The sequence below is a fragment of the Heterodontus francisci genome, chromosome 39 (genome assembly GCF_036365525.1).
Source record: "Heterodontus francisci isolate sHetFra1 chromosome 39, sHetFra1.hap1, whole genome shotgun sequence".
NCBI lineage: Eukaryota > Metazoa > Chordata > Chondrichthyes > Heterodontiformes > Heterodontidae > Heterodontus > Heterodontus francisci.
Window position 1 is genome coordinate 31,918,201 of NC_090409.1, and position 288,358 is coordinate 32,206,558.

Sequence of the window (288,358 nt, forward strand, 5' to 3'; positions counted from 1 at the left end):
TCTAATCTATAGATCCCAGTAACACAACTCAATTAATACATTTAAACAATAATCCCTGTGGTTATTGGTGTTGGAGAACACGTCATTGCTTATACAATATAGTCAATATATTTAGTTTGTACAGGCAATTAAATTTAAATGTATTTCCGATATCATCCTCGCTCTTTATTGAACTCAGCAGTCACAGATAGTTTAAAGTGCAGTGTTTAAATAATAAATTGCAATCAGTGAAGAACTGATTCTATTATGTTTATTCAGTCAATAAGTAAGGAATAGGAACTTTCTCCAAAACAATATGAGGAGCTGACAGAAATGAACACAGAGGATCAAGTCCAACAGGAAAATGAAAGCAATCTGACAACAGACAACTTCAACTCACAGTTTTTCTCACTAATTGTTCTGGACATTCCAGCACTTTATGACAGTGAATTACTTACACTGCTGCTTCTTTCTCTTTCTCTTTACTTCTGCTTATCTCTTTCCCTCGATGTCGTTCTCCCTGCTTCTTTTCTCCTTCCCTATCTCTCTGGAGTACTCACACCCAGCAAATGTCACTTAATGCTGCTTTTCACATAGAATGTATTCCTAACATTCTGCTCCTGTGTTCTTTTCACCAGCCCCAGGTTCAATGACTCTATTCTCAGAGTCCGTTTGTTCGGTGACACTGATATGAATAATTTAATTATGAAGTACACCGTTAGAATGTGGGAATGTTTAATTAATAAAACACCAACATCAGCGCTGAGCTGATAATCTACAGAGAAATGGGAAAACTCTTGATTCCAACTGCTTGAGTGTAAACCAATAAAACATCACATCAATACTTTCTATTTTACAATGTAGTCCAGTGAGAGTGAAGTCTCCACAGTGAAGCAGAGAAGGAGATGTGAAAGTGTCAGCAGCAAACTCAGTTCAGTAGCCAGACCTCTGAAGCAGCGTCAGACACACGCAGAATGAAATAATATTTGATAACAGTGAAAACTAATAAATATATTCAAACTGAGTCATGTTATTGGGGGGTTGTGGGGAGGGGGTGGGGAGGAGGACATTGTGCTGTCCCCTTGTAACACTGAGACTGTGAGATGTCTCATTGTCAATCATTGAAAAAAAATCCATTAAAATATTCCAGGAGCGGTTAGATCCACAATCATGAACCTGTTAAAATCTCCCGATGGTCTGAATCTTGATCCTAACCGAGATATCTCATTCAAATACAGTCAATACACAGAATAATTCAGCAACAATACCAGAGTTACTTAAAACAATACCATTCAAGACATAATACAACACCTGCAAAAATGAAAGAGTAGACAGTGAGGAGATTCCATCAGTAAATTGCTGGAAAAGAACAGGTGGTTGTATAACACACACAGTGAGAAATAATACCGAGTACAGCAGCACAGTCAATATCAATTTACACCATTAACAGCTGAGATACTGGCTTACCAGGTACTCCAATTGCTGCAAGTACAGGATAGTAAATGTCTTCAATCTGACGGATTACTGGATATCCCATTTCGGTGAGAAGCAGAGACTTCTGTTAGCCTGGAACCCACAGCCCCAGCAGGCATTCTGAACTGATCCATTCCAACGGGTCCTGATTTATACAGGGGATAAGTCTCCACTGACACGGTTATACCCCTGATCATTGCTATTAGTTACACTCACCTGAACAAACACATTACATCAGCAGGTCTGGCAGCATCTGTGGACAGAGAAGCAAAGTTAACGTTTCAGGTTGGTGACCCTTCTTCAGAACTGGCAAATATTAGAAATGTGAAAGGTTTTAAGCAAGTAAAGCGGGGGTGGGGCAAGCAATAACAAAGGAGGAGGTGAGCTAGGACAAGGTCACAGAGAATAAGCAACCAGAAGGTCAGGGAGCAAAGGCAAACAATATGTTAATGGTGTGTTGAAAGACAAAGCATTAGTACAGATAGGGTGTTAACAGACTGAAGATTGAATAGCAGCAAGTACAAACGTGAAAAAAACAGCAGTTAGGCAAACTGAACAAACTAAGATGAAATAAAATAAACACAAAAAATATATAAAAAGGAAAAAATAAAAAAATAACGAAAAATAAAAGTAAAATGGGGGACCCGTCATGCTCTGAAATGATTGAACTCAATGTTCAGTCCGGCAGGCTGTAGTGTGCCTAATCGGTAAATGAGATGCTGTTCCTCAAGCTTGCGTTGATGTTCACCGGAACACTGCAGCAATCCCAGGACAGAGTGCGAACACGAGAGCAAGGGTGTTGAAATGGCAAGCAACCGGGAGCTCGGGGTCGTGCTTTGGGACTGAGTGGAGGTGTTCCACAAAGCGGTCACCCAGTCTGTGTTTGGGTTCAAGTCAATGATCTGAAACATTAACTCTGCTTCTCTCTCCACAGACGCTGCCAGACCAGCTGAGTATTTCCAGCATTTCTTGTTTTTATTTCAGATTTCCAGCATCCACGGTATTTTGCTTTTATTTTATTATTTTGCTTTTATTACATTACATCAGCATCTTTGACTCTGATGTAAATAATATGGTGGATAAAACACCATCATTTCAATGTCAATGACATTTTTGAAGTAAGACCTCTCTCGGTAATAAACCTGAAATCTATACTCATACTGGACAGATGCGACAATTATTTGTGGCGTCATTTATATTTTGCATATTATTGTATTGACCTTGTTCACTCCTGGAGTTTCTATTGTAAATGTAACTGATCTGTCTGCAGTGGACACTGAATCCAGGGACAAAAGCAATCCTGTTTCACTCTGTTTCTGCTTTCCCAGTTAAAATGTCAACTTTGAGTCTCTGATTTGGGACCACGTTCAGTGTTACAGCCTAGAAATTACTGTGGGTGATATTCGGGGGCAGACACTGTACACGTCCATTGGGGAGGCAGTCACATCGTGATAATCACACTGGGGTTGTAATCCAGAGGCCCAACCCAAAGGCCTGGTGACTGGGGTTCAAATCCTACCATGGCAGATGCTGGAATTTAACTTTAATTAATTATCAGAAGTCTGCAATTGAAAACTAGTCTGTATAATGGTGCTGTTAAACTATCATTGATTGTTGTAAAAACCCACTTGGCTCACTGATTCCTTTCAGAAAAGCAAATCTGCCATCATTACCTGGTCTGGCCTGCATGTGACTACAGAGCCAGAGCAATGGAGCTGACTCTTAACTGCCTTCTGAAACGGCCCAACAGGTTGTCAAGGGCAACAAATGCTGACCTTGCCAGCGGAGCTCACATCACATGAAAGAATAAAAGAAAATCTTCTCTCTGCTATTTCACTGTAAATATTTACCTGTTCATTCTATAATGGTTAATTGCTCGGGTAAAATTACAACTGTGCAAACCCCTGACTCCTTTCCTCCAATTCACTGCTGACCAGACACTCAAATTCCACCTTCCCTCACTATCAAATGTTCCCAATCCCTGCTTCCATGTCCAACCCTCACCAAGTCCATCTCGCCCAACACCTTCAGTCCAACTCACCTGCACTGGCTCCAAGTCCTCTAAGTACCAAACCACATCAGAGGAGATTAAGGCTGATGACCAAAAGCTTGGTCAAAGAGGTTAGTTTTAAAGAACGTCTGTAAGCAGGAATGAGAGGTCGCGAGGCGGAGAGGTTTATGGAAGGAATTCTCCAGTGTTAACAGGCAATAATATTAATTCCTGGTTGTCGGTAGAGATTTGTTAGGAAAGGGTATTAACGTTTATGAAGCGGAGACTGCTTGATGTGGATAAGGAGCAAATCAGCCAGGACCTGCTTGAATGGGCAGGACAGGCTCGAGGGGCTGAATGGCCTCCTCCCGTCTTCTTCAGGGCTTTATTGATATCACTGCCAATACATTGATGGCTTTCTGTTTGAAAATAGCTGACCAGGTCGGGCTTCTCTCTGGACTCCCCTAAACCCTCCCGCCAGTCTTGGAATGACTCATGGATTCATGTCGAAGGGAACTGGTCAATGATTCTGGTAGAATTTCCCTCTTTGCTGATAGGTTAATAAAGCAGATGGAATCCTGAGCTTTATTAACAGAGGTCCCGTGTATAAAAGTCAGGAAGTTATTCTAAACCTTTATAAAATAATAGTTTGTCCCCAGCTGGAGTATTGTGTCCAATTCTGGGGAAACACTTTAGGACGTCTGGTTAATGGATCGCCTGGGAAAAACACAGGTAAATCGGGCGAGACTGAGTGCCACCGCCTGATGCACCTTGCAAACCATGGAGCAGAAATCAGCCCTGATTCACTTGGTGTTTAGTCCTAGAATTGTCAGTTCACAATAATATAGCCCCAGGGACAAACATATGAGCACGAAAATACATGTGGGTTAATGTGATCTCCATAATAAAAACTGTGCCCTTGCATCCACTCACATCGTCCCATCTAAACCTCAGGCGCTGGTTTTTGTTGCTTGATAAATGAAGCTGCTGAACTAAATGTCAAATACATGATGGATTTTCGCAACTTCCAGAGCGCTCACATTGCCAAGGTGGGACAGCAGGTGCCAGTGAAGGGACAGCGGTCAACACTCTGCCCATTACGACTTCCTGTTGAATTGGCTCCCAATCAAGAGGAATTTCAGCTGACTATCTTTTTATTCAAAAGAGCCTTGTCGAAAAATAAAAAGAACGCTTTTGTGTTGGTCTGTTGTGGAATGACCTTAAGAGCAGACCACCTTAAGAAATTGAAAGTGAAGATCACCTGAGGAAGTGATGCCGTGTCACACACGACCAGGGAGCTCTTGGCGTCCCGGACAGTGCGAGAAATGTTTAGATTGGCTGGTTCAGTAACTGTTTGTATATAAGTGTGTGTATATATATATATATATATATGTTCTAGTTAAGTTAGAATAACAAACAACATTTTCTTTGGAATGTACTTGTCGTGTGAGGAGTCTGACAACAGATCACACACCAAAGGAACAAGCAATATTACATGGTCCAGCTTTGATAGGTGTCCTAAACCTTTGTTGAAATGGGGTTGTTTGACATCAACACACCAGTTTTATTTTGTGAATGTAATAATGATGCTGCAGTTGTAACCTGCATTCATGTTTTCAGCAGCCAGTATCAAATTCTGAATGTATGAATCCCAGGATCAATGTCGTCATTGCCATTTAGTTTTTTGTAATTGCAGTGAGACGGGGACAGCAGCAGATGGAGATCATAGGATCATAGAATCATAGAACATTTAGGGTACCGAAAGAGGCCACTTGGCCCATCATGTCTGTGCCAGCCAAGAAACAAGCCATCCAGCCTCATCCCACCTTCCACCATTTGGTCCATAGCTCTGCAAGTTATGGCACTTGAGGTGCACATCCAGACAACTTTTAAGTAAGTTGAGTGCCTCTACTACACTTTCAGGCAGTGCGTTCCAGACCCCCACGTGAAAAGATTTTTCCTCATCTCCCCTCTAATCTTTCTACCAATCACTTTAAATCTATGCACCCTAGTTACTGGTAAATAGGCTCTTCACATCCACCCCATCCAAATCTCCCCTCAGCCTTCTCTGTTCCAAGGAGAGCAACCCCAGCCTATTCCAATCTTTCCTCATAGCTGCATTTTTCCAGTCCGAGCAACATCTTTGTAAATCTCCTCTATACCCTTCTCTCCCTTTTTGAACAAAGGTACAGTGTTAGCAGTTCTCCAGTCCTCCAGCACAACACCTGCATCCAATGAGATGTGGCAAATGATGGACAGACCTTCCGCTATTTCCTCTCTGGCTTCTTTTAAGAGCCTGGGGTTCATTTCATCCAGCCCTGGTGATTTACCTACTTTCAAGGATGTTATTTCCATTTATACATCCTCCCTCCCTATGTTTATCACAACCAAAACTTCACACCCTCTTCCTTGTCTACAATATCTGCATTGTCCGTCTCTTTTGTGAAGACAGACACAAAGTATTCATTAAGAACCATACCAACATCTTCCACCCCTACACATAGGTTACCTTTTTGGTCTTTTTTGGGCCCTACTCTCTCCTCAGTTATCCTCTTACTCTTAATGTAGTGATAAAACATCTTTGGGTTCACCTTGCTTTTGGTTGCCAAAATTCTTTCATGTCCTCTTGCCCGTCTCACCCTTTTTCTTTTGTGGGAACATGTTTACTCTGAACCCCTTGAATCTCCCCTTTGAATGCCTCCCACTGCTCTGACACTGATTTACCTTCAAGTAGCTGTTTCCAGTCCACTTTCACTAAATCACTCCTCAGTTTAGTAAAATTGGCTTTGCCCCAATTTAGAATTCTAACTCCTGTTCTATCTCTGTCCTTTTCCATAATTATGTTAAAACTAATTGAATTATGATCACTATCACCAAAATGCTCTCCCACTGCCACTCCTTCCACCTGCCCATCTTCATTTCCTAAAACTAAATCTGAAACTGCGCCCTCTCTTGTTGGACTTGCTACATAGTGGGCAAAAAAATGTCTCCTGAATGCACCTCAAGAATTCTACTCACTCAATTTCCTTCACACTGAAACTATCCCAATTAATATTGAAGTAGCTAAAATCCCCTACTATTACTGTTCTATTATTATGCACTTCTCAGAGATTTGCCTACATATCTGCTCTTCCAACTCCATCTGACTGTTTTGGGGTGCATAGTACACTCCCAGCAGTGTGATTTCTCCTTGTTTATTCCTTAGATTGACCCACATCACCTCATTTGATGAACCTCCCAACACATCATCCCTCCTCATATCTGTCAGTGTTTCTTTGACCAAAATTGCCACTCGCCCCCCTTTCTTACCCCTTCTCTATCGCACCTGAAAACCCTGTAACCAGGAGCATTGAGCTGCCATTCCTGTCCCTCCTTAAGCCATGTTTCTGTAATAGCTGTAATATCATACTGCCACGTGTCTAACTGTGCCCTCAGATCATCTGCTTTATTTGCTATACTCCTTGCATTGAAGTAGATACCCTTGAGCACTGCCAAACTCTTTATTTTCTAACCTTTGTTTCCTCTGTCTTCCAGACGCACCCACTAATTTTTTGTCTTCCATTTTCATTTCTGATTTACCAGTTGGACCCACACCAGTGCAAACCGTGACACAGTTAAACTGGTGCGGTCTATGCCAGTTTTATGCCCTGAAAACTGGCCACTTCTCTTGCGCCCCTTCACCCACCTGCGGGATGGTGGGTGGACAGCACCTCCCTCATCCTGTGGGACATCTTCACCAGGACAAACAGAGCAGTGTCTGATTAGCTGAGGGCTCTATCAGCAGCAGCGACTCCTGGTATTGTTCAGCTCTATGCAGCCATTGCCTGTGCCCATCAGTGTTCCCTTTAAGAGGCTCGCGGTGTCTGTCAGTGCCCAGCAGTGTTCCCTTTAAGAGGCTCGCGGTGTCTGTCAGTGCCCAGCAGTGTTCCCTTTAAGAGGCTCGCGGTGTCTGTCAGTGCCCAGCAGGGCCACCCAATATTACTGCCCTCACAGGATTGAATCACCAATGAATTGCCAAGGAGAGCTGGCATGTTCATTTTAGGGATGGACAATAAATGCTGGCCTTGCCAGGGGTGCTCACATCCCATGAACGAATACAAACAAATAAGCACAGGGACCAGTAATGAGCTTCACCCTGAAGCTGACAGTCAGCAATTTCTCCCCCACCGTTCCAAGCAGGTTACTGCTTCAGTGTCATGTCACGGTGAGTTCCGTTTATAAATAAGATCAAGTCCCTAATCATCCCATCATTTCCTTTACTACATTCAAAAAGAAAGACAGACTTGCATTTATATAGCAGTTTTCACAACCACTGGACGTCTCAAAAGTGCTTTAGAGCCAATGAAGTACGTCTTAAAGTGTAGCTCCTGATGTAGGAAAAACAGCAACCCAGTATGTGCATAGCAAGATCCCACAAAGGGCATTGTGATATTGACCAGATAACTCGTCTTTGTGATGTTCATTGAGGGACCACTACTAACCTGGACACCGGGGATAACTCTTTGCTCTTCTTCAAAATGGGAACAAAGGATCTTTTATATCCAACCGAGCAAGTAGACGGGGCCTCAATTTAATGTCCCATCTGAAAGACAGTGCCTCTGACAGTGCAGCACTCCCTCAGTACCGACCCTCTGACAGTGCAGCGCTCCCTCAGTACTGACCCTCCGACAGTGCAGCACTCCCTGGAGTCTGTCCCTCCGACACTGCAGCACTTCCTCAGTATGGACCCTCCGACAGTGCAGCACTCCCTCAGTATTGACCCTCTGACACTGCAGCACTCCCTCAGTATGGACCCTCTGACAGTGCAGCACTCCCTCAGTACTGACCCTCCGACAGTGCAGCACTCCCTCAGTGCTGACCCTCTGACAGTGCAGCACTCCCTCAGTACTGACCCTCCGACAGTGCAGCACTCCCTCAGTGCTGACCCTCCGACAGTGCAGCACTCCCTCAGTGCTGACACTCCGACAGTGCAGCACTCCCTCAGTGCTGACCCTCTAACAGTGCAGCACTCCCTCAGTGCTGACCCTCCGACAGTGCAGCACTCCCTCAGTGCTGACCCTCTGACAGTGCAGCACTCCCTCAGTGCTGACCCTCCGACAGTGCAGCACTCCCTCAGTGCTGACCCTCTGACAGTGCAGCACTCCCTCAGTGGTGACCCTCTGACAGTGCAGCACTCCCTCAGTACTGACCGTCCGACAGTGCAGCACTCCCTCAGTACTGACCCTCCGACAGTGCAGCACTCCCTCAGTCCTGACCCTCCGACAGTGCAGCACTCCCTCAGTACTGACCCTCTGACAGTGCAGCACTCCCTCAGTACTGACCCTCCGACAGTGCAGCACTCCCTCAGTGCTGACCCTCTGACAGTGCAGCACTCCCTCAGTACTGACCGTCCGACAGTGCAGCACTCCCTCAGTGCTGACCCTCCGACAGTGCAGCGCTCCCTCAGTGCTGACCCTCTGACAGTGCAGCACTCGCTCATTACTAACCCTCCGACAGTGCAGCGCTCCCTCAGTGCTGACCCTCTGACAGTGCAGCACTCCCTCAGTACTGACCGTCCGACAGTGCAGCACTCCCTCAGTACTGACCCTCTGACAGTGCAGCACTCTCTCAGTACTGACCCTCCGACAGTACAGCACTCCCTCAGTACTGACCGTCCGACAGTGCAGCACTCCCTCAGTACTGACCCTCTGACAGTGCAGCACTCCCTCAGTACTGACCCTCCGACAGTGCAGCACTCGCTCAGTACTGACCCTCTGACAGTGCAGCACTCCCTCAGTGCTGACCCTCTGACAGTGCAGCGCTCCCTCAGTACTGACCCTCTGACAGTGCAGCACTCGCTCAGTACTGACCCTCTGACAGTGCAGCACTCCCTCAGTGCTGACCCTCTGACAGTGCAGCGCTCCCTCAGTACTGACCCTCCGACAGTGCAGCGCTCCCTCAGTGCTGACCCTCTGACAGTGCAGCACTCTCTCAGTACTGAGCTGGAGTGTCAGCCTAGATTTTTGACCTCCAGCCCTGGAGTGGGATTTGAACCCGAACTCAATGGCGGGAGTGTTACAAACTGAGCCACAGCTGACACATTGAGGTAACATTGTGACATGTCCAGTTTACTCCCACACACCCCAGCGTTTTCCCCATGACCCTGTAAATTTGTCCTCTTCAGGTACCTGTCCAATTGCCTTTTTAAATTTCCTATTGAATCTGCTTCCAGCGATTGATATAAATTGGATGAGTGAATCTATTTTCTTCACCTCTGTCTCGACAGACCGACGCAAGCATCTCTTTCAACTGCAGTGTATGTATTTGTGCTGCTGTTCCTGGTTCCATTGTTAATTCGTTTATCGAAACTGTGGTGGATAACATGGATTCAAGCTAAGGCTTGAAACATGAACATCCAGATACTCTCAACAGATTCAGTATAAAGTGAAGAAACTATATGTGTGGTTATTCTGAACAGGTTCAGTGTAAGGTAATAAAGCTGTAAATAAGTACACTGGGTTTGTTCAATGTCCGGTTACAAAGCTATAATGATAGCTTATCCGAGAAATTTTTAGCAGCACTTGGCAATAGCATTGATTTGAGCCATAAATTCGACTCCAGAATGTGTCTATTTTCAGAAATTAGACTGGTGACATCTAAAGGAAACCCAATTCCATGTTGTTCCACCTAAGCAGCAGAATGATACATCATGAACCACGTGATATAATCTTCCTGCCTTGCTGAGTGTAGAACAGGAGCTATAGAAGGACACAGCTGTGTATTTTAACTGAGTTTCACAGCCAGTGTGTCGGAGCAAAATGTTATGAAGTGGAGAAAAAGCCTTTATCAACGTTCCAAAGAACTCTCCATCCCTTCCTTTACACAGGCTCTGAATAGAGAGGGAATGGGCCTGACAGGAGAGAATATCAGACTCGCACTCAGAACAGTATCATCAATAAACTTGAAAATGAAACCAGTGAGAAGTTGAAGTTAAGAGGTTAAGAAGGTAAGAGCCCATGGGATCCAGGGCAATTTGGCAAATTGGATGTGGCAGGAAACAGAGGGTGATGGTCGAGGGCTGTTTTTGTGATTAGAAGCTTGTGACCAGTGGTGTACCGCAGGGATTGGTGCTGGGACCCTTGCTGTTGGTAGTGTACATTAATGATTTAGACGTGAATATAGGAGGTACGATCAGTAAGTTCGCAGATGACACGAAAATTGGTGGTGTCGTAAATTGTGAGGAGGAAAGCCTTAGATTACAGGATGATGTAGATGGGCTGGTAAGATGGAATTTAATCCTGAAAAGTGTGAGGTAATGCATTTTGCCTTGACTAACAAGGCAAGGGAATATACAATGGATGGTAGGACCATAGGAAGTACAGAGGGTCAGAGGGACCTTGGTGTACTTGTACATAGATCACTGAAGGCAGCAGCACAGGTAGATAAGGTGGTTAGGAAGACATATGGGATACTTGCCTTTATTAGCCGAGGCATAGAATATAAGAGCAGGGAGGTTATGATGGGGCTGTATAAAACGCTAGTTCTAGGAAGGATGTGATTGCACTGGAGAGGGTGCAGAGGAGATTCACCAGGATGTTACCTGGGCTGGAGCTTTTCAGCTATGAAGAGAGACTGAAAAGGCTAGGGTTGTTTTCCTTGGAGTGGAGAAGGCTGAGGGGGGACATGATAGAGGTGTACAAGATTATGAGGGGCATTGATAGGTAAGATAGGAGGAAACTTTTTCCTTAGCGGAGGGGTCGAGAACCAGGGGGTGTAGATTCAAGGTAAGGGGAAGGAGGTTTAGGGGGGATTTGAGGAAACATTTTTCACCCAGAGGGTGGTTGGAATCTGGAACACACTGCCTGAAGAGGTGGTAGAGGCAGGAACCCTCACAACATTTAAGAAATATTTATATGAGCTCTTGAAACGCCATAGCATACAGGGCTACAGGCCAAGTGCTGGAATATGGGATTAGAATAGTTGGGTGCTGTATGGCCAGCACAGACACGATGGGCTGAAGGGCCCGTTTCTGTGCTGTATAACTCTATGACCCTATGAAGTCTACAAATGTTGAACCACTTGGCCATAATACAATGTGTCAAGCACCAACAGATAGAGTGGCTCTTCCATTCCATGCATGCTACATTTGGGGCCCAGGCCTGTGCTCTGAAAATGTCATAACAAGCAAGCAAACGTATCAGTAAAATGTTTTCTGCAATTAATGCCTACTCTGTGTGAAATGCAAGATGTGGAAAGGTATATAATATAAGTCACAGATAGACAGTTCTTCCATCTATGAAGGATGATGGATCCACAACAAACAATCCATTTAGGTGGTCTGTCTTCTCTTAGCTCACCTTTGCTGATGGCCAATCTTTGAGAAGAAGGTTCTGCCACACGTGCTGCACGTGAAGCTGCCGAGCGAAGCTGTGAGTTGTTGTTTTTGATGTTGGCGCCTGTTGCCAAGCTGCTGTAGCAACTGGTCGCCTTGGTAGTGCGCACCAGTCCACAGGCTGTGTCTCCATTTCCCTCTTTCACCAGCTAGTGACTCCCAGGTGCGATGGTCGACATTTAGGGCCTTCTTGCCACACTTCTTGTCATCTGGCCCCGGCTACCTCACCACATAGAAGGGCTTTGGGTGTGCGACTGTCTTCCATCCTGCAGACGTGTCTGATCCACCAAAGCCACCTCTGTTTGATTAGTGACAATACACTTGGCAGCTCTGCCTTTGAGAGGACTGTCACATTTGTGATTTTATCCAGCCAGGATATACCCACAATGCACCGCAGACAGCAAAGATGGATTATTGACCTTTTTTCCCCCGGTGGCTGTAAATCGTCCATGTTTCCCAGACAATACAGCAAGGTGCCGATAGACAGATAAGTAAGTATAACCATCAATTTAACTGTACATTACTGCAATAACTCCTGATAATATTCCTGTTTTTTGGTGCAGATGTCAAGAGCAATCCTTCCCAACTGCAGGTATGTTGTCCGACAATGTTGCACTTGCAGACAGTATAAATATTAAACAAATAACTAATTGAGGAAAGGATCCGAGGAGAATTCACCAAATGATGATACTGGGTCACAGGGATTAGGAGGTTGACACGCTTTAACACAATGTATCGCTCATTCCTCAGAATTTTGAGGGCCCTTTCACTTGACCTCAGCATCTCTCGGCTGAGGTAGAGAATATTCAGCCAGGGTTCCCGTATGTTACCTTTAGTTTGTGAACATTGCTGCAAAGTGCAGATTACTGTCGGTTACTTATGTGTCTGACCAACACACAAAGCTGTCAACAAGATTAAGCTAAACGAGCAGAAATCCATACAGGTAGAGTTCCCACTATATTAACATGGAGTCAGGAGGAGGCAGTCAGCCAGAGGAAGGCCCAACACTTCGATACATCAATAGAGAGCAGACACAGGCGGCTAAGAGAGGGCCTTGGCTTCCCAAGAGTGTGCAAGCTCGGAGGCTCAAAGTGTAACTGGTGAGTGGGCTGGAATATTTTGTCCCATTTCATTCTTTACTTGGAACTAAGTGTTATTTTACTGGTTGCCATGCGGCCTGTATTTTGACACTGCAATAGGTAGATCCAAATGTGTAGAAAGGCTATTTAATCATAGCTGACTCAATGGGTAAACATAGAATAAAAGTTAGAGGTTGGAAGTATTTGACATTCGATGATAATGATGTTGGGTATGTGTGAGAATTTCACAGAAAGGAGAAGCAATGAGCTCTTTTTTGGTTTTGACATTACGTGAAGATGTTTTCAGTTACAGGAGCATCGGAACAGGAGAAGTCCATTCAGCCCCTCGAACCTGTTCCGCCATTCAATTCGATCATGGCTGATTTGTGACCGAACTCCATTTACCCGCCTTTTCCCCATGTTCCTCCAGCTTCCCTGTCCAGAGACTCTCCGGCGGGGATCTAGCTATGGAACAGAGGGAGGCAGTTGCCCCACTCAGCCCCTTGACTACTCACTGTCTGGACCTCAGGTCGGCCATCTTGGCTAGGCCCAGGAGAAAGTCCCTCCACTTTCCTACTCCTTTCCTCCCTACTGGTTGGCCAAAGATCAGGAAGGTGGGACACGTATGCAGCCAGAAGCCTCTCCACGCTGTGGAAGAAGGGCTGTAACCCCTTACACTCCACATCCAAATGGATGACAGACTCATCCAGGCAGCAGGAATTGCGGGCTGCCTGGGGGAACCAGGAGCTGGCCATTGGCTTGTCCTACAAACTATTAATTCTGGGCTGAAACTTGCTGTTACTGGGGCGGAACTTGGCTCTGCTGAAGTTCTACGTGCACAGCGATGGATCATCTCAATAGCACCACGCAAACGAGGGGCAATGGATGTACATCTCTGTCTGGGCAGGATGACTGTCAAATCCAATATGCCGTCTTTAAGTTTGCCCACTTGGCAAACAGGAAAGGGGCAAACAAGACAAATTCCATTAAAGGAGGGTTTCTGACGCCAAGGTGCCAGGCTGAACCACCAATCAGTACATCCAACATTGACTGAATAAAGTGAACTTGTTCCATTTATTTCTTTGTGAGATCTGTGTGAGAAATTGTGTCTAAGTTATTAAACAGAAACCTGTGGTATTTGAACTGAGTGTCAGCACTCAGGAAGCGGGCACGGTTATGATAGGACATTGCCAAGCTCTTAACCGTTTACCTACATTTCCCATTCCATGCACCAGTCCCAGTATTAGGCTCCAGCAGGACAGGTACAGAAAGGAGGGTTTCAGAGTAAAGCCTCATTAGACAATTATGTGCCGTGCTTCCTTAATGGGCGAGAGTCACATTTAGCCCCAAGTTGACACTTTTATGCATTCGTAACCGTTCCCCTAAGGTGTGCCTCCTGCTAATCTACTCCATGTTCAATGCGAATAAAGTCTCTGTCTGATAATCCAATTCTAAAGCAGATCCAATGAGGGTTGAGCAACACGGCAGCAGAGAACAACAATCCTGATCTAAACAGTGAGCAAATCCACAATATAAGGCCAGCGCTTCATTCTCTGTAAACATGTGTTCACTGTACGGTGAGAAACAGTCTTTTGCAAATTGAGCATTTGCTATTTTGTGAGTGTATGTAACTCGAGTGGTTCATTGAACTTGAAAGTTGTTCAATGCACGGAGAAGAAACATTGGGGCAAAAAAAAAAACACTGCAGATTCTGGAAATCTGAAATAAAAACAGGAAAGACTGGAAATATTCAGCAGGTCAGGCAGCAACTGTGGAGAGAAACAGAGTGAACATTTCAGGTCACTGATTTATCGTCAGAATTGGAAAAAGTTCGTGAGGTAACGGGCATTCAGCAAATACAGATAGAAAATCAAAGTACTCATCTCCTCTCCTGTTTCAATAAAGCTCAACGGAAGCTGAGAAACAGCAGTTCATTTTCCATTCAACACTTCAGAACTTTCTGGACTCAACACTGTGTTCAACAATTTCAGATCATGAGCAGTGCCTCCATTTTTATCAAACAGTAAGTGCTGGTAATAATTCCACTGTTTTCACTTACACCTCTCTCGACCCATTCTTTTCTTTCCTTGTTCCATTCCTATCCCACCTTACTGTGCACCATCATCGCTTTTGTCATGTAATCTCTCCTGCCTTTCTCTCGCTCACAGAGCTTCCCTTTTGTCCTTTCCTGCCCTTCCCTTTTCCTTGCATCTGTACTCGCCTAAATCCCCTAAAATATCACTGATATCTTCCAATTATGATGAAAGATCATCGGCCTGAAGTATTACCTCAATTTCTCTATCCATAGATGCTGAGTATTTATTAATGCGCCTGAGATAATGCAAGGGTAGATAAAACTGGATAAGATACTACCATTATTCTTATAGCTCAAGGAGACTTATCTCCAATTCTCTGAAAATCAAACAACCCAGTAATAAGAAATGAGCAAGTGATTAAGTGAATATGTTTGAGTGTTGGATGTAATCCACGAATGTAAAAGATTGCAAACTTTATGCTAAACTGCTCTTTATAACCAGTTTATGAATAAAGGCCAATTTTCAGCATGTTTGCCTCCTTTTTTATTCGTTCATGGGATGTGGTTGTCACTGGCCAGGCCAGCATTTGTTGCCCATCCCTAATTGCCCTTGAGAAGGTGGTGGTGAGCTGCCTTCTTGAACCGCTGCAGTCCATGTGGGGTAGGTACACCCACAGTGCTGTTAGGAAGGGAGTTCCAGGATTTTTACCCAGCGACAGTGAAGGAATGGTGATATCGTTCCAAATCAGGATGGTGTGTGACTTGGAGGGGAACTTGCAGGTGGTGGTGTTCCCATGCATCTGCTGCCCTTGTCCTTCTAGGTGGTAGAGGTTGCAGGTTTGGAAGGTGTTGTCAAAGGAGCCATGGTGCATCTTGTAGATGTTACACACTGCTGCCACTGTGCGTCAGTGGTGGAGGGAGTGAATGTTTGTGGATGGGGTGTCAATCAAGCGGGCGTCTTTGTCCTGGATGGTGTTGAGCTTCTTGAGTGTTGTTGGAGCGGCACCCAGTCAGGCAAGTGGATGGGCAGTGTATGGGGAGAGCTTGAAGGTGAATGCAAAATCTGAACTGGAGACAACATGAGAGAGAGGTCCGAAGAAGGGTCACTGACCCGAAACGTTAACTCTGCTTCTCTTTCCACAGATGCTGCCAGACCTGCTGAGTGAATCCAGCATTTCTTGTTTTTGTTTCAGAATTCCAGCATCCGCAGTATTTTGCTTTTATATGAGAGAGAAGCAAATAGGCAGTGACATGTTCCGATCTGGAATGCACTGTCTGAAAGCTGAGTGGAAGCAGAATAAATATTAATTCTGTCTCACCATCCCCATCTGCTGGTGTCCTTGTGTCACTGCAGCTACTGACACCCACTCCCTCTCACCATCTTCATCTGCTGGTGTTCCTGTCTCACTGCAGTTACTGTCCCCTCTCCCCACCTCCATCTGCTGGTGTCCCTGTCTCACTGCAGTTACTGTCCCCTCTCACCATCTCCATCTGCTGGTGTCCCTGTCTCACTGCAGTTACTGTCCCTTCGCACCATCTCCATCTGCTGGTGTCCTTGTCTCATTGCACCCAAGTTACTGCCCGCTCTCACCACACTGTTCTGCACAAGCTGCAATGTTCGGTATGGTCACACAATAGCGGGCAACGGTTCACCTCCACCTCGAATGCAAAAGCCACTGCAGCAGAAAAAGAGTGCTTCACCGCACTGCCGGAAAATAAACACGCCAAAAAAAAAGCACAAATGTGCTTGGTGGTGGATTTAAACTCGTTTGATGTAATTCCAGGCTTTAACAAAAACATTCGGGGCTGCAGCCTGAGTAGACTAGTCAACCACAGAAAACTACAGAGGAAGGGACATCGACAGAGCAACTGACTGCAGAGTCCACCCCCGTGCAAGGTTCTCCGGGGACTTGCTGATAGATGTACCGAATGGGGAACAGTCTCATTTTAGGGAAGTGTGGTGAACAGACTAATCTGGTGTTCGAGGAGATGTGCTAGAAGATTGTTGTTCTTCCACACTTTTTTTTTTCTTCCTCTTAATCAAACCATCTTTACTTATTTTTATCATGAACACTTGTTCAATCATTACTTAATAAAATTACTGTTTTGACACATTATTTGGTGTTGAATTACTCATTTCTGTTACATCCAGAGTACGGCTCTCAACCTCAGTGAGACTCCACAGGGGGACCCTCACATCCCACAGCTTGCTTGCAGTTGATTTATTGATGGTTCCGCTTTTACTTCAGGCTCCCAGTTTTCAAAAAACCACCAATTCCGGCTATGTCTGGCTCACCAAAATGTTAGCAAAAGGAAGCACACTCTGTTTTTATTTGGGTAGTGACAGAATGTTTCAGGTACAACATCTTTATTATTTCCCTCAGCACGTAAAGCACATTACAAGCAGAGTAACATTTACAGGGCTGTGTTTTCACACCTACACTGTTTGGGATCTTCTTCTCCCTGCTGCTCTCTCATGCGTTCAAGTCTTCAGAAGAAGGAATTTTCCTCCACACAAAATCAGGGGGCAGGTTGTTGAACCTTGCCCGTCTAAAAGCGAAGACCAAAGTACTCATCAGGGAACTCCTCTTTGCTGACGATGCTGCTTTAACATCTCACACTGAAGAGTGCCTGCAGAGTCTCCTCGACAGGTTTGCGGCTGCCTGCAATGAATTTGGCCTAACCATCAGCCTCAAGAAAACAAACATCATGGGACAGGACATCAGAAATGCTCCAACTATCAATATCGGTGACCTCACTCTGGAAGTGGTTCAAGAGTTCATCTACCTAGGCTCAACTATCACCAGTAACCTGTCTCTAGATGCAGAAATCAACAAGCGTATGGGAAAGGCTTCCACTGCTATGTCCAGACTGGCCAAGAGAGTGTGGGAAAATGGCCCACTGACACGGAACACAAAAGTCCGAGTGTATCAAGCCTGAGTCCTCAATACCTTGCTCTATGGCAGCGAGGCCTGGACAACGTACCTCAGCCAAGAGCGACGTCTCAATTCATTCCATCTTCGCTGCCTCCGGAGAATCCTTGGCATCAGGTGGCAGGGCCGTATCTCCAACACAGAAGCCCTTGAGGCGGCCAACATCCCCAGCTTGTACACACTACTGCGTCAGCGGCGCTTGAGATGGCTTGGCCATGTGAGCCGCATGGAAGATGGCAGGATCCCCAAAGACACATTGTACAGCGAGCTTGTCACTGGTATCAGACCCACCGGCCATCCATGTCTGCGCTTTAAAGACGTCTGCAAACGCGACATGAAGTCCTGTGACATTGATCACAAGCCGTGGGAGTCAGTTGCCAGCGTTCGCCAGAGCTGGCGGGCAGCCATAAAGGCGGGGCTAAAGTGTGGCGAGTCGAAGAGACTTAGCAGTTGGCAGGAAAAAAGACAGAAGCGCAAGGAGAGAGCCAACTGTGTAACAGCCCTGACAAACAATTTTTTCTGCAGCACCTGTGGAACAGCCTGTCACTCTAGAATTGGCCTTTATAGCCACTCCAGGCGCTGCTCCACACACCACTGACCACCTCCAGGCGCTTACCCATTGTCTCTCGAGATAAGGAGGCCAAAGAAGAAGAAGACAATAAATGTAGGTATGTATGCTATCATTGTAGCCCTTATGAGAGCACAAACACTTTTATACGCAATTCTGCACTTGGCAAGCTTGAAGTTACCTCCAATCCATAGATTTGAGCCCATAATCTAGGTAGACACTCCCAGTGCAATACTGAAGGGGTGCTACACTGTTGGATACGCCATCTTTCAGAAAACACATTAAATCAAAGATCCCATCTGCCCTCTCGGGGGACATAAAAGATTCCATGGGAATGGGAACAGAGAAGTTCTTTCCTGTGTCCTGGCCAATATTATTGTTCAACCAATATGTAACACGAGTTATTTCATTGTTGCCTGTGGGACCTTGTTGTGCACAAATTGGCTTTTACTACATCACAAGAGTGACTACACTTCAAAAGTACTTCATCAGATAGAAAGAATCTCTTGGATGTGCTAAGGTGATGAAAGTGCTGTAATATTGGAAGACTTTATTTATCCTTCCTTCTTTCATTCATTCCCTCAAGCCTTCCATCATTTTTTAAATTCTTCCTTTCATTCCTTCAGTCAGACTCAATGCACCAAGACTGAGAGAGATACACCAGCCAGAATTCCCATTTTTGATCCCGATCTGCTTGAGCTCACTGCTAAGGCAACTGTGGTTGGGAAATGAATGGAGCCTTTGGCCATCCATCTCCAAGAAGCCAATCAGACGCTTCCATCCGGGGCAGGGTATAAAGAATGGGATAACTGACCAAGATTGGACAAGCAGCACAGGAAGTGAGAGAGAGAGAGAGAGAGAGAGAGAGAGAAGTTCAGGCATAGCTCACCATCACAGGCATGTGTCAAACTTTCATTAATACCATAGTATCTCCAGAAATAGGAAAAAGTGCAACATTTCAAATTCAGTGTCAACATATTGGGCTGAATTTAGTGGAACCAGCAGGGCGCCCGGCACCGGCAGAAAAGACAGTGGAAACCCTGCCTTGGCCATTCAGAACTCCCCCCCTGACCCTCAGCTCTATTTAATGCCACTCAGGCACTTAACTACCTGGTGCTGGGATCCCCCTCCCTTTAAATACAGGGATCCTGCATCCAAGAGTTGCCGCCAATCGGAGAGCTAGCAGCTCAGTAGTAACAGCAGCACCACTGGGAGCGGTGGCCACTGCCGGGACCGCAAGAGGCCTTGGAACCAGGCCCAGCACTGGGGACCCGGGCCCCAGCTAAGTGAGGCGGGGTCACCGCGGCCAATATGGCCTGCCCCAGTGATGGGGGAAGGGAGGGTGGGCGTTGGGTGCAAGGGGGTGGAGGGTTCAGAGAAGTGGGCTGTTTTCTGCTGGGGGCCCTCCGTGGGCCACATCTTGCATTGAGGCCCTTAGTGGCTCTTATTAGGCCTCTTAAGGGCCTCAATTGGTCTCTGGGTGGGAAGGTGCCTTCGGTCTATCCCAGCCCTGACTAAAGCCTGGTGCAACAGGAGGGTGAAGGGCCCTCTATGCCCCATACCCCCATCATCATTCTATGGGCTCCCACGACCCCTAACCCATCTCTAGGGCTGGGGAGTGGGGGTGGGGCTGCCATTAAATCCAACCCATTAACATCAGTGCTGAGAATCTGCAAATAAATCTGTGCATTACAGCGTGGAGCAAAATATTACAACATTCACATCCGTTTCATTCCCAAAGTGTCCCAGTTACAACCTGCAGGAACAGTCGCCAGTAAATCAAAGCACAATGAGGAGTCAGGAAATGCTGCTGATCAATACTATTACTGGTTTGGGATTCGATTTTTAAACATGCTGTTGTGAGGAAGGAAGGTCAAAAGCAGAAGTGGAAAGCGCTGAGCTGCAGATCTGGAGGAGTGTAGTCACATCATATCACCATTCACAGCAATGTTGTAACTGCTACTACTGTGAGGATGGACAGCCAAATCCCACTGCCTGTGAGAAATAAATACATGAAGTACAATAAATTGAAGTAAATCGCTTTAAAAGTGCAAACACATAAAAAAAATTGAATTGCAATATCACAGAAGCCAATTTGCATTTATGCAGCGCCTTTAAAGTAGTAGGGCCGCAAAAGGCGGTTAAAAGGAGTGTAAATCTAGCAAAAACTGACATTGAGCCATGTGAGGCGATATTAGGAGAGTAAACCAAAAGCTTGGTCAACCGAGTAGGTTATAAGAGGCATATTACAGGAGGAGTGAGAGGGCGGAGGGGCGAAGGGAGGGAATTCCAATGCTGGGGGGCTGAAGGCCTAGCTGCCAATGGTGGATTGCAGAGATCTCAGAGGGTTGCAGGGCTGCAGGAGATGGTGGATATCGGGAGGGGTGAGGCCCTGGAACCCATTGTGTTGTGGGAGACCATCAAATCCTCGAAAGTCTTATAACCATTAATAATTCTATTCAATGCTGCAGTGTGGGGTTTATTTCTGAGTCCTGTGCCCACACTGGGGGTTTATTTCTGAGTCCTGTGCCCACACTGGGGGTTTATTTCTGAGTCCTGTGCCCACACTGGGGGTTTATTTCTGAAACCAGTGCCCACACTGGGGGTTTATTTCTGAAACCAGTGCCCACATTGGGGGTTTATTTCTGAATCCGGTGCCCACATTGGGGGTTTATTTCTGAATCCAGTGCCCACATTGGGCGTTTATTTCTGAATCCAGTGCCCACATTGGGCGTTTATTTCTGAATCCAGTGCCCACACTGGGGGTTTATTTCTGAAACCAGTGCCCACACTGGGGGTTTATTTCTGAAACCAGTGCCCACACTGGGGGTTTATTTCTGAATCCAGTGCCCACACTGGGCGTTTATTTCTGAATCCAGTGCCCACATTGGGCGTTTATTTCTGAATCCAGTGCCCACATTGGGGGTTTATTTCTGAATCCGGTGCCCACATTGGGGGTTTATTTCTGAATCCAGTGCCCACATTGGGCGTTTATTTCTGAATCCAGTGCCCACATTGGGCGTTTATTTCTGAATCCAGTGCCCACACTGGGGGTTTATTTCTGAAACCAGTGCCCACACTGGGGGTTTATTTCTGAAACCAGTGCCCACACTGGGGGTTTATTTCTGAATCCAGTGCCCACACTGGGCGTTTATTTCTGAATCCAGTGCCCACATTGGGCGTTTATTTCTGAATCCAGTGCCCACATTGGGCATTTATTTCTGAATCCAGTGCCCACACTGGGGGTTTATTTCTGAAACCAGTGCCCACATTGGGCATTTATTTCTGAATCCAGTGCCCACATTGGGAGTTCATTTCTGAATCCAGTGCCCACACCAAGGGTTTATTACTGAATCCAGTGCCTACATCAGGGGGTTTATTACTGAATCCAAGCCCACATCAGGGGGTTTATTCCTGAATCCAGTGCCCACATTGGGCATTTATTTCTGAATCCAGTGCCCACACCGGGGGTTTATTTCTGAATCCAGTGCCCACACCGGGGGTTTATTACTGAATCCAGTGCCTACATCAGGGGGTTTATTACTGAATCCAGTGCCCACATCAGGGGGATTATTACTGAATCCAGTGCCCACATCAGGGGGTTTATTACTGAATCCAGTGCCCACATCAGGGGGATTATTACTGAATCCAGTGCCCACATCAGGGGGGTTATTACTGAACCCAGTGCCCACATTAGGGGGTTTATTACTGAATCCAGTGCCAACATTAGGGGGTTTATTACTGAACCCAGTGCCCACATTGGGGGTTCATTTCTGAATCCAGTGCCACACTGGGGGTTTATTTCTGACTTTAGTCATATGGGATCTAATTTCTGACTTTGTGAGCATGTATTTCAGTAGTACTGTGACAAGCAGAAACCTGATTGGGGGGATTTAAGATTGGAGTTCTGGGAAAAGTGTGAACTGATTTAGGAGCTGACAACATGGTCAAGGACATTAGAGAGGAAGCAGACGTTGGAGATGGGATGGTAGATTGAAAGGATGGAGGGGTCAGTGGTTGATTTTATTGAGGAGGGGTAATGGCAGCATATTTGAAGGAGAGAGGGACAGACCATGAAGAGGGAGAATCTTTAACAATATCAGCCAGCATGGGAGCCAGGGAGTTAAGTGGGAGGGTCGGCGGTTTAATGGGAATAGGGTCGAGGGAGCAGGAGGTGGGTCTCGTGGACAAGATGAGCTCAGAGAGGGCATGAGGGCAGAGAGGAGAGAAACTAGAAAAGGATGTGAGTTCAGGGTTTGGGGAGGAGGAAACCTTGCAGGAAGTTTGGTTCGGTGGCCGAGGGGAAAGTAGGGAAGTGGCAGAGGCAGCTGATTGGATGGTCTCAGTCTGAATGACAAAGAAATCCATGAGCTCCTGGCAGTTGTTGTTGGTGGTGAGGTTGGAGGAGACGGGGAGAGGGGTTTTAGTAGATGGTTTGGCAGCAGAGAAAAGAGGCCGGAGGTTATCTTTACATTCCAGGATGATGCTGGAATAGTTTTAGCTGACAAGGCCAGGATCTGACAGCGCTTTACATGCTTCAGCCAGATCTGGCAGTGGATACTAAACCAGTTGTCCGCCATATCCTGTCAAGTCATAAACTGAAGTGGTGGGACAGGAGTGTTGCAGATTGGATGGGGATGGACAATGGTCAGGGGAGGAGATGATGGGACGGCTGTGTGAAACAGATCTGAGTGAGACAGGCATGGTGGGGAGGGGTTGTGAAAGGGGAGGGAGGTGGTGAGTCAACTTACCCACACTACGGATTTTCACGTTAAATAAAAAGCCATTGGGAATCCACCTTTGCACGGTGCTTGTTACTATTACCTGGAAGGTTCCTGCCCTTATTACACAGGTTGTCCTCACAACAGTTGGGATGGTGAATGATCTCTATCCCCAATTGTGAAGTTTCGACAGTTTGGCAAAGGTTCTTGGATGCACAACCATTGATTTCGATCACAGTCCCCACTGTTGGTTAAGAGAAAGACAGAGTCATTCAGAGAAACTGCACAACACCAAGAGCACAAAACTGAAACTATTCGTGGATTAAGAACAAAGTCTAAAGACCTGGATTAGAGTTCAGGTCAGGTTCAATACTGCACAGCTACTGATATTTTACTACTGCTCAGAGAGCTGCTATTCTAGATGGGAGGAAAGGACAGGATAGGAGTGGATGGGGAGAGAATTGCAGAGTCTGAAAAGTGAGTGGAAGCTTATTAAATATTAAACCTAATCACCATCTCCATCTGCTGGTGTCCCTGTCTCAGTGCAGTTACTGTCCCCCTCTCACCATCTCCATCTGCTGGTGTCCCTGTCTCAGTGCAGTTACTGTCCCCCTCTCACCATCTCCATCTGCTGGTGTCCCTGTCTCAGTGCAATTACTGTCCCCCTCTCACCATCTCCATCTGCTGGTGTCCCTGTCTCAGTGCAGTTACTGTCCCCATCTCACCATCTCCATCTGCTGGTGTCCCTGTCTCAGTGCAGTTACTGTCCCCATCTCACAATCTCCATCTGCTGGTGTCCCTGTCTCAGTGCAGTTACTGTCCCCCTCTCACCATCTCCATCTGCTGGTGTCCCTGTCTCAGTGCAGTTACTGTCCCCCTCTCACCATCTCCATCTGCTGGTGTCCCTGTCTCAGTGCAGTTACTGTCCCCCTCTCACCATCTCCATCTGCTGGTATCCCTGTCTCAGTGCAGTTACTGTCCCCCTCTCACCATCTCCATCTGCTGGTGTCCCTGTCTCAGTGCAGTTACTGTCCCCATCTCACCATCTCCATCTGCTGGTGTCCCTGTCTCAGTGCAGTTACTGTCCCCATCTCACCATCTCCATCTGCTGGTGTCCCTGTCTCAGTGCAGTTACTGTCCCCCTCTCACCATCTCCATCTGCTGGTATCCCTGTCTCAGTGCAGTTACTGTCCCCCTCTCACCATCTCCATCTGCTGGTGTCCCTGTCTCAGTGCAGTTACTGTCCACATCTCACCATCTCCATCTGCTGGTGTCCCTGTCTCAGTGCAGTTACTGTCCCCATCTCACCATCTCCATCTGCTGGTGTCCCTGTCTCAGTGCAGTTACTGTCCCCCTTTCACTATCTCCATCTGCTGGTGTCCCTGTCTCAGTGCAGTTACTGTCCCCATCTCACCATCTCCATCTGCTGGTATCCCTGTCTCACTGCACCCAATTATTGCCCCTTGTCACGATCGCCATCTGCTGGTGTCCCTGTCTCAGTGCAGTTACTGTCCCCCTTTCACCATCTCCATCTGCTGGTGTCCCTGTCTCAGTGCAGTTACTGTCCCCCTCTCACCATCTCCATCTGCTGGTGTCCCTGTCTCAGTGCAGTTACTGTCCCCCTCTCACCATCTCCATCTGCTGGTGTCCCTGTCTCAGTGCAGTTACTGTCCCCCTTTCACCATCTCCATCTGCTGGTGTCCCTGTCTCAGTGCAGTTACTGTCCCCCTCTCACCATCTCCATCTGCTGGTGTCCCTGTCTCAGTGCAGTTACTGTCCCCCTCTCACCATCTCCATTTGCTGGTATCCCTGTCTCACTGCACCCAATTATTGCCCCTTGTCACGATCGCCATCTGCTGGTGTCCCTGTCTCGCTGCAGTTACTGGCCCCCTCTCACCATCTCCATCTGCTGGTGTCCCTGTCTCACTGCAGTTACTGTCCCCCTCTCACCATCTCCATCTGCTGGTGTCCCTGTCTCATTGCACTCAGTTACTACCCCCCCTCACTTAAATTTGGCTCGCATGTCTCACCACGCTGTCCCTTTCATCAAATGAGGAACGTATACATTAATAATTTAGATGAGGGAACTAAATGTACTATCTCCAAATTTGCAGATTTTTTTTTTATTCATTCATGGGATGTGGGCGTCACTGGCTAGGCCAGCATTTATTGCCCATCCCTAATTGCCCTTGAGACGGTGGTGGTGAGCTGCCTTCTTGAACCGCTGCAGTCCGTGTGGGGTAGGTACACCCACAGTGCTGTTAGGAAGGGAGTTCCAGGATTTTGACCCAGCGACAGTGAAGGCGTTTTCGGTGCCTAGGCCGATGCCGGGTGGTCCGTCCGGTTTCATTCCTTTTCATTGACTTCGTAGCAGTTAGGTACAACTGAGTGGCTTGCTAGGCCATTTCAGAGGGCATGTAAGAGTCAACCACATTGCTGTAATGACACAAAATTGGGTGGAAGGGTAAGTTGTGAGGAGGATGCAGAGAGGCTTCAGGGTGATTTAGACAAGTTGAGTGAGTGGGCTAATACATGGCAGATGCAGTATAATGAGGATCAATGTGAGGTTATCCACATTGGTAGCAAAAACAGGAAGGCAGATTATTATCTGAATGGCTATAAACTGAGAGAGGGGAATATGCAGCGAGACCTGGGTGTTCTCGTACACCAGTTGCTGAAGGTAAGCATGCAGGTGCAACAGGTGGTAAAAAAGGCAAATGGTATGTTGGCCTTCATAGCGAGAGGATTTGAGTACAGGAGCAGGGATGTCTTGCTGCAATTATACAGGGCCTTGGTGAGGCCACACCTGGAATATTGTGTGCAGTTTTGGTCTCCTTATCTGAGGAAGGATGTTCTTGCTATAGAGGGAGTGCAGTGAAGGTTTACCAGACTGATTCCTGGGATGGCAGGACTGACATATGAGGAGAGATTGAGTCGGTTTGGATTATATTCGCTGGAGTTCAGAAGAGTGAGGGGGGATCTCATAGAAACCGATAAAATTCGAACAGGAATTGACAGGGTAGATGCAGGAAGGATGTTCCCGATGGTGGGGGAGTCCAAAACCAGGGGTCATAGTCTAAGGATACAGGGTAAACCTTTCAGGGCTGAGATGAGGAGAAATTTCTTCACCCAGAGAGTGGTGAGCCTATGGAATTTGCTACCACAGAAAGGAGTTGAGGCCGAAACATTGTATGTTTTCAAGAAGGAGTTAGATATAGCTCTTGGGTCTAAAGGGATCAAAGGGTATGGGGCAAAAGCCGGAACAGGTTACTGAGTTGGATGATCACCCATGATCATAATGAATGGCGGAGCAGACTCGAAGGACCAAATGGCCTAATCCTGCTCCGATTTTCTATGTTTCTATGTGCCCTGACATTAACAAACCAGTTGAAGCTGTTACTGTGACTCTTTAGCTGTTAAACTTACAACTGGGCACTTTGATGCTGGTTTCGATGCAGTGAACCTCTATCCCAGTACATTTCACAATGATTGGATGGCCGTCTTTGGCTTCAGGTGAATTTCCAAAACACTGCAGGCCATTCAGTCTGGTATCTGCTTCTGAAAAGTGAACACAGAATATTAAAGATCTCTAAACATTGATTTGGAGACGAAGAATTTCTAGATCTATGGATTTTAAAAATTCTGTGTAATTAGATCAATTAATAAGTGGTAATATAGAATAACACAGCAAATAGAGTCTGTTTGGTCCACTGACACTCTGTGGGATCTCTGAAAGATCTATCCAATTGATCGCACTCTGCCTGATCTCGACCCACATTTATCCAGTTCTGTTGAGAAATTAACTATTGAATCTTTCAGACAGTGAAGTCAGATCATGACAACTAAACCAATTCATTTCTCACTTCTCTATTATCGATTTCCTCTGGTTAACAATCCTCCTACCACTGGTCAGAGTATTGCCAAGGGGAATGGTACTGACAGCACTCATAACTGGGATAGTATTTGTATTGCCAAGGGGAATGGTACTGACAGCACTCATAACTGGGATGGTATTTGTATTGCCAAGGGGAATGGTACTGACAGCTCTCATAACTGGGATAGTATTTGTATTGCCAAGGGGAATGGTACTGACAGCACTCATAACTGGGATAGTATTTGTATTGCCAAGGGGAATGGTACTGACAGCACTCATAACTGGGATAGTATTTGTATTGCCAAGGGGAATGGTAATGACAGCACTCATAACTGGGATAGTATTTATATTGCCAAGGGGAATGGTACTGACAGCACTCATAACTGGGATAGTATTTGTATTGCCAAGGGAAATGGTAATGACAGCACTCATAACTGGGATAGTATTTATATTGCCAAGGGGAATGGTACTGACAGCACTCATAACTGGGATAGTATTTGTATTGCCAAGGGGAATGGTAATGACAGCACTCATAACTGGGATAGTATTTGTATTGTCAAGGGGAATGGAACTGACAGCACTCATAACTGGGATAGTATTTATAAAGCCAAGGGGAATGGTACTGACAGCACTCATAACTGGGATAGTATTTGTATTGCCAAGGGAAATGGTAATGACAGCACTCATAACTGGGATAGTATTTATATTGCCAAGGGGAATGGTACTGACAGCACTCATAACTGGGATAGTATTTGTATTGCCAAGGGGAATGGTAATGACAGCACTCATAACTGGGATAGTATTTGTATTGCCAAGGGGAATGGTACTGACAGCACTCATAACTGGGATAGTATTTGTATTGCCAAGGGAAATGGTAATGACAGCACTCATAACTGGGATAGTATTTATATTGCCAAGGGGAATGGTACTGACAGCACTCATAACTGGGATAGTATTTGTATTGCCAAGGGGAATGGTAATGACAGCACTCATAACTGGGATAGTATTTATATTGCCAAGGGGAATGGTACTGACAGCACTCATAACTGGGATAGTATTTGTATTGCCAAGGGGAATGGTAATGACAGCACTCATAACTGGGATAGTATTTGTATTGTCAAGGGGAATGGAACTGACAGCACTCATAACTGGGATAGTATTTATAAAGCCAAGGGGAATGGTACTGACAGCACTCATAACTGGGATAGTATTTGTATTGCCAAGGGAAATGGTAATGACAGCACTCATAACTGGGATAGTATTTATATTGCCAAGGGGAATGGTACTGACAGCACTCATAACTGGGATAGTATTTGTATTGCCAAGGGGAATGGTAATGACAGCACTCATAACTGGGATAGTATTTGTATTGTCAAGGGGAATGGAACTGACAGCACTCATAACTGGGATAGTATTTATAAAGCCAAGGGGAATGGTACTGACAGCACTCATAACTGGGATAGTATTTGTATTGCCAAGGGGAATGGTAATGACAGCACTCATAACTGGGATAGTATTTATAAAGCCAAGGGGAATGGTAATGACAGCACTCATAACTGGGATAGTATTTGTATTGCCAAGGGGAATGGTACTGACAGCACTCATAACTGGGATAGTATTTGTATTGCCAAGGGGAATGGTACTGACAGCACTCATAACAGGGATAGTATTTGTATTGCCAAGGGGAATGGTACTGACAGCACTCATAACTGGGATAGTATTTGTATTGCCAAGGGGAATGGTACTGACAGCATTCATAACTGGGATAGTATTTGTATTGCCAAAGGAAATGGTACTGACAGCACTCATAACAGGGATAGTATTTGTATTGCCAAGGGGAATGGTACTGACAGCACTCATAACTGGGATAGTATTTGAATTGCCAAAGGAAATGGTACTGACAGCACTCATAACTGGGATAGTATTTGTATTGCCAAGGGGAATGGTACTGACAGCACTCATAACTGGGATAGTATTTGAATTGCCAAGGGGAATGGTACTGACAGCACTCATAACAGGGATAGTATTTGTATTACCAAGGGGAATGGTACTGACAGCACTCATAACTGGGATAGTATTTGTATTGCCAAGGGGAATGGTACTGACAGCACTCATAACTGGGATAGTATTTGAATTGCCAAAGGAAATGGTACTGACAGCACTCATAACTGGGATAGTATTTGTATTGCCAAGGGGAATGGTACTGACAGCACTCATAACTGGGATAGTATTTGTATTGCCAAGGGGAATGGTACTGACAGCACTCATAACTGGGATAGTGTTTGTAAAGCCAAGGGGAATGGTACTGACAGCACTCATAACAGGGATAGTATTTGTATTGCCAAGGGGAATGGAACTGACAGCACTCATAACTGGGATAGTATCTGTATTGCCATGACGAATGGTACTGACAGCACTCATAACTGGGATAGTATTTGTATTGCCAACGGGAATGGTACTGACAGCACTCATAACTGGGATAGTATTTGTATTGCCAAGGGGAATGGAACTGACAGCACTCATAACTGGGATAGTATTTGTATTGCCAAGGGGAATGGTACTGACAGCACTCATAACTGGGATAGTATTTGTATTGCCAAGGGGAATGGTACTGACAGCACTCATAACTGGGATAGTATTTGTATTGCCAAGGGGAATGGAACTGACACCACTCATAACTGGGATAGTATTTGTATTGCCAAGGGGAATGGTACTGACAGCACTCATAACTGGGATAGTATTTGTATTGCCAAGGGGAATGGTAATTACAGCACTCATAAATGGGATAGTATTTGTATTGCCAAGGGGAATGGTACTGACAGCACTCAGAACTGGGATGGTATTTGTATTGCCAAGGGGAATGGTACTGACAGCACTCATAACTGGGATGGTATTTGTATTGCCAAGGGGAATGGTACTGACAGCACTCATAACTGGGATAGTATTTGTATTGCCAAGGGGTATGGTAATGACAGCACTCATAACTGGGATAGTATTTGTATTGCCAAGGGGAATGGTAATGAAAGCACTCATAACTGGGATAGTATTTGTAAAGCCAAGGGGAATGTGACTGACAGCACTCATAACTGGGATAGTATTTGTATTGCCAAGGGGAATGGTACTGACAGCACTCATAACTGGGATGGTATTTGTATTGCCAAGGGGAATGGTACTGACAGCACTCATAACTGGGATGGTATTTGTATTGCCAAGGGGTATGGTAATGACAGCACTCATAACTGGGATAGTATTTGTATTGCCAAGGGGAATGGTAATGAAAGCACTCATAACTGGGATAGTATTTGTAAAGCCAAGGGGAATGTGACTGACAGCACTCATAACTGGGATAGTATTTGTATTGCCAAGGGGAATGGTACTGACAGCACTCATAACTGGGATGGTATTTGTATTGCCAAGGGGAATGGTACTGACAGCACTCATAACTGGGATGGTATTTGTATTGCCAAGGGGAATGGTACTGACAGCACTCATAACTGGGATAGTATTTGTATTGCCAAGGGGAATGGTACTGACAGCACTCATAACTGGGATGGTATTTGTATTGCCAAGGGGAATGGTACTGACAGCACTCATAACTGGGATGGTATTTGTATTGCCAAGGGGAATGGTACTGACAGCACTCATAACTGGGATAGTATTTGTATTGCCAAGGGGTATGGTAATGACAGCACTCATAACTGGAATAGTATTTGTATTGCCAAGGGGAATGGTAATGAAAGCACTCATAACTGGGATAGTATTTGTAAAGCCAAGGGGAATGTGACTGACAGCACTCATAACTGGGATAGTATTTGTATTGCCAAGGGGAATGGTACTGACAGCACTCATAACTGGGATGGTATTTGTATTGCCAAGGGGAATGGTACTGACAGCACTCATAACTGGGATGGTATTTGTATTGCCAAGGGGAATGGTACTGACAGCACTCATAACTGGGATGGTATTTGTATTGCCAAGGGGAATGGTACTGACAGCACTCATAACTGGGATAGTATTTGAATTGCCAAGGGGAATGGTACTGACAGCACTCATAACTGGGATGGTATTTGTATTGCCAAGGGGAATGGTACTGACAGCACTCATAAATGGGATAGTATTTGTATTGCCAAGGGGAATGGTACTGACAGCACTCATAACTGGGATGGTATTTGTATTGCCAAGGGGTATGGTACTGACAGCACTCATAACTGGGATGGTATTTGTATTGCCAAGGGGAATGGTACTGACAGCACTCATAACTGGGATAGTATTTGTATTGCCAAGGGGTATGGTAATGACAGCACTCATAACTGGGATAGTATTTGTATTGCCAAGGGGAATGGTAATGAAAGCACTCATAACTGGGATAGTATTTGTAAAGCCAAGGGGAATGGTACTGACAGCACTCATAACTGGGGCAGTGTTGTCATGCCAAGGGGAATGGTACTGACAGCACTCATAACTGGGATAGTATTTGTATTGCCAAGGGGAATGGTACTGACAGCACTCATAACTGGGATAGTATTTGTATTGCCAAGGGGAATGGTACTGACAGCACTCATAACTGGGATAGTATTTGTATTGCCATGACGAATGGTACTGACAGCACTCATAACTGGGATAGTATTTGAATTGCCAAGGGGAATGGTACTGACAGCACTCATAACTGGGATAGTATTTGAATTGCCAAGGGGAATGGTACTGACAGCACTCATAACTGGGATAGTATTTGTTTTGCCAAGGGGAATGGTACTGACAGCACTCATCACTGGGATAGTATTTGTATTGCCAAGGGGAATGGTACTGACAGCACTCATAACTGGGATAGTATTTTAATTGCCAAGGGGAATGTGACTGACAGCACTCCTAACTGGGATAGTATTTGTATTGCCAAGGGAAATGGTACTGACAGCACTCATAACTGGGATAGTATTTGTTTTGCCAAGGGGAATGGTACTGACAGCACTCATCACTGGGATAGTATTTGTATTGCCAAGGGGAATGGTACTGACAGCACTCATAACTGGGATAGTATTTTAATTGCCAAGGGGAATGTGACTGACAGCACTCATAACTGGGATAGTATTTGTATTGCCAAGGGAAATGGTACTGACAGCACTCATAACTGGGATAGTATTTGAATATGCCAAGAGGAATGGTACTGACAGCACTCATAACTGGGATAGTATTTGTATTGCCAAGTCGAATGGTACTGACAGCACTCATAACTGGGATAGTATTTGTATTGCCAAGGGGAATGGTACTGACAGCACTCATAACTGGGATGGTATTTGTATTGCCAAGGGGAATGGTACTGACAGCACTCATAACTGGGATGGTATTTGTATTGCCAAGGGGAATGATACTGACAGCACTCATAACTGGGATAGTATTTGTATTGCCAAGTGGAATGGTACTGACAGCACTCATAACTGGGATAGTATTTGTATTGCCAAGGGGTATGGTAATGACAGCACTCATAACTGGGATAGTATTTGTATTGCCAAGGGGAATGGTACTGACAGCACTCATAACTGGGATAGTATTTGTAAAGCCAAGGGGAATGGTACTGACAGCACTCATAACTGGGGCAGTGTTGTCATGCCAAGGGGAATGGTACTGACAGCACTCATAACTGGGATAGTATTTGTATTGCCAAGGGGAATGGTACTGACAGCACTCATAACTGGGATAGTATTTGAATTGCCAAGGGGAATGGTACTGACAGCACTCATAACTGGGATAGTATTTGTTTTGCCACGGGGAATGGTACTGACAGCACTCATCACTGGGATAGTATTTGTATTGCCAAGGGGAATGGTACTGACAGCACTCATAACTGGGATAGTATTTTAATTGCCAAGGGGAATGTGACTGACAGCACTCCTAACTGGGATAGTATTTGTATTGCCAAGGGAAATGGTACTGACAGCACTCATAACTGGGATAGTATTTGTTTTGCCAAGGGGAATGGTACTGACAGCACTCATCACTGGGATAGTATTTGTATTGCCAAGGGGAATGGTACTGACAGCACTCATAACTGGGATAGTATTTGTATTGCCAAGGGGAATGGTACTGACAGCACTCATAACTGGGATAGTATTTGTATTGCCAAGGGGAATGGTACTGACAGCACTCATAACTGGGATAGTATTTGAATTGCCAAGGGGAATGGTACTGACAGCACTCATAACTGGGATAGTATTTGTATTGCCAAGGGGAATGGTACTGACAGCACTCATAACTGGGATAGTATTTGTATTGCCAAGGGAAATGGTACTGACAGCACTCATAACTGGGATAGTATTTGTATTGCCAAGGGAAATGGTACTGACAGCACTCATAACTGGGATAGTATTTGTATTGCCAAAGGGAATGGTACTGACAGCACTCATAACTGGGATAGTATTTGAATTGCCAAGGGGAATGGTACTGACAGCACTCATAACTGGGACAGTGTTTGTAAAGCCAAGGGGAATGGTACTGACAGCACTCATAACTGGGATAGTATTTGTATTGCCAAGTGGAATGGTACTGACAGCACTCATAACTGGGATAGTATTTGTATTGCCAAGGGGAATGGTACTGACAGCACTCATAACTGGGATAGTATTTGTATTGCCAAGTGGAATGGTACTGACAGCACTCATAACTGGGATAGTATTTGTATTGCCAAGGGGAATGGTACTGACAGCACTCATAACTGGGATAGTATTTGTATTGCCAAGGGGAATGGTACTGACAGCACTCATAACTGGGATGGTATTTGTATTGCCAAGGGGAATGGTACTGACAGCACTCATAACTGGGATAGTATTTGTATTGCCAAGGGGAATGGTACTGACAGCACTCATAACTGGGATAGTATTTGAATTGCCAAGGGGAATGGTACTCACAGCACTCATAACTGGGATAGTAATTGTATTGCCAAGGGGAATGGAACTGACAGCACTCATAACTGGGATAGTATTTGTATTGCCAAGGGGAATGGTACTGACAGCACTCATAACTGGGATAGTATTTGTATTGCCAAGGGGAATGGTACTGACAGCACTCATAACTGGGATAGTATTTGTATTGCCAAGGGGAATGGTACTGACAGCACTCAGAACTGGGATAGTATTTGAATTGCCAAGGGGAATGGTACTGACAGCACTCATAACTGGGATAGTATTTGAATAGCCAGGGGGAATGGTACTGACAGCAGTCATACCTGGGATAGTATTTGTATTGCCAAGAGGAATGGTACTGACAGCACTCATAACTGGGATAGTATTTGTATTGCCAAGGGGAATGGTAATGACAGCACTCATAACTGGGATAGTATTTGTATTGCCAAGGGGAATGGTACTGACAGCACTCATAACTGGGATAGTATTTGTATTGCCAAGGGGAATGGTACTGACAGCACTCATAACTGGGATAGTATTTGTATTGCCAAGGGGAATGGTACTGACAGCACTCATAACTGGGATAGTATTTGTATTGCCAAGGGGAATGGTACTGACAGCACTCATAACTGGGATAGTATTTGTATTGCCAAGGGGAATGGTACTGACAGCACACATAACTGGGACAGTGTTTGTAAAGCCAAGGGGAATAGTACTGACAGCACTCATAACTGGGATAGTATTTGAATTGCCAAGGGGAATGGTACTGACAGCACTCATAACTGGGATAGTATTTGAATTGCAAAGGGGAATGGTACTGACAGCACTCATAACTGGGATAGTATTTGAATTGCCAAGGGGAATGGTACTGACAGCACTCATAACTGGGATAGTATTTGTTTTGCCAAGGGGAATGGTACTGACAGCACTCATAACTGGGATAGTATTTGTATTGCCAAGGGGAATGGTACTGACAGCACTCATAACTGGGATAGTATTTGAATTGCCAAGGGGAATGGTACTGACAGCACTCATAACTGGGATAGTATTTGTTTTGCCAAGGGGAATGGTACTGACAGCACTCATAACTGGGATAGTATTTGAATTGCCAAGGGGAATGGTACTGACAGCACTCATAACAGGGATAGTATTTGAATTGCCAAGGGGAATGGTACTGACAGCACTCATAACTGGGATAGTATTTGAATTGCCAAGGGGAATGGTACTGACAGCACTCATAACTGGGATAGTATTTGTTTTGCCAAGGGGAATGGTACTGACAGCACTCATAACTGGGATAGTATTTGTATTGCCAAGGGGAATGGTAATGACAGCACTCATAACTGGGATAGTATTTGAATTGGCAAGGGGAATGGTACTGACAGCACTCATAACTGGGACAGTGTTTGTATTGCCAAGGGGAATGGTACTGACAGCACTCATAACTGGGATAGTATTTGAATTGCCAAGGGGAATGGTACTGACAGCACTCATAACTGGGACAGTGTTTGTCTTGCCAAGGGGAATGGTACTGACAGCACTCATAACTGGGATAGTATTTGAATTGCCAAGGGGAATGGTACTGACAGCACTCATAACTGGGATAGTATTTGTATTGCCAAGGGGAATGGCACTGACAGCAATCATAACTGGGATAGTATTTGTGTTGCCAAGGGGAATGTGACTGACAGCACTCATAACTGGGATAGTATTTGTATTGCCAAGGGGAATGGTACTGACAGCACTCATAACTGGGATAGTATTTGAATTGCCAAGGGGAATGGTACTGACAGCACTCAGAACTGGGATAGTATTTGTATTGCCAAGGGGAATGGTACTGACAGCACTCATAACTGGGATAGTATTTGTATTGCCAAGGGGAATGGTACTGACAGCACTCAGAACTGGGATAGTATATGTATTGCCAAGGGGAATGGTACTGACAGCACTCAGAACTGGGATAGTATTTGTATTGCCAAGGGGAATGGTACTGACAGCACTCATAACTGGGATAGTATTTGAATTGCCAAGGGGAATGGTACTGACAGCACTCATAACTGGGATAGTATTTGTTTTGCCAAGGGGAATGGTACTGACAGCACTCATAACTGGGATAGTATTTGAATTGCCTAGGGGAATGGTACTGACAGCACTCATAACTGGGAAAGTATTTGTATTGCCAAGGGGAATGTGACTGACAGCACTCCTAACTGGGATAGTATTTGTATTGCCAAGGGGAATGGTACTGACAGCACTCATAACTGGGATAGTATTTGTATTGCCAAGGGGAATGTGACTGACAGCACTCCTAACTGGGATAGTATTTGTATTGCCAAGGGGAATGGTACTGACAGCACTCATAACTGGGATAGTATTTGTATTGCCAAGGGGAATGGTACTGACAGCACTCATAACTGGGATGGTATTTGTATTGCCAAGGGGAATGGTACTGACAGCACTCATAACTGGGATGGTATTTGTATTGCCAAGGGGAATGGTACTGACAGCACTCATAACTGGGATAGTATTTGTATTGCCAAGGGGAATGGTACTGACAGCACTCATAACTGGGATAGTATTTGTATTGCCAAGTGGAATGGTACTGACAGCACTCATAACTGGGACAGTGTTTGTAAAGCCAAGGGGAATGGTAATGACAGCACTCATAACTGGGATGGTATTTGTATTGCCAAGGGGAATAGTACTGACAGCACTCATAACTGGGATGGTATTTGTATTGCCAAGGGGAATGGTACTGACAGCACTCATAACTGGGATGGTATTTGTATTGCCAAGGGGAATGGTACTGACAGCACTCATAACTGGGATAGTATTTGTATTGCCAAGGGGAATGGTACTGACAGCACTCATAACTGGGACAGTGTTTGTAAAGCCAAGGGGAATGGTACTGACAGCACTCATAACTGGGATGGTATTTGTATTGCCAAGGGGAATGGTACTGACAGCACTCATAACTGGGATAGAATTTGTATTGCCAAGTGGAATGGTACTGACAGCACTCATAACTGGGATAGTATTTGTATTGCCAAGGGGAATGGTACTGACAGCACTCATAACTGGGATAGTATTTGTATTGCCAAGTGGAATGGTACTGACAGCACTCATAACTGGGATAGTATTTGTATTGCCAAGGGGAATGGTACTGACAGCACTCATAACTGGGATAGTATTTGTATTGCCAAGGGGAATGGTACTGACAGCACTCATAACTGGGATGGTATTTGTATTGCCAAGGGGAATGGTACTGACAGCACTCATAACTGGGATAGTATTTGTATTGCCAAGTGGAATGGTACTGACAGCACTCATAACTGGGATAGTATTTGTATTGCCAAGGGGTATGGTAATGACAGCACTCATAACTGGGATAGTATTTGTATTGCCAAGGGGAATGGTACTGACAGCACTCATAACTGGGATAGTATTTGTATTGCCAAGGGGAATGGTACTGACAGCACTCATAACTGGGATAGTATTTGTAAAGCCAAGGGGAATGGTACTGACAGCACTCATAACTGGGGCAGTGTTGTCATGCCAAGGGGAATGGTACTGACAGCACTCATAACTGGGATAGTATTTGTATTGCCAAGGGGAATGGTACTGACAGCACTCATAACTGGGATAGTATTTGTATTGCCAAGGGGAATGGTACTGACAGCACTCATAACTGGGATAGTATTTGTATTGCCAAGGGGAATGGTACTGACAGCACTCATAACTGGGATAGTATTTGTAAAGCCAAGGGGAATGGTACTGACAGCACACATAACTGGGGCAGTGTTGTCATGCCAAGGGGAATGGTACTGACAGCACTCATAACTGGGATAGTATTTGTATTGCCAAGGGGAATGGTACTGACAGCACTCATAACTGGGATAGTATTTGTAAAGCCAAGGGGAATGGTACTGACAGCACTCATAACTGGGGCAGTGTTGTCATGCCAAGGGGAATGGTACTGACAGCACTCATAACTGGGATAGTATTTGTATTGCCAAGGGGAATGGTACTGACAGCACTCATAACTGGGGCAGTGTTGTCATGCCAAGGGGAATGGTACTGACAGCACTCATAACTGGGATAGTATTTTAATTGCCAAGGGGAATGTGACTGACAGCACTCATAACTGGGATAGTATTTGTTTTGCCAAGGGGAATGGTACTGACAGCACTCATCACTGGGATAGTATTTGTTTTGCCAAGGGGAATGGTACTGACAGCACTCATCACTGGGATAGTATTTGTATTGCCAAGGGAAATGGTACTGACAGCACTCATAACTGGGATAGTATTTGTTTTGCCAAGGGGAATGGTACTGACAGCACTCATCACTGGGATAGTATTTGTATTGCCAAGGGGAATGGTACTGACAGCACTCATAACTGGGATAGTATTTTAATTGCCAAGGGGAATGTGACTGACAGCACTCATAACTGGGATAGTATTTGTATTGCCAAGGGAAATGGTACTGACAGCACTCATAACTGGGATAGTATTTGAATTGCCAAGGGGAATGGTACTGACAGCACTCATAACTGGGATAGTATTTGTATTGCCAAGGGGAATGGTACTGACAGCACTCATAACTGGGATAGTATTTGTATTGCCAAGGGAAATGGTACTGACAGCACTCATAACTGGGATAGTATTTGTATTGCCAAGGGAAATGGTACTGACAGCACTCATAACTGGGATAGTATTCGTATTGCCAAGGGGAATGGTACTGACAGCACTCATAACTGGGATGGTATTTGTATTGCCAAGGGGAATGGTACTGACAGCACTCATAACTGGGATAGTATTTGAATTGCCAAGGGGAATGGTACTGACAGTAGTCATAACTGGGATAGTATTTGTATTGCCAAGGGGAATGGTACTGACAGCACTCATAACTGGGATGGCATTTGTATTGCCAAGGGGAATGGTACTGACAGCACTCATAACTGGGATAGTATTTGAATTGCCAAGGGGAATGGTACTCACAGCACTCATAACTGGGATAGTAATTGTATTGCCAAGGGGAATGGAACTGACAGCACTCATAACTGGGATAGTATTTGTATTGCCAAGGGGAATGGTACTGACAGCACTCATAACTGGGATAGTATTTGTATTGCCAAGGGGAATGGTACTGACAGCACTCATAACTGGGATAGTATTTGTATTGCCAAGGGGAATGGTAATGACAGCACTCATAAATGGGATAGTATTTGTATTGCCAAGGGGAATGGTACTGACAGCACTCATAACTGGGATAGTATTTGTATTGCCAAGGGGAATGGTACTGACAGCACTCAGAACTGGGATAGTATTTGTATTGCCAAGGGGAATGGTACTGACAGCACTCATAACTGGGATAGTATTTGAATAGCCAAGGGGAATGGTACTGACAGCAGTCATACCTGGGATAGTATTTGTATTGCCAAGAGGAATGGTACTGACAGCACTCATAACTGGGATAGTATTTGTATTGCCAAGGGGAATGGTAATGACAGCACTCATAACTGGGATAGTATTTGTATTGCCAAGGGGAATGGTACTGACAGCACTCATAACTGGGATAGTATTTGTATTGCCAAGGGGAATGGTACTGACAGCACTCATAACTGGGATAGTATTTGTATTGCCAAGGGGAATGGTACTGACAGCACTCATAACTGGGATAGTATTTGTATTGCCAAGGGGAATGGTACTGACAGCACTCATAACTGGGATAGTATTTGTATTGCCAAGGGGAATGGTACTGACAGCACACATAACTGGGACAGTGTTTGTAAAGCCAAGGGGAATAGTACTGACAGCACTCATAACTGGGATAGTATTTGAATTGCCAAGGGGAATGGTACTGACAGCACTCATAACTGGGATAGTATTTGAATTGCCAAGGGGAATGGTACTGACAGCACTCATAACTGGGATAGTATTTGAATTGCCAAGGGGAATGGTACTGACAGCACTCATAACTGGGATAGTATTTGTGTTGCCAAGGGGAATGGTACTGACAGCACTCATAACTGGGATAGTATTTGAATTGCCAAGGGGAATGGTACTGACAGCACTCATAACTGGGATAGTATTTGTTTTGCCAAGGGGAATGGTACTGACAGCACTCATAACTGGGATAGTATTTGAATTGCCAAGGGGAATGGTACTGACAGCACTCATAACAGGGATAGTATTTGAATTGCCAAGGGGAATGGTACTGACAGCACTCATAACTGGGATAGTATTTGTATTGCCAAGGGGAATGGTACTGACAGCACTCATAACTGGGATAGTATTTGTATTGCCAAGGGGAATGGTAATGACAGCACTCATAACTGGGATAGTATTTGTATTGCCAAGTGGAATGGTACTGACAGCACTCATAACTGGGACAGTGTTTGTAAAGCCAAGGGGAATGGTAATGACAGCACTCATAACTGGGATGGTATTTGTATTGCCAAGGGGAATGGTACTGACAGCACTCATAACTGGGATGGTATTTGTATTGCCAAGGGGAATGGTACTGACAGCACTCATAACTGGGATAGTATTTGTATTGCCAAGTGGAATGGTACTGACAGCACTCATCACTGGGATGGTATTTGTATTGCCAAGGGGAATGGTACTGACAGCACTCATAACTGGGATAGTATTTGTATTGCCAAGGGGAATGGTACTGACAGCACTCATAACTGGGATGGTATTTGTATTGCCAAGGGGAATGGTACTGACAGCACTCATAACTGGGATAGTATTTGTATTGCCAAGTGGAATGGTACTGACAGCACTCATAACTGGGATAGTATTTGTATTGCCAAGGGGAATGGTACTGACAGCATTCATAACTGGGATGGTATTTGTATTGCCAAGGGGAATGGTACTGACAGCATTCATAACTGGGATAGTATTTGTATTGCCAAGGGGAATGGTACTGACAGCACTCATAACTGGGATAGTATTTGTATTGCCAAGGGGAATGGTACTGACAGCATTCATAACTGGGATGGTATTTGTATTGCCAAGGGGAATGGTACTGACAGCACTCATAACTGGGATAGTATTTGTATTGCCAAGTGGAATGTTACTGACAGCACTCATAACTGGGATAGTATTTGTATTGCCAAGGGGAATGGTACTGACAGCACTCATAACTGGGATAGTATTTGTATTGCCAAGGGGAATGGTACTGACAGCACTCATAACTGGGATGGTATTTGTATTGCCAAGGGGAATGGTACTGACAGCACTCATAACTGGGATAGTATTTGTATTGCCAAGGGGAATGGTACTGACAGCAGTCATAACTGGGATAGTATTTGTATTGCCAAGGGGAATGGTACTGACAGCACTCATAACTGGGATAGTATTTGTATTGCCAAGGGGAATGGTACTGACAGCAGTCATAACTGGGATAGTATTTGTATTGCCAAGGGGAATGGTACTGACAGCAGTCATAACTGGGATAGTATTTGTATTGCCAAGTGGAATGGTACTGACAGCACTCATCACTGGGATGGTATTTGTATTGCCAAGGGGAATGGTACTGACAGCACTCATAACTGGGATAGTATTTGTATTGCCAAGGGGAATGGTACTGACAGCACTCATAACTGGGATGGTATTTGTATTGCCAAGGGGAATGGTACTGACAGCACTCATAACTGGGATAGTATTTGTATTGCCAAGTGGAATGGTACTGACAGCACTCATAACTGGGATAGTATTTGTATTGCCAAGGGGAATGGTACTGACAGCATTCATAACTGGGATGGTATTTGTATTGCCAAGGGGAATGGTACTGACAGCATTCATAACTGGGATAGTATTTGTATTGCCAAGGGGAATGGTACTGACAGCACTCATAACTGGGATAGTATTTGTATTGCCAAGGGGAATGGTACTGACAGCATTCATAACTGGGATGGTATTTGTATTGCCAAGGGGAATGGTACTGACAGCACTCATAACTGGGATAGTATTTGTATTGCCAAGTGGAATGGTACTGACAGCACTCATAACTGGGATAGTATTTGTATTGCCAAGGGGAATGGTACTGACAGCACTCATAACTGGGATAGTATTTGTATTGCCAAGGGGAATGGTACTGACAGCACTCATAACTGGGATGGTATTTGTATTGCCAAGGGGAATGGTACTGACAGCACTCATAACTGGGATAGTATTTGTATTGCCAAGGGGAATGGTACTGACAGCAGTCATAACTGGGATAGTATTTGTATTGCCAAGGGGAATGGTACTGACAGCACTCATAACTGGGATAGTATTTGTATTGCCAAGGGGAATGGTACTGACAGCAGTCATAACTGGGATAGTATTTGTATTGCCAAGGGGAATGGTACTGACAGCAGTCATAACTGGGATAGTATTTGTATTGCCAAGGGGAATGGTAATGAAAGCACTCATAACTGGGATAGTATTTGTATTGCCAAGGGGAATGGTACTGACAGCACTCATAACTGGGATAGTATTTGTATTGCCAAGGGGAATGGTAATGAAAGCACTCATAACTGGGATAGTATTTGTATTGCCAAGGGGAATGGTACTGACAGCACTCATAACTGGGATAGTATTTGTATAGCCAAGGGGAATGGTACTGACAGCACTCATAACTGGGATAGTATTTGTATTGCCAAGGGGAATGGTAATGACAGCACTCAGAACTGGGATAGTATTTGAATTGCCAAGGGGAACGGTACTGACAGCACTCATAACTGGGATAGTATTTGAATTGCCAAGGGGAATGGTACTGACAGCACTCATAACTGGGATAGCATTTGTATTGCCAGGGGGAATGGTACTGACAGCACTCAGAACTGGGATAGTATTTGAATTGCCAAGGGGAATGGTACTGACAGCACTCATAACTGGGATGGTATTTGAATTGCCAAGGGGAATGGTACTGACAGCACTCATAACTGGGATAGTATTTGTATTGCCAAGGGGAATGGTACTGACAGCACTCGTAACTGGGATAGTATTTGTATTGCCAAGGGGAATGGTACTGACAGCACTCATAACTGGGATAGTATTTGTATTGCCAAGGGGAATGGTACTGACAGCACTCGTAACTGGGATAGTATTTGTATTGCCAAGGGGAATGGTACTGACAGCACTCATAACTGGGATAGTATTTGTATTGCCAACGGGAATGGTACTGACAGCACTCATAACTGGGATAGTAATTGTATTGCCAAGGGGAATGGAACTGACAGCACTCATAACTGGGATAGTATTTGTATTGCCAAGGGGAATGGTACTGACAGGACTCATAACTGGGATAGTATTTGTATTGCCAAGGGGAATGGTACTGACAGCACTCATAACTGGGATAGTATTTGTATTGCCAAGGGGAATGGTACTGACCGCACACATAACTGGGATAGTATTTGTATTGCCAAGGGGAATGGTGCTGACAGCACTCATAACTGGGATAGTATTTGTATTGCCAAGGGGAATGGTGCTGACAGCACTCATAACTGGGATAGTATTTGTATTGCCAAGGGGAATGGTACTGACAGCACTCATAACTGGGACAGTGCTTGGAAAGCCAAGGGGAATGGTACTGACAGCACTCATAACTGGGATGGTATTTGTATTGCCAAGGGGAATGGTACTGACAGCACTCATAACTGGGATGGTATTTGTATTGCCAAGGGGAATGGTACTGACAGCACTCATAACTGGGATGGTATTTGTATTGCCAAGGGGAATGGTACTGACAGCACTCATAACTGGGATGGTATTTGTATTGCCAAGGGGAATGGTACTGACAGCACTCATAACTGGGATGGTATTTGTATTGCCAAGGGGAATGGTACTGACAGCACTCATAACTGGGATGGTATTTGTATTGCCAAGGGGAATGGTGCTGACAGCACTCATAACTGGGATAGTATTTGTATTGCCAAGGGGAATGGTGCTGACAGCACTCATAACTGGGATAGTATTTGTATTGCCAAGGGGAATGGTACTGACAGCACTCATAACTGGGATAGTATTTGTATTGCCAAGGGGAATGGTACTGACCGCACACATAACTGGGATAGTATTTGTATTGCCAAGGGGAATGGTGCTGACAGCACTCATAACTGGGATAGTATTTGTATTGCCAAGGGGAATGGTACTGACAGCACTCATAACTGGGATAGTATTTGTATTGCCAAGGGGAATGGTACTGACCGCACACATAACTGGGATAGTATTTGTATTGCCAAGGGGAATGGTGCTGACAGCACTCATAACTGGGATAGTATTTGTATTGCCAAGGGGAATGGTGCTGACAGCACTCATAACTGGGATAGTATTTGTATTGCCAAGGGGAATGGTACTGACAGCACTCATAACTGGGACAGTGCTTTGAAAGCCAAGGGGAATGGTACTGACAGCACTCATAACTGGGATGGTATATGTATTGCCAAGGGGAATGGTACTGACAGCACTCATAACTGGGATGGTATTTGTATTGCCAAGGGGAATGGTACTGACAGCACTCATAACTGGGACAGTGCTTGTAAAGCCAAGGGGAATAGTACTGACAGCACTCATAACTGGGATAGTATTTGTATTGCCAAGGGGAATGGTGCTGACAGCACTCATAACTGGGATAGTATTTGTATTGCCAAGGGGAATGGTACTGACAGCACTCATAACTGGGACAGTGCTTGGAAAGCCAAGGGGAATGGTACTGACAGCACTCATAACTGGGATGGTATTTGTATTGCCAAGGGGAATAGTACTGACAGCACTCATAACTGGGACAGTGCTTGGAAAGCCAAGGGGAATGGTACTGACAGCACTCATAACTGGGATGTTATTTGTATTGCCAAGGGGAATGGTACTGACAGCACTCATAACTGGGACAGTGCTTGTAAAGCCAAGGGGAATAGTACTGACAGCACACATTAATGGGATAGTATTTGAATTGCCAAGGGGAATGGTACTGACAGCACTCATGACTGGGATAGTATTTGTATTGCCAAGGGGAATGGTACTGACAGCACTCATAACTGGGATAGTATTTGAATAGCCAAGGGGAATGGTACTGACAGCAGTCATACCTGGGATAGTATTTGTATTGCCAAGGGGAATGGTACTGACAGCACTCATAACTGGGATAGTATTTGAATTGCCAAGGGTAATGGTAATGACAGCACTCATAACTGGGATAGTATTTGTATTGCCAAGGGTAATGGTAATGACAGCACTCATAACTGGGATAGTATTTGAATTGCCAAGGGTAATGGTAATGACAGCACTCATAACTGGGATAGTATTTGTATTGCCAAGGGTAATGGTAATGACAGCACTCATAACTGGGATAGTATTTGTATTGCCAAGGGGAATGGTACTGACAGCACTCATAACTGGGATAGTATTTGTATTGCCAAGGGGAATGGTACTGACAGCACTCATAACTGGGATAGTATTTGTATTGCCAAGGGTAATGGTAATGACAGCACTCATAACTGGGATAGTATTTGTATTGACAAGGGGAATGGTAATGACAGCACTCATAAATGGGATAGTATTTGTATTGCCAAGGGGAATGGTACTGACAGCACTCATAACTGGGATAGTATTTGTGTTGCCAAGGGAAATGGTACTGACAGCACTCATAACTGGGATAGTATTTGTATTGCCAAGGGGAATGGTGCTGACAGCACTCATAACTGGGATAGTATTTGTATTGCCAAGGGGAATGGTACTGACAGCACTCATAACTGGGACAGTGCTTGTAAAGCCAAGGGGAATAGTACTGACAGCACACATTAATGGGATAGTATTTGAATTGCCAAGGGGAATGGTACTGACAGCACTCATGACTGGGATAGTATTTGTATTGCCAAGGGGAATGGTACTGACAGCACTCATAACTGGGATAGTATTTGAATAGCCAAGGGGAATGGTACTGACAGCAGTCATACCTGGGATAGTATTTGTATTGCCAAGGGGAATGGTACTGACAGCACTCATAACTGGGATAGTATTTGTATTGCCAAGGGTAATGGTAATGACAGCATTCATAACTGGGATAGTATTTGTATTGCCAAGGGGAATGGTACTGACAGCACTCATAACTGGGATAGTATTTGTATTGCCAAGGGGAATGTGACTGACAGCACTCATAACTGGGATGGTGTTTGTATTGCCGAGGGGAATGGTACTGACAGCACTCATAACTGGGATAGTATTTGTATTGCCAAGGGGAATGGTACTGACAGCACTCATAACTGGGATGGTATTTGTATTGCCAAGGGGAATGGTACTGACAGCACTCATAACTGGGATAGTATTTGTATTGCCAAGGGGAATGGTACTGACAGCACTCATAACTGGGATAGTATTTGTATTGCCAAGGGGAATGGTACTGACAGCACTCATAACTGGGATGGTATTTGTATTGCCAAGGGGAATGGTACTGACAGCACTCATAACTGGGATAGTATTTGTATTGCCAAGGGGAATGGTACTGACAGCACTCATAACTGGGATGGTATTTGTATTGCCAACGGGAATGGTACTGACAGCACTCATAACTGGGATAGTATTTGTATTGCCAAGGGGAATGGTACTGACAGCACTCATAACTGGGATAATATTTGTTTTGCCAAGGGGAATGGTAATGACAGCACTCATAACTGGGATAGAATTTGTATTGCCAAGGGGAATGGTAATGACAGCACTCATAACTGGGATAGTATTTGTATTGCCAAGGGGAATGGTACTGACAGCACTCATAACTGGGATAGTATTTGTATTGCCAAGGAGAATGGTACTGACAGCACTCATAACTGGGATAGAATTTGAATTGCCAAGGGGAATGGTAATGACAGCACTCATAACTGGGATAGTATTTGTATTGCCAAGGGGAATGGTAATGACAGCACTCATAACTGGGATAGTATTTGTATTGCCAAGGGGAATGGTACTGACAGCACTCATAACTGGGACAGTGTTTGTAAAGCCAAGGGGTTTGGTAATGACAGCACTCATAACTGGGATAGTATTTGTATTGCCAAGGGGAATACTACTGACAGCACTCATAACTGGGATAGTATTTGTATTGCCAAGGGGAATGGTACTGACAGCACTCATAACTGGGATAGTATTTGTAAAGCCAAGGGGAATGGTACTGACAGCACTCATAACTGGGATAGTATTTGTAAAGCCAAGGGAAATGGTACTGACAGCACTCATAACTGGGATAGTATTTGAATTGCCTAGGGGAATAGTACTGACAGCACTCATAACTGGGATAGTATTTGTATTGCCAAGGGGAATGGTACTGACAGCACTCATAACTGGGATAGTATTTGAATTGCCTAGGGGAATAGTACTGACAGCACTCATAACTGGGATAGTATTTGTATTGCCAAGGGGAATGGTACTGACAGCACTCATAACTGGGATAGTATTTATAAAAACAAGGGGAATGGTACTGACAGCACTCATAACTGGGATAGTATTTGTATTGCCAAGGGGAATGGTACTGACAGCACTCATAACTGGGATAGTATTTGGATAGCCAAGGGGAATGGTACTGACAGCACTCATAACTGGGATAGTATTTGTATTGCTATGACGAATGGTACTGACAGCACTCATAACTGGGACAGTGTTTGGAAAGCCAAGGGGAATGGTACTGACAGCACTCATAACTGGGATGGTATTTGTATTGCCAAGGGGAATGGTACTGACAGCACTCATAACTGGGATAGTATTTGTAAAGCCAAGGGGAATGGTACTGACAGCACTCATAACTGGGATAGTATTTGTAAAGCCAAGGGGAATGGTACTGACAGCACTCATAACTGGGATGGTATTTGTATTGCCAAGGGGAATTGTACTGACAGCACTCATAACTGGGATAGTATTTGTATTGCCAAGGGGAATGGAACTGACAGCACTCATAACTGGGATAGTATTTGTATTGCCAAGGGGAATGGTACTGACAGCACTCATAACTGGGATGGTATTTGTATTGCCAAGGGGAATGGTACTGACAGCACTCATAACTGAGACAGTGTTTGGAAAGCCAAGGGGAATGGTACTGACAGCACTCATAACTGGGATGGTATTTGTATTGCCAAGGGGAATGGTACTGACAGCACTCATAACTGGGATAGTATTTGTATTGCCAAGGGGAATGGTACTGACAGCACTCATAACTGGGATGGTATTTGTATTGCCAAGGGGAATGGTACTGACAGCACTCATAACTGAGACAGTGTTTGGAAAGCCAAGGGGAATGGTACTGACAGCACTCATAACTGGGATGGTATTTGTATTGCCAAGGGGAATGGTACTGACAGCACTCATAACTGGGATAGTATTTGTAAAGCCAAGGGGAATGGTACTGACAGCACTCATAACTGGGATAGTATTTGTAAAGCCAAGGGAAATGGTACTGACAGCACTCATAACTGGGATGGTATTTGTATTGCCAAGGGGAATGGTACTGACAGCACTCATAACTGGGATAGTATTTGTATTGCCAAGGGGAATGGTACTGACAGCACTCATAACTGGGATGGTATTTGTATTGCCAAGGGGAATGGTACTGACAGCACTCATAACTGGGACAGTGTTTGGAAAGCCAAGGGGAATGGTACTGACAGCACTCAGAACTGGGATGGTATTTGTATTGCCAAGGGGAATGGTACTGACAGCACTCATAACTGGGATGGTATTTGTATTGCCAAGGGGAATGGTACTGACAGCACTCATAACTGGGATAGTATTTGTATTGCCATGGGGAATGGTACTGACAGCACTCATAACTGGGATAGTATTTGTATTGCCAAGGGGAATGGTACTGACAGCACTCATAACTGGGATAGTATTTGTATTGCCAAGGGGAATGGTACTGACAGCACTCATAACTGGGATGGTATTTGTATTGCCAAGGGGAATGGTACTGACAGCACTCATAACTGGGATAGTATTTGTATTGCCAAGGGAAATGGTACTGACAGCACTCATAACTGGGATAGTATTTGTATTGCCAACGGGAATGGTACTGACAGCACTCATAACTGGGATGGTATTTGTATTGCCAAGGGGAATGGTACTGACAGCACTCATAACTGGGATAGTATTTGTATTGCCAAGGGGAATGGTACTGACAGCACTCATAACTGGGATAGTATTTGTAAAGCCAAGGGGAATGGTACTGACAGCACTCCTAACTGGGATAGTATGTGTATTGCCAAGGGGAATGGTAATGACAGCACTCATATCTGGGATAGTATTTGTATTGCCAAGGGGAATGGTACTGACAGCACACATATCTGGGACAGTGTTTGTAAAGCCAAGGGGTTTGGTAATGACAGCACTCGTAACTGGGATAGTATTTGTATTGCCAAGGGGAATGGTACTGACAGCACTCATAACTGGGATAGTATTTGAATTGCCAAGGGGAATGGTACTGACAGCACTCATAACTGGGATAGTATTTGAATTGCCAAGGGGAATAGTACTGACAGCACTCCTAACTGGGATAGTATTTGTATTGCCAAGGGGAATGGTACTGACAGCACTCATAACTAGGATAGTATTTGTATTGCCAAGGGGAATGGTACTGACAGCACTCATAACTGGGATAGTATTTGAATTGCCAAGGGGAATAGTACTGACAGCACTGATAACTGGGATAGTATTTATAAAACCAAGGGGAATGGTACTGACAGCATTCATAACTGGGATAGTATTTGTTTTGCCAAGGGGAATGGTACTGACAGCACTCATAACTGGGATAGTATTTGAATTGCCAAGGGGAATGGTACTGACAGCACTCATAACTGGGATAGTATTTGAATTGCCAAGGGGAATGGTACTGACAGCAATCATAACTGGGATAGTATTTGAATTGCCAAGGGGAATGGTACTGACAGCACTCATAACTGGGATAGTATTTGAATTGCCAAGGGGAATGGTACTGACAGCACTCATAACTGGGATAGTATTTGTTTTGCCAAGGGGAATGGTACTGACAGCACTCATAACTGGGATAGTATTTGTATTGCCAAGGGATATGGTACTGACAGCACTCATAACTGGGATAGTATTTGTATTGCCAAGGGGAATGGTACTGACAGCACTCATAACTGGGATAGTATTTATAAAAACAAGGGGAATGGTACTGACAGCACTCATAACTGGGATAGTATTTGTATTGCCAAGGGGAATGGTACTGACAGCACTCATAACTGGGATAATATTTGGATAGCCAAGGGGAATGGTACTGACAGCACTCATAACTGGGATAGTATTTGTATTGCTATGACGAATGGTTCTGACAGCACTCATAACTGGGACAGTGTTTGGAAAGCCAAGGGGAATTGTACTGACAGCACTCATAACTGGGATAGTATTTGTATTGCCAAGGGGAATGGAACTGACAGCACTCATAACTGGGATAGTATTTGTATTGCCAAGGGGAATGGTACTGACAGCACTCATAACTGAGACAGTGTTTGGAAAGCCAAGGGGAATGGTACTGACAGCACTCATAACTGGGATGGTATTTGTATTGCCAAGGGGAATGGTACTGACAGCACTAATAACTGGGATAGTATTTGTAAAGCCAAGGGGAATGGTACTGACAGCACTCATAACTGGGATAGTATTTGTAAAGCCAAGGGAAATGGTACTGACAGCACTCATAACTGGGATGGTATTTGTATTGCCAAGGGGAATGGTACTGACAGCACTCATAACTGGGATAGTATTTGTATTGCCAAGGGGAATGGTACTGACAGCACTCATAACTGGGATGGTATTTGTATTGCCAAGGGGAATGGTACTGACAGCACTCATAACTGGGACAGTGTTTGGAAAGCCAAGGGGAATGGTACTGACAGCACTCAGAACTGGGATGGTATTTGTATTGCCAAGGGGAATGGTACTGACAGCACTCATAACTGGGATGGTATTTGTATTGCCAAGGGGAATGGTACTGACAGCACTCATAACTGGGATAGTATTTGTATTGCCAAGGGGAATGGTACTGACAGCACTCATAACTGGGATGGTATTTGTATTGCCAAGGGGAATGGTACTGACAGCACTCATAACTGGGATAGTATTTGTATTGCCAAGGGGAATGGTACTGACAGCACTCATAACTGGGATGGTATTTGTATTGCCAACGGGAATGGTACTGACAGCACTCATAACTGGGATAGTATTTGTATTGCCAAGGGGAATGGTACTGACAGCACTCATAACTGGGATAATATTTGTTTTGCCAAGGGGAATGGTAATGACAGCACTCATAACTGGGATAGAATTTGTATTGCCAAGGGGAATGGTAATGACAGCACTCATAACTGGGATAGTATTTGTATTGCCAAGGGGAATGGTACTGACAGCACTCATAACTGGGATAGTATTTGTATTGCCAAGGAGAATGGTACTGACAGCACTCATAACTGGGATAGAATTTGAATTGCCAAGGGGAATGGTAATGACAGCACTCATAACTGGGATAGTATTTGTATTGCCAAGGGGAATGGTAATGACAGCACTCATAACTGGGATAGTATTTGTATTGCCAAGGGGAATGGTACTGACAGCACTCATAACTGGGACAGTGTTTGTAAAGCCAAGGGGTTTGGTAATGACAGCACTCATAACTGGGATAGTATTTGTATTGCCAAGGGGAATACTACTGACAGCACTCATAACTGGGATAGTATTTGTATTGCCAAGGGGAATGGTACTGACAGCACTCATAACTGGGATAGTATTTGTAAAGCAAAGGGGAATGGTACTGACAGCACTCATAACTGGGATAGTATTTGTAAAGCCAAGGGAAATGGTACTGACAGCACTCATAACTGGGATAGTATTTGAATTGCCTAGGGGAATAGTACTGACAGCACTCATAACTGGGATAGTATTTGTATTGCCAAGGGGAATGGTACTGACAGCACTCATAACTGGGATAGTATTTGAATTGCCTAGGGGAATAGTACTGACAGCACTCATAACTGGGATAGTATTTGTATTGCCAAGGGGAATGGTACTGACAGCACTCATAACTGGGATAGTATTTGGATAGCCAAGGGGAATGGTACTGACAGCACTCATAACTGGGATAGTATTTGTATTGCCAAGGGGAATGGTACTGACAGCACTCATAACTGGGATAGTATTTGTATTGCTATGACGAATGGTACTGACAGCACTCATAACTGGGACAGTGTTTGGAAAGCCAAGGGGAATTGTACTGACAGCACTCATAACTGGGATAGTATTTGTATTGCCAAGGGGAATGGAACTGACAGCACTCATAACTGGGATAGTATTTGTATTGCCAAGGGGAATGGTACTGACAGCACTCATAACTGGGACAGTGTTTGGAAAGCCAAGGGGAATGGTACTGACAGCACTCATAACTGGGATGGTATTTGTATTGCCAAGGGGAATGGTACTGACAGCACTCATAACTGGGATAGTATTTGTATTGCCAAGGGGAATGGTACTGACAGCACTCATAACTGGGATGGTATTTGTATTGCCAAGGGGAATGGTACTGACAGCACTCATAACTGAGACAGTGTTTGGAAAGCCAAGGGGAATGGTACTGACAGCACTCATAACTGGGATGGTATTTGTATTGCCAAGGGGAATGGTACTGACAGCACTCATAACTGGGATAGTATTTGTAAAGCCAAGGGGAATGGTACAGACAGCACTCATAACTGGGATAGTATTTGTAAAGCCAAGGGAAATGGTACTGACAGCACTCATAACTGGGATGGTATTTGTATTGCCAAGGGGAATGGTACTGACAGCACTCATAACTGGGATAGTATTTGTATTGCCAAGGGGAATGGTACTGACAGCACTCATAACTGGGATGGTATTTGTATTGCCAAGGGGAATGGTACTGACAGCACTCATAACTGGGACAGTGTTTGGAAAGCCAAGGGGAATGGTACTGACAGCACTCAGAACTGGGATGGTATTTGTATTGCCAAGGGGAATGGTACTGACAGCACTCATAACTGGGATGGTATTTGTATTGCCAAGGGGAATGGTACTGACAGCACTCATAACTGGGATAGTATTTGTATTGCCATGGGGAATGGTACTGACAGCACTCATAACTGGGATAGTATTTGTATTGCCAAGGGGAATGGTACTGACAGCACTCATAACTGGGATAGTATTTGTATTGCCAAGGGGAATGGTACTGACAGCACTCATAACTGGGATGGTATTTGTATTGCCAAGGGGAATGGTACTGACAGCACTCATAACTGGGATAGTATTTGTATTGCCAAGGGAAATGGTACTGACAGCACTCATAACTGGGATAGTATTTGTATTGCCAACGGGAATGGTACTGACAGCACTCATAACTGGGATGGTATTTGTATTGCCAAGGGGAATGGTACTGACAGCACTCATAACTGGGATAGTATTTGTATTGCCAAGGGGAATGGTACTGACAGCACTCATAACTGGGATAGTATTTGTAAAGCCAAGGGGAATGGTACTGACAGCACTCCTAACTGGGATAGTATGTGTATTGCCAAGGGGAATGGTAATGACAGCACTCATATCTGGGATAGTATTTGTATTGCCAAGGGGAATGGTACTGACAGCACACATATCTGGGACAGTGTTTGTAAAGCCAAGGGGTTTGGTAATGACAGCACTCGTAACTGGGATAGTATTTGTATTGCCAAGGGGAATGGTACTGACAGCACTCATAACTGGGATAGTATTTGAATTGCCAAGGGGAATGGTACTGACAGCACTCATAACTGGGATAGTATTTGAATTGCCAAGGGGAATAGTACTGACAGCACTCCTAACTGGGATAGTATTTGTATTGCCAAGGGGAATGGTACTGACAGCACTCATAACTAGGATAGTATTTGTATTGCCAAGGGGAATGGTACTGACAGCACTCATAACTGGGATAGTATTTGAATTGCCAAGGGGAATAGTACTGACAGCACTGATAACTGGGATAGTATTTATAAAACCAAGGGGAATGGTACTGACAGCATTCATAACTGGGATAGTATTTGTTTTGCCAAGGGGAATGGTACTGACAGCACTCATAACTGGGATAGTATTTGAATTGCCAAGGGGAATGGTACTGACAGCACTCATAACTGGGATAGTATTTGAATTGCCAAGGGGAATGGTACTGACAGCAATCATAACTGGGATAGTATTTGAATTGCCAAGGGGAATGGTACTGACAGCACTCATAACTGGGATAGTATTTGAATTGCCAAGGGGAATGGTACTGACAGCACTCATAACTGGGATAGTATTTGTTTTGCCAAGGGGAATGGTACTGACAGCACTCATAACTGGGATAGTATTTGTATTGCCAAGGGATATGGTACTGACAGCACTCATAACTGGGATAGTATTTGTATTGCCAAGGGGAATGGTACTGACAGCACTCATAACTGGGATAGTATTTATAAAAACAAGGGGAATGGTACTGACAGCACTCATAACTGGGATAGTATTTGTATTGCCAAGGGGAATGGTACTGACAGCACTCATAACTGGGATAATATTTGGATAGCCAAGGGGAATGGTACTGACAGCACTCATAACTGGGATAGTATTTGTATTGCTATGACGAATGGTTCTGACAGCACTCATAACTGGGACAGTGTTTGGAAAGCCAAGGGGAATTGTACTGACAGCACTCATAACTGGGATAGTATTTGTATTGCCAAGGGGAATGGAACTGACAGCACTCATAACTGGGATAGTATTTGTATTGCCAAGGGGAATGGTACTGACAGCACTCATAACTGAGACAGTGTTTGGAAAGCCAAGGGGAATGGTACTGACAGCACTCATAACTGGGATGGTATTTGTATTGCCAAGGGGAATGGTACTGACAGCACTAATAACTGGGATAGTATTTGTAAAGCCAAGGGGAATGGTACTGACAGCACTCATAACTGGGATAGTATTTGTAAAGCCAAGGGAAATGGTACTGACAGCACTCATAACTGGGATGGTATTTGTATTGCCAAGGGGAATGGTACTGACAGCACTCATAACTGGGATAGTATTTGTATTGCCAAGGGGAATGGTACTGACAGCACTCATAACTGGGATGGTATTTGTATTGCCAAGGGGAATGGTACTGACAGCACTCATAACTGGGACAGTGTTTGGAAAGCCAAGGGGAATGGTACTGACAGCACTCAGAACTGGGATGGTATTTGTATTGCCAAGGGGAATGGTACTGACAGCACTCATAACTGGGATGGTATTTGTATTGCCAAGGGGAATGGTACTGACAGCACTCATAACTGGGATAGTATTTGTATTGCCAAGGGGAATGGTACTGACAGCACTCATAACTGGGATAGTATTTGTATTGCCAAGGGGAATGGTACTGACAGCACTCATAACTGGGATGGTATTTGTATTGCCAAGGGGAATGGTACTGACAGCACTCATAACTGGGATAGTATTTGTATTGCCAAGGGAAATGGTACTGACAGCACTCATAACTGGGATAGTATTTGTATTGCCAACGGGAATGGTACTGACAGCACTCATAACTGGGATGGTATTTGTATTGCCAAGGGGAATGGTACTGACAGCACTCATAACTGGGATAGTATTTGTATTGCCAAGGGGAATTGTACTGACAGCACTCATAACTGGGATAGTATTTGTAAAGCCAAGGGGAATGGTACTGACAGCACTCATAACTGGGATAGTATGTGTATTGCCAAGGGGAATGGTAATGACAGCACTCATATCTGGGATAGTATTTGTATTGCCAAGGGGAATGGTACTGACAGCACACATAACTGGGACAGTGTTTGAAAAGCCAAGGGGTTTGGTAATGACAGCACTCGTAACTGGGATAGTATTTGTATTGCCAAGGGGAATGGTACTGACAGCACTCATAACTGGGATAGTATTTGAATTGCCAAGGGGAATGGTACTGACAGCACTCATAACTGGGATAGTATTTGAATTGCCAAGGGGAATAGTACTGACAGCACTCCTAACTGGGATAGTATTTGTATTGCCAAGGGGAATGGTACTGACAGCACTCATAACTAGGATAGTATTTGTATTGCCAAGGGGAATGGTACTGACAGCACTCATAACTGGGATAGTATTTGAATTGCCAAGGGGAATAGTACTGACAGCACTCATAACTGGGATAGTATTTATAAAACCAAGGGGAATGGTACTGACAGCATTCATAACTGGGATAGTATTTGTTTTGCCAAGGGGAATGGTACTGACAGCACTCATAACTGGGATAGTATTTGAATTGCCAAGGGGAATGGTACTGACAGCACTCATAACTGGGATAGTATTTGAATTGCCAAGGGGAATGGTACTGACAGCAATCATAACTGGGATAGTATTTGAATTGCCAAGGGGAATGGTACTGACAGCACTCATAACTGGGATAGTATTTGAATTGCCAAGGGGAATGGTACTGACAGCACTCATAACTGGGATAGTATTTGTTTTGCCAAGGGGAATGGTACTGACAGCACTCATAACTGGGATAGTATTTGTATTGCCAAGGGATATGGTACTGACAGCACTCATAACTGGGATAGTATTTGTATTGCCAAGGGGAATGTGACTGACAGCACTCATAACTGGGATGGTGTTTGTATTGCCGAGGGGAATGGTACTGACAGCACTCATAACTGGGATAGTATTTGTATTGCCAAGGGGAATGGTACTGACAGCACTCATAACTGGGATGGTATTTGTATTGCCAAGGGGAATGGTACTGACAGCACTCATAACTGGGATAGTATTTGTATTGCCAAGGGGAATGGTACTGACAGCACTCATAACTGGGATAGTATTTGTATTGCCAAGGGGAATGGTACTGACAGCACTCATAACTGGGATGGTATTTGTATTGCCAAGGGGAATGGTACTGACAGCACTCATAACTGGGATAGTATTTGTATTGCCAAGGGGAATGGTACTGACAGCACTCATAACTGGGATGGTATTTGTATTGCCAAGGGGAATGGTACTGACAGCACTCATAACTGGGATAGTATTTGTATTGCCAAGGGGAATGGTACTGACAGCACTCATAACTGGGATAATATTTGTTTTGCCAAGGGGAATGGTAATGACAGCACTCATAACTGGGATAGAATTTGTATTGCCAAGGGGAATGGTAATGACAGCACTCATAACTGGGATAGTATTTGTATTGCCAAGGGGAATGGTACTGACAGCACTCATAACTGGGATAGTATTTGAATTGCCAAGGGGAATGGTAATGACAGCACTCATAACTGGGATAGTATTTGTATTGCCAAGGGGAATGGTAATGACAGCACTCATAACTGGGATAGTATTTGTATTGCCAAGGGGAATGGTACTGACAGCACTCATAACTGGGACAGTGTTTGTAAAGCCAAGGGGTTTGGTAATGACAGCACTCATAACTGGGATAGTATTTGTATTGCCAAGGGGAATACTACTGACAGCACTCATAACTGGGATAGTATTTGTATTGCCAAGGGGAATGGTACTGACAGCACTCATAACTGGGATAGTATTTGAATTGCCAAGGGGAATAGTACTGACAGCACTCATAACTGGGATAGTATTTGTATTGCCAAGGGGAATGGTACTGACAGCACTCATAACTGGGATAGTATTTGTATTGCCAAGGGGAATGGTACTGACAGCACTCATAACTGGGATAGTATTTGAATTGCCAAGGGGAATGGTACTGACAGCACTCATAACTGGGATAGTATTTGTATTGCCAAGGGGAATACTACTGACAGCACTCATAACTGGGATAGTATTTGTATTGCCAAGGGGAATGGTACTGACAGCACTCATAACTGGGATAGTATTTGTATTGCCAAGGGGAATGGTACTGACAGCACTCATAACTGGGATAGTATTTGAATTGCCAAGGGGAATGGTACTGACAGCACTCATAACTGGGATAGTATTTGTATTGCCAAGGGGAATACTACTGACAGCACTCATAACTGGGATAGTATTTGTATTGCCAAGGGGAATGGTACTGACAGCACTCATAACTGGGATAGTATTTGAATTGCCAAGGGGAATAGTACTGACAGCACTCATAACTGGGATAGTATTTGTATTGCCAAGGGGAATGGTACTGACAGCAATCATAACTGGGATAGTATTTATAAAAACAAGGGGAATGGTACTGACAGCACTCATAACTGGGATAGTATTTGTATTGCCAAGGGGAATGGTACTGACAGCACTCATAACTGGGATAATATTTGGATAGCCAAGGGGAATGGTACTGACAGCACTCATAACTGGGATAGTATTTGTATTGCTATGACGAATGGTTCTGACAGCACTCATAACTGGGACAGTGTTTGGAAAGCCAAGGGGAATTGTACTGACAGCACTCATAACTGGGATAGTATTTGTATTGCCAAGGGGAATGGAACTGACAGCACTCATAACTGGGATAGTATTTGTATTGCCAAGGGGAATGGTACTGACAGCACTCATAACTGGGACAGTGTTTGGAAAGCCAAGGGGAATGGTACTGACAGCACTCATAACTGGGATGGTATTTGTATTGCCAAGGGGAATGGCACTGACAGCACTCATAACTGGGATAGTATTTGTATTGCCAAGGGGAATGGTACTGACAGTACTCATAACTGGGATGGTATTTGTATTGCCAAGGGGAATGGTACTGACAGCACTCATAACTGAGACAGTGTTTGGAAAGCCAAGGGGAATGGTACTGACAGCACTCATAACTGGGATGGTACTTGTGTTGCCAAGGGGAATGGTACTGACAGCACTCATAACTGGGATAGTATTTGTAAAGCCAAGGGGAATGGTACTGACAGCACTCATAACTGGGATAGTATTTGTAAAGCCAAGGGAAATGGTACTGACAGCACTCATAACTGGGATGGTATTTGTATTGCCAAGGGGAATGGTACTGACAGCACTCATAACTGGGATAGTATTTGTATTGCCAAGGGGAATGGTACTGACAGCACTCATAACTGGGATGGTATTTGTATTGCCAAGGGGAATGGTACTGACAGCACTCATAACTGGGACAGTGTTTGGAAAGCCAAGGGGAATGGTACTGACAGCACTCAGAACTGGGATGGTATTTGTATTGCCAAGGGGAATGGTACTGACAGCACTCATAACTGGGATGGTATTTGTATTGCCAAGGGGAATGGTACTGACAGCACTCATAACTGGGATAGTATTTGTATTGCCAAGGGGAATGGTACTGACAGCACTCAGAACTGGGATGGTATTTGTATTGCCAAGGGGAATGGTACTGACAGCACTCATAACTGGGATGGTATTTGTATTGCCAAGGGGAATGGTACTGACAGCACTCATAACTGGGATAGTATTTGTATTGCCAAGGGGAATGGTACTGACAGCACTCATAACTGGGATGGTATTTGTATTGCCAAGGGGAATGGTACTGACAGCACTCATAACTGGGATAGTATTTGTATTGCCAACGGGAATGGTACTGACAGCACTCATAACTGGGATGGTATTTGTATTGCCAAGGGGAATGGTACTGACAGCACTCATAACTGGGATAGTATTTGTATTGCCAAGGGGAATGGTACTGACAGCACTCATAACTGGGATAGTATTTGTAAAGCCAAGGGGAATGGTACTGACAGCACTCATAACTGGGATAGTATGTGTATTGCCAAGGGGAATGGTAATGACAGCACTCATATCTGGGATAGTATTTGTATTGCCAAGGGGAATGGTACTGACAGCACACATAACTGGGACAGTGTTTGTAAAGCCAAGGGGTTTGGTAATGACAGCACTCGTAACTGGGATAGTATTTGTATTGCCAAGGGGAATGGTACTGACAGCACTCATAACTGGGATAGTATTTGAATTGCCAAGGGGAATGGTACTGACAGCACTCATAACTGGGATAGTATTTGAATTGCCAAGGGGAATAGTACTGACAGCACTCCTAACTGGGATAGTATTTGTATTGCCAAGGGGAATGGTACTGACAGCACTCATAACTAGGATAGTATTTGTATTGCCAAGGGGAATGGTACTGACAGCACTCATAACTGGGATAGTATTTGAATTGCCAAGGGGAATGGTACTGACAGCACTCATAACTGGGATAGTATTTGAATTGCCAAGGGGAATAGTACTGACAGCACTCCTAACTGGGATAGTATTTGTATTGCCAAGGGGAATGGTACTGACAGCACTCATAACTAGGATAGTATTTGTATTGCCAAGGGGAATGGTACTGACAGCACTCATAACTGGGATAGTATTTGAATTGCCAAGGGGAATAGTACTGACAGCACTCATAACTGGGATAGTATTTATAAAACCAAGGGGAATGGTACTGACAGCATTCATAACTGGGATAGTATTTGTATTGCCAAGGGGAATACTACTGACAGCACTCATAACAGGGATAGTATTTGTATTGCCAAGGGGAATGGTACTGACAGCACTCATAACTGGGATAGTATTTGTATTGCCAAGGGGAATGGTACTGACAGCACTCATAACTGGGATGGTATTTGTATTGCCAAGGGAAATGGTACTGACAGCACTCATAACTGGGATAGTATTTATATTGCCAAGGGGAATGGTACTGAGAGCACACATAACTGGGATAGTATTTGTATTGCCAAGGGGAATGGTTCTGACAGCACTCATAACTGGGATAGTATTTGTATTGCCAAGGGGAATGGTACTGACAGCACTCATAACTGGGACAGTGTTTGTAAAGCCAAGGGGAATGGTACTGACAGCACTCATAACTGGGATGGTATTTGTATTGCCAAGGGGAATGGTACTGACAGCACTCATAACTGGGATGGTATTTGTATTGCCAAGGGGAATGGTACTGACAGCACTCATAACTGGGATAGTATTTGTATTGCCAAGGGGAATGGTACTGACAGCACTCATAACTGGGATAGAATTTGTATTGCCAAGGGGAATACTACTGACAGCACTCATAACTGGGATAGTATTTGTATTGCCAAGGGGAATGGTACTGATAGGACTCATAACTGGGACAGTGTTTGTAAAGCCAAGGGGAATGGTACTGACAGCACTCATAACTGGGATGGTATTTGTATTGCCAAGGGGAATGGTACTGACAGCACTCATAACTGGGATGGTATTTGTATTGCCAAGGGGAATGGTACTGACAGCACTCATAACTGGGATAGTATTTGTATTGCCAAGGGGAATGGTACTGACAGCACTCATAACTGGGATAGTATTTGTATTGCCAAGGGGAATGGTACTGACAGCACTCATAACTGGGACAGTGTTTGCAAAGCCAAGGGGAATGGTACTGACAGCACTCATAACTGGGATAGTATTTATATTGCCAAGGGGAATGGTACTGACAGCACTCATAACTGGGATAGTATTTGTATTGCCAAGTGGAATGGTACTGACAGCACTCATAACTGGGACAGTGTTTGGAAGCCAAGGGGAATAGTACTGACAGCACTCATAACTGGGATAGTATTTGTATTGCCAAGGGGAATGGTACTGACAGCACTCATAACTGGGATGGTATTTGTATTGCCAAGGGGAATGGTACTGACAGCACTCATAACTGGGATGGTATTTGTATTGCCAAGGGGAATGGTACTGACAGCACTCATAACTGGGACAGTGTTTGGAAAGCCAAGGGGAATGGTACTGACAGCACTCATAACTGGGATGGTATTTGTATTGCCAAGGGGAATGGTACTGACAGCACTCATAACTGGGATGGTATTTGTATTGCCAAGGGGAATGGTACTGACAGCACTCATAACTGGGATAGTATTTGTATTGCCAACGGGAATGGTACTGACAGCACTCATAACTGGGATAGTATTTGTAAAGCCAAGGGGAATGGTACTGACAGCACTCATAACTGGGATAGTATGTGTATTGCCAAGGGGAATGGTAATGACAGTACTCATATCTGGGATAGTATTTGTATTGCCAAGGGGAATGGTACTGACAGCACTCATAACTGGGATGGTACTTGTATTGCCAAGGGGAATGGTACTGACAGCACTCATAACTGGGATAGTATTTGTATTGCCAACGGGAATGGTACTGACAGCACTCATAACTGGGATAGTATTTGTAAAGCCAAGGGGAATGGTACTGACAGCACTCATAACTGGGATAGTATGTGTATTGCCAAGGGGAATGGTAATGACAGCACTCATATCTGGGATAGTATTTGTATTGCCAAGGGGAATGGTACTGACAGCACACATAACTGGGACAGTGTTTGTAAAGCCAAGGGGTTTGGTAATGACAGCACTCATAACTGGGATAGTATTTGAATTGCCAAGGGGAATGGTACTGACAGCACTCATAACTGGGATAGTATTTGTATTGCCAAGGGGAATGGTACTGACAGCACTCATAACTGGGATAGTATTTGTATTGCCAAGGGGAATGGTACTGACAGCACTCATAACTAGGATAGTATTTGTATTGCCAAGGGGAATGGTACTGACAGCACTCATAACTGGGATAGTATTTGAATTGCCAAGGGGAATAGTACTGACAGAACTCATAACTGGGATAGTATTTGTATTGCCAAGGGGAATGGTACTGACAGCACTCATAACTAGGATAGTATTTGTATTGCCAAGGGGAATGGTACTGACAGCACTCATAACTGGGATAGTATTTATAAAACCAAGGGGAATGGTACTGACAGCATTCATAACTGGGATAGTATTTGTATTGCCAAGGGGAATGGTACTGACAGCACTCATAACTGGGATAGTATTTGAATTGCCAAGGGGAATGGTACTGACAGCACTCATAACTGGGATAGTATTTGTATTGCCAAGGGGAATGGTACTGACAGCACTCATAACAGGGACAGTGTTTGGAAGCCAAGGGGAATAGTACTGACAGCACTCATAACTGGGATAGTATTTGAATTGCCAAGGGGAATGGTACTGACAGCACTCATAACTGGGATGGTATTTGTATTGCAAGGGGAATGGTAATGACAGCACTCATAACTGGGATAGTATTTGTATTGCCAAGGGGAATGGTACTGACAGCGCTCATAACTGGGATAGTATTTGTATTGCCAAGGGGAATGGTACTGACAGCACTCATAACTGGGATAGTATTTGAATTGCCAAGGGGAATGGTACTGACAGCACTCATAACTGGGATGGTATTTGTATTGCAAGGGGAATGGTAATGACAGCACTCATAACTGGGATAGTATTTGTATTGCCAAGGGGAATCGTACTGACAGCACTCATAACTGGGATAGTATTTGTATTGCCAAGGGGAATGTGACTGACAGCACGCATAACTGGGATAGTATTTGTATTGCCAAGGGGAATGGTACTGACAGCACTCATAACTGGGATGGTATTTGTATTGCCAAGGGGAATGTGACTGACAGCACTCATAACTGGGATGGTATTTGTATTGCCAAGGGGAATGGTACTGACAGCACTCATAACTGGGATGGTATTTGTATTGCCAAGGGGAATGGTACTGACAGCACTCATAACTGGGATAGTATTTGTATTGACAAGGGGAATGGTACTGACAGCACTCATAACTGGGATGGTATTTGTATTGCCAAGGGGAATGGTACTGACAGCACTCATAACTGGGATAGTATTTGTATTGACAAGGGGAATGGTACTGACAGCACTCATAACTGGGATAGTATTTGTAAAGCCAAGGGGAATGGTACTGACAGCACTCATAACTGGGATAGTATTTGTATTGCCAAGGGGAATGGTAATGACAGCACTCATAACTGGGATGGTATTTGTATTGCCAAGGGGAATGGTACTGACAGCACTCATAACTGGGATAGTATTTGTATTGACAAGGGGAATGGTACTGACAGCACTCATAACTGGGATAGTATTTGTAAAGCCAAGGGGAATGGTACTGACAGCACTCATAACTGGGATAGTATTTGTATTGCCAAGGGGAATGGTAATGACAGCACTCATAACTGGGATAGTATTTGTATTGCCAAGGGGAATGGTAATGACAGCACTCATAACTGGGATAGTATTTGTATTGCCAAGGGGAATGGTACTGACAGCACTCATAACTGGGACAGTATTTGAAATGCCAAGGGGAATAGTACTGACAGCACTCATAACTGGGATAGTATTTGTATTGCCAAGGGGAATGGTACTGACAGCACTCATAACTGGGATAGTATTTGAATTGCCAAGGGGAATGGTACTGACAGCACTCATAACTGGGATAGTATTTGTATTGCCAAGGGGAATGGTACTGACAGCACTCATAACTGGGACAGTGTTTGTAAAGCCAAGGGGAATGGTACTGACAGCACTCATAACTGGGATAGTATTTGTATTGCCAACGGGAATGGTACTGACAGCACTCATAACTGGGATGGTATTTGTATTGCCAAGGGGAATGGTACTGACAGCACTCATAACTGGGATTGTATTTGTATTGCCAAGGGAAATGGTACTGACAGCACTCATAACTGGGATAGTATTTGTATTGCCAAGGGGAATGGTACTGACAGCACTCATAACTGGGAGAGTATTTGTATTGCCAAGGGGAATGGTACTGACAGCACTCATAACTGGGATAGTATTTGTATTGCCAAGGGGAATGGTACTGACAGCACTCATAACTGGGATAGTATTTGTATTGCCAAGGGGAATGGTACTGACAGCACTCATAACTGGGATAGTATTTGTATTGCCAAGGGGAATGGTACTGACAGCACTCATAACTGGGATAGTATTTGTATTGCCAAGGGGAATGGTACTGACAGCACTCATAACTGGGATAGTATTTGTATTGCCAAGGGGAATGGTACTGACAGCACTCATAACTGGGATGGTATTTGTATTGCCAAGGGGAATGGTACTGACAGCACTCATAACTGGGATAGTATTTGTATTGCCAAGGGAAATGGTACTGACAGCACTCATAACTGGGATAGTATTTGTATTGCCAAGGGGAATGGTACTGACAGCACTCATAACTGGGATGGTATTTGTATTGCCAAGGGGAATGGTACTGACAGCACTCATAACTGGGATAGTATTTGTATTGCCAACGGGAATGGTACTGACAGCACTCATAACTGGGATAGAATTTGAATTGCCAAGGGGAATGGTACTGACAGCACTCATAACTGGGACAGTGTTTGTAAAGCCAAGGGGTTTGGTAATGACAGCACTCATAACTGGAATAGTATTTGTATTGCCAAGGGGAATACTACTGACAGCACTCATAACTGGGATAGTATTTGTATTGCCAAGGGGAATGGTACTGACAGCACTCATAACTGGGATAGTATTTGAAATGCCAAGGGGAATAGTACTGACAGCACTCATAACTGGGATAGTATTTGTATTGCCAAGGGGAATGGTACTGACAGCACTCATAACTGGGATAGTATTTGAATTGCCAAGGGGAATGGTACTGACAGCACTCATAACTGGGATAGTATTTGTTTTGCCAAGGGGAATGGTACTGACAGCACTCATAACTGGGACAGTGTTTGTAAAGCCAAGGGGAATGGTACTGACAGCACTCGTAACTGGGATAGTATTTGTATTGCCAAGGGGAATGGTACTGACAGCACTCATAACTGGGATAGTATTTGAATTGCCAAGGGGAATGGTACTGACAGCACTCATAACTGGGATAGTATTTGAATTGCCAAGGGGAATAGTACTGACAGCACTCCTAACTGGGATAGTATTTGTATTGCCAAGGGGAATGGTACTGACAGCACTCATAACTAGGATAGTATTTGTATTGCCAAGGGGAATGGTACTGACAGCACTCATAACTGGGATAGTATTTGAATTGCCAAGGGGAATGGTACTGACAGCACTCATAACTGGGATAGTATTTGAATTGCCAAGGGGAATAGTACTGACAGCACTCCTAACTGGGATAGTATTTGTATTGCCAAGGGGAATGGTACTGACAGCACTCATAACTAGGATAGTATTTGTATTGCCAAGGGGAATGGTACTGACAGCACTCATAACTGGGATAGTATTTGAATTGCCAAGGGGAATAGTACTGACAGCACTCATAACTGGGATAGTATTTATAAAACCAAGGGGAATGGTACTGACAGCATTCATAACTGGGATAGTATTTGTATTGCCAAGGGGAATACTACTGACAGCACTCATAACAGGGATAGTATTTGTATTGCCAAGGGGAATGGTACTGACAGCACTCATAACTGGGATAGTATTTGTATTGCCAAGGGGAATGGTACTGACAGCACTCATAACTGGGATGGTATTTGTATTGCCAAGGGAAATGGTACTGACAGCACTCATAACTGGGATAGTATTTATATTGCCAAGGGGAATGGTACTGAGAGCACACATAACTGGGATAGTATTTGTATTGCCAAGGGGAATGGTTCTGACAGCACTCATAACTGGGATAGTATTTGTATTGCCAAGGGGAATGGTACTGACAGCACTCATAACTGGGACAGTGTTTGTAAAGCCAAGGGGAATGGTACTGACAGCACTCATAACTGGGATGGTATTTGTATTGCCAAGGGGAATGGTACTGACAGCACTCATAACTGGGATGGTATTTGTATTGCCAAGGGGAATGGTACTGACAGCACTCATAACTGGGATAGTATTTGTATTGCCAAGGGGAATGGTACTGACAGCACTCATAACTGGGATAGAATTTGTATTGCCAAGGGGAATACTACTGACAGCACTCATAACTGGGATAGTATTTGTATTGCCAAGGGGAATGGTACTGATAGGACTCATAACTGGGACAGTGTTTGTAAAGCCAAGGGGAATGGTACTGACAGCACTCATAACTGGGATGGTATTTGTATTGCCAAGGGGAATGGTACTGACAGCACTCATAACTGGGATGGTATTTGTATTGCCAAGGGGAATGGTACTGACAGCACTCATAACTGGGATAGTATTTGTATTGCCAAGGGGAATGGTACTGACAGCACTCATAACTGGGATAGTATTTGTATTGCCAAGGGGAATGGTACTGACAGCACTCATAACTGGGACAGTGTTTGCAAAGCCAAGGGGAATGGTACTGACAGCACTCATAACTGGGATAGTATTTATATTGCCAAGGGGAATGGTACTGACAGCACTCATAACTGGGATAGTATTTGTATTGCCAAGTGGAATGGTACTGACAGCACTCATAACTGGGACAGTGTTTGGAAGCCAAGGGGAATAGTACTGACAGCACTCATAACTGGGATAGTATTTGTATTGCCAAGGGGAATGGTACTGACAGCACTCATAACTGGGATGGTATTTGTATTGCCAAGGGGAATGGTACTGACAGCACTCATAACTGGGATGGTATTTGTATTGCCAAGGGGAATGGTACTGACAGCACTCATAACTGGGACAGTGTTTGGAAAGCCAAGGGGAATGGTACTGACAGCACTCATAACTGGGATGGTATTTGTATTGCCAAGGGGAATGGTACTGACAGCACTCATAACTGGGATGGTATTTGTATTGCCAAGGGGAATGGTACTGACAGCACTCATAACTGGGATAGTATTTGTATTGCCAACGGGAATGGTACTGACAGCACTCATAACTGGGATAGTATTTGTAAAGCCAAGGGGAATGGTACTGACAGCACTCATAACTGGGATAGTATGTGTATTGCCAAGGGGAATGGTAATGACAGTACTCATATCTGGGATAGTATTTGTATTGCCAAGGGGAATGGTACTGACAGCACTCATAACTGGGATGGTACTTGTATTGCCAAGGGGAATGGTACTGACAGCACTCATAACTGGGATAGTATTTGTATTGCCAACGGGAATGGTACTGACAGCACTCATAACTGGGATAGTATTTGTAAAGCCAAGGGGAATGGTACTGACAGCACTCATAACTGGGATAGTATGTGTATTGCCAAGGGGAATGGTAATGACAGCACTCATATCTGGGATAGTATTTGTATTGCCAAGGGGAATGGTACTGACAGCACACATAACTGGGACAGTGTTTGTAAAGCCAAGGGGTTTGGTAATGACAGCACTCATAACTGGGATAGTATTTGAATTGCCAAGGGGAATGGTACTGACAGCACTCATAACTGGGATAGTATTTGTATTGCCAAGGGGAATGGTACTGACAGCACTCATAACTGGGATAGTATTTGAATTGCCAAGGGGAATGGTACTGACAGCACTCATAACTAGGATAGTATTTGTATTGCCAAGGGGAATGGTACTGACAGCACTCATAACTGGGATAGTATTTGAATTGCCAAGGGGAATAGTACTGACAGAACTCATAACTGGGATAGTATTTGTATTGCCAAGGGGAATGGTACTGACAGCACTCATAACTAGGATAGTATTTGTATTGCCAAGGGGAATGGTACTGACAGCACTCATAACTGGGATAGTATTTATAAAACCAAGGGGAATGGTACTGACAGCATTCATAACTGGGATAGTATTTGTATTGCCAAGGGGAATGGTACTGACAGCACTCATAACTGGGATAGTATTTGAATTGCCAAGGGGAATGGTACTGACAGCACTCATAACTGGGATAGTATTTGTATTGCCAAGGGGAATGGTACTGACAGCACTCATAACAGGGACAGTGTTTGGAAGCCAAGGGGAATAGTACTGACAGCACTCATAACTGGGATAGTATTTGAATTGCCAAGGGGAATGGTACTGACAGCACTCATAACTGGGATGGTATTTGTATTGCAAGGGGAATGGTAATGACAGCACTCATAACTGGGATAGTATTTGTATTGCCAAGGGGAATGGTACTGACAGCGCTCATAACTGGGATAGTATTTGTATTGCCAAGGGGAATGGTACTGACAGCACTCATAACTGGGATAGTATTTGAATTGCCAAGGGGAATGGTACTGACAGCACTCATAACTGGGATGGTATTTGTATTGCAAGGGGAATGGTAATGACAGCACTCATAACTGGGATAGTATTTGTATTGCCAAGGGGAATCGTACTGACAGCACTCATAACTGGGATAGTATTTGTATTGCCAAGGGGAATGTGACTGACAGCACGCATAACTGGGATAGTATTTGTATTGCCAAGGGGAATGGTACTGACAGCACTCATAACTGGGATGGTATTTGTATTGCCAAGGGGAATGTGACTGACAGCACTCATAACTGGGATGGTATTTGTATTGCCAAGGGGAATGGTACTGACAGCACTCATAACTGGGATGGTATTTGTATTGCCAAGGGGAATGGTACTGACAGCACTCATAACTGGGATAGTATTTGTATTGACAAGGGGAATGGTACTGACAGCACTCATAACTGGGATGGTATTTGTATTGCCAAGGGGAATGGTACTGACAGCACTCATAACTGGGATAGTATTTGTATTGACAAGGGGAATGGTACTGACAGCACTCATAACTGGGATAGTATTTGTAAAGCCAAGGGGAATGGTACTGACAGCACTCATAACTGGGATAGTATTTGTATTGCCAAGGGGAATGGTAATGACAGCACTCATAACTGGGATGGTATTTGTATTGCCAAGGGGAATGGTACTGACAGCACTCATAACTGGGATAGTATTTGTATTGACAAGGGGAATGGTACTGACAGCACTCATAACTGGGATAGTATTTGTAAAGCCAAGGGGAATGGTACTGACAGCACTCATAACTGGGATAGTATTTGTATTGCCAAGGGGAATGGTAATGACAGCACTCATAACTGGGATAGTATTTGTATTGCCAAGGGGAATGGTAATGACAGCACTCATAACTGGGATAGTATTTGTATTGCCAAGGGGAATGGTACTGACAGCACTCATAACTGGGACAGTATTTGAAATGCCAAGGGGAATAGTACTGACAGCACTCATAACTGGGATAGTATTTGTATTGCCAAGGGGAATGGTACTGACAGCACTCATAACTGGGATAGTATTTGAATTGCCAAGGGGAATGGTACTGACAGCACTCATAACTGGGATAGTATTTGTATTGCCAAGGGGAATGGTACTGACAGCACTCATAACTGGGACAGTGTTTGTAAAGCCAAGGGGAATGGTACTGACAGCACTCATAACTGGGATAGTATTTGTATTGCCAACGGGAATGGTACTGACAGCACTCATAACTGGGATGGTATTTGTATTGCCAAGGGGAATGGTACTGACAGCACTCATAACTGGGATTGTATTTGTATTGCCAAGGGAAATGGTACTGACAGCACTCATAACTGGGATAGTATTTGTATTGCCAAGGGGAATGGTACTGACAGCACTCATAACTGGGAGAGTATTTGTATTGCCAAGGGGAATGGTACTGACAGCACTCATAACTGGGATAGTATTTGTATTGCCAAGGGGAATGGTACTGACAGCACTCATAACTGGGATAGTATTTGTATTGCCAAGGGGAATGGTACTGACAGCACTCATAACTGGGATAGTATTTGTATTGCCAAGGGGAATGGTACTGACAGCACTCATAACTGGGATAGTATTTGTATTGCCAAGGGGAATGGTACTGACAGCACTCATAACTGGGATAGTATTTGTATTGCCAAGGGGAATGGTACTGACAGCACTCATAACTGGGATGGTATTTGTATTGCCAAGGGGAATGGTACTGACAGCACTCATAACTGGGATAGTATTTGTATTGCCAAGGGAAATGGTACTGACAGCACTCATAACTGGGATAGTATTTGTATTGCCAAGGGGAATGGTACTGACAGCACTCATAACTGGGATGGTATTTGTATTGCCAAGGGGAATGGTACTGACAGCACTCATAACTGGGATAGTATTTGTATTGCCAACGGGAATGGTACTGACAGCACTCATAACTGGGATAGAATTTGAATTGCCAAGGGGAATGGTACTGACAGCACTCATAACTGGGACAGTGTTTGTAAAGCCAAGGGGTTTGGTAATGACAGCACTCATAACTGGAATAGTATTTGTATTGCCAAGGGGAATACTACTGACAGCACTCATAACTGGGATAGTATTTGTATTGCCAAGGGGAATGGTACTGACAGCACTCATAACTGGGATAGTATTTGAAATGCCAAGGGGAATAGTACTGACAGCACTCATAACTGGGATAGTATTTGTATTGCCAAGGGGAATGGTACTGACAGCACTCATAACTGGGATAGTATTTGAATTGCCAAGGGGAATGGTACTGACAGCACTCATAACTGGGATAGTATTTGTTTTGCCAAGGGGAATGGTACTGACAGCACTCATAACTGGGACAGTGTTTGTAAAGCCAAGGGGAATGGTACTGACAGCACTCATAACTGGGATAGAATTTGTATTGCCAAGGGGAATGGCAATGACAGCACTCATAACTGGGATAGTATTTGTATTGCCAAGGGGAATGGTACTGACAGCACTCATAACTGGGATAGTATTTGTATTGCCAAGGAGAATGGTACTGACAGCACTCATAACTGGGATAGAATTTGAATTGCCAAGGGGAATGGTAATGACAGCACTCATAACTGGGATAGTATTTGTATTGCCAAGGGGAATGGTAATGACAGCACTCATAACTGGGATAGTATTTGTATTGCCAAGGGGAATGGTACTGATAGCACTCATAACTGGGACAGTGTTTGCAAAGCCAAGGGGTTTGGTAATGACAGCACTCATAACTGGGATAGTATTTGTATTGCCAAGGGGAATACTACTGACAGCACTCATAACTGGGATAGTATTTGTATTGCCAAGGGGAATGGTACTGACAGCACTCATAACTGGGATAGTATTTGAATTGCCAAGGGGAATAGTACTGACAGCACTCATAACTGGGATAGTATTTGTATTGCCAAGGGGAATGGTACTGACAGCACTCATAACTGGGATAGTATTTGAATTGCCAAGGGGAATAGTACTGACAGCACTCATAACTGGGATAGTATTTGTATTGCCAAGGGGAATGGTACTGACAGCACTCATAACTGGGATAGTCTTTATAAAACCAAGGGGAATGGTACTGACAGCACTCATAACTGGGATAGTATTTGTATTGCCAAGGGGAATGGTACTGACAGCACTCATAACTGGGATAGTATTTGTATTGCCAAGGGGAATGGTACTGACAGCACTCATAACTGGGATAGTCTTTATAAAACCAAGGGGAATGGTACTGACAGCACTCATAACTGGGATAGTATTTGTATTGCCAAGGGGAATGGTACTGACAGCACTCATAACTGGGATAGTATTTGTATTGCCAAGGGGAATTGTACTGACAGCACTCATAACTGGGATAGTATTTGTATTGCCAAGGGGAATGGTACTGACAGCACTCATAACTGGGATAGTATTTGTATTGCCAAGGGGAATGGTACTGACAGCACTCATAACTGGGACAGTGTTTGGAAAGCCAAGGGGAATGGTACTGACAGCACTCATAACTGGGATGGTATTTGTATTGCCAAGGGGAATGGTACTGACAGCACTCATAACTGGGATAGTATTTGTATTGCCAAGGGGAATGGTACTGACAGCACTCATAACTGGGATGGTATTTGTATTGCCAAGGGGAATGGTACTGACAGCACTCATAACTGGGACAGTGTTTGGAAAGCCAAGGGGAATGGTACTGACAGCACTCATAACTGGGATGGTATTTGTATTGCCAAGGGGAATGGTACTGACAGTACTCATAACTGGGATAGTATTTGTAAAGCCAAGGGGAATGGTACTGACAGCACTCATAACTGGGATAGTATTTGTAAAGCCAAGGGGAATGGTACTGACAGCACTCATAACTGGGATGGTATTTGTATTGCCAAGGGGAATACTACTGACAGCGCTCATAACTGGGATAGTATTTGTATTGCCAAGGGGAATGGTACTGACAGCACTCATAACTGGGATAGTATTTGAATTGCCAAGGGGAATAGTAATGACAGCACTCATAACTGGGATAGTATTTGTATTGCCAAGGGGAATGGTACTGACAGCACTCATAACTGGGATAGTATTTATAAAACCAAGGGGAATGGTACTGACAGCACTCATAACTGGGATGGTATTTGTATTGCCAAGGGGACTGGTACTGACAGCACTCATAACTGGGATAGTATTTGTATTGCCAAGGGGAATGGTACTGACAGCACTCATAACTGGGATGGTATTTGTATTGCCAAGGGGAATGGTACTGACAGCACTCATAACTGGGACAGTGTTTGGAAAGCCAAGGGGAATGGTACTGACAGCACTCATAACTGGGATGGTATTTGTATTGCCAAGGGGAATGGTACTGACAGCACTCATAACTGGGATGGTATTTGTATTGCCAAGGGGAATGGTACTGACAGCACTCATAACTGGGATAGTATTTGTATTGCCAAGGGAAATGGTACTGACAGCACTCATAACTGGGATGGTATTTGTATTGCCAAGGGGAATGGTACTGACAGCACTCATAACTGGGATAGTATTTGTATTGCCAAGGGAAATGGTACTGACAGCACTCATAACTGGGATGGTATTTGTATTGCCAAGGGGAATGGTACTGACAGCACTCATAACTGGGATAGCATTTGTATTGCCAAGGGGAATGGTACTGACAGCACTCATAACTGGGATGGTATTTGTATTGCCAAGGGGAATGGTACTGACAGCACTCATAACTGGGATAGTATTTGTATTGACAAGGGGAATGGTACTGACAGCACTCATAACTGGGATAGTATTTGTAAAGCCAAGGGGAATGGTACTGACAGCACTCATAACTGGGATAGTATTTGTATTGCCAAGGGGAATGGTAATGACAGCACTCATAACTGGGATAGTATTTGTATTGCCAAGGGGAATGGTAATGACAGCACTCATAACTGGGATAGTATTTGTATTGCCAAGGGGAATGGTACTGACAGCACTCATAACTGGGACAGTATTTGAAATGCCAAGGGGAATAGTACTGACAGCACTCATAACTGGGATAGTATTTGTATTGCCAAGGGGAATGGTACTGACAGCACTCATAACTGGGATAGTATTTGAATTGCCAAGGGGAATGGTACTGACAGCACTCATAACTGGGATAGTATTTGTATTGCCAAGGGGAATGGTACTGACAGCACTCATAACTGGGACAGTGTTTGTAAAGCCAAGGGGAATGGTACTGACAGCACTCATAACTGGGATAGTATTTGTATTGCCAAGGGGAATGGTACTGACAGCACTCATAACTGGGATGGTATTTGTATTGCCAAGGGGAATGGTACTGACAGCACTCATAACTGGGATAGTATTTGTATTGCCAAGGGAAATGGTACTGACAGCACTCATAACTGGGATAGTATTTGTATTGCCAAGGGGAATGGTACTGACAGCACTCATATCTGGGATAGTATTTGTATTGCCAAGGGGAATGGTACTGACAGCACTCATAACTGGGATAGTATTTGTATTGCCAAGGGGAATGGTACTGACAGCACTCATAACTGGGATAGTATTTGTATTGCCAAGGGGAATGGTACTGACAGCACTCATAACTGGGATAGTATTTGTATTGCCAAGGGGAATGGTACTGACAGCACTCATAACTGGGATGGTATTTGTATTGCCAAGGGGAATGGTACTGACAGCACTCATAACTGGGATAGTATTTGTATTGCCAAGGGAAATGGTACTGACAGCACTCATAACTGGGATGGTATTTGTATTGCCAAGGGGAATGGTACTGACAGCACTCATAACTGGGATAGTATTTGTATTGCCAAGGGAAATGGTACTGACAGCACTCATAACTGGGATGGTATTTGTATTGCCAAGGGAAATGGTACTGACAGCACTCATAACTGGGATAGTATTTGTATTGCCAAGGGGAATGGTACTGACAGCACTCATATCTGGGATAGTATTTGTATTGCCAAGGGGAATGGTACTGACAGCACTCATAACTGGGATAGTATTTGTATTGCCAAGGGGAATGGTACTGACAGCACTCATAACTGGGATAGTATTTGTATTGCCAAGGGGAATGGTACTGACAGCACTCATAACTGGGATAGTATTTGTATTGCCAAGGGGAATGGTACTGACAGCACTCATAACTGGGATAGTATTTGAATAGCCAAGGGGAATGGTACTGACAGCAGTCATACCTGGGATAGTATTTGTATTGCCAAGGGGAATGGTACTGACAGCACTCATAACTGGGATAGTATTTGTATTGCCAAGGGGAATGGTACTGACAGCACTCATAACTGGGATGGTATTTGTATTGCCAAGGGGAATGGTACTGACAGCACTCATAACTGGGATAGTATTTGTATTGCCAACGGGAATGGTACTGACAGCACTCATAACTGGGATGGTATTTGTATTGCCAAGGGGAATGGTACTGACAGCACTCATAACTGGGATAGTATTTGTATTGCCAAGGAGAATGGTACTGACAGCACTCATAACTGGGATAGAATTTGAATTGCCAAGGGGAATGGTACTGACAGCACTCATAACTGGGATAGTATTTGAAATGCCAAGGGGAATAGTACTGACAGCACTCATAACTGGGATAGTATTTGTATTGCCAAGGGGAATGGTACTGACAGCACTCATAACTGGGATAGTATTTGAAATGCCAAGGGGAATAGTACTGACAGCACTCATAACTGGGATAGTATTTGTATTGCCAAGGGGAATGGTACTGACAGCACTCATAACTGGGATAGTATTTGAATTGCCAAGGGGAATGGTACTGACAGCACTCATAACTGGGATAGTATTTGTTTTGCCAAGGGGAATGGTACTGACAGCACTCATAACTGGGACAGTGTTTGTAAAGCCAAGGGGAATGGTAATGACAGCACTCATAACTGGGATAGAATTTGTATTGCCAAGGGGAATGGTAATGACAGCACTCATAACTGGGATAGTATTTGTATTGCCAAGGGGAATGGTACTGACAGCACTCATAACTGGGATAGTATTTGTATTGCCAAGGAGAATGGTACTGACAGCACTCATAACTGGGATAGAATTTGAATTGCCAAGGGGAATGGTAATGACAGCACTCATAACTGGGATAGTATTTGTATTGCCAAGGGGAATGGTAATGACAGCACTCATAACTGGGATAGTATTTGTATTGCCAAGGGGAATGGTACTGATAGCACTCATAACTGGGACAGTGTTTGCAAAGCCAAGGGGTTTGGTAATGACAGCACTCATAACTGGGATAGTATTTGTATTGCCAAGGGGAATACTACTGACAGCGCTCATAACTGGGATAGTATTTGTATTGCCAAGGGGAATGGTACTGACAGCACTCATAACTGGGATAGTATTTGTATTGCCAAGGGGAATGGTACTGACAGCACTCATAACTGGGATAGTATTTATAAAACCAAGGGGAATGGTACTGACAGCACTCATAACTGGGATAGTATTTGTATTGCCAAGGGGAATGGTACTGACAGCACTCATAACTGGGATGGTATTTGTATTGCCAAGGGGAATGGTACTGACAGCACTCATAACTGGGATAGTATTTGTATTGCCAAGGGGAATGGTACTGACAGCACTCATAACTGGGATGGTATTTGTATTGCCAAGGGGAATGGTACTGACAGCACTCATAACTGGGATAGTATTTGTATTGCCAAGGGGAATGGTACTGACAGCACTCATAACTGGGATAGTATTTGAATTGCCAAGGGGAATAGTACTGACAGCACTCATAACTGGGATAGTATTTGTATTGCCAAGGGGAATGGTACTGACAGCACTCATAACTGGGATAGTATTTATAAAACCAAGGGGAATGGTACTGACAGCACTCATAACTGGGATAGTATTTGTATTGCCAAGGGGAATGGTACTGACAGCACTCATAACTGGGATAATATTTGGATAGCCAAGGGGAATGGTACTGACAGCACTCATAACTGGGATAGTATTTGTATTGCCAAGGGGAATGGTACTGACAGCACTCATAACTGGGATGGTATTTGTATTGCCAAGGGGAATGGTACTGACAGCACTCATAACTGGGACAGTGTTTGGAAAGCCAAGGGAATTGTACTGACAGCACTCATAACTGGGATTATTGCAAGGGGTTGGTAAGAGCTCATAACTGGATAGTATTGTATTGCCAAGGAATGGTACTGCAGCCCATACTGGGACAGTGTTTGGAAAGCAAGGAATGGTACTGACAGCACTCATAACCATGTTGGATTGGTATTCAGACTTACTGATGCATTATCAAGGGAATGGTACTGACAGCACTCATAACTGGAGGATTTGTATTGCCAAGGGGAATGGGTACTGACAGCACTCATAACTGGGACAGTGTTTGTAAAGCCAAGGGGAATGGTACTGACAGCACTCATAACTGGGATGGTATTTGTATTGCCAAGGGGAATGGTACTGACAGTACTCATAACTGGGATAGTATTTGTAAAGCCAAGGGATGTACGACGCACTCATAACTGGGAAAGTATGGTACTGACAGCACTCATAACTGGGATTGCAGTTCATACTGATGTATTTGCCAAGGGGAATACTACTGACAGCGCTCATAACTGGGATAGTATTTGTATTGCCAAGGGGAATGGTACTGACAGCACTCATAACTGGGATAGTATTTGAATTGCCAAGGGGAATAGTAATGACAGCACTCATAACTGGGATAGTATTTGTATTGCCAAGGGGAATGGTACTGACAGCACTCATAACTGGGACAGTGTTTGGAAAGCCAAGGGGAATGGTACTGACAGCACTCATAACTGGGATGGTATTTGTATTGCCAAGGGGAATGGTACTGACAGTACTCATAACTGGGATAGTATTTGTAAAGCCAAGGGGAATGGTACTGACAGCACTCATAACTGGGATAGTATTTGTAAAGCCAAGGGGAATGGTACTGACAGCACTCATAACTGGGATGGTATTTGTATTGCCAAGGGGAATACTACTGACAGCGCTCATAACTGGGATAGTATTTGTATTGCCAAGGGGAATGGTACTGACAGCACTCATAACTGGGATAGTATTTGAATTGCCAAGGGGAATAGTAATGACAGCACTCATAACTGGGATAGTATTTGTATTGCCAAGGGGAATGGTACTGACAGCACTCATAACTGGGATAGTATTTATAAAACCAAGGGGAATGGTACTGACAGCACTCATAACTGGGATGGTATTTGTATTGCCAAGGGGAATGGTACTGACAGCACTCATAACTGGGATAGTATTTATAAAACCAAGGGGAATGGTACTGACAGCACTCATAACTGGGATGGTATTTGTATTGCCAAGGGGAATGGTACTGACAGCACTCATAACTGGGATAGTATTTATAAAACCAAGGGGAATGGTACTGACAGCACTCATAACTGGGATAGTATTTGTATTGCCAAGGGGAATGGTACTGACAGCACTCATAACTGGGATAGTATTTGTATTGCCAAGGGGAATGGTACTGACAGCACTCATAACTGGGATGGTATTTGTATTGCCAAGGGGAATGGTACTGACAGCACTCATAACTGGGACAGTGTTTGGAAAGCCAAGGGGAATGGTACTGACAGCACTCATAACTGGGATGGTATTTGTATTGCCAAGGGGAATGGTACTGACAGCACTCATAACTGGGATGGTATTTGTATTGCCAAGGGGAATGGTACTGACAGCACTCATAACTGGGATAGTATTTGTATTGCCAAGGGAAATGGTACTGACAGCACTCATAACTGGGATGGTATTTGTATTGCCAAGGGGAATGGTACTGACAGCACTCATAACTGGGATAGCATTTGTATTGCCAAGGGGAATGGTACTGACAGCACTCATAACTGGGATGGTATTTGTATTGCCAAGGGGAATGGTACTGACAGCACTCATAACTGGGACAGTGTTTGGAAAGCCAAGGGGAATGGTACTGACAGCACTCATAACTGGGATGGTATTTGTATTGCCAAGGGGAATGGTACTGACAGCACTCATAACTGGGATGGTATTTGTATTGCCAAGGGGAATGGTACTGACAGCACTCATAACTGGGATAGTATTTGTATTGCCAAGGGAAATGGTACTGACAGCACTCATAACTGGGATAGTATTTGTATTGCCAACGGGAATGGTACTGACAGCACTCATAACTGGGATGGTATTTGTATTGCCAAGGGGAATGGTACTGACAGCACTCATAACTGGGATAGTATTTGTATTGCCAACGGGAATGGTACTGACAGCACTCATAACTGGGATAGTATTTGTAAAGCCAAGGGGAATGGTACTGACAGCACTCATAACTGGGATAGTATGTGTATTGCCAAGGGGAATGGTAATGACAGCACTCATATCTGGGATAGTATTTGTATTGCCAAGGGGAATGGTACTGACAGCACACATAACTGGGACAGTGTTTGTAAAGCCAAGGGGAATGGTACTGACAGCACTCATAACTGGGATAGTATGTGTATTGCCAAGGGGAATGGTAATGACAGCACTCATAACTGGGATGGTATTTGTATTGCCAAGGGGAATAGTACTGACAGCACTCATAACTGGGATAGTATTTGTATTGCCAAGGGGAATGGTACTGACAGCACTCATAACTAGGATATTATTTGTATTGCCAAGGGGAATGGTACTGACAGCACTCATAACTGGGATAGTATTTGTATTGCCAAGGGGAATAGTACTGACAGCACTCATAACTGGGATAGTATTTGAATTGCCAAGGGGAATAGTACTGACAGCACTCATAACTGGGATAGTATTTGAATTGCCAAGGGGAATAGTACTGACAGCACTCATAACTGGGATAGTATTTGTATTGCCAAGGGGAATGGTACTGACAGCACTCATAACTGGGATAGTATTTGTATTGCCAAGGGGAATGGTACTGACAGCACTCATAACTGGGATAGTATTTGTATTGCCAAGGGGAATGGTACTGACAGCACTCATAACTGGGATGGTATTTGTATTGCCAAGGGGAATGGTACTGACAGCACTCATAACTGGGATAGTATTTGTATTGCCAACGGGAATGGTACTGACAGCACTCATAACTGGGATGGTATTTGTATTGCCAAGGGGAATGGTACTGACAGCACTCATAACTGGGATAGTATTTGTATTGCCAACGGGAATGGTACTGACAGCACTCATAACTGGGATAGTATTTGTAAAGCCAAGGGGAATGGTACTGACAGCACTCATAACTGGGATAGTATGTGTATTGCCAAGGGGAATGGTAATGACAGCACTCATATCTGGGATAGTATTTGTATTGCCAAGGGGAATGGTACTGACAGCACACATAACTGGGACAGTGTTTGTAAAGCCAAGGGGTTTGGTAATGACAGCACTCGTAACTGGGATAGTATTTGTATTGCCAAGGGGAATGGTACTGACAGCACTCATAACTGGGATAGTATTTGAATTGCCAAGGGGAATAGTACTGACAACACTCATAACTGGGATAGTATTTGTATTGCCAAGGGGAATGGTACTGACAGCACTCATAACTAGGATAGTATTTGTATTGCCAAGGGGAATGGTACTGACAGCACTCATAACTGGGATAGTATTTGAATTGCCAAGGGGAATAGTACTGACAGCACTCATAACTGGGATAGTATTTGTATTGCCAAGGGGAATGGTACTGACAGCACTCATAACTAGGATAGTATTTGTATTGCCAAGGGGAATAGTACTGACAGCACTCATAACTGGGATAGTATTTATAAAACCAAGGGGAATGGTACTGACAGCATTCATAACTGGGATAGTATTTGTATTGCCAAGGGGAATGGTACTGACAGCACTCATAACTGGGATAGTATTTGAATTGCCAAGGGGAATGGTACTGACAGCACTCATAACTGGGATAGTATTTGTATTGCCAAGGGGAATGGTTCTGACAGCACTCATAACTGGGATAGTATTTGTATTGCCAAGGGGAATGGTACTGACAGCACTCATAACTGGGACAGTGTTTGTAAAGCCAAGGGGAATGGTACTGACAGCATTCATAACTGGGATAGTATTTATATTGCCAAGGGGAATGGTACTGAGAGCACTCATAACTGGGATAGTATTTGTATTGCCAAGGGGAATGGTTCTGACAGCACTCATAACTGGGATAGTATTTGTATTGCCAAGGGGAATGGTACTGAGAGCACTCATAATTGGGATAGTATTTGTATTGCCAAGGGGAATGGTTCTGACAGCACTCATAACTGGGATAGTATTTGTATTGCCAAGGGGAATGGTACTGACAGCACTCATAACTGGGACAGTGTTTGTAAAGCCAAGGGGAATGGTACTGACAGCACTCATAACTGGGATAGTATTTGTATTGCCAAGGGGAATGGTACTGACAGCACTCATAACTGGGATGGTATTTGTATTGCCAAGGGGAATGGTACTGACAGCACTCATAACTGGGATAGTATTTGTATTGCCAAGGGGAATGGTACTGACAGCACTCATAACTGGGATGGTATTTGTATTGCCAAGGGGAATGGTACTGACAGCACTCATAACTGGGATAGTATTTGTATTGCCAAGGGGAATGGTACTGACAGCACTCATAACTGGGACAGTGTTTGTAAAGCCAAGGGGAATGGTACTGACAGCACTCATAACTGCGATTGTATTTGTATTGCCAAGGGGAATGGTACTGACAGCAATCATAACTGGGATAGTATTTGTATTGCCAAGGGGAATGGTACTGACAGCACTCATAACTGGGACAGTGTTTATAAAGCCAAGGGGAATGGTACTGACAGCACTCATAACTGGGATAGTATTTGAATTGCCAAGGGGAATGGTAATGACAGCACTCATAACTGCGATTGTATTTGTATTGCCAAGGGGAATGGTACTGACAGCACTCATAACTGGGATAGTATTTGTATTGCCAAGGGGAATGGTACTGACAGCACTCATAACTGGGACAGTGTTTATAAAGCCAAGGGGAATGGTACTGACAGCACTCATAACTGGGATAGTATTTGTATTGCCAAGGGGAATGGTACTGACAGCACTCATAACTGGGACAGTGTTTATAAAGCCAAGGGGAATGGTACTGACAGCACTCATAACTGGGATAGTATTTGAATTGCCAAGGGGAATGGTACTGACAGCACTCATAACTGGGACAGTGTTTATAAAGCCAAGGGGAATGGTACTGACAGCACTCATAACTGGGATAGTATTTGAATTGCCAAGGGGAATGGTACTGACAGCACTCATAACTGGGACAGTGTTTATAAAGCCAAGGGGAATGGTACTGACAGCACTCATAACTGGGATGGTATTTGTATTGCAAGGGGAATGGTAATGACAGCACTCATAACTGGGACAGTGTTTATAAAGCCAAGGGGAATGGTACTGACAGCACTCATAACTGGGATAGTATTTGAATTGCCAAGGGGAATGGTACTGACAGCACTCATAACTGGGATGGTATTTGTATTGCAAGGGGAATGGTACTGACAGCACTCATAACTGGGATAGTATTTGAATTGCCAAGTGGAATGGTACTGACAGCACTCATAACTGCGATAGTATTTGAATTGCCAAGGGGAATGGTACTGACAGCACTCATAACTGGGATGGTATTTGTATTGCCAAGGGGAATGGTACTGACAGCACTCATAACTGGGACAGTGTTTATAAAGCCAAGGGGAATGGTACTGACAGCACTCATAACTGGGATAGTATTTGAATTGCCAAGGGGAATGGTACTGACAGCACTCATAACTGGGATGGTATTTGTATTGCAAGGGGAATGGTACTGACAGCACTCATAACTGGGACAGTGTTTGGAAGCCAAGGGGAATAGTACTGACACCACTCATAACTGGGATAGTATTTGAATTGCCAAGGGGAATGGTACTGACAGCACTCATAACTGGGACAGTGTTTATAAAGCCAAGGGGAATGGTACTGACAGCACTCATAACTGGGATAGTATTTGAATTGCCAAGGGGAATGGTACTGACAGCACTCATAACTGGGATAGTATTTGAATTGCCAAGGGGAATGGTACTGACAGCACTCATAACTGGGATAGTATTTGAATTGCCAAGGGGAATGGTACTGACAGCACTCATAACTGGGATGGTATTTGTATTGCAAGGGGAATGGTACTGACAGCACTCATAACTGGGACAGTGTTTGTAAAGCCAAGGGGAATGGTACTGACAGCACTCATAACTGGGACAGTGTTTGGAAGCCAAGGGGAATAGTACTGACACCACTCATAACTGGGATAGTATTTGAATTGCCAAGGGGAATGGTACTGACAGCACTCATAACTGGGATGGTATTTGTATTGCAAGGGGAATGTGACTGACAGCACTCATAACTGGGATAGTATTTGTTTTGCCAAGGGGAATGGTACTGACAGCACTCATAACTGGGATGGTATTTGTATTGCCAAGGGGAATGGTACTGACAGCACTCATAACTGGGATAGTATTTGTATTGCCAAGGGGAATAGTACTGACAGCACTCATAACTGGGATGGTATTTGTATTGCCAAGGGGAATGGTACTGACAGCACTCATAACTGGGATAGTATTTGTATTGACAAGGGGAATGGTACTGACAGCACTCATAACTGGGATAGTATTTGTAAAGCCAAGGGGAAAGATACTGACAGCACTCATAACTGGGATGGTATTTGTATTGCCAAGGGGAATGTGACTGACAGCACTCATAACTGGGATAGTATTTGTATTGCCAAGGGGAATGGTACTGACAGCACTCATAACTGGGATAGTATTTGTATTGCCAAGGGGAATGTGACTGACAGCACTCATAACTGGGATAGTATTTGAATTGCCAAGGGGAATGGTAATGACAGCACTCATAACTGGGATAGTATTTGAATTGCCAAGGGGAATGGTAATGACAGCACTCATAACTGGGATAGTATTTGAATTGTCAAGGGGAATGGTACTGACAGCACTCATAACTGGGACAGTGTTTGTAAAGCCAAGGGGTTTGGTACTGACAGCACTCATAACTGGAATAGTATTTGTATTGCCAAGGGGAATACTACTGACAGCACTCATAACTGGGATAGTATTTGTATTGCCAAGGGGAATGGTACTGACAGCACTCATAACTGGGATAGTATTTGAAATGCCAAGGGGAATAGTACTGACAGCACTCATAACTGGGATAGTATTTGTATTGCCAAGGGGAATGGTACTGACAGCACTCATAACTGGGATAGTATTTGTATTGCCAAGGGGAATGGTACTGACAGCACTCATAACTGGAATAGTATTTGTATTGCCAAGGGGAATACTACTGACAGCACTCATAACTGGGATAGTATTTGTATTGCCAAGGGGAATGGTACTGACAGCACTCATAACTGGGATAGTATTTGAAATGCCAAGGGGAATAGTACTGACAGCACTCATAACTGGGATAGTATTTGTATTGCCAAGGGGAATGGTACTGACAGCACTCATAACTGGGATAGTATTTGTATTGCCAAGGGGAATGGTACTGACAGCACTCATAACTGGGATAGTATTTGAAATGCCAAGGGGAATAGTACTGACAGCACTCATAACTGGGATAGTATTTGTATTGCCAAGGGGAATGGTACTGACAGCACTCATAACTGGGATAGTATTTGTATTGCCAAGGGGAATGGTACTGACAGCACTCATAACTGGGATAGTATTTGAATTGCCAAGGGGAATGGTACTGACAGCACTCATAACTGGGATAGTATTTGTATTGCCAAGGGGAATGGTACTGACAGCACTCATAACTGGGACAGTGTTTGTAAAGCCAAGGGGTTTGGTAATGACAGCACTCATAACTGGGATAGTATTTGTATTGCCAAGGGGAATGGTACTGACAGCACTCATAACTGGGATAGTATTTGTATTGCCAAGGGGAATGGTACTGACAGCACTCATAACTGGGATGGTATTTGAATTGCCAAGGGGAATGGTACTGACAGCACTCATAACTGGGATAGTATTTGTATTGCCAAGGGGAATGGTACTGACAGCACTCATAACTGGGATAGTATTTGTATTGCCAAGGGGAATGGTACTGACAGCACTCATAACTGGGATAGTATTTGAATTGCCAAGGGGAATGGTACTGACAGCACTCATAACTGGGATAGTATTTGTATTGCCAAGGGGAATGGTACTGACAGCACTCATAACTGGGATAGTATTTGAATTGCCAAGGGGAATGGTACTGACAGCACTCATAACTGGGATAGTATTTATAAAACCAAGGGGAATGGTACTGACAGCATTCATAACTGGGATAGTATTTGTATTGCCAAGGGGAATACTACTGACAGCACTCATAACTGGGATAGTATTTGTATTGCCAAGGGGAATGGTACTGACAGCATTCATAACTGGGATAGTATTTGTATTGCCAAGGGGAATGGTACTGACAGCACTCATAACTGGGATGGTATTTGTATTGCCAAGGGGAATGGTTCTGACAGCACTCATAACTGGGATGGTATTTGTATTGCCAAGGGGAATGGTACTGACAGCACTCATAACTGGGATAGTATTTGTATTGCCAAGGGGAATGGTACTGACAGCACTCATAACTGGGATGGTATTTGTATTGCCAAGGGGAATGGTACTGACAGCACTCATAACTGGGATAGTATTTGTATTGCCAAGGGGAATGGTTCTGACAGCACTCATAACTGGGATAGTATTTGTATTGCCAAGGGGAATGGTACTGACAGCACTCATAACTGGGATGGTATTTGTATTGCCAAGGGGAATGGTACTGACAGCACTCATAACTGGGACAGTGTTTGTAAAGCCAAGGGGAATGGTACTGACAGCACTCATAACTGGGATAGTATTTGTATTGCCAAGGGGAATGGTACTGTCAGCACTCATAACTGGATAGTATTTATATTGCCAAGGGGAATGGTACTGACAGCACTCATAACTGGGATAGTATTTGTATTGCCAAGGGGAATGGTACTGACAGCACTCATAACTGGGATAGTATTTATATTGCCAAGGGGAATGGTAATGACAGCACTCATAACTGGGATAGTATTTGTATTGCCAAGGGGAATGGTACTGACAGCATTCATAACTGGGATAGTATTTGTATTGCCAAGGGGAATGGTACTGACAGCACTTATAACTGGGATCGTGTCTGTATTGCCAGGGGGAATGGTAACAACATTTTCCTGGGAGCAAGTGGTTTGTGCAGAAGCCAGGATGACAGGACCATGTCCTTCAGCATGTTTTCCAGCACTTGCTGGAGACTTTAGGAACTTTAAAAAAAAATCTCTGGAGACTACCAACCACATCTACGATCACAGTCAGCGCGAGTAGAAATCAAGCCACCGAACTGTGCAAAGTCAATGATCCCTTTAAATAGTGGCAGTGGGGGCTCCCTTCCTGCTGCTGAACACATGTCCGGCTGTGCTGTCTTTAAGAGGCAGCATGAGCTGCAGTGGTGAGGTCGGAAATGGAGGTAATGGTTCAAATCAGCCCTTATACGCTCTCTACTGTCATGACCAGCCTCCTCTGCATACTACTGGGGCACATTCCCAACGCCCATGTCAACACCCTCACCAAAATGGTGTCTGCTGTGAGCCATACACGAAGTTTCCCCGCACAGCACGGAAATCATTTTGGTACCAAAACAGCCCCTGTGTTGCTGAAACTCTCGGTGCTACAGCCTCGAATTTTGCAGCCAGTATGTTTTGAGGAGAGAGAATGAAACTGGTATGATATTCCAGGAGGATTGAGAGGTGCAGGACTATATCGTAAAGGGCATTGCCGTGATACACTCAAGACCTTCAGTTGGTGGACTGTGTGTGCCATCTTACCTTCAAAAGGCTGATTATTACATAAACTGGAATTGCAAGAACTGCATTTCGTGCTGCTCTTCATAAAACCAGCGTTGAAGGATTCAGCATCAGGGCAATTTCCGCAGGCTTTGGCAATTGCAATCTGCTCCAATCCACCTGAGTACAGAAAGAATATGTTTCATCTTCTAATATTGTAGGCACATTCTACACTTTATACAATTAGTAAATCATCATTCCATCCATTTGTTTATTTATTTATTTAACAATTCATCGAATTATGTCACCATTAATTTGCAAGTTATTTGTTTCAGCTTCCACTCATCAATGCATTAATATATATGTGCAGCCATCTATGTATTTATTTATAGATCCATCCATGTATTTCTTTATCCATTGTCATGCATGGAAGAAGTTTCAGAAACAATGAAATGGAAGAATTATGAATTAAAAATCAGCTGTTAAACAAAGCCAGAAGAACACAGAAACTTGTACCACAGTCAAAATGGAGTAGCAGTCACGTGACCCCTCCTGTACTGAAGATCAACAAACCTGTCTGCAAAGATGGAACTTGTTAACCTAATTTGAAATAGTTCTGGGGAGAACCCCTTTGAAACTGAAAGGAGCACCATTGCAAATTAATGACTCTTAATTGACATGAATGAATGAACAAAACATCAATGACTTACAGCCCTAAACAAGATGAATGGGTGTGAAATAGTATCATTTTACCACAACCGTCCACATTCAGACATCAAACGATAGCCATGGTTATCATATCCTGGTAAATTGTGCAATCACAACAGGAGAGAGGGCCATGTGTCTCCGAACAGAAACCCTAAGGTGATGGATTTTTACTCAAAAAGGTAGCTCTCTGGAGAGAGAGGGGCGATCAAGCGAACATCACCAGAAAGCAGTCCATACAGAGGCTGTGAAAGAGATCCAGCAAAGCAAGAAGATTCCTGCTGAACAATACCTCAATAACCACTACATCAGAGACATAGAACATAGAACATTACAGCGCAGTACAGGCCCTTCGGCCCTCGATGTTGCGCTGACCTGTGAAACCATCTGACCTACACTATTCCATTTTCATCCATATGTCTATCCAATGACCACTTAAATGCCCTTAAAGTTGGCGAGTCCACTACTGTTGCAGGCAGGGCGTTCCACGCCCCTACTACTCTCTGTGTAAAGAAACTACCTCTGACATCTGTCCTATATCTATCACCCCTCAACTTAAAGCTATGTCCCCTCGTGTTTGCCATCACCATCCGAGGAAATAGACTCTCACTATCCACCCTATCTAACCCTCTGATTATCTTATATGTCTCTATTAAGTCACCTCTTCTCCTCCTTCTCTCCAACGAAAACAACCTCAAGTCCCTCAGCCTTTCCTCGTAAGACCTTCCCTCCATACCAGGCAACATCCCAGTAAATCTCCTCTGCACCCTTTCCAAAGCTTCCACATCCTTCCTATAATGCGGTGACCAGAACTGCACGCAATACTCCAGGTGCGGCCGCACCAGAGTTTTGTACAGCTGCAGCATGACCTCGTGGCTCCGAAACTCGATCCCTCTACTAATAAAAGCTAACACACCATATGCCTTCTTAACAGCCCTATTAACCTGTCCTCTTGACAAGCTCTTCAACTTCTTTAGTAAACCACGGCTCCCTCGCTCGACAACTTCCTCCCTGCCTGACAGGTACATACTTATCAAGGACACGCAGTAGCTGCTCCTTGAATAAGCTCCACATTTCTATTGTGCCCATCCCCTGCAGTTTCCTTCCCCATCCTACGCATCCTAAATCTTGCCTAATCGCATCATAATTTCCTTTCCCCCAGCTATAATTCTTGCCCTGCGGTATATACCTGTCCCTGCCCATTGCTAAGGTAAACCTAACCGAATTGTGATCACTGTCACCAAAGTGCTCACCTACATCTAAATCTAACACCTGGCCGGGTTCATTACCCAGTACCAAATCCAATGTGGCATCGCCCCTGGTTGGCCTGTCTACATACTGTGTCAGAAAACCCTCCTGCACACACTGGACAAAAACTGACCCATCTAAAGTACTCGAAATATAGTATTTCCAGTCAATATTTGGAAAGTTAAAGTCCCCCATAACAACTACCCTGTTACTCTCGCTCCTGTCGAGAATCATCTTCGCTATCCTTTCCTCTACATCTCTGGAACTATTCGGAGGTCTATAGAAAACTCCCAACAGGGTGACCTGTCCTCTCCTGTTTCTAACTTCAGCCCATACTACCTCAGTAGACGAGTCCTCAAACGTCCTTTCTGCCGCTGTAATACCCTCCTTGATTAACAAAGCCATACCCCCCCTCTTTTACCCTCTTCTCTGTTCTTACTGAAACATCTAAATCCTGGAACCTGCAACATCCATTCCTGCCCCTGCTCTACCCATGTCTCCGAAATGGCCACAACATCGAGATCCCAGGTACCAACCCATGCTGCAAGCTCACCCACCTTTTTCCGGATGCTCCTGGCGTTGAAGTAGACACACTTTAAACCAAGTTCTTGCTTGCCAGTGCCCTCTTGCATCCTTGTAACCTTATCCCTGACCTCACTACTCTCAACATCCTGTACACTGGAACTACAATTTAGGTTCCCATTCCCCTGCTGATCTAGTTTAAACCCCCCCCGAAGAGCACTAACAAATCTCCCCCCCAGGATATTGGTACCCCTCTGGTTCAGGTGAAGACCATCCTGTTTGTAGAGGTCCCACCTACCCCAGAAAGAGCCCCAATTATCCAGGAAACCAAAACCCTCCCTCCTACACCATCCCTGCAGCCACGTGTTCAACTCCTCTCCCTCCCTATTCCTCGCTTCGCTATCACGTGGCACGGGCAACAACCCAGAGATAACAACTCTGTTTGTTCTCGCTCTAAGCTTCCACCCTAGCTCCCTGAATTTCTGCCTTAAATCCCCATCTCTCTTCCTACCTATGTCGTTGGTGCCTATGTGGACCACGACTTGGGGCTGCTCCCCCTCCCCCTTAAGGATCCCAAAAACACGATCCGAGACATCACGAACCCTGGCACCTGGGAGGCAACACACCAACCGTGAGTCTCTCTCGTTCCCACAGAACCTCCTATCTGTTCCCCTAACTATGGAGTCCCCAATGGCTAATGCTCTGCTCCTCTTCCCCTTTCCCTTCTGAGCAACAGGGACAGACTCTGTGCCAGAGACCTGTACCCCATTGCTTACCCCTGGTAAGTCGTCCCCCACAACAGTATCCAAAACGGTATACCTGTTGTTGAGGGAAACGGCCACAGGGGATCCCTGCACTGCCTGCTGGTTCCCTCTCCTTCCCCTGACGGTAACCCATCTACCTACTTCTTTTACCTAAGGTGTGACTACCTCCCTATAACTCCTCTCAATAACCCCCTCCACCTCCCGAATGATCCGAAGTTCATCCAGCTCCAGTTCCCTAACGCAGTTCTCAAGGAGCTGGAGTTGGGTGCACTTCCCGCAGATGCAGTCAGCAGGGACACTCTTGGCGACCCTTACCTCCCACATTCTGCAGGAGGAACATTCAACTGCCTTAACCTCCATTCCCTCTATTCTAAATTCCCAACAAATCTACTGAAAAACCAAAAAAAAAAGTCAAAACTTGTTAGCTTATCAATCCGACGGACAGAACCTTTTAAATAAAAAGCTTACCTTATCAACACACCAGAGTCCTTTTTTTTTGGTTAGAGGAGGAGGGTGGGTGGGAGACACTACCCGAGTAGTGTTTCGGGTAAAGCAACCGCCCAAATATGTAACCTCACTTACCCAGCAGTCCCCTGGTCCGCCGAAACAAAAGGTAATTAACTTTAACTTTAAACTGAAACTGACCTCTCAGCTGTTAGCTCGCTCGCACTATCAGCTCCCGAAAAAAGCCGCTGTACCAAAGGGAAAATCAATTCAAACTGACATAGTGACTTTAAGACTCTTCATCTGTGAAGGTAATAAAATCCATACCACCAGCTTTTTGTGGAATTGTAACCAACAGAACTCGACAATACCACAACAAGTTCAAGATTACAAAAACCCAGGCCTGCACCTTTAAAAGAGACTGTCCTCCTGAGACGATTCAACAGGTTCACTGTAAACCATGAAAACCTATCTGACTAGGACTTTAAACTACTTACCTTTTTCTCTCTCGCTGTCTATTGTTACAGCCACGTGGTGATGGGCTTCAGTGGCTCCCACTCCCAGCTGACCACAACAAGCGTGTTTTGTATTGGCGGTTCACCCCTTGGTGCTTTATTTGTCAAATAAACAGACAGCAACAGAATTTTTGTAGCTTTAAAACAGAGAATCACTTATTTATTGATCAATAAGCCTTAACCCATGAAATTATCGTGACCGCATCCATTCATGTATTTGCTCGGCAACACACACGAAGAGACAGATCGGGTGGAAAAGGGATAAGTGGGTTTAAGTGGGGGTAGGTTTCGGGGGTCATGGTAAAAGTGTTGAATTCTCTCAGAAGCCAAGTTCTCATTGTTTGCATGCCTGAGGTGTTTGTAGGTGTCTCTCTTGGTTGAAAGTTCAGTTGAAGACAATGGATCACTTCTGATTGATTGCTGTATACATAAAGATGTAGAATTCTACAGCAGAGCATTTAACCTCTTGTTGGATTCCTCTCAGCCCCCTGGCTGTAAACAAGCTTCTTGGATGCTTCTTTCTGGATATCTCTCTCTTTCTCTTCCTAGGGTTGCTTTAAAGGTAAAAATAAGTGTTACATCTTGTCTCTGTTGGGTGACAGCATTTCCTTCCCTGTAGTGACTGACAATGGCTACTCCACACCTTCTTTGTTTCAGAGAACCCATTCAATTCAAAAGTGTCTCTTGATGGGTTCAATTGACACCTCTCAACCTAGTTAGGAATCCTTTATTCTAAACTGACGGGGGGGGGGGGGCCCTGTTTGAATACACAAGTGGCCATTTTTGCAGCATTGTTTACTTTTTAAAAGAAAGATCCATTTGTTAAAAGGCAAAGTCACTTTTATTTTTATAACTCATCCGTTTTAGACCATAATTTTTCATCGTTGCACCTCTTTTACATGTGACACCATTCTTGTGTATGCGTGAGTGTATGAATGCGTGTATGGGTGAGGTTGCGATCATTTTGGGATTTGTGTAAAAATAAATAAGTTTTCTCATAGATTAAAAAGCTATCATTTGTCTGTTTATTTGACCCTCAAACACACTCAGGAACTAACTCAGCATTTTTAATAAAACATTGTTGTGGTTAGTAAGAGGTGAACAGTGGGAACCACCCACACCTCTTTCTACCTATCCGTAACAAATTGGGGGCTCAACGCCGAGGTTTTTGAACAATCAGATTAAACAAGAGATTTGGAAATGAGAGGAAAATTGATCTCTAAAACTGTGGAAAATTGAACCAACATGCTTTTCCTCTTTACAGTGCTAGAAACAAAAGACATGGCCATATTTAATGCTGAAAAGTTTGTAGAGCAGAGAGATATATCCCATGATGAGTTAAAACAATTCAGTATTGAATATTAGAAAAAACTAGCTGCTCAGGTGGGCGTCACTTTCAAACAACAAAAAAAAAGAGGTAAGAGAGTTACGGTTGAAAAGGGAAGTGGTGTGAAAGTTTGAGTTAGAAAGACTACAAGCAAAAGGTGAGAATGCCACCAGCTACTGAAACCTCAGCCCAATTTGCAGAAAAACCTTTGATGTTTTGAGACAGTCACAGTTAGCGCCCAACAGGAAATGAGGATGAGGTCGAGTCCTATTTTATTTACTTTGAGAAAATATCGAACAGGCTAAAATAGCTGAAAGAATATTTGGCCCTGCTCTTACAAAACTAATTGATGTGTAGACCATGTGAAACTTATTCCATGTTATCAGAAAAAAGGTCTTTCGAGTTCGAAGACAAAAACTGAAATACTAAATGTGTATGAGTGAGTTCCTGAAGCCTATCGGCAACAGTTTTGAAATGCTAGGAAAAGACCTGCCCAAACCTTTATTGAATTTGAAAGAATTAAAACATGGATTTCGATTGCTGGATCTGATCTCATATGAGCATTTGAGGGAAGTGATTTTACTAGAAGCATTTAAAAATAGTGTTCTCCTTAACATAAAGGCTCATATTGAAGAACAAAGAATCACAAGGGTAAGAGAAGCAGCTGTGATGGCAGATGATTATGACCTTACTCAACAATCCTTTTTTTTCAGGGAAAATCCTTCCATAATAATCCCCAGAGTCTGAGATGGATAAAAAAATGGGATAATGATAAAAGATGGGCTCTAATGAAAAGGGAACCCAAAGTGAGAATGTAAGAAGCCTTCCACTAGTAATAAAAGAAAGTGCAGAGGGCAGGGATGTTTCCAAGAGACCTACATGTTCCCATTGCAGTAAAGCAGGGTATGTAAAAGCTGACTGCTGGAAGTTAAAAGGGAGACACATAAATTTTGTCAGCATTCACATAACCAGCCTAGTAAAGGATGCCGGAGCAGGCAACAAGGCAGACAAGCCTGTGACCCTAACCACAGTAATGGACCCCTCAAAGAATACTGCCCTAGATGAGGCATAAACAGAAAAGACCCCTGAGGGTCTTCAGGATTTTGTTTCAAAGAGAAAGATGTTCCCCATACCCTTCTAATGAGAGAGGCAGATCCATTGTCCTGCTCCGAGATACAGAAGCCACTCAATCCTTCAGGCTAGGCATAGACATGACCTTTCCACCAGAGTTCTCACTCAAGGCAAAGGTTCTGGTAAGAGGCATTGAAGGAGGATACATGCCAGTGCCCTTGTATTGGGTCCACCTGGAGTGTGTTCTTGTATCTGGACCAGTTACAGTAGGAATTGCTCACAGTGTGCCAGGAATAGACTTGTTTCCAGTCAATGATTTGACTGGAGGTGAGGTGGTAGCAGCTCCTGTGGTCTAAGACCAGCCAAATGAACATAGAACACAGAACATAGAACAGTACAGCACAGTACAGGCCCTTCGGCCCACGATGTTGTGCCGACCCTTTAACCTACTCTAAGATCAAACTACCTACATACCCTTCATTCTACTATCATCCATGTACCTATCCAAGAGTCGCTTAAATGTCCCTAATGTATCTGCTTCTACTACCACCGCTGGCAGTGCATTCCACGCACCTACCACTCTCCGTGTAAAGAACCTACCTCTGACATCTCCCCTAAACCTTCCTCCAATCACCTTAAAATTATGCTCCCTGGTGATAGCCCTTTCCACCCTGGGAAAAAGTCTCTGGCTATCCACTCTATCTATGCCTCTCATCATCTTGTACCCCTCTATCAAGTCACCTCTCATCCTTCTTCGCTCCAATGAGAAAAGCCCTAGCTCCCTCAACCTTTCTTCGTAAGACATGCCCTCCAGTCCAGGCAGCATCCTGGTAAATCTCCTCTGCACCCCCTCTAAAGCTTCCACATCCTTCCTATAATGAGGCGATCAGAACTGAACACAATATTCCAAGTGTGGTCTAACCAGGGCTTTATAGAGCTGCAGCATAACCTCGTGTCTCTTAAACTCAATCCCCCTGTTAATGAAAGCCAACACACCATACGCTTTCTTAACAACCCTATCAACTTGGGTGGCAACTTTGAGCGATCTATGGGCGTGGACCCCAAGATCCCTCTGTTCCTCCACACTACCAAGAATCCTGTCTTTAAGCCTGTATTCTGCATTCAACTTCGACCTTCCAAAATGAATCACTTCACACTTTTCCAGGTTGAACTCCATCTGTCACTTCTCAGCCCAGCTCTGCATCCTGTCAATGTCCCGTTGCAACCTACAACAGCCTTCCACACTATCCACAACTCCGGCAACCTTTGTGTCATCGGCAAACTTACTAACCCAGCCTTCCACTTCCTCATCCAAGTCATTTATAAAAATGAGGTCAAGGAGACAGAACAAATATTGCAGGAAGTCCCTGGGATCAGCTGCCCGTGTAGGAATGCAATCCATGGCTAAGCTCCAACAGAGTCAGCTGAGCCAGTAATTCAGCCAGCTGACTCCCCCAAGGTCTGGCTGGTTGAAACCTTTTTTTGGAGATTTAGGGAGGTCTACAACAGACCCTCCTTCATTGAAATCCAACAGACAGACCCTGATTTTAAAAAAGATAACACAGACAGCCGAGTCTGAGGCATAGGTAGAGAAACTGCCTGAGTGTTACTATTTAAAAAATGAAATTCTAATGAGGAAGAGGAGAACCCACAGCAACCCACAGAGGAGGAGTGGACTATAGTTCACCAAATGATAGTTTCTCCTAAACATCACAGGGAAATTTTGTGGTTTGCCCATTAAATCTTTATGGATGAACAAATGGGTATCAGAAAGACCCAGGCCCAGCTAAGGCAACACTTTATGCTGGCCACAAATCTACAAAGATGTGGTTAACTTTTGCAAGACCTGCCAGATTGCTGGGAAACCACAACCTGCAATCAAACCTGCTCCACTGATCCCTATTCCTGCTTTCGAAGAGCCTTTCAGTAGAGTTCTAATCGACTGCGTGGGACCCCTACCCAGAACCAGCCCAGGTTATCAATACCTTTTAACCATCATGGATATGGTCAGCCAATTCTGGGAAACCAAACCCTTAAGGAAAATTACTGCCAAAACCATAGTCAAGCGGCTGAGCCAATTTTGCACACGATATGGCCTGCCCAAACAAATTCATTCTCATCAAGGAACTAATTTCATGTCTTGAACATTTTCAGAAGTAGTACACAGCTGTGGTATTGAAGAGCTGAAATCTTCAGCATATCACCCACAGTCTCAAAGGGATCTGGAACGATACCATCAAACCCTGAAACCCATGATCAGGGCATGTTACTGTGATTACCCCCATGACTGGAATCATGGAATAGCTTTCTTGCTGTTTGCTACTAAAAAAAAATCACCAAATAAATCCGCCTGTTTCTGTCAAACTGAATTCATTTTTGGACATGAGGTGAAAGGTCGCGTGAAACTGGTTAAAGAACAATTCCTGGATCAAAGGGAGGAAACCTCACGACTAAAATTACAGGTGCACTTTTCATGAGAAACTTTTGAAAGGTTTGCTTTAGCAACAGAGCAAGCAGCTCAACGAAACATGAAAAGGCAAGCAGAGGAAAAAAGGCCACTTTAACAGGATTGTTCACTTTTTAAAAAGGTCAATTTTTTTAAAAAGGAAGTCAATGTTTTAGAACTCTTCGGTTTTAGACCATAATTTTTCATCATCGCACTTCTTGTGCATGTGGCACGATTCTTATGGCATGTGTGTGTTAGGGAATGTGTGTATGGGTGAGGAATCATCCATAGGGATGTCATGGGCAATCCACATGTCACTGAACATGGAATACAGAGGCCCAGGCTAATACCCCGGAGGCATGGGTTCAAATCCCACTACGGCAGCTGGTGGAATTTAACTTTAATTAATAAAAAAACTGGAAATGAAAGCTAGTCTCAGTTTCATGACACCATTACTATCATCGATTGTCATAAAAACCCATCTGTTCACAAATGTCCTTTAGGGAAGGAAATCTGCCATTCTTACCCGGTCTGGCCTACATGTGACTTCAGACCTACAGCAATGTGGTTGACTTTTAATTGCCCGCAGAATTGGCCCAGCAAGACACTCAGTTCAAGGGCAATTAGGGATGGGCAACAAATACTGGCCTTGCCACACAATGCCCACATCCCATGAAAGATGCGTGGAAATTCTCTGAGGGAAACAAAGCCAACTGCCCTCTAAGTTTATCTAGCCTTATTCATCTCCAAGTTAACACAGTTGGAAGCCATCGCAAACAAGGCATCGGTGTGCTGGCTGATGCAGTTATGGGCTGCAGATCGGGCGGTCTTACAGATGTCACCAGCAGAGCCCTTGAAGGACACCAAAGCCAAGACATTTAGGCCTTTGGTCACCTTGACAGCAATGGACGGCTTCCTGCTCCTCTTGGGTGGAGGTCTTCTTCTAAGAGCCGACATGTGTCTGCGACTGCCTGCCACAAAAGCTTGAGCCTTTGAGGCACTGGTCTTCAGAGACTGTGAGGAAGCTGACCCTTGACCTATTGCCCCTGTGCTGAGGGTACACCCCTCCTTCAAGGCACAGTCCTGAGTCCATCCTCTCTGTTTCTCACACTCTGGGTGTGACTGAGGTGAAGGCAGCTGCTGTTGAAGTTTCTACCCCTGTCGCTGACACTGCTGAGTTACAGGAGACTGCTCCTCCCCCTCAGAGGTCCAAGCGACTACAAAATATGTAGACCCCGTGTCACCGAGCAGTCTCACAGGCAATAAGGTAAGATTACCCTCAATGGAATTCAAGGTACTTGATTAAAGTTGCACTTCCCAATGAAACCAGCCATTTATAGGCTGAAAGAATGGCTTCTGTCAGCACAAGATTTCACTGCGGCTCACCACTGGTTATCCTATTGATAACAGCTCACATTCACTCAATGGTGAGTTCCCACTGTGCATGGAACCTGTGCACTATTGAGAAAGAAGGACTCCACATTCGATAGTCGGTTCAGAAAAACGTCTTTGACCACCAATCCATCAGGCAGTGGTCTGAATGGAATGTCCTCAAGGCCCTACAGGAAATGAAGATGGTGGATCTTGTCGGATGGTTCCCCGAGCAGACCGCCAAAGTCATTTAGCAGAATGCCTCATCACCAGAACTTTCAAACAAGCACCAAGGCGTATCTTGGCTGGTGGTGAGAAGGACCCTCCCCGTCAGATCCTTCCTGCACGCCTGGAATTTCATCCCCTCCGCAGGCTGCCTTCGAGGGGGCTGCGGTGGGGAAGAGACAGTTGCTCACCTCCTTCTGGAATGTGCCTTTGCAAAGCAGGTGTGGAAAGAGATGCAGTGGTTTTTGTCGAGGTTCATCCCAGGCCGCTCGGTAACACAGGAGTCTGTGCTCTACGGGCTGTTCCCAGGGACGCACACCGAGACAAACATCAACTGCTGCTGGAGGACTATCAATTCGGTGAAAGACGCTCTTTGGTCTGCCCAAAACTTGCTGGTCTTCCAGCGCAAAGAGTTGTCCACCACCGAGTGTTGCAGACTGGCACATTCCAATGTCCAGGACTACGTGCTGAGGGATGCACTAAAGCTTGGGGCAGCCGCGGCAAAGGCTCAATGGGGAAAGACCACTGTGTAAGGTCCTCCCACCATAGTGAACCGAGGGGCTGGAACCTGTGTAAAATCCCTCGGGTTGTATGCACCAGAAAATGTTTTGCTATGTAATGCAAATGTATATTAGAACTCTAACCTGTAATGGCAAGTGTAGTGAGGCACTCCGTGTACTGAATTGAAAGAAACTGATTTGTATTACACTTTGTGTTGTCAAAAGTATTTTTACAAGTGTTATGAATAAATTTAATTTTGGGAAAAAAATCCGATGAATAAAAAGGCTCTTAATTGCCTTTTTAATCACCTCAATTGCTTTCCTACCAGGCCCATGGGGAGGAGTGGGATCCCACCCCTGGGAAAGCTGGAAGCAAGCAGGATGACATGAGGATCTCAAACTGAGGTGGGAGGGGGGGGGGTACCCTCTGCCACATGGGGAGGTCACTCAGTAAAACAAGGTCACCTACCTGCTTGGGAGGGCCCTCCAGGGCCCACGGAGGGCCGCTGCCAGTAAACAAACCACTTCCTTGGACCCGCCTCACCCCTGTACTAAACACCCACCCACCCCACCTCTCACCAGGGTCTGCCTGCCTTGCTTGCCCTGGCAAACCTGCCTTGCTTACCTGAGGTCCGGGTGTCCACTGCTGGGCCTCTGCATCTCTCCCGGTTACACTGCCAATATGACTAAGCCGCAGACCTTGTGATTGCCTGTCAGCTCTCGGAGGCGGGACCCTCATCTGTGAGGGGACGGGGATCCCGTCGCTGGGCTTTTCATTGGCCCGGCGCCGTACAATGGCACCGGGGGGGGGAGGGGCGGGGGGGGTGGCGGGGTGTGGGCTCCAAATGGCCGAGGCACTGGGAGCCCCACCATCGGCACAAAATTCAGCCCGAGGTGTCCACATTTTTTTTAAACTGGTGTCATGGGACGTGAGTATTGCTGGCAAGCTAGCATTTGAGAAGGTGGTGGTGAGCCACCTTCTTGAACCGCTGCAGTCTGTCGTGGGGGGAGGGCAGTGCTAAAACTCAAGAAAGATGAAAACTTTTCTGGATTCAATAAAAAGAATTTTCAAGCTTACAACGTTTGTACAATATCGAGACAATAGTTTTGAAAAGCAGCATTACCGACAGTGGTAGTGGATGAAATGGTCACACAACTGGTGATTTCAGGCGCGCACTCAAGTCGTGCTGTGGTACAGGAACGTGCCAACGCATTACAGGTGAGACAGGTCAGACATTGCACTGGAAAATAAAAAGTGGGACAAATTCAGACACTTTCTGAGATCCACTTTGAGGCTCTTGTTATTTTTGGGAATATTTCCCTATTGTGTCTTTTTATCTGTTCTGTTCTTTTATTGGAGTCTTGAACTTTCACATTACTGACCCATGCCAGCTGATCACACCCTCAATAGACTCTTCATTAACCCAAATATCCAGGGGCGTTTGATCGTGTGCCTGAGTAACAGTGGGCCGTCTTGTATATTATTGTTTTAGCTGCTGTTTCAGTTCCATCTCGACTTTGAAAGGCTGAAAGATAACATTACACTGGACTGGTTTCATTTCAATAAGTTCACTGCCAAGCGGTAAATAAACAAACAGATGACAGCAGAGGCATAATGCATAACCCGACATAGAATGTGCGGCACAAAGACAGGCCATTCAGCCCAGCTGGTAAATGTTGCATCCTGTTCAAAAGAGTGGAGAAGGATAAACTCGGCGGCCAGTTTAACGTTGGCGGTGGGAAACTTTTCGAAACAATAATCCAGGAGCAAATTAACAGCCTCTGTGTGAATAAAGGAGGACCAGCATGGATTTCTTAAGGGCAAGTCGTCTTTGATTGAGTTTTTTAATGAGGTAACAGAGTGGATGAGGGCCACAGTTGATGTTATGTACGTGGAGTTTGACATATTCGGTTTGTTTGCACAACTGAAGCCCATGGGATAAAAAGCAACCTGAGCTGCATGGATTAAAAAGAATTAGCTGGGGAATAGAAAACAGAGAGATATGAATGGTTGTTTTTCTGACTACAGCAAGGAAGATAGTAATCGACTTCAAGGACATAGACAGACAGGTGGAATCTCTGGACCCATGCAGTTGAAATTCAATGCAGAAAAGTGTGACGTGATATATTTTAGGTGGAAGAATGAGGAAAAACAATACATGGTCAAACATTAAAGAGAGTGCAGGAAGAGACAAATCCTTGAAGGTGACAGAACCGGTTAACAAAACAGTTGATAAAGCATATGGAAGCTTTCTAAACAGAGGCATGTTGTATAAAAGTTAGGAAGTTATCCCAGATCCATATAAAGTACTAGTTCGGCACCAGCAGAAGAATTGTGTTCAGTTCTGGGCACCAAACTGTAGATTTAGAAGCTTCAGGCAGGATAGAGGGGGATGTAAAAGGGGTGGGGGAGTTGCATTACTGGTTAAGGAGAATATCACAGCTGTACTGCGGGAGGACACCTCGGAGGGGTCGTGCAGCGAGGCAATATGGGTGGAGCTCAGGAATAGGAAGGGTGCAGTCACGATGTTGGGGGTTTTCTACAGGCTTCCCAACAGCCAGTGGGAGGTAGAGGAGCAGATATGTAGACAAATTTTGGAAAGATGTAAAGGTAACAACAGGGTTGTAGTGGTGGGTGATTTTAACTTCCCCTATATTGACTGGGACTCACTTAGTGCTCGGGGCTTAGATGGAGCAGAATTTGTAAGGAGCATCCAGGAGGGCTTCTTGAAACAATATGTAGAGAGTCCAACTAGGGATGGGGCCATTCTGGACCTGGTATTGGGGAATGAGCCCGGCCAGGTGGTCGAAGTTTCAGTAGGGGAGCATTTCGGGAACAGTGACCATAATTCCATAAGTTTTAAGGTACTTGTGGATAAGGATAAGAGTAGTCCTCGGGTGAAGGTGCTAAATTGGGGGAAGGCTAATTATAACAATATTAGGCAGGAACTGAAGAATTTAGATTGGGGGCGGCTGTTTGAGGGTAAATCAACATCTGACATGTGGGAGTCTTTCAAACGTCAGCTGATTAGAATCCAGGACCAGCATGTTCCTGTGAGGAAGAAAGACAAGTTTGGCAAGTTTCGGGAAGCTTGGAGAACACGGGATATTGTGAGCCAAGTCAAAAAGAAAAAGGAAGCATTTGTAAGGGCTGGAAGGCGAGGAACAGATGAAGCACTTGAGGAATATAAAGACAGTAGGAAGGAACTTAAGCAAGGAGTTAGAAGGGCTAAAAGGGGTCATGAAAAGTCATTGGCAAACAGGATTAAGGATAATACCAAGGCTTTTTATACATAAATAAAGAGCAAGAGGGTAACCATGGAAAGGGTTGGCCCGCTCAAGGACAGAGAAGGGAATCTATGTGTGGAGCCAGAGGAAATGGGCGAGGTACTAAATGAGTACTTTGCATCAGTATTCACCAAAGAGAAGGACTTGCTGGATGATGAGCCTAGGGAAGGGAGTGTAGATAGTCTCAGTCATCTCATTATCAAAAAGGAGGAGGTGTTGGGTGTCTTGCAAAGCATTAAGGTAGATAAGTCCCCTGGGCCTGATGGGATCTACCCCAGAATACTGAGGGAGGCAAGGGAAGAAATTGCTGGGGCCTTGACAGAAATCTTTGCATCCTCATTGGCTACAGATGAGGTCCCAGAGGACTGGAGAATAGCCAATGTTGTTCCTTTGTTTAAGAAGGGTAGCAAGGATAATCCAGGAAATTATAGGCCGGTGAGCCTTACGTCAGTGGTAGGGAAATTATTAGAGAGGATTATTCGGGACAGGATTTACTCCCATTTGGAAACAAACAAACTTATTAGCGAGAGGCAGCATGGTTTTGTGAAGGGGAGGTCGTGTCTCACTAATCTGATTGAGTTTTTTGAGGAAGTGACAAAGATGATTGATGAAGGAAGGGCGGTGGATGTTATCTATATGGACTTCAGTAAAGCCTTTGACAAGGTCCCTCATGGCAGACTGGTACAAAAGGTGAAGTCACATGGGATCAGAGGTGAGCTGGCAAGATGGATACAGAACTGGCTCTGTCATAGAAGACAGAGGGTAGCAGTGGAAGGGTGCTTTTCTGAATGGAGGGCTGTGACTAGTGGTGTTCCGCAGGGATCAGTGCTGGGACCTTTGCTGTTTATAGTATATATAAATGATTTGGAGGAAAATGTAGCTGGTCTGATTAGTAAGTTTGCGGACGACACAAAGGTTGGTGGAGTTGCGGATAATGATGAGGATTGTCAGAGGATACAGCAGGGTATAGATTGGTTGGAGACTTGGGCGGAGAAGTGGCAGATGGAGTTTAATCCGGACAAATGTGAGGTAATGCATTTTGGAAGGTCTAATACAGGTGGGAGGTATACAGTAAATGGTAGAACCCTTAGGAGTATTGACAGGCAGAGAGATCTGGGCGTACAGGTCCACAGGTCACTGAAAGTGGCAACGCAGGTGGATAAGGTAGTCAAGAAGGCATTCGGCATGCTTGCCTTCATCGGTCGGGGCATAGAGTATAAAAATTGGCAAGTCATGCTGCAGCTGTACAGAACCTTAGTTAGGCCACACTTAGAATATTGCGTGCAATTCTGGTCGCCACACTACCAGAAGGACGTGGAGGCTTTGGAGAGGGTACAGAAGAGGTTTACCAGGATGTTGCCCGGTCTGGAGGGCATTAGCTATGAGGAGAGGTTGGATATCGGTCGGGGCATAGAGTATAAAAATTGGCAAGTCATGCTGCAGCTGTACAGAACCTTAGTTAGGCCACACTTAGAATATTGCGTGCAATTCTGGTCGCCACACTACCAGAAGGACGTGGAGGCTTTGGAGAGGGTACAGAAGAGGTTTACCAGGATGTTGCCTAGTCTGGAGGGCATTAGCTATGAGGAGAGGTTGGATAAACTCGGATTGTTTTCACTGGAACGACGGAGGTGGAGGGGCGACATGATAGAGGTTTACAAAGTTATGAGCGGCATGGACAGAGTGGATAGTCAGAAGCTTTTTCCCAGGGTGGAAGAGTCAGTTACTAGGGGGACATAGGCTTAAGGTGAGAGGGGCAAAGTTTAGAGGGGATGTGCGAGGCAAGTTCTTTACACAGAGGGTGGTGAGTGCCTGGAACTTGCTGCCGGGGGAGGTGGTGGAAGCAGGTACGATAGCGACGTTTAAGAGACATCTTGACAAATACATGAATAGGAAGGGAATAGAGGGATACGGTCCCCGGAAGTGCAGAAGGTTTTAGTTTAGGCAGGAATCAAGATCGGCGCAGGCTTGGAGGGCCGAATGGCCTGTTCCTGTGCTGTACTGTTCTTTGTTCTTTGAAGGGCATGAAGGCTTGGGAGAGGGCACAGCAGAGGTTTACTAGAATGGTTCCAGAATGAGGGATTAAAGTTATGCGGATAAAGTGGAGAAGCTGGTGTTGTTTGCCTCAGAGGAGAGAAGGTTAAAAGGAGATTTAATCGAGATATTCAAAAGCATGAAGGGTTTAGACAGAGTAAATAAAGAGGGATCAATAACCAGGGGGCATAGATTTAAAGTAATTGGTAAAAATATCAGAGGACAGTTGAGGAGAAATTCTTGAACACAGGGTGATGGAAGTCTGCAACTCACCACCTGAAAGCATGGTAAAGGCATTTAAATAGTACTTGGATATGCACATTTAGTGTTGTAAACTTCATGGCTAAGGGCTAAGAGCAGGAGGGTGGGTAATTCTTTTTCAGCTGGCACAGCCATGACAAGCTGAATGGTCACCATCCGTGCTGATATGTGTATAATTTGTCATCAGACAAGATGGGGAGTTATCAGGATGATGCGATTAAACTGGGTTGGACTTTAACGTGGCTGGGTTCCACTGCTAGAAATGCCTGAACCAACATTCGAAATCTTCTTTGCATCGCTGCAATAATCTATTTTCGTCAAATGCTCCAGAAACCCTTTCCCTTCTCTGCGACTAGGGACTCTAGGAAAGCATCATTTTGTGCTTCGATGGGATGATCACTCCACACAGGTCAGCAGCTAGGTTAGAGAGCTGCCTTCTTAATGTCTACAGACCAGGAGCTGCTCTCTGTATTCGAGAGCTGCCTTCTTAATGTCTACAGACCAGGAGCTGCTCTCGGTGTTAGAGAGCTGCCTTCTTAATGTCTACAGACCAGGAGCTGCTCTCGGTGTTAGAGAACAGTCTTCCTTCTGTGTACAGATCAGAAGCTTCTCCCTATGTTACAGAACCGCCTTCTACCTCTGCACAGATCAGGGGCTGCTCCCTGTGATGGAGAACAGTCTTCTTTCTGTGTACAGATCAGAAGCTTCTCCCTATGTTACAGAACCGCCTTCTACCTCTGCACAGATCAGGGGCTGCTCCCTCTGATGGAGAACTGTCTTCTTTCTGTGTACAGATCAGGGGCTGCTCTCTGTATTAGAAAACTGTCTTCTTTCTATTCGCAGATCAGGAGGAAACAAAACAACTCAGAATCTAACATCCCCAACCAGTTCAGTATTCCTGAAAAGATGAATCCTGTGTTCACTGGTTCCGAAGAAATGATCGAGCCTTGTGAGCTCCCACACTTTTTAACGCACTCTGAACTTTTCTAAAGAACTGTCTGCTGAGTGACAGATTAATCGTGCCAGTGAAATTTCGACGGAGATTTGATTTTCTTTCATGGAAATGTAACGATTGTTCACGGCCGATAGCGCAAAACGGGCGATAAGGATTTGCCTGCTCGATTTACACAGTACCCAATTGTCCTTTCCATGGAGTTGCCTATGAAAGGGGAAAGGGCGTGGACAGGAATGTGGGACCAGACTGGCTGGGATATTAAAGTGTGTGTCGTGTGTGCAGGAGACTGCGATTAGACTGGGTTGCATTTTAACGTGTTGGGTTTCACTGCATTAAAATGTTCCAAACAACATTCGAACAGTCACAGTTCTGAAGAAGAGTCACATCTAACACAAAACGTGAACTCTGTTTCTTTCTGCACAGATGCTGCCACAACCACTGTGTATTGGCAGCACTTTCTATTTTTATTGCAGAGTTCCAGCACACGCCCTAGTTTGCCATGATGAAAGATTCTCAAGGTTAAAAGGTTCAATGATCTATTTTCTTCAATTGCTCCAGATAACCTCTCCCTCCAATGTAATTATTTGTGTTCTGGTACCAGGAGTAATATTCACCTGGAAAACTGTTGGAGGGGAATTAAAATCCAATTGGTTAATGAACTGGTTCAGGGAAGCTGGATCAGTACTCAGTCTGGGCACCATAGCAGACCAGTTGTCCTCAGGGCAAACAGGGATCGGGACATCAATATCAGTGTCACACACATCCCGGTAAAGAATTAACAAAAAAAAAGTCTCACCTTCAACAATACAAGTGCAGACGATGGCAATCCCAAACAACAGCGCCATTTTGTGCTTTGATGAGACGAACACTCCGCGCAAACCAACAACTCGGTGCCAGCAAACTGTCTTCCTGTTCTCCAGATCAGGAACGGCCCCGTGTTCAAAAAAAAAACTGTCTTCTTCCTGTTGCATGGACCAGGAACGGCTCCCTGTGTGAGGGAAGTGTCTCCGTTCTGTGCACAGATCAGGAGGAAGCAAAGCAACTGAGATTTTAAAACACCCAATCAGCTACAGATCTTGAAAACATACAGAAACTGCTTTCTGTGGTAGTGAATTCCACAGGCTCACCACTCTCTGGGTGAAGAAATTTCTCCTCATCTCATACAACATATAACATTACAGTGCAGTCCAGGCCCTTCAGCCCTCGATGTTGCGCCGACCTGTGAAACCATCTGACCTAAACTATTCCATTTTCATCCATATGTCTATCCAATGACCACTTAAATGCCCTTAAAGTTGGCGAGTCTACTACTGTTGCAGGCAGGGCGTTCCACGCCCCTACTACTTTCTGAGTAAAGAAACTACCTCTGACATCTGTCCTATATCTATCACCCCTCAACTTAAAGCTATGTCCCCTCGTGTTTGCCATCACCATCCGAGGAAAAAGACTCTCACTATCCACCCTATCTAACCCTCTGATTATCTTATATGTCTCTATTAAGTCACCTCTCCTCCTCCTTCTCTCCAACGAAAACAACCTCAAGTCCCTCAGCCTTTCCTCGTAAGACCTTCCCTCCATACCAGGCAACATCCTAGTAAATCTCCTCTGCACCCTTTCCAAAGCTTCCACATCCTTCCCATAATGCGGTGACCAGAACTGCACGCAATACTCCAGGTGCGGTCTCACCAGAGTTTTGTACAGCTGCAGCATGACCTCGTGGCTCCGAAACTCGATCCCCCTACTAATAAAAGCTAACACACCATATGCCTTCTTAACAGCCCTATTAACCTGGGTAGCAACTTTCAGGGATTTATGTACCTGGACACCAAGATCTCTCTGCTCATCTACACTACCAAGAATCTTCCCATTAGCCCAGTACTCTGCATTCCTGTTACTCCTTTCAAAGTGAATCACCTCACACTTTTCCGCATTAAACTCCATTTGCCATCTCTCAGCCCAGCTCTGCAGCCTATCTATGTCCCTCTGTAACCTACAACATCCTTCGGCACTATCCACAACTCCACCGACCTTCGTGTCATCCGCAAATTTACTAACCCACCCTTCTACACCCTCATCCAGGTCATTTATAAAAATGACAAACAGCAGTGGCCCCAAAACAGAACCTTGCGGTACACCACTAGTAACTAAACTCCAGGATGAACATTTGCCATCAACCACCACCCTCTGTCTTCTTTCAGCTAGTCAATTTCTGATCCAAAGCACTAAATCACCTTCAATCCCATACTTCCGTATTTTCTGCAATAGCCTACCGTGGGGAACTTTATCAAACGCCTTACTGAAATCCATATACACCACATCCACTGCTTTACCCTCATCCACCTGTTTGGTCACCTTCTCGAAAAACTCAATAAGGTTTGTGAGGCACGACCTACCCGTCACAAAACCGTGCTGACTATCGCTAATGAACCTATTCTTTTCAAGATGATTATAAATCCTATCTCTTATAACCTTTTCCAACATTTTACCCACAACCGAAGTAAGGCTCACAGGTCTATAATTACCAGGGCTGTCACTACTCCCCTTCTTCAACAAGGGGACAACATTTGCTATCCTCCAGTCTTCCGGCACTATTCCTGTCGACAATGACGACATAAAGATCAAGGACAAAGGCTCTGCAATCTCCTCCCTGGCTTCCCAGAGAATCCTAGGATAAATCCCATCTGGCCCAGGGGACTTATCTATTTTCACACTTTCCAAAATTGCTAACACCTCCTCCTTGTGAACCTCAATCCCATCTAGCCTAGTAGTCTGTATCTCAGTATTCTCCTCGACAACATTTTCTTTCTCTACTGTAAATACTGACGAAAAATATTCATTTAACTCTTCCCCTATCTCCTCTGATTCCACACACAACTTCCCACTACTATTCCTTGATTGGCCCTAATCTAACTCTAGTCATTCTTTTATTCCTGATATACCTATAGAAAGCCTTAGGGTTTTCCTTGATCCTATCCGCCAATGACTTCTCGTGTCCTCTCCTCGCTCTCCTAAGCTCTCCCTTTCGATCCTTCCTGGCTAGCTTGTAACTCTCAAGCGCCCTAACTGAGCCTTCACATCTCATCCTAACATAAGCCTTTTTCTTCCTCTTGACAAGCTCTTCAACTTCTTTCGTAAACCACGGCTCCCTCGCTCGACAACTTCCTCCCTGCCTGACAGGTACATACTTATCAAGGACACGCAGTAGCTGCTCCTTGAATAAGCTCCACATTTCTATTGTGCCCATCCCCTGCAGTTTCCTTCCCCATCCTACGCATCCTAAATCTTGCCTAATCGCATCATAATTTCCTTTCCCCCAGCTATAATTCTTGCCCTGCGGTATATACCTGTCCCTGCCCATCGTTAAGGTAAACCTAACCGAATTGTGATCACTATCACCAAAGTGCTCACCTACATCTAAATCTAACACCTGGCTGGGTTCATTACCCAGTACCAAATCCAATGTGGCATCGCCCCTGGTTGGCCTGTCTACATACTGTGTCAGAAAACCCTCCTGCACACACTGGGCAAAAACTGACCCATCTAAAGTACTCGAACTATAGTATTTCCAGTCAATATTTGGAAAGTTAAAGTCCCCCATAACCACTACCCTGTTACTCTCGCTCCTGTCGAGAATCATCTTCGCTATCCTTTCCTCTACATCTCTGGAACTATTCGGAGGTCTATAGAAAACTCCCAACAGGGTGACCTCTCCTCTCCTGTTTCTAACCTCGGCCCATACTACCTCAGTAGACGAGTCCTCAAACGTCCTTTCTGCCGCCGTAATACTCAGTCCTGAAAGGTTTATCCCTTAGACTATGACCCCTGTTTCTGGACTCCCCCACCATCGGGAACATCCTTCCTACATCTACCCTGACAAGTCCTGTTAGAATTTTATAGGTTTCTATGAGATCCCCCCCTCACTCTTCTGAACTCCAGCGAATATAATCCTAACCGACTCAGTCTCTCCTCATACGTCAGTCCTGCCATCCCAGGAATCAGTCTGGTAAACCTTCGCTGCACTCCCTCGATAACAAGAACATCCTTCCTCAGATAAGGAGACCAAAACTGCACACAATATTCCAGGTGTGGCCTCACCAAGGCCCTGTGTAATTGCAGCAAGACATCCCTGCTCCTGTACTCGAATCCTCTCGCTATGAAGGCCAACATACCATTCGCCAATTTACCGCCTGTTGCACCTGCATGCTTAGCTTCAGCGACTGGTGTACGAGAACACCCAGGTCTCGCTGCATAGTCCCCTCTCTCAGTTTATAGCCATTCAGATAATAATCTGCCTTCCTGTTTTTGCTGCCAAAGTGGATAACCTCACATTTATTCACATTATACTGCATCTGCCATGTATTAGCCCACTCACTCAACTTGTCCAAATCACCCTGAAGCCTCTCTGCATCCTCCTCACAACTCACCCTCCCATCCAGGTTTGTGTCATCTGCAAATTTGGAAAGATTACATTTAGTTCCTTCACCTATATCATTAATACATATTGTGAATAGCTAGGGACCTGGCACCGATCCCTGCGGTACCCCACTGGTCACTGCCTGCCATTCGGAAAAAGACCCATTTATCCCTACTCTTTGTTTCCTGTCTACCGACCAATTTTCTAACCATCGCAATACACTACTGTTGGAGAATTTTCTGAGCTTTGCTAATTATTACTTACCTTTGTAGAAATAGAAAAACAGGATGCAGCTTGTAGCTAACCTAACCAATGGTCAGGAAATATAGACCAAGCAACTGACCACAATCATCTGGCTTAGGAAGGGACAGAGCTCATGATGGATTTTGGGGAAGTGAACGCAGACTGTTCGTTACTGACTCTTCCCCTTTTATCATGTTTGTGCAACCTAGCCAGAAGTAACAGCCAGATATAGTCTGGAGTGGGCATTGAATTAAGGAACTAGCGTGTTATGCTCGAACTAACGCTCTACTGACCTCAGACTTTGCAAAGGGCACAGAGCTGCAGGTGCTCTTGTGGTTGTCCTGTGGTTTATGCTTAATTGTGAAACTGCTAGCTCTGCTTCTTTTATACTATTAAGTCCACGGCAATCTGTAGCTCGGGGGAGTAGCACTGGACCGCCTTTAGGTAAGGTGTGCTACCGCATGATATCATGCAATAAAGTGTTTGTTCTCAACGTCTGAGTCCGGAGAATTTGTTCAGCAATTGGGTACAATCTGGATTTTCTCCAACATATTTGGCATAGTCGGCAGGATCCCTGGGTTCACGGGATCCAAAAGAACCTAGTGAAAAAACTAATCGACAGGATCAGGGGTAAGTCAACTTTTCTGCGACCCTAGTGTCTCAATCACCCAGCCTGAGCCGGAATTAAGAGGGCGACTGTGCCCCACATGAAGGCCGGATAACTGGGAGAGGGGGACTAGAGGGGTCAAGGACGAATTGGCTGAAACCTGATCAGAAAAGTTCTAAAATTGAGTAAGTTAAATCTCACACATGGGAAGTGAGTAATTCTGCGAAGGGAAGTTGAAAAGGAGATAAGAGGAAAATCCAGTAAATTTAGGAATCTGGCATAGTCGGCTGGGCCGAATACCTGATCCCATTGAGTATACGAAGTTAACTCTCACACATGGGAAGTGAGTAAAATACGGTGACAAGATATGGGACAGAGATGACTGGGGCTGTAACTAAATTACCAAATTGACCCAACAGGCACGTTTTCGGGGCTCCTGAGTACACCTGCTGATCTGGCCCTAGAGAAAGATGCGGGTGACAAGAGTTGGAGAACGAAAATACCGTTGACCTGAAGAGACAGGGAAGAGCCAGTTAGCTGACCTTGAGAATTTAACATTAACTGCACCTGTTCATCTCCATGTGTGTGGTTTTGTCTTTTGTTTGTGTTAATGTTGTTTACTCCATAAAGAACTTGTAAAATTAGAAGGTTTTGAGAAAGTAGAAGTAAGAGTGGACTAAATGGCTTCCAAGAAGGAAGGGTTGCCCCCGGGGACAAGTAAACCATGTCCTCTGGAGAAAGGCGACCCACGTCCGTTTCCCCCCTCGAAGAAGACGCAGAAGCGCCACGGTAAATATGTGTTTTAAAGATAGGTATGTTTTAGAGTAAAAACAAGTAACTGTGTCTTTGATTCGACTGTGAGAATGTCGGAAGCTTCCGCGAATGAATTAAATATCTGGGAAGAACAGCTTGTATTCTGTAGAACTGACTGTCGTTAACTCTTTGTTGTCTGGCTTTAATGTTAAAAGCATGAGTCTATTAAGTTGTTTGGAATTGAGTGAGTGTGAAAAGTGATTGTTGAGTGTGTTCATTTCGATTTAAGATTGTGCACCCAGGAATGGGATATAAAATTGAATTATATTTTAAGTTAAAGTTTTATTTTTAGTTGGTTTTGCAACTGTGAAAAGGCAATGAACAATTTTCTGAGGGATAAGCTTCAGCCTTGAAGGTTTGAAGATGTCTGGCAGAAATCTAATTTGAAGTTTACAACTCCTGCTTTAATTGGAGTTCCAGTTTAAAATCTGTTCTAGTTTTTGGAGTCTAAATTTGAAGACATGTTTTACTGACTGTTGTATTGTTTTAAGGGAGAGATAAATAAACAAAGGAGATAATGGGAAAGATTAAAGTTTGTGTAAGGACCTGGTGTTAAATCTTTTGTTGTAAGAATGTTAAATAACTTTTTCTTTAGTTTTTGGTTTTATTACAGTCATTTGAAAAGGCGCCTGAAGAAAGAGCAAGAAAATGATGTAATTTACCTATCTTTTAAAATAAGCACGTGCTATTCTGTTCTGTGTGTAGTTAATAAGTATTATAAGTTAAAAAGTCTGAATTGAATTAATACTGTTAAGGTTAATTGACCTGTTTAAGTTGAAGAACTGGAAATTTCATTTGTTGCAACAATGAACTTTCAAGTTTATTATGTCATGTTTTGGAGGAGTCTTAAGTTCCGGACGTGGGACTCACTCATATAACATCGGCAGTTTTGATTTTTAAATATTTATTTCAGTGACTTGGAATTTGGAATCATCTTTGTTGTAAAAAATCCTTGGATTAGGAACCTCTTACAAAAGATACAAAAAGTTTGGAAACAATTGGAGTTTAATCTAAAATGCTGTCTTTCCTGATGGAGATGCTTTCCTTTGAAATTGAAAATGTTACACATGATTTTGTTGTTTTTAAACCCTAAGGATACCAAAAGGATTGAAAAGGTTTAAAATGGATAGCCCTTTTCAATCAGAAAAGATAGGTTTCGTAAAGTGACGAAGCTGAGAATGTTTTGCTCCGCCCCCTTGGAGACAAACAAAGAACTTAACTTGCTGCAGCCTCTGCATAGCTGAGAGTCAAATTTATACATATTGGACATTGTTAAATTTTACATTTCTAATAGACAGATAGAATTGGACAAATTAACCCATTGGGCTCAGGGGCAGAGCCACAATGGATTCTTTTTAAGCAGGTGACGGCAGGTTCCAAGGCCACATGAGAACTGATGCCACAACAAGAGATCCAGCAGCTTTGAGAATTTAAAACTTAATTGCAGACATCAAATATCATAGCATCTTTATCAATGAGACAAAATGCTTGAGAAGGAAAGATAGTTGCAAGCATTTCTGTCCTTAACGTACAAAAAGTACAACCAAGTCTGGGCATAAGAAATTGGAATCAATAAACAAAATTTAATTGATATGAGCGGTTATTTAAAGCACTAAAAGGGAAATTTATCTGATATTTAAGAGGACAATCAAAGTTTTAGAAAATAACAAATCAGTGGTTTACTGTGTTGGACATTAGCAATGGGTTCTGGTCCATACAGTTGGCACAAGAGTCAATATAAATTTGCGTTTACGTTCAAGGGACAACAGTACATCTGGACGTCTCTCTCCCAGGGATTTTATAATAATCCATCGATATTCCACCTTCCTTCAGAAGGTTAGAGTGAAAGTTAAGCTGAAAATGGCACCGATAATGAAGGAAAAGGTTTCTTATTTGGGAATAGTAATAACACAGGGAAAGCATGAGACAGAGCAAAAGTGAGAGCAGCCAATCCTCGAACTCCCCCTAGCATGAGATATTAAAGCTCTAAAAAAAAAAGGACTGTTCCTATTTCTGGTTGTGAGATTAAACAGACAAGAAGCACCAACCCCCACGGTTAACCCCACATCCGAATTACTGACGAGTAAGGTTACGACCCAACAGCCACAAGTGACTGGTCTCCCTTGCCCGGTCTTGACTACAGGACTAGAAAATAAACTTGCGATAATAAAACCTAATAAAATTGTATTTGATAATGTAAAGCTTGAGTTGGTACCGGTAATATTGCTTTTCTCAGATATCCAGCTACCTGACTGGTGCCCTGAGAAGATCCGAGAGTTGTACAAGATATTACTGGAACAATTGTTGAGACAGGAATTTGGTAATGAGAAATGATAAATAGATTATATAAAATACAATGATATTTTACCCTATGCTATGGAAATTGGAAAAGAGGTAATTGGAACAACATTGTCCATTGTCTGAGTGTAGTCTGGAAAACCAGGTGATCATATGTCCTCATCCTATAGATAAATTGGCAGAATCAAAATGTGGATTTAATACCACTGTAAATTGCACCATGGAAACTAGGAAAGCATTGTCAGGGCTAACCCATGTGGCTTATATGGGAAAGGGGAGATATTGCTTCACCACCACAGCGAAGGAGTACCAGTATGGACATAAATGGACTTGTCCGGTGAGCAACAGTACATTTTGGTTCAACCCACAAATACCAACCAGAGTAGGGAAGATGGAGTTGGTAGAGATACATGAACAAAAAGACAGAAATGATAACTGTGACAGAAAGTATTAAGGAGGATTTGACATATTACCTCCGGGACTATGAATATACTATTCAGCCATTGCCCACACACTTGGGTAAAGAGAGACAGCAGCTAGAAGTCATTGCTGTAGTGTATTACAATCTGGAACAACAGTCGAAGATGCTACAAGATGAGACTGACGAGATAAATGATTCTACCTGGCAGGAGGACTTATGGAACTGGGGGTCAGACGTGCAGATACACCCCTGGTTTAGAATTATCTCCCATGTCCTGATAGTGGTTTTGGGTATCATGGTGTTAGATGTGACATACTTAATTTGGCAACTTAAGAAATTAATTAGGCAATGCAAGAGGATGTATGAACACAGGTTGGACAGCTACCCGAAAAGCAATTAGTGTTTGAACTTGCTCTGTAAAAGGAGGGACAATTAGTTATGCCATAAAAGGGGTAATTGCATAACCTTTTCATATATACTTAAAGTGAGCAAATGAATGATCAATGTACTTTATGAAATTGTATTATGTTTGTACAATCGATTATGTAACAGTGATGCTTAAATGAGATGGTAATTGTACAAGTGTACCACCTTTTATGTTGTAAGCAAGTATTTGAAGCCCCTGCAAAACTTATGCCTTTACAGAGTTCCCGCTGCCCCCTTGTGATATAAGCAGGCGACGTATTGAGTGCGACCCCTCCGGGTGTTGAAGGCTGTTTCTAGACAAATAGAGACCATTAAAGGCACCTAGGTGGGATCAAGGGAAGGATTCTTAAAAGGGTTTTGAAGAGTCAAGAGGGGGACTATGAGAACGGAATTTTAGAATTTTAAGAACAGAATATTATGGGGACATTTAAGCTGAGATTAATCAGTTATGTATTGCTAACTTGGCCTTGTGGCTGCTACAGAGCGATGGCAGAAAAAGATATTATGCTTCAATGACTACTTTAAATACCTCTCCCCTCCACATACGATGATATTGTGTTATCATGGTATGATAAAAGGAGGGATTGTTGGAGAATTTTCTGAGCTTTGCTAATTATTACTTAACTTTGTAGAAATAGAAAAACAGGACACAGCTTGTAGCTAACCTAACCAATGGTCATAAAATGTAGACAGAGCAACTGACCACAATCATCTGGCTTAGGAAGGGACAGAGCTCATGATGGATTTTGGGGAAGTGAACGCAGACTGTTCGTTACTGACTCTTCCGCTTCTTTCACGTTTGTGCAACCTAGCCAGAAGTAACGGCCAGATATAGTCTGGAGTGGGCATTGAATTAAGGAACTAGCGTGTTATGCTCGAACTAACGCTCGACTGACCTCGGACTTTGCAAAGGTCACAGAGCTGCAGGTGCTCTTGCGGTTGTCCTGTGGTTTATGCTTAATTGTGAAACTGCTAGCTCTGCTTCTTTTATACTATATAAGTCCACGGTGATCTGTAGCTCAGGGGAGTAGCACTGGACCGCCTTTAGGAAAGGTGTGCTACCCCCCTAATATCATGCAATAAAGTGTTTGTTCTCAACGTCTGAGTCCGGAGAATTTGTTCAGCAATTGGGTACAATCTGGATTTTCTCCAACAAATACCCCCAGTCCCACGCGCTTTAATTTTACAGGCTAATCTCTTACGCGGGACTTTGTCGAAAGCCTTCTGAAAGTCCGAAAAACCACATCCACTGGCTCCCCCTCATCAACTCTACTAGTTACATCCTCGAAGAATTCTAGTAGATTTGTCAAGCATGATTTCCCTTTCGTAAATCCATCCTACTCTGCCCGATTCTACCACTGTTCTCCATGTGCTCTGCTATAAAATCTTTAACAATGGACTCGAGAATTTTCCCCACTACCGACGTCAGGCTGACCGGTCTACAATTCCCTGCTTTCTCGCAACCTCCCTTTTTAAAGAGTAGGGTTACATTAGCTACCCTCCAATCTGTAAGAACTGTTCCAGAGTCGAGAGAATCTTGGAAGATGACCACCAATGCATCCACTATTTCTAGGGCCACTTCCTTAAGTACTTGGGGAGTGTATGGGGAGAGAGCAGGGGTGTGGGATTAGGATGGGTGGGATATTGAAGTGTATGGGAGAGAGCAGAAGAGTGGGATTAGACTTGGTGGGATATTGAAGTGTATGGGGAGAGAGCAGAAGAGTGGGATTAGACTTGGTGGGATATTGAAGTGTATGGGGAGAGAGCAGAAGAGTGGGATTAGACTGGGTGGAATATTGAAGTGTATGGGGAGTGAGCAGGAGTGTGGGATTAGACTTGGTGGGATATTGAAGTGTATGGGGAGAGAGCAGAAGAGTGGGATTAGACTTGGTGGGATATTGAAGTGTATGGGGAGTGAGCAGGAGTGTGGGATTAGACTGGGTGGAATATTGATGTGTATAGGGAATGAGCAGGGGTGTGGGGTTAGACTGGGTGAGATATTGAAGTTTATGGGGAGTGAGCAGGAGTGTGGGATTAGAATGAGTGGGATATTGAAGTATATGGGGAGTGAGCAGATGTGTGGGATTAGACTGTGTGGAATATTGAAGTGTATGGGGAGTGAGCAGAAGTGTGGGATTAGACTGTGTGGAATATTGAAGTGTATGGGGAGTGAGCAGGAGTGTGGGATTAGACTAGGTGGAATATTGAAGTGTATGGGGAGTGAGCAGGAGTGTGGGATTAGACTGTGTGGAATATTGAAGTGTATGGGGAGTGAGCAGGAGTGTGGGATTAGACTGTGTGGAATTTTGAAGTGTATGGGGAGTGAGCAGAAGTGTGGGATTAGACTGGGTGGAATATTGGAGTGTATGGGGAGTGAGCAGAAGTGTGGGATTAGACCAGGTGGTATATCGAAGTGATTGGGGAGCGAGCAGAAGTGTGGGATTAGACTAGATGGAATATTGAAGTGTATGGGGAGTGAGCAGGAGTGTGGGATTAGACTAGGTGGAATATTGAAGTGTATGGGGAGTGAGCAGGAGTGTGGGATTAGACTGGGTGGAATATTGAAGTGTATGGGGAGTGAGCAGGAGTGTGGGATTAGACTAGGTGGAATATTGAAGTGTATGGGGAGTGAGCAGGAGTGTGGGATTAGACTGGGTGGAATATTGATGTGTATGGGGAGTGAGCAGGTGTGTGGGATTAGACTAGGTGGAATACTGAAGTGTATGGGGAGTGAGCAGGAGTGTGGGATTAGACTGGGTGGAATATTGAAGTGTATGGGGAGTGAGCAGGAGTGTGGGATTAGACTGGGTGGAATATTGAAGTGTATGGGGAGTGAGCAGGAGTGTGGGATGAGACTGGGTGGAATATTGATGTGTATGGGGAGTGAGCAGGAGTGTGGGATTAGACTGGGTGGAATATTGAAGTGTTTGGGGAGTGAGCAGGAGTGTGGGATTAGACTGGGTGGAATATTGAAGTGTATGGGGAGTGAGCAGGAGTGTGGGATTAGACTGGGAGGAATATTGAAGTGTATGGGGAGTGAGCAGGAGTGTGGGATTAGACTGGGTGGAATATTGAAGTGTATGGGGAGTGAGCAGGAGTGTGGGATTAGACTGGGTGGAATATTGAAGTGTATGGGGAGTGAGCAGGAGTGTGGGATTAGACTGAGTGGAATATTGAAGTGTATGGGGAGTGAGCAGGAGTGTGGGATTAGACTAGGTGGAATATTGAAATGTATGGGGAGTGAGCAGGAGTGTGGGATTAGACTGGGTGGAATATTGAAGTGTATGGGGAGTGAGCAGGAGAGTGGGATTAGACTGGGTGGAATATTGAAGTGTATGGGGAGTGAGCAGGAGTGTGGGATTAGACTGGGTGGAATATTGAAGTGTATGGGGAGTGAGCAGGAGTGTGGGATTAGACTAGGTGGAATATTGAAGTGTATGGGGAGTGAGCAGGAGTGTGGGATTAGACTGAGTGGAATATTGAAGTGTATGGGGAGTGAGCAGGAGTGTGGGATTAGACTGGGTGGAATATTGAAGTGTATGGGGAGTGAGCAGGTTTGTGGGATTAGACTGGGTGGAATATTGAAATGTATGGGGAGTGAGCAGGAGTGTGGGATTAGACTGGGTGGAATATTGAAGTGTATGGGGAGTGAGCAGGAGTGTGGGATTAGACTAGGTGGAATATTGAAGTGTATGGGGAGTGAGCAGTAGTGTGGGATTAGACTGGGTGGAATATTGAAGTGTATGGGGAGTGAGCAGGAGTGTGGGATTAGACTAGGTGGAATATTGATGTGTATGGGGAGTGAGCAGGAGTGTGGGATTAGACTGGGTGGAATATTGAAGTGTATGGGGAGTGAGCAGGAGTGTGGGATTAGACTGGGTGGAATATTGATGTGTATGGGGAGTGAGCAGGAGTGTGGGATTAGACTAGGTGGAATATTGAAGTGTATGGGGAGTGAGCAGGAGTGTGGGATTAGACTGGGTGGAATATTGATGTGTATGGGGAGTGAGCAGGAGTGTGGGATTAGACTAGGTGGAATACTGAAGTGTATGGGGAGTGAGCAGGAGTGTGGGATTAGACTAGGTGGAATATTGATGTGTATGGGGAGTGAGCAGGAGTGTGGGATTAGACTAGGTGGAATATTGATGTGTATGGGGAGTGAGCAGGAGTGTGGGATCAGACTGGGTGGAATATTGAAGTGTATGGGGAGTGAGCAGGAGTGTGGGATCAGACTGGGTGGAATATTGAAGTGTATGGGGAGTGAGCAGGAGTGTGGGATTAGACTGGGTGGAATATTGAAGTGTACGGGGAGTGAGCAGGAGTGTGGGATTAGACTGGGTGGAATATTGAAGTGTATGGGGAGTGAGCAGGAGTGTGGGATTAGACTGGGTGGAATATTGAAGTGTTTGGGGAGTGAGCAGGAGTGTGGGATTAGACTGGGTGGAATATTGAAGTGTATGGGGAGTGAGCAGGAGTGTGGGATTAGACTAGGTGGAATATTGAAGTGTATGGGGAGGGAGCAGGAGTGTGGGATTAGACTAGATGGAATATTGAAGTGTATGGGGAGTGAGCAGGAGTGTGGGATTAGACTGGGTGGAATATTGAAGTGTATGGGGAGTGAGCAGGAGTGTGGGATTAGACTAGGTGGAATATTGAAGTGTATGGGGAGCGAGCAGGAGTGTGGGATTAGACTAGGTGGAATATTAAAGTGTATGGGGAGCGAGCAGGAGTGTGGGATTAGACTGGGTGGAATATTGAAGTGTTTGGGGAGTGAGCAGGAGTGTGGGATTAGACTGGGTGGAATATTGAAGTGTATGGGGAGTGAGCAGGAGTGTGGGATTAGACTGGGAGGAATATTGAAGTGTATGGGGAGTGAGCAGGAGTGTGGGATTAGACTGGGTGGAATATTGAAGTGTATGGGGAGTGAGCAGGAGTGTGGGATTAGACTGGGTGGAATATTGAAGTGCATGGGGAGTGAGCAGGAGTGTGGGATTAGACTGGGTGGAATATTGAAGTGTATGGGGAGTGAGCAGGAGTGTGGGATTAGACTAGGTGGAATATTGATGTGTCTGGGGAGTGAGCAGGAGTGTGGGATTAGACTGGGTGGAATATTGAAGTGTATGGGGAGTGAGCAGGAGTGTGGGATTAGACTGGGTGGAATATTGATGTGTATGGGGAGTGAGCAGGAGTGTGGGATTAGACTAGGTGGAATATTGAAGTGTATGGGGAGTGAGCAGGAGTGTGGGATTAGACTGGGTGGAATATTGATGTGTATGGGGAGTGAGCAGGAGTGTGGGATTATACTAGGTGGAATACTGAAGTGTATGGGGAGTGAGCAGGAGTGTGGGATTAGACTAGGTGGAATATTGATGTGTATGGGGAGTGAGCAGGAGTGTGGGATTAGACTAGGTGGAATATTGATGTGTATGGGGAGTGAGCAGGAGTGTGGGATTAGACTGGGTGGAATATTGAAGTGTATGGGGAGTGAGCAGGAGTGTGGGATTAGACTGGGTGGAATATTGAAGTGTACGGGGAGTGAGCAGGAGTGTGGGATTAGACTGGGTGGAATATTGAAGTGTATGGGGAGTGAGCAGGAGTGTGGGATTAGACTGGGTGGAATATTGAAGTGTTTGGGGAGTGAGCAGGAGTGTGGGATTAGACTGGGTGGAATATTGAAGTGTATGGGGAGTGAGCAGGAGTGTGGGATTAGACTGGGTGGAATATTGAAGTGTATGGGGAGTGAGCAGGAGTGTGCGATTAGACTAGGTGGAATATTGAAGTGTCTGGGGAGTGAGCAGGAGTGTGGGATTAGACTGGGTGGAATATTGAAATGTATGGGGAGTGAGCAGGTTTGTGGGATTAGACTGGGTGGAATATTGATGTGTATGGGGAGTGAGCAGGAGTGTGGGATTAGACTGGGTGGAATATTGAAGTGTATGGGGAGTGAGCAGGAGTGTGGGATTAGACTAGGTGGAATATTGAAGTGTACGGGGAGTGAGCAGGAGTGTGGGATTAGACTGGGTGGATTATTGAAGTGTATGGGGAGTGAGCAGGAGTGTGGGATTAGACTAGGTGGAATATTGAAGTGTATGGGGAGTGAGCAGGAGTGTGGGATTAGACTGGGTGGAATATTGAAGTGTATGGGGAGTGAGCAGGAGTGTGGGATTAGACTAGGTGGAATATTGAAGTGTATGGGGAGTGAGCAGGAGTGTGCGATTAGACTGGGTGGAATATTGAAGTGTATGGGGAGTGAGCAGGAGTGTGGGATTAGACTGGGTGGAATATTGAAGTGTACGGGGAGTGAGCAGGAGTGTGGGATTAGACTGGGTGGAATATTGAAGTGTATGGGGAGTGAGCAGGAGTGTGCGATTAGACTAGGTGGAATATTGAAGTGTATGGGGAGTGAGCAGGAGTGTGGGATTAGACTGAGTGGAATATTGAAGTGTATGGGGAGTGAGCAGGTTTGTGGGATTAGACTAGGTGGAATATTGATGTGTATGGGGAGTGAGCAGGAGTGTGGGATTAGACTGGGTGGAATATTGAAGTGTATGGGGAGTGAGCAGGAGTGTGGGATTAGACTAGGTGGAATATTGAAGTGTACGGGGAGTGAGCAGGAGTGTGGGATTAGACTGGGTGGAATATTGAAGTGTATGGGGAGTGAGCAGGAGTGTGGGATTAGACTAGGTGGAATATTGAAGTGTATGGGGAGTGAGCAGGAGTGTGGGATTAGACTGGGTGGAATATTGAAGTGTATGGGGAGTGAGCAGGAGTGTGGGATTAGACTAGGTGGAATATTGAAGTGTATGGGGAGTGAGCAGGAGTGTGGGATTAGACTGGGTGGAATATTGAAGTGTATGGGGAGTGAGCAGGAGTGTGGGATTAGACTAGGTGCAATGTTGAAGTGTATGGGGAGTGAGCAGGAGTGTGGGATTAGACTGGGTGGAATATTGAAGTGTATGGGGAGTGAGCAGGAGTGTGGGATTAGACTGGGTGGAATATTGAAGTGTATGGGGAGTGAGCAGGAGTGTGGGATTAGACTAGGTGGAATATTGAAGTGTATGGGGAGTGAGCAGGAGTGTGGGATTAGACTGAGTGGAATATTGAAGCGTATGGGGAGTGAGCAGGAGTGTGGGATTAGACTGGGTGGAATATTGAAGTGTATGGGGAGTGAGCAGAAGTGTGGGATTAGACTGGGTGGAATATTGAAGTGTATGGGGAGTGAGCAGGAGTGTGGGATTAGACTAGGTGGAATATTGAAGTGTATGGGGAGTGAGCAGGAGTGTGGGATTAGACTAGGTGGAATATTGAAGTGTATGGGGAGGGAGCAGGAGTGTGGGATTAGACTAGATGGAATATTGAAGTGTATGGGGAGTGAGCAGGAGTGTGGGATTAGACTGGGTGGAATATTGAAGTGTATGGGGAGTGAGCAGGAGTGTGGGATTAGACTAGGTGGAATATTGAAGTGTATGGGGAGCGAGCAGGAGTGTGGGATTAGACTAGGTGGAATATTAAAGTGTATGGGGAGCGAGCAGGAGTGTGGGATTAGACTGGGTGGAATATTGAAGTGTTTGGGGAGTGAGCAGGAGTGTGGGATTAGACTGGGTGGAATATTGAAGTGTATGGGGAGTGAGCAGGAGTGTGGGATTAGACTGGGAGGAATATTGAAGTGTATGGGGAGTGAGCAGGAGTGTGGGATTAGACTGGGTGGAATATTGAAGTGTATGGGGAGTGAGCAGGAGTGTGGGATTAGACTGGGTGGAATATTGAAGTGCATGGGGAGTGAGCAGGAGTGTGGGATTAGACTGGGTGGAATATTGAAGTGTATGGGGAGTGAGCAGGAGTGTGGGATTAGACTAGGTGGAATATTGATGTGTCTGGGGAGTGAGCAGGAGTGTGGGATTAGACTGGGTGGAATATTGAAGTGTATGGGGAGTGAGCAGGAGTGTGGGATTAGACTGGGTGGAATATTGATGTGTATGGGGAGTGAGCAGGAGTGTGGGATTAGACTAGGTGGAATATTGAAGTGTATGGGGAGTGAGCAGGAGTGTGGGATTAGACTGGGTGGAATATTGATGTGTATGGGGAGTGAGCAGGAGTGTGGGATTATACTAGGTGGAATACTGAAGTGTATGGGGAGTGAGCAGGAGTGTGGGATTAGACTAGGTGGAATATTGATGTGTATGGGGAGTGAGCAGGAGTGTGGGATTAGACTAGGTGGAATATTGATGTGTATGGGGAGTGAGCAGGAGTGTGGGATTAGACTGGGTGGAATATTGAAGTGTATGGGGAGTGAGCAGGAGTGTGGGATTAGACTGGGTGGAATATTGAAGTGTACGGGGAGTGAGCAGGAGTGTGGGATTAGACTGGGTGGAATATTGAAGTGTATGGGGAGTGAGCAGGAGTGTGGGATTAGACTGGGTGGAATATTGAAGTGTTTGGGGAGTGAGCAGGAGTGTGGGATTAGACTGGGTGGAATATTGAAGTGTATGGGGAGTGAGCAGGAGTGTGGGATTAGACTGGGTGGAATATTGAAGTGTATGGGGAGTGAGCAGGAGTGTGCGATTAGACTAGGTGGAATATTGAAGTGTCTGGGGAGTGAGCAGGAGTGTGGGATTAGACTGGGTGGAATATTGAAATGTATGGGGAGTGAGCAGGTTTGTGGGATTAGACTGGGTGGAATATTGATGTGTATGGGGAGTGAGCAGGAGTGTGGGATTAGACTGGGTGGAATATTGAAGTGTATGGGGAGTGAGCAGGAGTGTGGGATTAGACTAGGTGGAATATTGAAGTGTACGGGGAGTGAGCAGGAGTGTGGGATTAGACTGGGTGGATTATTGAAGTGTATGGGGAGTGAGCAGGAGTGTGGGATTAGACTAGGTGGAATATTGAAGTGTATGGGGAGTGAGCAGGAGTGTGGGATTAGACTGGGTGGAATATTGAAGTGTATGGGGAGTGAGCAGGAGTGTGGGATTAGACTAGGTGGAATATTGAAGTGTATGGGGAGTGAGCAGGAGTGTGGGATTAGACTGGGTGGAATATTGAAGTGTATGGGGAGTGAGCAGGAGTGTGGGATTAGACTAGGTGGAATGTTGAAGTGTATGGGGAGTGAGCAGGAGTGTGGGATTAGACTGGGTGGAATATTGAAGTGTATGGGGAGTGAGCAGGAGTGTGGGATTAGAGTGGGTGGAATATTGAAGTGTATGGGGAGTGAGCAGGAGTGTGGGATTAGACTGGGTGGAATATTGAAGTGTATGGGGAGTGAGCAGGAGTGTGGGATTAGACTAGGTGGAATATTGAAGTGTATGGGGAGTGAGCAGGAGTGTGGGATTAGACTGAGTGGAATACTGAAGCGTATGGGGAGTGAGCAGGAGTGTGGGATTAGACTGGGTGGAATATTGAAGTGTATGGGGAGTGAGCAGAAGTGTGGGATTAGACTGGGTGGAATATTGAAGTGTATGGGGAGTGAGCAGGAGTGTGGGATTAGACTAGGTGGAATATTGAAGTGTATGGGGAGTGAGCAGGAGTGTGGGATTAGACTGGGTGGAATATTGAAGTGTATGGGGAGGGAGCAGGAGTGTGGGATTAGACTAGATGGAATATTGAAGTGTATGGGGAGTGAGCAGGAGTGTGGGATTAGACTGGGTGGAATATTGAAGTGTATGGGGAGTGAGCAGGAGTGTGGGATTAGACTAGGTGGAATATTGAAGTGTATGGGGAGTGAGCAGGAGTGTGGGATTAGACTAGGTGGAATATTAAAGTGTATGGGGAGCGAGCAGGAGTGTGGGATTAGACTGGGTGGAATATTGAAGTGTTTGGGGAGTGAGCAGGAGTGTGGGATTAGACTAGTTGGAATATTGAAGTGTATGGGGAGTGAGCAGGAGTGTGGGATTAGACTGGGTGGAATATTGAAGAGTATGGGGAGTGAGCAGGAGTGTGGGATTAGACTGGGTGGAATATTGAAGTGTATGGGGAGTGAGCAGGAGTGTGGGATTAGACTGGGTGGAATATTGAAGTGTATGGGGAGTGAGCAGGAGTGTGGGATTAGACTGGGTGGAATATTGAAGTGTATGGGGAGTGAGCAGGAGTATGGGGTTAGACTGGGTGGAATATTGAAGTGTATGGGGAGTGAGCAGGAGTGTGGGATTAGACTGGGAGGAATATTGAAGTGTATGGGGAGTGAGCAGGAGTGTGGGATTAGACTGGGTGGAATATTGAAGCGTATGGGGAGTGAGCAGGAGTGTGGGATTCGACTGGGTGGAATATTGAAATGTATGGGGAGTGAGCAGGAGTGTGGGATTAGACTGGGTGGAATATTGAAGTGTATGGGGAGTGAGCAGGAGTGTGGGATTAGACTGGGTGGAATATTGAAGTGTATGGGGAGTAAGCAGGAGTGTGGGATTAGACTGGGAGGAATATTGAAGTGTATGGGGAGTGAGCAGGAGTGTGGGATTAGACTAGGTGGGATATTGAAGTGTATGAGGAGTGAGCAGGAGTGTGGGATTAGACTAGGTGGAATATTGATGTGTATGGGGAGTGAGCAGGAGTGTGGGATTAGACTAGGTGGAATATTGATGTGTATGGGGAGTGAGCAGGAGTGTGGGATTAGACTGGGTGGAATATTGAAGTGTATGGGGAGTGAGCAGGAGTGTGGGATTAGACTGGGTGGAATATTGAAGTGTACGGGGAGTGAGCAGGAGTGTGGGATTAGACTGGGTGGAATATTGAAGTGTATGGGGAGTGAGCAGGAGTGTGGGATTAGACTGGGTGGAATATTGAAGTGTTTGGGGAGTGAGCAGGAGTGTGGGATTAGACTGGGTGGAATATTGAAGTGTATGGGGAGTGAGCAGGAGTGTGGGATTAGACTGGGTGGAATATTGAAGTGTATGGGGAGTGAGCAGGAGTGTGCGATTAGACTAGGTGGAATATTGAAGTGTCTGGGGAGTGAGCAGGAGTGTGGGATTAGACTGGGTGGAATATTGAAGTGTATGGGGAGTGAGCAGGTTTGTGGGATTAGACTGGGTGGAATATTGATGTGTATGGGGAGTGAGCAGGAGTGTGGGATTAGACTGGGTGGAATATTGAAGTGTATGGGGAGTGAGCAGGAGTGTGGGATTAGACTAGGTGGAATATTGAAGTGTACGGGGAGTGAGCAGGAGTGTGGGATTAGACTGGGTGGATTATTAAAGTGTATGGGGAGTGAGCAGGAGTGTGGGATTAGACTAGGTGGAATATTGAAGTGTATGGGGAGTGAGCAGGAGTGTGGGATTAGACTGGGTGGAATATTGAAGTGTATGGGGAGTGAGCAGGAGTGTGGCATTAGACTAGGTGGAATATTGAAGTGTATGGGGAGTGAGCAGGAGTGTGGGATTAGACTGGGTGGAATATTGAAGTGTATGGGGAGTGAGCAGGAGTGTGGGATTAGACTAGGTGGAATGTTGAAGTGTATGGGGAGTGAGCAGGAGTGTGGGATTAGACTGGGTGGAATATTGAAGTGTATGGGGAGTGAGCAGGAGTGTGGGATTAGAGTGAGTGGAATATTGAAGTGTATGGGGAGTGAGCAGGAGTGTGGGATTAGACTGGGTGGAATATTGAAGTGTATGGGGAGTGAGCAGGAGTGTGGGATTAGACTAGGTGGAATATTGAAGTGTATGGGGAGTGAGCAGGAGTGTGGGATTAGACTGAGTGGAATACTGAAGCGTATGGGGAGTGAGCAGGAGTGTGGGATTAGACTGGGTGGAATATTGAAGTGTATGGGGAGTGAGCAGAAGTGTGGGATTAGACTGGGTGGAATATTGAAGTGTATGGGGAGTGAGCAGGAGTGTGGGATTAGACTAGGTGGAATATTGAAGTGTATGGGGAGTGAGCAGGAGTGTGGGATTAGACTGGGTGGAATATTGAAGTGTATGGGGAGGGAGCAGGAGTGTGGGATTAGACTAGATGGAATATTGAAGTGTATGAGGAGTGAGCAGGAGTGTGGGATTAGACTGGGTGGAATATTGAAGTGTATGGGGAGTGAGCAGGAGTGTGGGATTAGACTAGGTGGAATATTGAAGTGTATGGGGAGTGAGCAGGAGTGTGGGATTAGACTAGGTGGAATATTAAAGTGTATGGGGAGCGAGCAGGAGTGTGGGATTAGACTGGGTGGAATATTGAAGTGTTTGGGGAGTGAGCAGGAGTGTGGGATTAGACTAGATGGAATATTGAAGTGTATGGGGAGTGAGCAGGAGTGTGGGATTAGACTGGGTGGAATATTGAAGAGTATGGGGAGTGAGCAGGAGTGTGGGATTAGACTGGGTGGAATATTGAAGTGTATGGGGAGTGAGCAGGAGTGTGGGATTAGACTGGGTGGAATATTGAAGTGTATGGGGAGTGAGCAGGAGTGTGGGATTAGACTGGGTGGAATATTGAAGTGTATGGGGAGTGAGCAGGAGTGTGGGGTTAGACTGGGTGGAATATTGAAGTGTATGGGGAGTGAGCAGGAGTGTGGGATTAGACTGGGAGGAATATTGAAGTGTATGGGGAGTGAGCAGGAGTGTGGGATTAGACTGGGTGGAATATTGAAGTGTATGGGGAGTGAGCAGGAGTGTGGGATTAGACTAGGTGGAATATTGAAGTGTACGGGGAGTGAGCAGGAGTGTGGGATTAGACTGGGTGGATTATTGAAGTGTATGGGGAGTGAGCAGGAGTGTGGGATTAGACTAGGTGGAATATTGAAGTGTATGGGGAGTGAGCAGGAGTGTGGGATTAGACTGGGTGGAATATTGAAGTGTATGGGGAGTGAGCAGGAGTGTGGGATTAGACTAGGTGGAATATTGAAGTGTATGGGGAGTGAGCAGGAGTGTGCGATTAGACTGGGTGGAATATTGAAGTGTATGGGGAGTGAGCAGGAGTGTGGGATTAGACTGGGTGGAATATTGAAGTGTACGGGGAGTGAGCAGGAGTGTGGGATTAGACTGGGTGGAATATTGAAGTGTATGGGGAGTGAGCAGGAGTGTGCGATTAGACTAGGTGGAATATTGAAGTGTATGGGGAGTGAGCAGGAGTGTGGGATTAGACTGAGTGGAATATTGAAGTGTATGGGGAGTGAGCAGGTTTGTGGGATTAGACTAGGTGGAATATTGATGTGTATGGGGAGTGAGCAGGAGTGTGGGATTAGACTGGGTGGAATATTGAAGTGTATGGGGAGTGAGCAGGAGTGTGGGATTAGACTAGGTGGAATATTGAAGTGTACGGGGAGTGAGCAGGAGTGTGGGATTAGACTGGGTGGAATATTGAAGTGTATGGGGAGTGAGCAGGAGTGTGGGATTAGACTAGGTGGAATATTGAAGTGTATGGGGAGTGAGCAGGAGTGTGGGATTAGACTGGGTGGAATATTGAAGTGTATGGGGAGTGAGCAGGAGTGTGGGATTAGACTAGGTGGAATATTGAAGTGTATGGGGAGTGAGCAGGAGTGTGGGATTAGACTGGGTGGAATATTGAAGTGTATGGGGAGTGAGCAGGAGTGTGGGATTAGACTAGGTGCAATGTTGAAGTGTATGGGGAGTGAGCAGGAGTGTGGGATTAGACTGGGTGGAATATTGAAGTGTATGGGGAGTGAGCAGGAGTGTGGGATTAGACTGGGTGGAATATTGAAGTGTATGGGGAGTGAGCAGGAGTGTGGGATTAGACTAGGTGGAATATTGAAGTGTATGGGGAGTGAGCAGGAGTGTGGGATTAGACTGAGTGGAATATTGAAGCGTATGGGGAGTGAGCAGGAGTGTGGGATTAGACTGGGTGGAATATTGAAGTGTATGGGGAGTGAGCAGAAGTGTGGGATTAGACTGGGTGGAATATTGAAGTGTATGGGGAGTGAGCAGGAGTGTGGGATTAGACTAGGTGGAATATTGAAGTGTATGGGGAGTGAGCAGGAGTGTGGGATTAGACTAGGTGGAATATTGAAGTGTATGGGGAGGGAGCAGGAGTGTGGGATTAGACTAGATGGAATATTGAAGTGTATGGGGAGTGAGCAGGAGTGTGGGATTAGACTGGGTGGAATATTGAAGTGTATGGGGAGTGAGCAGGAGTGTGGGATTAGACTAGGTGGAATATTGAAGTGTATGGGGAGCGAGCAGGAGTGTGGGATTAGACTAGGTGGAATATTAAAGTGTATGGGGAGCGAGCAGGAGTGTGGGATTAGACTGGGTGGAATATTGAAGTGTTTGGGGAGTGAGCAGGAGTGTGGGATTAGACTGGGTGGAATATTGAAGTGTATGGGGAGTGAGCAGGAGTGTGGGATTAGACTGGGAGGAATATTGAAGTGTATGGGGAGTGAGCAGGAGTGTGGGATTAGACTGGGTGGAATATTGAAGTGTATGGGGAGTGAGCAGGAGTGTGGGATTAGACTGGGTGGAATATTGAAGTGCATGGGGAGTGAGCAGGAGTGTGGGATTAGACTGGGTGGAATATTGAAGTGTATGGGGAGTGAGCAGGAGTGTGGGATTAGACTAGGTGGAATATTGATGTGTCTGGGGAGTGAGCAGGAGTGTGGGATTAGACTGGGTGGAATATTGAAGTGTATGGGGAGTGAGCAGGAGTGTGGGATTAGACTGGGTGGAATATTGATGTGTATGGGGAGTGAGCAGGAGTGTGGGATTAGACTAGGTGGAATATTGAAGTGTATGGGGAGTGAGCAGGAGTGTGGGATTAGACTGGGTGGAATATTGATGTGTATGGGGAGTGAGCAGGAGTGTGGGATTATACTAGGTGGAATACTGAAGTGTATGGGGAGTGAGCAGGAGTGTGGGATTAGACTAGGTGGAATATTGATGTGTATGGGGAGTGAGCAGGAGTGTGGGATTAGACTAGGTGGAATATTGATGTGTATGGGGAGTGAGCAGGAGTGTGGGATTAGACTGGGTGGAATATTGAAGTGTATGGGGAGTGAGCAGGAGTGTGGGATTAGACTGGGTGGAATATTGAAGTGTACGGGGAGTGAGCAGGAGTGTGGGATTAGACTGGGTGGAATATTGAAGTGTATGGGGAGTGAGCAGGAGTGTGGGATTAGACTGGGTGGAATATTGAAGTGTTTGGGGAGTGAGCAGGAGTGTGGGATTAGACTGGGTGGAATATTGAAGTGTATGGGGAGTGAGCAGGAGTGTGGGATTAGACTGGGTGGAATATTGAAGTGTATGGGGAGTGAGCAGGAGTGTGCGATTAGACTAGGTGGAATATTGAAGTGTCTGGGGAGTGAGCAGGAGTGTGGGATTAGACTGGGTGGAATATTGAAATGTATGGGGAGTGAGCAGGTTTGTGGGATTAGACTGGGTGGAATATTGATGTGTATGGGGAGTGAGCAGGAGTGTGGGATTAGACTGGGTGGAATATTGAAGTGTATGGGGAGTGAGCAGGAGTGTGGGATTAGACTAGGTGGAATATTGAAGTGTACGGGGAGTGAGCAGGAGTGTGGGATTAGACTGGGTGGATTATTGAAGTGTATGGGGAGTGAGCAGGAGTGTGGGATTAGACTAGGTGGAATATTGAAGTGTATGGGGAGTGAGCAGGAGTGTGGGATTAGACTGGGTGGAATATTGAAGTGTATGGGGAGTGAGCAGGAGTGTGGGATTAGACTAGGTGGAATATTGAAGTGTATGGGGAGTGAGCAGGAGTGTGGGATTAGACTGGGTGGAATATTGAAGTGTATGGGGAGTGAGCAGGAGTGTGGGATTAGACTAGGTGGAATGTTGAAGTGTATGGGGAGTGAGCAGGAGTGTGGGATTAGACTGGGTGGAATATTGAAGTGTATGGGGAGTGAGCAGGAGTGTGGGATTAGAGTGGGTGGAATATTGAAGTGTATGGGGAGTGAGCAGGAGTGTGGGATTAGACTGGGTGGAATATTGAAGTGTATGGGGAGTGAGCAGGAGTGTGGGATTAGACTAGGTGGAATATTGAAGTGTATGGGGAGTGAGCAGGAGTGTGGGATTAGACTGAGTGGAATACTGAAGCGTATGGGGAGTGAGCAGGAGTGTGGGATTAGACTGGGTGGAATATTGAAGTGTATGGGGAGTGAGCAGAAGTGTGGGATTAGACTGGGTGGAATATTGAAGTGTATGGGGAGTGAGCAGGAGTGTGGGATTAGACTAGGTGGAATATTGAAGTGTATGGGGAGTGAGCAGGAGTGTGGGATTAGACTGGGTGGAATATTGAAGTGTATGGGGAGGGAGCAGGAGTGTGGGATTAGACTAGATGGAATATTGAAGTGTATGGGGAGTGAGCAGGAGTGTGGGATTAGACTGGGTGGAATATTGAAGTGTATGGGGAGTGAGCAGGAGTGTGGGATTAGACTAGGTGGAATATTGAAGTGTATGGGGAGTGAGCAGGAGTGTGGGATTAGACTAGGTGGAATATTAAAGTGTATGGGGAGCGAGCAGGAGTGTGGGATTAGACTGGGTGGAATATTGAAGTGTTTGGGGAGTGAGCAGGAGTGTGGGATTAGACTAGTTGGAATATTGAAGTGTATGGGGAGTGAGCAGGAGTGTGGGATTAGACTGGGTGGAATATTGAAGAGTATGGGGAGTGAGCAGGAGTGTGGGATTAGACTGGGTGGAATATTGAAGTGTATGGGGAGTGAGCAGGAGTGTGGGATTAGACTGGGTGGAATATTGAAGTGTATGGGGAGTGAGCAGGAGTGTGGGATTAGACTGGGTGGAATATTGAAGTGTATGGGGAGTGAGCAGGAGTATGGGGTTAGACTGGGTGGAATATTGAAGTGTATGGGGAGTGAGCAGGAGTGTGGGATTAGACTGGGAGGAATATTGAAGTGTATGGGGAGTGAGCAGGAGTGTGGGATTAGACTGGGTGGAATATTGAAGCGTATGGGGAGTGAGCAGGAGTGTGGGATTCGACTGGGTGGAATATTGAAATGTATGGGGAGTGAGCAGGAGTGTGGGATTAGACTGGGTGGAATATTGAAGTGTATGGGGAGTGAGCAGGAGTGTGGGATTAGACTGGGTGGAATATTGAAGTGTATGGGGAGTAAGCAGGAGTGTGGGATTAGACTGGGAGGAATATTGAAGTGTATGGGGAGTGAGCAGGAGTGTGGGATTAGACTAGGTGGGATATTGAAGTGTATGAGGAGTGAGCAGGAGTGTGGGATTAGACTAGGTGGAATATTGATGTGTATGGGGAGTGAGCAGGAGTGTGGGATTAGACTAGGTGGAATATTGATGTGTATGGGGAGTGAGCAGGAGTGTGGGATTAGACTGGGTGGAATATTGAAGTGTATGGGGAGTGAGCAGGAGTGTGGGATTAGACTGGGTGGAATATTGAAGTGTACGGGGAGTGAGCAGGAGTGTGGGATTAGACTGGGTGGAATATTGAAGTGTATGGGGAGTGAGCAGGAGTGTGGGATTAGACTGGGTGGAATATTGAAGTGTTTGGGGAGTGAGCAGGAGTGTGGGATTAGACTGGGTGGAATATTGAAGTGTATGGGGAGTGAGCAGGAGTGTGGGATTAGACTGGGTGGAATATTGAAGTGTATGGGGAGTGAGCAGGAGTGTGCGATTAGACTAGGTGGAATATTGAAGTGTCTGGGGAGTGAGCAGGAGTGTGGGATTAGACTGGGTGGAATATTGAAGTGTATGGGGAGTGAGCAGGTTTGTGGGATTAGACTGGGTGGAATATTGATGTGTATGGGGAGTGAGCAGGAGTGTGGGATTAGACTGGGTGGAATATTGAAGTGTATGGGGAGTGAGCAGGAGTGTGGGATTAGACTAGGTGGAATATTGAAGTGTACGGGGAGTGAGCAGGAGTGTGGGATTAGACTGGGTGGATTATTAAAGTGTATGGGGAGTGAGCAGGAGTGTGGGATTAGACTAGGTGGAATATTGAAGTGTATGGGGAGTGAGCAGGAGTGTGGGATTAGACTGGGTGGAATATTGAAGTGTATGGGGAGTGAGCAGGAGTGTGGCATTAGACTAGGTGGAATATTGAAGTGTATGGGGAGTGAGCAGGAGTGTGGGATTAGACTGGGTGGAATATTGAAGTGTATGGGGAGTGAGCAGGAGTGTGGGATTAGACTAGGTGGAATGTTGAAGTGTATGGGGAGTGAGCAGGAGTGTGGGATTAGACTGGGTGGAATATTGAAGTGTATGGGGAGTGAGCAGGAGTGTGGGATTAGAGTGAGTGGAATATTGAAGTGTATGGGGAGTGAGCAGGAGTGTGGGATTAGACTGGGTGGAATATTGAAGTGTATGGGGAGTGAGCAGGAGTGTGGGATTAGACTAGGTGGAATATTGAAGTGTATGGGGAGTGAGCAGGAGTGTGGGATTAGACTGAGTGGAATACTGAAGCGTATGGGGAGTGAGCAGGAGTGTGGGATTAGACTGGGTGGAATATTGAAGTGTATGGGGAGTGAGCAGAAGTGTGGGATTAGACTGGGTGGAATATTGAAGTGTATGGGGAGTGAGCAGGAGTGTGGGATTAGACTAGGTGGAATATTGAAGTGTATGGGGAGTGAGCAGGAGTGTGGGATTAGACTGGGTGGAATATTGAAGTGTATGGGGAGGGAGCAGGAGTGTGGGATTAGACTAGATGGAATATTGAAGTGTATGAGGAGTGAGCAGGAGTGTGGGATTAGACTGGGTGGAATATTGAAGTGTATGGGGAGTGAGCAGGAGTGTGGGATTATACTAGGTGGAATATTGAAGTGTATGGGGAGTGAGCAGGAGTGTGGGATTAGACTAGGTGGAATATTAAAGTGTATGGGGAGCGAGCAGGAGTGTGGGATTAGACTGGGTGGAATATTGAAGTGTTTGGGGAGTGAGCAGGAGTGTGGGATTAGACTAGATGGAATATTGAAGTGTATGGGGAGTGAGCAGGAGTGTGGGATTAGACTGGGTGGAATATTGAAGAGTATGGGGAGTGAGCAGGAGTGTGGGATTAGACTGGGTGGAATATTGAAGTGTATGGGGAGTGAGCAGGAGTGTGGGATTAGACTGGGTGGAATATTGAAGTGTATGGGGAGTGAGCAGGAGTGTGGGATTAGACTGGGTGGAATATTGAAGTGTATGGGGAGTGAGCAGGAGTGTGGGGTTAGACTGGGTGGAATATTGAAGTGTATGGGGAGTGAGCAGGAGTGTGGGATTAGACTGGGAGGAATATTGAAGTGTATGGGGAGTGAGCAGGAGTGTGGGATTAGACTGGGTGGAATATTGAAGCGTATGGGGAGTGAGCAGGAGTGTGGGATTCGACTGGGTGGAATATTGAAATGTATGGGGAGTGAGCAGGAGTGTGGGATTAGACTGGGTGGAATATTGAAGTGTATGGGGAGTGAGCAGGAGTGTGGGATTAGACTGGGTGGAATATTGAAGTGTATGGGGAGTGAGCAGGAGTGTGGGATTAGACTGGGAGGAATATTGAAGTGTATGGGGAGTGAGCAGGAGTGTGGGATTAGACTAGGTGGGATATTGAAGTGTATGAGGAGTGAGCAGGAGTGTGGGATTAGACTAGGTGGAATATTGAAGTGTTTGGGCAGTGAGCAGGAGTGTGGGATTAGACTGGGTGGAATATTGAAGTGTATGGGGAGTGAGCAGGAGTGTGGGATTCGACTGGGTGGAATATTGAAGTGTATGGGGAGTGAGCAGGAGTGTGGGATTAGACTGGGTGGAATATTGAAGTGTATGGGGAGTGAGCAGGAGTGTGGGATTAGACTGGGTGGAATATTGAAGTGTATGGGGAGTGAGCAGGAGTGTGGGATTAGACTAGGTGGGATATTGAAGTGTATGGGGAGTGAGCAGGAGTGTGGGATTAGACTAGGTGGAATATTGAAGTGTATGAGGAGTGAGCAGGAGTGTGGGATTAGACTGGGTGGAATATTGAAATGTATGGGGAGTGAGCAGGAGTGTGGGATTAGACTGGGTGGAATATTGAAGTGTATGGGGAGTGAGCAGGAGTGTGGGATTAGACTGGGTGGAATATTGAAGTGTTTGGGGAGTGAGCAGGAGTGTGGGATTAGACTAGGTGGAATATTGAAGTGTATGAGGAGTGAGCAGGAGTGTGGGATTAGACTGAGTGGAATACTGAAGCGTATGGGGAGTGAGCAGGAGTGTGGGATTAGACTGGGTGGAATATTGAAGTGTTTGGGGAGTGAGCAGGAGTGTGGGATTAGACTAGGTGGAATATTGAAGTGTATGGGGAGTGAGCAGGAGTGTGGGATTAGACTGAGTGGAATACTGAAGCGTATGGGGAGTGAGCAGGAGTGTGGGATTAGACTGGGTGGAATATTGAAGTGTATGGGGAGTGAGCAGAAGTGTGGGATTAGACTGGGTGGAATATTGAAGTGTATGGGGAGTGAGCAGGAGTGTGGGATTAGACTAGGTGGAATATTGAAGTGTATGGGGAGTGAGCAGGAGTGTGGGATTAGACTGGGTGGAATATTGAAGTGTATGGGGAGGGAGCAGGAGTGTGGGATTAGACTAGATGGAATATTGAAGTGTATGAGGAGTGAGCAGGAGTGTGGGATTAGACTGGGTGGAATATTGAAGTGTATGGGGAGTGAGCAGGAGTGTGGGATTAGACTAGGTGGAATATTGAAGTGTATGGGGAGTGAGCAGGAGTGTGGGATTAGACTAGGTGGAATATTAAAGTGTATGGGGAGCGAGCAGGAGTGTGGGATTAGACTGGGTGGAATATTGAAGTGTTTGGGGAGTGAGCAGGAGTGTGGGATTAGACTAGATGGAATATTGAAGTGTATGGGGAGTGAGCAGGAGTGTGGGATTAGACTGGGTGGAATATTGAAGAGTATGGGGAGTGAGCAGGAGTGTGGGATTAGACTGGGTGGAATATTGAAGTGTATGGGGAGTGAGCAGGAGTGTGGGATTAGACTGGGTGGAATATTGAAGTGTATGGGGAGTGAGCAGGAGTGTGGGATTAGACTGGGTGGAATATTGAAGTGTATGGGGAGTGAGCAGGAGTGTGGGGTTAGACTGGGTGGAATATTGAAGTGTATGGGGAGTGAGCAGGAGTGTGGGATTAGACTGGGAGGAATATTGAAGTGTATGGGGAGTGAGCAGGAGTGTGGGATTAGACTGGGTGGAATATTGAAGCGTATGGGGAGTGAGCAGGAGTGTGGGATTCGACTGGGTGGAATATTGAAATGTATGGGGAGTGAGCAGGAGTGTGGGATTAGACTGGGTGGAATATTGAAGTGTATGGGGAGTGAGCAGGAGTGTGGGATTAGACTGGGTGGAATATTGAAGTGTATGGGGAGTGAGCAGGAGTGTGGGATTAGACTGGGAGGAATATTGAAGTGTATGGGGAGTGAGCAGGAGTGTGGGATTAGACTAGGTGGGATATTGAAGTGTATGAGGAGTGAGCAGGAGTGTGGGATTAGACTAGGTGGAATATTGAAGTGTTTGGGGAGTGAGCAGGAGTGTGGGATTAGACTGGGTGGAATATTGAAGTGTATGGGGAGTGAGCAGGAGTGTGGGATTCGACTGGGTGGAATATTGAAGTGTATGGGGAGTGAGCAGGAGTGTGGGATTAGACTGGGTGGAATATTGAAGTGTATGGGGAGTGAGCAGGAGTGTGGGATTAGACTGGGTGGAATATTGAAGTGTATGGGGAGTGAGCAGGAGTGTGGGATTAGACTAGGTGGGATATTGAAGTGTATGGGGAGTGAGCAGGAGTGTGGGATTAGACTAGGTGGAATATTGAAGTGTATGAGGAGTGAGCAGGAGTGTGGGATTAGACTGGGTGGAATATTGAAATGTATGGGGAGTGAGCAGGAGTGTGGGATTAGACTGGGTGGAATATTGAAGTGTATGGGGAGTGAGCAGGAGTGTGGGATTAGACTGGGTGGAATATTGAAGTGTTTGGGGAGTGAGCAGGAGTGTGGGATTAGACTAGGTGGAATATTGAAGTGTATGAGGAGTGAGCAGGAGTGTGGGATTAGACTGGGTGGAATATTGAAGTGTATGGGGAGTGAGCAGGAGTGTGGGATTAGACTAGGTGGAATATTGAAGTGTTTGGGGAGTGAGCAGGAGTGTGGGATTAGACTAGGTGGAATATTGAAGTGTATGAGGAGTGAGCAGGAGTGTGGGATTAGACTGGGTGGAATATTGAAGTGTATGGGGAGTGAGCAGGAGTGTGGGATTAGACTAGGTGGAATATTGAAGTGTTTGGGGAGTGAGCAGGAGTGTGGGATTAGACTAGGGGGGTTAGTGAATGATAGTGGGTATGATCAGGACAGTAGTATTAGAGTTGGAGGGATTTTAAAGGGTATGGGAAGTTAGTAGGAGGGTGAGACTGGGTGAGATATTAAATGGTAGGAGGTATGTGCAGGGGAGTAGGATTAGACTGGGTGGGATATTAAATGGTAGGAGGTATGTGCAGGGGAGTAGGATTAGACTGGGTGTGATATTAAATGGTAGGAGGTATGTGCAGGGGAGTAGGATTAGACTGGGTGGGATATTAAATGGTAGGAGGTATGTGCAGGGGAGTAGGATTAGACTGGGTGTGATATTAAATGGTAGGAGGTATGTGCAGGGGAGTAGGATTAGACTGGGTGGGATATTAAATGGTAGGAGGTATGTGCAGGGGAGTAGGATTAGACTGGGTGTGATATTAAATGGTAGGAGGTATGTGCAGGGGAGTAGGATTAGACTGGGTGGGATATTAAATGGTAGGAGGTATGTGCAGGGGAGTAGGATTAGACTGGGTGTGATATTAAATGGTAGGAGGTATGTGCAGGGGAGTAGGATTAGACTGGGTGGGATATTGAAACGTGTGGGGTCTGAAATGGTGAGCAGGATTGAACTGGGTGGGATACAGAAAGCAAAGAGAGTGAGCAGAAAAATCAGATTAGACTGGGTGGGATATTAAAACAAATTGATCAGGAGTGTAGGAATAAAATGGGTAGGATCCTAAACATTCTGGGGAGGGAAAAGGAGAATGGGAATAAATTTGTTGGGATATTATAGTGCATGGGGAGTGAGCGGATAAGTGGAATTACTTTGAGTGTGATATTCAAGGTTTGGGTATGAGCAGGAATGTGGGATTTGACACGTTTCCCTGAATTTGGTGAATTAAAGACTTTCTATGTTGATCCTCTCCAATTACTGTTTTGGGGATTCACATCATAACACTCCCATTAAATGCAGAGACATTATCTAGATTCTGATCAGATATTAAATGGAGGCCTTGTCTTTGTGGGGTTGTACATCAATGGTGGTGTTCAGGGTGTTGACTGGGGGGAATTCAGCAATGTCCAAGGAGAGGTTTGTAGACTCTCTCATTGTAGATAGTCATTGCCTGGCACTTGTGTAGTGCAAATGTTCCTTGCTACTTATCGGCCCAAGCCTGAATGCTATTCAGGTCTTACTGCATGGGGCTACAGACTGCTTCAGTGTTTGAGGAATTGAGAATGGATCTAAACAATTGACAGTGAATTTCCCCACTTCTGATCTTATGATTGAAGGAAGGTCATTGATGAAGCAGCTGAAGATGGTTGGGCCTAGGGCGCTACTCCTGCCGTGATCTCCTGGGGCTGAGATGATTGACCTCCAACAACAACCATCTTCCTTTGTGCTAGGTGTGACTCTAACCAGTGGAGAGTTTTCTCCCTGATTCCTATTGACTTCTACTTTACTAGGCTTCATTAATGCCACATTCAGTCAAATGCTGCCTTGAAGTCAAGGACAATCATCTCTTGAGTTCAGCTCTTTTGTCCATGTTTGAACCAAGGCTGTAATGAGGTCAGGAGCTGAGTGGCCCTGGCAGAACCCAAACTGAGCGTCACTGAGCAGGTTATTGCCAAACAAGTGCCGCTTGATAACACTGTCGACGACACCTTTGATCACTGTACTGATGATTCAGAGTAAACTGCTGGGACAGAAACTGGCCGGGTTGGATTTGTCCTGCTTTTTACGGACTGGACATAAATGGGCAAATTTCCACATTGTTTGGCAGATGCAAGTGTTATATTAGTGTTAGAACAGCTTGGCTAGGAGCATGGCTAGTTCTGGAGCACAAAGATTCAGTGCTTTAGCAGTTTTTTTTATCGGGGCCCATACCAGTTGTTCCATCCAGTGCACTCTGTTGTATCTTGATATCACATGGAGTGAATTCACTTGGCTGAAGGCTGACATCTGTGGTGGTGGGGTTGTGCGTGTCTGTGTGTGTCTTTATATGTGTGTGTGTTGGAGGAAGCAGCTGTTAAAGTGAATATGTGAAAATAGCTGAAGCAGAGAATATCACATGAAGTTAATGAACAAGGTATGTGGATGGGACAAAGGAGTTTTGATTCGCCTCTGGAATCGAACTGAGAGTCGTCCTCCCCTATATGCATACTGCATACATCTTGCTTGCTTCACCGAGGGCCATCTCCTGTGAAGAGTTCTCAATAATACTCCACAACAGTGAAGGAACATGTGCATTTGAGATTTGTGCGTGCGTGTCTGCATAGGTCTGTGTATGTGCTTACATTTCACAGGGGTACGGCTTCCACACACACTGACATTCACTTGGGTACAGGTTCCATACATACCGACTGTCCCTGTGGTATGGGTTCGACCGACACTGACACTCACTGGGTTAGGGGTTCCCCAGAAAGTGACTCTCACTGTGTATGGCTTCCAGCGACACTGGCTCTCACTTGGGTACGGGTTCCACAGACACTGACTCTCACTCGGGTATGGGTTCCACACACACTGACTGTCACTGGGGAATTGGTTCCACAGACACAGACTGTCACTGGTGTGTGTGTTCTACGGACATGAACTCTCTCTGGGGTATGGATTCCACACAGACTGACCCTCATTGGGTGTGGGTTCCACACACACTTCTCCTCACTGGGGTGTGCATTCCATAGACACTGACTCTCACTGGGGTACGGGTTCCACTCACACTGACTCACACTGGGGTATGGGTTACACTGACACGGACTCTCACTGGGGTATGGGTTCCACACACTGACCCTCACTTTGGTAAGTGTTGGAGAAATTTTCTTAGCTTTGCTAATTATTACTTAACTTTGTAGAAGCACAAAAACAGGACACAGCTTGTAGCTAATCTAACCACAACCAACGGTCATAAATTGTAGACAGAGCAGCGAACCACAATCAAACGTTACGGCCCGATATGGTCCCTGGAGTGGGCATTGAATTAAGGAACTCGCTTGTTACTGTTGAAACTGATGTTTCACTGACCTCGGACCCTGCATGGTGCACAGTTACGTAGGCAGTCTTCTGGGTGCTTATCTAATTGTGAAACTGTTAGCTCTGCCTTTTTTTATACTACATAAGACCACGGCGATCTGTAGCTCTTTGGGAGTAGCGCTGGACCGCATTTAGGTAAGGTGTAGCACCCCATGATATCATGCAATAAAGTGTTTGTTCTCAACGTCTGAGTCCGGAGAATTTGTTCAACAATTGGGCACAATCTGGATTTTCTTCAACAGTAAGTGTTCCACAGACACTATCTCTCACCGGGGTACGGGTTCCACACACACTGACTCTCACTGGGGTACGGGTTCCACACACACTGTCTCTCACTGGGGTACGGGTTCCACACACACTGACTCTAACTGGGGTACGGGTTCCACACACACTGACTCTCACTGGGGTACGGGTTCCACACACACTGACTCTCACTGGGGTACGGGTTCCACACACACTGACTGTCACTGGGGTACGGGTTCCACACACACTGACTCTCACTGGGGTACGGGTTCCACACACACTAACTCTCAGTGGGGTCCGGGTTCCACACACACTAACTCTCACTGGGGTATGGGTTCCACACACAGTGAATCTCACTGGGAGTATGGGTTCCACACACTGACTCTCACTGGGTGTATGGGTTCCACACACACTGACTCTCACTAGGGTTTGGGTTCCACACACACTGACTCTCACTGGGTGTATGGGTTCCACACACACTGACCCTCACTAGGGTTTGGGTTCCACACACACTGACTCTCACTGGGAAATGGGTTCCACACACACTGACTCTCACTGGGGTACGGGTTCCACACACACTGACTCTCACGAGGGTACGGATTCCACACACACTGACTCTCGCTGGGGTAAGGATTCCACACACACTGACTCTCACTGGGGTACGGGTTCCACACACACTGACTCTCGCTGGGGTAAGGATTCCACACACACTGACTCTCACTGGGGTACGGGTTCCACACACACTGACTCTCACGAGGGTACGGGTTCCACACACACTGACTCTCACTGGGAGTATGGGTTCAACACAAAGTGACTCTCACTGGGGTACGGGTTCCACACACACTGACTCTCACTGGGGTAAGAGTTCCACACACACTGACTCTCACTGGGGTACGGGTTCCACACACACTGACTCTCACTGGGGTACGGGTTCCACACACACTGACTCTCACTGGGGTCCGGGTTCCACACACACTGACTCTCACTGGGGTACGGGTTCCACTCACACTGACTCTCACTGGGGTACGGGTTCCACACACACTGACTCTCACTGGGGTTGGGTTCCACACACACTGACTCTCACTGGGGTACGGGTTCCACACACACTGACTCTCACTGGGGTACAGGTTCCACACACACTGACTCTCACTGGGGTCCGGGTTCCACACACACTGACTCTCACTGGGGTACGGGTTCCACACACACTGACTCTCCCTGGGGTACGGGTTCCACACACACTGACTCTCACGAGGGTACGGGTTCCACACATACTAACTCTCACTGGGGTACAGGTTCCACACACACTGACTCTCACTGGGGTACGGGTTCCACACACATTGACTCTCACTGGGGTACGGGTTCCCCACAACCTGCCTCTCACTGGGGTACAGGTTCCACACACACTGACTCTCACTGGGGTACGGGTTCCACACACACTGACTCTCGCTGGGGTACGGGTTCCACACACACTGACTCTCACCGGTGTACGGGTTCCACACACACTGACTCTCACTGGGGTACGGGTTCCACACACACTGACTCTCACTGGGGTAAGGATTCCACACACAATGACTCTCACTGGGGTACGGGTTCCACACACACTGACTCTCACTGGGGTACGGGCTCCACACACACTGACTCTCACCGGTGTACGGGTTCCACACACACTGACTCTCACTGGGGTACGGGTTCCACACACACTGACTCTCACTGGGGTAAGGATTCCACACACACTGACTCTCACTGGGGTACGGGTTCCACACACACTGACTCTCACTGGGGTATGGGTTCCACACACACTGACTCTCACTGGGGTACGGGTTCCACACACACTGACTCTCACTGGGGTAAGGATTCCACACACACTGACTCTCACTGGGGTACGGGTTCCACACACACTGACTCTCACTGGGGTACGGGTTCCACACACACTGACTCTCACTGGGGTACGGGTTCCACACACACTGACACTCACTGGGGTACGGGTTCCACACACACTGACTCTCACTGGGGTAAGGATTCCACACACACTGACTCTCACTGGGGTACGGGTTCCACACACACTGTCTCTCACTGGGGTACGGGTTCCACACACACTGACTCTCACTGGGGTAAGGATTCCACACACACTGACTCTCACTGGGGTACGGGTTCCACACACACTGACTCTCACTGGGGTACGGGTTCCACACACACTGTCTCTCACTGGGGTACGGGTTCCACACACACTGACTCTCACTGGGGTAAGGATTCCACACACACTGACTCTCACTGGGGTACGGGTTCCACACACACTGACTCTCACTGGGGTACGGGTTCCACACACACTGACTCTCACTGGGGTACGGGTTCCACACATACTAACTCTCACTGGGGTACAGGTTCCACACACACTGACTCTCACTGGGGTACGGGTTCCACACACACTGACTCTCACTGGGGTACGGGATCCACACACACTGACTCTCACTGGGGTACGGGTTCCACACACACTGACTCTCACTGGGGTACGGGTTCCACACACACTGACTCTCACTGGGGTACGGGTTCCACACACAGACTCTCACTGGGGTACGGGTTCCACACACACTGACTCTCACTGGGGTACGGGTTCCACACACACTGACTCTCACTGGGGTACGGGATCCACACACACTGACTCTCACTGGGGTACGGGTTCAACACACACTGACTCTCACTGGGGTAAGGATTCCACACACACTGACTCTCACTGGGGTACGGGTTCAACACACACTGACACTCACTGGGGTAAGGATTCCACACACACTGACTCTCACTAGGGTAAGGATTCCACACACACTGACTCTCACTGGGGTACGGGTTCCACACACACTGTCTCTCACTGGGGTACGGGTTCCACACACACTGACTCTCACTGGGGTACGGGTTCCACACACACAGACTCTCACTGGGGTATGGGTTCCACACACACTCACTCTCACTGGGGTAAGGATTCCACACAGACTCACCCTCACTGGGGTACGGGTTCCACAGACACTGACTCTCACTGGGGTACGCGTTCCACACACACTGACTCTCACTGGGGTAAGGATTCCACACACACTGACTCTCACTGGGGTACGGGTTCCACAGACACTGACTCTCACTGGGGTACGCGTTCCACACACACTGACTCTCACTCGGGTACGGGTTCCACACATACTAACTCTCACTGGGTTCGGGTTCCACACACACAGACTCTCACTGGGGTACGGGTTCCACACATACTAACTCTCACTGGGTTCGGGTTCCACACACACTGACTCTCACTGGGGTACGGGTTCCACACATACTAACTCTCACTGGGGTACGGCTTCCCCACAACCTGCCTCTCACTGGGGTACAGGTTCCACACACACTGACTCTCACTGGGGTACGGATTCAACACACACTGACTCTCGCCCTGGTAAGGGTTCCACACACACTGACTCTCACTTGGGTAAGGGTTCCACACACACTGACTCTCGCTAGGGTACGGGTTCCACACACACTGACTCTCACTGGATTAAGGGTTCCACACACACTGACTCTCACTGGGGTAAGGGTTCCACACACACTGACTCTCACTGGGGTACCGGTTCCACACACACTGACTCTCACTGGGGTACGGGTTCAACACACACTGACTCTCGCCCTGGTAAGGGTTCCACGCACACTGACTCTCACTTGGGTAAGGATTCCACACACACTGACTCTCACTGGGGTACGGGTTCCACACACACTGACTCTCACTGGGGTACGGGTTCCCCGCAACCTGCCTCTCACTGGGGTACAGGTTCCACACACACTGACTCTCACTGGGGTACGGATTCAACACACACTGACTCTCGCCCTGGTAAGGGTTCCACACACACTGACTCTCGCTGGGGTACGGGTTCCACACACACTGACTCTCACTGGATTAAGGGTTCCACACACATTGACTCTCACTGGGGTAAGGGTTCCACACACACTGACTCTCACTGGGGTACCGGTTCCACACACACTGACTCTCACTGGGGTACGGGTTCAACACACACTGACTCTCGCCCTGGTAAGGGTTCCACGCACACTGACTCTCACTTGGGTAAGGATTCCACACACACTGACTCTCACTGTGGTACCGGTTCCACACACACTGACTCTCACTGGGGTATGGGTTCAACACACACAGACTCTCACTGGGGTACGGGTTCCACACACACTGACTCTCACTGGGGTACGGGTTCCACACACACTGACTCTCACTGGGGTACGGGTTCAACACACACTGACTCTCACTGGGGTATGGGTTCCACACACACTGACTCTCACTGGGGTACGGGTTCAACACACACTGACTCTCACTGGGGTAAGGATTCCACACACACTGACTCTCACCGGGGTACGGGTCCCACACACACTGACTCTCACTGGGGTACGGATTCAACACACACTGACTCTCGCCCTGGTAAGGGTTCCACACACACTGACTCTCACTTGGGTAAGGGTTCCACACACACTGACTCTCGCTGGGGTACGGGTTCCACACACACTGACTCTCACTGGATTAAGGGTTCCACACACACTGACTCTCACTGGGGTACGGGTTCAACACACACTGACTCTCGCCGTGGTAAGGGTTCCACGCACACTGACTCTCACTTGGGTAAGGATTCCACACACACTGACTCTCACTGTGGTACCGGTTCCACACACACTGACTCTCACTGGGGTATGGGTTCAACACACACAGACTCTCACTGGGGTACGGGTTCCACACACACTGACTCTCACTGGGGTACGGGTTCCACACACACTGACTCTCACTGGGGTACGGGTTCAACACACACTGACTCTCACTGGGGTATGGGTTCCACACACACTGACTCTCACTGGGGTACGGGTTCCACACACACTGACTCTCACTGGGGTATGGGTTCAACACACACTGACTCTCACTGGGGTAAGGATTCCACACACACTGACTCTCACCGGGGTACGGGTCCCACACACACTGACTCTCACTGGGGTAAGGATTCCACACATACTGACTCTCACTGGGGTACGGATTCCACACACACTGACTCTCACTGGGGTACGGGTTCCACACACACTGACTCTCACTGGGGTAAGGATTCCACACACACTGACTCTCACTGGGGTAGGGGTTCCACACACACTGACTCTCACTGGGGTACGGGTTCCACACACACTGACTCTCACTGGGGTAAGGATTCCACACACACTGACTCTCACTGGGGTACGGGTTCCACACACACTGACTCTCACTGGGGTATGGGTTCCACACACACTGACTCTCACTGGGGTACGGGTTTCACACACACTGACTCTCACTGGGGTACGGGTTCCACACACACTGACTCTCACTGGGGTACGGGTTCCACACATACTAACTCTCACTGGGGTACAGGTTCCACACACACTGACTCTCACTGGGGTACGGGTTCCACACACACTGACTCTCACTGGGGAACGGGATCCACACACACTGACTCTCACTGGGGTACGGGTTCCACACACACTGACTCTCACTGGGGTACGGGTTCCACACACACTGACTCTCACTGGGGTACGGGTTCCACACACACTGACTCTCACTGGGGTAAGGATTCCACACACAATGACTCTCACTGCGGTACGGGTTCCACACACACTGACTCTCACTGGGGTACGGGTTCCACACACACTGACTCTCACTGGGATACGGGTTCCACACACACTGACTCTCACTGGGGTACGGGTTCCACACACACTGACTCTCACTGGGGTACGGGTTCAACACACACTGACTCTCACTGGGGTAAGGATTCCACACACACTGACTCTCACTAGGGTAAGGATTCCACACACACTGACTCTCAGTGGGGTACGGGCTCCACACACACTGTCTCTCACTGGGGTACGGGTTCCACACACACTGACTCTCACTGGGGTACGGGTTCCACACACACTGACTCTCACTGGGGTACGGGTTCAACACACACTGACTCTCACTGGGGTAAGGATTCCACACACACTGACTCTCACTGGGGTACGGGTTCAACACACACTGACTCTCACTGGGGTACGGGTTCCACACACACAGACTCTCACTGGGGTATGGGTTCCACACACACTCACTCTCACTGGGGTAAGGATTCCACACACACTGACTCTCACTGGGGTACGGGTTCCACACACACTGACTCTCACTGGGGTACGGGTTCCACACACACTGACCCTCACTGGGGTACGGGTTCCACACACACTGACTCTCACTAGGGTACGGGTTCCACACATACTAACTCTCACTGGGGTACAGGTTCCACACACACTGACTCTCACTGGGGTACGGGTTCCCCACAACCTGACTCTCACTAGGGTACGGGTTCCACACACACTGACTCTCACTGGGGTACGGGTTCCACACACACTGACTCTCACTGGGGTACGGGTTCCACACACACTGACTCTCACTGGGGTAAGGATTCCACACACAATGACTCTCACTGCGGTACGGGTTCCACACACACTGACTCTCACTGGGGTACGGGTTCCACACACACTGACTCTCACTGGGGTACGGGTTCCACACACACTGACTCTCACTGGGGTACGGGTTCAACACACACTGACTCTCACTGGGGTAAGGATTCCACACACACTGACTCTCACTGGGGTACGGGCTCAACACACACTGACTCTCACTAGGGTAAGGATTCCACACACACTGACTCTCAGTGGGATACGGGTTCCACACACACCGTCTCTCACTGGGGTACGGGTTCCACACACACTGACTCTCACTGGGGTACGGGTTCCACACACACTGACTCTCACTGGGGTATGGGTTCCACACACACTCACTCTCACTGGGGTAAGGATTCCACACACACAGACTCTCACTGGGGTACGGGTTCCACACACACTGACTCTCACTGGGGTAAGGATTCCACACACACTGACTCTCACTGGGGTACGGGTTCCACACACACTGACCCTCACTGGGGTACGGGTTCCACTCACACTGACTCTCACTGGGGTCCGGGTTCCACACACACTGACTCTCACTAGGGTACGGGTTCCACACATACTAACTCTCACTGGGGTACAGGTTCCACACACACTGACTCTCACTGGGGTACGGGTTCCCCACAAACTGCCTCTCACTGGGGTACGGGTTCCCCACAACCTGCCTCTCACTGGGGTACGGGTTCCACACACACTGACTCTCACTTGGGTAAGGGTTCCACACACACTGACTCTCGCTGGGGTACGGGTTCCACACACACTGACTCTCACTGGATTAAGGGTTCCACACACACTGACTCTCACTGGGGTACGGGTTCCACACACACTGACTCTCACTGGGGTACAGGTTCCACACACACTGACTCTCACTGGGGTACGGGTTCCCCACAACCTGCCTCTCACTGGGGTACGGGTTCCCCACAACCTGCCTCTCACTGGGGTACGGGTTCCACACACACTGACTCTCACTTGGGTAAGGGTTCCACACACACTGACTCTCGCTGGGGTACGGGTTCCACACACACTGACTCTCACTGGGGTAAGGGTTCCACACACACTGACTCTCACTGGGGTACGGGTTCCACACACACTGACTCTCACTGGGGTACGGGTTCCACACACACTGACTCTCACTGGGGTAAGGATTCCACACACACTGACTCTCACTGGGGTACGGATTCCACACACACTGACTCTCACTGGGGTACGGGTTCCACACACACTGACTCTCACTGGGGTACGGGTTCCACACACACTGACTCTCACTGGGGAAGGATTCCACACACACTGACTCTCACTGGGGTACGGGTTCCACACACACTGACTCTCACTGGGGTACGGGTTCCACACACACTGACTCTCACTGGGGTACGGGTTCCACACACACTGTCTCTCACTGGGGTACGGGTTCCACACACACTGACTCTCACTGGGGTAAGGATTCCACACACACTGACTCTCACTGGGGTACGGGTTCCACACACACTGACTCTCACTGGGGTACGGGTTCCACACACACTGTCTCTCACTGGGGTACGGGTTCCACACACACTGACTCTCACTGGGGTAAGGATTCCACACACACTGACTCTCACTGGGGTACGGATTCCACACACACTGACTCTCACTGGGGTACGGGTTCCACACACACTGACTCTCACTGGGGTACGGGTTCCACACACACTGACTCTCACTGGGGTACGGGTTCCACACACACTGACTCTCACTGGGGTACGGGTTCCACACACACTGACTCTCACTGAGGTACAGGTTCCACACACACTGACTCTCACTGGGGTATGGGTTCAACACACACAGACTCTCACTGGGGTACAGGTTCCACACACACTGACTCTCACTGAGGTACAGGTTCCACACACACTGACTCTCACTGGGGTACGGGTTCCACACACACTGACTCTCACTGGGGAAGGATTCCACACACACTGACTCTCACTGGGGTACGGGTTCCACACACACTGACTCTCACTGGGGTACGGGTTCCACACACACTGTCTCTCACTGGGGTACGGGTTCCACACACACTGACTCTCACTGGGGTAAGGATTCCACACACACTGACTCTCACTGGGGTACGGGTTCCACACACACTGACTCTCACTGGGGTACGGATTCCACACACACTGACTCTCACTGGGGTACGGGTTCCACACACACTGACTCTCACTGGGGTACGGGTTCCACACACACTGACTCTCACTGGGGTAAGGATTCCACACACACTGACTCTCACTGGGGTACGGGTTCCACACACACTGTCTCTCACTGGGGTACGGGTTCCACACACACTGACTCTCACTGGGGTACGGATTCCACACACACTGACTCTCACTGGGGTACGGGTTCCACACACACTGACTCTCACTGGGGTACGGGTTCCACACACACTGACTCTCACTGGGGTACGGGTTCCACACACACTGACTCTCACTGGGGTACGGGTTCCACACACACTGTCTCTCACTGGGGTACGGGTTCCACACACACTGACTCTCACTGGGGTACGGGTTCCACACACACTGACTCTCACTGGGGTACGGGTTCCACACACACTGACTCTCACTGGGGTACGGGTTCCACACACACTGTCTCTCACTGGGGTACGGGTTCCACACATACTGACTCTCACTGGGGTACAGGTTCCACACACACTGACTCTCACTGGGGTACGGGTTCCACACACACTCACTCTCACTGGGGTACGGGATCCACACACACTGACTCTCACTGGGGTACGGGTTCCACACACACTGACTCTCACTGGGGTAAGGGTTCCACACACACTGACTCTCACTGGGGTACGGGTTCCACACACAGACTCTCACTGGGGTACGGGTTCCACACACACTCACTCTCACTGGGGTACGGGATCCACACACACTGACTCTCACTGGGGTACGGGTTCCACACACACTGACTCTCACTGGGGTAAGGGTTCCACACACACTGACTCTCACTGGGTTCGGGTTCCACACACACTGACTCTCACTGGGGTACGGGTTCCACACACACTGACTCTCACTGGGGTACGGGTTCCACACACAATGACTCTCACTGGGGTACGGGTTCCACACACACTGACTCTCACTGGGGTACGGGTTCCACACACACTGACTCTCACTGGGGTACGGGTTCCACACACAATGACTCTCACTGGGGTACGGGTTCCACACACACTGACTCTCACTGGGTTCGGGTTCCACACACACTGACTCTCACTGGGGTACGGGTTCCACACACACTGACTCTCACTGGGGTACGGGTTCCACACACAATGACTCTCACTGGGGTACGGGTTCCACACACAATGACTCTCACTGGGGTACGGGTTCCACACACACTGACTCTCACTGGGGTACGGGATCCACACACACTGACTCTCACTGGGGTACGGGTTCAACACACACTGACTCTCACTAGGGTCAGGATTCCACACACACTGACTCTCACTGGGGTACGGGTTCAACACACACTGACACTCACTGGGGTAAGGATTCCACACACACTGACTCTCACTGGGGTACGGGTTCCACACACACTGTCTCTCACTGGGGTACGGGTTCCACACACACTTACTCTCACTGGGGTACGGGTTCCACACACACAGACTCTCACTGGGGTATGGGTGCCACACACACTCACTCTCACTGGGGTAAGGATTCCACACAGACAGACTCTCACTGGGGTACGGGTTCCACACACACTGACCCTCACTGGGGTACGGGTTCCACAGACACTGACTCTCACTGGGGTACGCGTTCCACACACACTGACTCTCACTGGGGTAAGGATTCCACACACACTGACTCTCACTGGGGTACGGGTTCCACACACACTGACCCTCACTGGGGTACGGGTTCCACAGACACTGACTCTCACTGGGGTACGCGTTCCACACACACTGACTCTCACTCGGGTACGGGTTCCACACATAGTAACTCTCACTGGGGTCCAGGTTCCACACACACTGACTCTCACTGGGGTACGGGTTCCACACACACTGACTCTCACTGGGGTACGGCTTCCCCACAACCTGCCTCTCACTGGGGTACGGGTTCCCCGCAACCTGCCTCTCACTGGGGTACAGGTTCCACACACACTGACTCTCACTGGGGTACGGATTCAACACACACTGACTCTCGCCCTGGTAAGGGTTCTACACACACTGACTCTCACTTGGGTAAGGGTTCCACACACAATGACTCTCGCTGGGGTACGGGTTCCACACACACTGACTCTCACTGGATTAAGGGTTCCACACACACTGACTCTCACTGGGGTAAGGGTTCCACACACACTGACTCTCACTGGGGTACCGGTTCCACACACACTGACTCTCGCCCTGGTAAGGGTTCCACGCACACTGACTCTCACTTGGGTAAGGATTCCACACACACTGACTCTCACTGGGGTACGGGTTCCAAACACAATGACTCTCACTGAGGTACAGGTTCCACACACACTGACTCTCACTGGGGTATGGGTTCAACACACACAGACTCTCACTGGGGTACGGGTTCCACACACACTGACTCTCACTGGGGTACGGGTTCAACACACACTGACTCTCACTGGGGTATGGGTTCCACACACACTGACTCTCACTGGGGTACGGGTTCAACACACACTGACTCTCACTGGGGTAAGGATTCCACACACACTGACTCTCACTGGGGTACGGGTTCAACACACACTGACACTCACTGGGGTAAGGATTCCACACACACTGACTCTCACCGGGGTACGGGTCCCACACACACTGACTCTCACTTGGGTAAGGATTCCACACACACTGACTCTCACTGGGGTACGGATTCCACACACACTGAGTCTCACTGGGGTACGGGTTCCACACACACTGACTCTCACTGGGGTACGGGTTCCACACACACTGACTCTCACTGGGGTAAGGATTCCACACACACTGACTCTGACTGGGGTACGGGTTCCACACACACTGTCTCTCACTGGGGTACGGGTTCCACACACACTGACTCTCACTGGGGTAAGGATTCCACACACACTGACTCTCACTGGGGTACCGGTTCCACACACACTGACTCTCACTGGGGTATGGGTTCCACACACACTGACTCTCACTAGGGTACGGGTTCCACACATACTAACTCTCACTGGGGTACAGGTTCCACACACACTGACTCTCACTGGGGTACGGGTTCCACACACACTGACTCTCACTGGGGTACGGGATCCACACACACTGACTCTCACTGGGGTACGGGATCCACACACACTGACTCTCACTGGGGTACGGGTTCCACACACACTGACTCTCACTGGGGTACGGGTTCCACACACACTGACTCTCACTGGGGTACGGGTTCCACACACACTGACTCTCACTGGGGTACGGGTTCCACACACACTGACTCTCACAGGGGTACGGGTTCAACACACACTGACTCTCACTGGGGTAAGGATTCCACACACACTGACTCTCACTGGGGTACGGGCTCAACACACACTGACTCTCACTAGGGTAAGGATTCCACACACACTGACTCTCAGTGGGGTACGGGTTCCACACACACTGTCTCTCACTGGGGTACGGGTTCCACACACACTGACTCTCACTGGGGTACGGGTTCCACACACACAGACTCTCACTGGGGTATGGGTTCCACACACACTCACTCTCACTGGGGTAAGGATTCCACACACACTGACTCTCACTGGGGTACGGGTTCCACACACACTGACTCTCACTGGGGTATGGGTTCCACACACACTGACCCTCACTGGGGTACGGGTTCCACACACACTGACTCTCACTGGGGTACGGGTTCCACACACACTGACTCTCACTAGGGTACGGGTTCCACACATACTAACTCTCACTGGGGTACAGGTTCCACACACACTGACTCTCACTGGGGTACGGGTTCCACACACACTGACTCTCACTGGGGTACGGGTTCCCCACAACCTGCCTCTCACTGGGGTACGGGTTCCCCACAACCTGCCTCTCACTGGGGTACGGGTTCCACACACACTGACTCTCACTGGATTAAGGGTTCCACACACACTGACTCTCACTGGGATAAGGGTTCCACACACACTGACTCTCACTGGGGTACGGGTTCCACACACACTGACTCTCACTGGGGTATGGGTTCCACACACACTGACTGTCACTGGGGTACGGGTTCCACACACACTGACTCTCACTGGGGTAAGGATTCCACACACACTGACTCTCACTGGGGTACGGATTCCACACACACTGACTCTCACTGGGGTACGGGTTCCACACACACTGACTCTCACTGGGGTACGGGTTCCACACACACTGACTCTCACTGGGGAAGGATTCCACACACACTGACTCTCACTGGGGTACGGGTTCCACACACACTGTCTCTCACTGGGGTACGGGTTCCACACACACTGACTCTCACTGGGGTAAGGATTCCACACACACTGACTCTCACTGGGGTACGGGTTCCACACACACTGACACTCACTGGGGTAAGGATTCCACACACACTGACTCTCACCGGGGTACGGGTCCCACACACACTGACTCTCACTGGGGTAAGGATTCCACACATACTGACTCTCACTGGGGTACGGATTCCACACACACTGACTCTCACTGGGGTACGGGTTCCACACACACTGACTCTCACTGGGGTACGGGTTCCACACACACTGACTCTCACTGGGGTATGGGTTCCACACACACTGACTCTCACTGGGGTAAGGATTCCACACACACTGACTCTCACTGGGGTACGGGTTCCACACACACTGACTCTCACTTGGGTAAGGGTTCCACACACACTGACTCTCGCTGGGGTACGGGTTCCACACACACTGACTCTCACTTGGGTAAGGATTCCACACACACTGACTCTCACTGGATTAAGGGTTCCACACACACTGACTCTCACTGGGGTAAGGGTTCCACACACACTGACTCTCACTGGGGTACCGGTTCCACACACACTGACTCTCACTGGGGTACGGGTTCAACACACACTGACTCTCGCCCTGGTAAGGGTTCCACGCACACTGACTCTCACTTGGGTAAGGATTCCACACACACTGACTCTCACTGTGGTACCGGTTCCACACACACTGACTCTCACTGGGGTATGGGTTCAACACACACAGACTCTCACTGGGGTACGGGTTCCACACACACTGACTCTCACTGGGGTACGGGTTCCACACATACTAACTCTCACTGGGGTACAGGTTCCACACACACTGACTATCACTGGGGTACGGGTTCCCCACAACCTGCCTCTCACTGGGGTACGGGTTCCCCACAACCTGCCTCTCACTGGGGCACGGGTTCCACACACACTGACTCTCACTTGGGTAAGGGTTCCACACACACTGACTCTCGCTGGGGTACGGGTTCCACACACACTGACTCTCACTGGATTAAGGGTTCCACACACACTGACTCTCACTGGGGTAAGGGTTCCACACACACTGACTCTCACTGGGGTACGGGTTCCACACACACTGACTCTCACTGGGGTATGGGTTCCACACACACTGACTCTCACTGGGGTACGGGTTCCACACACACTGATTCTCACTGGGGTAAGGATTCCACACACACTGACTCTCACTGGGGTACGGATTCCACACACACTGACTCTCACTGGGGTACGGGTTCCACACACACTGACTCTCACTGGGGTACGGGTTCCACACACACTGACTCTCACTGGGGAAGGATTCCACACACACTGACTCTCACTGGGGTACGGGTTCCACACACACTGTCTCTCACTGGGGTACGGGTTCCACACACACTGACTCTCACTGGGGTAAGGATTCCACACACACTGACTCTCACTGGGGTACGGGTTCCACACACACTGACTCTCACTGGGGTACGGGTTCCACACACACTGACTCTCACTGGGGTACGGATTCCACACACACTGACTCTCACTGGGGTACGGGTTCCACACACACTGACTCTCACTGGGGTACGGGTTCCACACACACTGATTCTCACTGGGGTAAGGATTCCACACACACTGACTCTCACTGGGGTACGGGTTCCACACACACTGTCTCTCACTGGGGTACGGGTTCCACACACACTGATTCTCACTGGGGTACGGATTCCACACACACTGACTCTCACTGGGGTACGGGTTCCACACACACTGACTCTCACTGGGGTAAGGATTCCACACACAATGACTCTCACTGGGGTAAGGATTCCACACACACTGACTCTCACTGGGGTAAGGATTCCACACACACTGACTCTCACTGGGGTAAGGATTCCACACACACTGACTCTCACTGGGGTACGGGTTCAACACACACTGAAACTCACTGGGGTAAGGATTCCACACACACTGACTCTCACTGGGGTAAGGATTCCACACACACTGACTCTCACTGGGGTACGGATTCCACACACACTGACTCTCACTGGGGTACGGGTTCCACACACACTGACTCTCACTGGGGTACGGGTTCCTCACACACTGACTCTCACTGGGGTAAGGATTCCACACACACTGACTCTCACTGGGGTACGGGTTCCACACACACTGTCTCTCACTGGGGTGCGGGTTCCACACACACTGACTCTCACTGGGGTAAGGATTCCACACACACTGACTCTCACTGGGGTACGGGTTCCACACACACTGACTCTCACTGGGGTACGGGTTCCACACACACTGACTCTCACTAGGGTACGGGTTCCACACATACTAACTCTCACTGGGGTACAGGTTCCACACACACTGACTCTCACTGGGGTACGGGTTCCACACACACTGACTCTCACTGGGGTACGGGATCCACACACACTGACTCTCACTGGGGTACGGGTTCCACACACACTGACTCTCACTGGGGTACGGGTTCCACACACACTGACTCTCACTGGGGTACGGGTTCCACACACACTGACTCTCACTGGGGTACGGGTTCCACACACACTGACTCTCACTGGGGTAAGGATTCCACACACAATGACTCTCACTGCGGTACGGGTTCCACACACACTGACTCTCACTGGGGTACGGGTTCCACACACACTGACTCTCACTGGGGTACGGGTTCAACACATACTGACTCTCACTGGGGTAAGGATTACACACACACTGACTCTCACTGGGGTACGGGTTCCACACACACTGACTCTCACTGGGGTAAGGATTCCACACACAATGACTCTCACTGGGGTACGGTTTCCACACACACTGACTCTCACTGGGGTACGGGTTCCACACACACTGACTCTCACTGGGGTAAGGATTCCACACACCATGACTCTCACTGGGGTACGGGTTCAACACACACTGACTCTCACTGGGGTAAGGATTCCACACACACTGACTCTCACTGGGGTAAGGATTCCACACACACTGACTCTCACTGGGGTACGGATTCCACACACACTGACTCTCACTGGGGTACGGGTTCCACATACACTGACTCTCACTGGGGTACGGGTTCCACACACACTGACTCTCACTGGGGTAAGGATTCCACACACTGACTCTCACTGGGGTACGGGTTCCACACACACTGTCTCTCACTGGGGTACGTGTTCCACACACACTGACTCTCACTGGGGTAAGTATTCCACACACACTGACTCTCACTGGGGTACGGGTTCCACACACACTGACTCTCACTGGGGTACGGGTTCCACACACACTGACTCTCACTAGGGTATGGGTTCCACACAGATTAACTCTCACTGGGGTACGGGTTCCACACACACTGACTCTCACTGGGGTACGGGTTCCACACACACTGACTCTCACTGGGGTACGGGTTCCACACACACTGACTCTCACTGGGGTACGGGTTCCACACACACTGACTCTCACTGGGGTACGGGTTCCACACACACTGACTCTCACTGGGGTACGGGATCCACACGCACTGACTCTCACTGGGGTACGGGTTCCACACACACTGACTCTCACTGGGGTACGGGTTCCACACACACTGACTCTCACTGGGGTACGGGTTCCACACACACTGACTCTCACTGGGGTAAGGATTCCACACACACTGACTCTCACTGGGGTACGGGTTCAACACACACTGACACTCACTGGGGTAAGGATTCCACACACACTGACTCTCACTGGGGTAAGGATTCCACACACACTGACTCTCACTGGGGTACGGATTCCACACACACTGACACTCACTGGGGTAAGGATTCCACACACACTGACTCTCACTGGGGTAAGGATTCCACACACACTGACTCTCACTGGGGTACGGATTCCACACACACTGACTCTCACTGGGGTACGGGTTCCACACACACTGACTCTCACTGGGGTACGGATTCCACACACACTGACTCTCACTGGGGTACGGGTTCCACACACACTGACTCTCACTGGGGTACGGGTTCCACACACACTGTCTCTCACTGGGGTACGGGTTCCACACACACTGACTCTCACTGGGGTAAGGATTCCACACACACTGACTCTCACTGGGGTACGGGTTCCACACACACTGACTCTCACTGGGGTACGGGTTCCACACACACTGACTCTCACTAGGGTAAGGATTCCACACACACTGACTCTCACTGGGGTACGGGTTCCACACACACTGACTCTCACTGGGGTACGGGTTCCACACACACTGACTCTCACTGGGGTAAGGATTCCACACACACTGACTCTCACTGAGGTACGGGTTCCACACACACTGACTCTCACTGGGGTACGGGTTCCACACACACTGACTCTCACTGGGGTACGGGTTCCACACACACTGACTCTCACTGGGGTACGGGTTCCACACACACTGTCTCTCACTGGGGTACGGGTTCCACACACACTGACTCTCACTGGGGTAAGGATTCCACACACACTGACTCTCACTGGGGTACGGGTTCCACACACACTGACTCTCGCTGGGGTACAGGTTCCACACACACTGACTCTCACTGGTGTACGGGTTCCACACACACTGACTCTCACTGGGGTACGGGTTCCACACACACTGACTCTCACTAGGGTACGGGTTCAACACACACTGACACTCACTGGGGTACGGGTTCAACACACACTGACACTCACTGGGGTACGGGTTCCACACACACTGACTCTCACTGGGGTAAGGATTCCACACACACTGACTCTCACTGGGGTACGGGTTCAACACACACTGACACTCACTGGGGTACGGGTTCCACACACACTGACTCTCACTGGGGTAAGGATTCCACACACACTGACTCTCACTGGGGTACGGGTTCCACACACACTGACTCTCACTGGGGTAAGGATTCCACACACACTGACTCTCACTGGGGTACGGGTTCCACACACACTGACTCTCACTGGGGTACGGGTTCCACACACACTGACTCTCACTGTGGTACCAGTTCCACACACACTGACTCTCACTGGGGTACGGGTTCCACACACACTGACTCTCACTGGGGTAAGGATTCCACACACACTGACTCTCACTGGGGTAAGGATTCCACACACACTGACTCTCACTGGGGTAAGGATTCCACACACACTGACTCTCACTGGGGTAAGGATTCCACACACACTGACTCTCACTGGGGTACGGGTTCAACACACACTGACACTCACTGGGGTAAGGATTCCACACACACTGACTCTCACTGGGGTAAGGATTCCACACACACTGACTCTCACTGGGGTAAGGATTCCACACACACTGACTCTCACTGGGGTACGGATTCCACACACACTGACACTCACTGGGGTAAGGATTCCACACACACTGACTCTCACTGGGGTAAGGATTCCACACACACTGACTCTCACTGGGGTACGGATTCCACACACACTGACTCTCACTGGGGTACGGGTTCCACACACACTGACTCTCACTGGGGTACGGATTCCACACACACTGACTCTCACTGGGGTACGGGTTCCACACACACTGACTCTCACTGGGGTACGGGTTCCACACACACTGTCTCTCACTGGGGTACGGGTTCCACACACACTGACTCTCACTGGGGTAAGGATTCCACACACACTGACTCTCACTGGGGTACGGGTTCCACACACACTGACTCTCACTGGGGTACGGGTTCCACACACACTGACTCTCACTAGGGTAAGGATTCCACACACACTGACTCTCACTGGGGTACGGGTTCCACACACACTGACTCTCACTGGGGTACGGGTTCCACACACACTGACTCTCACTGGGGTAAGGATTCCACACACACTGACTCTCACTGAGGTACGGGTTCCACACACACTGACTCTCACTGGGGTACGGGTTCCACACACACTGACTCTCACTGGGGTACGGGTTCCACACACACTGACTCTCACTGGGGTACGGGTTCCACACACACTGTCTCTCACTGGGGTACGGGTTCCACACACACTGACTCTCACTGGGGTAAGGATTCCACACACACTGACTCTCACTGGGGTACGGGTTCCACACACACTGACTCTCGCTGGGGTACAGGTTCCACACACACTGACTCTCACTGGTGTACGGGTTCCACACACACTGACTCTCACTGGGGTACGGGTTCCACACACACTGACTCTCACTAGGGTACGGGTTCAACACACACTGACACTCACTGGGGTACGGGTTCAACACACACTGACACTCACTGGGGTACGGGTTCCACACACACTGACTCTCACTGGGGTAAGGATTCCACACACACTGACTCTCACTGGGGTACGGGTTCAACACACACTGACACTCACTGGGGTACGGGTTCCACACACACTGACTCTCACTGGGGTAAGGATTCCACACACACTGACTCTCACTGGGGTACGGGTTCCACACACACTGACTCTCACTGGGGTAAGGATTCCACACACACTGACTCTCACTGGGGTACGGGTTCCACACACACTGACTCTCACTGGGGTACGGGTTCCACACACACTGACTCTCACTGTGGTACCAGTTCCACACACACTGACTCTCACTGGGGTACGGGTTCCACACACACTGACTCTCACTGGGGTAAGGATTCCACACACACTGACTCTCACTGGGGTAAGGATTCCACACACACTGACTCTCACTGGGGTAAGGATTCCACACACACTGACTCTCACTGGGGTAAGGATTCCACACACACTGACTCTCACTGGGGTACGGGTTCAACACACACTGACACTCACTGGGGTAAGGATTCCACACACACTGACTCTCACTGGGGTAAGGATTCCACACACACTGACTCTCACTGGGGTACGGGTTCCACACACACTGCCTCTCACTGTGGTACCAGTTCCACACACACTGACTCTCACTGGGGTACCAGTTCCACACACACTGACTCTCACTGGGGTAAGGATTCCACATACACTGACTCTCACTGGGGTACGGGTTCCACACACACTGATTCTCACTGGGGTAAGGATTCCACACACACTGACTCTCACTGGGGTAAGGATTCCACACACACTGACTCTCACTGGGGTACGGGTTCCACACACACTGATTCTCACTGGGGTAAGGATTCCACACACACTGACTCTCACTGGGGTACGGGTTCCACACACACTGACTCTCACTGGGGTAAGGATTCCACACACACTGACTCTCACTGGGGTACGGGTTCCACACACACTGACTCTCACTGGGGTAAGGATTCCACACACACTGACTCTCACTGGGGTACGGGTTCAACACACACTGACACTCACTGGGGTAAGGATTCCACACACACTGACTCTCACTGGGGTACGGGTTCCACACACACTGACTCTCACTGGGGTACGGGTTCCACACACACTGACTCTCACTGGGGTAAGGATTCCACACACTGACTCTCACTGGGGTACGGGTTCCACACACACTGTCTCTCACTGGGGTACGTGTTCCACACACACTGACACTCACTGGGGTATGTATTCCACACACACTGACTCTCACTGGGGTACGGGTTCCACACACACTGACTCTCACTGGGGTACGGGTTCCACACACACTGACTCTCACTAGGGTATGGGTTCCACACAGATTAACTCTCACTGGGGTACGGGTTCCACACACACTGACTCTCACTAGGGTACGGGTTCCACACACACTGACTCTCACTGGGGTAAGTATTCCACACACACTGACTCTCACTGGGGTACGGGTTCCACACACACTGACTCTCACTGGGGTACGGGTTCCACACACACTGACTCTCACTAGGGTATGGGTTCCACACAGATTAACTCTCACTGGGGTACGGGTTCCACACACACTGACTCTCACTGGGGTACGGGTTCCACACACACTGACTCTCACTGGGGTACGGGTTCCACACACACTGACTCTCACTGGGGTACGGGATCCACACACACTGACTCTCACTGGGGTACGGGTTCCACACACACTGACTCTCACTGGGGTACGGGTTCCACACACACTGACTCTCACTGGGGTACGGGTTCCACACACACTGACTCTCACTGGGGTAAGGATTCCACACACACTGACTCTCACTGGGGTACGGATTCCACACACACTGACTCTCACTGGGGTACGGGTTCCACACACACTGACTCTCACTGGGGTACGGGTTCCACACACACTGACTCTCACTGGGGTACGGATTCCACACACACTGACTCTCTCTGGGGTACGGGTTCCACACACACTGACTCTCACTGGGGTACGGGTTCCACACACACTGTCTCTCACTGGGGTACGGGTTCCACACACACTGACTCTCACTGGGGTAAGGATTCCACACACACTGACTCTCACTGGGGTACGGGTTCCACACACACTGACTCTCACTGGGGTACGGGTTCCACACACACTGACTCTCACTAGGGTACGGGTTCCACACATACTAACTCTCACTGGGGTACAGGTTCCACACACACTGACTCTCACTGGGGTACGGGTTCCACACACACTGACTCTCACTGGGGGACGGGTTCCACACACACTGACTCTCACTAGGGTACAGGTTCCACACACACTGACTCTCACTGGGGTACGGGTTCCACACACACTGACTCTCACTGGTGTACGGGTTCCACACACACTGTCTCTCACTGGGGTACGGGTTCCACACACACTGACTCTCACTGGGGTAAGGATTCCACACACACTGACTCTCACTGGGGTACGGGTTCCACACACACTGACTCTCGCTGGGGTACAGGTTCCACACACACTGACTCTCACTGGTGTACGGGTTCCACACACACTGACTCTCACTGGGGTACGGGTTCCACACACACTGACTCTCACTGGGGTACGGATTCAACACACACTGACTCTCACTGGGGTACGGGTTCCACACACACTGACTCTCACTGTGGTACCAGTTCCACACACACTGACTCTCACTGGGGTACGGGTTCCACAGACACTGACTCTCACTGGGGTACGGGTTCCACACACACTGACTCTCACTGGGGTACGGGTTCCTCACACACTGACTCTCACTGGGGTACGGATTCCACACACACTGACTCTCACTGGGGTAAGGATTCCACACACACTGACTCTCACTGGGGTACGGATTCCTCACACACTGACTCTCACTGGGGTAAGGATTCCACACACACTGACTCTCACTGGGGTACGGATTCAACACACACTGACTCTCACTGGGGTACGGGTTCCACACACACTGACTCTCACTGTGGTACCAGTTCCACACACACTGACTCTCACTGGGGTACGGGTTCCACACACACTGACTCTCACTGGGGTACGGGTTCCTCACACACTGACTCTCACTGGGGTAAGGATTCCACACACACTGACTCTCACTGGGATACGGGTTCCACACACACTGATTCTCACTGGGGTAAGGATTCCACACACACTGACTCTCACTGGGGTAAGGATTCCACACACACTGACTCTCACTGGGCTACGGGTTCCACACACACTGATTCTCACTGGGGTAAGGATTCCACACACACTGACTCTCACTGGGGTACGGGTTCCTCACACACTGACTCTCACTGGGGTAAGGATTCCACACACACTGTCTCTCACTGGGGTGCGGGTTCCACACACACTGACTCTCACTGGGGTAAGGATTCCACACACACTGACTCTCACTGGGGTAAGGATTCCACACACACTGACTCTCACTGGGGTACGGGTTCCACACACACTGACTCTCACTGGGGTAAGGATTCCACACACACTGACTCTCACTGGGGTACGGGTTCAACACACACTGACACTCACTGGGGTAAGGATTCCACACACACTGACTCTCACTGGGGTAAGGATTCCACACACACTGACTCTCACTGGGGTACGGATTCCACACACACTGACTCTCACTGGGGTACTGGTTCCACACACACTGACTCTCACTGGGGTACGGGTTCCACACACACTGACTCTCACTGGGGTAAGGATTCCACACACTGACTCTCACTGGGGTACGGGTTCCACACACACTGTCTCTCACTGGGGTACGTGTTCCACACACACTGACACTCACTGGGGTAAGTGTTCCACACACACTGACTCTCACTGGGGTACGGGTTCCACACACACTGACTCTCACTGGGGTACGGGTTCCACACACACTGACTCTCACTAGGGTATGGGTTCCACACAGATTAACTCTCACTGGGTTACGGGTTCCACACACACTGACTCTCACTGGGGTACGGGTTCCACACACACTGACTCTCACTAGGGTACGGGTTCCACACACACTGACTCTCACTGGGGTACGGGATCCACACACACTGACTCTCACTGGGGTACGGGTTCCACACACACTGACTCTCACTGGGGTACGGGTTCCACACACACTGACTCTCACTGGTGTACGGGTTCCACACACACTGACTCTCACTGGGGTACGGGTTCCACACACACTGACTCTCACTGGGGTACGGGATCCACACACACTGACTCTCACTGGGGTACGGGTTCCACACACACTGACTCTCACTGGGGTACGGGTTCCACACACACTGACTCTCACTGGGGTACGGGTTCCACACACACTGACTCTCACTGGGGTAAGGATTCCACACACACTGACTCTCACTGGGGTACGGGTTCAACACACACTGACACTCACTGGGGTAAGGATTCCACACACACTGACTCTCACTGGGGTAAGGATTCCACACATACTAACTCTCACTGGGGTACGGGTTCCACACACACTGACTCTCACTGGGGTACGGGTTCCACACACACTGACTCTCACTGGGGTACGGGTTGCACACACACTGACTCTCACTGGGGTACGGATTCCACACACACTGACTCTCTCTGGGGTACGGGTTCCACACACACTGACTCTCACTGGGGTACGGGTTCCACACACACTGTCTCTCACTGGGGTACGGGTTCCACACACACTGACTCTCACTGGGGTAAGGATTCCACACACACTGACTCTCACTGGGGTACGGGTTCCACACACACTGACTCTCACTGGGGTACGGGTTCCACACACACTGTCTCTCACTGGGGTACGGGTTCCACACACACTGACTCTCACTGGGGTAAGGATTCCACACACACTGACTCTCACTGGGGTACGGGTTCCACACACACTGACTCTCACTGGGGTACGGGTTCCACACACACTGACTCTCACTAGGGTACGGGTTCCACACATACTAACTCTCACTGGGGTACAGGTTCCACACACACTGACTCTCACTGGGGGACGGGTTCCACACACACTGACTCTCTCTGGGGTACGGGTTCCACACACACTGACTCTCACTGGGGTACGGGTTCCACACACACTGTCTCTCACTGGGGTACGGGTTCCACACACACTGACTCTCACTGGGGTAAGGATTCCACACACACTGACTCTCACTGGGGTACGGGTTCCACACACACTGACTCTCACTGGGGTACGGGTTCCACACACACTGACTCTCACTAGGGTACGGGTTCCACACATACTAACTCTCACTGGGGTACAGGTTCCACACACACTGACTCTCACTGGGGGACGGGTTCCACACACACTGACTCTCACTGGGGTAAGGATTCCACACACACTGACTCTCACTGGGGTACGGGTTCCACACACACTGACTCTCACTGGGGTAAGGATTCCACACACACTGACTCTCACTGGGGTACGGGTTCCACACACACTGACTCTCGCTGGGGTAAGGATTCCACACACACTGACTCTCACTGGGGTACGGGTTCCACACACACTGACTCTCGCTGGGGTATGGGTTCCACACACACTGACTCTCACTGGGGTAAGGATTCCACACACACTGACTCTCACTGGGGTACGGGTTCCACACACACTGACTCTCACTGGGGTAAGGATTCCACACACACTGACTCTCACTGGTGTACGGGTTCCACACACACTGACTCTCACTGGGGTACGGGTTCCACACACACTGACTCTCACTGGGGTACGGGTTCCACACACACTGACTCTCACTGGGGTAAGTATTCCACACACAATGACTCTCACTGGGGTACGGATTCCACACACACTGACTCTCACTGGGGTACGGGTTCCACACACACTGACTCTCACTGGGGTAAGGATTCCACACACACTGACTCTCACTGGGGTACGGGTTCAACATACACTGACACTCACTGGGGTACGGGTTCCACACACACTGACTCTCACTGGGGTAAGGATTCCACACACACTGACTCTCAGTGGGGTACGGGTTCCACACACACTGACTCTCACTGGGGTACGGGTTCCACACACACTGACTCTCACTGGGGTACGGGTTCCTCACACACTGACTCTCACTGGGGTAAGGATTCCACACACACTGACTCTCACTGGGGTACGGGTTCCACACACACTGTCTCTCACTGGGGTGCGGGTTCCACACACACTGACTCTCACTGGGGTAAGGATTCCACACACACTGACTCTCACTGGGGTACGGGTTCCACACACACTGACTCTCACTGGGGAACGGGTTCCACACACACTGACTCTCACTAGGGTACGGGTTCCACACATACTAACTCTCACTGGGGTACAGGTTCCACACACACTGACTCTCACTGGGGTACGGGTTCCACACACACTGACTCTCACTGGGGTACGGGTTCCACACACACTGACTCTCACTGGGGTACGGGTTCCACACACACTGACTCTCACTGGGGTACGGGTTCCACACACACTGACTCTCACTGGGGTACGGGTTCCACACACACTGACTCTCACTGGGGTAAGGATTCCACACACAATGACTATCACTGCGGTACGGGTTCCACACACACTGACTCTCACTGGGGTGCGGGTTCAACACACACTGACTCTCACTGGGGTAAGGATTCCACACACACTGACTCTCACTGGGGTACGGGTTCCACACACACTGACTCTCACTGGGGTACGGGTTCCACACACACTGACTCTCACTGGGGTAAGGATTCCACACACACTGACTCTCACTGGGGTACGGGTTCAACACACACTGAAACTCACTGGGGTAAGGATTCCACACACACTGACTCTCACTGGGGTAAGGATTCCACACACACTGACTCTCACTGGGGTACGGATTCCACACACACTGACTCTCACTGGGGTACGGATTCCACACACACTGACTCTCACTGGGGTACGGATTCCACACACACTGACTCTCACTGGGGTACGGGTTCAACACACACTGAAACTCACTGGGGTAAGGATTCCACACACACTGACTCTCACTGGGGTAAGGATTCCACACACACTGACTCTCACTGGGGTACGGGTTCCACACACACTGACTCTCACTGGGGTGCGGGTTCCACACACACTGACACTCACTGGGGTAAGGATTCCACACACACTGACTCTCACTGGGGTACGGGTTCCTCACACACTGACTCTCACTGGGGTAAGGATTCCACACACACTGACTCTCACTGGGGTACGGGTTCCACACACACTGTCTCTCACTGGGGTGCGGGTTCCACACACACTGACTCTCACTGGGGTAAGGATTCCACACACACTGACTCTCACTGGGGTACGGGTTCCACACACACTGACTCTCACTGGGGTACGGGTTCCACACACACTGACTCTCACTAGGGTACGGGTTCCACACACACTGACTCTCACTGGGGTACGGGATCCACACACACTGACTCTCACTGGGGTACGGGTTCCACACACACTGACTCTCACTGGGGTACGGGTTCCACACACACTGAATCTCACTGGGGTACGGGTTCCACACACACTGACTCTCACTGGGGTACGGGTTCCACACACACTGACTCTCACTGGGGTACGAGTTACACACACACTGACTCTCACTGGGGTACGGGTTCCACACACACTGACTCTCACTGGGGTAAGGATTCCACACACAATGACTCTCACTGCGGTACGGGTTCCACACACACTGACTCTCACTGGGGTACGGGTTCCACACACACTGACTCTCACTGGGGTACGGGTTCAACACACACTGACTCTCACTGGGGTAAGGATTCCACACACACTGACTCTCACTGGGGTACGGGTTCCACACACAATGACTCTCACTGGGGTACGGGTTCCACACACACTGACTCTCACTGGGGTACGGGTTCCACACACACTGACTCTCACTGGGGTAAGGATTCCACACACACTGACTCTCACTGGGGTACGGGTTCAACACACACTGACACTCACTGGGCTAAGGATTCCACACACACTGACTCTCACTGGGGTAAGGATTCCACACACACTGACTCTCACTGGGGTACGGGTTCCACACACACTGACTCTCACTGGGGTACGGGTTCCACACACACTGACTCTCACTGGGGTACGGGTTCCACACACACTGACTCTCACTGGGGTAAGGATTCCACACACTGACTCTCACTGGGGTACGGGTTCCACACACACTGTCTCTCACTGGGGTACGTGTTCCACACACAGTGACTCTCACTGGGGTAAGTATTCCACACACAATGACTCTCACTGGGGTACGGGTTCCACACACACTGACTCTCACTGGGGTACGGGTTCCACACACACTGACTCTCACGAGGGTATGGGTTCCACACAGACTAACTCTCACTGGGGTACGGGTTCCACACACACTGACTCTCACTGGGGTACGGGCTCCACACACACTGACTCTCACTCGGGTACGGGATCCACACACACTGACTCTCACTGGGGTACGGGTTCCACACACACTGACTCTCACTGGGGTACGGGTTCCACACACACTGACTCTCACTGGGGTACGGGTTCCACACACACTGACTCTCACTGGGGTACGGGATCCACACACACTGACTCTCACTGGGGTACGGGTTCCACACACACTGACTCTCACTGGGGTACGGGTTCCACACACACTGACTCTCACTGGGGTACGGGTTCCACACACACTGACTCTCACTGGGGTAAGGATTCCACACACACTGACTCTCACTGGGGTACGGGTTCAACACACACTGACACTCACTGGGGTAAGGATTCCACACACACTGACTCTCACTGGGGTAAGGATTCCACACACACTGACTCTCACTGGGGTACGGATTCCACACACACTGACTCTCACTGGGGTACGGGTTCCACACACACTGACTCTCACTGGGGTACGGGTTCCACACACACTGACTCTCACTGGGGTACGGATTCCACACACACTGACTCTCTCTGGGGTACGGGTTCCACACACACTGACTCTCACTGGGGTACGGGTTCCACACACACTGTCTCTCACTGGGGTACGGGTTCCACACACACTGACTCTCACTGGGGTACGGGTTCCACACACACTGACTCTCACTGGGGTACGGGTTCCACACGCACTGACTCTCACTAGGGTACGGGTTCCACACATACTAACTCTCACTGGGGTACAGGTTCCACACACACTGACTCTCACTGGGGGACGGGTTCCACACACACTGACTCTCACTGGGGTAAGGATTCCACACACACTGACTCTCACTGGGGTACGGGTTCCACACACACTGACACTCACTGGGGTAAGGATTCCACACACACTGACTCTCACTGGGGTACGGGTTCCACACACACTGACTCTCACTGGGGTAAGGATTCCACACACAATGACTCTCACTGGGGTACGGATTCCACACACACTGACTCTCACTGGGGTACGGGTTCCACACACACTGACTCTCACTGGGGTAAGGATTCCACACACACTGACTCTCACTGGGGTATGGGTTCCACACACACTAACTCTCACTGGGGTACAGGTTCCACACACACTGACTCTCACTGGGGTACGGGTTCCACACACACTGACTCTCACTGGGGTACGGGATCCACACACACTGACTCTCACTGGGGTACGGGTTCCACACACACTGACTCTCACTGGGGTACGGGTTCCACACACACTGACTCTCACTGGGGTACGGGTTCCACACACACTGACTCTCACTGGGGTACGGGTTCCACACACACTGACTCTCACTGGGGTACGGGTTCCACACACACTGACTCTCACTGGGGTACGGGTTCCACACACACTGACTCTCACTGGGGTAAGGATTCCACACACACTGACTCTCACTGGGGTACGGGTTCCACACACACTGACTCTCACTGGGGTACGGGTTCAACACACACTGACTCTCACTGGGGTAAGGATTCCACATACACTGACTCTCACTGGGGTACGGGTTCCACACACACTGACTCTCACTGGGGTACGGGTTCCACACACACTGACTCTCACTGGGGTAAGGATTCCACACACAATGACTCTCACTGGGGTACGGTTTCCACACACACTGACTCTCACTGGGGTACGGGTTCCACACACACTGACTCTCACTGGGGTAAGGATTCCACACACCATGACTCTCACTGGGGTACGGGTTCAACACACACTGACACTCACTGGGGTAAGGATTCCACACACACTGACTCTCACTGGGGTAAGGATTCCACACACACTGACTCTCACTGGGGTACGGATTCCACACACACTGACTCTCACTGGGGTACGGGTTCCACACACACTGACTCTCACTGGGGTACGGGTTCCACACACACTGACTCTCACTGGGGTAAGGATTCCACACACTGACTCTCACTGGGGTACGGGTTCCACACACACTGTCTCTCACTGGGGTACGTGTTCCACACACACTGACTCTCACTGGGGTAAGTATTCCACACACACTGACTCTCACTGGGGTACGGGTTCCACACACACTGACTCTCACTGGGGTACGGGTTCCACACACACTGACTCTCACTAGGGTATGGGTTCCACACAGATTAACTCTCACTGGGGTACGGGTTCCACACACACTGACTCTCGCTGGGGTACGGGTTCCACACACACTGACTCTCACTGGGGTACGGGATCCACACACACTGACTCTCACTGGGGTACGGGTTCCACACACACTGACTCTCACTGGGGTACGGGTTCCACACACACTGACTCTCACTGGGGTACGGGTTCCACACACACTGACTCTCACTGGGGTACGGGTTCCACACGCACTGACTCTCACTGGGGTACGGGTTCCACACACACTGACTCTCACTGGGGTACGGGTTCCACACACACTGACTCTCACTGGGGTACGGGTTCCACACACACTGACTCTCACTGGGGTAAGGATTCCACACACACTGACTCTCACTGGGGTACGGGTTCAACACACACTGACACTCACTGGGGTAAGGATTCCACACACACTGACTCTCACTGGGGTAAGGATTCCACACACACTGACTCTCACTGGGGTACGGATTCCACACACACTGACACTCACTGGGGTAAGGATTCCACACACACTGACTCTCACTGGGGTAAGGATTCCACACACACTGACTCTCACTGGGGTACGGGTTCCTCACACACTGACTCTCACTGGGGTAAGGATTCCACACACACTGACTCTCACTGGGGTACGGGTTCCACACACACTGTCTCTCACTGGGGTGCGGGTTCCACACACACTGACTCTCACTGGGGTAAGGATTCCACACACACTGACTCTCACTGGGGTACGGGTTCCACACACACTGACTCTCACTGGGGTACGGGTTCAACACACACTGACTCTCACTAGGGTACGGGTTCCACACACACTGACTCTCACTGGGGTACGGGATCCACACACACTGACTCTCACTGGGGTACGGGTTCCACACACACTGACTCTCACTGGGGTACGGGTTCCACACACACTGAATCTCACTGGGGTACGGGTTCCACACACACTGACTCTCACTGGGGTACGGGTTCCACACACACTGACTCTCACTGGGGTACGGGTTCCACACACACTGACTCTCACTGGGGTACGGGTTCCACACACACTGACTCTCACTGGGGTAAGGATTCCACACACAATGACTCTCACTGCGGTACGGGTTCCACACACACTGACTCTCACTGGGGTACGGGTTCCACACACACTGACTCTCACTGGGGTACGGGTTCAACACACACTGACTCTCACTGGGGTAAGGATTCCACACACACTGACTCTCACTGGGGTACGGGTTCCACACACACTGACTCTCACTGGGGTAAGGATTCCACACACAATGACTCTCACTGGGGTACGGGTTCCACACACACTGACTCTCACTGGGGTACGGGTTCCACACACACTGACTCTCACTGGGGTAAGGATTCCACACACACTGACTCTCACTGGGGTACGGGTTCAACACACACTGACACTCACTCGGCTAAGGATTCCACACACACTGACTCTCACTGGGGTAAGGATTCCACACACACTGACTCTCACTGGGGTACGGGTTCCACACACACTGACTCTCACTGGGGTACGGGTTCCACACACACTGACTCTCACTGGGGTAAGGATTCCACACACTGACTCTCACTGGGGTACGGGTTCCACACACACTGTCTTTCACTGGGGTACGTGTTCCACACACAGTGACTCTCACTGGGGTAAGTATTCCACACACAATGACTCTCACTGGGGTACGGGTTCCACACACACTGACTCTCACTGGGGTACGGGTTCCACACACACTGACTCTCACGAGGGTATGGGTTCCACACAGACTAACTCTCACTGGGGTACGGGTTCCACACACACTGACTCTCACTGGGGTACGGGCTCCACACACACTGACTCTCACTGGGGTACGGGATCCACACACACTGACTCTCACTGGGGTACGGGTTCCACACACACTGACTCTCACTGGGGTACGGGTTCCACACACACTGACTCTCACTGGGGTACGGGTTCCACACACACTGACTCTCACTGGGGTACGGGATCCACACACACTGACTCTCACTGGGGTACGGGTTCCACACACACTGACTCTCACTGGGGTACGGGTTCCACACACACTGACTCTCACTGGGGTACGGGTTCCACACACACTGACTCTCACTGGGGTAAGGATTCCACACACACTGACTCTCACTGGGGTACGGGTTCAACACACACTGACACTCACTGGGGTAAGGATTCCACACACACTGACTCTCACTGGGGTAAGGATTCCACACACACTGACTCTCACTGGGGTACGGATTCCACACACACTGACTCTCACTGGGGTACGGGTTCCACACACACTGACTCTCACTGGGGTACGGGTTCCACACACACTGACTCTCACTGGGGTACGGATTCCACACACACTGACTCTCTCTGGGGTACGGGTTCCACACACACTGACTCTCACTGGGGTACGGGTTCCACACACACTGTCTCTCACTGGGGTACGGGTTCCACACACACTGACTCTCACTGGGGTACGGGTTCCACACACACTGACTCTCACTGGGGTACGGGTTCCACACACACTGACTCTCACTAGGGTACGGGTTCCACACATACTAACTCTCACTGGGGTACAGGTTCCACACACACTGACTCTCACTGGGGGACGGGTTCCACACACACTGACTCTCACTGGGGTAAGGATTCCACACACACTGACTCTCACTGGGGTACGGGTTCCACACACACTGACACTCACTGGGGTAAGGATTCCACACACACTGACTCTCACTGGGGTACGGGTTCCACACACACTGACTCTCACTGGGGTAAGGATTCCACACACAATGACTCTCACTGGGGTACGGATTCCACACACACTGACTCTCACTGGGGTACGGGTTCCACACACACTGACTCTCACTGGGGTAAGGATTCCACACACACTGACTCTCACTGGGGTATGGGTTCCACACACACTAACTCTCACTGGGGTACAGGTTCCACACACACTGACTCTCACTGGGGTACGGGTTCCACACACACTGACTCTCACTGGGGTACGGGATCCACACACACTGACTCTCACTGGGGTACGGGTTCCACACACACTGACTCTCACTGGGGTACGGGTTCCACACACACTGACTCTCACTGGGGTACGGGTTCCACACACACTGACTCTCACTGGGGTACGGGTTCCACACACACTGACTCTCACTGGGGTACGGGTTCCACACACACTGACTCTCACTGGGGTACGGGTTCCACACACACTGACTCTCACTGGGGTACGGGTTCCACACACACTGACTCTCACTGGGGTAAGGATTCCACACACACTGACTCTCACTGGGGTACGGGTTCCACACACACTGACTCTCACTGGGGTACGGGTTCAACACACACTGACTCTCACTGGGGTAAGGATTCCACATACACTGACTCTCACTGGGGTACGGGTTCCACACACACTGACTCTCACTGGGGTACGGGTTCCACACACACTGACTCTCACTGGGGTACGGTTTCCACACACACTGACTCTCACTGGGGTACGGGTTCCACACACACTGACTCTCACTGGGGTAAGGATTCCACACACCATGACTCTCACTGGGGTACGGGTTCAACACACACTGACACTCACTGGGGTAAGGATTCCACACACACTGACTCTCACTGGGGTAAGGATTCCACACACACTGACTCTCACTGGGGTACGGATTCCACACACACTGACTCTCACTGGGGTACGGGTTCCACACACACTGACTCTCACTGGGGTACGGGTTCCACACACACTGACTCTCACTGGGGTAAGGATTCCACACACTGACTCTCACTGGGGTACGGGTTCCACACACACTGTCTCTCACTGGGGTACGTGTTCCACACACACTGACTCTCACTGGGGTAAGTATTCCACACACACTGACTCTCACTGGGGTACGGGTTCCACACACACTGACTCTCACTGGGGTACGGGTTCCACACACACTGACTCTCACTAGGGTATGGGTTCCACACAGATTAACTCTCACTGGGGTACGGGTTCCACACACACTGACTCTCACTGGGGTACGGGTTCCACACACACTGACTCTCACTGGGGTACGGGATCCACACACACTGACTCTCACTGGGGTACGGGTTCCACACACACTGACTCTCACTGGGGTACGGGTTCCACACACACTGACTCTCACTGGGGTACGGGTTCCACACACACTGACTCTCACTGGGGTACGGGATCCACACGCACTGACTCTCACTGGGGTACGGGTTCCACACACACTGACTCTCACTGGGGTACGGGTTCCACACACACTGACTCTCACTGGGGTACGGGTTCCACACACACTGACTCTCACTGGGGTAAGGATTCCACACACACTGACTCTCACTGGGGTACGGGTTCAACACACACTGACACTCACTGGGGTAAGGATTCCACACACACTGACTCTCACTGGGGTAAGGATTCCACACACACTGACTCTCACTGGGGTACGGATTCCACACACACTGACACTCACTGGGGTAACATTCCACACACACTGACTCTCACTGGGGTAAGGATTCCACACACACTGACTCTCACTGGGGTACGGATTCCACACACACTGACTCTCACTGGGGTATGGGTTCCACACACACTGACTCTCACTGGGGTACGGGTTCCACACACACTGACTCTCACTGGGGTACGGATTCCACACACACTGACTCTCTCTGGGGTACGGGTTCCACACACACTGACTCTCACTGGGGTACGGGTTCCACACACACTGACTCTCACTGGGGTAAGGATTCCACACACACTGACTCTCACTGGGGGACGGGTTCCACACACACTGACTCTCACTGGGGTAAGGATTCCACACACACTGACTCTCACTGGGGTACGGGTTCCAAACACACTGTCTCTCCCTGGGGTACGGGTTCCACACACACTGACTCTCACTGGGGTAAGGATTCCACACACACTGACTCTCACTGGGGTACGGGTTCCACACACACTGACTCTCGCTGGGGTACAGGTTCCACACACACTGACTCTCACTGGTGTACGGGTTCCACACACACTGACTCTCACTGGGGTACGGGTTCCACACACACTGACTCTCACTGGGGTACGGGTTCCACACACACTGACTCTCACTGGGGTAAGGATTCCACACACACTGACTCTCACTGGGGTACGGGTTCAACACACACTGACACTCACTGGGGTAAGGATTCCACACACACTGACTCTCACTGGGGTAAGGATTCCACACACACTGACTCTCACTGGGGTACGGATTCCACACACACTGACTCTCACTGGGGTACGGGTTCCACACACACTGACTCTCACTGTGGTACCAGTTCCACACACACTGACTCTCACTGGGGTACGGGTTCCACACACACTGACTCTCACTGGGGTACGGGTTCCTCACACACTGACTCTCACTGGGGTAAGGATTCCACACACACTGACTCTCACTGGGGTACGGGTTCCACACACACTGATTCTCACTGGGGTAAGGATTCCACACACACTGACTCTCACTGGGGTAAGGATTCCACACACACTGACTCTCACTGGGGTACGGGTTCCACACACACTGATTCTCACTGGGGTAAGGATTCCACACACACTGACTCTCACTGGGGTACGGGTTCCTCACACACTGACTCTCACTGGGGTAAGGATTCCACACACACTGTCTCTCACTGGGGTGCGGGTTCCACACACACTGACTCTCACTGGGGTAAGGATTCCACACACACTGACTCTCACTGGGGTAAGGATTCCACACACACTGACTCTCACTGGGGTACGGGTTCCACACACACTGACTCTCACTGGGGTAAGGATTCCACACACACTGACTCTCACTGGGGTACGGGTTCAACACACACTGACACTCACTGGGGTAAGGATTCCACACACACTGACTCTCACTGGGGTAAGGATTCCACACACACTGACTCTCACTGGGGTACGGATTCCACACACACTGACTCTCACTGGGGTACGGGTTCCACACACACTGACTCTCACTGGGGTACGGGTTCCACACATACTGACACTCACTGGGGTAAGGATTCCACACACACTGACTCTCACTGGGGTAAGGATTCCACACACACTGACTCTCACTGGGGTACGGGTTCAACACACACTGACACTCACTGGGGTAAGGATTCCACACACACTGACTCTCACTGGGGTAAGGATTCCACACACACTGACTCTCACTGGGGTACGGATTCCACACACACTGACTCTCACTGGGGTAAGGATTCCACACACTGACTCTCACTGGGGTACGGGTTCCACACACACTGTCTCTCACTGGGGTACGTGTTCCACACACACTGACACTCACTGGGGTAAGTATTCCACACACACTGACTCTCACTGGGGTACGGGTTCCACACACACTGACTCTCACTGGGGTACGGGTTCCACACACACTGACTCTCACTGGGGTACGGGTTCCACACACACTGACTCTCACTGGGGTAAGGATTCCACACACACTGACTCTCACTGGGGTACGGGTTCAACACACACTGACACTCACTGGGGTAAGGATTCCACACACACTGACTCTCACTGGGGTAAGGATTCCACACACACTGACTCTCACTGGGGTACGGATTCCACACACACTGACTCTCACTGGGGTACGGGTTCCACACACACTGACTCTCACTGGGGTACGGGTTCCACACACACTGACTCTCACTGGGGTAAGGATTCCACACACTGACTCTCACTGGGGTACGGGTTCCACACACACTGTCTCTCACTGGGGTACGTGTTCCACACACACTGACACTCACTGGGGTAAGTATTCCACACACACTGACTCTCACTGGGGTACGGGTTCCACACACACTGACTCTCACTGGGGTACGGGTTCCACACACACTGACTCTCACTGGGGTAAGGATTCCACACACTGACTCTCACTGGGGTACGGGTTCCACACACACTGTCTCTCACTGGGGTACGTGTTCCACACACACTGACACTCACTGGGGTAAGTATTCCACACACACTGACTCTCAATGGGGTAAGTATTCCACACACACTGACTCTCACTGGGGTACGGGTTCCACACACACTGACTCTCACTAGGGTATGGGTTCCACACAGATTAACTCTCACTGGGGTACGGGTTCCACACACACTGACTCTCACTGGGGTACGGGTTCCACACACACTGACTCTCACTGGGGTACGGGTTCCACACACACTGACTCTCACTGGGGTACGGGATCCACACACACTGACTCTCACTGGGGTACGGGTTCCACACACACTGACTCTCACTGGGGTACGGGTTCCACACACACTGACTCTCACTGGGGTACGGGTTCCACACACACTGACTCTCACTGGGGTACGGGATCCACACACACTGACTCTCACTGGGGTACGGGTTCCACACACACTGACTCTCACTGGGGTACGGGTTCAACACACACTGACTCTCACTGGGGTAAGGATTCCACACACACTGACTCTCACTGGGGTACGGGTTCCACACACACTGACTCTCACTGGGGTACGGGTTCCACACACACTGACTCTCACTGGGGTACGGGTTCCACACACACTGACTCTCACTGGGGTACGGGTTCCACACACACTGACTCTCACTGGGGTAAGGATTCCACACACACTGACTCTCACTGGGGTACGGATTCCACACACACTGACTCTCACTGGGATACGGGTTCCACACACACTGACTCTCACTGGGGTACGGGTTCCACACACACTGACTCTCACTGGGGTACGGATTCCACACACACTGACTCTCTCTGGGGTACAGGTTCCACACACACTGTCTCTCACTGGGGTACGGGCTCCACACACACTGACTCTCACTGGGGTACGGGTTCCACACACACTGTCTCTCACTCGGGTAAGGATTCCACACACACTGACTCTCACTGGGGTACGGGTTCCACACACACTGACTCTCACTGGGGTACGGGTTCCACACACACTGACTCTCACTGGGGTACGGGTTCCACACACACTGACTCTCACTGGGGTAAGGATTCCACACACACTGACTCTCACTGGGGTACGGGTTCCACACACACTGACTCTCACTGGGGTACGGGTTCCACACACACTGACTCTCACTGGGGTAAGGATTCCACACACACTGACTCTCACTGGGGTACTGGTTCCACACACACTGACTCTCACTGGGGTACGGGTTCCACACACACTGACTCTCACTGGGGTACGGGTTCCACACACACTGACTCTCACTGGGGTACGGGTTCCACACACACTGTCTCTCACTGGGGTAAGGATTCCACACACACTGACTCTCACTGGGGTACGGGTTCCACACACACTGACTCTCACTGGGGTACGGGTTCCACACACACTGACTCTCGCTGGGGTACGGGTTCCACACACACTGACTCTCACTGGGGTACGGGTTCAACACACACTGACACTCACTGGGGTAAGGATTCCACACACACTGACTCTCACTGGGGTAAGGATTCCACACACACTGACTCTCACTGGGGTACGGATTCCACACACACTGACTCTCACTGGGGTACGGGTTCCACACACACTGACTCTCACTGTGGTACCAGTTCCACACACACTGACTCTCACTGGGGTACGGGTTCCACACACACTGACTCTCACTGGGGTACGGGTTCCACACACACTGATTCTCACTGGGGTAAGGATTCCACACACACTGACTCTCACTGGGGTAAGGATTCCACACACACTGACTCTCACTGGGGTACGGGTTCCACACACACTGATTCTCACTGGGGTAAGGATTCCACACACACTGACTCTCACTGGGGTACGGGTTCCTCACACACTGACTCTCACTGGGGTAAGGATTCCACACACACTGTCTCTCACTGGGGTAAGGATTCCACACACACTGACTCTCACTGGGGTACGGGTTCCACACACACTGACTCTCACTGGGGTAAGGATTCCACACACACTGACTCTCACTGGGGTACGGGTTCAACACACACTGACACTCACTGGGGTAAGGATTCCACACACACTGACTCTCACTGGGGTACGGGTTCAACACACACTGACACTCACTGGGGTAAGGATTCCACACACACTGACTCTCACTGGGGTAAGGATTCCACACACACTGACTCTCACTGGGGTAAGGATTCCACACACACTGACTCTCACTGGGGTACGGATTCCACACACACTGACTCTCACTGGGGTACGGATTCCACACACACTGACTCTCACTGGGGTACGGATTCCACACACACTGACTCTCACTGGGGTACGGATTCCACACACACTGACTCTCACTGGGGTACGGGTTCCACACACACTGACTCTCACTGGGGTACGGGTTCCACACACACTGACTCTCACTGGGGTAAGGATTCCACACACTGACTCTCACTGGGGTACGGGTTCCACACACACTGTCTCTCACTGGGGTACGTGTTCCACACACACTGACACTCACTGGGGTAAGTATTCCACACACACTGACTCTCACTGGGGTACGGGTTCCACACACACTGACTCTCACTGGGGTACGGGTTCCACACACACTGACTCTCACTAGGGTATGGGTTCCACACAGATTAACTCTCACTGGGGTACGGGTTCCACACACACTGACTCTCACTAGGGTACGGGTTCCACACACACTGACTCTCACTGGGGTACGGGATCCACACACACTGACTCTCACTGGGGTACGGGTTCCACACACACTGACTCTCACTGGGGTACGGGTTCCACACACACTGACTCTCACTAGGGTACGGGTTCCACACATACTAACTCTCACTGGGGTACAGGTTCCACACATACTAACTCTCACTGGGGTACGGGTTCCACACACACTGACTCTCACTGGGGTAAGGATTCCACACACAATGACTATCACTGCGGTACGGGTTCCACACACACTGACTCTCACTGGGGTACGGGTTCCACACACACTGACTCTCACTGGGGTACGGGTTCAACACACACTGACTCTCACTGGGGTAAGGATTCCACACACACTGACTCTCACTGGGGTACGGGTTCCACACACACTGACTCTCACTGGGGTAAGGATTCCACACACACTGACTCTCACTGGGGTACGGGTTCCACACACACTGACTCTCACTGGGGTACGGGTTCAACACACAGACTCTCACTGGGGTACGGGTTCCACACACACTGACTCTCACTGGGGTAAGGATTCCACACACACTGACTCTCACTGGGGTACGGGTTCAACACACACTGAAACTCACTGGGGTAAGGATTCCACACACACTGACTCTCACTGGGGTAAGGATTCCACACACACTGACTCTCACTGGGGTACGGGTTCCACACACACTGACTCTCACTGGGGTACGGGTTCCACACACACTGACTCTCACTGGGGTACGGGTTCCTCACACACTGACTCTCACTGGGGTAAGGATTCCACACACACTGACTCTCACTGGGGTACGGGTTCCACACACACTGTCTCTCACTGGGGTGCGGGTTCCACACACACTGACTCTCACTGGGGTAAGGATTCCACACACACTGACTCTCACTGGGGTACGGGTTCCACACACACTGACTCTCACTGGGGTACGGGTTCCACACACACTGTCTCTCACTGGGGTGCGGGTTCCACACACACTGACTCTCACTGGGGTAAGGATTCCACACACACTGACTCTCACTGGGGTACGGGTTCCACACACACTGACTCTCACTGGGGTACGGGTTCCACACACACTGACTCTCACTGGGGTACGGGTTCCACACACACTGACTCTCACTGGGGTACGGGATCCACACACACAGACTCTCACTGGGGTACGGGTTCCACACACACTGACTCTCACTTGGGTAAGGATTCCACACACACTGACTCTCACTGGGGTAAGGATTCCACACACACTGACTCTCACTGGGGTACGGGTTCAACACACACTGACACTCACTGGGGTAAGGATTCCACACACACTGACTCTCACTGGGGTAAGGATTCCACACACACTGACTCTCACTGGGGTACGGGTTCAACACACACTGACACTCACTGGGGTAAGGATTCCACACACACTGACTCTCACTGGGGTAAGGATTCCACACACAATGACTCTCACTGCGGTACGGGTTCCACACACACTGACTCTCACTGGGGTACGGGTTCCACACACACTGACTCTCACTGGGGTAAGGATTCCACACACACTGACTCTCACTGCGGTACGGGTTCCACACACACTGACTCTCACTGGGGTACGGGTTCCACACACACTGACTCTCACTGGGGTAAGGATTCCACACACACTGACTCTCACTGGGGTACGGGTTCAACACACACTGACACTCACTGGGGTAAGGATTCCACACACACTGACTCTCACTGGGGTAAGGATTCCACACACACTGACTCTCACTGTGGTACCAGTTCCACACACACTGACTCTCACTGGGGTACGGGTTCCACACACACTGACTCTCACTGGGGTACGGGTTCCTCACACACTGACTCTCACTGGGGTAAGGATTCCACACACACTGACTCTCACTGGGGTACGGGTTCCACACACACTGTCTCTCACTGGGGTGCGGGTTCCACACACACTGACTCTCACTGGGGTAAGGTTTCCACACACACTGACTCTCACTGGGGTACGGGTTCCACACACACTGACTCTCACTGGGGTACGGGTTCCACACACACTGTCTCTCACTGGGGTACGGGTTCCACACACACTGACTCTCACTGGGGTAAGGATTCCACACACACTGACTCTCACTGGGGTAAGGATTCCACACACACTGACTCTCACTGGGGTACGGGTTCAACACACACTGACACTCACTGGGGTACGGGTTCCACACACAATGACTCTCACTGGGGTACGGGTTCCACACACACTGACTCTCACTGGGGTAAGGATTCCACACACAATGACTCGCACTGCGGTACGGGTTCCACACACACTGACTCTCACTGGGGTACGGGTTCCACACACACTGACTCTCACTGGGGTAAGGATTCCACACACACTGACTCTCACTGGGGTACGGGTTCAACACACACTGACACTCACTGGGGTAAGGATTCCACACACACTGACTCTCACTGGGGTAAGGATTCCACACACACTGACTCTCACTGGGGTACGGGTTCAACACACACTGACACTCACTGGGGTAAGGATTCCACACACACTGACTCTCACTGGGGTACGGGTTCCACACACACTGACTCTCACTGGGGTAAGGATTCCACACACACTGACTCTCACTGGGGTACGGGTTCAACACACACTGACACTCACTGGGGTAAGGATTCCACACACACTGACTCTCACTGGGGTAAGGATTCCACACACACTGACTCTCACTGGGGTACGGATTCCACACACACTGACTCTCACTGGGGTACGGGTTCCACACACACTGACTCTCACTGGGGTACGGGTTCCACACACACTGACTCTCACTGGGGTAAGTATTCCACACACACTGACTCTCACTGGGGTACGGGTTCCACACACACTGACTCTCACTGGGGTACGGGTTCCACACACACTGACTCTCACGAGGGTATGGGTTCCACACAGACTAACTCTCACTGGGGTACGGGTTCCACACACACTGACTCTCACTAGGGTACGGGTTCCACACACACTGACTCTCACTGGGGTACGGGTTCCACACACACTGACTCTCACTGGGGTACGGGTTCCACACACACTGACTCTCACTGGGGTACGGGTTCCACACACACTGACTCTCACTGGGGTACGGGTTCCACACACACTGACTCTCACTGGGGTACGGGTTCCACACACACTGACTCTCACTGGGGTACGGGTTCCACACACACTGACTCTCACTGGGGTACGGATTCCACACACACTGACTCTCACTGGGGTACGGGTTCAACACACACTGACTCTCACTGGGGTAAGGATTCCACACACACTGACTCTCACTGGGGTACGGGTTCCACACACACTGACTCTCACTGGGGTACGGGTTCCACACACACTGACTCTCACTGGGGTAAGGATTCCACACACACTGACTCTCACTGGGGTACGGGTTCAACACACACTGAAACTCACTGGGGTAAGGATTCCACACACACTGACTCTCACTGGGGTAAGGATTCCACACACACTGACTCTCACTGGGGTACGGGTTCCACACACACTGACTCTCACTGGGGTACAGGTTCCACACACACTGACTCTCACTGGGGTACGGGTTCCTCACACACTGACTCTCACTGGGGTAAGGATTCCACACACACTGACTCTCACTGGGGTACGGGTTCCACACACACTGTCTCTCACTGGGGTGCGGGTTCCACACACACTGACTCTCACTGGGGTAAGGATTCCACACACACTGACTCTCACTGGGGTACGGGTTCCACACACACTGACTCTCACTGGGGTACGGGTTCCACACACACTGACTCTCACTAGGGTACGGGTTCCACACATACTAACTCTCACTGGGGTACAGGTTCCACACACACTGACTCTCACTGGGGTACGGGTTCCACACACACTGACTCTCACTGGGGTACGGGATCCACACACACTGACTCTCACTGGGGTACGGGTTCCACACACACTGACTCTCACTGGGGTACGGGTTCCACACACACTGACTCTCACTGGGGTACGGGATCCACACACACTGACTCTCACTGGGGTACGGGTTCCACACACATTGACTCTCACTGGGGTACGGGTTCCACACACACTGACTCTCACTGGGGTACAGGTTCCACACACACTGACTCTCACTGGGGTACGGGTTCCACACACACTGACTCTCACTGGGGTACGGGATCCACACACACTGACTCTCACTGGGGTACGGGTTCCACACACACTGACTCTCACTGGGGTACGGGTTCCACACACACTGACTCTCACTGGGGTAAGGATTCCACACACAATGACTCTCACTGCGGTAAGGGTTCCACACACACTGACTCTCACTGGGGTACGGGTTCCACACACACTGACTCTCACTGGGGTATGGGTTCAACACACACTGACTCTCACTGGGGTAAGGATTCCACACACACTGACTCTCACTGGGGTACGGGTTCCACACACACTGACTCTCACTGGGGTAAGGATTCCACACACAATGACTCTCACTGGGGTACGGGTTCCACACACACTGACTCTCACTGGGGTACGGGTTCCACACACACTGACTCTCACTGGGGTAAGGATTCCACACACACTGACTCTCACTGGGGTACGGGTTCAACACACACTGACACTCACTGGGGTAAGGATTCCACACACACTGACTCTCACTGGGGTAAGGATTCCACACACACTGACTCTCACTGGGGTACGGATTCCACACACACTGACTCTCACGAGGGTATGGGTTCCACACAGACTAACTCTCACTGGGGTACGGGTTCCACACACACTGACTCTCACTAGGGTACGGGTTCCACACAGACTAACTCTCACTGGGGTACGGATTCCACACACACTGACTCTCACTGGGGTACGGGTTCCACACACACTGACTCTCACTGGGGTACGGGTTCCACACACACTGACTCTCACGAGGGTATGGGTTCCACACAGACTAACTCTCACTGGGGTACGGGTTCCACACACACTGACTCTCACTAGGGTACGGGTTCCACACACACTAACTCTCACTGGGGTACAGGTTCCACACACACTGACTCTCACTGGGGTACGGGTTCCACACACACTGACTCTCACTGGGGTACGGGTTCCACACACACTGACTCTCACTGGGGTACGGGTTCCACACACACTGACTCTCACTGGGGTACGGGTTCCACACACACTGACTCTCACTGGGGTACGGGTTCCACACACACTGACTCTCACTGGGGTACGGGTTCCACACACACTGACTCTCACTGGGGTAGGGGTTCCACACACACTGACTCTCACTGGGGTACGGATTCCACACACACTGACTCTCACTGGGGTACGGGTTCAACACACACTGACTCTCACTGGGGTAAGGATTCCACACACACTGACTCTCACTGGGGTACGGGTTCCACACACACTGACTCTCACTGGGGTACGGGTTCCACACACACTGACTCTCACTGGGGTAAGGATTCCACACACACTGACTCTCACTGGGGTACGGGTTCAACACACACTGAAACTCACTGGGGTAAGGATTCCACACACACTGACTCTCACTGGGGTAAGGATTCCACACACACTGACTCTCACTGGGGTACGGGTTCCACACACACTGACTCTCACTGGGGTACGGGTTCCACACACACTGACTCTCACTGGGGTACGGGTTCCTCACACACTGACTCTCACTGGGGTAAGGATTCCACACACACTGACTCTCACTGGGGTACGGGTTCCACACACACTGTCTCTCACTGGGGTGCGGGTTCCACACACACTGACTCTCACTGGGGTAAGGATTCCACACACACTGACTCTCACTGGGGTACGGGTTCCACACACACTGACTCTCACTGGGGTACGGGTTCCACACACACTGACTCTCACTAGGGTACGGGTTCCACACATACTAACTCTCACTGGGGTACAGGTTCCACACACACTGACTCTCACTGGGGTACGGGTTCCACACACACTGACTCTCACTGGGGTACGGGATCCACACACACTGACTCTCACTGGGGTACGGGTTCCACACACACTGACTCTCACTGGGGTACGGGTTCCACACACACTGACTCTCACTGGGGTACGGGATCCACACACACTGACTCTCACTGGGGTACGGGTTCCACACACACTGACTCTCACTGGGGTACGGGTTCCACACACACTGACTCTCACTGGGGTACAGGTTCCACACACACTGACTCTCACTGGGGTACGGGTTCCACACACACTGACTCTCACTGGGGTACGGGATCCACACACACTGACTCTCACTGGGGTACGGGTTCCACACACACTGACTCTCACTGGGGTACGGGTTCCACACACACTGACTCTCACTGGGGTAAGGATTCCACACACAATGACTCTCACTGCGGTACGGGTTCCACACACACTGACTCTCACTGGGGTACGGGTTCCACACACACTGACTCTCACTGGGGTACGGGTTCAACACACACTGACTCTCACTGGGGTAAGGATTCCACACACACTGACTCTCACTGGGGTACGGGTTCCACACACACTGACTCTCACTGGGGTAAGGATTCCACACACAATGACTCTCACTGGGGTACGGGTTCCACACACACTGACTCTCACTGGGGTACGGGTTCCACACACACTGACTCTCACTGGGGTAAGGATTCCACACACACTGACTCTCACTGGGGTACGGGTTCAACACACACTGACACTCACTGGGGTAAGGATTCCACACACACTGACTCTCACTGGGGTAAGGATTCCACACACACTGACTCTCACTGGGGTACGGATTCCACACACACTGACTCTCACTGGGGTACGGGTTCCTCACACACTGACTCTCACTGGGGTAAGGATTCCACACACTGACTCTCACTGGGGTACGGGTTCCACACACACTGTCTCTCACTGGGGTACGTGTTCCACACACACTGACTCTCACTGGGGTAAGTATTCCACACACACTGACTCTCACTGGGGTACGGGTTCCACACACACTGACTCTCACTGGGGTACGGGTTCCACACACACTGACTCTCACGAGGGTATGGGTTCCACACAGACTAACTCTCACTGGGGTACAGGTTCCACACACACTGACTCTCACTGGGGTACGGGTTCCACACACACTGACTCTCACTGGGGTACGGGATCCACACACACTGACTCTCACTGGGGTACGGGTTCCACACACACTGACTGTCACTGGGGTACGGGTTCGACACACACTGACTCTCACTGGGGTACGGGTTCCACACACACTGACTCTCACTGGGGTACGGGTTCAACACACACTGACTCTCACTGGGGTAAGGATTCCACACACAATGACTATCACTGCGGTACGGGTTCCACACACACTGACTCTCACTGGGGTACGGGTTCCACACACACTGACTCTCACTGGGGTACGGGTTCAACACACACTGACTCTCACTGGGGTAAGGATTCCACACACACTGACTCTCACTGGGGTACGGGTTCCACACACACTGACTCTCACTGGGGTACGGGTTCCACACACACTGACTCTCACTGGGGTACGGGTTCCACACACACTGACTCTCACTGGGGTACAGGTTCCACACACACTGACTCTCACTGGGGTACGGGTTCCACACACACTGACTCTCACTGGGGTACGGGTTCCACACACACTGACTCTCACTGGGGTAAGGATTCCACACACAATGACTCTCACTGGGGTACGGATTCCACACACACTGTCTCTCACTGGGGTACGGGTTCCACACACACTGACTCTCACTGGGGTACGGGTTCCACACACACTGACTCTCACTGGGGTAAGGATTCCACACACACTGACTCTCACTGGGGAACGGGTTCAACACACACTGACTCTCACTGGGGTAAGGATTCCACACACACTGACTCTCACTGGGGTAAGGATTCCACACACACTGACTCTCACTGGGGTACGGATTCCACACACACTGACTCTCTCTGGGGTACGGGTTCCACACACACTGACTCTCACTGGGGTACGGGTTCCACACACACTGACTCTCACTGGGGTACGGGTTCCTCACACACTGACTCTCACTGGGGTAAGGATTCCACACACACTGACTCTCACTGGGGTACGGGTTCCACACACACTGTCTCTCACTGGGGTGCGGGTTCCACACACACTGACTCTCACTGGGGTAAGGATTCCACACACACTGACTCTCACTGGGGTACGGGTTCAACACACACTGTCTCTCACTGGGGTACGGGTTCCACACACACTGTCTCTCACTGGGGTGCGGGTTCCACACACACTGACTCTCACTGGGGTAAGGATTCCACACACACTGACTCTCACTGGGGTACGGGTTCCACACACACTGACTCTCACTGGGGTACGGGTTCCACACACACTGACTCTCACTAGGGTACGGGTTCCACACATACTAACTCTCACTGGGGTACAGGTTCCACACACACTGACTCTCACTGGGGTACGGGTTCCACACACACTGACTCTCACTGGGGTACGGGTTCCACACACACTGACTCTCACTGGGGTACGGGTTCCACACACACTGACTCTCACTGGGGTACGGGTTCCACACACACTGACTCTCACTGGGGTACGGGTTCCACACACACTGACTCTCACTGGGGTACGGGTTCCACACACACTGACTCTCACTGGGGTACGGGTTCCACACACACTGACTCTCACTGGGGTACGGGTTCCACACACACTGACTCTCACTGGGGTACGGGTTCCACACACACTGACTCTCACTGGGGTACGGGTTCCACACACACTGACTCTCACCGGGGTACAGGTTCCACACACACTGACTCTCACCGGGGTACGGGTTCCACACACACTGACTCTCACTGGGGTACGGGTTCCACACACACTGACTCTCACTGGGGTACGGGTTCCACACACACTGACTCTCACCGGGGTACGGGTTCCACACACACTGACTCTCACTGGGGTACGGGTTCCACACACACTGACTCTCACCGGGGTACGGGTTCCACACACACTGACTCTCACTGGGGTACGGGCTCCACACACACTGACTCTCCCTGGGGTACGGGTTCCACACACACTGACTCTCACTGGGGTACGGGTTCCACACACACTGACTCTCACTGGGGTACGGGTTCCACACACACTGACTCTCACTGGGGTACGGGTTCCACACACACTGACTCTCACTGGGGTACGGGCTCCACACACACTGACTCTCACTGGGGTACGGGTTCCACACACACTGACTCTCACTGGGGTACGGGTTCCACACACACTGACTCTCACTGGGGTACGGGTTCCACACACACTGACTCTCACTGGGGTACGGGTTCCACACACACTGACTCTCACTGGGGTACGGGTTCCACACACACTGACTCTCACTGGGGTACGGGCTCCACACACACTGACTCTCACTGGGGTACGGGTTCCACACACACTGACTCTCACCGGGGTACGGGTTCCACACACACTGACTCTCACTGGGGTACGGGTTCCACACACACTGACTCTCACTGGGGTACGGGTTCCACACACACTGACTCTCACTGGGGTAAGGATTCCACACACACTGACTCTCACTGGGGTACGGGTTCCACACACACTGACTCTCACTGGGGTAAGGATTCCACACACAATGACTATCACTGCGGTACGGGTTCCACACACACTGACTCTCACTGGGGTACGGGTTCCACACACACTGACTCTCACTGGGGTACGGGTTCCACACACACTGACTCTCACTGGGGTACGGGTTCAACACACACTGACTCTCACTGGGGTACGGGTTCCACACACACTGACTCTCACTGGGGTACGGGTTCCACACACACTGACACTCACTGGGGTAAGGATTCCACACACAATGACTCTCACTGGGGTACGGGTTCCACACACACTGACTCTCACTGGGGTACGGGTTCCACACACACTGACTCTCACTGGGGTAAGGATTCCACACACACTGACTCTAACTGGGGTACGGGTTCAACACACACTGACTCTCACTGGGGTAAGGATTCCACACACACTGACTCTCACTGGGGTACGGGTTCCACACACACTGACTCTCACTGGGGTAAGGATTCCACACACTGACTCTCACTGGGGTACGGGTTCCACACACACTGTCTCTCACTGGGGTACGTGTTCCACACACACTGACTCTCACTGGGGTACGGGTTCCACACACACTGACTCTCACTGGGGTACGGGTTCTACACATACTAACTCTCACTGGGGTACGGGTTCCACACACACTGACTCTCACTGGGGTACGGGATCCACACACACTGACTCTCACTGGGGTACGGGTTCCACACACACTGACTCTCACTGGGGTACGGGATCCACACACACTGACTCTCACTGGGGTACGGGTTCCACACACACTGACTCTCACTGGGGTACGGGTTCCACACACACTGACTCTCACTGGTGTACGGGTTCCACACACACTGACTCTCACTGGGGTACGGGATCCACACACACTGACTCTCACTGGGGTACGGGTTCCACACACACTGCCTCTCACTGGGGTACGGGTTCCACACACACTGACTCTCACTGGGGTAAGGATTCCACACACACTGACTCTCACTGGGGTACGGGTTCAACACACACTGACACTCACTGGGGTAAGGATTCCACACACACTGACTCTCACTGGGGTAAGGATTCCACACACACTGACTCTCACTGGGGTACGGGTTCAACACCCACTGACACTCACTGGGGTAAGGATTCCACACACACTGACTCTCACTGGGGTAAGGATTCCACACACACTGACTCTCACTGGGGTAAGGATTCCACACACACTGACTCTCACTGGGGTACGGGTTCCACACACACTGACTCTCACTGGGGTACGGGTTCCACACACACTGACTCTCACTGGGGTAAGGATTCCACACACACTGACTCTCACTGGGGTACGGGTTCCACACACACTGTCTCTCACTGGGGTACGGGTTCCACACACACTGACTCTCACTGGGGTAAGGATTCCACACACACTGACTCTCACTGGGGTACGGGTTCCACACACACTGACTCTCACTGGGGTACGGGTTCCACACAGACTGACTCTCACTAGGGTACGGGTTCCACACATACTAACTCTCACTGGGGTACAGGTTCCACACACACTGACTCTCACTGGGGTACGGGTTCCACACACACTGACTCTCACTGGGGTACGGGATCCACACACACTGACTCTCACTGGGGTACGGGTTCCACACACACTGACTCTCACTGGGGTACGGGTTCCACACACACTGACTCTCACTGGGGTACGGGTTCCACACACACTGACTCTCACTGGGGTAAGGATTCCACACACAATGACTCTCACTGTGGTACGGGTTCCACACACACTGACTCTCACTGGGGTACGGGTTCAACACACACTGACTCTCACTGGGGTAAGGATTCCACACACACTGACTCTCACTGGGGTACGGGTTCCACACACACTGACTCTCACTGGGGTACGGGTTCCACACACACTGACTCTCACTGGGGTACGGGTTCGACACACACTGACTCTCACTGGGGTACGGGTTCCACACACACTGACTCTCACTGGGGTACGGGTTCAACACACACTGACTCTCACTGGGGTAAGGATTCCACACACAATGACTATCACTGCGGTACGGGTTCCACACACACTGACTCTCACTGGGGTACGGGTTCCACACACACTGACTCTCACTGGGGTACGGGTTCAACACACACTGACTCTCACTGGGGTAAGGATTCCACACACACTGACTCTCACTGGGGTACGGGTTCCACACACACTGACTCTCACTGGGGTACGGGTTCCACACACACTGACACTCACTGGGGTACGGGTTCCACACACACTGACTCTCACTGGGGTACAGGTTCCACACACACTGACTCTCACTGGGGTACGGGTTCCACACACACTGACTCTCACTGGGGTACGGGTTCCACACACACTGACTCTCACTGGGGTAAGGATTCCACACACAATGACTCTCACTGGGGTACGGATTCCACACACACTGTCTCTCACTGGGGTACGGGTTCCACACACACTGACTCTCACTGGGGTACGGGTTCCACACACACTGACTCTCACTGGGGTAAGGATTCCACACACACTGACTCTCACTGGGGAACGGGTTCAACACACACTGACTCTCACTGGGGTAAGGATTCCACACACACTGACTCTCACTGGGGTAAGGATTCCACACACACTGACTCTCACTGGGGTACGGATTCCACACACACTGACTCTCTCTGGGGTACGGGTTCCACACACACTGACTCTCACTGGGGTACGGGTTCCACACACACTGACTCTCACTGGGGTACGGGTTCCTCACACACTGACTCTCACTGGGGTAAGGATTCCACACACACTGACTCTCACTGGGGTACGGGTTCCACACACACTGTCTCTCACTGGGGTGCGGGTTCCACACACACTGACTCTCACTGGGGTAAGGATTCCACACACACTGACTCTCACTGGGGTAAGGATTCCACACACACTGACTCTCACTGGGGTACGGGTTCCACACACACTGTCTCTCACTGGGGTGCGGGTTCCACACACACTGACTCTCACTGGGGTAAGGATTCCACACACACTGACTCTCACTGGGGTACGGGTTCAACACACACTGTCTCTCACTGGGGTACGGGTTCCACACACACTGTCTCTCACTGGGGTGCGGGTTCCACACACACTGACTCTCACTGGGGTAAGGATTCCACACACACTGACTCTCACTGGGGTACGGGTTCCACACACACTGACTCTCACTGGGGTACGGGTTCCACACACACTGACTCTCACTAGGGTACGGGTTCCACACATACTAACTCTCACTGGGGTACAGGTTCCACACACACTGACTCTCACTGGGGTACGGGTTCCACACACACTGACTCTCACTGGGGTACGGGTTCCACACACACTGACTCTCACTGGGGTACGGGTTCCACACACACTGACTCTCACTGGGGTACGGGTTCCACACACACTGACTCTCACTGGGGTACGGGTTCCACACACACTGACTCTCACTGGGGTACGGGTTCCACACACACTGACTCTCACTGGGGTACGGGTTCCACACACACTGACTCTCACTGGGGTACGGGTTCCACACACACTGACTCTCACTGGGGTACGGGTTCCACACACACTGACTCTCACTGGGGTACGGGTTCCACACACACTGACTCTCACCGGGGTACGGGTTCCACACACACTGACTCTCACCGGTGTACGGGTTCCACACACACTGACTCTCACTGGGGTACGGGTTCCACACACACTGACTCTCACCGGGGTACGGGTTCCACACACACTGACTCTCACTGGGGTACGGGTTCCACACACACTGACTCTCACCGGGGTACGGGTTCCACACACACTGACTCTCACTGGGGTACGGGCTCCACACACACTGACTCTCCCTGGGGTACGGGTTCCACACACACTGACTCTCACTGGGGTACGGGTTCCACACACACTGACTCTCACTGGGGTACGGGTTCCACACACACTGACTCTCACTGGGGTACGGGTTCCACACACACTGACTCTCACTGGGGTACGGGCTCCACACACACTGACTCTCACTGGGGTACGGGTTCCACACACACTGACTCTCACTGGGGTACGGGTTCCACACACACTGACTCTCACTGGGGTACGGGTTCCACACACACTGACTCTCACTGGGGTACGGGTTCCACACACACTGACTCTCACTGGGGTACGGGTTCCACACACACTGACTCTCACTGGGGTACGGGCTCCACACACACTGACTCTCACTGGGGTACGGGTTCCACACACACTGACTCTCACCGGGGTACGGGTTCCACACACACTGACTCTCACTGGGGTACGGGTTCCACACACACTGACTCTCACTGGGGTACGGGTTCCACACACACTGACTCTCACTGGGGTAAGGATTCCACACACACTGACTCTCACTGGGGTACGGGTTCCACACACACTGACTCTCACTGGGGTAAGGATTCCACACACAATGACTATCACTGCGGTACGGGTTCCACACACACTGACTCTCACTGGGGTACGGGTTCCACACACACTGACTCTCACTGGGGTACGGGTTCCACACACACTGACTCTCACTGGGGTACGGGTTCAACACACACTGACTCTCACTGGGGTACGGGTTCCACACACACTGACTCTCACTGGGGTACGGGTTCCACACACACTGACTCTCACTGGGGTACGGGTTCCACACACACTGACTCTCACTGGGGTACGGGTTCCACACACACTGACACTCACTGGGGTAAGGATTCCACACACAATGACTCTCACTGGGGTACGGGTTCCACACACACTGACTCTCACTGGGGTACGGGTTCCACACACACTGACTCTCACTGGGGTAAGGATTCCACACACACTGACTCTAACTGGGGTACGGGTTCAACACACACTGACTCTCACTGGGGTAAGGATTCCACACACACTGACTCTCACTGGGGTACGGGTTCCACACACACTGACTCTCACTGGGGTAAGGATTCCACACACTGACTCTCACTGGGGTACGGGTTCCACACATACTAACTCTCACTGGGGTACAGGTTCCACACACACTGACTCTCACTGGGGTACGGGTTCCACACACACTGACTCTCACTGGGGTACGGGATCCACACACACTGACTCTCACTGGGGTACGGGTTCCACACACACTGACTCTCACTGGGGTACGGGTTCCACACACACTGACTCTCACTGGGGTACGGGTTCCACACACACTGACTCTCACTGGGGTACGGGTTCCACACACACTGACTCTCACTGGGGTAAGGATTCCACACACAATGACTCTCACTGTGGTACGGGTTCCACACACACTGACTCTCACTGGGGTACGGGTTCAACACACACTGACTCTCACTGGGGTAAGGATTCCACACACACTGACTCTCACTGGGGTACGGGTTCCACACACACTGACTCTCACTGGGGTACGGGTTCCACACACACTGACTCTCACTGGGGTACGGGTTCGACACACACTGACTCTCACTGGGGTACGGGTTCCACACACACTGACTCTCACTGGGGTACGGGTTCAACACACACTGACTCTCACTGGGGTAAGGATTCCACACACAATGACTATCACTGCGGTACGGGTTCCACACACACTGACTCTCACTGGGGTACGGGTTCCACACACACTGACTCTCACTGGGGTACGGGTTCAACACACACTGACTCTCACTGGGGTAAGGATTCCACACACACTGACTCTCACTGGGGTACGGGTTCCACACACACTGACTCTCACTGGGGTACGGGTTCCACACACACTGACTCTCACTGGGGTACGGGTTCCACACACACTGACTCTCACTGGGGTACAGGTTCCACACACACTGACTCTCACTGGGGTACGGGTTCCACACACACTGACTCTCACTGGGGTACGGGTTCCACACACACTGACTCTCACTGGGGTAAGGATTCCACACACAATGACTCTCACTGGGGTACGGATTCCACACACACTGTCTCTCACTGGGGTACGGGTTCCACACACACTGACTCTCACTGGGGTACGGGTTCCACACACACTGACTCTCACTGGGGTAAGGATTCCACACACACTGACTCTCACTGGGGAACGGGTTCAACACACACTGACTCTCACTGGGGTAAGGATTCCACACACACTGACTCTCACTGGGGTAAGGATTCCACACACACTGACTCTCACTGGGGTACGGATTCCACACACACTGACTCTCTCTGGGGTACGGGTTCCACACACACTGACTCTCACTGGGGTACGGGTTCCACACACACTGACTCTCACTGGGGTACGGGTTCCTCACACACTGACTCTCACTGGGGTAAGGATTCCACACACACTGACTCTCACTGGGGTACGGGTTCCACACACACTGTCTCTCACTGGGGTGCGGGTTCCACACACACTGACTCTCACTGGGGTAAGGATTCCACACACACTGACTCTCACTGGGGTACGGGTTCAACACACACTGTCTCTCACTGGGGTACGGGTTCCACACACACTGTCTCTCACTGGGGTGCGGGTTCCACACACACTGACTCTCACTGGGGTAAGGATTCCACACACACTGACTCTCACTGGGGTACGGGTTCCACACACACTGACTCTCACTGGGGTACGGGTTCCACACACACTGACTCTCACTAGGGTACGGGTTCCACACATACTAACTCTCACTGGGGTACAGGTTCCACACACACTGACTCTCACTGGGGTACGGGTTCCACACACACTGACTCTCACTGGGGTACGGGTTCCACACACACTGACTCTCACTGGGGTACGGGTTCCACACACACTGACTCTCACTGGGGTACGGGTTCCACACACACTGACTCTCACTGGGGTACGGGTTCCACACACACTGACTCTCACTGGGGTACGGGTTCCACACACACTGACTCTCACTGGGGTACGGGTTCCACACACACTGACTCTCACTGGGGTACGGGTTCCACACACACTGACTCTCACTGGGGTACGGGTTCCACACACACTGACTCTCACTGGGGTACGGGTTCCACACACACTGACTCTCACCGGGGTACGGGTTCCACACACACTGACTCTCACTGGGGTACGGGTTCCACACACACTGACTCTCACCGGGGTACGGGTTCCACACACACTGACTCTCACTGGGGTACGGGTTCCACACACACTGACTCTCACCGGGGTACGGGTTCCACACACACTGACTCTCACTGGGGTACGGGCTCCACACACACTGACTCTCCCTGGGGTACGGGTTCCACACACACTGACTCTCACTGGGGTACGGGTTCCACACACACTGACTCTCACTGGGGTACGGGTTCCACACACACTGACTCTCACTGGGGTACGGGTTCCACACACACTGACTCTCACTGGGGTACGGGTTCCACACACACTGACTCTCACTGGGGTACGGGCTCCACACACACTGACTCTCACTGGGGTACGGGTTCCACACACACTGACTCTCACCGGGGTACGGGTTCCACACACACTGACTCTCACTGGGGTACGGGTTCCACACACACTGACTCTCACTGGGGTACGGGTTCCACACACACTGACTCTCACTGGGGTAAGGATTCCACACACACTGACTCTCACTGGGGTACGGGTTCCACACACACTGACTCTCACTGGGGTAAGGATTCCACACACAATGACTATCACTGCGGTACGGGTTCCACACACACTGACTCTCACTGGGGTACGGGTTCCACACACACTGACTCTCACTGGGGTACGGGTTCCACACACACTGACTCTCACTGGGGTACGGGTTCAACACACACTGACTCTCACTGGGGTACGGGTTCCACACACACTGACTCTCACTGGGGTACGGGTTCCACACACACTGACACTCACTGGGGTAAGGATTCCACACACAATGACTCTCACTGGGGTACGGGTTCCACACACACTGACTCTCACTGGGGTACGGGTTCCACACACACTGACTCTCACTGGGGTAAGGATTCCACACACACTGACTCTAACTGGGGTACGGGTTCAACACACACTGACTCTCACTGGGGTAAGGATTCCACACACACTGACTCTCACTGGGGTACGGGTTCCACACACACTGACTCTCACTGGGGTAAGGATTCCACACACTGACTCTCACTGGGGTACGGGTTACACACACACACTGTCTCTCACTGGGGTACGGGTTCCACACACACTGACTCTCACTGGGGTAAGGATTCCACACACTGACTCTCACTGGGGTACGGGTTCCACACACACTGTCTCTCACTGGGGTAAGGATTCCACACACACTGACTCTAACTGGGGTACGGGTTCAACACACACTGACTCTCACTGGGGTAAGGATTCCACACACACTGACTCTCACTGGGGTACGGGTTCCACACACACTGACTCTCACTGGGGTAAGGATTCCACACACTGACTCTCACTGGGGTACGGGTTCCACACACACTGTCTCTCACTGGGGTACGGGTTCCACACACACTGACTCTCACTGGGGTAAGGATTCCACACACTGACTCTCACTGGGGTACGGGTTCCACACACACTGTCTCTCACTGGGGTACGTGTTCCACACACACTGACTCTCACTGGGGTACGGGTTCCACACACACTGACTCTCACTGGGGTACGGGTTCCACACATACTAACTCTCACTGGGGTACGGGTTCCACACACACTGACTCTCACTGGGGTACGGGTTCCACACACACTGACTCTCACTAGGGTACGGGTTCCACACATACTAACTCTCACTGGGGTACAGGTTCCACACACACTGACTCTCACTGGGGTACGGGTTCCACACACACTGACTCTCACTGGGGTACGGGTTCCACACACACTGACTCTCACTGGGGTACGGGTTCCACACACACTGACTCTCACTGGGGTACGGGTTCCACACACACTGACTCTCACTGGGGTACGAGTTCCACACACACTGACTCTCACTGGGGTACGGGTTCCACACACACTGACTCTCACTGGGGTACGGGTTCCACACACACTGACTCTCACTGGGGTACGGGTTCCACACACACTGACTCTCACTGGGGTACGGGTTCCACACACACTGACTCTCACTGGGGTACGGGTTCCACACACACTGACTCTCACCGGGGTACGGGTTCCACACACACTGACTCTCACTGGGGTACGGGTTCCACACACACTGACTCTCACCGGGGTACGGGTTCCACACACACTGACTCTCACTGGGGTACGGGTTCCACACACACTGACTCTCACCGGGGTACGGGTTCCACACACACTGACTCTCACTGGGGTACGGGCTCCACACACACTGACTCTCCCTGGGGTACGGGTTCCACACACACTGACTCTCACTGGGGTACGGGTTCCACACACACTGACTCTCACTGGGGTACGGGTTCCACACACACTGACTCTCACTGGGGTACGGGTTCCACACACACTGACTCTCACTGGGGTACGGGTTCCACACACACTGACTCTCACTGGGGTACGGGCTCCACACACACTGACTCTCACTGGGGTACGGGTTCCACACACACTGACTCTCACCGGGGTACGGGTTCCACACACACTGACTCTCACTGGGGTACGGGTTCCACACACACTGACTCTCACTGGGGTACGGGTTCCACACACACTGACTCTCACTGGGGTAAGGATTCCACACACACTGACTCTCACTGGGGTACGGGTTCCACACACACTGACTCTCACTGGGGTAAGGATTCCACACACAATGACTATCACTGCGGTACGGGTTCCACACACACTGACTCTCACTGGGGTACGGGTTCCACACACACTGACTCTCACTGGGGTACGGGTTCCACACACACTGACTCTCACTGGGGTACGGGTTCAACACACACTGACTCTCACTGGGGTACGGGTTCCACACACACTGACTCTCACTGGGGTACGGGTTCCACACACACTGACACTCACTGGGGTAAGGATTCCACACACAATGACTCTCACTGGGGTACGGGTTCCACACACACTGACTCTCACTGGGGTACGGGTTCCACACACACTGACTCTCACTGGGGTAAGGATTCCACACACACTGACTCTAACTGGGGTACGGGTTCAACACACACTGACTCTCACTGGGGTAAGGATTCCACACACACTGACTCTCACTGGGGTACGGGTTCCACACACACTGACTCTCACTGGGGTAAGGATTCCACACACTGACTCTCACTGGGGTACGGGTTCCACACACACTGTCTCTCACTGGGGTACGTGTTCCACACACACTGACTCTCACTGGGGTACGGGTTCCACACACACTGACTCTCACTGGGGTACGGGTTCCACACATACTAACTCTCACTGGGGTACGGGTTCCACACACACTGACTCTCACTGGGGTACGGGATCCACACACACTGACTCTCACTGGGGTACGGGTTCCACACACACTGACTCTCACTGGGGTACGGGATCCACACACACTGACTCTCACTGGGGTACGGGTTCCACACACACTGACTCTCACTGGGGTACGGGTTCCACACACACTGACTCTCACTGGTGTACGGGTTCCACACACACTGACTCTCACTGGGGTACGGGATCCACACACACTGACTCTCACTGGGGTACGGGTTCCACACACACTGCCTCTCACTGGGGTACGGGTTCCACACACACTGACTCTCACTGGGGTAAGGATTCCACACACACTGACTCTCACTGGGGTACGGGTTCAACACACACTGACACTCACTGGGGTAAGGATTCCACACACACTGACTCTCACTGGGGTAAGGATTCCACACACACTGACTCTCACTGGGGTACGGGTTCAACACCCACTGACACTCACTGGGGTAAGGATTCCACACACACTGACTCTCACTGGGGTAAGGATTCCACACACACTGACTCTCACTGGGGTAAGGATTCCACACACACTGACTCTCACTGGGGTACGGATTCCACACACACTGACTCTCACTGGGGTACGGGTTCCACACACACTGACTCTCACTGGGGTAAGGATTCCACACACACTGACTCTCACTGGGGTACGGGTTCCACACACACTGTCTCTCACTGGGGTACGGGTTCCACACACACTGACTCTCACTGGGGTAAGGATTCCACACACACTGACTCTCACTGGGGTACGGGTTCCACACACACTGACTCTCACTGGGGTACGGGTTCCACACAGACTGACTCTCACTAGGGTACGGGTTCCACACATACTAACTCTCACTGGGGTACAGGTTCCACACACACTGACTCTCACTGGGGTACGGGTTCCACACACACTGACTCTCACTGGGGTACGGGATCCACACACACTGACTCTCACTGGGGTACGGGTTCCACACACACTGACTCTCACTGGGGTACGGGTTCCACACACACTGACTCTCACTGGGGTACGGGTTCCACACACACTGACTCTCACTGGGGTACGGGTTCCACACACACTGACTCTCACTGGGGTAAGGATTCCACACACAATGACTCTCACTGTGGTACGGGTTCCACACACACTGACTCTCACTGGGGTACGGGTTCCACACACACTGACTCTCACTGGGGTACGGGTTCAACACACACTGACTCTCACTGGGGTAAGGATTCCACACACACTGACTCTCACTGGGGTACGGGTTCCACACACACTGACTCTCACTGGGGTAAGGATTCCACACACAATGACTCTCACTGGGGTACGGGTTCCACACACACTGAATCTCACTGGGGTACGGGTTCCACACACACTGACTCTCACTGGGGTAAGGATTCCACACACACTGACTCTCACTGGGGTACGGGTTCAACACACACTGACACTCACTGGGGTAAGGATTCCACACACACTGACTCTCACTGGGGTAAGGATTCCACACACACTGACTCTCACTGGGGTACGGATTCCACACACACTGACTCTCACTGGGGTACGGGTTCCACACACACTGACTCTCACTGGGGTACGGGTTCCACACACACTGACTCTCACTGGGGTAAGGATTCCACACACACTGACTCTCAATGGGGTACGGGTTCCACACACACTGTCTCTCACTGGGGTACGAGTTCCACACACACTGACTCTCACAGGGGTAAGGATTCCACACACACTGACTCTCACTGGGGTACGGGTTCCACACACACTGACTCTCACTGGGGTATGGGTTCCACACACACTGACTCTCACTGGGGTACGGGTTCCACACACACTGACTCTCACTAGGATACGGGTTCCACACATACTAACTCTCACTGGGGTACAGGTTCCACACACACTGACTCTCACTGGGGTAAGGATTCCACACACAATGACTCTCACTGCGGTACGGGTTCCACACACACTGACTCTCACTGGGGTACGGGTTCCACACACACTGACTCTCACTGGGGTAAGGATTCCACACACACTGACTCTCACTGGGGTACGGGTTCAACACACACTGACTCTCACTGGGGTACGGGTTCAACACACACTGACTCTCACTGGGGTAAGGATTCCACACACACTGACTCTCACTGGGGTACGGGTTCAACACACACTGACACTCACTGGGGTAAGGATTCCACACACACTGACTCTCACTGGGGTACGGGTTCCACACACACTGTCTCTCACTGGGGTACGGGTTCCACACACACTGACTCTCACTGGGGTATGGGTTCCACACACACTGACTCTCACTGGGGTACGGGTTCCACACACACTGACTCTCACTGGGGTAAGGATTCCACACACACTGACTCTCACTGGGGTACGGGTTCCACACACACTGTCTCTCACTGGGGTACGGGTTCCACACACACTGTCTCTCACTGGGGTACGGGTTCCACACACACTGACTCTCACTGGGGTAAGGATTCCACACACACTGACTCTCACTGGGGTACGGGTTCCACACACACTGTCTCTCACTGGGGTACGGATTCCACACACAATGACTCTCACTGGGCTAAGGGTTCCACACACACTGACTCTCACTGGGGTACGGGTTCCACACACACTGACTCTCACTGGGGTACGGGTTCCACACACACTGACTCTCACTGGGGTACGGGTTCAACACACACTGACTCTCACTGGGGTAAGGATTCCACACACACTGACTCTCACTGGGGTACGGATTCCACACACACTGACTCTCACTGGGGTACGGGTTCCACACACACTGTCTCTCACTGGGGTGCGGGTTCCACACACACTGACTCTCACTGGGGTAAGGATTCCACACACACTGACTCTCACTGGGGTACGGGTTCCACACACACTGACTCTCACTGGGGTACGGGTTCCACACACACTGACTCTCACTAGGGTACGGGTTCCACACACACTGACTCTCACTGGGGTACGGGATCCACACACACTGACTCTCACTGGGGTACGGGTTCCACACACACTGACTCTCACTGGGGTACGGGTTCCACACACACTGACTCTCACTGGGGTACGGGTTCCACACACACTGACTCTCACTGGGGTACGGGTTCCACACACACTGACTCTCACTGGGATAAGGATTCCACACACAATGACTCTCACTGCGGTACGGGTTCCACACACACTGACTCTCACTGGGGTACGGGTTCCACACACACTGACTCTCACTGGGGTACGGGTTCAACACACACTGACTCTCACTGGGGTACGGGTTCCACACACACTGACTCTCACTGGGGTACGGGTTCCACACACACTGACTCTCACTGGGGTACGGGTTCAACACACACTGACACTCACTGGGGTAAGGATTCCACACACACTGACTCTCACTGGGGTACGGGTTCCACACACACTGACTCTCACTGGGGTAAGGATTCCACACACACTGACTCTCACTGGGGTACGGATTCCACACACACTGACACTCACTGGGGTACGGGTTCCACACACACTGACTCTCACTGGGGTACGGGTTCCACACACACTGACTCTCACTGGGGTAAGGATTCCACACACTGACTCTCACTGGGGTACGGGTTCCACACACACTGTCTCTCACTGGGGTACGTGTTCCACACACACTGACTCTCACTGGGGTAAGTATTCCACACACACTGACTCTCACTGGGGTACGGGTTCCACACACACTGACTCTCACTGGGGTACGGGTTCCACACACACTGACTCTCACTGGGGTACGGGATCCACACACACTGACTCTCACTGGGGTTCTGGTTCCACACATACTGACTCTCACTGGGGTACGGGTTCCACACACACTGACTCTCACTGGGGTACGGGTTCCACACACACTGACTCTCACTGGGGTACGGGTTCCACACACAATGACTCTCACTGCAGTACGGGTTCCACTCACACTGACTCTCACTGGGGTACGGGTTCCACACACACTGACTCTCACTGGGGTACGGGTTCAACACACACTGACTCTCACTGGGGTAAGGATTCCACACACACTGACTCTCACTGGGGTACGGGTTCAACACACACTGACACTCACTGGGATACGGGTTCCACACACACTGACACTCACTGGGGTAAGGATTCCACACACACTGACTCTCACTAGGGTAAGGATTCCACACACACTGACTCTCACTGGGGTACGGGTTCCACACACACTGTCTCTCACTGGGGTACGGGTTCCACACACACTGACTCTCACTGGGGTACGGGTTCCACACACACAGACTCTCACTGGGGTACGTGTTCCACACACACTCACTCTCACTGGGGTAAGGATTCCACACACAATGACTCTCACTGGGGTACGGGTTCCACACACACTGACCCTCACTGGGGTACGGGTTCCACACACACTGACTCTCACTGGGGTACGGGTTCCACACACATTGACTCTCACTAGGGTACGGGTTCCACACATACTAACTCTCACTGGGGTACAGGTTCCACACACACTGACTCTCACTGGGGTACGGGTTCCACACACACTGACTCTCACTGGGGTACGGGTTCCCCACAACCTGCCTCTCACTGGGGTACGGGTTCCCCACAACCTGCCTCTCACTGGGGTACAGGTTCCACACACACTGACTCTCACTGGGGTACGGATTCAACACACACCGACTCTCGCCCTGGTAAGGGTTCCACACACACTGACTCTCACTTGGGTAAGGGTTCCACACACACTGACTCTCACTGGATTAAGGGTTCCACACACACTGACTCTCACTGGGGTACGGGTTCCACACACATTGACTCTCACTAGGGTACGGGTTCCACACATACTAACTCTCACTGGGGTACGGGTTCCACACACACTGACTCTCACTGGGGTACGGGTTCCACACACACTGACTCTCACTGGGGTACAGGTTCCACACACACTGACTCTCACTGGGGTACGGGTTCCACACACACTGACTCTCACTGGGGTACGGGTTCCACACACACTGACTCTCACTGGGGTAAGGATTCCACACACAATGACTCTCACTGGGGTACGGATTCCACACACACTGTCTCTCACTGGGGTACGGGTTCCACACACACTGACTCTCACTGGGGTACGGGTTCCACACACACTGACTCTCACTGGGGTAAGGATTCCACACACACTGACTCTCACTGGGGAACGGGTTCAACACACACTGACTCTCACTGGGGTAAGGATTCCACACACACTGACTCTCACTGGGGTAAGGATTCCACACACACTGACTCTCACTGGGGTACGGATTCCACACACACTGACTCTCTCTGGGGTACGGGTTCCACACACACTGACTCTCACTGGGGTACGGGTTCCACACACACTGACTCTCACTGGGGTACGGGTTCCTCACACACTGACTCTCACTGGGGTAAGGATTCCACACACACTGACTCTCACTGGGGTACGGGTTCCACACACACTGTCTCTCACTGGGGTGCGGGTTCCACACACACTGACTCTCACTGGGGTAAGGATTCCACACACACTGACTCTCACTGGGGTACGGGTTCAACACACACTGTCTCTCACTGGGGTACGGGTTCCACACACACTGTCTCTCACTGGGGTGCGGGTTCCACACACACTGACTCTCACTGGGGTAAGGATTCCACACACACTGACTCTCACTGGGGTACGGGTTCCACACACACTGACTCTCACTGGGGTACGGGTTCCACACACACTGACTCTCACTAGGGTACGGCTTCCACACATACTAACTCTCACTGGGGTACAGGTTCCACACACACTGACTCTCACTGGGGTACGGGTTCCACACACACTGACTCTCACTGGGGTACGGGTTCCACACACACTGACTCTCACTGGGGTACGGGTTCCACACACACTGACTCTCACTGGGGTACGGGTTCCACACACACTGACTCTCACTGGGGTACGGGTTCCACACACACTGACTCTCACTGGGGTTTGGGTTCCACACACACTGACTCTCACTGGGGTACGGGTTCCACACACACTGACTCTCACTGGGGTACGGGTTCCACACACACTGACTCTCACTGGGGTACGGGTTCCACACACACTGACTCTCACTGGGGTACGGGTTCCACACACACTGACTCTCACCGGGGTACGGGTTCCACACACACTGACTCTCACCGGGGTACGGGTTCCACACACACTGACTCTCACCGGGGTACGGGTTCCACACACACTGACTCTCACTGGGGTACGGGTTCCACACACACTGACTCTCACCGGGGTACGGGTTCCACACACACTGACTCTCACTGGGGTACGGGCTCCACACACACTGACTCTCCCTGGGGTACGGGTTCCACACACACTGACTCTCACTGGGGTACGGGTTGCACACACACTGACTCTCACTGGGGTACGGGTTCCACACACACTGACTCTCACTGGGGTACGGGTTCCACACACACTGACTCTCACTGGGGTACGGGTTCCACACACACTGACTCTCACTGGGGTACGGGCTCCACACACACTGACTCTCACTGGGGTACGGGTTCCACACACACTGACTCTCACCGGGGTACGGGTTCCACACACACTGACTCTCACTGGGGTACGGGTTCCACACACACTGACTCTCACTGGGGTACGGGTTCCACACACACTGACTCTCACTGGGGTAAGGATTCCACACACAATGACTCTCACTGGTGTACGGGTTCCACACACACTGACTCTCACTGGGGTACGGGTTCCACACACACTGACTCTCACTGGGGTACGGGTTCCACACACACCGACTCTCACTGGGGTACGGGTTCAACACACACTGACTCTCACTGGGGTACGGGTTCCACACACACTGACTCTCACTGGGGTACGGGTTCCACACACACTGACACTCACTGGGGTAAGGATTCCACACACACTGACTCTAACTGGGGTACGGGTTCAACACACACTGACTCTCACTGGGGTAAGGATTCCACACACACTGACTCTCACTGGGGTACGGGTTCAACACACACTGACTCTCACTGGGGTAAGGATTCCACACACTGACTCTCACTGGGGTACGGGTTCCACACACACTGTCTCTCACTGAGGTACGTGTTCCACACACACTGACTCTCACTGGGGTACGGGTTCCACACACACTGACTCTCACTGGGGTACGGGTTCCACACATACTAACTCTCACTGGGGTACGGGTTCCACACACACTGACTCTCACTGGGGTACGGGATCCACACACACTGACTCTCACTGGGGTACGGGTTCCACACACACTGACTCTCACTGGGGTACGGGATCCACACACACTGACTCTCACTGGGGTACGGGTTCCACACACACTGACTCTCACTGGGGTACGGGTTCCACACACACTGACTCTCACTGGTGTACGGGTTCCACACACACTGACTCTCACTGGGGTACGGGATCCACACACACTGACTCTCACTGGGGTACGGGTTCCACACACACTGCCTCTCACTGGGGTACGGGTTCCACACACACTGACTCTCACTGGGGTAAGGATTCCACACACACTGACTCTCACTGGGGTACGGGTTCAACACACACTGACACTCACTGGGGTAAGGATTCCACACACACTGACTCTCACTGGGGTAAGGATTCCACACACACTGACTCTCACTGGGGTACGGGTTCAACACCCACTGACACTCACTGGGGTAAGGATTCCACACACACTGACTCTCACTGGGGTAAGGATTCCACACACACTGACTCTCACTGGGGTAAGGATTCCACACACACTGACTCTCACTGGGGTACGGGTTCCACACACACTGACTCTCACTGGGGTACGGGTTCCACACACACTGACTCTCACTGGGGTAAGGATTCCACACACACTGACTCTCACTGGGGTACGGGTTCCACACACACTGTCTCTCACTGGGGTACGGGTTCCACACACACTGACTCTCACTGGGGTAAGGATTCCACACACACTGACTCTCACTGGGGTACGGGTTCCACACACACTGACTCTCACTGGGGTACGGGTTCCACACAGACTGACTCTCACTAGGGTACGGGTTCCACACATACTAACTCTCACTGGGGTACAGGTTCCACACACACTGACTCTCACTGGGGTACGGGTTCCACACACACTGACTCTCACTGGGGTACGGGATCCACACACACTGACTCTCACTGGGGTACGGGTTCCACACACACTGACTCTCACTGGGGTACGGGTTCCACACACACTGACTCTCACTGGGGTACGGGTTCCACACACACTGACTCTCACTGGGGTACGGGTTCCACACACACTGACTCTCACTGGGGTAAGGATTCCACACACAATGACTCTCACTGTGGTACGGGTTCCACACACACTGACTCTCACTGGGGTACGGGTTCCACACACACTGACTCTCACTGGGGTACGGGTTCCACACACACTGACTCTCACTGGGGTAAGGATTCCACACACAATGACTCTCACTGGGGTACGGGTTCCACACACACTGAATCTCACTGGGGTACGGGTTCCACACACACTGACTCTCACTGGGGTAAGGATTCCACACACACTGACTCTCACTGGGGTACGGGTTCAACACACACTGACACTCACTGGGGTAAGGATTCCACACACTCTGACTCTCACTGGGGTAAGGATTCCACACACACTGACTCTCACTGGGGTACGGATTCCACACACACTGACTCTCACTGGGGTACGGGTTCCACACACACTGACTCTCACTGGGGTACGGGTTCCACACACACTGACTCTCACTGGGGTAAGGATTCCACACACACTGACTCTCACTGGGGTACGGGTTCCACACACACTGTCTCTCACTGGGGTACGAGTTCCACACACACTGACTCTCACAGGGGTAAGGATTCCACACACACTGACTCTCACTGGGGTACGGGTTCCACACACACTGACTCTCACTGGGGTATGGGTTCCACACACACTGACTCTCACTGGGGTACGGGTTCCACACACACTGACTCTCACTAGGATACGGGTTCCACACATACTAACTCTCACTGGGGTACAGGTTCCACACACACTGACTCTCACTGGGGTACGGGTTCCACACACACTGACTCTCACTGGGGTACGGGTTCCACACACACTGACTCTCACTGGGGTACGGGTTCCACACACACTGACTCTCACTGGGGTAAGGATTCCACACACACTGACTCTCACTGGGGTACGGGTTCAACACACACTGACTCTCACTGGGGTACGGGTTCAACACACACTGACTCTCACTGGGGTAAGGATTCCACACACACTGACTCTCACTGGGGTACGGGTTCAACACACACTGACACTCACTGGGGTAAGGATTCCACACACACTGACTCTCACTGGGGTACGGGTTCCACACACACTGTCTCTCACTGGGGTACGGGTTCCACACACACTGACTCTCACTGGGGTATGGGTTCCACACACACTCACTCTCACTGGGGTACGGGTTCCACACACACTGACTCTCACTAGGGTACGGGTTCCACACATACTAACTCTCACTGGGGTACAGGTTCCACACACACTGACTCTCACTGGGGTACGGGTTCCCCACACACTGACCCTCACTGGGGTACGGGTTCCACACACACTGACTCTCACTGGGGTACGGATTCAACACACACTGACTCTCGCCCTGGTAAGGGTTCCACACACACTGACTCTCACTTGGGTAAGGGTTCCACACACACTGACTCTCACTGGGGTACGGGTTCCCCACAACCTGCCTCTCACTGGGGTACGGGTTCCCCACAACCTGCCTCTCACTGGGGTACAGGTTCCACACACACTGAGTCTCACTGGGGTACGGATTCAACACACACTGACTCTCGCCCTGGTAAGGGTTCCACACACACTGACTCTCACTTGGGTAAGGGTTCCACACACACTGACTCTCGCTGGGTTACGGGTTCCACACACACTGACTCTCACTGGATTAAGGGTTCCACACACACTGACTCTCACTGGGGTAAGGGTTCCACACACACTGACTCTCACTGGGATACCGGTTCCACACACACTGACTCTCACTGGGGTACGGGTTCAACACACACTGACTCTCGCCCTGGTAAGAGTTCCACACACACTGACTCTCACTTGGGTAAGGGTTCCACACACACTGACTCTCACTGGGGTACGGGTTCCACACACACTGACTCTCACTGGGGTACGGGTTCCACACACACTGACTCTCACTGGGGTACGGGTTCCACACACACTGACTCTCACTGGGGTACGGGTTCAACACACACTGACTCTCACTGGGGTATGGGTTCCACACACACTGACTCTCACTGGGGTACGGGTTCCACACACACTGACTCTCACTGGGGTAAGGATTCCACACACACTGACTCTCACTGGGGTACGGATTCCACACACACTGATTCTCACTGGGGTACGGGTTCCACACACACTGACTCTCACTGGGGTACGGGTTCCACACACACTGACTCTCACTGGGGTAAGGATTCCACACACACTGACTCTCACTGGGGTACGGGTTCCACACACACTGTCTCTCACTGGGGTACGGGTTCCACACACACTGACTCTCACTGGGGTAAGGATTCCACACACACTGACTCTCACTGGGGTACGGGTTCCACACACACTGTCTCTCACTGGGGTACGGATTCCACACACAATGACTCTCACTGGGCTAAGGGTTCCACACACACTGACTCTCACTGGGGTACGGGTTCCACACACACTGACTCTCACTGGGGTACGGGTTCCACACACACTGACTCTCACTGGGGTACGGGTTCAACACACACTGACTCTCACTGGGGTAAGGATTCCACACACACTGACTCTCACTGGGGTACGGATTCCACACACACTGACTCTCACTGGGGTACGGGTTCCACACACACTGTCTCTCACTGGGGTGCGGGTTCCACACACACTGACTCTCACTGGGGTAAGGATTCCACACACACTGACTCTCACTGGGGTACGGGTTCCACACACACTGACTCTCACTGGGGTACGGGTTCCACACACACTGACTCTCACTAGGGTACGGGTTCCACACACACTGACTCTCACTGGGGTACGGGATCCACACACACTGACTCTCACTGGGGTACGGGTTCCACACACACTGACTCTCACTGGGGTACGGGTTCCACACACACTGACTCTCACTGGGGTACGGGTTCCACACACACTGACTCTCACTGGGGTACGGGTTCCACACACACTGACTCTCACTGGGATAAGGATTCCACACACAATGACTCTCACTGCGGTACGGGTTCCACACACACTGACTCTCACTGGGGTACGGGTTCCACACACACTGACTCTCACTGGGGTACGGGTTCAACACACACTGACTCTCACTGGGGTACGGGTTCCACACACACTGACTCTCACTGGGGTACGGGTTCCACACACACTGACTCTCACTGGGGTACGGGTTCAACACACACTGACTCTCACTGGGGTAAGGATTCCACACACACTGACTCTCACTGGGGTACGGGTTCCACACACACTGACTCTCACTGGGGTAAGGATTCCACACACACTGACTCTCACTGGGGTACGGATTCCACACACACTGACACTCACTGGGGTACGGGTTCCACACACACTGACTCTCACTGGGGTACGGGTTCCACACACACTGACTCTCACTGGGGTAAGGATTCCACACACTGACTCTCACTGGGGTACGGGTTCCACACACACTGTCTCTCACTGGGGTACGTGTTCCACACACACTGACTCTCACTGGGGTAAGTATTCCACACACACTGACTCTCACTGGGGTACGGGTTCCACACACACTGACTCTCACTGGGGTACGGGTTCCACACACACTGACTCTCACTGGGGTACGGGATCCACACACACTGACTCTCACTGGGGTTCTGGTTCCACACATACTGACTCTCACTGGGGTACGGGTTCCACACACACTGACTCTCACTGGGGTACGGGTTCCACACACACTGACTCTCACTGGGGTACGGGTTCCACACACAATGACTCTCACTGCAGTACGGGTTCCACTCACACTGACTCTCACTGGGGTACGGGTTCCACACACACTGACTCTCACTGGGGTGCGGGTTCAACACACACTGACTCTCACTGGGGTAAGGATTCCACACACACTGACTCTCACTGGGGTACGGGTTCAACACACACTGACACTCACTGGGATACGGGTTCCACACACACTGACACTCACTGGGGTAAGGATTCCACACACACTGACTCTCACTAGGGTAAGGATTCCACACACACTGACTCTCACTGGGGTACGGGTTCCACACACACTGTCTCTCACTGGGGTACGGGTTCCACACACACTGACTCTCACTGGGGTACGGGTTCCACACACACAGACTCTCACTGGGGTACGTGTTCCACACACACTCACTCTCACTGGGGTAAGGATTCCACACACAATGACTCTCACTGGGGTACGGGTTCCACACACACTGACCCTCACTGGGGTACGGGTTCCACACACACTGACTCTCACTGGGGTACGGGTTCCACACACATTGACTCTCACTAGGGTACGGGTTCCACACATACTAACTCTCACTGGGGTACAGGTTCCACACACACTGACTCTCACTGGGGTACGGGTTCCACACACACTGACTCTCACTGGGGTACGGGTTCCCCACAACCTGCCTCTCACTGGGGTACGGGTTCCCCACAACCTGCCTCTCACTGGGGTACAGGTTCCACACACACTGACTCTCACTGGGGTACGGATTCAACACACACCGACTCTCGCCCTGGTAAGGGTTCCACACACACTGACTCTCACTTGGGTAAGGGTTCCACACACACTGACTCTCGCTGGGGTACAGGTTCCACACACACTGACTCTCACTGGATTAAGGGTTCCACACACACTGACTCTCACTGGGGTAAGGGTTCCACACACACTGACTCTCACTGGGATACCGGTTCCACACACACTGACTCTCACTGGGGTACGGGTTCAACACACACTGACTCTCGCCCTGGTAAGGGTTCCACACACACTGACTCTCACTTGGGTAAGGGTTCCACACACACTGACTCTCACTGGGGTACCGGTTCCACACACACTGACTCTCACTGGGGTATGGGTTCAACACACACTGACTCACACTGGGGTACGGGTTCCACACACACTGACTCTCACTGGGGTATGGGTTCCACACACACTGACTCTCACTGGGGTACGGGTTCAACACACACTGACTCTCACTGGGGTATGGGTTCCACACACACTGACTCTCACTGGGGTACGGGTTCCACACACACTGACTCTCACTGGGGTAAGGATTCCACACACACTGACTCTCACTGGGGTACGGATTCCACACACACTGACTCTCACTGGGGTACGGGTTCCACACACACTGACTCTCACTGGGGTACGGGTTCCACACACACTGACTCTCACTGGGGTAAGGATTCCACACACACTGACTCTCACTGGCGTACGGGTTCCACACACACTGTCTCTCACTGGGGTACGGGTTCCACACACACTGACTCTCACTGGGGTAAGGATTCCACGCACATTGACTCTCACTGGGGTACGGGTTCCACACACACTGACTCTCACTAGGGTACGGGTTCCACACATACTAACTCTCACTGGGGTACAGGTTCCACACACACTGACTCTCACTGGGGTACGGGTTCCACACACACTGACTCTCACTGGGGTACGGGATCCACACTCACTGACTCTCACTGGGGTACGGGTTCCACACACACTGACTCTCACTGGGGTAAGATTCCACACACAATGACTCTCACTGGGGTACGGGTTCCACACACACTGACTCTCACTGGGGTACGGGTTCCACACACACTGACTCTCACTGGGGTAAGGATTCCACACACACTGACTCTCACTGGGGTACGGGTTCAACACACACTGACACTCACTGCGGTAAGGATTCCACACACACTGACTCTCACTGGGGTAAGGATTCCACACACACTGACTCTCACTGGGGTACGGATTCCACACACACTGACTCTCACTGGGGTACGGGTTCCACACACACTGACTCTCACTGGGGTACGGGTTCCACACACACTGACTCTCACTGGGGTAAGGATTCCACACACACTGACTCTCACTGGGGTACGGGTTCCACACACACTGTCTCTCACTGGGGTACGGGTTCCACACACACTGACTCTCACTGGGGTAAGGATTCCACACACACTGACTCTCACTGGGGTACAGGTTCCACACACACTGTCTCTCACTGGGGTACGGGTTCCACACACACTGACTCTCACTGGGGTAAGGATTCCACACACACTGACTCTCACTGGGGTACGGGTTCCACACACACTGACTCTCACTAGGGTACGGGTTCCACACATACTAACTCTCACTGGGGTACAGGTTCCACACACACTGACTCTCACTGGGGTACGGGTTCCACACACACTGACTCTCACTGGGGTAAGGGATCCACACACACTGACTCTCACTGGGGTACGGGTTCCACACACACTGACTCTCACTGGGGTACGGGTTCCACACACACTGACTCTCACTGGGGTAAGGATTCCACACACACTGACTCTCACTGGGGTACGGGTTCCACACACACTGTCTCTCACTGGGGTACGGGTTCCACACACACTGACCTCACTGGGGTAAGGATTCCACACACACTGACTCTCACTGGGGTACGGGTTCAACACACACTGACACTCACTGGGGTAAGGATTCCACACACACTGACTCTCACTGGGGTAAGGATACCACACACACTGACTCTCACTGGGGTACGGATTCCACACACACTGACTCTCACTGGGGTACGGGTTCCCCACAACCTGCCTCTCACTGGGGGACGGGTTCCCCACAACCTGCCTCTCACTGGGGTACGGATTCCACACACACTGACTCTCACTGGGGTACGGGTTCCACACACACTGACTCTCACTGGGGTACGGGATCCACACACACTGACTCTCACTGGGGTACGGGTTGCACACACACTGACTCTCACTGGGGTACGGGTTCCACACACACTGACTCTCACTGGGGTACGGATTCCACACACACTGACTCTCACTGGGGTACGGGTTCCACACACACTGACTCTCACTGGGGTACGGGTTCCACACACACTGACTCTCACTGGGGTAAGGATTCCACACACACTGACTCTCACTGGGGTACGGGTTCCACACACACTGTCTCTCACTGGGGTACGGGTTCCACACACACTGACTCTCACTGGGGTAAGGATTCCACACACACTGACTCTCACTGGGGTACGGGTTCCACACACACTGACTCTCACTGGGGTACGGGTTCCACACACACTGACTCTCAATGGGGTAAGGATTCCACACACACTGACTCTCACTGGGGTAAGGGTTCCACACACACTGACTCTCACTGGGGTAAGGATTCCACACACACTGACTCTCACTGGGGTACGGGTTCAACCCACACTGACACTCACTGGGGTAAGGATTCCACACACACTGACTCTCACTGGGGTAAGGATTCCACACACACTGACTCTCACTGGGGTACAGATTCCACACACACTGACTCTCACTGGGGTACGAGTTCCACACACACTGACTCTCACTGGGGTAATGATTCCACACACACTGACTCTCACTGGGGTACGGGTTCCACACACACTGTCTCTCACTGGGGTACGGGTTCCACACACACTGACTCTCACTGGGGTAAGGATTCCACACACACTGACTCTCACTGGGGTACGGGTTTCACACACACTGACTCTCACTGGGGCACGGGTTCCACACCTGACTCTCACTGGGGTACGGGTTCCACACACACTGACTCTCACTAGGGTACGGGTTCCACACATACTAACTCTCACTGGGGTACAGGTTCCACACACACTGACTCTCACTGGGGTACGGGTTCCACACACACTGACTCTCACTGGGGTTCGGGATCCACACACACTGACTCTCACTGGGGTACGGGTTCCACACACACTGACTCTCACTGGGGTACGGGTTCCACACACACTGACTCTCACTGGGGTACGGGTTCCACACACACTGACTCTCACTGGGGTACGGGTTGCACACACACTGACTCTCACTGGGGTACGGGTTGCACACACACTGACTCTCACTGGGGTACGGGTTCCACACACACTGACTCTCACTGGGGTACGGGTTCCACACACACTGACTCTCACTGGGGCACGGGTTCCACACACACTGACTCTCACTGGGGTACAGGTACCACACACACTGACTCTCACTGGGGTACCGGTTCCACACACACTGACTCTCACTGGGGTACGGGTTCAACACACACTGACTCTCGCCCTGGTAAGGGTTCCACACACACTGACTCTCACTTGGGTAAGGATTCCACACACACTGACTCTCACTGGGGTACCGGTTCCACACACACTGACTCTCACTGGGGTATGGGTTCAACACACACTGACTCTCACTGGGGTACGGGTTCCACACACACTGACTCTCACTGGGGTAAGGATTCCACACACAATGACTCTCACTGGGATACGGGTTCCACACACACTGACTCTCACTGGGGTAAGGATTCCACACACACTGACTCTCACTGGGGTACGGGTTCCACACACACTGTCTCTCACTGGGGTAAGGATTCCACACACACTGACTCTCACTGGGGTACGGGTTCCACACACACTGACTCTCACTGGGGTAAGGATTCCACACACACTGACTCTCACTGGGGTACGGGTTCCACACACACTGACTCTCACTGGGGTACGGGTTCCACACACACTGACTCTCACTGGGGTAAGGGTTCCACACACACAGACTCTCACTGGGGTACGGGTTCCACACACACAGACTCTCACTGGGGTACGGGTTCCACACACACTGACTCTCACTGGGGTACGGGTTCCACACACACTGACTCTCACTGGGGTAAGGGTTCCACACACACTGACTCTCACTGGGGTACGGGTTCCACACACACTGACTCTCACTGGGGTACGGGTTCCACACACACTGACTCTCACTGGGGTAAGGATTCCACACACACTGACTCTCACTGGGGTACGGGTTCAACACACACTGACACTCACTGCGGTAAGGATTCCACACACACTGACTCTCACTGGGGTAAGGATTCCACACACACTGACTCTCACTGGGGTACGGATTCCACACACACTGACTCTCACTGGGGTACGGGTTCCACACACACTGACTCTCACTGGGGTACGGGTTCCACACACACTGACTCTCACTGGGGTAAGGATTCCACACACACTGACTCTCACTGGGGTACGGGTTCCACACACACTGTCTCTCACTGGGGTACGGGTTCCACACACACTGACTCTCACTGGGGTAAGGATTCCACACACACTGACTCTCACTGGGGTACAGGTTCCACACACACTGTCTCTCACTGGGGTACGGGTTCCACACACACTGACTCTCACTGGGGTAAGGATTCCACACACACTGACTCTCACTGGGGTACGGGTTCCACACACACTGTCTCTCACTGGGGTACGGGTTCCACACACACTGACTCTCACTGGGGTACGGGTTCCACACACACTGACTCTCACTGGGGTAAGGATTCCACACACACTGACTCTCACTGGGGTACGGGTTCCACACACACTGTCTCTCACTGGGGTACGGGTTCCACACACACTGACTCTCACTGGGGTAAGGATTCCACACACACTGACTCTCACTGGGGTACAGGTTCCACACACACTGTCTCTCACTGGGGTACGGGTTCCACACACACTGACTCTCACTGGGGTAAGGATTCCACACACACTGACTCTCACTGGGGTACAGGTTCCACACACACTGTCTCTCACTGGGGTACGGGTTCCACACACACTGACTCTCACTGGGGTAAGGATTCCACACACACTGACTCTCACTGGGGTACGGGTTCCACACACACTGACTCTCACTAGGGTACGGGTTCCACACATACTAACTCTCACTGGGGTACAGGTTCCACACACACTGACTCTCACTGGGGTACGGGTTCCACACACACTGACTCTCACTGGGGTAAGGGATCCACACACACTGACTCTCACTGGGGTACGGGTTCCACACACACTGACTCTCACTGGGGTACGGGTTCCACACACACTGACTCTCACTGGGGTAAGGATTCCACACACACTGACTCTCACTGGGGTACGGGTTCCACACACACTGTCTCTCACTGGGGTACGGGTTCCACACACACTGACTCTCACTGGGGTAAGGATTCCACACACACTGACTCTCACTGGGGTACGGGTTCAACACACACTGACACTCACTGGGGTAAGGATTCCACACACACTGACTCTCACTGGGGTAAGGATACCACACACACTGACTCTCACTGGGGTACGGATTCCACACACACTGACTCTCACTGGGGTACGGGTTCCCCACAACCTGCCTCTCACTGGGGGACGGGTTCCCCACAACCTGCCTCTCACTGGGGTACGGATTCCACACACACTGACTCTCACTGGGGTACGGGTTCCACACACACTGACTCTCACTGGGGTACGGGATCCACACACACTGACTCTCACTGGGGTACGGGTTCCACACACACTGACTCTCACTGGGGTACGGGTTCCACACACACTGACTCTCACTGGGGTACGGATTCCACACACACTGACTCTCACTGGGGTACGGGTTCCACACACACTGACTCTCACTGGGGTACGGGTTCCACACACACTGACTCTCACTGGGGTAAGGATTCCACACACACTGACTCTCACTGGGGTACGGGTTCCACACACACTGTCTCTCACTGGGGTACGGGTTCCACACACACTGACTCTCACTGGGGTAAGGATTCCACACACACTGACTCTCACTGGGGTACGGGTTCCACACACACTGACTCTCACTGGGGTACGGGTTCCACACACACTGACTCTCAATGGGGTAAGGATTCCACACACAATGACTCTCACTGGGGTACGGGTTCCACACACACTGACTCTCACTGGGGTAAGGGTTCCACACACACTGACTCTCACTGGGGTAAGGATTCCACACACACTGACTCTCACTGGGGTACGGGTTCAACCCACACTGACACTCACTGGGGTAAGGATTCCACACACACTGACTCTCACTGGGGTAAGGATTCCACACACACTGACTCTCACTGGGGTACAGATTCCACACACACTGACTCTCACTGGGGTACGAGTTCCACACACACTGACTCTCACTGGGGTAATGATTCCACACACACTGACTCTCACTGGGGTACGGGTTCCACACACACTGTCTCTCACTGGGGTACGGGTTCCACACACACTGACTCTCACTGGGGTAAGGATTCCACACACACTGACTCTCACTGGGGTACGGGTTTCACACACACTGACTCTCACTGGGGTACGGGTTCCACACCTGACTCTCACTGGGGTACGGGTTCCACACACACTGACTCTCACTAGGGTACGGGTTCCACACATACTAACTCTCACTGGGGTACAGGTTCCACACACACTGACTCTCACTGGGGTACGGGTTCCACACACACTGACTCTCACTGGGGTTCGGGATCCACACACACTGACTCTCACTGGGGTACGGGTTCCACACACACTGACTCTCACTGGGGTACGGGTTCCACACACACTGACTCTCACTGGGGTACGGGTTCCACACACACTGACTCTCACTGGGGTACGGGTTGCACACACACTGACTCTCACTGGGGTACGGGTTCCACACACACTGACTCTCACTGGGGTACGGGTTCCACACACACTGACTCTCACTGGGGCACGGGTTCCACACACAGTGACTCTCACTGGGGTAAGGATTCCACACACACTGACTCTCACTGGGGTACCGGTTCCACACACACTGACTCTCACTGGGGTACGGGTTCAACACACACTGACTCTCGCCCTGGTAAGGGTTCCACACACACTGACTCTCACTTGGGTAAGGATTCCACACACACTGACTCTCACTGGGGTACCGGTTCCACACACACTGACTCTCACTGGGGTATGGGTTCAACACACACTGACTCTCACTGGGGTACGGGTTCCACACACACTGACTCTCACTGGGGTAAGGATTCCACACACAATGACTCTCACTGGGATACGGGTTCCACACACACTGACACTCACTGGGGTAAGGATTCCACACACACTGACTCTCACTGGGGTACGGGTTCCACACACACTGTCTCTCACTGGGGTACGGGTTCCACACACACTGACTCTCACTGGGGTAAGGATTCCACACACACTGACTCTCACTGGGGTAAGGATTCCACACACACTGACTCTCACTGGGGTACGGGTTCCACACACACTGACTCTCACTGGGGTACGGGTTCCACACACACTGACTCTCACTGGGGTAAGGATTCCACACACACTGACTCTCACTGGGGTACGGGTTCCACACACACTGACTCTCACTGGGGTAAGGATTCCACACACACTGACTCTCACTGGGGTACGGGTTCCACACACACTGACTCTCACTGGGGTACGGGTTCCACACACACTGACTCTCACTGGGGTAAGGGTTCCACACACACAGACTCTCACTGGGGTACGGGTTCCACACACACAGACTCTCACTGGGGTACGGGTTCCACACACACTGACTCTCACTGGGGTACGGGTTCCACACACACTGACTCTCACTGGGGTAAGGGTTCCACACACACTGACTCTCACTGGGGTACGGGTTCCACACACACTGACTCTCACTGGGGCACGGGTTCCACACACACTGACTCTCACTGGGGTACAGGTACCACACACACTGACTCTCACTGGGGTACCGGTTCCACACACACTGACTCTCACTGGGGTACGGGTTCAACACACACTGACTCTCGCCCTGGTAAGGGTTCCACACACACTGACTCTCACTTGGGTAAGGATTCCACACACACTGACTCTCACTGGGGTACCGGTTCCACACACACTGACTCTCACTGGGGTATGGGTTCAACACACACTGACTCTCACTGGGGTACGGGTTCCACACACACTGACTCTCACTGGGGTAAGGATTCCACACACAATGACTCTCACTGGGATACGGGTTCCACACACACTGACTCTCACTGGGGTAAGGATTCCACACACACTGACTCTCACTGGGGTACGGGTTCCACACACACTGTCTCTCACTGGGGTACGGGTTCCACACACACTGACTCTCACTGGGGTAAGGATTCCACACACACTGACTCTCACTGGGGTACGGGTTCCACACACACTGACTCTCACTGGGGTAAGGATTCCACACACACTGACTCTCACTGGGGTACGGGTTCCACACACACTGACTCTCACTGGGGTACGGGTTCCACACACACTGACTCTCACTGGGGTAAGGGTTCCACACACACAGACTCTCACTGGGGTACGGGTTCCACACACACAGACTCTCACTGGGGTACGGGTTCCACACACACTGACTCTCACTGGGGTACGGGTTCCACACACACTGACTCTCACTGGGGTAAGGGTTCCACACACACTGACTCTCACTGGGGTACGGGTTCCACACACACTGACTCTCACTGGGGTACGGGTTCCACACACACTGACTCTCACTGGGGTAAGGATTCCACACACACTGACTCTCACTGGGGTACGGGTTCAACACACACTGACACTCACTGCGGTAAGGATTCCACACACACTGACTCTCACTGGGGTAAGGATTCCACACACACTGACTCTCACTGGGGTACGGATTCCACACACACTGACTCTCACTGGGGTACGGGTTCCACACACACTGACTCTCACTGGGGTACGGGTTCCACACACACTGACTCTCACTGGGGTAAGGATTCCACACACACTGACTCTCACTGGGGTACGGGTTCCACACACACTGTCTCTCACTGGGGTACGGGTTCCACACACACTGACTCTCACTGGGGTAAGGATTCCACACACACTGACTCTCACTGGGGTACAGGTTCCACACACACTGTCTCTCACTGGGGTACGGGTTCCACACACACTGACTCTCACTGGGGTAAGGATTCCACACACACTGACTCTCACTGGGGTACGGGTTCCACACACACTGACTCTCACTAGGGTACGGGTTCCACACATACTAACTCTCACTGGGGTACAGGTTCCACACACACTGACTCTCACTGGGGTACGGGTTCCACACACACTGACTCTCACTGGGGTAAGGGATCCACACACACTGACTCTCACTGGGGTACGGGTTCCACACACACTGACTCTCACTGGGGTACGGGTTCCACACACACTGACTCTCACTGGGGTAAGGATTCCACACACACTGACTCTCACTGGGGTACGGGTTCCACACACACTGTCTCTCACTGGGGTACGGGTTCCACACACACTGACTCTCACTGGGGTAAGGATTCCACACACACTGACTCTCACTGGGGTACGGGTTCAACACACACTGACACTCACTGGGGTAAGGATTCCACACACACTGACTCTCACTGGGGTAAGGATACCACACACACTGACTCTCACTGGGGTACGGATTCCACACACACTGACTCTCACTGGGGTACGGGTTCCCCACAACCTGCCTCTCACTGGGGGACGGGTTCCCCACAACCTGCCTCTCACTGGGGTACGGATTCCACACACACTGACTCTCACTGGGGTACGGGTTCCACACACACTGACTCTCACTGGGGTACGGGATCCACACACACTGACTCTCACTGGGGTACGGGTTCCACACACACTGACTCTCACTGGGGTACGGGTTCCACACACACTGACTCTCACTGGGGTACGGATTCCACACACACTGACTCTCACTGGGGTACGGGTTCCACACACACTGACTCTCACTGGGGTACGGGTTCCACACACACTGACTCTCACTGGGGTAAGGATTCCACACACACTGACTCTCACTGGGGTACGGGTTCCACACACACTGTCTCTCACTGGGGTACGGGTTCCACACACACTGACTCTCACTGGGGTAAGGATTCCACACACACTGACTCTCACTGGGGTACGGGTTCCACACACACTGACTCTCACTGGGGTACGGGTTCCACACACACTGACTCTCAATGGGGTAAGGATTCCACACACAATGACTCTCACTGGGGTACGGGTTCCACACACACTGACTCTCACTGGGGTAAGGGTTCCACACACACTGACTCTCACTGGGGTAAGGATTCCACACACACTGACTCTCACTGGGGTACGGGTTCAACCCACACTGACACTCACTGGGGTAAGGATTCCACACACACTGACTCTCACTGGGGTAAGGATTCCACACACACTGACTCTCACTGGGGTACAGATTCCACACACACTGACTCTCACTGGGGTACGAGTTCCACACACACTGACTCTCACTGGGGTAATGATTCCACACACACTGACTCTCACTGGGGTACGGGTTCCACACACACTGTCTCTCACTGGGGTACGGGTTCCACACACACTGACTCTCACTGGGGTAAGGATTCCACACACACTGACTCTCACTGGGGTACGGGTTTCACACACACTGACTCTCACTGGGGTACGGGTTCCACACCTGACTCTCACTGGGGTACGGGTTCCACACACACTGACTCTCACTAGGGTACGGGTTCCACACATACTAACTCTCACTGGGGTACAGGTTCCACACACACTGACTCTCACTGGGGTACGGGTTCCACACACACTGACTCTCACTGGGGTTCGGGATCCACACACACTGACTCTCACTGGGGTACGGGTTCCACACACACTGACTCTCACTGGGGTACGGGTTCCACACACACTGACTCTCACTGGGGTACGGGTTCCACACACACTGACTCTCACTGGGGTACGGGTTGCACACACACTGACTCTCACTGGGGTACGGGTTCCACACACACTGACTCTCACTGGGGTACGGGTTCCACACACACTGACTCTCACTGGGGCACGGGTTCCACACACAGTGACTCTCACTGGGGTAAGGATTCCACACACACTGACTCTCACTGGGGTACCGGTTCCACACACACTGACTCTCACTGGGGTACGGGTTCAACACACACTGACTCTCGCCCTGGTAAGGGTTCCACACACACTGACTCTCACTTGGGTAAGGATTCCACACACACTGACTCTCACTGGGGTACCGGTTCCACACACACTGACTCTCACTGGGGTATGGGTTCAACACACACTGACTCTCACTGGGGTACGGGTTCCACACACACTGACTCTCACTGGGGTAAGGATTCCACACACAATGACTCTCACTGGGATACGGGTTCCACACACACTGACTCTCACTGGGGTAAGGATTCCACACACACTGACTCTCACTGGGGTACGGGTTCCACACACACTGTCTCTCACTGGGGTACGGGTTCCACACACACTGACTCTCACTGGGGTAAGGATTCCACACACACTGACTCTCACTGGGGTACGGGTTCCACACACACTGACTCTCACTGGGGTAAGGATTCCACACACACTGACTCTCACTGGGGTACGGGTTCCACACACACTGACTCTCACTGGGGTACGGGTTCCACACACACTGACTCTCACTGGGGTAAGGGTTCCACACACACAGACTCTCACTGGGGTACGGGTTCCACACACACAGACTCTCACTGGGGTACGGGTTCCACACACACTGACTCTCACTGGGGTACGGGTTCCACACACACTGACTCTCACTGGGGTAAGGGTTCCACACACACTGACTCTCACTGGGGTACGGGTTCCACACACACTGACTCACTGGGGTACGGGTTCCACACACACAGACTCTCACTGGGGTAAGGGTTCCTCCGACACTGATTCTTGTTAGGGTCTGTTAATGAATGTTTGTTCAAGATAATTGGATGAACAGTTGTTGTTTGTTAATTAGTGAATTGATTCAATTATGTACATATAAAGAGCCCGCCAGCGCTAGTGGTTGGTGCTGGTTGGCGAGCTGAATTAAGCTCTGTGACAAGCAATAAACAATCTCCACCAAAGCATCCTAATCTCAGTATCTTCTTCACAAACAGGCTTGGAAGTTCCTGTAACATTTTTAGCAGAGGATGGTTGCCTGAAAGTGAAGGTTGCAGACGAAGCTGTGTTTTCAGCCAAAGGATTAGCATTTGAATTTTTTTTTTGAGAAAGCTGTATTTGGAGTGTTTTTGTTTTGAAGATGACTGAAACCAAGTTTAAGGTGTCAGGATATGAATTTCCACCATTGTTTTGTGATCTGAGCCTTACGGTCATTGGGAGAATGAAGGTGATCACTGGACATGGGTTACGTCTTTACCTAAAAGGAAGCAAGGAATGGCCCTTTCACTTCCTGTAGAGAAGCAAATTAATGGGCAAAGTGTTCTCAGAGCTAAAGGCTCATCATTTGGACAATGAGGAAGGTTTGGACAATCTCTTGAAATTTAGAGATAAAATTTAGGCTGTGTTTACTAACAATGCAACCACTAGGTGTCGCAGTACTTGCACATGCGCAAATACAGGCTCTTCAACTGAAACGTCAGCGTCCGCAACGTTCAGGTAGCTGCCAGGATTAAAGATGGCGCTGTTCAACTTATCACAGGACATGCTTATGGTTAGATGGTGCTAGCAAACTAACCTTACATTAAGTTGGGTGGAAGCCCAGTAATATGCTACTATGGAGTTATAGGATACTAACTGTAATCCTCAGACCAATTTAATATTCCAGTAATCCTATTAAATACAAAAGGAAGTTTATGATTGCATTTCCATTGGAAGACAGTGAATTGGCACCCTGATCGATGGAAAAGGAAATCCGGCAGAGTTTTAAGTGTGCTGCCAATTCGTTCTTATGATTCGATTAGATGACTGGCCAGGACTGAATTCACTCAAAAGCAGCTACTAGCTCCCACCCCACTGGCCACTCTCCCCCCTCGGCAACTCGCTTTCTCCCCCTCCTCCCTTCCAGCCGCTTGCTCCACACCTCGCTGCTCACCAACACCCCCCCCCCCGCCCCACCCACTCGCCTGCCTGATTGCTCCCCCCTCCTCGACAGCCCACTCTCCGGCCGCTCGCTCCCCACTTCCCCCCCCCCAACCACCCATCCAGCCGCTAGCTTCAGGCTGCTCGGCTTCCCTCCTCTCAGCCATTCGCTCCCACGTTTGATCAGTCTCCACGCACCACCTGAAGAAGCAAGGGGTGACGGGGCCCAGAGAGCGGGGTGGCGCGAAGTGAGGAGTGGGGAACAATCGGCCAGGGGAGTGGGGAGGAGCAGCAAGGCCTGGAGCGAGTGGCTGAGGGGAGGAAGCAGCGAGGCCTGGAGCAAGGGGGCGAAAGCTTTTTATTAATTCATTCATGGGATGTGGGCATCACTGGCCAGGCCAGCATTTATTGCCCTTCAGAAGGTGGTGGTGAGCTGCCTTCTTGAACCGCTGCAGTCCATGTGGGGTAGGTACACCCACAGTGCTGTTTTTATTGACTTTGTGGCGCTTAGATACAACTGAGTGGCTTGCTAGGCCATTTCAGAGGGCATGTAAGAGTTAACCACATTGCTGTGGGTCTGGAGTCACATGTAGGCCAGACCAGGTAAGGACAGCAGATTTCCTTCCCTAAAGGGCATTAGTGAACCAGATGGGTTTTTACAACAATTGACAATGGTTTCGTGGCCACCATTAGATTAGCTTTCTAATTCCAGATTTATTAATTGAATTCAAATTCCACCTTCTGCTGTGGTGGGATTTGAACCCATGTCCCCAGAACAATACCCTGGGTCTCTGGGTTACTAGTCCAGTGATAATACCACTACACCACTGCCTCCCCGTCTCCAGCCTCAAAGTCTCCCATTCAGCCGCTGGCTCCAGCCGAGGGAGTCTGTTGACGGTAATTTGCAGTAAAGACAAGAAAGTAACAGTGGGCAAGATAATAGAAAGATGAATAGGAACGAGACTGGGGGCGCCGGCTAGGTTTCCAACTGACAGTGGAGGAAGATTTGCCAATGATGTGTTCAGGAGTATGTGTGAAAATATGAATATTGTAGCAATGCACACGGCAGCAGAAAGTCCTTTTAGTAATGGGATTAGTGAGAGAAATCATGCTGTAATTGATGAAATGCTCCAAAATGTTTTTAGCAAACCAGCCAAATTGTAAATTGACTACTGGTCTGGCGGGGGCAGTACATGCGGAAAACATGCTTCAAATGGTTGGGGTCACAGCCCATATCAGTTAGTTTATGGCAGGAATCCGAAAATACCTTCAGTAATGTGGGATCATCACCCGCCTTTTGAGGGGACTACAATTAGTTCAATTTTTGCGGAACATTTGAATGCCATGTCTGCAGGGAGAAAAGCATTTATTCAAGAGGAGGTTTCAGAAAAAAATCAGGAGAGCTTTGAGGAATCAGTCAGGCCATCAGAAAAGAATTTTGATACTGAGGATATGATGTATTACAAAAGAGAAGGGCAGAAAGAATGGAGGAGCCGAGGAAAAGCTATAGGAACTGATGGCAAAACAGTGACTTTACAACATGCCAACCAAACCATTAGAGTACATTCCTCACGGCTTATTGGCACTGATTATACATTGACAGAATCTGAACAAATGACGGACACTGATGCACCATGTATTTCGCATGCACATGTGTCAGACATTGGCAACTAACAGACTGTGGCAGATAATAATCTGACTGAGAGTGGACCAAGTGATGGTGAAGATCCGGATAAGGCCATTTATCCCAAAGGTCAACTACCGAAAGTTGGGACTGGAGCGATGTATATGCCAGAAGGGATTAGTAAATGGAGGGAAGCCATGATTATAAGAAGGGCAGGAAAGGCCACAGGGAAATACAAACATTGGCTGAATGTGCAAGACAAGGGACAGGATATCAGACCTATAGATTGGCAGAAGGAAGTGAAAATGTGGAAAGGCAGAAGATGTAGTGCAAGTTCAGACAGTGGGCCTGAAGATGGTCATAGTCCAAGGAGAAGGTCACGAGCTTGTGAAAGAAAGTGTGGTGGGACAGGTTGAGTAGTAGTAGTCCAGAAAGGGCTGGGAACTCTAGCAGGGGACGTGGTTTCACAAGAGCAAGGACCAGAGAGCAGGCGAGGGGCGCCACAAGAAGTTGGAGCCGTTACGATAGAGAAGCTCTAGTGGCTACTAACAAATTAGATGGTAAATTGATAAAGGGTGCCAAGCAAAAAGAGCTTGACAGTTGGAGAGAGTTTGGCGTAGACACAGAGGTGCCAGATAGGAGGACAAGCAGCATTGTCCCACAGATGGATCGGTACAGAGAAAATACTTCCCAATGGTGTACATATAGAGCGAAGGCCAGACTTGTAGCTCGGGGGTTTGAGGAACGACTAGATGACCAGGAAGTTAGAGTAGACTCCCCAACAGCAGGAAAAGCAAGTTTGAGGATTTTCCTAGTTCTTTTAGTGACACACTCGTGGGAATGTGTAAGTCCATTGACATTAAAGCAGCATTTTTGCAAGGGGAGAAATTTCAAAGGGAAGTATTTTTAAAGCCACCAAAAGAAGCTGGAGATATAGAGGGGAAATTATAGAAGCTAAACAAGTGGCTAAATGATGCAGACAGGGTGTGGTATTTTTCAGTTACGTCCGTCCTACTAAAAGCTGGTTGTATTCAACTAAAGGTGGATCCGGCAATGTTTTATTGGTACTATGAAGAAAATCTAGCAGACAATTTTGTGATGCATTTTCTGTGGGGAGGATCTGAGGCATTTGAGAAATTTGTTATTGATAAAGTTCCACAAGAATTTAAAATTGGAAGTCAGGCTTCCGGAGCTTTTAAATATATTGGGTTGAATATTAGGCAGACTAAGTTGGGGGTAACCCTAAAATCAACAGTCTTACCCAGAGAATGTTAATAGGATCCCAATAAATCGGGCCAGATCCTCACAAAAGGAAGACTCTGCAACCAGTTAAGGAGCTTAATCGGGCAGTTCAATTAGTTGTGCACACAAACTAGGCTGGATGCTTGCTATGATGTATTAGAATTGAGCACTGTGCCGAAACATGCTACTGTCGGGGATTGCTGAAAGCAAATAAGACATTGAAGAGATTGAATTTTGTTAAATGTACACTCAAGCTTCCAGCATTGGGTGACCCAGAGGAGATGAAATTGGTCATTTTTAGTGACGCCTCACACGCTAATCTTCCCGATGGTTATTCGAGCACAGCAGGATTCATTATATTTCTGGTTGGAAGAAATGATAGCCTGGGAATCCAAGAAAATAAAAAGGATAGTTAAAAGCACCTTCGGCTGCTGTGACACTTGCACTGATAGAAGTAATCAATATGGGAATGTATTTACCGAGTATTTTAAAGGAACTCTTGTATAAGGGGCAATCGGAGAAGAATTTTCCTATAGAATGCGACATAGATAACCATACTCTCTGGGACAATGTCCATTCAACAAGAAGTGTCACAGAAAAGAGATGGAGGATTGATCTTGCGGGTATAAATGTTGGAAACAAAATTTCCAAAATAAAATGGGTCGTCGCAAGTCATCAGTTGTCAGATTGTTTTACTAAGAGAGGTGCTTGTTTGAAAAAATTGTTGGATCTGCTCGAAGAGGGCCGTCTTGTGTTATAAGTGGCGTTGGTGTCAATTAGTCAATTGTTTTGAATTATGTATATATAAAGAACCAGCCAGCACTGGTGGGTGGTGTTATTTTAAGCACTGTGACAAGCAATAAACAATCTTCACCAAAGCATCCTAGTCTCAGTGTCTCCTTCACAGACAGGCTAGGAAGTTTCTCGAACAAAAAGGTGCAGCCCAGCCTTGCAATTTGACATCGACACGTTAAGCCCCCGGTGCCTGACAAACAGGCCGCTCCCCCCTCCCCACCTCGCAAGACTAAATTAAGCATCCTGAATGTGAAGCTGTCTAAAGACTTGTTACAATTCCCGAATAATGCTGGTGTTTTGGGCAGTGCAGTGAATTTGAGGGTTAAATGAAATGTGCAGCAGCCATTTGAATTGAGAATGAGGTTCTGAGAGTGGATTTCTCTCTCTCTCTCTTTCTCTCCACCTTTCTCTCTGAATGAGAGTAACAAGAGGGAGACAGGCAGGAGAGCGGGGGAAACACGGAGGGAATTGGGAGGAGCGGGGCAGCCGGCTGTTATCACACTGCTGCTTGTGGGATCTTGCTGTGTCTAAATGGCCTGCAGCTTTTTCAACATTGCAACAGTGACGGTCAGTTTAAAAATGAACTCATTGAGGGTCAAAAGCTAGGAATTACATCACAGATGCGATAGTTTCTCAAGGCTTGCTATAATTCTGGAATAATCCGTGTGCTTTGGGCAGTTATAAAGTTTTACCGTTAAATAAGATGTACAGTGCCCATTTCAATTGGTTTTACTGAAGTTCTGAGTTTAGATGTCTCTCTCTGTCTCTCTCCAGCTTTCTCTCCCTATGTGTCTCTATTTAAACCTTTAATAGCTAAAAACATACCAAACACAGCAATGTGATTGGTTGTTGTTTTAAATGGAGAGACAGTAATATTTCACAGCTTATTTCAATTAAGATTAGATATAAAATGGAGGGGAAAAAACAGATATGAACAGAGAGAGACAGGGACACAGGGGCAACCGAGATAGGAACAGAGAGAGAGATACAGAGGCAAAGAGAGAGATAAAGAGACAGACACACAGACACACACTGGTGGAGGGAACTGTCTGAACCCTTTTAGCCTCTGGTTTATTAACTACGATTTGTTTGTATTTGAATATTGCTGAGTGATTGTCTGTGTCACCGAGGGGATTTCCTGAGTCTTGCTGTGCTGTTTTGTTTAGCAATGCCTTTTAATCAATTTTCTCTCCCTCTCTCTCTTGCCTTAGGAATTTTCATCCAGAAAACTGCATCATGAAGTTGAAAGGAGGGAAAGATTGGGACGAGGAATCCTTGGACAGGAGCTTCCTCCAGAGGGGACGGACTGAGGCCTTGTCCATAGGCTTCACCCAAAGGGCCCACGTGAGTTGTGTCTGTTAATTAGCCCGAGGTTTAATTTCCTCTCTGGGGCCCTGGGTTAACTAGTTCCTGTTGGATTGGAGCCCTGGAGTTTTAAACAGGTTGAAAGCCTGGGGTTAAAGGAGCAGCCCAGCCTTGCAATTTGACACAGACACGTTAACCCCCCCAGTGCCTGACAAACAGGCCGCACCACCCCCCCCCCCCCACCCCACCTCGCAGGACTAAATTAAACATCCTGAATGTGAAGCTGTCCAAAGGCTTATTATAATTGCCGAATGATGCTGGTGTTTTGGGCAGTGCAGTGAATTTGAGTTTTAAATGAAATGTACAGCAGCCATTTGAATTGAGAGTGAGGTTCTGAGAGTGGGTTTCTCTGTCTCTCTCTCTCTTACTCTGAGTGTAATGGGGTTGTGGGTGGACAGAGAGACAGACACGGGAGAGTGAGGGGAACAGAAAGGGAGGGGGTAGCCTTCGATTATCACATTGCTGCTTGTGGGATCCTGCTGTGCACAAATTGATAGCACCAATTCCTACATTACAACACTGAGGCAGAAACTGACAGAGAGAAAAAGAGGGAGAGTAAGAAACAGCTGGAGGCGGCAGGCTAATCACAGGGGCAGAGAGAGACACACAGGCTGTGTGTGGGTGGGGGAGGCAAGGCAGAGAAAGATGGAGAAAGACAGACAGAGAGAAAGAAGGCCACAATCAAAACCTTGGTAAACTGAATTTTGAAGTATCACCATTGCTGGGATCTTGCTGTGCACAGCTTGCCCCCAGAATTCCCTGCATTGTAACAATGACTGCACTTTAGAAGTGAATTCATTATGTGTAAAGCTCTCCTGAAGGCCTGGAATTGAAGTCCTGAGCTTGAAGCCGGTATAATTCCCCGAATGATGCTGGTGTTTTGGGCAGTGCCCTGAATTTGAGGGTTAAATGAAATGTGCAGCAGCCATTTGAATTGACAGTGAGGCTCTGAGAGTGGATTTCTCTGTCTCTCTCTTTCTCTTATTCAGAGAGAGGGAGAGAGAGAGATGCAGGAAAATGAGGGAAACATGGGAAGAGGAGGGGAAGCCGGCTGGATCTTGCTGTGCACAAATGGCCTCCAACATTTCCAACATTGCAACAGTGATGACCACTTTAAAAATTAATTCAATGATTGTTAAATCCTTCTGTGAATCAGCTATTAAAGAGGAGAAAGGAGAGAGAGATTGAGACAGAGGGAGGGAGAAAGACTGTGAGGGACATTAAAGATTTGATACTCACCATCCCACACAGTCTGTGCTCCATTGCTGGACTCTCACCCCTTCCCTCCATCAGCTCGTCCATGGTGGGAGTGGGGAGGAGGGTGGGGAAGGGAGACCCTGGTCCAGGGGCACATTGAGACGGGAATTGGGCTAAAAGGTGAGAGTGGTACAGACAGAGAGCGAGGGATTCAGGCTGGACTCTCTCACTCACACACACACACACACACACACACACACACACACACACACACACACACACAGTAATCAGCTCCAATTCTCCTAGGCACAGAGACTGAGACACAGAAACTCACCTTCAGACACTGCATGGAAAGGACAGAATGGGGCCTGAAGTTGTTCCCAGAACCTGTCAATCAAACACCAAGTCCTCCCAAAGTACAGTTCATCCAACCAGCTCTCAGCCTCCTCCACTTGGACACTCCCTCCCAGGAATGGGACAGCCCAATGTGTGTCTCTGTGTAAACAGGGAATGGGGGAGGGATATTCCAGCCAATGTCCTAAATGGTTCATTCAAGGACCCTGTCAGTCTGTCTGTCTGTCTGTGTCTCTCTCCCTCCCCCAAAACCTCATTAACAACTAAATGTAGAAAAGCTGCTGCAACGTAAAACCTGGAGGGACTTGTTTGGAAAATGGCCATTTAACACAAATCATACGAAAGCTCTTTCACTTGTCACCTCCAGTTTTTATAAAGCTCAGTAATAACTACCTCACAAATCTGGCAAAGAGTTTTGCTGCTGCAATAAAGTGTCACTCGTTTACCTTTCCATCTGGACTGTTTCTGTCCTCTGCTTTCCTGGGGGATTCAGAGGGATTTTGTCACTTGTCCATCACTGTTCAAATTCAGGAGCTACCGGCGACTCTGCAGCTGCCCCGGAGAAACAAATAACATTCAAAATCTTTCACTCAGTTTGGATAAATGAGGAGAGACGGTTTCCAATAGCAGAGAGGGGTCAGGAAGCAGATAGCAGGGAATAAAGGTGAATAATAATGGGAGAGTGATACTAGGAGGGAATTAGGGGATATAATCCACAGCAAGTTGTTCTGGTCTGGAATTCACTGTCTGACAGGTTGGTGGAAGCAGATTTAATATTCACTTTGTTATGACCGACTGTTCCTGTCAAAGCCCCCAATCAAAATATATGATTCTGATTGTGGTGGGAGAAACGCACTGATAATTCAATCCCGTCACTCCACAGATCACCTAACATAGCATTTAAAATTTTCCAAATGAAAGAAAGACCCAGCCAAATTGTACCATCTATTAACACCCCCTCCCCCGAGTGAGGCTAACCAAACCAGGTGTCTTTAAATCAACAAATTAACTCTTTAATTAGAACTAAATTCTTAAACACTATGAAGATAGAAACAACATTTAAAATAGAAAAAAATTATAGCCCTTGCAAATTTACAGTCCAATGTTGTTTGAAGTCCTCACAGAAAGTTGCTTGAAGTCCTCACAGTCATACGATGTCGGAAAAAAGGTTCTTCCACAGTACAACAGTCCAGTCTAACTTTAGCAGTAAGTGGTGTTTTCCGTCTCCAGCGAATTTCAACAATTAACGACGTGCAAACACTTTCAATAGAATCAATCTGACTTTAGAGTTTTTGAGGGATAAAAGATTGTCACAGTTGAACTTCCCTTCCTTCAGTTTAAATTACCAGAGATCTCTGTTTTGGCTTGACTTTTTTTAGAATATTGAGAGATAATAATTAAACAGACTAAAATCTTATTCCTTCAGTTTAAATGGTTGAGAACTCTTTTTCAGGTGTGCTAAACACCACAGCTGTCTGTGTTCTGTGAGAACAAACTATCTTCAACTAAAAAGCCAGTTCAAAATTGAATTGTAACAAATGTATCGCTTAATACTCACTCCCAGTGGCTGTATCTATGGAACAAGAATGCACCCTTTGAATTGCAGTCTCCAAGTGGCTGTCTCTAAAGCAATGAAAATGCACCTTCCTATAACTCCTGAGGCTTGCTGGTTCTTAAAGCAATATTGATCCTTTGCAAGCCTTAAAGGCAAACCGCATATTCCCCCCAAAAAACGACAGGACCATGGCAACTTTCAAAAGACAACTGGTTCAATACTTCAAATCCTCTCACCGATAGTAAAGAAGATCTATCTTCATCTCCATCTTTGGCCTCCTTGTCTTGAGAGACAATGGGTAAGCGCCTGGAGGTGCTCAGTGGGTTGTGAAGCAGCGCCTGGAGTGGCTATAAAGGCCAATTCTGGAGTGACAGACTCTTCCACTGGTGCTAGAGATAAAAATTTTTGTCGGGGCTGTTACGCAGTTAGCTCTCCCCTTGCGCTTCTATCTTTTTTCCTGCCAACTGCTAAGTCTCTTCGACTCTCCACACTTTAGCCCCGCCTTTATGGTTGCCCGCCAGCTCTGGCGAATGCTGGCAACTGACTCCCACGACTTGTGATCAATGTCACAGGATTTCATGTCGCGTTTGCAGACGCCTTTAAAGTGGAGAAAAGGATGGCCGGTGGGTCTGATACCAGTGACGAGCTCGCTGTACAATGTGTCCTTGGGGATCCTGCCATCTTCCATGCAGCTCACATGGCCAAGCCATCTCAAGCGCCGCTGACTCAGTAGGGTGTATATGCTGGGGATGTTGGCTGCCTCGAGGACTTCTGTGTTGGAGATATGGTCCTGCCACCTGATGCCAAGGATTCTCCGGAGGCAGCGAAGATGGAATGAATTGAGACGTCGCTCTTGGCTGACATACGTTGTCCAGGCCTCGCTGCTGTAGAGCAAGGTACTGAGGACACAGGCCTGATACACTCGGACTTTTGTGTTCCGTGTCAGTGCGCCATTTTCCCACACTCTCTTGGCCAGTCTGGACATAGCAGTGGAAGCCTTTCCCATGCGCTTGTTGATTTCTGCATCAAGAGACAGGTTACTGGTGATAGTTGAGCCGAGGTAGGTGAACTCTTGAACCACTTCCAAAGTGTGGTCGTTGATATTGATGGATGGAGCATTTCTGACGTCCTGTCCCATGATGTTCGTTTTCTTGAGGCTGATGGTTAGGCCAAATTCATTGGAGGCAGCCGCAAATCTGTCGATGAGTCTCTGCAGACACTCTTCAGTGTGAGATGTTAAAGCAGCATCGTCAGCAAAGAGGAGTTCCCTGATGAGGACTTTCCGTACTTTGGTCTTCGCTCTTAGACGGGCAAGGTTGAACAACCTGCCACCTGATCTTGTGTGGAGGAAAATTCCTTCTTCTGAAGACTTGAACGCATGAGAGAGCAGCAGGGAGAAGAAGATCCCAAACAGTGTAGGTGCGAGAACACAGCCCTGTTTCACGCCACTCAGGATAGGAAAGGGGTCTGATGAGGCACCGCTATGCTGAATTGTGCCTTTCATATTGTCATGGAATGAGGTGATGATACTTAGTAGCTTTGGTGGGCATCCAATCTTTTCTAGTAGTCTGAAGAGACCACGTCTGCTGACAAGGTCAAAGTCTTTGGTGAGATCAATGAAACCAATGTCGAGGGGCATCTGTTGTTCACGGCATTTCTCCTGTAGCTGTCAAAGGGAGAACAGCATGTCAATGGTGGATCTCTCTGCTCGAAAGCCACACTGTGCCTCAGGGTAGATAAGCTTAGCCAGCTTCTGGAGCCTGTTTAAAGCGACTCGAGCAAAGACTTTCCCCACTATGCTGAGCAGGGAGATTCCACGGTAGTTGTTGCAATCACCGCGGTCACCCTTGTTCTTATAGAGGGTGATGATATTGGCATCGCGCATGTCCTGGGGTACTGCTCCCTCGTCCCAGCACAGGCATAGCAGTTCATGTAGTGCTGAGAGTATAGCAGGCTTGGTACTCTTGATTATTTCAGGGGTAATGCTGTCCTTCCCAGGGGCTTTTCCACTGGCTAGAGAATGGCATCACTGAGTTGCGATTTTGTTGGCTGTATGTCCAGCTCATCCATGACTGGTAGAGACTGGGCTGCATTGAGGGCGGTCTCAGTGATGACATTCTACCTGGAGTACAGTTCTAGGTAGTGTTCAACCCAGCGGTCCATTTACTTGCGTTGGTCAGTGATTGTGTCCCCTGATTTAGATTTGAGGGGGGCGATCTTCATGATGTTTGGCCCAACAGCTCTCTTAATGCCATCATACATTCCTCTGATGTTTCCGGTGTCAGAGGTCAATTGAATATGACTGCATAGGTGTTGCCAGTAGTCATTTGCGCAGCACCTGGCTGTTCTTTGTGCAGTCCTTCTGGCTGCTTTAAGTGCTATGGATGTTAACTCGCTGGGGGCTTTCTTGTAGTTCAATAGTGCATTGTGCTTAGCGGCTATGACAAGTTCCAGCTCTTCAATGTGAGATTGAAACCAGTCTGCATTCCGCTTCACACGTTTGCCATAGGTGGTCATTGCTGAGTCAAAGATGGCGTCTCTGATGTGGGCCCACTTGGTCTCTGCATCCCCTGTGGGAGTGTTTTGAAGGGCTTTTTCGAGTGAATTTAGAAACTTACGTAACAGCTGTGGATAAGAAATTCTGCTCGTGTTGATGCGTGGGTGGCGCTTCTGCTTGGAGTGATGCAGCTTCTTTGGTTTGAGTCTAACCTTGCTACACACCAGGGAGTGGTCGGTGTCGCAGTCCGCACTGTGGAAGCTGCGTGTGATTTGAACACTGTTTAAAGAGGCTCGCCTTGTGACGATGAGGTCCAGCTGGTGCCAACGACGTGATCTTGGGTATCTCCAAAAAACCTGGTGACAGGGTTTAGTATGAAAGAACGAGTTGGTGATGCAGAGGTTATGATAGGTATACAACTCTAGCAGTCTCTGTCCATTCTCATTCATCCTTCCAATGCCATAGCGCCCAAGGCAGGAGAGCCATGAGTCATGGTCGGCCCCAACCCTGGCATTAAAGTCCCCCAGCAGGAATAGGTGTTCGGTGTTGGGGATGCTGCTAATGATGTTATGGAGTTGTTCATAGAACTGGTCTTTAGCTTCAGGTGCGGAACAGAGTGTTGGAGCATAGATGCTGAGTAGGTGTACTGGACCAGAGGTGGTGAGCAGTCGGATGGACAGTATGCATTCCGAGCCATTTGAAGGTGACTCTATCATGCTGAGCAAAGAGTTTCTGATGGCGAAGCCCACTCCGTGCTGTCTTGGTTCTTCAGGATCCCTGCCCTGCCAGAAGAAGGTGTAGTCTTGCTCTCTTAGAGATCCGCTCGCAGGGAGGTGAGTCTCCTGAAGTGCTGCAATGTCTACATTGAATCTACTGAGCTCGTTGTTAATGATGGCGATCTTCCGAGAATCGTTGATTTGTGTAAGGTCTTCCGAAAGGTCAGGACACATAGTTCTGACGTTCCAGCTTGCAAAACGAAGGGCTGGTACCTTCTTTCTATATTTTGTCGTGCTGTTTGGTGCGGTGTTACAGTCCACTTGTCGGGCAATGACCCTGATCTCCAAGCACCCATTGAAGCAGGTGCACTGTGGCGGGACAGAACCTTACTGACCAGGGGCTGCCCGGTTTGAGGCGGGCGGTAGCTGTCCAGTGAGATGCGATGACCTCTCCCACCGACAAAGGCAACCCATGGTGCCCAATCTCTATGCCAACTGAGCTGGACTTATAACCCGTAACTGCTGCCTTCCGTGTTGATTTGGTCGCTGTGAGGTGACTATGGAGTGACCTCTCCATGGCGCATGCCTGGGCGGATGTATGGAGGTTGTGAGTTGCCCAAACGTCAAAACCCCCCTCTCAGCCTTCCTGGTGGGGTCCAAAGGAGTGCAGAGCATGACTTTTGGCACCAGTATGGCTGCAGGAACTGCCGGTAACATGCCGAAGGTGACACATGACTGCCTTCGGGGTTCCGCTCCGGATTTTCTGTTAGGGTTTACTCCCTTAGCCAGTCCGTTAACACCCTATCTGTACTAATGCTTTGTCTTTCAACACACCATTAACATATTGTTTGCCTTTGCTCCATGACCTTCCAGTCAGCTATTCTGTGACCTTGTCCTGATTAGATTAGATTAGAGATACAGCACTGAAACAGGCCCTTCGGCCCACCGAGTCTGTGCCGAACATCAACCACCCATTTATACTAATCCTACACTAATCCCATATTCCTACCAAACATCCACACCTGTCCCTATATTTCCCTACCACCTACCTATACTAGTGACAATTTATAATGGCCAATTTACCTATCAACCTGCAAGTCCTATTTACATCTTCTCCTTTGTTATCTCTTCCCTCACTCCCACTTTACTTGCTTATAACCTTTTACATTCCTAATATTTGCTTGTTCTGAAGAAGGGTCACTGACCTGAAATGTTAACTCTGCTTCTCTCTCCACAGATGCTGCCAGACCTGCTGAGTATTTCCAGCATTTCTTGTTTTTATTTCAGATTTCCAGCATCTGCAGTATTTTGCTTTTGCTCCTATTGACATCCAGGGTTCCCTGGACTTGTTGGTCCTACCCTTCATCTTGACAAGAACATGCAGGCTCTGAGTTCTCACCATTTCCTTTTTGATAACTCCCACTGGTCTGATGTAGACTTTCCTGCAAGAAGCTGCTCCCAGTCCACTTTGGCCAGATCCTGTTTTATCATATTGAAATCGGCCTTCCCCCAATAAAATACTTTTATTTCCAGTCCCTCTTTGTCCTTTTCCCAAACTACCTTAAATCTTACAGATTCACTGCAGTTACTGCCCCCTCTCACCATCTCCATCTACTGGTGTCCCTGTCTCACTGCAGTTACTGCCCCACTCACCATCTCCATCTGCTGGTGTTCCTGTCTTACTGCAGTTACTGCCCCTACTCACTATCGCCATCTGCTGGTGTCCCTGTCTCACTGCAGTTACTGTCGCCCTCTCACAATCTCCATCTGCTGGTGTCCCTGTCTCACTGCAGTTACTGCTCCCTCTCACGATCTCCATCTATTGGTGTCCCTGTCTCACTGCAGTTACTGTCGCCCTCTCACTATCTCCATCTGCTGGTGTCCCTATCTCACTGCAGTTACTGCCCCCTCTCACCATCTCCATCTACTGGTGTCCCTGTCTCACTGCAGTTACTATCGCCCTCTCACTTTCGCCATCTGCTGGTGTCCCTGTCTCACTGCAGTTACTGCCCCCTCTCACTATCGCCATCTGCTGGTGTCCCTGTCTCACTGCAGTTACTATCGCCCTCTCACTATCTCCATCTGTTGGTGTCCCTGTCTCACTGCAGTTACTGCCCCCTCTCACCATCTCCATCTGCTGGTGTCCCTGTCTCACTGCAGTTACTGCCCCCTCTCACTATCGCCATCTGCTGGTGTCCCTGTCTCACTGCAGTTACTATCGCCCTCTCACTATCTCCATCTGTTGGTGTCCCTGTCTTACTGCAGTTACTGCCCCACTCACCATCTCCATCTGCTGGTGTCACTGTCTTACTGCAGTTACTGCCCCCACTCTATCTCCATCTGTTGGTGCCCCTGTCTCACTGCAGTTACTGCCCCCTCTCACCATCTCCATCTACTGGTGTCCCTGTCTCACTGCAGTTACTGTCGCCCTCTCACTATCTCCATCTGCTGGTGTCCCTATCTCACTGCAGTTACTGCCCCACTCACTATCTCCATCTGTTGGTGTCCCTATCTCACTGCAGTTACTATCGCCCTCTCACTATCTCCTTCTACTGGTGTCCCTGTCTCACTGCAGTTACTATCGCCCTCTCACTATCACCATCTACTGGTGTCCCTGTCTCACTGCAGTTACTGCCTCCACTCACCATCCCCATCTGCTGGTGTCCCAGTCTTACTGCAGTTACTGCCCCCACTCACCATCTCCATCTGCTGGTGTCCCTGTCTCACTGCAGTTACTGCCCCCCCCCTCTCACCATCTCCATGTACTCGTGTCATTGGAATTAAAGGCCTGCTACCCGTCCTGAAGCCGATGACATGTGTCGGCTTCAGGTCAGGTTAGGCCGCTGTTCCGGGTCTGGTCTTTGGGCTCAGGTCGAGACGGACCGGACACACACAGCAAGAATTGCAGGTAAGTGTTAAAAGTTAAAAACTTACCTGAGCTGTGAGTCCGGGGTGCCAAAGAAGGGAACTCTGAGTCTGCGCAGTGAGTGTGTGAATGTCTCTATGATGTCATCAGGCTCATGTTGCAGCTTCCTGAAGATTGGAAGTTGGAAGCGAAATAAAAGGAATATTGCAGTGGTCGGGTCGGGTTGGGCTTGTGAGAAACGTAGCCCACTTTGTCTTAGTGGGGCAGTTTCTTATTCACTACATCCTTTGTTCTAACTCTTGCTGTTTCTCTTTTATCTGCCTAAGCACAATTTTTAAGTGATGTACTGTCTCAAGGTCTGTACTTACATACCCTTATCAATTCACTTTGTCAGTGATGTACTGTCTTAAGGTCTCCACTTACAGACCCTTATCAGTTCTCTTTTTCAGTGACTTCTTGGTAACTTTCCACAAGCTGTAGAAACAACATTTCAGTATTTCTTATTCTCACAATTCCCCCTTTTCTTTTACTTAATCCTTGTTGTTTTCTACATACTGCGGAGGGTTCTCATATGTCCTCTCAAATCCTCTGAGCATTATTTCAGCCGCCTTTTCAATGTCTGTATTTCCGTTGATACTATCCACTTTGTCATTACCTAACAGGTACATACTTTCTTCCTGGCCTCTTTGTATTGACATCTGCTTCGTCAAAGCTGTCTCAATCAAGCGCTGTGTCAGCCCTCTTACACAAGGAATAATACAACACCCGATGGCTATTAGTATTCCGACAACCATGATCAGGGAGGTAAAAACCGAGATTATCATGCCTTTCCATTTTCCAGACCAGGATTCAAGCCACCCCGTCAGGGAAGTGTCTGCTCCTGAATTTTCAGCCATCTCCTCTGCTAAAGCTGTTAACCCTTGCAGTGCTCGGGTGATTGAACCATCGGGTGCTGTGTTATTTGGGATAAATGTGCAACATTTCCCTCCTAACATTATACACACACCTCCTTTTTCTGCTAAGATCATATCTAGAGCCAGTCGATTTTCCCAAGCCATTCTACTAGTGGCATCTAATTGTTCAGCTATACCTTTTACCGCATCTCCAGTATAATTTATAAATCTTTGTTGGTTGCAATAAATATAAGTTGTAGTTTAGTCTCTTTCCACGATTTCACCAGAACCCAATCTCCTGGTTGGATCTTGTGCACTGCAAATTCGAGAGGTGGGGTCTGTGCTAACAGGCCTTGCTTCCTGAGGAATGACAATGAGGAAGACAACGCCAGTATATAGTTCGGGGGACAGTCCCACATCTTTTCTAGGGGCTGTCTGAATTCTGAGTATCGCTATAGGTAAACATTTTGTCCAGGGTAACCTTGTTTCAAGTATCAGTTTGGACAGGTGTTTCTTTAAGGTCTGATTCATTCTTTCCACCCGCCCCGAAGAGGGAGTGTGCCAAGGGGTATGGAAGTCCCATTGGATTCCCAATCCCCTAACTATTTCTTGTAATAGCTTCGAGGTATAATGACTTCCTTGGTCTGAAGTGCTGTGGCTGCCACAGCTTGCACACACTCTGGCCATCCCTTTTAGCTATTTCATTGTGGTTTCTGCCACTTAAAATCAAAGCTCAGCAAAGCTACTATTCCTAACTTGGCTATATTTCCCATTAAGCATTGTGCCATGCCTTTCTGCTCACTTCCACATTCCCCCCTTTTATCATTCCATGATAACCTTCTCTCTCTACTGATCAACTTATATATGATTATTTATATTCACTAGGATTATGTGGATCTATTTACTCAAATAACATTTAAACAGTATAATATAAAAGCAAATATAAAAAAAACTCAGCAACTGCTGAATCAGAATGGTAGGCTGAGCCACCCTCTAACAAGGGGGCGTGTATTAGCCTGGTCGGTATGTTTTTCATTCTAACTTTGTCATGTCTGAGTGATAAGAAGAGTGCTGTTGAAGTATAATGTCTCGCTCTCTCTCTCTCTCGCTGTACCAGCTGCAAGGCCAAGTTGCCTCTGCAGCCCTGAAGTTATGAAGTCATTTCTGATGAGCTGTCCCTCCCTACAGCACTGAAGCTAGCTTGTTAGCAATACATGATTGATTAATTGTTTCATCTTAAATGTTCCCATGTAATTCTGTTCTTAAAAATTCTAAAATCTAAATTCTGTTCTCACAGTCCCCCTTTTGATTCTTCAAAACATTTTTAAAAATCAATCCCTTGATCCCACCTAGGTGCCTTTAATGGTCTCTATTTGTCTAGAAACAGCCTTCAACACCCAGAGGGGTTGCACTCAATACGCCGCCTGCTTGTGCCATAAGAGGGGCCTGCGGTAACTCTGTAAAGGCATAAGTTTTGCAGGGGCTTCAACTACTTGTTTACAACAATGCCTTTTACTATCAGATTTCTAAGGTCTTTCATCTGGCCCCTATGGCCGACGTTATTGTTCTGCCACTGCGGGTCTTGATTAGGGTATTTTTGTTCAGCTGGTTCGTTTCCCCCTACCCCGGGAGGGTTTTCTCTTTCCCAAATTTTCAGGGGTCTTTTACGAGGACTTTCATTTCCTTTTTAAACACTCTTACCTCTCCTGACGTTAATGGTGCACTAACAAATCCAATTTCATTATTTCCTATTGGTACCTCTCTCAAGGACATCATTGTCTTCGGAGACTCTCTGTCTCTATCGTCGTCATTATCGTCGGGTTTAGGGGTGGTCCTTCTTGCTGTCCTTAGATCATATTTGGGTCTTTTTCTCCTTGGTTTTTGACTCTAAATCCCAATACTCCAACATCCGTCCCAATGGACTTTCTGGAGGGATGTTGCCGGCAGACTTTCCTTGTCTCCCATCGTCTTCCTTTTTAGACGATTTATTTCCCATGGTTAACTGAAGGGTCTTGTACCCTACGGTACTCACCTCCTAGCTGAAGGGTCTTATACTGCCCCACAGTATTCACCTCCGAACTGAAGGGTCTTATACCTTACGGTATTCACCTCCTAACTGAAGGGTCTTATACCATACAGTACTCACCTCCTAGCTGAAGGGTCTTATACTGCCCCACAGTATTCACCTCCTAACTGAAGGGTCTTGTACCCTACGGTATTCACCTCCTAGCTGAAGGGTCTTATACCTTACGGTATTCACCTCCTAACTGAAGGGTCTTATACCCTACGGTACTCACCTCCTAGCTGAAGGGTCTTATACTGCCCCACAGAATTCACCTCCTAACTGAAGGGTCTTGTACCCTACGGTACTCACCTCCTAGCTGAAGGGTCTTATACTGCAGTACTTAGAAGGTCTTATCCTACAGTTAACCAGTATTCACCTCCTAGCTGAAGGGTCTTATACCTTACAGTATTCACATCCTAACTGAAGGGTCTTGTACCACACGGTATTCACCTCCTAACTGAAGGGTCTTATACCATACAGTACTCACCTCCTAGCTGAAGGGTCTTATACTGCAGGACTGTAAAATTCACTCCTCAAGGACATTTGGTACTTAGAAGGTCTTATCCTACAGTTAACCATAAGTCACCAAGATAATACTTAAAAGTCGTTTTTCTTACCTTGGTCCGTGCACGGAGTTGCCTGACTTCACGTGTGTACCTGCCGCACTAAATACTCGTTCAGAGTGACTTCCCTAGGATCTTTTTCAGTCAATTACTCGGGTCCGCTACCAACGAGAGAAACGAGACCGTTTTTAAATTAACGGGACGCGTCTTCTCGTCTGTCGTCGGCCGCGGTCCCGGCAATGATGAAGAGATCCCGGACGAGCCCCCAATTGTGAGAAACGTAGCCCACTTAATAATAATTTACACCAAGTCAAACTCTGAAGAAGTAAGTTTATTTAACGGTCTTGCAAGATCGGGTGTCCTACAAGCAGGCACACCGATCAACATATTCAGTTCATGTTTATACAATACAAATCCATTTGTCCACGCCTTTATTTTACATTATTGGTTATAACGTATTATGACACTAACCTATCCCATGGTTGCTACAGTCTCCTCCTCTGTTTACTTCTCCCCCTACTCTAACTTTCTGGCTCCTGACTCTTGTTTTTGTTTTACCTTATTTGGCTCTCCAGTATGTGTTTTAACTTGCAGCTGTCAGCCTTTGTCTTAGTGGGGCAGTTTCTTATTCACTACATACTTTGTTCTAACTCTTGCTGTTTCTCTTTTATCTGCCTAAGCACAATTTTTAAGTGATGTACTGTCTCAAGGTCTGTACTTACATACCCTTATCAGTTCTCTTTTTCAGTGATTTCATTATGTTGTGCACAAATGACTTCTTGGTAACTTTCCACAAGCTGTAGAAACAACATTTCAGTATTTCTTATTCTCACAGGCTCGGGGCAAATGGAGGGACTCGGGCTGGGTGGCGCTCAGGTCCGATGTGGTTCCGTCGGGTTCGGGTCAGGTTTTGTTTGTGACTTGAGCAGGCCTTTATTTGGAATCCGCACTATTGTGAGATTTATTACCTGCGGACCTGCACCCCAGTGAGAGTCAGTGTCTGTGTAACCAGTACCTCAGTGAGAGTCAGTGTGTGTGTAACCAGTACCCCAGTGAGAGTCAGTGTCTGTGTAACCAGTACCTCAGTGAGAGTCAGTGTCTGTGTAACCAGTACCTCAGTGAGAGTCAGTGTCTGTGTAACCAGTACCTCAGTGAGAGTCAGTGTGTGTGTATCCAGTACCACAGTGAGAGTCAGTGTCTGTGTAACCAGTACCTCAGTGAGAGTCAGTGTGTGTGTAACCAGTACCCCAGTGAGAGTCAGTGTCTGTGTAACCAGTACCTCAGTGAGAGTCAGTGTCTGTGTAACCAGTACCTCAGTGAGAGTCAGTGTGTGTGGAACCAGTACCTCAGTGAGAGTCAGTGTGTGTGTAACCAGTACCCCAGTGAGAGTCAGTGTCTGTGTAACCGGTACCTCAGTGAGAGTCAGTGTCTGTGTAACCAGTACCTCAGTGAGAGTCAGTGTCTGTGTAACCAGTACCTCAGTGAGAGTCAGTGTGTGTGTATCCAGTACCACAGTGAGAGTCAGTGTCTGTGTAACCAGTACCTCAGTGAGAGTCAGTGTGTGTGTAACCAGTACCTCAGTGAGAGTCAGTGTGTGTGTATCCAGTACCTCAGTGAGAGTCAGTGTCTGTGTAACCAGTACCTCAGTGAGAGTCAGTGTCTGTGTAACCGGTACCCCAGTGAGAGTCAGTGTCTGTGTAACCGGTACCTCAGTGAGAGTCAGTGTGTGTGTAACCAGTACCCCAGTGAGAGTCAGTGTCTGTGTAACCAGTACCTCAGTGAGAGTCAGTGTCTGTGTAACCAGTACCTCAGTGAGAGTCAGTGTGTGTGTAACCAGTACCCCAGTGAGAGTCAGTGTCTGTGTAACCAGTACCTCAGTGAGAGTCAGTGTCTGTGTAACCAGTACCTCAGTGAGAGTCAGTGTGTGTGTAACCAGTACCCCAGTGAGAGTCAGTGTCTGTGTAACCAGTACCTCAGTGAGAGTCAGTGTCTGTGTAACCAGTACCTCAGTGAGAGTCAGTGTCTGTGTAACCAGTACCTCAGTGAGAGTCAGTGTGTGTGTATCCAGTACCACAGTGAGAGTCAGTGTCTGTGTAACCAGTACCTCAGTGAGAGTCAGTGTGTGTGTATCCAGTACCTCAGTGAGAGTCAGTGTCTGTGTAACCAGTACCTCAGTGAGAGTCAGTGTCTGTGTAACCAGTACCTCAGTGAGAGTCAGTGTCTGTGTAACCAGTACCTCAGTGAGAGTCAGTGTGTGTGGAACCGGTACCTCAGTGAGAGTCAGTGTGTGTGTAACCAGTACCTCAGTGAGAGTCAGTGTCTGTGTAACCAGTACCTCAGTGAGAGTCAGTGTCTGTGTAACCAGTACCTCAGTGAGAGTCAGTGTCTGTGTAACCAGTACCTCAGTGAGAGTCAGTGTCTGTGTAACCAGTACCTCAGTGAGAGTCAGTGTGTGTGTAACCAGTACCTCAGTGAGAGTCAGTGTGTGTGGAACCCGTACCTCAGTGAGAGTCAGTGTGTGTGGAACCCGTACCTCAGTGAGAGTCAGTGTGTGTGGAACCCGTACCTCAGTGAGAGTCAGTGTGTGTGGAACCCGTACCCCAGTGAGAGTCAGTGTGTGTGGAACCCGGACCCCAGTGAGAGTCAGTGTGTGTGGAACCTGTACCCCAGTGAGAGTCAGTGTGTGTGGAACCTGTACCCCAGTGAGAGTCAGTGTCTGTGTAACCAGTACCTCAGTGAGAGTCAGTGTCTGTGTAACCAGTACCTCAGTGAGAGTCAGTGTCTGTGTAACCAGTACCTCAGTGAGAGTCAGTGTGTGTGGAATCTGTACCCCAGTGAGAGTCAGTGTCTGTGTAACCAGTACCTCAGTGAGAGTCAGTGTGTGTGTATCCAGTACCTCAGTGAGAGTCAGTGTGTGTGTAACCAGTACCTCAGTGAGAGTCAGTGTGTGTGTAACCAGTACCTCAGTGAGAGTCAGTGTGTGTGTAACCAGTACCTCAGTGAGAGTCAGTGTCTGTGTAACCAGTACCTCAGTGAGAGTCAGTGTCTGTGTAACCAGTACCTCAGTGAGAGTCAGTGTGTGTGTAACCAGTACCTCAGTGAGAGTCAGTGTGTGTGTATCCAGTACCTCAGTGAGAGTCAGTGTGTGTGTAACCAGTACCTCAGTGAGAGTCAGTGTGTGTGTAACCAGTACCTCAGTGAGAGTCAGTGTGTGTGTAACCAGTACCTCAGTGAGAGTCAGTGTCTGTGTAACCAGTACCTCAGTGAGAGTCAGTGTCTGTGTAACCAGTACCTCAGTGAGAGTCAGTGTCTGTGTAACCAGTACCTCAGTGAGAGTCAGTGTCTGTGTAACCAGTACCTCAGTGAGAGTCAGTGTGTGTGTAACCAGTACCTCAGTGAGAGTCAGTGTCTGTGTAACCAGTACCCCAGTGAGAGTCAGTGTGTGTGTAACCAGTACCTCAGTGAGAGTCAGTGTCTGTGTAACCAGTACCTCAGTGAGAGTCAGTGTCTGTGTAACCAGTACCTCAGTGAGAGTCAGTGTCTGTGTAACCAGTACCTCAGTGAGAGTCAGTGTCTGTGTAACCAGTACCTCAGTGAGAGTCAGTGTCTGTGTAACCAGTACCTCAGTGAGAGTCAGTGTCTGTGTAACCAGTACCTCAGTGAGAGTCAGTGTCTGTGTAACCAGTACCTCAGTGAGAGTCAGTGTGTGTGGAACCGGTACCTCACTGAGAGTCAGTGTGTGTGTAACCAGTACCTCAGTGAGAGTCAGTGTGTGTGTATCCAGTACCACAGTGAGAGTCAGTGTCTGTGTAACCAGTACCTCAGTGAGAGTCAGTGTCTGTGTAATCCTTACCCCAGTGAGAGTCAGTGTGTGTGTAACCAGTACCTCAGTGAGAGTCAGTGTGTGTGGAACCCGTACCCCAGTGAGAGTCAGTGTGTGTGGAACCCGTACCCCAGTGAGAGTCAGTGTGTGTGGAACCCGTACCCCAGTGAGAGTCAGTGTGTGTGGAATCCTTACCCCAGTGAGAGTCAGTGTGTGTGTAACCAGTACCTCAGTGAGAGTCAGTGTGTGTGGAAACCGTACCCCAGTGAGAGTCAGTGTCTGTGTAACCAGTACCTCAGTGAGAGTCAGTGTGTGTGTAACCAGTACCTCAGTGAGAGTCAGTGTGTGTGGAACCAGTACCTCAGTGAGAGTCAGTGTCTGTGTAACCAGTACCTCAGTGAGAGTCAGTGTGTGTGTAACCAGTACCTCAGTGAGAGTCAGTGTGTGTGTAACCCGTACCCCAGTGAGAGTCAGTGTGTGTGTAACCAGTACCTCAGTGAGAGTCAGTGTCTGTGTAACCAGTACCTCAGTGAGAGTCAGTGTCTGTGTAACCAGTACCTCAGTGAGAGTCAGTGTCTGTGTAACCAGTACCCCAGTGAGAGTCAGTGTCTGTGTAACCAGTACCCCAGTGAGAGTCAGTGTGTGTGTAACCAGTACCTCAGTGAGAGTCAGTGCGTGTGGAACCCGTACCCCAGTGAGAGTCAGTGTCTGTGTAATCCTTACCCCAGTGAGAGTCAGTGTGTGTGTAACCAGTACCTCAGTGAGAGTCAGTGTGTGTGTAACCAGTACCTCAGTGAGAGGCAGTGTCTGTGTAACCAGTACCTCAGTGAGAGTCAGTGTCTGTGTAACCAGTACCCCAGTGAGAGTCAGTGTGTGTGTAACCAGTACCTCAGTGAGAGTCAGTGTCTGTGTAACCAGTACCCCAGTGAGAGTCAGTGTCTGTGTAACCAGTACCCCAGTGAGAGTCAGTGTGTGTGTAACCAGTACCTCAGTGAGAGTCAGTGTCTGTGTAACCAGTACCCCAGTGAGAGTCAGTGTCTGTGTAACCAGTACCACAGTGAGAGTCAGTGTCTGTGTAACCAGTACCTCAGTGAGAGTCAGTGTCTGTGTAACCAGTACCCCAGTGAGAGTCAGTGTCTGTGTAACCAGTACCTCAGTGAGAGTCAGTGTCTGTGTAACCAGTACCTCAGTGAGAGTCAGTGTCTGTGTAACCAGTACCCCAGTGAGAGTCAGTGTCTGTGTAACCAGTACCTCAGTGAGAGTCAGTGTGTGTGGAACCGGTACCTCAGTGAGAGTCAGTGTCTGTGTAACCAGTACCCCAGTGAGAGTCAGTGTCTGTGTAACCAGTACCTCAGTGAGAGTCAGTGTGTGTAGAACCGGTACCTCAGTGAGAGTCAGTGTCTGTGTAACCAGTACCCCAGTGAGAGTCAGTGTCTGTGTAACCTGCACCTCAGTGAGAGTCAGTGTGTGTGTGGAACCGGTACCCCAGTGAGAGTCAGTGTCTGTGTAATCCTTACCCCAGTGAGAGTCAGTGTGTGTGGAACCGGTACCCCAGTGAGAGTCAGTGTCTGTGTAATCCTTACCCCAGTGAGAGTCAGTGTGTGTGTAACCAGTACCTCAGTGAGAGTCAGTGTGTGTGTAATCCTTACCCCAGTGAGAGTCAGTGTGTGTGTAACCAGTACCTCAGTGAGAGTCAGTGTGTGTGGAACCCGTACCCCAGTGAGAGTCAGTGTGTGTGTAACCAGTACCCCAGTGAGAGTCAGTGTGTGTGGAACCGGTACCTCAGTGAGAGTCAGTGTCTGTGTAACCAGTACCCCAGTGAGAGTCAGTGTCTGTGTAACCAGTACCTCAGTGAGAGTCAGTGTGTGTAGAACCGGTACCTCAGTGAGAGTCAGTGTCTGTGTAACCAGTACCCCAGTGAGAGTCAGTGTCTGTGTAACCTGCACCTCAGTGAGAGTCAGTGTGTGTGTGGAACCGGTACCCCAGTGAGAGTCAGTGTCTGTGTAATCCTTACCCCAGTGAGAGTCAGTGTGTGTGGAACCGGTACCCCAGTGAGAGTCAGTGTCTGTGTAATCCTTACCCCAGTGAGAGTCAGTGTGTGTGTAACCAGTACCTCAGTGAGAGTCAGTGTGTGTGTAATCCTTACCCCAGTGAGAGTCAGTGTGTGTGTAACCAGTACCTCAGTGAGAGTCAGTGTGTGTGGAACCCGTACCCCAGTGAGAGTCAGTGTGTGTGTAACCAGTACCCCAGTGAGAGTCAGTGTGTGTGGAACCCGTATCCCAGTGAGAGTCAGTGTGTGTGGAACCCATATCCCAGTGAGAGTCAGTGTGTGTGGAACCCGTATCCCAGTGAGAGTCAGTGTGTGTGGAACCCGTACCCCAGTGAGAGTCAGTGTGTGTGGAACCCGTACCCCAGTGAGAGTCAGTGTGTGTGGAACCGGTACCTCAGTGAGAGTCAGTGTGTGTGGAACCGGTACCCCAGTGAGAGTCAGTGTGTGTGGAACCCGTACCCCAGTGAGAGTCAGTGTGTGTGGAACCGGTACCACAGTGAGAGTCAGTGTGTGTGGAACCAGTACCTCAGTGAGAGTCAGTGTGTGTGGAACCGGTACCACAGTGAGAGTCAGTGTGTGTGGAACCAGTACCCCAGTGAGAGTCAGTGTGTGTGGAACCGGTACCACAGTGAGAGTCAGTGTGTGTGGAACCGGTACCACAGTGAGAGTCAGTGTGTGTGGAACCAGTACCCCAGTGAGAGTCAGTGTGTGTGGAACCGGTACCACAGTGAGAGTCAGTGTGTGTGGAACCAGTACCCCAGTGAGAGTCAGTGTGTGTGGAACCCGTACCCCAGGGAGAGTCAGTGTGTGTGGAACCAGTACCCCAGTGAGAGTCAGTGTGTGTGGAACCGGTACCACAGTGAGAGTCAGTGTGTGTGGAACCGGTACCACAGTGAGAGTCAGTGTGTGTGGAACCAGTACCCCAGTGAGAGTCAGTGTGTGTGGAACCCGTACCCCAGTGAGAGTCAGTGTGTGTGGAACCAGTACCCCAGTGAGAGTCAGTGTGTGTGGAACCGGTACCACAGTGAGAGTCAGTGTGTGTGGAACCAGTACCCCAGTGAGAGTCAGTGTGTGTGTAACCCGTACCCCAGGGAGAGTCAGTGTGTGTGGAACCAGTACCCCAGTGAGAGTCAGTGTGTGTGGAACCGGTACCACAGTGAGAGTCAGTGTGTGTTGAACCCGTACCCCAGTGAGAGTCAGTGTGTGTGGAACCGGTACCACAGTGAGAGTCAGTGTGTGTTGAACCCGTACCCCAGTGAGAGTCAGTGTGTGTGGAACCCGTACCCCAGTGAGAGTCAGTGTGTGTGGAATCCTTACCCCAGTGAGAGTCAGTGTGTGTGGAACCAGTACCCCAGTGAGAGTCAGTGTGTGTGGAACCGGTACCACAGTGAGAGTCAGTGTGTGTGGAATCCTTACCCCAGTGAGAGTCAGTGTGTGTGGAACCAGTACCCCAGTGAGAGTCAGTGTGTGTGGAACCCGTACCCCAGTGAGAGTCAGTGTGTGTGGAATCCTTACCCCAGTGAGAGTCAGTGTGTGTGGAACCAGTACCCCAGTGAGAGTCAGTGTGTGTGGAACCCGTACCCCAGTGAGAGTCAGTGTGTGTGGAACCAGTACCACAGTGAGAGTCAGTGTGTGTGGAACCCGTACCCCAGTGAGAGTCAGTGTGTGTGGAATCCTTACCCCAGTGAGAGTCAGTGTGTGTGGAACCCGTACCCCAGTGAGAGTCAGTGTGTGTGGAACCCGTACCCCAGTGAGAGTCAGTGTGTGTGGAACCGGTACCACAGAGAGTCAGTGTGTGTGGAACCCGTACCCCAGTGAGAGTCAGTGAGTGTGGAATCAGTACCCCAGTGAGAGTCAGTGTGTGTGTTACCCGTACCCCAGTGAGAGTCAGTGTCTGTGTTAGCAGTACCCCAATGAGAGTCAGTGTCTGTGGAACCCGTACCCGAGTGACAGTGAGTGCCTGTGGAACCCGTACCCCAGTGAGAGTCAGTGTCTGTGGAACCCATAACCCAGTGAGAACTCAGTCGGTGAACAGTGGGAAAGAGAGAGAAGAGCAGTGAGGATAAAAGCAGCACAGAGACAGTGAGAACACAGTCGGTGAACAGCGGGAAAGGGAGAGACTAGCAGTGAGGATAAAAGCAGCACAGAGACAGTGAGAACACAGTCGGTGAACAGCGGGAATGAGAGAGACTAGCAGTGAGGATAAAAGCAGCACAGAGACAGTGAGAACACAGTCGGTGAACAGCGGGAAAGAGAGAGGCTAGCAGTGAGGATAAAAGCAGCACAGAGACAGTGAGAACACAGTCGGTGAACAGCGGAAAAGAGAGAGACTAGCAGTGAGGATAAAAGCAGACAGAGACAGTGAGAACACAGTCGGTGAACAGTGGGAAAGAGAGAGACCAGCAGTGAGGATAAAAGCAGCACAGAGACAGTGAGAACACAGTCGGTGAACAGTGGGAAAGGGAGAGACTAGCAGTGAGGATAAAAGCAGCACAGAGACAGTGAGAACACAGTCAGTGAACAGTGGGAAAGAGAGAGACTAGCAGTGAGGATAAAAGCAGACAGAGACAGTGAGAACACAGTTGGTGAACAGCAGGAAAGACAGAGACTAGCAGTGAGGATAAAAACAGCACAGAGGCCGTGAGAACACAGTCGGTGAACAGCGGGAAAGAGGGAGACCAGCAGTGAGGATAAAAGCAGCACAGACACAGTGAGAACACAGTCGGTGAACAGTGGGAAAGAGAGAGAACAGCAGTGAGGATAAAAGCAGCACAGAGGCCGTGAGAACACAGTCGGTGAACAGCGGGAAAGAGAGAGACTAGCAGTGAGGATAAAAGCAGCACAGAGACAGTGAGAACACAGTCGGTGAGCAGCGGGAAAGAGAGAGACTAGCAGTGAGGATAAAAGCAGCACAGAGACAGTGAGAACACAGTCGGTGAACAGCGGGAAAGAGAGAGACTAGCAGTGAGGATAAAAGCAGACAGAGACAGTGAGAACACAGTCGGTGAACAGTGGGAAAGAGAGAGACCAGCAGTGAGGATAAAAGCAGCACAGAGACAGTGAGAACACAGTCGGTGAACAGTGGGAAAGAGAGAGACTAGCAGTGAGGATAAAAGCAGCACAGAGACAGTGAGAACACAGTCGGTGAACAGCGGGAAAGAGAGAGACCAGCAGTGAGGATAAAAGCAGCACAGAGACAGTGAGAACACAGTCGGTGAACAGCGGGAAAGAGAGAGACTAGCAGTGAGGATAAAAGCAGCACAGAGACAGTGAGAACACAGTCGGTGAACAGCGGGAAAGAGAGAGACTAGCAGTGAGGATAAAAGCAGCACAGAGACAGTGAGAACACAGTCGGTGAACAGTGGGAAAGAGAGAGACCAGCAGTGAGGATAAAAGCAGCACAGAGACAGTGAGAACACAGTCGGTGAACAGCGGGAAAGAGAGAGACTAGCAGTGAGGATAAAAGCAGCACAGAGACAGTGAGAACTCAGTCGGTGAGCAGCGGGAAAGAGCAGGGAAAAATCGAAAAGTGATATCAGAGTGACGTCACAATCAACAGAGAGAGCAGGGAAACAGAGAGCCGCCAGGGGTGATTATACAGGTAAGCTTTTAACTTAATTTAATTTAATATAAATCAAACATCACAGGTAAGCAGGTAGGTGATTCGTTTGGAAAGATGCTACCTGTTTGGTGAGTATCTTGTAAGTGACATAAGTAAGTAAAGTAAAATGGGTTAGTAACTGAAGTAAAGAGAAAGGTAAGGCCGACAGTTTCTTTTATATATAGTATGTTTTTTTAGGAAATCAACTGCACAGGAAGAGTGGGAGAGCTATAGTGATAGGGGATTCTATCGTAAGGGGTACAGATAGGCATTTCTGTGGCCGCAAATGTGACTCCACGATGGTATGTTGCCTCCCCGGTGCTTGGGTCAAGAATGTCATGGAGTGGCTGCAGGACATTCTGAAGGGGGAGGATGAACAGTCAGAGGTCGTGGTTCACATTGGAACCAACGGCATAGGTGGAAAGACGGATGAGGTCCTGCAATAAGAATTTAGAGAGCTCGGTAGCAGAATAAAAAGCAGGACCTCAAAGGTTGTAGTCTCTGGATTACTCCCGGTGCCATGTGTTCGTGAGATAGGAATAGGAAGATAGAGCAGATAAATGCATGGCTGAAGAGATGGTGCAGGAGGGAGGGCTTTAGTTTCCTGGATCACTGGGTCTGTTTCTGGAAAAGGTGGGACCTGTACAAGTCGGACCTGAACGGGACCAACATCCTTGCAGGGAGGTTTGCTAGAGCTGTTGGGGTAGGCCGCCGGGGGGGTGGGTATTAAACTAATTTGGCAGTGGGATGGGATACAGAGTGGAGGTACAGTAGGGGGTGATGCACAGCCAAATATAGAAGAGAAACAGTCAGTCTGGAAGGCAAAGCAAATATAGATTTGTTAAGGCCCAAGCGAATAATGCAAGGCTGGATTGTGTCTATTTTAACGCAAGGAGTCTTACAAGAAAGGCAGATGAATTGAGGGCATTGGTTAGCGCATGGCATTATGATATTGTTGCTATCACAGAGACATGGTTGAGGGAAGGGCAGGACTGGCAGCTCAATATTCCAGGGTATAGAATCTTCAGGCGTGATGGGGGTGGGGGGGGGGGGGGATGTAAAAGAGGAGGTGGTATTGCACTATTGATCAAAGAGTTAATTACTGCAGTAAGGAGAGATGGTATCTTAGAAGGTTTCTCAAATGAGGCTTTGGGTACAATTTAAAAACAAAAAGGGGGCAATCACTTGGCTGGGAGTGTACTACAGGCCTCCAAACAGTCAGGGAGAGATAGAGGAGCAAATATGTAAGCAAATAGGGTAATAATAGCAGGGGATTTCACTTCCCCAATATTAACTGAGATAGTCTTAAGGGGCTTAAAGGTTTAAAGGGGGCGGAATTCTTAAAGTGCATCCAGGAGAGCTTTTTGAGCCAGCACATAGAAAGTCCTACAAGAGACAGGGCAATACTGGACCTAATCTTAGGGAATAAAGCCGGACAAGTGGTAGAAGTGTCAGTGGGGGGCATTTCGGAGACATTAACCATAACTCTGTAAGATTTAAGGTAGTTATGGAAAAGGACAATGATGGACCGGAAATAAAAGTACTGAATTGGGGGAAGGCCGATTTCAATATGATGAAACAGGATCTGGCCAAAGTGGACTGGGAGCAGCTACTTGTAGGAAAGTCTACATCAGACCAGTAGGAGTCATTCAAAAAGGAAATAGTGACAGTTCAGGGTCAACATGTTCCCGTAAAGGTGAAGGGTAGGACCAACAAGTCCAGGAACCCTGGATGTCAAGGGATATAGAGGATTGGATAAGGAAAAAAAAAAGGAGGCTTATGGCAGATTCAGAATGCTGAAAACAGCGGAGGCCCTTAGAGGAGTATAGAAAGTGTAAGGGGGGGGGGGGTACTTAAAAAAGTAATTAGGAGAGCGAAGAGGGGGCATGAAAAAACACTGGCGGGCAAGATAAAGGAAAATCCTAAGGCGTTTTATAAGTATATTAAGGGCTAGAGAGGATAACCAGGGAAAGAGTAGGGTCCATTAGGGACCAAAGTGGCAATCTGTGTGTGGAGTCAGAGGACGTAAGTGAGGTTTTAAATGATCATGTTTCATCGGTGTTCACTATGGAGAAGGACGATGTAAGTGTAGAGATCAGGGAGGGGGATTGTGATATACTTCAACAAATTAGCATTGAAAGGGAGGAAGTATTAGCAGTTTTAGCAGGCTTAAAAGTGGATAAATCCCCAGGCCCAGATGAGATGTATCCCAGGCTGTTATGCGAGGCAAGGGAGGAGATAGCAGGGGCTCTGCCACAAATTTTCAATCTTTCTCTGGCCACAGGAGATGTACCAAAGGACTGGAGGACAGCGATTGTGGTACAATTATTGCAGAAGGGTAGCAGGGATAAACTAGGTAATTACAGGCCAGTGAGTCTAACATCAGTGGTCGGGAAACTATTGGAAAAAATTCTGAGGGACAGGATTAATCTCCACTTTGAGAGGCAGGGATTAATCAGGGATAGCATGGCTTTGTCAGGGGGCGATCATGTCGAACAAACTTGTCCATAGATCACCGAAGGCAGCAGCACAGGTAGATTAGGTGGTTCGGAAGGCATGTGGGATACTTGCCTTTATTAGCCGAGGCATAGAATATAAGAGCAGGGTGGTTATGATGGAGCTGTATAAAATGCTAGTTAGGCCACAGCTGGAGTAGTGTGTACAGTTCTGGTCGCCAAACTATAGGAAGGATGTGATTGCATTGGAGAGGGTGCAGATGTGATTCACCAGGATGTTGCCTGGACTGAAGCACTTCAGCTATGAAGAGAGACTGGATAGGCTCGGGTTTGTTTGCTATATAGAACCTTTTGCCGAGTCCATTAGGACGGATGCGGGCATAAGACGGGTGACAATCCCAGGCAGCGGAGGAACACAGGTCAAAGCCTCCCTGTACACGGACAACGTTACCCTCTTCTGCTCCAATCCATTGTCCGTTCACAAGCTGATGAGCATCTGCGACAAGTTCGAACTGGCCTCGTGGAGCCAAAGTAAATCGCAGTAAGAGCGAGGTCATGTTCTTTCGGAACAGGGCCAACCGATCCTTTGGTCCCTTCACCGTCAGGTTAGACTACCTGAGGGTGCTGGGGATATGGTTCAGAGGGGCCGGGGTGTGTGCCAGAGCCTGGAAGGAGTGAGTAGCCATGGTAAACCATAAACTGAGCATGTGGGAGCAGCGTTCTCTATCAATTGAGGTATGAACCTGGTCATCAGGTGCAAGGCACTCACGTTGTTACTGAACGTGGCGCAGGTCCGGTCCATAGCCCGCCCCTGCGCCATGGCGGTCACCCGAGCCATCTTCCACTTTATCTGGAGATCCAAAATGGACCGGGTCCGGAAGGCCACAATGTTCAAATCTCTGGATAAAGGGGGAAAAAATGTACCCAATGTCACCCTCATCCTGACAGCTACTTTTGTGTGCAGCTGCATCAAGCTGTACGTAGAACTCCAGTACACAAACACTAAGTGTCATACATGCTGAGTTTCTATCTGTCCCCGGTGTTGTGAAGGATGGGTCTGGCCACATTGCCGTGGAACACTCCATCCAGTTGGTCCGTGCCGCACCACCTATCCTTCGTGGAAAATTCTGTGCCAAGAAACAGCTTTGACCACAAATCCATCAGGCAGTGGTCTGCACGGAATCTCCTCAAGGCCCTGCGGGAAAAGAAGATGGTGGATCCTGTCGGATGGTTGCCCGAGCAGACAGTCAATGTCATTTGGCAGAATGCCTCATCACCAGAACTTTCAAATAAGCACCAAGATGTAACTTGGCTGGTGGTGAGAACGGCCCTCCGCGTCAGATCCTTCTTGCACACCTGGAGTCTCACTGCCTTAGCACGCTGCCCTCGAGGTGGGGAAGAGACTGTTGTCTACCTCCTTCTGGAATGTGCCTTTGCAAAGCAGGCGTGGAAAGAGAAGCAGTGTTTTTTGTCAATGTTCATTCTGAGCAGCTCTATAACACAGGACTCTGTGTTCTATGGGCTGTTCCCAGGGATGCACACAGAGATAAATATCAACTGTTGCTGGAGGACAATCAACTCGGTGAAAGATGCTCTTTGGTCTTGTTGTAAAATAAACAGACTTGGCACGGAGTACTCGCAACCTGCTTTTATTGACTTTTGCACAAGGAGAACAGCCACAGCGCGGCCCACAGTGGGGCTCACTGCAATGTTCTAAAGAGTTTCCGCAAAACAGTGGCACTTATAGTATTCTGTAACCAATAGTCTTACAATAATAATTTCAATCCTTAATTTGCATTCAAAGACACCAATGGTACTGCAGTTGAGCATTTGCCCTAAACAAATGGGATACAGCATTATTTCAATCCTTCGTTTACATATCTATCTCACCATTGGCCTTGCAGCAGATACTGCAGTCCACAGCGCGAGACAGTAAAGTACATTCTGTTTCAGCAACACTCATCTTATCTCAACTCCCATGCCTAGTACAATCCTAAGGAACAGTTAAATGTATAAACATGATGACTAGGCAAACCCACACCCCTTGTCCGAGGATGGCTCACCCTAGATTCCACACGTCCCCCCTTTTGTCCTGAAAGGACAATCCCCAGTCCTCACTCAAGTTCTATGTCTGCTAGTCACTGGGCTTCATCCTTAGTGGGGTCCTAGTTGCTGAGGAGAGGGAGGAGATTGGTTGTTGGACTGTCACCAGGACCCTGGAGGTTCTGTGACCGGCAAACGGAACGGATGCAACAGAGGAAGAGTTGGATGACAACGTACAGGATGATGAGGGCAAGACCCACGACCAGGTATTTGAGGAGTTCGGAAAAGGTCACCAAACCACCCGCCGACGTCGGGAGGCCACCCCCACCAGTCAAAGGGCTTTTCCTGAGCCACTGAGTGGAGGAGGCGCACCTGGTCCTGAATGGAATGTACATCCGTCTCAGTCCTCTGATCCTCGTTAACATAGAAGCAACAGGTCTCATTAATAGCTGCACAGACCTCCCCTTGTGCTGCCAGCAAGAAGTCAAGGGCCATTGTCACTAGATATGATTTCAGGGATTCCAAACCTCGGCACATATTCACGTAACAGTAACTTGGCTACAGTAATAGCAGCACATAGTTGTATCCATACATTTAGGCATTTGTATCATCACCGTTACATAATCAATCAATTGTGCAAACATAATACAGCCGCAATTTCATTCTTAGAGCATGTTGATCATTCATTAATTCATTTTAAATATATACGAATAGGTTATACAATCACCCTTGTGTGGCATAACTAATTGTCTATCTTTTATAGAGCAAGTTCGAATACTGATTGCCTTTCCGGTAGCTGTCCATCCTGTGTTCATACATCCTCTCACATCGCCTAATTAATTTCTTAAGTTGCCAAATTAAGTATGTCACATAACACCATGATACCCAAAACCACTATCAGGACATGGGAGATAATTCTAAACCAGGGGTGTATCTGCACGTTTGACCCCCAGTTCCAAAAGTCCTCCCTCCAGGTTGAATTGTTTATCTCGTCAATCTCACCTTGTAGCTTCTTCGACTGTTGTTCCAGATTGTAATACACTACACCAATGGCTTCTAGCTGCTGTCTCTCTTTACCCAAGTGTGTGGGCAATAGCTGAATAGTATATTCATATTCCTGGTGGTAATTTGTCAAATCCTCCTTAATACTTTCTGTCACAGTTATCATTTCTGTCTTTCGTTTATGTATGTCTATCAACTCCATCTTCCCTACTCTGGTTGGTATTTGTGGGTTGTAACAAAATGTATTGTTGCTCAACGGACAAGTCCGGTTATGTCCATACTGGTACTCCTTCGCTGTGGTGCTTAAACAATATCTCCCCTTTCCCATATAGACCACATGGGTTAGCCCTGACAATGCTTTCCTAGTCTCCATGGTGCAATTTACAGTGGCATTAAATCCACATTTTGATTCTACTGTTATATATATAGGATGAGGACATATGATCACCTGGTTTTCCAGACTACACTCAGACAATGTTGTTCCAACTACCTCTTTTCCAATTTCCATAACGTAGGGTAAAATATCATAGTATTTTATGTAATCCTTTCCCCTTATCACCCCTATATTTTCTACTTCATATAATTGCATCCCTAACTTATCTCAGAATTACAGGTATTCCCAATACTACTCCAATACTCATTGATCCTGTATTTACTGAGTTGGCACCTGGTAATTTTATCATTCGTGTGACTAGCTAAGTCCTCCAACTGGGTGTCATTTGCTGTTGACTTTATATACCTTCAGTTGGGACCAGTTTCCATTGGCCCTTCCCTTTACCATTACTTTGTCTCCCACAACAGGCACCTTTGTCTGTTCCTCTTTCATGTCTGTTTCTATAGAATCTCCTGCCTCAGCTCATACAGTTGCCTGCACAGCTCCTTCACAAATCTTTAACCCTTTCTCTCGTGGCTCCTACTTCCTCACTACCTGCTACGAGATACCTTGGCAGTCTCATTACCCTTCCTGTCACCGTATTCATCAAATCCTTTCCTACTTTAGCTACACCACTCTGTCCCTTTTGTTCCTTTTTCAAAATATCCTTTATTAGCTGACTAAGAGTTCTAACCTTCTAGTCCACATTTTCCAAATCTAAGGTATTGACAATTGAAGTTCCCGTATTAAAGACTGTGGCTGCTTTGTTCACTAAACTACGTTTACGTCTCTTTCCCTTTATTATTCCTTCATCACCAAATTCTTGTCTTAGCAATTGTTACAGTAATACCTTGTACAACTCTCGGGTCTTCTCAGGGCACCAGCCGGGTAGCTGGATATCTGAGATATTCAATATTACCGGTACCAACTCAAACTTTATATTATCATATACAATTTTATTAGTTTTTATTATCGCAAGTCCATTTTCTGGTCCTGCAGTCAAGGCAGGGCAAGGGAGACCAGTCACTTGTGGCTGCTGGGTCGTAACCTTACTCGTCAGTAATTCGGATGTGGGTTAAACTGTGGTGGTTGGAGCTTGTTGTCCGGTTAATAAATTTTGAGTGCTGGTTTGATTGCTGGCTCCTTCCCTTGTACACCCCCCAATGATTTTGACACAAAAGGTCCCTGGAGGGCCTTTGCTGTCACAATCTGACACACCTGGTAGATTAACTTGTCCACTAAAATAAAAGCAAAATATTGCAGATGCTAAAATCCGAAACATTCTAAAATGCTGGAAATACTCAGCAGATTAAATTGTCCGCCAGGCACATACTAGTTCTTTTTCAGGAGATTATATAAAGGGACTGGCTTTAAGGCAAATCCATCAGTAAGGTTCCTGCGATACCCAACAAGGCCCAAAAATGATCTCAGAGCCTTAGTATCTTGTGGTAGGGGGAGTTTGAGGATTGTCTGTACTCACATCTGCTCTGTCTCATGCTTTCCCTGTGTTATCACTATTCCCAAATAACACCTTTTCTTTCAATATCTGTGCCTTTTTTGGGTTAACTTTCACTCCAACCTTCCAAAGGAGTTGAAGGAGCTCCTCCAGTAGGTCATCCACATATTGGATCAAACATTCTGATCGGGAAAAAGGACTTAACCCTTTTGCCAACCGCTGGTGGGATATTGATGGACTATTATGAAATCCCTGGGAGCAACACATCCTGTTGTCCCTGGAACGCAAATTTACATTGACACTCTTGTGCCAGCGCTATGTACCAGAACCTATTGCTAATATCCAACACAGCAAACCACTTAGACTTTTGTTTTTTATTTTCTAAAACTTTGATTGTCCTCTTAAATATCAGATAAATTTCCCTTTGAGTGCTTTAAATGACCACTCATATCAATTAAATTGTGTTTTCGATTCCAATTTCTTATGCCCAGACTTGGTGGTATTGCATTTGTTACATTAAAGACAGAAGTGCTTGCAACTATCTCTCCTTCTCAAGCACTTTGTCTTATTGATAAAGATGTTGTGATATTTGATGTCTGCAATTAAGTTTTTAAATTCTTAAAGCTGCTGGATCTCTTGCTGTGGCCTCAGTTCTCATGTGGCCTTGGAACCTGCCGTCACCTGCTTAAAAAAACACAAAGAATCCATTGTGGCTCTGCCCCTGAGCCCAATGGGTTAATTTGTCCAATTATATCTGTCAATTTAGAAATTTAAGATTTAATAATGTCCATTATATATAAATTTTACTCTCAGCAATGCAAAAATGGTGCGGTGGATTAAATGGAAAAACAATAGCTGCAGCAGAGTTAATTTCTTTGCTTGTCTCCAAGAGTGCGGAGCAAAACATTCTCAGCTGCGTCACTTTACGTAACCTTTTTTTCCTGATTGAAAAGAACTACACTCCATTTTAATCTATTTTTTTCAATCCTTTTGGTATCCTTAGGGTTTGAAAACAACAAAATCATTAGGAACATTATCAACTTCAAAGGAAAGCATATCCATCAGGAAAGACAGCATTTTAGATTAAACTCCAATTGTTTCCAAATTTTTAGCATCTTTTGTAAGAGGTTTCTAATCCAAGGATTTTTTTTATATAACAAAGATGATTCCAAATTCCAATTCACTGCGATAAATATTTGAAAATCAAAACTGCCAATGTTATATGAGTGAGTCTTAAGTCCAGAACATAAGACTCCCCCAAAACTTGACATGCTAAACTTGAAAGTTCATTGTGGTAATAAATGAAATTTCCAGGTTTTTTTTTCAACTTAACAGGTCAATTAACCTTAATCGTATAAACTTAACTCAGACTTATTAACTTATAATACTTATTAACTACACACAGAACAGAATAGCACGTGCTTATTTTAAAAGATAGGTAAATTACGTCATTTTTCTTGTTCTTTCTACAGGCGCCTTTTAAATGACTGTAATAAAACCAAAAGCTAAAGAAGAAGTTATTTGACATTCTTATAACAAAAGATTTAACACCAGCTTTTTAAACAAACTTTTAACAGACAGAAACTTTCCTATATCTCCTTTGTTTATCCATCTCTCCCTTAAACCAATATCCAATTCCTGACATTTGCTACTTAAAACAGTCAGTAAAACATGTCTTTAATTTGAACTCCAAAAAAAACTAGAACAGATTTTAAACTGGAACTCCAATTAAAGCAGTAGTCGTAAACTTCAAATTGGATTTCTGCCAAACATCTTCAGACCTTCAAGGCTGAAGCTTTTCTCTTACAAAATTGTTCATTGCCTTTTCACAGTTGCAAAACCAACCTTTAAAATCAAAATAAAACTTGAACTTAAAATATAATTCAATTTTATATCCCATTCCTGGGTGCACAATCTTAAATTGAAATGAATACACTCAACAATCACTTTTCACACTCATTCAATTCCAAACAACTTAGAAAATTGATTCCTGTAATGGGTTATGAATTCAAAATACCAAAATCTCTGTCAAATTCCCTGTCCCGATGTTAAGCAACACACAGCTTCAACTAATTCACAACCAAAATAGGTTCCCACAAAATATACACGTGTAAAAATAGAAAAAGTAACAGACTCATTCTTTCATCATTAAGGCCAGACAACAAAGAGTTAACGACAGTCGGTTCTACAGAACACAAGCTGCACATCCCACATTCATGGAAGCTTCCAACATTCACACATTCGAATCAAAACACACAGTAACTTGTTTTTACTCACTTGAAATTTCACTAAAACATTCAGATGGGGCCTCGAACCCCGAGGGGGACTCTAACCTCCCTCAAACTTCTGGGGACTTTAACCCCGAGGGGGACTCTAACCTCCCTCAAACTTCTGGGGACTCTAACCCCGAGGGGGACTCTAACCTCCCTCAAACTTCTTGACTTACCCCGGTAGTGCTACACAGGTGAGCGTGTGCGTTTCCTCGGTCAAAACCTCGTAATGCCGAAATCAGGCAGCCGCAGTCATCGAGCCGTTGACCCGCTAGGCACCGCGCTATTCTCCCCTGCTAGCACTCCGGGGGTTCGTCATCTCGGTGGAACCTCCAAGTAACTGTTGTAAAATAAACAGACTTGGCACGGTGAGTACTCGCAACCTGCTTTTATTGACTTGTGCACAAGGAGAACAGCCACAGCGCAGCCCACAGTGGGGCTCACTGCAATGTTCTGAAGAGTTTCCGCAAAACAGTGGCACTTATAGTATTCTGTAACCAATAGTCTTGCAATAATAATTTCAATCCTTAATTTGCATTCAAAGACACCAATGATACTGCAGTTGAGCATTTGCCCTAAACGAATGGGATACAGCATTGTTTACATATCTATCTCACCATTGGCCTTGCAGCAGATACTGCAGTCCACAGTGCGAGACAGAAAAGTATTCTGTTTCAGCAACACTCATCTTATCTCAACTCCCATGCCTAGTACAATCCTAAGGAACAGTTAACTGTATAAACATGATGACTAGGCAAACCCACACCCCTTGTCCGAGGATGGCTCACCCTAGATTCCACACTTTGTCTGAAACTTGCTGGGCTTCCAGTGCGAAGAGTTGTCCACGACCAAGTGTTGCAGACTGGCACATTCCAAGGTCCAGGGCTATATGCTGAGGGACGCACTAAATCTTGGGACAGCCGCAACAAAGGCTCAATGGGGAAAGACCACTGTGTAAGCTCCTCCCGCCATAGTGAACCGAGGGTCTGGAACCTGTGTAAAACCCCTCAGGCTGTCTGCACCAAAATATGGTTTTGCTGTGTAATGCAAATGTACATTGCATGTAAAATGGAATGGAAGCGTTGTGAAGCAACTCACATTCTGTATCGAAGGAAACTGATTTCTTTTGTACTTTCTGCAATGTCAATTTGGAACGGTTTTGTAATTTTTTTTTTTTTACAGATTTTTATGAATAAAGTCTATTTTTGGAAAAAAAAGTCAACTCCAGTAAGGGACCTATGAACACCACTGGCAGACCAACCAAGCGGTGATTGTAAGCATTAAGTTGGGAAATTAGGTGGGAAATTAGATTGGGAAATTAAGTTGGTAATAGGGGGGTTTAATCTATGTTTAGCCTCTAGCAGGACAGAGCCCTGGGTTACACAACAGTAGTTGCAACTGTAACTGGTGATTGCTGACTGTAACCCGTCTCTAAGGATTGCGAATAATTCAATAAAGTAATTGTGAGTTATCAGAAGAAACTTGTCTCACTGGTTATTCTGTTCAAATCATACATTTGTAATTCTGGTATCACAAACTTGAGTGTGGGGGAAGTGTCTTCGAGTGAGAAAGAGAATCGCCTACAAACCCAACCACCCAGTTACAATGGAGATGAACTCCCACAGTTACCATGAAGATTAATTCCCACCTCCCACAGTTACCATGAAGATTAATTCCCACCTCCCACAGTTACCATGAAGATTAACCACCATCTCCCGCAGATAATATGGAGATTAAACCCCACCTCCCGCAATTACTATGGAGATTAAACCCCAACTCTCAGTTACTATGGAGAATAACCCCCCCAACTCTCAGTTACTATGGAGATTAATCCCCACCTCCCACAGTTACAATAAAAATTAAACCCCACCTCCCACAGTTACTAGCACAAAGGAAGATGGTTCATGTTGTTGGAGGTCAATCATCTGAGCTCCAGGACATCACTGCAGGAGTTCCTCAGGGTAGTGTCCTAGGCCCAACCATCTTCAGCTGCTTCATCAATGACCTTCCTTCAATCATAAGGTCAGAAGTGGGGATGTTCGCTGATGATTGCACAATGTTCAGCACCATTCATGACTCCTCAGATACTGAAGCAGCCCGTGTAGAAATGCAGCAAGACCTGAACAATATCCAGGCTTGGGCTGATAAGTGGCAAATAACATTCGCACCAGGCAATGGCCATCTCCAATGAGAGAGAATCTAACCATCTCCCCTTGACATTCAATGGCATTACCATCACTGAATCCCCCACCATCAACATCCGAGGGCTACCATTGACCAGAAACTGAACTGGAGTAGCCATATAAATACCGTGGCTACAAGAGCAGGTCAGAGGCTGGGAATCCTGTGGCGTGTAACTCACCTCCTGACTCCCCCAAAGCCTGTCCACCAATTCCAAGGCACAAGTCAGGAGTGAGATGGAATACTCTCCACTTGCCTGGATGGGTGCAGCTCCAACAACACTCAAGAAGCTCGACACCATCCAGGACAAAGCGGCCCGCTTGATTGGCACCCCATCTACAAACATTCACTCCCTCCACCACCGCGCACAGTGACAGCAGTGAGTACCATGTACAAGATGCACTGCAGAAACTCACCATGGCTCCTTAGACAGCACCTTCCAAACCCGTGACCTCTACCAACTAGAAGGACAAGGGCAGCAAATGCATGGGAACACCACCACCTGCAAGTTCCCCTCCAAGTCACACACCATCCTGACTTGGAACGATATCGCTGTTCCTTCACTGTCGCTGGGTCAAAAACCTGGAATTCCCTTCCTAACAGCACTGTGTGTGTAACTACCCCACATGGACTGCAGAGGTTCAAGAAGACAGCTCATCCCCACCTTCTCAAGGGCAATTAGGGATGGGCAATGAATGCGAGCCTGGCCATCGACGCCCACACTCATGAATAAAAAAAAATATGGAGATTAAACCCCACCTCCCACAGTTACTGTGGAGATTAAACCCCACCTCCCACAGTCACTGTGGAGATTAAACCCCATCTCCCACGGTTACTATGGAGATTAAACCCCACCTCCCACAGACACTATGGAGATTAAACCCCACCTCCCACGGTCACTGTGGAGATTAAACCCCATCTCCCACGGTCACTGTGGAGATTAAACCCCATCTCCCACGGTCACTGTGGAGATTAAACCCCATCTCCCACGGTCACTGTGGAGATTAAACCCCATCTCCCACAGTCACTGTGGAGATTAAACCCCATCTCCCACAGTCACTGTGGAGATTAAACCCCATCTCCCACAGTCACTGTGGAGATTAAACCCCATCTCCCACAGTCACTGTGGAGATTAAACCCCATCTCCCACAGTCACTGTGGAGATTAAACCCCATCTCCCACAGTCACTGTGGAGATTAAACCCCATCTCCCACAGTCACTGTGGAGATTAAACCCCACCTCCCACAGTTACTATGGAGATTAAACCCCACCTCCTACAGTTACTATGGAGATTAAACCCCACCTCCCACAGTTACTGTGGAGATTCAGCCCCACCTCCCACAGTTACTATGGAGATTAAACCCCACCTCCCACAGTCACTGTGGAGATTCAGCCCCACCTCCCACAGTTACTGTGGAGATTAAACCCCACCTCCCACAGTTACTGTGGAGATTAAACCCCACCTCCCACAGTTACTATGGAGATTAAACCCCACCTCCCACAGTTACTGTGGAGATTAAACCCCACCTCCCACAGTTACTATGGAGATTAAACCCCACCTCCTACAGTTACTATGGAGATTAAACCCCACCTCCCACAGTTACTGTGGAGATTCAGCCCCACCTCCCACAGTTACTATGGAGATTAAACCCCACCTCCCACAGTTACTGTGGAGATTAAACCCCACCTCCCACAGTTACTGTGGAGATTAAACCCCACCTCCCACAGTTACTATGGAGATTAAACCCCACCTCCCACAGTTACTATGGAGATTAAACCCCACCTCCCACAGTTACTATGGAGATTAAACCCCACCTCCCACAGTTACTATGGAGATTAAACCCCACCTCCCACTGTTACTATGGAGATTAAACCCCACCTCCCACAGTTACTGTGGAGATTAAACCCCACCTCCCACTGTTACTGTGGAGATTAAACCCCACCTCCCACAGTTACTATGGAGATTAAACCCCACCTCCCACAGTTACTGTGGAGATTAAACCCCACCTCCCACAGTTACTATGGAGATTAAACCCCACCTCCCACAGTTACTATGGAGATTAAACCCCACCTCCCACAGTTACTGTGGAGATTAAACCCCACCTCCCACAGTTACTATGGAGATTAAACCCCACCTCCCACAGTTACTGTGGAGATTAAACCCCACCTCCCACAGTTACTATGGAGATTAAACCCCACCTCCCACAGTTACTATGGAGATTAAACCCCACCTCCCACAGTTACTGTGGAGATTAAACCCCACCTCCCACAGTTACTATGGAGATTAAACCCCACCTCCCACAGTTACTATGGAGATTAAACCCCACCTCCCACAGTTACTGTGGAGATTAAACCCCACCTCCCACTGTTACTATGGAGATTAAACCCCACCTCCCACAGTTACTGTGGAGATTAAACCCCACCTCCCACAGTTACTATGGAGATTAAACCCCACCTCCCACAGTTACTGTGGAGATTAAACCCCACCTCCCACAGTTACTATGGAGATTAAACCCCACCTCCCACAGTTACTGTGGAGATTAAACCCCACCTCCCACAGTTACTATGGAGATTAAACCCCACCTCCCACAGTTACTGTGGAGATTAAACCCCACCTCCCACAGTTACTATGGAGATTAAACCCCACCTCCCACAGTTACTATGGAGATTAAACCCCACCTCCCACAGTTACTGTGGAGATTAAACCCCACCTCCCACAGTTACTATGGAGATTAAACCCCACCTCCCACAGTTACTATGGAGATTAAACCCCACCTCCCACAGTTACTGTGGAGATTAAACCCCACCTCCCACTGTTACGATGGAGATTAAACCCCACCTCCCACTGTTACTATGGAGATTAAACCCCACCTCCCACTGTTACTATGGAGATTAAACCCCACCTCCCACAGTTACTGTGGAGATTAAACCCCAACTCTCAGTGAATATGGTGATCAACTCTCTCACCTCAGCTCTTCCATCCCTTCCGCCTCCGCCGGGCTCCATTTGCTGCCCATGGCCGCACAGTTTCTGCGACCGGGCAGCAGGAAAAAATACACCCACACCGCCATCACCAGCACGAGGTGGGGGAGGTGATGCCAGCACAGCGCAGCCGCACACTGGAGCAGCCCAGGCCCCGTCTCCTCCACGTGTCATTGCGCATGCGGCATTGCTGTCACCGCCATTCCGCCGGCATATATGAGAGCTGGAGTATGTGCGCATGCGAACTGCCGGTCACCAACTCCAAGCCCCGCCCACTCTGACGGAAGAATCAGTGCGCATGCAGAATAACGGTCACCCAACTGGATCCTCATCCCCAGGGAATCCTACAGTCCATTCACCCTCCAACTGGATCCTCATCCCCAGGGAATCCTACAGTCCATTCACCCTCCAACTGGATCCTCATCCCCAGGGAATCCTACAGTCCATTCACCCTCCAACTGGATCCTCATCCCCAGGGAATCCTACAGTCCATTCACCCTCCAACTGGATCCTCATCCCCAGGGAATCCTACAGTCCATTCACCCTCCAACTATATCCAGATCCCCAGGGAATCCTACAGTCCATTCACCCTCCAACTGGATCCTCATCCCCAGGGAATCCTACAGTCCATTCACCCTCCAACTGGGTCCTCATCCCCGGGGAATCCTACAGTCCATTCACCCTCCAACTGGATCCTCATCCCCAGGGAATCCTACAGTCCATTCACCCTCCAACTGGATCCTCATCCCCAGGGAATCCGACAGTCCATTCACCCTCCAACTGGATCCTCATCCCCAGGGAATCCTACAGTCCATTCACCCTCCAACTGGATCCTCATCCCCAGGGAATCCGACAGTCCATTCACCCTCCAACTGGATCCTCATCCCCAGGGAATCCTACAGTCCATTCACCCTCCAACTGGACCCTCATCCCCAGGGAATCCTACAGTCCATTCACCCTCCAACTGGATCCTCATCCCCAGGGAATCCTACAGTCCATTCACCCTCCAACTGGATCCTCATCCCCAGGGAATCCGACAGTCCATTCACCCTCCAACTGGATCCTCATCCCCAGGGAATCCTACAGTCCATTCACCCTCCAACTGGACCCTCATCCCCAGGGAATCCTACAGTCCATTCACCCTCCAACTGGATCCTCATCCCCAGGGAATCCTACAGTCTATTCACTCTCCAACTGGATCCTCATCCCCAGGGAATCCTACAGTCCATTCACCCTCCAACTGGATCCTCATCCCCAGGGAATCCTACAGTCCATTCACCCTCCAACTGGATCCTCATCCCCAGGGAATCCTACAGTCCATTCACCCTCCAACTGGATCCTCATCCCCAGGGAATCCTACAGTCTATTCACCCTCCAACTATATCCAGATCCCCAGGGAATCCTACAGTCTATTCACCCTCCAACTGGATCCTCATCCCCAGGGAATCCTACAGTCTATTCACCCTCCAACTATATCCAGATCCCCAGGGAATCCTACAGTCCATTCACCCTCCAACTGGATCCTCATCCCCAGGGAATCCTACAGTCCATTCACCCTCCAACTATATCCAGATCCCCAGGGAATCCTACAGTCCATTCACCCTCCAACTGGATCCTCATCCCCAGGGAATCCTACAGTCCATTCACCCTCCAACTGGATCCTCATCCCCAGGGAATCCTACAGTCCATTCACTCTCCAACTGGATCCTCATCCCCGGGGAATCCTACAGTCCATTCACCCTCCAACTGGATCCTCATCCCCAGGGAATCCTACAGTCCATTCACCCTCCAACTGGATCCTCATCCCCAGGGAATCCTACAGTCCATTCACCCTCCAACTGGATCCTCATCCCCAGGGAATCCTACAGTCCATTCACCCTCCAACTGGATCCTCATCCCCAGGGAATCCTACAGTCCATTCACCCTCCAACTGGATCCTCATCCCCAGGGAATCCTACAGTCCATTCACCCCCAAATGGATCCTCATCCCCGGGGAATCCTACAGTCCATTCACCCTCCAACTGGATCCTCATCCCCAGGGAATCCTATAGTCCATTCACCCTCCAACTGGATCCTCATCCCCGGGGAATCCTACAGTCCATTCACCCTCCAACTGGATCCTCATCCCCAGGGAATCCTATAGTCCATTCACCCTCCAACTGGATCCTCATCCCCAGGGAATCCTACAGTCCATTCACCCTCCAACTGGATCCTCATCCCCAGGGAATCCTACAGTCCATTCACCCTCCAACTGGATCCTCATCCCCAGGGAATCCTACAGTCCATTCACCCTCCAACTGGATCCTCATCCCCAGGGAATCCTACAGTCCATTCACCCTCCAACTGGATCCTCATCCCCAGGGAATCCTACAGTCTATTCACCCTCCAACTGGATCCTCATCCCCGGGGAATCCTACAGTCCATTCACCCTCCAACTGGATCCTCATCCCCAGGGAATCCTACAGTCCATTCACCCTCCAACTGGATCCTCATCCCCAGGGAATCCTACAGTCCATTCACCCTCCAACTATATCCAGATCCCCAGGGAATCCTACAGTCCATTCACCCTCCAACTGGGTCCTCATCCCCAGGGAATCCTACAGTCTATTCATTCTCCAACTGGATCCTCATCCCCGGGGAATCCTACAGTCCATTCACCCTCCAACTGGATCCTCATCCCCAGGGAATCCTACAGGCCATTCACCCTCCAACTGGGTCCTCATCCCCAGGGAATCCTACAGTCCATTCACCCTCCAACTGGATCCTCAATCCCAGGGAATCCTACAGTCCATTCACCCTCCAACTGGATCCTCATCCCCAGGGAATCCTACAGTCCATTCACCCTCCAACTGGATCCTCATCCCCAGGGAATCCTACAGTCCATTCACCCTCCAACTATATCCAGATCCCCAGGGAATCCTACAGTCCATTCACCCTCCAACTGGATCCAGATCCCCAGGGAATCCTACAGTCCATTCACCCTCCAACTATATCCAGATCCCCAGGGAATCCTACAGTCCATTCACCCTCCAACTGGATCCAGATCCCCAGGGAATCCTCCAGTCCATTCACCCTCCAACTGGATCCAGATCCCCAGGGAATCTAGTAGTTTCATGGTTATGAACATATAAGTTAGGACCACTTGGCCCCTCAATCCTGTTCCACCATTCAACAAGATCATGGCTGATCTGATGTAACCTCAACTGCACATTCCTGCCTAGCCTTGATAACCTTTCACCCCCTTGCTTATCCAAAGACTCTTGGAGCCCAGGTTCAGAAGGTAGTGCCCTCATGCAACACCCCACAGCAACTCTGCTTCCAGGTGGGAAGTTGTAACGGATGGAACTTCTTGCTGACGGTCAGTCCCACCACCAGCGGACCGGAGCTGAAGGTGAAGACTGAGGAGAAAACTGGAGTGCCTGCGAAAAGCCAGGTCCTGTATGTAAACAATAAGACCCTCAAGGACAGGAAAATGCTGAGCGGTTTTCAGCTGAAGGGGACCATCAATCTCGTTGTGCTTCACAAGATGTGGAGGTTTAATCTAATCTGAAGGAGTTCGAGGAAACCTACAACCCAAATCTGAGCACGCTGGCTCAATGAAACTATCTTCCTCAATATAAAGCAAGTGCCTGAGTGAATGAAACACAAAATGATTCGTCTCCAAAGCAACCATCACCACATTGGAAACAACACATGGGGGGAACTGGGGGCAGTAATCTACAGTGAGGAACCAGCTGTATTCGAGATAACTGAAACAAGAGAACAAAGGGGAAGAATCTAGGCAAGAGTGATCAGAACATAATAAGGTTTAAAATAAAGATTGAGGAAGAGTTAAAGATCAAAATAATGAACTGCAGACAAAACCTGATATTGAGGAGATGAGAATAGAACTGGAGAAAATAAACAGGGAAAAACTGCCAAAAAGATAGAACAACAATGGGATATATTTTAACATATAAAATGGGAAACAAACTCACCAGTAATGACACACCATGGATAAATAAAGGAGAGATTAGAAGAGTTTTAAAATATTCCATACTAAATACACAGACAACAAAGGAGAGGATGATAAAAGGGAAGGTTAGGACCGAGGTGAAAAATATAATAAGGAAGGCAAAGAGAAACTAGCAGACTAATTATCAGGAACAGAAACAGCATTAGGAAAGGATTCGCCAGACACAGAAATAACTAAAGTAAAATCAGGACAGGGAGAGGATCAGGAAGGGATAAGTAGAATAAACTGCCAGGTATTGACAGTGGGACAGCAGATAGAGTAAATAATCACTATGTACTCGCTATTTATCAGGGAGATGAACAAGGTGGACATGGGATTCCAGATAGGGATGAAATAAGATTAAAGGTAGTTAAAACAGAAATAGGGAGATAATTGAATAACTTCTAAAATCAGAGAGGTTGAAAACCCCCTGAGAATGCAGATTATCAGATTATTTATCATAGTGTTTGTGGGATCTTGCTGTGCACACATTGGCAGCCCCGTTTCCTACACTGCAACAGTAACTGCGCTTTAAGGAAACAAAAACGACAATTGACTGTGAAGCAGGTTGAGACGTCTGAAAAGGTGTTTGGGAAATGCACATCTCTCTTTTCAACTTGCACAGCCAATCCACTAGGGGGTTTTTAATGGAGGCAGCCATTTTGTGCACAGCAAGATCCAACCATTGCTCGCCTCTCCCTAGCTGCTCTGCGAAGGCGGTGGTGAGCTGCGTTCTTGAAACGCTGGTTAAGCGGAGCCACTTCCGAGGTCTGTTAAGAGTCACCGCACAAGTCCCACACTCCCCCTGTTCTTTCCTCATAGCCCCGTAAATTCCTCCCCCTCCGTTCAATTCAAGTTCTCAAGCTGCCCTTGTGGTATTTCATCTCATGTGCAGTAATTTAACCAACATGACCAACATCCCCAAATTCCTCAGCTCCACCAGCCCGTGTTAAATACCAGCTGAGGGCTGTTCTATCACTGGAATCCCAATAAATATATCGGCAATGTTCAACGTAGTTACAAACCAAGACTAGGACACAGATCAGACAACTGAGCATTTCTTAGAGTGTGTAATCCCACTGCCTACCGGCCCTGCATGCTCAGTCTGACACACATGGCCCGACACCCTCGGCCCGGCACACTCAGCCTGACATGCTCAGTCCGACACACACGGCCCAACATGCTTGGCCCGACAGGCTCGGCCCTGCACACTCAGCTCGACTCGCTCGGCCCGGCATGCTCGGCCCTGCACGCTCGGCCCTGCACGCTCGGCCCTGCACGCTCGGCCCGGCACGCTCGGCCCGACACGCTCGGCCCGGCACGCTCGGCCCGGCACGCTCGGCCCGGCACACTCGGCCCGGCACACTCGGCCTGACACGTCCAGTCCGACACACACGGCCCAACATGCTTGGCCCGACAGGCTCGGCCCTGCACGCTCAGCCCGACTCGCTCGGCCCGGCATGCTCGGCTCTGTACGCTCAGCCCTGCATGCTCGGCCCAACAGGCTCGGGGCCCTGCATGCTGGGCTCAACACACTCGGCCCTGCACGCTCGGCTCAACCCATCCGTCCTGAGACGCTCGACTCAACACGCTCGGCGCGAGATGCTCGGCCCTGCACACTTGCCCTGCACACTCGGCCCAGCATGCTCAGTCTGACACTCATCTGGATAAACTCAGCCTGAATAACTCACACTGATACACTCTTTGGATCTTGCTCAGTGAGACACTGAACATGAAAGTTAATCGAGAGACAGAGAGAGCAAGAGAGGGACAGAGAGACACACAGACAGAGAGAGAGAGAGAGAGGCCAAGAGAGATAGATAGGGTGAGATAGAGGGAGATAGAGAGTGAGACAGAGAGTGAGACCCACAAAGAAAGAGAGAAAGAAAGAACAAAAATGAGAGACAGAGGGAGTCAGAGAGAGAGAGATTCGTGGAGCATGTTGGGAGAGAGACAGACAGACAGATAGAGAGACAGAAAGAGACAGAGACAAAGGGAGAGTCAGGGACACAGAAAGACAGAGAGAGAGAGAGATTGGCAGAGCAATGAGAACGTGAGGGGGAGCTCAGATTTGAGGGAAGCAAAATTGGAGGTTAGTAAGCAAAATTAGAGCACATGGGATTGGAGATAATTTACTGGTATGGATTGAGAATTGGATAACGGACAGAAAGCAGAGAGTAGGAATAAACGGGTCATTCTCAGGTTGGCAGGCTGTGACTAGTAGGGTACTGCAAGGATCAGTGCTTGGGCGCCAGCTATTCACAATCTATATCAATGATTTGGATGTGGGGACCAAATGCAACATTTCCAAATTTGCTGATGACACAAAACTAGGTGGGAATCTAAGTTGTGAGGAAGATGCAAGGAGGCTTCAAGGGGATTTGGACAGGCTAGGTGAATGGACAAAAACATGACAGATGGAATATAATGTGAATAAGTGTGAAGTTATCCACTTTGGTAAGAAAACAGAAAGGCAGAGTATTTCTTAAATGGTGAGAGGTTAGGAAGTGTTGATGTCCAAAGGGACCTGGGTGTCCTTGTTCATGAGTCACTAAAATCTCATCTGCAGGTGCAGCAAACAATTAGGAAGGAAAACAGTATGTTGGCCTTCATAGAATCGTAGACAATTTAAGGCACAGAAATAGGCCACTTGGCCCATCATGTCTGTGACAGCCGAAAACCGATCCACCTATTCTAATCCCACCGTCCAGCATTTGGTCCGTAGCCCTGCAGATTATGGCACCTGAGGTGGATATCCAGACTCCTTTTGAATGAGTTGAAGGTTTCTGCCGCAACTACCCTTTCAGGCAGTGAGTTCCAGACACCACCACCCTCTGGGTGAAAAAGCTTTTCCTCATCTCCCCTCTAACTTTTTAACCAATCACTTTAAATCTATGCCCAACCCGACCCGAGCCTGAAGGTCGGACCCAGAAGAGCGGCCTGGCCCGACCCGAACCCGACACATGTCGTCGGGTCCCATCGGGTTCGGGTTGGGTAGCAGGCCTTTACTGCACAGAGTACTCAAGTTGTGGCCTAACCAATGAGTTATACAGTTCCAGCAGTTCTGATGAAAAGTCACCGACCTGAAACGTTTACTCTGCTTCTCCCTCCACAGATGCTGCCAGACCTGCGGAGTATTTCCAGCAGTTTTTGTTTTATTTCAGATTTCCAGCATCAGCAGTATTTTGCTTTTATCGTATTCGAGCATAACCTCCCTGCTCTTATATTCTATACCTCGATTAATGAAGGAAAGGATTTCGTATGCCTCCTTAACCACCTTATTGACCTGTCCTGCTACCTTCAGGGATCTATGGATATTCACTCCAAGGTTCCTCACTTCCTCTACACTTATCAGTATTTTCCCATTAATCGTGTATTCCTTCACCTTGTTTGACCTCCCCAAATACATCACCTCACACTTCTCCAGGTTGAATTCCATTTGCCACTTTTCTGCCCATCTGACCATACCATCAATATATTCCTGCAGCCTACAGCTATCCTCCTTGCTATCTACCACACAGCCAATTTTTCTGTCAGCTGCAAACTTCTTGATCATGCCCCCTACATCTACGTCCAAATCGTTAACATACACCAAGTACTGAGCCCTGTGGAATGCCACTGGAAACAGCCCTCCAGTCGCCAAAACAGCCGTCAACAATTACTCTTTGTTTCCTGTCACTGAGCCAATTTTGTATCAACCTTGCTGCATTTCCCTGGATCCCATGGGATTTTATTTTTTTAACCGATCTGCCATGTGGGACCTTGTCAAAAGCCTTGCTAAAATCCATGTAGACTGCATCAACTGCACTACCCTCATCTATCATTTTTGTTACTTCTTCAAGGTTGCTAATCCCATTAATACATCCTCCCTCCCTATGTTTATCACATCCAATACTTCACAGTCCTCCTCTTGAACTACAATATCTACATCGTCCCCCCTCTTTTGTGAAGACGGATACAAAGTATTCATTAAGAACCATACCAACAGCTTCCACCCCTACACATAGGTTACCTTTTTGGTCTTTTATGGGCCCTACTCTCTCCTTAGTTATCCTCTTACTCTTCATGTAGTGATAAAAAAAATGTTTGGATTCACCTTGATTTTGATTGCCAATATTCTTTCATGGCCTCTCTTTGCTTTCCTAATTTCCTTTTTGATTTCACCCCTCCACTTTCTGTACTCCTCTCGGCTTTCTGTGGGATTGAGTTCTCTGTATCGGACATAAGTGATAATTATGCACTGCCTGGGAGGGTGGTAGAGGCGGGTTGCCTCACATCCTTTAAAAAGTACCTGGATGAGCACTTGGCACGTCATAACATTCAAGGCTATGGGCCAAGTGCTGGCAAATGGGACTAGGTAGACAGGTCAGGTGTCTTTAATGCATCGGTGCAGACTTGATGGGCCAAAGGGCCTCTTCTGCACTGTATTATTCTGTGGTTCTGTGATAAACTTTCCTTTTCTGCTTTATCTTATCCTGTAAGCTCCTTGACATCCATGGATTCTAGATTTGGCCATCTCACCCTTTTCCTTTGTGGGAACATGTTTACTCTGAACCCCTTGAATCTCCCCTTTGAATGCCTCCCACCATTCTGACTCCGATTTACCTTCAAATAGCTGTTTCCAGTCCACTTTTGCTAAATCACTCCTCAGTTTAGTAAAATTGCCCTTGCCCCAGTTGAGAACTCTAACTCTTGTTCTATCTCTGTCCTTTTGCATAATTATGTTAAAATTGCCCGAATTATGATCACTATCACCAGAATGCTCTCCCACTGCCACCCCTTCCACCTGCCCAACTTCATTTCCTAAAACTAAGTCTAAAACTGTGCCCTCTCTTGTTGGATCTGCTACATTCAGGGCAAAAAGGTTCTCCTGAATGTACCTCAAGAATTCTGCTCCTTCAATTCCTTTCACGTTAAAACTATCCCAGTTAATATTGGAATAGTTAGTATCCCCTACTATTACTGCCCTATTGTTCTTGCACTTCTCAGAGATTTGCCTACATATCTGCTCTTCTATCTCCCTCTGACTGTTTGGGGGTCTATAGTACACTCCCAGCAGCGTGATTGCCCCTTTTTTGTTCCTTAGCTCAATGCATATGGCCTCTTTCGATGAACCTTCCAATGTATCATCCCTCCTCACAGCTGTAATAGTTTCCATCACCAAAATTGCCACTCCCCTTCCTTTCTTAACCCCCTCCCTATCGCATCTGAAAACCATGTAATTAGAAATGTTGAGCTGCCATTCCTGTCCCTCCTTAAGCCATGTTTCTGTAATAGCTATGATATCATACTGCCACGTGCCCTCAACTCATCTGCTTTATTTGTTATACTCCTTGCATTGAAATAGATACCCTTGAGCACTGCTCAGCTCTTTTTTTAATTTTCTAACCATTGTTTCATCGCAGGGGGATTTGAGTACAGGAATAAAGAAGTCTTGCTGCAATTGTATAGTCTTGGTGTGACCACACCTGGAGTACTGTGTACAATTTTGGTCTCCCCATCAAAGGAAGGATACGCTTGTCATAGAGGGAGTGCAATTGAAGTTCACCAGACTAATCACTGGGATGGTGGGATTGTCTAATGAGGAGAGATTGAGGAAACTGGGCCTGCATTCTGCAGAGTTGTGAAGAATAAGAGGTGATCTCATTGAAACATCCAAAATTCTTACAGGACGTGACAGAGTGGATGTAGATAGGATGTTTCTGCTGGCTAAGGAGTCCACAACCAGGGACATAGTCTCAGAATAAGGGGTAGGCCATTTCGGACTGAGAAAAGGAAGAATTTTTTCACTCAGAGGGTGGTGAATCATTGGAATTCTCTACCCCAGAGGGCTGTGGAGGCTCAATCATTGAGCATGTTCAAGTGAAAAATCGATAGATTTCTGGATACTAATAGCATCAACAGATATGGGAATAATGCGGGAAAGTGGAGTTGAGGTAGATGATCAGCCATGATCTAACTGAATGGCGGTGGAGGCTGGACGGGCTGCATGGTCTACTCCTGCTCCTATGTCCCTATGTTCCTATGAGACAGAGGGATAGAGAGAGAGAGAGAGACAGAGAGAACATCCAATTTGAAATATTTTGGATGATTCCACATTTGGGAGAGTGAATAGCGAGAAAGATTGTGACAAAATACAGCAAGATACTGAGAGGTTGACAGAATGAGTGAGTAATTAACAGCTGAATTTCCATAAGGAGAAGTGTGAGCTGATCCATTTCTGTAGGATGAATAAGCAGGTCGGTCACACACTGCTTGGATAATACGAGTCTAAACGGGATCGAGGAGCCGAGGAATATGGGGGTTACAATACACAGATCACTGAACGTAACAACACAGGTTAATAACAGCAGTCAAAACGCAAAGCAAGCACTGGGCTTCATTCCTAGAGGGATAGAATTGAGGAGACCTCATGTGAAACTTGTACTGAAATTAAGATGGGTCGGTTAGTCTGTCAATGGATCAGTGTCCCTTTAATCGACACCCCCTCCCCTCATCTCTCTGCGACGCTTCAGATCACAGTCTCAGTGACATTCCTCTCACCTCATCACATTACTCTGTGAGGTCATAATGGAATCATGGCATTGCCATGGTTTCCCCAAATATTTACAACTGGCGGCGATGCTCAGATAACTTTCGAGATTGCATGTGAGAGCATGATGGATCGGACTGTGCAGTTTGACCAGACCTCGAGCAAAACCTCAGTCTCTCGAGTGAGCCCCCACGAAGGTCAGTGACTCACTGCTCGCTGCCGGTTACCTTTGACATCTCGCATGCCTGTTGACCTGACAAGTCATCGTCGCTTTACCTCTCATCTCTCCCCTCGTCACCCTCCAGTTCCAAAGCCACACTCCTTCCCCCTCCATCACTGGCACAACCATCCCACTGTCCCCTCAAACCCAGAGGGTCTCTCTCGTTAAAACTGTCCCAAACTGCGATCTCCACAACGCCCCAAACTGTTACCTCAGCACCCTCCATCAGTGTGGCACTCCCTCAGTACTGACCCTCCGACAGTGCAGCACTCCCTCAGTACTGACCCTCTGACAGTGCAGCACTCCCTCAGTACTGACCCTCCGACAGTGCAGCACTCCCTCAGTACTGACCCTCTGACAGTGCGGCGCTCCCTCAGTACTGACCCTCCAACAGTGCACCGCTCCCTTGGTACTGACCCTCTGACAGTGCAGCGCTCCCTCAGTACTGACCCTCCGACAGTGCAGCACTCCCTCAGTACTGACCCTTTGACAGTGCGGCGCTCCCTCAGTACTGACCCTCCGACAGTGCAGCACTCCCTCAGTACTGACCCTCAGACAGTGCGGTGCTCCCTCAGTACTGACCCTCCGACAGTGCGGCATTCCCTCCGAACTGACCCTCTGACAGTGCGGCGTTCTCTCAGTTTCTGAGTTCTGCTGATCTATCTTCCCATCTTGTCCTCAGGACACTTCATTGTGGGTGGATCCAGGATTCCTGGCAGACCTCTGACCCTCAGCCAGGCAGGCAATCCCACGGCACAACCGCCCCAGACCCCACGCGACGCTTGGCAGCGGGTGGTCAGTGGCCCGAGCCAGTTGGCGCACTACTGCGGGGGAGCTGCCTTGGCACCGAGCGGCAATCCGCAAACCTCTGGTGCCGCTTTCTCCTGCCGCATCTGCCAAGCCGAGCCCCAGAGGCAGAGCCAGACATGGGTGCCACCGTTTACACAGTGGGAGGCCGCAGCGAGAGGGGAGAATGGCAGTGGGCAAGTTGAGGGTGTTACAGGGAGTGACAGCAGGAGGGCTGGCGCGAGGAAGAATCACAGCAGTGTAGTCGGAGGAAGAGGCCTGCTGGAAGCTGGAGCGCCCCGGGGTACAAAGGACAGTGGAGCCCCCTCTGCCCCGCGGGCAGCCGATTGTGGCGTAACTGCCATCAACTCAGCAGGAGGTCCTCGCCCCATGAGGGATCCGCAGACTGGCACTTCGGACATGGCGCCGAGGGGGCAGAGGAGCAGGAAAGGCTGGGAGACTCCGCCGATGACCGAGACCCTCGGGAGGCCCGAGGGAAGCCGAGTGCAGGGACGTCCCAGGAAACGCCCACTCGAGGGCGAGATGGTGAGGAAGGAGGCCCTCGCCGGAGAGGGCAAGAGGAAGAAGAAGATGATGGCCGAGAGTGAGGGGCATCCGGGCCCTGACCTCACCAAGAGGCCGCGTTCTCAACTGACCTTGCAGATGGTGGAGTCGGTGCAGGTCTTCCATAGGCTAGGGAAGAAGGAGGAGCGTGTGCAGTCGCAGGCCATGGCACAGGGCGACCCCAAGGCCAGCGCACCAGTTGGAGCACGGAGGGAACTCCTGGAAGAATTGCACACTCCCAGAATCACAGCTCAGGAGATTGACGTGCGGACCGGAGGAAGCAGACCCAGCTCCCGGGATGTTCAGAGGAGACAGGAATTAGGACCCAGCATGCCTGAGGAAAGGGGAGCCTGGGCTTCGACCAAGAAGCTTCCAGAAGGCCGGTCGGTCCAGAACTGGGGAGATGAAGTGGGGGCCAACAGGACGGCCCCAGACAAATCCTGCAAATGCCTGAGAGAGATCGACATGTTCAGAGAATCAGACGAAGCCCTGAGTGAGCAGGTGATGCACGTGAAGATGAGGAAGACGAACACCTTCAGCTCCCACTTGGTCAGGACCACACCAGGCACGAGCGGCAGCATTCTTGAGGGATATTCCGGAAGCAGCTGTCAATTGGAAATCTCCATCCCCATCCCGGACCATCTCCGCAGCCAAAGGGAGGACACGAAAAGGAAGGCCAGACTACAGAGGGAACTGCAGGCGAAGGTGATCGGATCAGCGAGGAATGTGCTAGCTGAGAGGGAAGAATGGAGAAAATTGTACGGGAGTCGTGAGCAGAGGTTGTGGAGTGAAGAACACTGGAAAACGTACTAAACACGGCACCACTTGGAGACAGTCAGTATCGAACACACCACACTGGATAGAGACTATTAGTATATAACACACCACACTGGAAAGAGATGGTCAGTATCAAACACACCCACACTGGATAGAGACAATCAATATATAACACACCACATGGGAAAGAGATGATCAGTATCGAACACACCACACTGGATAGAGACAGTCAGAATATTACACACGGCACTGGACAGAGCCAGACAGCATGGAAGACACCACACTGAACAGTGACAGTCAGTATATAACACACCACTCTGAACAGTGACAGTCAGTATATAAAACACCACTTTGGATTGAGAGAGTCAGTATGGAACACATGACACTGGACGGTGACAGCCAATATATAACACACGGCTCTGGATCCAGACAGTCAGTATATAACACACCACACTGGATAGAGACAGTCAGCATATAACACAGTACACTGATTAGAGACAGTCAGTATATAATACACCACATTGGATACAGACAGTCAATATATAACACATAGTAATGGACAGAGACAGAAGATAACACACTACACTGGATACAAACAGTCAGTACAAACAAGACTGCATTGCAGTGAAACAGTCAGTATATGACGCAACGCACTGTACAGATTCAGACAGTATAGAACACACCACACTAGGTACGGACAGACAGTATATAACACAACACACTAGAAACAACAAACAGTCAGTATATACCATATCACACTGGATACAGACAGTCAGTATATAACACACCATACTGGATAGAGACAGTCAGTATACAACACAGTACACCGATTAGAGCCAGTCTGTATATAACACAGCACACTGGATAGAAACACTCAGTATATAGCACACCACACTGCATAGAGAGAGTCAGTATATTACACACTGCGCCAGTCTGAGGGCGCCATATATAACACACCACACTGGAGAGAGACAGTCAGTACATCATATCACACTGGATAGAGTCAGTCAGTACATAACACACCACAGTGGATAGAGATAATCAGCATATAACACACAACACTGGAAAGAGACAGTCAGTACATCATATCACACTGGATAGAGTCAGTCAGTACATAACACACCACAGTGGATAGAGATAATCAGCATATAACACACAACACTGGGTAGAGACAGTCAGTATATAGCACCACACTGGATTGAGACAGTCAGTATACAACACACCACACTGGAGAGAGACGGTCAGTACGTAACACACGACACTGGATACGGACAGTCAGCATATCACACACAACAGTGGATAGAGACAGTCAGTATATAACACACCACATTGGAGAGAGACAGTCAGTACATCATATCACACTGGATAGAGTCAGTCAGTACATAACACACCACAGTGGAGAGAGACAGTCAGTACATAACACACCACACTGGAGAGAGACAGTCAGTACATCATATCACACTGGATAGAGTCAGTCAGTACATAACACACCACAGTGGATAGAGATAATCAGCATATAACACACAACACTGGGTAGAGACAGTCAGTATATAACACCACACTGGATTGAGACAGTCAGTATATAACACACCACACTGGAGAGAGACGGTCAGTACGTAACACACGACACTGGATACGGACAGTCAGTATATCACACCACACTGGATTGAGACAGTCAGTACGTAACACACGACACTGGATACGGACAGTCAGTATATCACACCACACTGGATTGAGACAGTCAGTACGTAACACACGACACTGGATACGGACAGTCAGCATATCACACACAACAGTGGATAGAGACAGTCAGTATATAATACACCACATTGGAGAGAGACAGTCAGTATGTAACACATCACACTGCATAGGGACAGTCAGCATATCACACACAACACAGGATTGAGACAATCAACATATAACACACCACACTGGATGGAGTCAGTCAGTACATAACAGACCAAATTGGTTAGAGTCAGTCAGTATATAACACGATAAACTGGATTAAGACAGTCAGTATATAACACAGTGCACTAGATAGAGTCAGTCAGTACATAAAACACCACACTGGATAGAGATAATCAGCATAAAACACATGACACTGGATAGAGACAGTCAGCATATAACAAACCACACTGGATAGAGACAGTCAGTACATAATAGCACACTGGAGAGAGTCAGTCAATATATAACACACCACACTGGATAGGGACAGGCTGTATATAACCGCACTGGATACAGTCAGTATAAAATACACCGCATTGGATAGAGTCAGTCAGAATACAACACATCGCACTGGATAGAGACAGCCAGTATATAACACACCACACTGGAAAGAGACAGCCAGTATATAACACAATACACTGGATAGAGTCACTCAATTTATAACACACCACATTGGATAAAGACAGTCAGCGTATAATACACCACACTAGATACAGACAGTCAGTACATAACACCAGACTGGATAGAGTCAGTCAGTGGATAACACACCACATTTGAAAGAGACAGAGTGTATCACACACACAATAGATACAGACACCAGTGTATAACACCACACTGGATTGAGACAGTCAGTATATAACACACGACATGGGATAAAGACAGTCAGTATATAACACACCACACTGCACTGAGTCAGTCAGTACATAACACACCACACTGCATAGAGTCAGTCAGTACATAAGAGAGCACATGGGATAGTGTCAGTCAGCAAATAACACACCATATTGGATACAGTCAGTCAATATATAATACATCACATTGGATAGAGACAGTAAGTATATAACACTACACACTGGATTAGTCAGTATATAACACACCAGACTGGATAGAGACAGTCAGTACATAACAAACCGCACTGGATATAGTCAACATATAATGCACAGCATGTTATGGATAGAGTCAGACAGTATACAAAACATCGCACTGGAAAGAGACAGCCAGTATATAACACAACACACTGGATAGAGCCAGTCAGTATATAACACACCACACTGGATAGAGACAGTTAGTACATGACACACAACACTGGCTAGAGATAATCAGCATATAACACCACACTGGATAGAGACAGTCAGTAAATAATACCACACTGGATAGAGTCAATCAGTATACAACACACCACACTGGATAGAGACAGTCAGTATATAGCACACCACATTGGAAACAGACAGTCAGCATATAACACACCGAATTGGATAGAGACAGTCAGTGTATAACACACCACACTAGATACAGATAGTCAGGATATAATACCACACTGGAGAGAGTCAGTCAGTATATAAAACACCACACTGGATTGAGACAGTCAGTATATAACACCCACACTGGATAGAGTCAGTCAGGTCATAACACACCACACTAGATAGAGTTAGTCAGTACATAACACACCACATTGGATACAGTCAGTCAATATATAATACACCACATTGGATAGAGACAGTAAGTATATAACACTACACACTGGATTAATCAGTCAGTATAGAACACACCACACTGGATAGAGACAATCAGCATATAACACACCAGACTGGATAGAGACAGTCAATATATAACAAACTGTATTGGATACACTCTGCATATAATATATCGCATTGTATAGAGTAAGTCAGTATACAACAAATTGTACTGGATAGCGACAATCAATATATAACACACCACACTGGAAAGAGACAGACAGTATATAACACAATACACTGATTAGAGACAGTAAGTATGTAACAGCAGATTGGATAGATACAGTCAGTATACTGCACACCACACTGGATAGAGACGGTCAGTATAAAAAACACCACACTGAATACAGACAGTCAGCATAAACACACCGCGCTGGATAGAGTCAGTCAGCATATAACACACAACACTGGATAAGGACAGTCAGTATATAACAAACCGCACTGGATACAGTCAGCATACAATACACCGAATTGGATAGAGTCAGTCAGTATATAACACAGCTCACTGGATAGTGTCACTCAATTTAAAACACACCAAACTGAATAGAGACAGTCAGTATATAACAGACCACACTGTATAGAGACAGTCAGTATTTAACACCGGTCACTGGATAGAATCACTCAATTATAACACACCTAATTGGATAGAGACAGTCAGTGTATAACACACCACACCAGATACAGATGGTCGATATATAACACCATACTGGATAGGGTCAGTCAGTATATAACACACCACACTGGACAGAGACAGTCAGCATATGACACACAACACTGGATAGAGACAGTATATAACACACCACACTGGATACAGTCAGCATATAATACATCACATTGGATAGAGTCAGTCAGAAAACAACACATCGCACTGGATAGAGACAATCAATATATAACACAGAACACTGGATTGAGACTGTCAGTATATAACACACCACACTGGATACAGACAGTCAGCATATGACACACAACACTGGATGGATTCAGTCAGTACATAACAGACCAAATTGGATAGAATCAGTCAGTATATAACACGATAAACTAGATTAAGACAGTGAGTATATTACACACTGCGCCAGTCTGAGGGCGCCATATATAACACACCACACTGGAGAGAGACAGTCAGTACATCATATCACACTGGATAGAGTCAGTCAGTACATAACACACCACAGTGGATAGAGATAATCAGCATATAACACACAACACTGGAAAGAGACAGTCAGTACATCATATCACACTGGATAGAGTCAGTCAGTACATAACACACCACAGTGGATAGAGATAATCAGCATATAACACACAACACTGGGTAGAGACAGTCAGTATATAACACCACACTGGATTGAGACAGTCAGTATACAACACACCACACTGGAGAGAGACGGTCAGTACGTAACACACGACACTGGATACGGACAGTCAGCATATCACACACAACAGTGGATAGAGACAGTCAGTATATAACACACCACATTGGAGAGAGACAGTCAGTACATCATATCACACTGGATAGAGTCAGTCAGTACATAACACACCACAGTGGAGAGAGACAGTCAGTACATAACACACCACACTGGAGAGAGACAGTCAGTACATCATATCACACTGGATAGAGTCAGTCAGTACATAACACACCACAGTGGATAGAGATAATCAGCATATAACACACAACACTGGGTAGAGACAGTCAGTATATAACACCACACTGGATTGAGAGAGTCAGTATATAACACCACACTGGATTGAGACAGTCAGTACGTAACACACGACACTGGATACGGACAGTCAGCATATCACACACAACAGTGGATAGAGACAGTCAGTATATAATACACCACATTGGAGAGAGACAGTCAGTATGTAACACATCACACTGCATAGGGACAGTCAGCATATCACACACAACACAGGATTGAGACAATCAGCATATAACACACCACACTGGATGGAGTCAGTCAGTACATAACAGACCAAATTGGTTAGAGTCAGTCAGTATATAACACGATAAACTGGATTAAGACAGTCAGTATATAACACAGTGCACTAGATAGAGTCAGTCAGTACATAAAACACCACACTGGATAGAGATAATCAGCATAAAACACATGACACTGGATAGAGACAGTCAGCATATAACAAACCACACTGGATAGAGACAGTCAGTACATAATAGCACACTGGAGAGAGTCAGTCAATATATAACACACCACACTGGATAGGGACAGGCTGTATATAACCGCACTGGATACAGTCAGTATAAAATACACCGCATTGGATAGAGTCAGTCAGAATACAACACATCGCACTGGATAGAGACAGCCAGTATATAACACAATACACTGGATAGAGTCACTCAATTTATAACACACCACATTGGATAAAGACAGTCAGCGTATAATACACCACACTAGATACAGACAGTCAGTACATAACACCAGACTGGATAGAGTCAGTCAGTGGATAACACACCACATTTGAAAGAGACAGAGTGTATCACACACACAATAGATACAGACACCAGTGTATAACACCACACTGGATTGAGACAGTCAGTATATAACACACGACATGGGATAAAGACAGTCAGTATATAACACACCACACTGCACTGAGTCAGTCAGTACATAACACACCACACTGCATAGAGTCAGTCAGTACATAAGAGAGCACATGGGATAGTGTCAGTCAGCAAATAACACACCATATTGGATACAGTCAGTCAATATATAATACATCACATTGGATAGAGACAGTAAGTATATAACACTACACACTGGATTAGTCAGTATATAACACACCAGACTGGATAGAGACAGTCAGTACATAACAAACCGCACTGGATATAGTCAACATATAATGCACAGCATGTTATGGATAGAGTCAGACAGTATACAAAACATCGCACTGGAAAGAGACAGCCAGTATATAACACAACACACTGGATAGAGCCAGTCAGTATATAACACACCACACTGGATAGAGACAGTTAGTACATGACACACAACACTGGCTAGAGATAATCAGCATATAACACCACACTGGATAGAGACAGTCAGTAAATAATACCACACTGGATAGAGTCAATCAGTATACAACACACCACACTGGATAGAGACAGTCAGTATATAGCACACCACATTGGAAACAGACAGTCAGCATATAACACACCGAATTGGATAGAGACAGTCAGTGTATAACACACCACACTAGATACAGATAGTCAGGATATAATACCACACTGGAGAGAGTCAGTCAGTATATAAAACACCACACTGGATTGAGACAGTCAGTATATAACACCCACACTGGATAGAGTCAGTCAGGTCATAACACACCACACTAGATAGAGTTAGTCAGTACATAACACACCACATTGGATACAGTCAGTCAATATATAATACACCACATTGGATAGAGACAGTAAGTATATAACACTACACACTGGATTAATCAGTCAGTATAGAACACACCACACTGGATAGAGACAATCAGCATATAACACACCAGACTGGATAGAGACAGTCAATATATAACAAACTGTATTGGATACACTCTGCATATAATATATCGCATTGTATAGAGTAAGTCAGTATACAACAAATTGTACTGGATAGCGACAATCAATATATAACACACCACACTGGAAAGAGACAGACAGTATATAACACAATACACTGATTAGAGACAGTAAGTATGTAACAGCAGATTGGATAGATACAGTCAGTATACTGCACACCACACTGGAGAGAGACGGTCAGTATAAAAAACACCACACTGAATACAGACAGTCAGCATAAACACACCGCGCTGGATAGAGTCAGTCAGCATATAACACACAACACTGGATAAGGACAGTCAGTATATAACAAACCGCACTGGATACAGTCAGCATACAATACACCGAATTGGATAGAGTCAGTCAGTATATAACACAGCTCACTGGATAGTGTCACTCAATTTAAAACACACCAAACTGAATAGAGACAGTCAGTATATAACAGACCACACTGTATAGAGACAGTCAGTATTTAACACCGGTCACTGGATAGAATCACTCAATTATAACACACCTAATTGGATAGAGACAGTCAGTGTATAACACACCACACCAGATACAGATGGTCGATATATAACACCATACTGGATAGGGTCAGTCAGTATATAACACACCACACTGGACAGAGACAGTCAGCATATGACACACAACACTGGATAGAGACAGTATATAACACACCACACTGGATACAGTCAGCATATAATACATCACATTGGATAGAGTCAGTCAGAAAACAACACATCGCACTGGATAGAGACAATCAATATATAACACAGAACACTGGATTGAGACTGTCAGTATATAACACACCACACTGGATACAGACAGTCAGCATATGACACACAACACTGGATGGAGTCAGTCAGTACATAACAGACCAAATTGGATAGAATCAGTCAGTATATAACACGATAAACTAGATTAAGACAGTGAGTATATTACACACTGCGCCAGTCTGAGGGCGCCATATATAACACACCACACTGGAGAGAGACAGTCAGTACATCATATCACACTGGATAGAGTCAGTCAGTACATAACACACCACAGTGGATAGAGATAATCAGCATATAACACACAACACTGGAAAGAGACAGTCAGTACATCATATCACACTGGATAGAGTCAGTCAGTACATAACACACCACAGTGGATAGAGATAATCAGCATATAACACACAACACTGGGTAGAGACAGTCAGTATATAACACCACACTGGATTGAGACAGTCAGTATACAACACACCACACTGGAGAGAGACGGTCAGTACGTAACACACGACACTGGATACGGACAGTCAGCATATCACACACAACAGTGGATAGAGACAGTCAGTATATAACACACCACACTGGAGAGAGACAGTCAGTACATCATATCACACTGGATAGAGTCAGTCAGTACATAACACACCACAGTGGAGAGAGACAGTCAGTACATAACACACCACACTGGAGAGAGACAGTCAGTACATCATATCACACTGGATAGAGTCAGTCAGTACATAACACACCACAGTGGATAGAGATAATCAGCATATAACACACAACACTGGGTAGAGACAGTCAGTATATAACACCACACTGGATTGAGACAGTCAGTATATAACACACCACACTGGAGAGAGACGGTCAGTACGTAACACACGACACTGGATACGGACAGTCAGTATATCACACCACACTGGATTGAGACAGTCAGTACATAACACACGACACTGGATACGGACAGTCAGTATATCACACCACACTGGATTGAGACAGTCAGTACGTAACACACGACACTGGATACGGACAGTCAGCATATCACACACAACAGTGGATAGAGACAGTCAGTATATAATACACCACATTGGAGAGAGACAGTCAGTATGTAACACATCACACTGCATAGGGACAGTCAGCATATCACACACAACACAGGATTGAGACAATCAGCATATAACACACCACACTGGATGGAGTCAGTCAGTACATAACAGACCAAATTGGTTAGAGTCAGTCAGTATATAACACGATAAACTG

At 48.3% G+C, this 288,358-nt stretch overlaps 1 protein-coding gene across 1 annotated transcript; it reads right to left on the minus strand.

Moving 5' to 3' along the window:
- Window positions 1-17,092: 17,092 nt before the first annotated feature.
- On the minus strand, window positions 17,093-231,077 carry LOC137352707 (uncharacterized). The gene is made up of 7 exons (XM_068018438.1): window positions 231,036-231,077; window positions 105,286-105,501; window positions 99,076-99,192; window positions 86,856-86,993; window positions 26,576-26,707; window positions 23,253-23,393; window positions 17,093-20,423 (listed from the first exon to the last, which is right to left on the minus strand). The coding sequence occupies exons 2-7, from the start codon at window positions 105,458-105,460 to the stop codon at window positions 20,368-20,370; spliced, it is 759 nt and encodes a 252-aa protein (XP_067874539.1). The 5' UTR covers window positions 105,461-105,501; window positions 231,036-231,077; the 3' UTR covers window positions 17,093-20,367.
- Between the last annotated feature and the right edge of the window lie 57,281 nt (window positions 231,078-288,358).

Bases quoted from the DNA above. Each gene is read 5' to 3' on its own strand.
- LOC137352707 (XM_068018438.1), bottom strand. From the start codon at position 105,460: ATGCAACAGGAAGAAGACAGTTTTTTTTTTGAACACGGGGCCGTTCCT. The intron at 26,708-86,855 runs GTAAGATGGCAC...TTCACTTTTCAG, and splicing joins TAATAATCAGCCTTTTGAAG to AAGCAGATACCAGACTGAAT. The intron at 20,424-23,252 runs GTAATAGTAACA...TATTTCTCACAG, and splicing joins TAAGGGCAGGAACCTTCCAG to GCAGTGGGATTTGGCTGTCC.